The sequence below is a fragment of the Paroedura picta genome, chromosome 2, assembly GCF_049243985.1.
Source record: "Paroedura picta isolate Pp20150507F chromosome 2, Ppicta_v3.0, whole genome shotgun sequence".
In the NCBI taxonomy this organism is placed as follows: domain Eukaryota; kingdom Metazoa; phylum Chordata; class Lepidosauria; order Squamata; family Gekkonidae; genus Paroedura; species Paroedura picta.
In genome coordinates, this window is record NC_135370.1 from 160171055 (window position 1) to 160415510 (window position 244456).

Consider the following 244456-nt stretch of genomic DNA (forward strand, 5'->3'; position numbering starts at 1 on the left):
AGAGAAAAGACACATGTGTAATTAAAACAGGAATACATTCTCATAGCCTTGACTAGGTGATAACAAACCCAGGCTCAGCCAAGAGGCCACAACATGTGATAAGGTTACAAAAACAAATTATTCACTTTAATGGTTAGCAAGAATACAGGACCTGGGGCAACCAGGCGCCAAGCAATATAACTGACATGGAGGAACTCAGGCTAATTTATGGCAGAGATTCTACAATCCTGACACCATCTAGTCCAACCCCCTGCTCAACGCAGGATTAGCCCTAAGCATCCTAAAGCATCTAAGAAAAGTGTGTATCCAACCTTTGCTTGAAGACTGCCAGTGAGGGGGAGCTCACCACATCCTTAGGCAGCCTATTCCACTGCTCAACTAGTTATCTGCCCTTAATCCTAAATTCCCTAAGGCAGGGGTAGTCAACCCTGCCATCCTCATGGAAATTGTAGTCCATGAACATCTGAAGGACCACAGGTTGACTACCCCTGCCCTAAGGAACTGAGGGGTGGGAGAAAAATGACAGGTGCCCTGCTGGATCAGATCAGTGGTCCATCTGGTTCAGCATCCTGTCCCACATAGTGGCCAACCAGCTGCCTTCAAAGAGTCGAAGAAAGATACTAAAAATAATTCCCCAAACTGTTAAATTCTTCATTGTGCAATCATGGGAGACAGCAAATGAAAAATCTTGAAGAAGTTACAACTCCCAAGCCCACTGTATACTTCTTATTGATAAACACAGAAAGAAAGAGACAATCCTAGCTTAACACAGCATGAATCTGAGATCCCGGTCCTACATTCTGTCCACTGCACAACGCGGGTTCTCTTTCAGACTGGAAATGGATGGGCATAATTTGTGTTTTGTGGAGCTGCCAACCTCTGAAATGGGAAGCATTTTATTTTAATACAGACCAGTCTTTAAAATTATGAACTGTTTGGCCTGAACATGAAGCAAAGATTGGAATTCGTGGGCGTCTTGGCAGCCTTCATGCTGCAAGTGGAAACCGTTCCAGTTCTGCTTTGCCGCTGAAGTAATTTTGACAGGAAGGCGAGAGTGCTGATCTAATTGGGGCTGGCCATTTACTGACGCCCCGTGGAGCGCACTGACTGACTGAATGTACAGTAGGAAAAACACAGGATGGCAAAACAAATGTACAGCAATGGATGGAGATCACAGCAGAAGAAGAAGAAGGAGGAGGAGGAGGAGGAGGAGGAGGAAGAGGAACAGGAAGAGGAGGAGGAGGCGGAGGAGGCGGAGGAGGAGGCGGAGGCGGAGGCGGAGGCAGAAGAAGAAGAAGAAAAAGGAGTAGGAGTTGGTTCTTAGAGGCTTACAGTCGCCTTCCCTTTCCTCTCCCCACAACAGATACCCTGTGAAAGAGGCTGAGAGAGCCCTGGTATTACTGAAGAAGAAGAGTTGGTTCTTATATGCCGCTTTTCTCTACCCGAAGGAGTCTCAAAGCGGCTTATGGTCGCCTTCCCTTTCCTTTCCCCACAACAGACACCTTGTGAGGTATGTGAGGCTGAGGGAGCCCTGATATTCGTACTCAGTCAGAGCAGCTTTATCACTGGTGTGGCGAGCCCAAGGTCACCCAGCTGGCTGCATGTGGAGGAGTGGGGGACCAAATCCAGATTAGAAGTCTGCACTCCTAACCACTACACCAAACTGGTTTAATCCGCAGGGGAAGCTTTACCTAGCCTGTCAGAGAGCATGCTCACCTGCTTGCAGATCATGCCACCGTTAAAGGGACAACTGCAGGTTCTCACTTTGAAGAGCGCCATCCATTGCATTATTCTCCAATGAGGTTCCCTCCCTGCCCCAAATCCCACCCACTTCTGGCTCCACCTCCAAAGTCTCCGGTGTGTCTCATCCCAGAGCTGGCACCCCAATCTCAAAGGCTCTCAGTAGTGTGGGATTCACCCCTGTGTTCCATCTAGTCACACGACTGTTATGTTCTTACCAGAGAGCTGCCTGTTGGTCTGGTGGTGGCCAGGCCTTCCTGCCTGAGTGCCACCTGGCATGCTGCACTTCCTGAAAGTGTCCTGAGGGGAGAATGTCGGAAGACGGCCTGTGTGGGAACTCGAGATAACCTTCATGGCTCTTTCCAATTCTTCTCCAGAACATGCTGGGAACTTAATTACTGTGCTGAAAACACTAGAGCAAAAGGCATTAATGGTTCCGCTCAAGACCAGAAAAACACCCGGAGGGGGTTTTACAACAGCATAGCAGATTTCTGGTTCCAACAGCGAGGGCTTGAAGCAGACGCAGTAGCTGGGTCCAGCCTCACAGGTGATATGGAAGCAAGCTAACCAGGCACATTTATTTGTTGGTGTGTTTGTTTGTTATTATTTTATTTCTCTCCCGACCCTCCCGACAAAGTCGTGTCGGGGCGGCTTATAACAATAATTTAAAGCAATAACAATAAACCCCCATAAAACACCCCTTATCACAATACAATACAATATAGATGACGACCTCTTGCTCAGTATGACCGTTTATGCACTGGAGGTTTCATGCCGGGCTGCAGACTGGAGTTTTAGTCGTGGCAGGTTGCCCCACCTCTTCCTGAACCCGCACGGGGCAGCATTTGGCCCGGTACGCCTCATTTGCCCCCGATTTGTGCTTCTGCACAGGAGCTGGGCCAGTGAAGTTCCCAGTGCATAAACGGTACTACAGAGTTGAATCAGGAAGGTCCTCTGTTTGGCCCCAGATTAGAGTATCCTGGTTTGCTGGTAGCCCTAAACAAAGAAGCACCACAGGTCAGTGATAGGCAAGAAAAGCAAGGAGCACCTGTGTAAAGAAGCCCCCAAGTAAATTAACAACCACAACACTAAAAAACAACAACACCCCTCTCAACACTTGTTTCTTCTTCCTTGGAGTCCAGCCAGAACGACCTCTGGATTTTACTTCATTTTCAAAGGATCTTGCCTCAGTGGCTTGGACTGCTAGAGGATACAAAATATAAGTAAGCTAATCGCAAGATTACATATGTAGACCAAGTATTATAGTATAAAAAATAAAATACCTTTTACAAGTCAAAAGCCTCAGTTCATTTCTTGAGCTGTTTAAAATCTTCACAGTCTCATACAATGTAAACGAACATAATTAGTCTTTTACAAATGACAAATAATATGAGACTGAGAATCATAGCTGCAGAAAACATCTATTGGGTAAGACAAAACCTTCTTCTGAGGACTCAGCCTTCAAGTGATGTCTACAAGAGGAGGCTTCTGGTCTTATAGGTGGCCCTACCTGGTCCTGGGATGGACAAACTAAAGGTTATAACGAGATGTGGCCAGTTTGTGAAGCAATGTTCACAAACTGAAGACCCACCAAGAACTTTCATGAAGGCCCTGTGATTCTGTGAAAGCTTAAGGGGGTGGATGAGCGATAGGGTTGTGAGTGTCCTGCATAGTGCAGGGGGTTGGACTAGATGACCCATGAGGTCCCTTCCAATAATTCTATGATTCTATGAATTTTGAAGCAGTTTGCAGTGGTTTGTGAAAAGCAGAAACAAATAGTTTAAACCTCTGCTTTCTGCTATTCATTCAAAACAGCCTTGAGGAGAAGAATGAAGGGTTTAAACAACTCTGATACTGGGGCTGCTTGCCCACAAAAGCCCCCTTAAACAGCTGAGCTGTGGGGGCAGCCTGCTCCCGCTTCTCAGTTGGTTAGATCAGAAAGAGCTGAGCCAGGGGCAGGCAGGGAGATCCTGCTATTTAGAGCCCGAAACAACAGTGGGAGCAAGTTGCCTCTGCAGCTCTGCTGTTTCAGGCACAAATTTCATAAACCTGCTTTGGTTTGTATGAAAGTCGACAGGGTTTCTCGGGTTAGTGGTATATCCACAAATCCTGATCCAACCCGCATTTTTTTTTTTTAGTTTGCATCCATCCCTAGCGAGGAATGCCTGAGTTAACTGCCATGAGGTGGAGGGGAGAAGTCTCAGTAAGGGTGGGCCAGGATTCCTTTGTCCTCCCGGGGCTACTCCGTACTTGAACTGCGATTCGGGGGCACCAGGGGAGAGCCTAATGGCTCCCCACTGCGGCTGACTTGGCATGCAATATTTATTGTAAAAGGAAATGGGTCCTTTTAACAAAACCCTCAGCCAAGCAAAACAGTGTTGCTATGCCGTTAGGCAGACTGGCTGTCCTTGGTGGAGCAGGCTGAATGAACTGTGTAAAGTGAATTGATATTTAGTAATAAAAGACAGCGATGCAAATGGAAAATGACAAGCCTTCCACAGTGAAACAACACTCGGCTTGCTTTTGGGAGCCCTTTGCTAGATCTTGAGTCGGAGAGCCATGCCATGTGCAAAAAAACTGTCACAAGAAGAAGAATTTGGGGGAAGAAAGGGTACCAGAGCACAAATTTATTCAGCGTAGGCCATCTTGCTCTCTTGGAAAGGTCAAAAGCATGGAGTGAATGTTTCCAATCCTGCTTGACATTGGCCAGAGGGTCAGCCTAGGCTCTGGGAGGCCCAGGACCAACTCCCGGCTCTGCCATGGAAGTACATGGGGTGTACTGAGGCCCGTCAGTCGCCCACTCTCAGCCAAACAACCTGACAGGGCTGCTGCAAGGATAAAAGGGAGGAGGGGAGGACATATTGCAAAATGGTTTGCAGAGAGCGTTGCCAGCCTCCAGCTGACACCGGGAGGTCTCCTGCTATTACAAGTGACCTTCAGACGATCAGGCATTATCCCGTGCTAAGGTCCCTCGCCAGGCTCCCCCCGGGAGTGCTGGCAGTGTTGTGCAAAAGGCCGGGCTGGATGCAAGAGCAGTCTTCTTAGACCATTGGCAGGTGGGCAGCTGCCCTAGGCCCTGTGCCTTTGTGGGCTGACTGCTCATGGTCTTGTCCCCCAATGGGGAAGGAGAAGAAAAGGAGAGAAACTCTTCTTGCTGCCACCCACACCTGCCGCTCATCCCTGGCCTGCTCAGGGCTCAGGCTGCCCGCTCCACCCAGAGCTTAGACAGCAGGTTTGGCGGTGGTGTCTCCAGGGCTCAGGCAGCTGGCTTCTCGCAATTGTACTTAACTGCCTGGCAGCTGGTAACCCTGTAACTGCGTTGTTGGCTAGGTGCCATTATTTCTCCTCCTATAATTAGCAGGTTTTTAGAGCATTCCAATATAATTTTGCATAACGTAAGCTTCCTCGAGTGACCTCTTTGGGACAAAAGACAGCATTATACACCTTCTGAAAATTGGCTGAGTCTGCCAAGCTGTGGCTAAATGCACAAGAGCAGATGTCGGTGAGAAGGTTGGGACCCCTCATTGCACCAGGCCACACTGCAACAATTAATGGTGTGGAAATGAGAGTAGAGATGGACCAATCAGAAGTTCAAGGGCTTCTGTTCTCCCTTCTGGGCTCCCAGCCTAGTCCCAGCACAGGTATCTGGAGTAAACTGGCCATAGCATGTCTGGAGGAGCGGGTGAATCGATCTTTTCTCACAGCCACCCAGAAGGTAATCTGTTTTGGCAAAGCATTGTATGAAAGCTGGTTTCCCATGCTCTCAGTTGTTTTGTGTCTCATGATATTAACAAATGAGACGGAATTGGTTTTTTCTTCCATTATGCAAGGTATTAATTGGCTCCGAGTCCTGGCTGTGTGTTCAAGAGAACAGTTAATAATTATGGGCAGCTGAAACTTTTCATGACATGGAGGTAAACAGAAGAAGAAGAAGAAGAAGAAGAAGAAGAAGAAGAAGAAGAAGAAGAAGAAGAAGAAGAAGAAGAAGAAGAAGAAGAAGAAGAAGAAGAAGAAGAAGAAGAAGAAGAAGAAGAAGAAGGTTCTTATATGCTGCTTTTCTCTACCTGAAGGAGTCTCAAAGGGGCTTACAGTTGCCTTCCCTTTCCTCTCCCCACAACAGACACCCTGTGAGGTGGGTGAGGCTGAGAGAGCCCTGATATTACTGAAGAAGAAGATTTGGTTCTTATATGCCGCTTTTCTCTACCTGAAGGAGTCCCAAAGCAGCTTACATTCACTTTCCCTTTCCTCTCCCCACAACAGGCACTCTGTGAGGTAGGTGAGGCTGATAGAGCCCTGATATCACTGCTCTGTCAAAACAGCTTTATCAGTGCTATGGTGAGCCCAAAGTCACCCAGCTGGCTGCATGTGGAGTGTGCAAAATTGAACCCAGCATGCCAGATTAGAAATCCACACTCTTAGCAACTATACCAAACAGCTTTACTCCCTGCTCCTGCAGGAAAAGAAAGCAAGTTAAACAAGCATCTTCATGCCCCACTTGCTCCTTCCCCAGCTTGCTCTGGCTGTAGACTTGGAACTAGTCAAAAGGCAGGAAATAAAGCATTCTCCAGCCTTGTGCTCCTTCAATGATGGCTGGGGCTTCACCTGCCACCCCCCTCCAAATGAAGCAGGAAGGAGACTAAAAGTTGGGGCAATGCAAATGCAGAAGGGCAAAGTGTTTAAAATTGAGAAAAAGGAAGGCTGTAGATACAGGTTCAAATCAAATCAACTAGAATTCGGCAAGATGTACAGTGCAAGATATGTGAGTGCAGAACGTACCTGGGTCTCCATGATCTTCGTCTGACACTCGTACTATTATCTACACCATTATTTAGTCTAGAGATGGTTTCCAGGACATTTCTTAACTTCTCGCAGGCAGAGCACCTTTTAGCTGCACCCACTTTGGCTGCACAACTGGTTCTCTGTTTGAAATGCTCTCAAGACACAACTGATTTCACTTACAAAAGCTATAAGCAGTCCTCTGTGAAGAACAGGAATCATTTAGGGTCACACTACTATTCACAAAGGAACAAGCAAACCAACCGAGACTGTGATACAAAATTGTTTTTCCCCCTGTATATTTCTCCAGGGAATAACATGAACACGCCAAGAAAGCATTTATCTATGCAGCCTTGCAAGAAAGTGGTTTGGGCTAATTAAAAACTACAAGGATTGTAATGTAGGGTTAAATAGAAATGTACTATTTGATTCTGCCTCCTTCTCCCAATGGAAAACATTGGTTACAATACAAACTAGTTATAGTGGCAGCTGATACGACACCTCTTCATCTTCCTTTCCCCATTTATTTTCAAATTGTAAAATATCTGTGGCCAGATTGTGACTTGATAGCTGTTTAAGGTGGAAACAGACAGCTGGATACATATAATTTTAATTCCCTGGATCCCTATACATCTGGGAGGTGCAAAACTCCCACCATGCATCTGATGTTCTCATGGCTCACATAAGGATTTCATAACATGCCGGGGTTTGGATGCCCAAGAGAAACTATAAGTTTGTTCTCCTCTGACAATTAATATAGAGAAAAATAGAATAAAAGAGCAAGAACCCAATAGCACCTTAAGGACTAACACAATTTGTGGCAGGGCATGAAGTTTGCTGAAGAAGGGCAGGGACTTCAGTGGAGTACAAGGCCATAGAGACCACCCTCCAAATTAACTATTTTCTCTGGGGGAACTGATCTCTGTAGTATGGAGCTGATATGTAATTCCAGGAGATCTCCAGGTCCTACCTGGAGGCTGGCATCCCTACTGAACTAATGGAGCTATTCTCTGTCATATGCTTTTCCCCCAAAGACTTCAGGGACAGAGAAGCAGTGTGTGTGTGTGTGTGTATGGGGGGGGGGAATTCCAAAAACAATAACAGTTACTCTCCTTTGTACATTGCTTCTGTTTATATTCTCAGGGGTATTTGCAGGATCTGAGATCATCTATCCCCTCTACTCAAGGAAACACACAACTGTCATTTTCTGAGTGTTTCTTTCTACTGCTTTGGGGCTGCTGAATATTTCACAGGAACTGCCTGGCTGAAGATCAGGGTTTCGGAGAGGACAGGGGAAAAAAATGTCCAGTCCATTTCCTACAGACTTATTGCGTGGAAATGGGCAGCAGAAGTTTTACATTGTGTGGGGTGAAATAACATCATCTGGTAAATAACACCCCATTAAGCATCTATCTTTCCCCTCTCTTCCAGGCCATTGGCAAGCCTGTGCACCAGAGGCAATCCAGGTATCACGGTAAGCATAACCCATAGGGCCAAGAGAATAACGGAAACATTAATTTTGCTGCATTTTGCTGCATTAATTTTGCTGCAGAACGGCAACCCTACAAAGAGTTTCCAGAAGTCCATGCATATATCATTGGCTATTGTGCTTTAGAAGTATCTTACGCTTGGATTGATTGACTGATTCCTTCCTTCCTTCCTTCCTTCCTTCCTTCCTTCCTTCCTTCCTTCCTTCCTTCCTTCCTTCCTTCCTTCCTTCCTTCCTTCCTTCCTTCTTTCACTTTTGTTAGACAAGCCAACAGCCACCATAATTTAACTAGCAAACTCAGTAAGTCTTATGAGAACAAGTCCCCTGTACAGGTGAGGTCTCATATAGGGGGAAAGCACCAAGAGGAGAGGACAGGACAGGACAAGAGGGAGGCCCACAATATTTCTAGGCAGGCTTGGCCTCAACCATAGGCCTGGTGGCAGCGTGCCATTTTACAGGCCCTGCGGGGCTTTGATAGCTCCATCAAGGCCTAAATCTCCACTGTCAACGCATTCCACCCGGCAGGAGGCCAGCTGGATCTCTCTGGGGCTAGGGATCACCAACACCACTCTGAGCCGCAAGGGAGGGCAATATATAAATACGAATAAATAAAATAAATAAGCAAAGCTGGTATTTATTGAACATAATGTTCTTCAGGGAACATATTAGGTGGTCACCCAGATGGACCCAGACCACGTAAGGCCTCAGAGGTTAATACCAGTACCTTGAACCTGATCGGGAGCTCTACTGCCAGCCAATGCAGCTGTTGGAGGGCAGGTCAAATATGAGCAGCCACATTTCGCACCAGCTGTAATACCTGGGTCAAGGACAAGGGCAGGCCCACAGTAGTGAGTTACAGTAATCCACTTGGGAGGGACTGCATGATGGATGGGCCCATGAAACTTTCAGGCTGAGATGCCAACTTTCAGGCTGAGATGTTATAGAATCTTCTATAAGCAATGCTCTAACACTGAGACGAAGCCCCGGCCTCAACCCAGACATTGGTTTCCCAGCCAGCTACACCTTTTCAGTCCATGGATGGCAAAAACTGCACCTGCTAATTTGTTGCGCGAGAAGACGGGTTGAAAGCGCAGGAGTTCCACCAGAAGAAAAAATGGCTAACTCTACTTGTTCTGCAAGGTGTACACACTCACATGCTCTTCAGGTGGGTTTTGAAAGCAGCCTTCTAGCAACCAGCAACTTTCACTTTTCTTCTTAAAGCGTGGATGCCCTAATTACAAGCACAAATCTCGAGGTGCACTGGGTTATGAGCTAGATCCAGCCTGGCTGCTGCGACCGCAAACTGGACGGAAGGACTCGTGGTAGCTGGGCTGGCTGGGGACTGCTTTGCCGTCTGCAGCTCCTTTAGTATTGCCAGTGGCTGTCATGGACCTAATTGTGAAAAGGACTGGAATTTAGTACAGCTGTAGCTGCAGGGTGTCCAGAGTTGTGAGTCACGGCACAGTGGAAACACTTGTGAAAGCGAAAAGCCGGACAACTGTAATATTTTTCCAGTCAACATTAATTTGGGGTCGTGTTTAAAACCCTGTAGAGAGCGGGTGGGGGCAGGACACTCCAATATTCTGCAGGAAACCGAGATGTAACAAAGCAACAGCTGCCACAGAGAAAGATGAGCTCGCAATTAATCTCAGTAGTCAAAATAATGGCATAACTAACCAGAATCATAATTAACATGAAGGTAATTCTGTTAGAGTTTTCATGGACCTAAGTTGGTTAGCTTTTGCTCCTGGGTCTCTCTACAGCAGGAAGTCAAGGGACCTTTCTCCTGTTGCTTTATTGCCATGCCACTTTTCACCTTCCAAATATCTCTGTGTTGGGTTGCTTTTAAAAACATTGCAGTCGGGTCAGTTTTTTAAAAAGTTGGCAGCCTTGAGTGCACATCTTTGAAGAGGCTTAACATAAAAGCTTAGCCATCAGAGGGGCTTGTTTCCATTAGCTGCAGGGACTTCAGGGTCTGTGATCGAAGGCCTCCGTGTGTAAATTAGGCTACGACCACATGTGTGTGGTGGCGATTGTGTTTTTCCATAGCTGCTGAAAATGCCCATAAGAAAGGTATCAGCTTTACATGTCAGAAGAATGTCAATCTGGGCTGCCCCATTGAGTGCTTCCCCTGATTGTCATTCTAGCTTAAAATCTGTAATTGACACACTTCTGTGGCATGTCAATTACTGATATTTCTTTTTAGGGCTGGGAAAAGCCCTCTGGTGGTACAAGGATGATTGGCGGCAGTTGGGGGCGTGCTAGGAAAACAGCATCCAGGTGGGCAGGAATTGGATGATACTCCGTTCCCTGTCTGCACAGACTTGGAAGGCCGTTTGCCTGCAATCAAATCATACCTGAGGAATTTTGGGGCAAGAGCACAGAAAAAGTAGGTGAAAACATGGAAAATTAGGGAATGACTTTATGCAGGTGGTCGATAACAATAGCACTCTAATTTGGACACAAAACTGGAGCCTATCCTCTGTGTGGAAAAAGCCTTTGCTGACAAAAGCAAGGTGGGGGGACAGAGAGAGAACCTGATTGGAGCTGAGATGGCAGGAAAGTTGCACCCTTCCCCTCTATGCTCCCCCCCCTCCAGTTATAAATTCCCACACTGATACATTACGCTACAGTAAGGGCGGCAGGTGGAATGAGAGGTAAACCCTTGAGGTAACTCTGGCTGAGAGTGACTGGCCCCAAATCAGCCAGCGAACTTTGGGGAAACCGCTTTGGGATTTGTAGCCACTTTGGGTTGCAATAGAGCAGCTCAATCTGAGTCCAGCAGCCCCTTAGAGAGAGCTTTGACTCTCGAAATCTCTTCTCCCGAAAATCTGGTGGGTTTCCAAGGAGCTACTAGAGTCCCATCTAATAGCCTGGGATTGTAAGGGCACAGCTCGGCATAGGCAAAGCCAGTAACCAGCCCCTTAGGCATTCAACTCGGCTTTGCTTTGCAGCTCGTGAACAAATTGTGAACGAAACCAGCAGGGGACAGAGACCCTGAAGAGGCCCATCTTGTTCCTTTCAGTCCCTGATGCACGTGGAAGTAAATTAAAGGCTGTTTCTCCCACCTGATTCTCCCTGGGTTTTGTTACCTGCTGTCACTCCAGGCGCTCTGTACAGCGGGGGTTGGGGGAGCACCGGGAATGCTAAGACGCAGGGAGGATGAACGCATGGAAGAAACCATGTCTGCTTCATCTCCATGTAGATTTAGGAGATGTGAAAATACAAGTCTGTTCTTTTGATTTCAACCAGGCCAGGACCACTGACTCTTCCCTCCCCCTGATCTCAGCAACTTTTCCTTCATCCTTGAGTCTCTTCTTTGGAAAAAAAAATCCAAAGAATTTGCCCTTATCTGAGATCAGGATAAAATGACACCGAGGATCAGGGGTGCACACATTGTTCATCTTGCGCTGTGTAATTTGATTGCAGAGGCGATAATGCTGAACGCATCGTGCGCTCATAGCCTATCAAGGAAATGCGCTCCATCCACACCCATCCCTCCCGCAGGCCACTTAGATAAATTAAATTGTAATGCAGATGACATTTTTAATGGCCATTTTATCTTGCATCGGAGGTTTTAAAGCCTCTCCCTCATTTTTCTAAACTGGGAGAGATCAAGATTTTCCTTCCTCAGCCTTGGCAGTGTACACCATCACAGCCTTATTAAACTGTTGACTGCTGTTCCTCCAAACGGCGATATCCTATCCCCTTTGGTCCTTTCCTGGACCGCCACATGCAGCATTTGTGGTAATTAAAGTGCGCTCTGGGCCCAGCTGTAAGGACAGTCAAGGTCGCTGCTTTATCTTCATTACGCCAGCCTTCCTCAAGGTTACTGCATTTTGGGCACTATTTTATACAATGAGACCTCTGGCCTTCCTTGACCGCTGGATGCAGTTGGTGGCGCTTTTTGGAGATCCGCAAATGGACATTTTATTCTCCCCTGTAGACCTCCGAAGATGTATTCTGGATTGTTGCCAAGGGATGGAAACATTTGGCTCCACTTCTGAACTCTGCCTAAAGGTAAAGGTAAAGGTATGCCCTGTGCAAGCAATGGGTCATGTCTGACCTTTGGGGTGACGCCCTCTAGCGTTTTCATGGCAGACTCAATACGGGGTAGTTTGCCAGTGCCTTCCCCAGTCATTACCGTTTACCCCCCAGCAAGCTGGGTACTCATTTCACCGACCTCTGAAGGATGGAAGGCTGAGAACCTTGTGCCGGCTGCTGGGATTGAACTTCCAGCCTCATGGGCAGAGCTTTCAGACTGCATGTCTGCTGCCTTACCACTCTGCGCCACAAGAGGCTCTTGAACTCTGCCTATGAATATTCAAAGCCCCATCTCCTGAATTCTCTTTGTGGCAGGCTTGGTTAAAGGGGCATTTCAGCACAGGCCGTTGGCTGAGGCCTAATGTTGGCACCATGGAACTTACCGCTGTGTTTATAGACGTTGGCCACATTCTAGAATTCAACCGTTCATACCTGAAACAATCGTCAAGCTGCCAAGTTCCAGTGAAAAGCCAGAGCATTACTTGGGTGGGGACATGCTAACAGGCATCGCACCAATGTCGTAATGTGACTTCTGGCACAAACCTGGAAGTGATGTAATTGTGTCAGTTTGACAATCTAGGATTCCCCTGGAACTCTATGGGAGATTGGGTCTAGGGTTGTCAAATTCCTGGAGCAACACTATCAGCAGATTTTAATGGCTTACCAACAGAAAAACAAAGAACCATTAGCTCAAAGGTACCGGGGAATGTTAGTCAAAGGGGAATGTTCTTTGACTAACGTTTCCCGGTACCTTTGAGCCAATGGCCTATTGATATTAAAACACTAATATAAGGAAAGGCTGTAAGATTTTTCCACTATTGTTATAACAAACTTACATTGGAGGACTCAACCACTGAAGAAGTCATTGAAAATGAAAACTATCTAGAAACCGTTATGGTTAATTCTTCATGTATATAAATTATATTGGAGCTGAATAGACATATCACAAGAATATTGCCATGGAAAGGGTCTTTGTTTTTCTGTTGCTATTCCATTGTGAAACTTCCTCTTTTCGTGTTTTAACCAGCAAAAAAATGGCTGCTGTGGGGGCAGGACAAGAAAAAAATCAGACTTTCTCCCAGCCTGGCTTTGCTGCGATCTGTCCCAGGACATGACAGCAAAGGCATTGAAGGGCAGTTTGCAGAAAAGTCAAGCAAAAACTGGGTAGTGGGTAGCAGGAGCATGACACTGTGGGGAAGCAAAGTATGTGGGAGGGAAACACTTCTGCCAGAATTGATCCTGGGGCAAAACAGCAGTCTGGAAATGGCCCACGTTTGCTGAGCAAGGTGCTGAAAAGGGTAACCCAAATGATCAATCCAGGGCCATCAATCCATGACTTACAGCACGCCTCCATTTCCCCAAAACAACAGCCCAGTAATGTTGGTTGATCCCAGAGCCACCCAGAGAGCTTCTGTAACGGGGGGGGGGGGGATTTGAACGCAGGTCTCCTGAGATCCCAAAGTAGTGTCCCATCCACTATGCTGTGTGGCTCTGAGGGCCCTTTCTCAGACTACTTGAACTCCCAGGTGCCCATGATGATAGCGAGACAAAAGGGAGCGCTTCTTCCCCAGGGGAGTAATTAATGTGAGGATTTCAGTGCCAGAGGATGCAGTGATGGCCCCTGGTGGAGAGGGAGGGCAGGTCAATCAGCGGCTGCATTCAGGCAGTGGCCCTTTGACTAACCAGTGCTGAGGAGTAGCCACAGGGGGGTCTGCGGCCTCCGTGCCCTGCTTGTCGCCCTTCTGGGAATTTCTTGCTGTCTCCTGTGTGAAGCAGGATGTGGCTGACTGTTCCATGATGGATGGAGGGAAGCCCCTAAGAAAGAAACACACAAATTCCTCTCCCTGAGTCCGAAGGGGCGTGGGGAAAGCAGCCTTGGAAACCCGTTCCTTTTCATGAGCCGACGGCTGGCGAGGCTGCGCACAAGGCCTTTGGGTGACTGCCCAGCCTGAACAAGTCCCAATGAGGCTTCAGGGAACGAAAGCAGCCATTTCACAGAGCTCTGCCTTGCTGTGCTTTGATTACACAACCGCCAGATGCCCACAAGATCTTTGTCTCCCAGCCAATCCTCTCTCTCCCCCCTCCCTCCCTCCATATTTGCCTCTGGGACACTTGGAGGCTGTGGAACTGCTGCGAGTTGGAGGGGAGCATCCCTGGGGTGTTCTGTTGCTTGCCTCTGGATGCTGGCGTGTCCTTCCCGGTGCATCTTTGCACCTGGCCGTTAACACCTGCGTGGCCGAAGGCTTCTGCAAGAGTGGCACCCCCTCGCCCGTTAATTTAAACAAGAGGTCCAAATTCTGAGAGGGAGGCAGCGACTCTCCAGGCTGGTTTCGGCTCCCCTCCCCAAGTGGCTGGCAGAGGAAAGGAACAGCTGGGATGTTGTCCAGGATTAAATAATTCAGCCTGCAGGAGCTGAGGAAGCCCGATGGGATGCCAAACCCAACCTGAAAAGTCTCATCTCCAAAGGACACCCCCCCTCCACTGGCTGCCAAGTAAAGGCTGCGGATGGCCTCTTTCCAAACTTATGTCCCAAACGGCAAATAGACGCATAGTAGTTAGTTACATGGACCATGTCCATTAGCAGAACTGCAGCCCGGTGCAGGCAAGCATGTCCAGCTTAGTATCTCTTCCATTTTCCTTTCAATTACCCCCTTGATTTTGGAATCTAGATCCACATGGAGGAGGGGAGTCCACTCCGTCAACCACACTCTGTAGATCTGAATGCAAGGGTTTCCTCACAATGCTGGACTGCGGTCAGAGAGGTGGGCTGGAATTCTCCCTTGGTCCTGAGATGTCCTGGGTGAACTTGGTCCAGCCCTCATCCCTCTCAGCCTAACCTGCTTCACGGGGTTCTTGGTGAAGGTAGAGCCCTATATGCCATGCTGAGCCCATAGGGAGAGGAGAAACATGAAAATGTACTAGATTGATACACAGGTGGTAAATAAACACTAAGTGGGTGGACATGTCAAAGATAATAGAAATCAGCCCAGATTTCCCCAGGGATGTCCACACAGGCCACAGAAGTGTGACACATTCCATCAAAAAGGGCATCTTTTCTCTATGTTGCCAGACTCCCCATGGTGACTCCATATGATTGGTTAAGTTTGTGCATTTCTCAACAAGTGTGTAAACACATTGTAGCCATGCAATAAATGGATGCATCTGATTTTTCATGGAGCAACTAGATATCCCTGTGCCCCATTGAAATGCTCAGAAGTGATTCCATGTGGGACTAATCTGGGAATGAGGTGGAACACAGGAAAAAGTTCTCAGGATTAAGAAGAACTACAGCATGTCACTTCCTGTTTGCATTCCAAATAAGGGCGAGGGTTGGTAAAAGAAGGGCTGCCCTTAACACATTGGGACAGGATACTTGAGTTGCTTTGAGTGAAAGACATTAAATTAAACTTGCTGCAGTGTCTTCATCAGGTACCAGTCCACTGTGGTTGTGTAGTGTCAGTCTGGGTTTTCTGAGGCCCAGGTTCTGAGGCCCATGCTCTCCCAAGGAAGTTTGCTGGGTGATCTTTGACCAGTCTCTCTCTGCCTCATCCTAACTAACCCCACCAGGGACCGTTTTGTTCAATGGCCAGCCAGTCCGAGGCTTAGACAAGCTGCTCCTAAGCAAAGGAAATGTGCTTAGTCTTCACAGGGCCTACGTTCATATGGAGAGGTTAAAAATATTTAATCTACGATGGCTAGATTGATGACGGTAGGAATTCAGTTACTCATTAGACGAGGGAGCAGAATGACATGCGTCACTTCCTTCCCTTTGCAGACCGTTAAACTAATTGGTGGTGTCATTCTCAACCCTTGAAGGAGGGGATGTGAGAATACAGGAGATAAGAACCTAAGATGAGTCCCACTGGAGAAGAACAAAGGTCCACCTGGTTCAGAATCCTGTGTCTCACCTTGACCTCAGAAGGCATGAGCCTGAGGCCAAAACCTCTCCTTGTTGGAATTTAGAAGTACATTGTCCCTGGGCATAGGGGATTCTATTTGACCTTTGATGGACCCATCATCCCCTGTAAATTTGTCTAGTCCTCTTTTCAATCCATCTCACCAAGTGGTTATTGAGTAGGAAATCCCACAAGTTCATCAGCACGAGCCCTGACTTGGATGGCCTGAACTAGCCTGATCTCATAGAATCATAGGATCATAGAATAATAGTCATAAGGGACCTCATGGGTCATGTAGTCCAACCCCCTGCACCATGCAGGATACTCACAACTCGATCGCTCATCCACTGTAACCTGCCACCCCCTTGAACCTACACAGAATCAGCCTCTCATTGGTTCTGGTCCGTCCCTCTGGGGCAAGAGAGAACAACTCTGCTCCATCCTCTATATGGCAGCCTTTTAAATCCTTGAAGATGGTTATCAAATCCCCTCTCAGTCGTCTCCTCTCTAGGCTAAACAGACCAAGCTCCCCCAACCTTTCCTCATACATCTTGGTCTCCAAACCCCTCACCATCTTTGTCACCCTCCTCTGGACACGCTCCAGTTTGTCTACATCCCTCTTCAACTGGGGGGCCCAAATGAATCATCAGGTCCCAGAAGCTAAGCAGGGTCAGTCCTATTAGTACTTGGGCAGGAGACCACCAGTTATTTCCAGGGATGTTACACAGAGGCAGGCAATGGCAAACCACTTCTGTTCACCTCTTGTCTTGCAAACTTCTGATGGGAAGCCAAAAAATGCGACCTGGCATCACTTTCCACCACCAATAAGGCATTGCATGAAGAAGCAGTTCCTGTATCCTGTCTTGCATCATCTGCCCATTAATTTCATTGGGTGCTCCAAGGTCTAGTGTTACGGGAGAGAAGGGGGGAGCTCTCTCTATTGGCTATTTTTATACGATGTATAATCCTGTCCCCTTCATCTCTGAGTCATCTTGTTTTATTCTGAAAGGATAAGCCCCCAATTCTTCAGCCTTGACCATCGGGTTGCCTTCTGCTTCAGTTCCTCCAGCTCTTCAATACCCCTTTGGGGTTGGGGACAACCGCATGCAGACTTTTGGAAGGGGATTGTGATATCTATATGACCAATAAATAACGGCAGTTCACACGTAGTCACACAGACAGAAACTTGAAGCTGGAGAAGGCACCATGGTTTTTAATGCAGCCCGTTTCTAGATTCTACTGCCTGTCAGGTGTAGTGTACACAGTTGTGTAAAGCAACCTGGTACCATTCTCCTGACATCACTTGAATCTGAGCTGCAAGGGAACAGAAGGAAAGCTTAGAATTTCCCAGTTAAGGTTAGCTGCCCATGAAACACGCAGCAACATTTTCAAGGACTTAATAAATTATTTTATTTAGTTTAAAAGGTTTTTTTTTAAATAATTATAACTACAGATTTTGTTTGCTTGTCACCATAGCAGAGCAATAAACAATGCCATCTGCTCCGGCAAAATAAAGATTTCACATGCTTTGGTCTCAGAAGGTGAATCAGCATTGTGCAAAGGCCTAAATATACATCGGTAAATACACACAGGAGCAAGCTTTTCAGGGGAGGAATTGTGGGACAGGAGCAGAGCACAAGCTTTGTGGGCAAAATGTTCCAGGCTCAGTTCCTGGAATCCCTGCTGGGAAAGATCTCCCATTGCCTGAAAACCTGGAGGGAGGTTGCCCAATAGAAGACTCAGTTTCAGGTGTTCATTCAAAGCCACAAGAGATCCGACCAAGAAGCTTGATGTCCATTTATCTGGCAAAAACAAACAAACAAACCCATAAACCTCCAATTAAATAATCAATCTCTAAAATCAGTTGGGGAAAAAAGGGTCCTTTATCGATGGCTACAAGTTGTTCAGTTGGGCGAAATAAACAAATTTGTCTAATTCAGCCCTAGCAGATATAACCCACCATATTTTGATTATGGTGAAACTATTGCCAAGTCCACCCATTTCCAAAAGACGAGCCCCTGAGGACTTATTTAGGCAACCTGTTAGTATCTGTCCTAAGCAGAGTCATACCCTTCTAAATCAAATGAAGTCAACAAGTTTAGAAAGGTGTAACTCTGTTTAGAAGGGCACTGGACCACTTTGATAATTGAAACTTTGTTTACATATCGTGAAACTGGACTCTGCCGGACCACTCCAAGGAGTGTAGGAATTAATCCAACTATAATTTGCATAAATTTGCATAAATGCTGTCATGCCCCTGTGGAAAGTCTGGCGCCTGCTTAAGGAGTCTTCTTTTAACTGAAGTGGCTAACACAAAAGGTCCATTCAGCTGGAGGCAGGCTTCACAGGTAAGCTCCATGCCGTCATCTGCCAGAGGAAGGATATGTCTGTCCGTAGAGGAAAGGGGTCCATCTGACAATTCTCGCCCTTCTCTCTGTGCCCAGTGCTGCTGGGGGTGGGGGGGCTGAACCCCGGAAGGAGTGTTTTGAGGGGCACGGTGGGCTGCAGCAGCGGCATGGATGCAGGAAGCTACAACTCTGCAGAAGTTGATTGGCTGGAGCCCAACTCCTCTCATGGTTGACTAGAGACAAGCCAGTCTCTGGCATCGCACAAAATCTATATGTGTTTTGGACAAGCCTGTGAGATGCTCAGCAATTCGTGCAATTAATTCCCGGCTGCTACAAGCACAGCCGAGGCAAAGGAAATCAAAGGGCTTCAACGTCAATTTACCGCTGACCTAAAAACGACTGCGAGAGACGAATACCCTTTCAAAATGCAGATGGCTGACAGTCTGGCCTTTGAAGATGTTATATTTAGGAGAATGCATTAGTATGCTTTGACATCCTTTGCTTATGCTGTGAAAACAGCCTTGTTTCTGGGGAAATGTGGGGCCTGGGAATGACGGGAGCCGTTCCGCTCGCTTGAACTGGGTGAGCAAGAGCAGACGCGGGGCGCCCAGGATGCCTGAGCCCTGGCTTCCCGTTCAGTCCCTGGTAACTGTAGAGCAGGGGTAGTCAAACTGCGGCCCTCCAGATGTCCATGGACTACATTTCCCAGGAGCCCCTGCCAGCATTTGCTGGCAGGGGCTCGTGGAAATTGTAGTCCATGGACATCTGGAGGGCCGCAGTTTGACTACCCCCTGCTGTAGAGTCTCATTTGGCAGGGCTAGGAAAGATCCCTGCTGGAGACCTTGAGAAAAGGCTACAGATCAGAGGAGGAAATGGAGCAGATCCAACCACCAGCCTTCCTGCAGACTAAAGGCGTTTTCCTCCAGCTTGTGGCTTTTCCTCCAACTGAAGGGCCAATGAAGTTGGAGGAAAGATGCTTAGATCGGAGGCAGGCTTGAAACATCAGGCTCATGGGAGTGGGAGGGCAGGGGTACAGTCCACCCCTAGAGCAGTCTAGGCGGATGGGTGAAGGTAGCCTTCGGTGGTTTAATGCAGGGGTAGTCAACCTGTGGTCCTCCAGATGTCCATGGACTACAATTCCCATAAGCCCCTGCCAGAATTTCCTGTCAGGGGCTCATGGGAATTGTAGTCCATGAACATCTGAAGCACCACAGGTTGACTACTCCTGGTTTAATGCACTATTCAGTGTTAGTTTCTCCTCTCTGTGAGATGTCATGTGAGATTCCAGCTCTGTCTCTGTGCTTAAAAGTGGGGGAAGAATTTATATGTGCAAAAAAGAACCAAGCACCAAGATGCCTAAAAGAATAAAAGTTTTTTTTTTTAATGCTAGACAAACAACTTTTTATAGAAAGAGAGAGAAGAGAGACCTAACTAACTGTCCTGACGTTCATTCATTCTGGAGGCATGCAGGGGGGAAGTGTGCTCAAAGGAGCTGGAAGTCTCCGGCTGAGCCAATCAAGATGCTAGAGGAGATTCTTTGAAAAATATCAGGAAGTTCCTATTCTAACTATGCTAAATACACGTCTCCTCCAATGCCCCCTGCAGGATATTCTTCATATCCTCTTGAATCACGCACACTACAGATTTTGCATATTTCAACAAATAGCACATTCTTCTAGCATGGCTCAAGAAAGTCAGCTCTGTGTTCAGGTGTCCATCTACATTCTAGGAGATCTAGGTTCCAACTCCCCTCTGCAATGGGGGATTTGTCACTCTCAGCCAAGCCGAAGCTGCTACACAATGCTATTGGGAGGATAAAGTGAGGGAGGGCGAATGAGGGCACAAACTGTATTGGGTGCCTGTTATGTGTGCAGGAAGGGAAAGTGGTAGGTTATAATGATCTAAGTAAATTAACAAATCACAATAGCTTCACCAGCTTCTCTGATGGGTCTTCATGCAGGGAAAGTGATTCCAGAGAAGATGGGGACAGGGAGAGGTGAAACTTGGGAGCAGCCAACAAGGGAGAAGGCTTAGCTTTCAAACCTGGTGGTAGTCAAGGCATTGTGATGAAAACAGGTTGCCTGCAAATCATTCCTTTGGAGGCCTGGTGCTTTTAGGACTGGGAAAGTCATGGCCAACCCATGGATTTGGGTTGTTTTCAAAAACTGCCCTGATCAGTCATTTATGGACAAACCTTTCTGTTACATTTGAATCCTGGTGTTCCCTCTAAAAGTTCAGGGTGGTTTGTGTGGTCAACTGTGCAGGTCGGCTAGGCTGAGCATGTGTGTTTATGTGTGTAACCATTTATGCACTGGAGGTTTCATGCCAGGCTGCAGGCTGGAGTTTTAGTCGTGGCAGGTTGCCCCACCTCTTCCTGTACTCACACAGGGGAGCATTTGGCCCTGTGTGCCTCATCTACTCCCAATTTGTGCTCCTGCACGGGAGCTGGGGCAGTGAAGTTCTGTGTGTAGCCTCCAGTCTCCAGTCACCAGACAGGTTTTGTGGCAGAGGGGAGATCTGAGCGAAAACCTCATTTTAGAATTGATCTCAGAATTTTTAAGCACTGTACTAGACCACCACTGGTCCCACAAAGAGCAATCCCTTCATCCCATTAAATTTCATTCTCTGAAATGCCTCATTACACACTTATTGGAGCACATCTTTGGTGGTGGTGGTGGTGGTGGTAGAAAGGGCCTTCAAGTCACAGCGGACCTATGGTGACCCTATGGGGTTTTCAAGGCAAGATGGGTTGCCACCAACTACCTTGGAGTCACGGCCCTGCTCTCCCCTGGTGGTTTCCCTTCCAAATACTAGCCTGGGCCAACCATGCTTAGCTTCTGAGATTTGATAAGATCAGGCTAGCCTGGGCTATCCAAGTCAAGGCAGACCAGAGTCTGCACTTGCTTTGTTTATTCCATTGTCAATCCTGTTGAATTCAGATCACTTTGAACTTGGGTCTTCCTCTTTCCCCCCTCCCCATTGAAACAGGAAAGTGTTCTGCACGTGGTTAGGGTAGTTCAGAAGTGGGGAGGGGGGGAAGCCAAGCACAGCCTCTTTCTTTTCTTGAAGGGGGGGGAGGGAAAGGAGCCAAGCAGGGAGCCTCTTTGTTTTCTTGGAGGGGGGGGGGAAAGAGAGAATTGAAGGAGGCAGAGGAGGGACCAAAAATCCAAGACCAACAGAAGTTGAGAGAAATTAGTGGCTTCTCCTTTAAGGCAAGCTTGTGACATGGCCACCTTTGGCCAATCAGGGCGTCTCTACCATGGAGGTTCAAAACAGCCTTCTTTCTCAATCCGAATCTTGAAATATTGAGCATTAAAAGCACTCTAGGATATCGTACAATAAAGGTAGGGTGACTCCGGATCAATCCTTCTTGCTGCAGAAGGAAAATTTAAATCACCCAAAATCAAAACGGAAATCGCATTCTATGTAGACGGCAGGGCCTGAATCGACCTGGGATTGGAATAAAAGCTCCGTGCAGCTTACACCCTGGGTGAAATCCAAACGTATCTCTGAAATATTTCTGAAGTTCTAAAAGTAGTACCTTAGTTCTAGTAGAGATCAGAGTGCATGTTTAAAACCAACCAATCCGGTTCTTTTTTCTTTGCCCCAATTTCAGGCCCTGTGCCATTAATGTGACACCTACCTTCTTGTCCTGCAAGCTGGGCTGTGCGTGGCATCCTTCCACGGTGTCAGGCAAAGCATTTCATTGTCTTACAGCAAAGGTTCTGGAAAACACAGGTGCCAGGAAGCAGGCAATAAAACATAACTGTTGAATTGCCAACACGTTGAAGATGGTCCTGCCAGAAGCAGATACACAATGACCCGACCTAGGGGGATTCATGAGAACTGAGTCTGTGCCTGTGCATTAAAAAGGAAAAGATACCTGCCAAAATATTTAAAATGTTTGGACAAGTTCCCAGGTTAAGGATGTATGATTGTGGACTGTACTGGGGGGGGGGCATATTTATGGTCGGAAGCACTTTTTGCAACATTAGCAGTGAAATGTGGCATTTCAGAGTTGGTTCCAGATATATGCAAATCACACGAGAAATGCAGATCCCACACATCCCTCCAATGCTCAGGGCCAACACAGAAACAGCACCTGACTACCAATGGATTTGAGTTCCCTACTGCAGGGATAGTCAACCTGTGGTCCTCCAGATGTCCATGGACTCTAATTCCCATGAGCAAATGCTGGCAGGGGCTCATGGGAATTGTAGTCCATGGACACCTGGAGGACCACAGGTTGACTACCCCTGCCCCACTGTGTTTGCTGCAATTTTCTTAGGCTGTTATTGGTACTTTTCCCAGCACCTTCTGTCAGCAGAAGGTTCCTGGAGCCAGAGGAAAGAAGAATGGATTCAACCCAAGTTCTGGCAGAAGGGAGCCAACCTTTCTATATGTGACTTTTTTTTTTACTTCACTCACAGTGTACTCCTAAGCAAGGTTGTGCCCTTTTAAGTCCATTGATACCAACAGGCTTCTTAGAGGATGCCACTCCCAGCCATTTAACCCCTGCTTTCTGCTCCCTCTCCTTTTCACCGGGATAACCCCTGCTTTCTGCTCCCGGTAAAAAGCAGGGGAGGGGACACCATTTCAGGGGAGTTTTGAAGAGGAGAGGAGGGAGATCGCAGGGGTTGTGTGCGTGCCAGGCTCCCAGGGGAGTAGGAGGGCAGTTCTAATAAATCATCGGAATCAAACTGCCCCCAAGCAGGCTGCTTCCAGAGTGTTTGCTGCTAATTTGGATTAACCACACGCTGGTGCCAGTCAGCAGGGTCTTCAAGAGAATCCAAGCGGTGGCCTCGCCCACCTCGGGTCCCGCTCCTTCCCTCCCTTCGGCGCGGCTGCCAGCCTGCGCCCGGCTCTGCAGCAAGGACGCTGCGCTCTACCGTCGCGCCTGCTGGGTCCGAGCCCCCTGCCCCAGCCCCAGCCCCTGCCGCCGTGCGCCCTGGGCGAGGGCCGCTCAGCTGCCGCCCTGCCTGCGCCCGGGAAGGAAGGAAAGAAGGAAGGAAGGAGGGGCGCTCCGCTCGGCCTCTCGCAGCTGCCAGCCGGGGAGGGAGCGGGGGGGGGGGCGCTTGCTCCTGACGCCGTTTCCGGACGGGCGGGGGGGGGGCGGGGAGGGGAGGGGAGGGGCGGCTATAAAGGCGGCGGCGGCGGCGGCTGCGGCTGCAGTGGCCCGTCGGGGATCTTGGGCAAAGGCACCGGAGCAGGCGGAGAGGAGCGCGGCAGGCACAGCGCACGCCCCATGCCCCCCGGCGCCGCCCGCAGCTCCCTCTAGGCGCGCCGCCCTCTGCAGCCCCGCCGAAGGAGCGCCGCCCCGCCCCGCCGCCGCAGTCCGCCCTCCGCCCTCCGCCCTCCGGCTGTCCGCCGGCATGACCCGCGCCCTGTGGGGGGCTGCGCCCCTCTTCCGCCTCCCCCTGCTCGTCCTCCTCCTCCTCGCCGCGCAAGGTAAGCCCGAGGGGCTGGCGGGGGCTTGGGGCTCCCCGGGCGCTCTCCGGCCCCCGGACTTGCCCGGGATCTGGTGCCGCCGCGCCAGGCGCCCTTTTCAGCACCAAGGACAGCGCCAGGGAGCCGGCGGCCCAAGAAGGGGGCGCGGAGCGGAGGGTCCAGAGGAGTCCGAAACCTTTGGCGCGATTGACCTCATCTTCCCCCTATCGCGCTACTTTGCAACCCTTTCTTCTGCAAAGCGTTGGGCTCCTTTTTCTAAGAAAGAGAAGAAATGCTTTTCTGTTTAAAGCTGCATTTCTCCTGCGGTTCCCTGTCTTTCTAGCCTAGCTCTTTTTCTCCTGGTTGGCTTGCACATTCTTCCTTGCTCTGCAATCCATACATAGCGCGGTCGTAAGCAGCTAATGGGCTCGCCAGCAGGGCTACTTAAATCTGGGATGCTGAAAAAGATTTCCGCAACCTTCTTCTGAGTGATTTATTGCAGACCCCCTTGCCCTTATGAGAACGGCAGTCTGCAGCCGTTCCCTCGGATGCCTGTCTAAGCCATTCAAGACAGCGATCCTTCCACTCCCCCTGGCTTGAAAGACTGGGAGATGGGAACAGTGGAGTTCCTGACCTTTTTCAATGGCTGATGTGACCAAGATTGGGCCCAGCTGTGGATCTTAACATCAACACCCCTCTTTGTCTTCTTCTTCTTAAAAAAAGAAAAAAAGAAAGAAAATATGGCTTGCCTTAGCTGAATTTTGTGTGCCCTGAGCCAGCTCAGTGGGAAATATACAACATTAAATATATCCACTTTCTCTCTTTTTCTCGTTTGCAGTAATGCCACTTCCAGTACCAAATCTATCAGCTAAAGATGACACCAAGGTGAGCGACTGGAACAAAATAATTAAATATAAGAGCATACATACTGTTACTTGTTGAATACATATATCTGGAGCTGTGTTTCAGAAGACTCTCGATATTGTCATTGAAATGTCAAGAAAGGTCAACAACTGCCCCTTATCACAGCCAGTTCACACATTATATTTTAGGTATATGATTAAGATTATTTTAAAGATGGGATGAAAAGATGTTTAAAAAGAGAGGCCAGCTGCAAATCCCTGCCCAGGAACAAGCCTGTTTTTAGCAAACACAGGTTTGATGCAGGGCCCTTCAAGGGCCCTTTTCTTGCCATGTTTTCTGCTCCTCCTCAGATTTTGGGGGGATCACATTTCAAGCTGAAGTCATGACTGTGGATTTCTTCAAGTGCAGGTCTGGAGTTACTGTAGATGCTCTTCTTGAGAATCTCAAAGGATACTGAATTAGCTTTCCAATTATAACCTCCATAGCTCTGTAAGCCCATTGGAGGTGAACTTTAACCCCTTGCAGTTAATAGGCTTAACGTGGCTGAAAAATTGTCATTGGTTTAGACAATACATGGACTTTTAGACAACCACAGCTAATATGCAAGACGATTTAAGAGAAATTGACAGTGCTAAGATAATCGGTGGGGTAAATATATATTTGTTGCTTTTAAGTAAACAACTGATATTGTACAGATGCATTGTCAAATGGTTTAAGGGGTGTGAACCATGCTAAGATAATAAGGGGGAAAAATAAATTCAAGTGGGTAGCCATGTTGGTCTGAAGTATCACAAGAAAATTTGAGCCCAATAGCATCTTTAAGACCAACAAAGATTTATTTGAGGCGTGAGCTTTCAAGTGCATGCCCTCTTCTCCAAGCAATGGAACAGGGATCATAAAAGTTTAAGTATAAGGGGAAAGTAAGTTAGTCGCAAATTAGTAAACTGTCATAATATCCAAATCGCAGTGTGATAATTCTTTGCTAAAAATGCTAATCAGTTCTTTGGGTTCAGTTGTAGTTCACAAAAACATTGGAGAAATAAAAATGTCCAGGTTAGTAATTAATGGCAGGCACTTTCCCAGTTGTGAAAAGAAATAAGTATGCGGTCCACATACTTGCTTTGGATCCATAGGCTTGGATCTACTGGAAATTTGCACCAATTGATGGCACTCCCAACAGCAGAGCACCACTTTCCCACCCTGCCCCTGCTGCAGCCTTAATGCCCCCTCCCCATGCTGTTCCTGGGAGGACAGGGACCCCCTAGGAACAGTGTGAGGAGGAGAGATGGAAGTCTTCCTGTGTGAGGGGGGTGGGTGGGATTGGGGCTTCCATCCCTTTCCCATCTGCCAAGATCATTTTCTGGCCTTAAGCCATTGGCTGGTGTTGAAATATGGTTATGAGTGAGATGAAATCAATTAACATTGGCTTAGTGATGCTGCCGTGGTTCCAGAAAAATTGACCGAGGTGCTTGTGATGGCGAAGACTGCAGTGCAGCCTGGAAACGTCTGAGGAAGTACTTGGCAGTTCTATCTCTCCATCCTCAAAAATCTAGCCCAAATCTTCCATTTTTATTATTGCTATTCATTAGAGCTAGCATGGTGTATTGGTTAAGAGCAGCGGCTTCGAATCTGGAGAACTGGGCTTGACTCCCCACTCTTCTGCATGCAGCCACCTGGGTGATCCTGGCCCAGTCACAGTTCTCTTAGAACTGTTCTTGCAGAGGAGTTCTCTCAGAGCTCTCTCAGCCTCACCTACTATACCGGGTGTCTGTTATAGAGAGATTAAGGGAAGGCGATTGTAAGCTGCTTTGAGACTCCTTTGGTAAAAAGCAGGGTACAAAAAAGAGCTTTCTCTCTTCTAGATATATTGAGTCAAATATGCAATTGACTGGAAGAAGTGTGAAATGAAACCTATTGGTTTACTGAACTGGATGGACTTTTGTGGGTTCAGAAGGGTGTATTACTGGCAGTGTCAGCTGAAGCTATTGTTCCAGGGTATCTGCCCTCTGCTTTGGGGTTCTTGTCACGTTTATACTCTCAGGAGAGAGAGAGAGAGAGAGAGAGAGAGAGAGAGAGAGAGAGAGAGAGAGATGTCAACTGAATATATCTATTTTGTACCCTTAGACCAGGGATTCCCAACCAGGGTTCTGGGGGACCCTGAGATTATGCAAGAATTCCCTAGGGGTTATGCAGCCTTTCCCAGAAGTTTAGATGGCCACTGATATCAGTAGATATCACTGGAGTCCATTTCACCTGTTTCTCTACAAGTCACCTGTTGCTCTTTCTCCACAATGGAAATGGCAAATGATTGATTGACTGATTGGCTGGCTCCCAGCTCTTCCTTCCACACTCCCTTCTGTGAAGGGACCTGTTGCCACTTCTGGGGTTCCTCAAAGCCTGAGAAATATTTCAGGGGTTCCTCCGTGGTCAAGAGGTTGAAAAAGGCTGCCTTGGACAAAGGCTCCTGAAAAGTAATTCACACAGTAGAAGTCTGTTGAGAACCATGTGTCACCATCCACCCTCTTAGGAGCATGGACTGCTTCTCACCCAACTGCGCATCAGCAATGCCGATGTGCAGTCCGATGCACATTCAGAGCAAGTCTGCAGCACAAGCCGTTCCCAACTCAAGAAGGGAATCAACACAGGGAATCCTCTTTCTTCTTGGGTATGGATCCTTGACAATGAGCTTAGACGTGGAAACAATGGCCAGTATCCTACGCCAAGTTAAAGGAAGCCCCTCCAACTTATGGAGCCAACCTCCTTCCCACATAAGCAGATCTTCCCCTGAAGGAAAAGTCATGGGAGATGGAAGAAGGCTTTTTCGGCTGGCGGAACGCTTCAGGCTTTGCTCACTGTAGGGGTGAGGTTCAGACCAATATATTTATAAGTCCCTCCCCCCAATCTGGACCTTGAGATGGTTGTGTGGATGAGGGGCTCTCTGCAAAAAGGACTTTGTTGTATTTCCTCCCGACACCCTGTGTATACCTGCTGTGAACGGGCAAATTTCCCTAAGCCGTGTTCTGTTCAACACTTTCCCCAAATTACTGCCTTTTTGTTCAATCTGCCTAAACAGGCTTACCTGGGAAGTGCTAATGGAACTGAACAGCCCGGTCTCTGTTCCTGCCTCCAGGCTCATCCTTCCCTACTGTGAATAAGCCCTTGTTTCGAGGGAAAGGGAGGGCAAGGCTGTTGCCAGCTCCTCAGGTGGACCAATCAGCCTTAATCCCCCCCCCCCAAACACTACTGTGACTTCCAGCCCTGGAGCTTTTAGAAACAGTGCATGGCCCTCTCTCTGCTGACCTGGAGCCTGGTTGGGCACCTTTGTTTGCGTCTCTCAGCATGCCAAGCAGCAGTTTGGAAAGCATCGGAGGCCTTGCCTTGGTTTCCCTCTGATTTGGAAGAGGCCGTGTGGTGTCAAATCACTGTGACTGTGCAGTGTTTTCCAGGAGAAAGAGCCTTCTCCCAGAGTGCTGTGCTGTCCGGGCAGTTCGGCAGGAGTTGTTTCAGAGGAGAAAGACTAGTCAGACTCCAAATTCCCATCTCAGCTCTGGACAAACTTTCTCATGCCGTTTTCATTGGGCTGATCCCACCATGCTGCTCAGGGAACACATTCATCTGGCCACGGAGTTTTCTTCTGGTGCAAGAGGTGCTCCCACGAGTAGAAGCCGTCTTGCCTCCGAGGAAGGCTCCCTGCGCTGGAAGACGAGGTCACAATTAGTTGAGCCAAGTGGCCGTAGAATGCCTCCCAAGGAATCCTTCTGGAATGTGCCATCGGCAAAAGCCAGTCTGCGGTCAAACGTCTGGGGATTCAAGGGCCAAGGAGTAAAACTTTAGCCGTTTTGTTGTGAAAGGGCTGGCAATGAAGGGGTCTGATTGTAATACCAGGTGCTATGAAGGTGGCTCAGGGGTGGAGTATCTGGTCTGCATGCAGAAGGTCCCAGGTTCAATCCCTGGCATCTCCACTTAAAAAAGGAATCAGGTAGTAGGGGATGTGCAAAACCTCTGCTTGAGACCTTGGATGAAGTAGACAGCAGGGACCTCATAGACTGAAGGGTATAAGACTTCTTCAAGCACAGTCCCATTGGTGTGAGCCTAAGTCCAGAATCCAGTCTGAAGGTACATGATATAATTCAAAGGTTGGAGCAGACTGAGCAGGGCCAGACTGAGCAGGGCCAGACTTGGGAGATCACCCAGGAACAGAGACCGGAATCCAAACTCAGTTATAACCCCTGTTGATCGTGCAGATTCAAATGGCTTTAAACACATCCAAATGTTGCATTGGAAATACATACTGTTCTGTGTTCTCTTGAGGAAAAGCAGGGTAGGAGTTCCAAAGATAAAAAAAGCTAGCCCTGAGATTCCTGTGTGTCAAATAGTAGCAGGAAGGCTTGTATGAAATTCCATTTGCTGACATAAAATGATGTGCATGAGACTGGCCTGCGTTGAGATCCCAGCCCTGGCCCCGTGCCACAATTCCTGATGCCGGCTTGGTCCCAAGCAAAGGGTGATTAAGGAGAGAAGCTCAATGTGGTGAGTCCTGGGGCCTCTTTCTGCAACTGGAGATCAGGATGGGCAAAAGGAAACATGTCACTCAACCCACAATTGGGGCATCCACTGCCAATGTGGCCACAATCACGGCTACAAGCACAGATGTCTTTAGACCGATTCATGGAGCAGAAATCCATCAATGGCTACTAGCCATGGTGGATAAAAGGAACGTGTGTGTCCATAAACTACAGACCTCATAATGACAGGGCTAGAGGTAGCCTCGAGGGAAGGCCTTGGCCTCCATGTCCCGTTTGTTGACCCTCCAGGGCAACTGGCTGACCCCTGCGTGAAACACGATGTTTGACTAGTCTATTGACATTCTTCACTAAAACTCCCAGTGACAGGCATTGATTTTCATTGGCTACCAATTCCTCAATCTCCTTAGCCAATAAAATAAGACAAAGCTCTTGGACAGGAGCTTCCAAGAATGGTGCCATCACCCCATTTTTGTCCTGTCCTTCTTCCAAAGAGCTCAGGGCAACGTACTTTATTCTCCTGTCTGCATTGTATTCTCACAATAACTCTGTGCAGCAATTCTGCACAGCACGTTAGGCTAGGAATGGGTATTATCGACTCAAGGCCAGTCTGGGGATTTGAACCCAGAACTCCCTGGTCCTGGTCTGAAACTCTAACCACCACACTGGCTCTGTCGTAAGACTGATTAAAAAAAAAAAATTACCCCAGTTTTCACTACCTGGAGAAGTCTCCCATCAATTTACAATCACCCACCTTGACTCTCCCCACAACAGACTCCTGGTGACGTAGGTGAGGCTGAGATTGCTCTGAAAGGACTGTGACTAGCCCAAGGTCACCCAGCTGGCTGCATGTGGAAGACAATCGAACCCAGTTCTCCAGATTAGAGGCCACTGCTCTTAACCAAGACCCCACGCCGGCCAGCCTTTCACGGAACAGATTCCTGGCTTATTCCATTAAAAAGTTTTCTCTGTAGAGTCACAAAGTTTATCTCAGAAGTGTAAACTTTCATTCTGAATCTATGTTAGTAATATGTGCGTGACTCAGGCAAACTTAGGGGAATCATTCTAATTAGAGTTCTGCTGTGGAGAAATTCCTTGCTTAAAATAGCCTGCTTGCCTTCCGTTGTTTCTTCACATTTGCATGGTGATCCCATTCCTTTTCCTTTCCAGAAATTTGTCCAAGCTTTTGCAAATCCTAGCAAAGGCATCCTTAGCCTGCACTAATGGAGGTGGGGAAAATAGCTAAGGTTTATCTAGAATTGCTGGGATTCCGCATTTCCTGGCTGCAGCTACTGACCAGTGGAGCAATACTTTCTGGGCATGCTCAAAAGCATCCTTTCGTGACTACGGATTTCTGGATTGGCATTCTGACACTAAGTCCCTGTTTAGAATGAACCCTGCCTGAGCCTCTATACAGGCAAACATCACGAGAAATGGAAGCAGCTTTTCCCTGAAAAGTATTATCAATATATTGCCATAGATTAGCAGGCTACTCGCAGGGCCAAGCAATGCAGTCAGCCTCTGCATTCAGTCTTGCTGCCGGCCTGGTCCTTGACCAGAATGCATCTATTCCTTTTCAGACACTTCCTTGCAGACAAACTAGGGCAGTCTGTTTTCCCCCTCCATGCCTAGTAAAAAAGAAGAGTCGGATTTATACCCTCTTCTCTATTTCAAGGAGTCTCAAAGTGGCTTAAAATCACATTTCCCTTCCTCTCCTCTCAACAGGCACCTTGTGAGGTAGGTGGGTTGGGGAGAGTTCTGATAGAACTGTGTCTGGCTCAAGGTCACCCAGCTGGCTGCATGTGGAGAACGAGTTGGGAATCAAAGCCGGTTCTCCAGATTAGACTCCACCATTCTGACCACTACACCATGCCGTAGTGTCGTGTAGCAGCAGCCATAAGTTGAATCTTGAATGTTTATAATAGCTGTTGTTTTTTTCGGCTCCCTTGCACTATTGACTGTGCATGCTGCTGGGCACACCTGCCATTTCTAATTTTTGGGGTGGCTTCTGTTAAAGTTTCAGCCTTTGCACATCACTTTAGGTGGTAAGGAAAAGGAGTACAATTTAATAAGCAAACCACTGTGATAAAAGGACACTGTCTAGTCATCTCATCCTTAAAATATTCCCACTGGCACTTAGAAGAGCACTTTGCCCTTCTTGAGAGATTCAATATGTGCAAGCGCATGCACACATGTACATAATGCACACGTCCCTAGGATTTCATGGATTTTTTTCTTTGGTTTCCTCTCTTGCATGCACTTTCATGACTTTCCTCCTTTTGAATGGACGTTGCATGAAATGCAGATGAATGTGAAGGTGGCAAAGTTACCGGAAGGCGATTTTAAGGTGAGGAAGGAAGGATGAGGCCCTGTTGAGACCTTGGCCAGCCAGTTCTATCGTGACAGAGCCAAGGGAAGGGGGGCAGCTAGAGGATTCCTGGATTTGGCCCTGCGCCTGAGTCCTGGCGAGCAGCATTTGGCAACAGAATAAACCTGCAAAAATATTATCCCGGACTGCGGCAGGCATTTGCAGAACGGATGTTGTTTCTTTGACTCAGATCTTCTCTGAGAGACGCCTCCCTGGATCTGTGCATTTCTTTTGCTCCTGTTGAGGTCAGGGCCGTGGAATATGCAAACAGGTCAGCTTGAGGCTTAGGCGGCTACCCTCACCAATCCATGTGCTAACAGGAAAACAAGAACCTCTTGTGGCGCAGAGGGGTAAGGCAGCAGAAATGTTGCCTGAAAAGCTCTGCCCATGAGGCTGGGAGTTCGATCCCAGCAGCCGGCTCAAGGTTGACTCAGCCTTCCATCCTTCTGAGGTCGGTAAAATGAGTACCCAGCTTGCTGGGGGGTAAACGGTGATGACTGGGGAAGGCACTGGCAAACCACCCCGTATTGAGTCTGCCGTGAAAATGCTGGAGGGCGTCACCCCAAGGGTCAGACATGACTCGGTGCTTGCACAGGGGATACCTTTGCCTTTACCTAACAGGAAAACATGCTAAGAGAGAGCCAGCTTGGTGTGGTAGTGAAGAATGGTGGCCTCTCATATGGAGCACTGGGTTTGGTTCTCCACTCCTCCACATGCAGCCAGCTGGGTGACCTTGGGGCATCACAGTTCTCTTAGAGCTCTCTCAGCCTCACCTCCCTCACAGGGTGCCTGTTGTGGGGAGAGGAAAGGGAAGGTGATTGTAAGCTGCTTTGAGACTCCTTCGGGTGGTGAAAAGTGGGGTATAAGAAACCAGCTGTTCTTCTTCTAAGCGTAGCACGGCAGAATGTACAAGGCAGATAAGAAACCCCCTTTCCCACTGAGCCTGAAGGTCCGGCCTCTCCGCCAGGAAGTTAAAATTAAATGTGGTTAGGAACATTCTCTTTTCTGCGGTGGCTCTAAGGACACGGGAATGAGTGTCTCTCCCCAAGTGCACTGGTGTAACTTCTTTTTAGCAAGAGATTTTTTACAATCTTTGTAAAAAATACATCAAGACAGCAACACTCTTCTCCAGAGGCAAATAAACATCTCGAAACTTGTGAGCGGTGAAATTATACAGGGACTGAACCTGCATCCCTTTGTATGAATACATATGCTCAGTTAATGAATCACAGCCTCACCTTCCACAGCCATTACGCAGCAGAAATAAATTTACTTTCCTATTGGGCATTCATTTCAAATTCTCTTAAATTGCAGAATTAATGTGTTGAAAGTAATTTGTCTACAGGGAGGAAAGGGATTAGCCACTTACAAATTGCCAGCATTTGGGTGCTTGAAGGACTCCTAGAAATCAACTGCCAGCTTATCTTAAGGTTAAGAGCAGGTGTAACAGTCTAGCATGGCCCACGGTAGGCTTAAGTTTCTATGTATGGATTGTATGCGGAGGAGATGATTAAAAAGTGTTTGGTATGTAGAAAGGAACAGTTTTCCATGAGCCAGCATGGTGTCATGGTTAAAAGCAGTGGCCTCTAATCTGGAAAGCTGGGCTTGATCCCCCACTCTTCCTCCACATGGGTGACCTTGGGTGACCTTGGGGCAGTCACAGTTCTGTTTCAGCCAGTTTGGTGTAGTGGTTAGGAGTGCAAACTTCTAATCTGGCATGCTGGGTTTGATTCTGCGCTCCCCCACATGCAACCAGCTGGGTGGCCTTGGGCTTGTCACGGCAGTGATAAAACTGTTCTGACCGGGCAGTGATATCAGGGCTCTCTCAGCCTCACCCACCTCACAGGGTGTCTGTTGTGGAGAGAGGAATGGGAAGGCGACTGTAAGCCGCTTTGAGCCTCCTTCGGGTAGGGAAAAGCGGCATATAAGAACCAACTCTTCTTCTTCTTCTTCTTCTTCTTCTTTTTCTTCATGTACCTCACAAGATGTCTGTTGTGGGGAGAGGAAGGAAATCCTGTTTGAGATTCCTTCGGGCAGTGAAAAGCGGGGTATAAAAACCAACTCTTCTTCTTCTTCTTCTTCTTCTTCTTCTTCTTCTTCTTCTTCTTCTTCTTCTTCTTCTTCTTCTTCTTCTTCTTCTTCTTCTTCTTCTTCTTCTTCTTCTTCACATACTTAGCAGCGATTCCCTCTGACCTCGAGTTTTATTTCCCTGCTTCATTGATAGGAGACCAATACGAATTAATGCTCCCTGTAAAAATCTAACTAAGCTTCCTTGTTTATAGACTGCCGGACCAGGTATTAAATATGATCATGCACTACAATGATATTAATTGTTCACATGTATGACTGATAAATCGGAACAGGAATTGCAGTTTTGATTTAACTTTGGAGATAATTTGATGTGTTCTGAGAAAAGACTAAAATATGGTAGGACCAGACCAGATACATTTATTTCGGTCAACGACCAGCACAAAATACAAAACAGTAAAACACTATGTAAGATTGATTAAAAGTTCCAAAATACTTCATGTATTCAATAAATCCATCCTAACCCTTATACAAATATGGGTGTTCGGTTTTTTTTTTAAGTTTAGACAGAATAACACGGGGGGGGGGAGTGTCCAGTGAGAATGGGGGAAATCCGTGGGAATTGCTGATTGAGTTTGCCAGTGGATCAAACCCATTGCCTGTACATTAGCTGAAGGTCACTGTATACTTGACCTTGCAATAGGTCTAAACTTGACTGAAATCCAAACAGGAGTAACCAAAATATCACATAACCCATCATCAGGGTTACAGAGGGAAGCGTTTGGTTCTCTTGTGGTAGTCACATTCTGTATAGAAAGAAACCTTCTATAAGTTTACAGAACAAAAGGGGAAGGGAACAATTTGATCCTACACAGGGCATAGCTCTCTGAAATACAAAACCAGAGCGTTAAAAATGAAATCATGGAACAGCTCCGGCGATACGGGTCACTTTTCACTGTCTCTGAAACCCATATGGAAAATCAGGACGTCAATTGGTGGGAATGTTTATTCCAATGACAAAGAGGGTGATTCATTTCACGAGGATGAACTTAAGTTAACTAAAATAAATGAGGCAATCTGGTTAGCATATTGACCAGAACTGGGATGACCTGGGTTCAAATCCTCATTTAGTCATAAAGAATGATGCGTGTCCTTTGTCCAGTCATTCTCTCTCTAGCCTACCTCACAGGGTTGTTATAAAGCTAAAATGGAAAAATCTAGACCCATGAATGCAACCCTGAGCAACTTGGAGAAAATGCAGGGTAAAAATATGTCCCTATAAGAGACATATTTTTAAAAATCCATATATATGATTGTATAGATGAGGCAGCGTGGTGTAGTGGTTAAAAGTGGTAGGCTCTAATCCAGATCACTGGGTTTGATTCCCCACTCCTCCTTTTGATGCATGACCTTGGGCTAGTCACAGTTCTTTCAGAGTTCTCTCAGTCTTACAAGATGCCTTTTCTGGGCAAAGGAAAGGAAGTCGATTGTAAGCCACTTTGAGACTCTTTTATGGAAGAGAAAAGCAAGGTATAACAACCAACTCTTCTTCTACTTTCAAGGTACAGCACATCTCATGTTTGTGAGAGGCACTGAAACCCAGAATGTATTCATTTAAAATGTATACAATAAATTGTAAAATGATCAGGTAGTAGTTCTTTTAGAATTAAAGCTGATCTCCAGTTCCCCTGGGGGATACGACAGCTTTGGAAAGTGAGCTCAATGGAATCACTTCCCCAGTGAGCTGCCTCCCTTCCCCAATTTCAATTATCTCCAGGCATTGGCCAAGACTCTCTAGGAATTCCCCTTGCTGGAGCTGGCAATCCTATTGTAATGTGCCATTTGTGGAGCTGACCTTGAAAAGTGGTAGGAAGGTCAACTGGCCCAAAGTACATCGGCGACCAAGTGATTAAGGAGGATGTGTCCTTGGAAGGGATCATGGGTGTGGTTGGCCATGCATCTCTGCCTGTTGGGCCATTGGTTGGGAGCATGCACCACAATGCTACCAGCACCTTAGAGCAGCCTTTTTAACCATTGAGACTCTCCTGAAACATTCTGCGGGCTTCAAGAAACCCCAGAAGTGGTCTGATCATGCAGAATATGGTTCATATGCCTAGCTATGTACACGCCCACCTGGAGCCCCAAGGTCACGAGGCTGGCTGCATGTAGAGGAATGTGGGGTCAAACCCAGTTCTCCATATTAGAAGCTGTCTCTCTTAATCACTTCCCCATGCTGGCTATGGGATATCGGGGGACTTTTCAAGTGTGGTCTTATTTTGTGTAGCTCTCATCTCTACTGACTCCAAGAAGCCAGAAAAAGAACTGGAATCAGGATGAGATATCATTTGCTGGGATCTCCAGCTAGAGGCAACGCCCTTATAATTGCGTTCAACGAAAAATATAAAACTGAGGTTTGGGCTTGCAGGACTGCATCCTTCTACTATATATCATGGAGGTTTGTTTGTGACCTTTGAATTGAACTTCAATGGCACCAAAGTTCTTCAGCTGAGATAGTGAAAATACTCCCAGATAAGGGTGTTGAGGGGAAAGGGAGAATTGACACTGAGTAATCGTTTGCATTTGATCCTTGCTTTTCCCGCTACTGTTGTTTCCCCCCAGGTGATGAAGTGCATTGTTGAAGTCATCTCGGACACCGTGTCAAAGCCAAATCCTCTCCCAATCAGCCAGGAATGCCTAGAAATCCTTCAAGGAGGTAGAATCCTTGTTTTCTCAATGGTTGCCTGCTAGGGATCGGTTTTTGTTCCTTTAACTCATTTGCTTGGATTTTTTTTTTAACGAATTGGCTCCCACCAGCTTCCCATGAGTTCCAGAACATGGTGGGCAATCTCACCCAATTTCCCATCCTAGAGGGCATGGACCTTTGCATCCCTGAAAAAGGGCCACCTTCGCTTGTTCGTGTCAGCAAAAATGCTGGCAGGATCCAATCCAGAGAGTCTGTGGCTTTAGCTTTGATGCAATTGAGGCTAAGTCAGCAGAGTCTAATGAAACATTAGATATTAATTCCCTCCAATTAAGTTGTTTTTTTAATGAGCCATCATGAAGAATTAAAACAAACAAATCCCAAAACCTCAGCCGACAGATCTGCCAATGGAGCCATGAAAGGCAAAGAAAGCATTGTTTAGCAGTTCATTTCGCTACGGGAAAACTTCCATAATGAACGTCTTTTTCCTGCAGATGAAAGAATCCGTTCCATACTTCGCCATCAAAACTTACTAAAGGAGCTGCAGGAGATTGCAATCCAAGGTACCACTGGGTGGGAAAGGTGATACTTTCGTGAAACCCTGGGGTTTCTTGACAGCCCCAGAAGGGTTTCTCCAATTGGGTGGAAGGCAATTATTTTGTCAGGTGATCTGACCATATAGGGTTGTCGGCCTGTCCTCCCCTCCCAAAATGGCCAATGAAGGGCCTGGAGGGGGTGGGAAGGAGGGTTAAAAAAAACTTTGCTGACTGAGGCTGGTCATATGTGTTAGCAACAGGGATCGTTAGAGGTGAGTACTCTCACTTTAACTTAACTGTGTTGGGGGGAATGGCAGGGGATGGCAGAGTGCTGAATGCCTGCCCCAGCCCTGTCCCCAGTGTTATAAAAAATACACATACACACGTGTCCTGTGACATATGTATATTCAGCACTGGGGAATGAGCACAGTGAGAGGTGGTAACGTAGCAAAGTGGATCATTTGCTAATATTTACAAGGCCTCAGTGAGGTATAATGCCACAGAATCTACTCTCCAAAGCAGCTGTTTTCTCTGGCGAGACTGATCTCTGCTCCTGGGAGATTGGTTATCATTCTCCAGCCACCATCTGTAGGTAGGCAACCCAAGCCTAAACAACCCAAGGCTAAACATTCAGCAACCAGGACTAATGTTGGGAATGGGAAAGGGGGGGGGAGCAGAGACAGAGACAGAGAGACAGAGAGAGACAGAGACAGAGACAGAGACAGAGACAGAGAGAAAATCATTTTCTTGTTTTATTATTAACACCTTTGAGCAATGTAGAAAAGCTGAATGTGACAGTATATGAATAAGTAAAACTAAAACAGAGTACTGTCCATTCTACCACCTCATTTCCTCTTCCTTCTTTCCAATCCATTTAGTTTATTTTAGGTAACTGGGAGTGCTTTTTCCCCCAGGGCCCACTTATTTCACTAATAAGCATCCTGAAAGAGAGAAGTATTTTGAAAGAGAAGATCCGTCATGTATGCTTTCCCTCTCCCCTTCTGTATGTTGAAACAGGAGCCAGCGAAAGGACGGAGCAGCAGAAGAAAAACAGCGGCTTCGAAGATGAGCTTTCAGAAGTCCTTGAAAGCCAAAGTCACAAGAACACAGAAAGAGGTGAGTGTCGGCCTGACAGGCAGAGCCCCACAAAAGTGGGTGTCCCTTCCAGTGAGTGGCCTTGATACGCTCACACACACACATACGCACACACACACACATCTGCTTTCCCTGGAGGTCTTTTCTGCACTGGCATAATCTTGCTTTGATGTTAGTTCACGGCCGTGGAAAGCACCCATAATCAGCCGACAGCTTTCTGAAGAGCAAGTGAGGAAATGTTCCTCCCTCATCAACTTTGTCAGCTGGAAATGAGTGTCCAAGTGACTCAGAACACTGCTGTCTCTCCTGGGGGTGAGCCTTCACTTGGCCCAAAGAGCTGTAGCCAAGGCTATTGGACTATCAACCCACGGAATGGAGATACCCCCTTGGGCTGAAGAACAGGTGTATCGAGTGTTTAGAAATACACAAGAATGATCAAGCATGCAACTTGATATTTTATAGCAGGGGTAGTCAACCTGTGGTCCTCCAGATGTTCATGGACTACAATTTCCATGAGTCCCTGCCAGCAAATGCTGGCAGGGGTTCATGGGAATTGTAGTCCATGGACATCTGGAGGACCACAGGTTGACTACCACTGTTTTATAGCACTTTTAATTAGTGCTCAAAGTAGCATATGTATATATATTCCCCTCCATACTATAGCCTCTGTTCCACAGATTTGGTACCTGCAGGACCCAAGATCTCCAGCAAAGCATTTTTGAAAGGTTCAGTTTTGAGGGTCCCCACTGAACCCTTCCTTCCTTTTTTCACCAGTAGAGTAGCTGGTTGTTTCCAACCAGGGTTTCCAGACCACTGGTGGGGCAGGAGGTTTCCCACACCCCAGCTCCTGTTTGCCCCTATTGCACTGAATGGTAGTGGGAAAAACACTTTCTTTTTTAAAAAAAGGTTTGTTGGGCTGGTAACATTACATGTCCCTTCCAGATTTCCCCCAGAGCAATGTCATGCCTAGGACAGGAGTTGAAGAAGACTTGGTTTTTATTCAGCTTTTCCCTACCCAAAGGAGGCTCAAACGGCTTACTATCATCTTCCCTTCCTTTCCCCATAAGAGACACAACAAATGGGGCTGAGAGAACTCTGGGAACTGTGACTAACTCAAGGTTACCCAAGATGGCTGTAAGTGGAGAAATGGGAAATCAAATTGGATTAGAGGGTGCCACTCTTGACTAGGGTTGTGCAGTGCTGGCTGCATCAGCCTGGAACGGCCAATTTGGATGCCGGCGCGGCCAACCCTACTCTTAACGACTACATCAAGTTGGCTCTCTAGGAATCATCGGAATGATGATGTTATCCGTTCGGTCGTGTCTGACCCTCAGCGATTCTATTGGAAAGTCTTCACCATGCGTCCCTGTCTCTGACTGCTTCTTTTAATTGGTTCATAGTCATCCCTTTAAGAGCCTCTTGTGGTGCAGAGTGGTAAGGCAGCAGACATGCAGTCTGAAACTGTCTGTCCATGAGGTTGGGAGTTCGATGCCAGCAGCTGGCCCAAGGTTGACTTGGCCTTCCATCCTTCTGAGGTCGGTAAAATGAGTACCCATCTTGCTGGGGGGTAAACGGTAATGACTGGGGAAGGCACTGGCAAACTACCCCGTATTGAGTCTGCCATGAAAACGCTGGAGGGCGTCACCCCAAGGGTCAGACATGACTCTGCTTGCACAGGGGATACCTTTACCTTTACCTTTAGTCATTCCTGTATCGGCTTGGATCATGTCGAGCCAGAGGAATCATCAGAAACGCTATGGTTTTACCTAGAGTTTTACCTAGAAAGGCATGATGTCAGTTCCAGGGAAACCCAGTAATAATATCTTGCCACTGTTGTCTCTCTGGTCTCTCATATTGTTTTATTTATGTGAAGAGGTACCACCTCAATTCCCCAGAAGTTAATGGGTCTAGAAGGGCATAACTCTGTTTAGGATTGCACTGTGATATCTTCAACTGATTCCGAATGTAGGAAAGGGGGCATAAAAAACTCTAAATAAATAAACCACAACAATACTCTGATTTCTGAAAGAGAAAATCAGTGGTCCGGATGTTTCCGCATTAGACAGTTCTCCTATATCTTTTAAAGCCAGAGTTCTCTGCCTTGCCCCCTTCCTAGGGGCAGAGTATTGTAAATAACAGTTTGGTCATTTCATGACAGGGCCCTGGGATAGTTTTCAGTGAGAGATCAGCCTTCACACATCCAGGCACTTGCTGCTTTTAAAAATAGTTTTGACTTGCAGATCTACCAGAGGGGATCCCTAACGAAGAGCCCACTGCCTCTTTTGCTGAGCTAGAGAAAGAGGGAAGTCCAATGGACATTGAGAGGGATGTTTCTAAAGAGGAAGAGAGCAACAGCCTGGAAGAGAGAGAGACCAGGGCCCAGGAAGTCAATCCTGAGGAGGGAAAGGAGAACGCCGCAGGCTTCGGAAGCAATGAGGTTGGCGAGGCTGAAGAATCGCCTTGGGATGATGCTGTTGACAATCATATCCATGATGACCTTGGAGGAGACGGGGTACATGAGCAGGAACCTCCGGAGGGCGAGGAAACTGCGGGGAGAGAGGAGGCAGAAGAGTTTGAGGAGAAGAAGCATGTTTCTAAAAACAGTCAAGAGGAGAGCCATGAAGACGTAGAGGACGCTATTCAAGACCATGCTGAGGATGAAGAAGAGGATGAAGAGGAGGTGGAGGAGGAGGAGGGAGAAGAAGAAGAGAGAGGGACCTCTGAAGAGGAACGTGCTACTAATTCGGAGGATGTGGATGATCAAAAGGAGATTGGTAGGTGATGCCCAAACCCTGTGCTTCAGAGAGGGGCCGTGGATCAGTGGGGGAGCATCTGCTTGGCAGGCAGTAGGTCCAAGGTTCAATCCCCAACATCTACAGGAAAAAATACCAAGGAGTAGGTAATGTGTAAGACTTTCACCTGAGACCCTGGATAGCCACTGCTAGTTTGAGTAAACAATACTGAATTTGATGGACTGGTATAAAGCAGCTTCATGTGGGTTTTATTCCCTAATGAGCTGTGTGTTTACCAACATTAATGTCCATCTGAACTGTAGAGCACATTATCCATTTTATTTAAGCTTCTATAAGAGGCAACATCAGGAGACAGCCCTGGCCAGGGCCCCTGTGGCCTGTGGTTGGCCCTCCAGGGGAACTGGTTGGCCACTGTGTGAGCCAGGATGCCGGACCAAATGGAACACTGGTCTGATCCAGCAGAGCTCTTGTGATGTCTCCTAAGCCCTAATAATTTCTTGTTCCGGCAGATGAGTCTGTTCCATCAGGACTCTAAGTTTAGGTTGTGATTTTAAGCACAATTCTTTGGAGACAAAGGGAAAAGGTGCTGTTTGCACTCTCCTCTCCTTGTCCACATTTGTTATTGGCCTTTTGCTTCCAGACATGTTTACTCCAGTCTGGGCTCACTGAAATGAACAGGCTTAGAGTAGAGTGTCTATCTGTAAGACTGCACTGTTCCACTAGTTGACCCAGATCCTGAACTCTCATGTAAGGCATAGACTTCTGCCCAAAATTTCACATTTGATTTTTACACCCCACCAACTTCTACGGGAGAGATTTAAGCACAGAGTTCATTCTCTTGTTTGAATAAAAAGTGGGGCATGGAAGGGCTTAAATTTGGCTGAACATTGCATCTTTCCCCTAATTTCTGATTTATGAATGATGATGACTAGTTGATTGTTGAGAGGGGGTTATTTTTCTGTATTTTCAAGCACTGTCATTTTTTAGGGGGGTGTTGGAATTAGATTGTGGTGTAATGTTTCAGGAAATATTGTGGGGGTTTGGATGGGTTGTAAGCTGTTTTGTGCTTTGGAAGATGTTGGTTGGAATTGTTTTAAATAAATTGGTGGGAGGGACTGTGGCTCAGTGCTAGAGTACCTGCTTCATTCATTCATTCATTCATTCATTCATTCATTCATTCATTCATTCATTCATTCATTCATTCATTCATTCGATTTATTATTTGCATGTAGAAGTTCCCCGGTTCAGCTCCCAGCATCTCCAGCTAGTGATGTGAAATACCTCCATCTAGGAAAGCACCTGCCAGTTAGACTGATCTAGGTAGACTAGTGGTCTGACTCAGTATAAGGCAGGCTCAGGTGTCTGTATTGAGGACAAGAAGCTGTTTCTGGTGATGGAGAAGGGCTCCTGTCCCTAAGCAGTACCAAATGATAGCCCAGGCTAAAATCTTAGTAAGTCCACCCTGCATCTATTGGATGGACTACAAGGGCAACCCTAACAGAGGGCAGCAGCCAATCCTGGCTCCCTAACAATCACAGCGGTATGCTACCAGCATTTGCAAACATGTCTGTCCAAATTTATGCCATAGACTTTAGGTATTGTAAAACACATGAGGTGTACCTCCAAGAATGGAACATTGGATGTGGTTCCACTAGAACACTTCTCTATAAAGGACACATGACCAATGACACCATCTAAATGGGCTCTCCCTAAAAACAACACACCCTTATAGGATGGGGAGACACATGGTTGTGGGTTTGATGTAGTTTTAACTGTTTTAGATATTTAAATTATCATGCGTTTAAATGATATAAGCAGTCCCGAGCAGGTAAATACTGGAAGGGGTAGTATAGAAATTTAATGGTGGGTGGGTGGGTGAATGGATGGATGGATGGATGGATGGATAGATGGATGGATGGATAGATGGATAGATGGATGGATGGATGGATGGATAGATGGATGGATGGATGGATAGATGGATAGATAGATAGATAGATAGATAGATAGATAGATAGATAGATAGATAGATAGATAGATAGATAGATAGATAGATAGATAGATAGATAGATAGATAGATAGAATTTAGGCTTCAATGTTGGAATTTTGGGGATCTGGGACCCATATTTTATTTCTTCTGTCCTTCTCCTCCTCCAGAAAACGAAGGCACTAAGAGCTTGGAAAGGGATGGTGAGCCTCTGGAAGAGAGAGAGAAATATCATAGCACGAAAGGCGGGAGGCATCACTCTCTCGAGGAAACCGCGCAGGCCGAAGAGCCTTCCCGCACTGGAGACACTGGAAGCGAAGAGATGGGAGAAGAGCCCCCCAAAGATTTGGAAGATGCCAAGAGATGGAACAAGATGGATGAGCTGGCCAAGCAACTGACCACGACGAAGCGTACAGAGGAAAACGAAAGCGACGAAGACCCCGATCGGTCCATGAAAGCGGCTTTCCAGTCCCGCAAGTACGACTTCCGTCACCCTGAGGACGAGATGAGGAGCCCCCAGGCCCATCACTCCAAAGAGGACACCAGCGAAGGAGGCTTCCCGCTTGTTGCCTTGCCTGAGGAGAAAAAGGATGAAGAAGGCAGTGCGAACAGAAGAACAGAGGTAGGGCACCGTTTGCTGTGGTTGTTTAGAAGTGCTTGTCAAGGGTTACAAAACTGCAACAGGAGTTATCCCAGTGAAGGAAAGAATTTCATTCTGTGATGGATTTTAGCCTCAAATGATGTCTCAATGCTAGGCATGAATGTTCATTTGGCTCTCTTGTTTAAGTTTGGTAAATGTTCATGCTGGTAACTCTGCCGTACCAGTCAGAGGCCACAATCCAGGGGTGGGTCCAGGTTTCAACCAGGGCGGTATGCCTAGAACCAGCCCCAGTGTAAGGATGTGTGGGGCTCATAACACCAGAGCCAATTTAAGGATTTGTGGGGCCTTAGCACAGCCCAACTGGTAGTGTTACTTGTGCTGTAATAGCGGGGCAACCTTACCCTGGATAGTTGGAGCTTTGGAAGCACCTGACAACTGTCTAAGTATGAAGCCCCCCTAACTGTATATAGCACCACGTAGTCATGGGGTCCCGTAGCACATGCTACATGCGCTACAAGCATAAACTGCCTCTGTCTACAACCATGCTCAATGGTTGGGAATCCCATATGAATGAATGAATGAATGAATGAATGAATGAATGAATGAATGAATGAATGAATGAATGAATGAATGAATGAATCCCATCTATAAGCTGTTTGGCAAAGAGAACTAAATTCAGACCCCGCCCCTCACCCCAGTTCCCTCCTCCTGTACAAGATGATTGGTGCCTACACTTGTATTTTGACAGGGCTGCAATCGCACAGCCCTGGCTGCTGATCGGGTGAAGGAATTGAACGCATGGCCCTTATCAGGAGGCACAAAACCTTCTCCCAGATGTTGCTACTTATGGATGCCTCCTAACTGGATCCAGAGTGTTTCTAACTAAGGGAAGGCTTTGGGTCAAATGCACATTGGGCTTAGGTATGAGCCTGAAGTGTTTCTGTGCAGAAAAAGAAATATCTTAGAAAGAGAACATAGCTTTCACCTCAGCTGGGGTGTAGAATGTTATTTGAAAATGCTGAAAAATTCAGTGATAATGGATGACATCTCAAGCGATGTGTACACCTGTTCTGATAAGCTCCCCATTATATTTCCATTAAAGAGCATTTCAGATTTGCTGCGGCCAAGCCTAAGCCCCCCCTCTCTGCACACTGTGCTCCTGATCTGAACTGGGCATGTGCACACATCAGAAGCATGTAATGTCAGGACACACCTCTCCTCCCCAGTCCCAGGACATCCCTGGGGTTAACAGAATATGTAGCTGGACCCTTATAAAGGACATATGTTTTATTTAGATGGATTGCCTCTTATTTCATTGGCCATTAACATGTTATTAGTTTTTTAGTCAGGATAATATATAATGAACACAACGAATATAACAATCTAAAAACTCACAGGTGGAGAATGCAGTTATTGCTTGGACTTCAAGTTCCCCTGATTAAAAACCTTGCCACAATTAAGAAACAATAGCCGACATCATCCTACAGATAGCAAGAATGTTCTATGGCTGTAGCATTCGCCAAATTTGTGCATATATGTCAGAAGTAGATTTTCAAATCATGTCCAAGTTAGCTGGTATATTTTCTCTATGCTACGTGATTCAACTTCACACGCTCTAAATAATACATGGTCACTCCATTTTCAATGCACTTTGCCACTGGATTTTTCTGTGTGAAATAGCAAAATCCAAACGGTTGTCGAAATGGACTGAAACTGCATTCTTGAACATGTATGGAAGCTGGCCAAGTCTGAAAACTGAACAATCCACTCAGCTGCTATGATTCCATTCTAACTGGGAATCCATCAACATATTAGATCCCTGAATGCACAAATACTGTGCCCACTGCTCCTACAGGACCCGCCCCCATCAGATCCCCGAGAGAGAGAGAGAGAGAGAGAGAGAGAGAGAGAGAGAGAGAGAGAGAGAGAGAGAGAGAGAACTGGCATCTGCTTTGGCCAACCAACCACAATCTAAAAGTTAACCTTGTTTGACCCACCTCTCCTACTCATTTCAGCTTGGTGTCATGGTAAGGAGTGCAGACTTCTAATCTGGCGAGTCAGGTTTGATTCCCCGCTCCCCCATATGCAGCCAGCTGGATGACTTTGGGCTCGCCTGATAAAGCGGCATATAAGAACCAACTCCTCCTCCTCCTCCTTCTTCTTAAAAGGGGAGGGGGGGTTGGAGTTCACCTCCTGTGATCCCTTTTGGCTGCTTGACCAGAGATGCAGAGGTCCACTGAATGGAACCCTCCATGTTTTCCTTCTAGTTTTTATTGTGACAAGCTCAGAACCAACAAGAAATCACAAGAGGGAAACAAATTTGCTCCTCTAGGATTTTTCAGGCTCTCCATTTTCCTTCTCCCTCTTTGCTTCTGGTTTCCTTCAATTGACTCTCCTCTGGGAGGTCTTTTCAACATGCTCATACTTCCCATCCCTAACTGGCAAAGCTACTACACCTGCTGAAATGACCTCCCCTTGGAAGGCAGAGGAGTCGACTCCTCTTTTGCATGCAGCCACTCTATTCGCTGTCCAATCGCAACCGCCTTGTTCCATCTCATTGGGTTGTCAAGGTGAGAGAGGAGGAGAGGTGGTTGACCATTGCCTTCCTCTGAACAGCAACCCGCATCTTCCTCAGTGGTTTCCCATCCAAATCCTGACCCTGCTTAGTGTTTCTGAGTTGTGATGAGATCAGTCTAGAGCAGGGGTGGCCAAGCTGTAGCTCTCCAGATATCCATGGACCACAATTACCACGAACTCCTGCCAGCAGGTGGGTAAATTGAATAAAAATAAAGAAATAAAATAAAATAAATGGACACCTGGGGAGTTCCAGTTTGGCCAGCCCTATATACTAGGAGTGTGTGATTACAGCAACTCTAGAAGCCAACAAACGGGGTGGGGGTGGTGCTCGCCACGACACCAAGTCTTCTTTCAACTTCTTTGGCATCGTTACTGGGAGTTTCCTAGTATATAGTTCTTCCCTGATTAGCACACAACATTTCCACGTTGCCAAGGAGCTGGCAAGATGCCCAAGAGACATCAGGGAGGCAACCAGAAAACCTTGGTGACAGTCTCTCCAGAGCCGGTGGCAGAACAAGAGCCCTCACGATCAGGTTGAGACTTTTTAATCAAGAAGAAAGGTGATCTACAAGGGGGCAGGATGCATAAAATGACATCTGGGGAGGAGGAAGTGGAACCTTTCTCCCTACTCTCGTGATATTAGAGCCAACCCACGAGGGATAGCCGTGTTTGTCTAATGCAGCAACACCAAACGGAAGTTCCGAGGCAGGTGGAAAAGCTAACAAGGGTTATTCCAGCCAAAGTGCTGGTTTCTGGCAAGGTTTGCAGCATGGAGCTGGATGGAACTGCAGGGAAGACACATCGTCAAGCCGGCGCATTGACAGCACATTATCCAACATGTGCAGAATGAGCCCTGGTTGGGGCAGGGCATGTTTTCAGGGGGCATCACACCTGCCAGCCTCCCCCCCTCCCAGCTACGGGCCTGCTGGTGAGTCTGATCTCACTTAATCAAATACATATGCCATGTTTATGCTAAAATAACCTTTGTTAGCCTTGAAGAGGCCAGAGGAGTTCTATTTCATGCTATTAGCACAAAGGTCAGTCAGCGAAATCGACTGCCCATCGATTCAGGACGGACCCAAGGAAGCCCTTCTTCACAAAGCATGTAGCTCACGTCAGGTGTTCATTAATGGTACACTTCTAAGTGAACCTCAGATTCCCAGTTGTGGGGGGCAGCAGTGGGGGAATAGCCCCACTAGGCAGCTCCTGGAGGGACCCATTTCCTTTCCATGGGAAACCAGGATGCTGGACTAGATGGACCTCCAATCCGATCTCATAGGGCTCTTCCAACCTCCTTGTTTTCTTACCGCCTCTGCAATCAGAGGCCACAGTCTGCAGGCGGAACTGCAGCATCGATCCTCATGCTGTTGTCACTCCCCTCACCCCACCCCTCTGGCGTTCATGCAAGTCTTAGCCCCAGAGTCTTCCTCGTTTTGACACGCTGCCCTGCCTTGGCACCAGGAGGGAAATCCAGACCACCGAGGGAAGGGCTTCCATCGACCCTGTGAAATCCTCTTCCCCCCAAGTCATATCAGCGTAATACGGGCCAAGCTGCTTCTCGGCGGTGGCAGGGCTTTCATTAGGAGGCAGCCAGAGCTGCGGACAGCAGCCAGAATGCCAATCTTCTTAAACAAGCCGGGAAAGAAGAGGTGGGAGGGGATGGGTGAGTTCCCATTCTGATGGAACTGAGGCACAGTAACCTCAATGGGCATCAGTTATGGGAGGGAGGGGAGGACAGATGCCAAGAAGAAATGGACCAGGTCTCAGCACTTGGCGGAAAGTGTTGTCAAGTCCCTTAAGGCAGGGGTAGTCAACCTGAGGTCCTCCACATGTTCATGGACTACAATCCCCATAAGCCCCTGCCAGCATTTGCTGGCAGAGGCTCATGGGAATTGTAGTCCATGAACATCTGGAGGACCACAGGTTGACTACCCCTGCCTTAAGGTGACCCTTGTAGGGTTTTCTAGGCATAAGGTGATCAGAGGTGGTTCCCCATTGTCTGCCTCTGCAGAGCAACCCTGGACTGCCCCTGAGTGGTCTCCCATCCAAGTACTAAGCAGGGCCAACCCCGCTAGGCTTCCAGGATCGGACAAGAATAGGCAACCCTCGGCTGCCCATTCCAACCCTTCTCCATCATTAAAGTGCACAGGCACTTGCAATGCCCCCGCGACAAGGACTTAAAGTGCAGCTGGCCTCAGTCCCTTTCGTAGGTCCCAATTGCTGCTCTTAGCTGCCAAAACCCCTCTCCCCTAGTGCTGGGAGTGCATGTTGCTCTGCACTCTGCCCCCCAAGCAGGATTAGACCAGGTTCTGTGCTGCCATCTTGTGACAACTGCTTCCTTAGTCTGCCTAGTTGGTCTTTATTCACTTTCCAAAGACTAAACTCCTGCCCTGACCACCTCCCTGCATCTGTTCAGAAAGGGTGTCCGTGGGCAGATGGTCTGGCATTGGTCACACTTCTGCCAGAGGCCGGTCTGCTTTCACAGGGAAACGTTGCTCGGATCACCAGTGCGTTTTGCAGTCTGGAGAGCTGCATAGAGGGCTCCCTTTAGCCTGGCCAGTGGTCCTTTATGGAGTCTATTACAATGGTTTAGGGGGAGCAGAAGCTCATAGCCCACTGGAAGGCCTCATGCTCCCATGCAGCAGGCTCAGTCCCAGGCGTCTCCCACAAAAAGAGAGCGAGGCCAGGAAAGAGAGACCTTGGAAAGCCAGTGCTGGGCTGCTGATGGTTCCCTGTCAGGCCAAACTGGATGCAGTAGGAGGAGATGGAGGAACAGCTCCCCCACCTGTGGAAAGGCTGAAAGCCACCATGGGTGGGGCTTCACCCTCTTCAGATGCAATCCTCCTGACACGGGTGCCCCCATCTCCTGTTTGCCTTACAGGAGAAGCTCAATGCCTGTTTTGCACGGGGGGGGGGTCCAGCACAATTCTCCCCCACCAGAGAGTCCAGTGGCATAAAGACTTTGGAGAATTAATATAGCCTATGCTCCACTCTTAATTTCACAGTAGCAAAGGAGTCAACATAGACAGGTGCGATGTTTATAGCAATGCCAGGAGGAGCTGTTGCTTAGAGGTACAACATCTGCTTAGCCTGCAAATGGTCCCAGGTTCAACCCCCAGCATCTCCAGTTGAGAGCCAGCAGGGTATCGTGCTTAAGAGCAGTAGTCTCTAATCAGGAGAACCAGGTTTTATTCCCCACCTCCGCATGCAGCCAGCAGGGTGTCCTTGGGCGAGTCAGAGTTCTCTTAAGGCTGTTCTCTCAGAGCAGTTCTCTAGAATCATAGAATTGGAAGGGACCTCCAGGGTCATCTAGTCCAACCCTCTGCACAATGCAGGAACTTGCAACTACTTGCCCTCCCACAGTGACCCCAATTTCATGCCCCAGTGATCCCTAAACCAAAAATCTCCAGAATCCAGCCTGGCCTGGAGGAAATTGACCTTTCATCTCACAGCGGCAATTAGTAAGTGGATTTCCCGCTCCCCCACATGCAGCCATCTGGGTGACCTTGGGCTGGCCACGGCACTGATAAAACTGGCACTGACAAAGCTGTTCTGACCTAGCAGTGACATCAGGGCTCTCTCAGCCTCACCTTCCTCACAGAGTGCTGTTTTGGGGAGAGGAAAGGGAAGGCAACTGTAAGCCGCTTTGAGACTCCTTCGGGCAGAGAAAAGCGGCATATAAGAACCAACCTTCTTCTCAGCACACTCCTGCTCCCCCATGTGCCCTTCGGCCGCCCCTCTCCCTGCCCACAATTGATTTTAAGCTTTAAAAACCCACTGAATATTGCTACCTGGGAACCTTAGTAAAAGTCAGGTTTGTGATAATACTTATAAGGCACAAAACGTATAAGAAGCGATTGGGCAGCCTTAAATGATCGAAATAGCCAATTTTAGTTATTTGCTATGGCAACTGGAAGGCAGCCCTATATTTAGGGACAACTGGATTTTTTTCTTTTCCGATTTAGTTTTTGGGTTTTAAGAATTGTCGGCCTCCAGTAAGGCTTGAAATTCAAATCACTGAATAACTCTGATTTTTGTTTTTAGTGGAAAATCTTTTCTGCTCAAGGAGGAGGGGAAAATGCTTAACAGTCTTTGTGGGAATACAGGCACGGTCTGCATCTGTTTTTCCCCCCTCTGTGATCTTTTTTTAACTGTCTCTTAAAAGGGGACAAATCTCTCCCAAGAGCTGGTTCCAGAGAGCTGAGCTCTTGCCGCTCTGTTATCTTCTACATCAATGCAAAGCAGATGTCCCAGTTTCTCTTAGATCTTTAGGGAGATGGGAACAGATGCCTTGGATGATGCTTCAGGTGTTTCATTTGGTCTGACACTCCTGGTCTTTCATTGTAAACATTGCAGATGGAGAAAAAGTAGATGGAGAGATTAGACAGGAAATCTGGAAATATGCTGCAGGAAGGAATGACAGAGGCAGCCTTGGCCCCCGGTTTGCAGGACCGGAGCAAGGCTGTTAATGGCAGGTGTTTGGGAGGACATTAATTCATAGGGTCGCCGTAAGTCAGAAGTAACTTGACAGGACTTAACACACACACACTCACAGAGTCCAAAAAATAACAAATAGGGCCACAAAATCCACCTTGTGCAATGCTAACTGCGTACCAGCTTGGTGTTGTGGTTAAGAAAGCCAGGGTGGCATAGTAGTTAAGAGGGGCGGCCTCTAATCTGGAGAGCTGGATTTGATTCCCCAACCCATGGGCCACATTGGACCAGTTCTCTCAAAGGTCTCCTTAGAAGAATCTGGATTTATTTACATATTGCAGACTACACAGCTTGGGCCTGGAGTCACCACCTTGTGTGACAGTCAGAGATGTGATCTCCTCAGTTCTGATGTGCAGGGTGTGTGAGTCAGGTCACAACTGTGAGGGAAAGCAGCTTCCACCATCCCTAATGGTGTTTTCCTGACCCAAAATGCACAGTCCGTCAGGCAAACCGATGTGCATGCTTCCCGTTAGCTCACCTTCTGAAGCCTTTCTCCCCAATGCTGTCGTAATTCGTATCAGGCACTGCGTGGATGGGAATTAAACTGAAAACAGTTGCAGGCAGCTCTCATGTTTTGTAACTGACCTATCCTGGTGGCTATTATTGCAGTGACTGATATAAAACCCAACCAGAAATGCACTAAGAAAATATTCTGGTCTCTTCATCTGAGTTTTTAGAAAGGAGGTCAGGCTGAAAATGTTGCCGCCATCTCCCCTCCTTCCCTGGAAGCCCCACAAGGCCACCCAGCCCACTAGAATGATTTGTGTGGACCCATCAGTGTTTCCTTTTGTCTTTCAGGAACAAGAGCTGGAAAGTTTGGCAGCCATTGAAGCCGAGCTGGAGAAAGTGGCCCAGAAGCTCCATGCCCTACGGAGAATCTGAAGCTTTCAAACTACGTGTGTGACCTGAGCAAAAAAGCAAATGTTTAAACTCATCCTTTGAAAACACTGCAATTTATTTTATTATTTTTTTTAAAAAGGAGTCATAATGGAGCAGGGGCATTTGGCATAGGAAGCCAATTATCAGTAAAAAAAAAAAAAGACTTTTTTCTCTCTGTGCGTCTGCAGTAGTCCTGGCACTTGCATTGCTTGCTGTTTTTGATTTTGTGCTCTCTTTACTGGCTCTCCGTTTTCTATTGTAACTTTTGGATTACTGCAACAGTGTGACTTACTCGTATATTTTCTGTTGAAGGAAAAAAAGAGGGGGGATAGATTTGGGGGTTCTCCCCTCTTATTTTTGATTTTTTTTAAAAATAAAAAAACACAAACAAATTAAAAGCCATGACAGCTTTCTAGAATGTTTTACTTCTAGTATTAGGTTTAACTGATAAAGTAACTTGCAATAATTTGTTAATCTTTTGACTACAAAAATGATGAGTGACTATAATATATTCTGTATAGAAATTAAGGACAATAAAAATACAATTTTGGGCTCCTTCATTTGTCTCTCTTAAACTTTAATTGCTGCCCCTCCCCTCGCCAATGGTTCTACAATGTGTTGGCTTTAGACGGGGGGGGGGGGGGGGAGAGAGACCCGGGTTCAAATTACTACTCGCAAGGAAACTCACTGGTTACCTTAAACCAGCGAACCTTCAGCCTACAGAACGTCTCTGGGCTGTTGGGAGAAAAAATAAGATAACCACAGAGTAAATTCCTTAAAAGCAGGATATAAATAAAACCACACAGTAGCGGTAGACTCAAGACACTTTTATTGGCATAGCAACAAAGTAGGGTATATACTTCCATTCTTATTTTAAAGAATTGGTTACCCATAGATAGCTTTGCTTTCTGACTCTCCAGTAGCTCACTTTCATTACAAAGGTGTCCTCATTAGGTCAAATGGAGATTTAAATTTTATCTACACTTAAATTTCATTTAAAACATGAATTTAGGAAACATACCGATTAACTATGAGGAATTTGATGGGGTTTTTTGTTTGCTATGCATCTTTTTTCCCCCTTACAACAGACACCCAGAACAAGTATGCCAATGTATATACAGCTTTGATAGATAAGTTTCAAGATTGTTTGGGTCAATATAGGGTTATAAATTTTCCCTCCTACTTGATTGTTAACCTAATTTCAGCCATTGGAGAGAGGAATTGATCAACAGGACGGAAACCTGAAAAAGGACTAGCTACACAAATTATTATGTCATTGGACTATAAATTGATGTGCCTTGTGGATTTAATCCAACCACAGTTCAGTTGGAGACCAACATGTTCTTCCTTCTGCTCTCAGCCGTCAAAGAGAACTGGATTTCTTGAATGGGTTTCTCAGTGAGATCTGAATCTAGCTGGACTTCATTTTCTCAATGGAGCTGAGTTGTTTATTTTCCTTCTCAGAATACAAATGCTGGAGTCTAACATACCTAGTAATTAAACAAGTTAGGTATGCCTATTAGCAGCACTTAACATAACTAGAGCTGGCATGAGACTCTTCCTTTCCCCTCCTAAAACTTATATTTTTGTACCATCGACCAGATGAAGTGTTCCCATACATAATATTTTGATGTCATTTGGATTGGCCCTAAAGACCCCATTTGGCATCCTAAGCAGAAGCACACCCTTCAAAATTCATTTAACTTGGAAGGTTTTGATTCTGCTGAGGATGCCACCACAAACAGCTTCTTCTTCCAATGAGACACTGTCCCAGAATTATGGTAGGTGGAGGTTTGGATACAAGGAAACAAGAGTGGGGAAAACCACAATCCCTTCAGCCCAACGCTTCCCACCGCCAACCCTCAGCCCTTCCCAGTCGCTGACAAGAATGCTGGCTGGAGGCATTGTAGTAAGGCATTTATTTTTTTTAATCATGTGTTTGAAAAAAAGGATAGTTTTTGTCTCCAAAGCAGACACAAACAACAATAGAAGATCATTAGGTGAATTTTACTTGACTGTTAAAAATCAAAGCTGATCTTTCACACCTTGGTTTTTTGGCAAAGAAACGAAAAAAAATGGGACAACTTACTACTGAAATGGAGGGTAAGCGAGAGAAGAAAAAGCACCGTATTATTTCAAAAGGATGTTTGTCATGCGGCATGATTGAGAAGCCAAGGAGCTAGTATTTTTTGGTTTTCATATAGACCAGATTTTTTTTCTTACTTTATATTATATTTTTAATAATATATCTATCTATGTATGTATCTTATATAGGTATGTGTGCCTGTGTACCACACAAACACACAGAAATTAAATACAGAACAATTTAGTTTTTCATTAAAGTAATTTTATGAACAGGACCAAAGCAATCACAACACTCACGCTTACTAATACTATATAAAGAAGCGGGGGGGGGGGGGAGTCAACCACGTACAGAGGATGTTCATAGGCAAACTCGGCATGAGCAAAAACCTGGTCCCAAGTAGATCGGAATTGGATCTGGAATTGACAATGCTATGCATGCCTCAACACGCACACACATACACGCAAAACTGAGTAGGATCTAATAGTGCCTTTCCTTTGAGAGAGGTATTTTGACAGTGGGGGTGGGGGTTGGTTCCAATCAATGGAAGGCAATCAAAGGTCCAACCTGCTCATTCTTTATTATGTAAAGACATTCTTTCTGGAGGATGTAGGATGTTTAACTATTGGTAAAGAGGAGACTGGTAAAATGGAATATTTTGGGATCTCCACTGGAGGATGCACAAGGATCGAGGCAGGCATCTACAGAAATAAATAATTAAAAATTTACATCAAATGCGTTTTTACAGCACTGCTTTTCGTTCTTTTATTTACAAAGAGATAAAATACTTTTACCATTCCTGTTGGCTGCACACAGTCTGAAATATAGAAACCATTATTTTATACTTACATATTTGCAATATTTAAATACTCTATGTCTCTTCGCCCATTGAAATGGAATACTAAGAAGTGACTGTGGAAATGATGGAAGATTAATGTCAAATGTGGCATGGTCGGTTGGCAAAAAAAGACGGGATCGTTTCCCCCCTTCGCTAAATTTATTCGCTAAGAATTATGAATGGCCTTCATAATGGCTTCTGTTTTTAGAAATTAAACTGAAGAACCCACCCTCAGAAACACGCTTTCCAGTTTAACAGCCAGAACAAGATATTACATTATGTTCAGTTAGGCCTGGGCTGCACAAATGGAAGTCAACCAGCATGTCTAAATAAGGTCTGCTCCCTGACATTTGCTGTTTTTTGAGGTACCACGTATCAGTTTGCTGCTGCTTCTGGACACCCCCTGGTCTGACAATGGTTGGGGTTTTAGCACATCGATTACAATATCATATGAAGCAACGCCTTAGATGTCAGGGGAATCTTAAAACACCTGATCTTCGAGCTTTCTGCGTAGAGTTTTCTTCTCTCATGGGAGAATATTCAAACAAACAAACCTGAAGTGATACAGACTAGGACAGGGGTAGTCAACCTGTGGTCCTCCAGATGTTCATGGACTACAATTCCCATGAGCCGCTGCTGCTGGCAGGGGCTCATGGGAATTGTAGTCCATGAACATCTGGAGGACCACAGGTTGACTACCCCTGGTCTAGGAACAAAGTTTACTTCACAATCCGTGTCGACTGAGCCTCAGCTGTGCCAGATGGCGCATTGACAGCCGATTAAAACCAAATATTTATTTCTGGTTAAACTAGCAGGATCGTGAAGGCAAGAAAATTCGACATATACAGAGGGAGCTGAAAAGAGGATTGTCTTCCACAGGTTTGTTTGTTTTTAGAAAAAGCATTACTGTGGTAAAAAGTGGCCGACAAATATCCAGGGATAAAGTTCAGATCCACTGCAGAAGTAAATACTAATGCTCTGTTTTGGCTACAACGTTACTCTACGAACTCTGCCATAGGGGGGCAGGGAGGAGGTCCCTGCGGCTCTTAATTAAAACGGGTTAAACAGCTAATGCCCACCGCCACACATTTCAAGCCACATAAAACCCTACTGAATCTATTCACAAAAGAAACGGGGGAAAGGGAAGCTTAATGCTTTTGACTAAAGGGGTACCAAAAAACAAACAGGAGAAAATGAAAGGAGTGGGACGAGGGCTAGACCCTGGTGATTTTAACTCTGCAAACACAACAATAATTATTAAAGAGACACAAGCCCTAACCCTCTTCTTGTAAAAATACAGTTCATTGCTATGAATAATTTACATAAATAGGCAACAACCTGACACACAACCGCGCAAGGGCTAATCGCATTTTGTTCCCATTGAAGGTGCTGGGTTGCCTCCTTTTGCTAGAAAGAGAGGCTTTCAGAAGGAGGTGTGAAAGTCGAGGGAGCATTGGGAAACCTGGCCCACAAACATCAGGCCAGCATGGGCTTCTTAAGCAGCAGGATCACATGTTTTCAGGAGCCTCCAGAGCAAAAGAGGTTGCTAGACATTGTGCTTCGAGATAGCGTGGGAAGCGGCCCTCTGGGAGAGGCCCAAGGCTGCCAAGCTGGTTTCATAGGAGCCTGCTCAGCTTTATCCCACTGCTACTTAAAGAACCTAATACAACCAATATTTGCCCAAGAGTCAAGGAGTTTGCACTGGATTAAAGAACACAAACGGCAGCCTCTGGAGGAAACAGCCAAACAGCTGCATTTCCCCCTGCTGCTGCCAATGGCCGCGTGTGATCAGAATATCCGTTTCGGTATCTTTTATATTTTTTTTTCATTTGCACATTTCATTACTACGTAACCATTTAGAAAAGCAAGAAGACCTAGATAAAAAGTGATCCCCTGCCCTAGGGAAAATTAATCTGAAAGGGTCCGCCTTTTAATTCTTCTGGTTTAGGATCAGAGAGCCGGCTTGGTGTAGTGGTTAGGAGTGTGGACTTCTAATCTGGCATGCCAGGTTCGATTCTGCACTCCCCCACATGCAGCCAGCTGGGTGACCTTGGGCTCTCCACGGCACTAATGAAACTGTTCTGACTGAGCAGAGATATCAGGGCTCTTTTAGCCTCACCCACCCCACAGGGTGTCTGTTGTAGAGAGAGGAAAGGGAAGGTGACTGTAAGCTGCTTTGAGCCTCCTTCGGGTTGAGAAAAGTGGCATATAAGAACCCTTCTTCTTCTTCTTCAGACACAGATTGAAAAATGAGGGTTCACCCACTGGGGAAACTCTGTAGAAGCACCTTTTCGCGCAAAGACAATTCCACACAGCTGGAGTAGCCCATCAGCTGAACTTTCCAATACCCGACACACGGCATACTCCCAGACTATCAGGAGGCTCCAAGCTGAACTTTCCAACCTAAAAAGCAGAATGTTGCCTACAGCTTCTTAGCTCTTATCATGCAAAGGACTGCAGAGCACATGCTTGGGGCAGCTTCATATGTGTACTTACCAAGCCCAACATCCCCAGGATTTGGAACGCATGATGCCTCGCATGTACTAGGGAGATGTGCCAAGAACCTGCTTCTGAGAACACAGCAACCTTGTGGGCTGAGTATGCATTCTTGGCAACAGATTGCTGCCTGGAAGAAATCAGATGGCCCTTTATGAAGAGTGAATCACTTCCCAAGTTTAGGATGCCAGACTACCCGCACCTTTGGTCCCCGGGTTGTGAATCAGCTCTTTTTTAAAAATTTAAAAGCAGATATGGTACTTTCATCCTTCACTTCCCCTCTGCCAAGTTCATAACACTTTGAAAACAGTGGCACAACTGATCCAGTGTGCCTACGTGACGGCGTGCTACTCCACAGGTGTTTGACAAAGCACCAGCTTTTCCTGGTTTAAACTGAGCCACACCAAAAACAAGCAAACCATCCCAACCCTCAGACGTTGTTGTATGTAGACCCAAGTTTAATAACAGCCTGTGGGATTCCATAAGGAGGACATCTGGCTGAACCACGCAATAAGGGCTTGCCCAAGAAAGGAGAGAGAAAAAAAAAACACAACCACTGCCAAGAAACAAAGTAGTGCAAGACAGGCCAACCAACATTTAGATGGTCAGCACTTTGTGCATGAAAATTACCATGCATATCAATATCCAAGGACGTTCCAGGGTGGTAAGTTTATGCACAAAGTTGCTTGTGGAGACTAATCACGGAGCCATTTCAGATCTAATGTGAGCTCCAGGGCTGCCAACATGAGCATTGCCCAAAGATGAAGAAATCTATTTTGTGCTGATGTAACTTTCCTGTTCATGCACACTTGCTTTCCTCAGGACCTTGATGAATTAGAACACTTGGAATCTACAAACAGTAAGAGCTTTATAGGAAAACAAAAGTCAGATGTTTGTCGGTCAAACCCAGCTGTGATGCTTATTAAAGAATCTTTTTAGGATCGGAAGCACTGCTACGGGTGAAATTCTGGCTACTGAATTAAACTGGTTGGAATCAAGATTTTTTTTTACAAGACGCTGCCGTGAGGCGTTCAAGAATCCATAAAACAGGCTTATAATAACAATAACTGGAATGATTTGTAAACAAATGTAAAATGCACAATCAAATTTCAGTAGTTTTATTACGGAGAAATAAAGCAGTGCAAAATAGGCCAACCAAAATTTAGAAGGCAGCCATTTAAAGAAAAAAGAATTCATTGTTAAAATCATCAGGAAACAGCATAAAAGATACCATAATTGGATCCAATACTCAGATTCATGTAAACATCGTTAGTTTTGAAATGTCTCCCATTACTAAATCAAACCAAACAGAATCTCTCCTCTTCTCTCTCCCTCAGCTCAAATTTAATTTAATATTGCCATTACAGGGGGGGGGGCAAGGGGGATGGGAAGAAAGAGAAAGGTTAATAGTAAAAAAGAGATAGAGAATTCCAAAACCCAGTGATGCCAGGGTAACATCATATACCCTAGTAGCGTGCTCCCTGGGGCAATCAGTGTTTGGAACTACCCCCTACTTCTTTTCTCCCGTTTAGTATGACATGACATCATCAGTCCCAACAGCCAATGAAGTGGAACAGGGGTGGAACAAAATGCAATATGTTTTGCCTTACTAAACCGTACAGAGAAATGTTTTGGGTTGTGATCACTTTTCAAGGGGAAACTCTGTTCTAGCTTGGGATTGATGGTGGTGGTGGTGGTGGTGGGGACTTCTGATTGCAAAATTTCATTTTTTTTTTTATGAATTCTGTAAATCCACGCCTACTTTTCACCCCTGCCTAATGCTTGTTAAAAAGGTGCACCCAAATCCTCACCAGCTTATCATGATAGCCACTGTCAATAATAGAAAGCATGTTTCAGAACCGTGATGACCCAAATTGGACTTGGGAACCCAAAATGAATGTCTGGTGAGCTCTCTGTTGAAACCACCTACTTTTAAAAGTGCTTATATCAGTGACTACTTACCACAAAGTCTTTACGGAGGGCTTAAAAATACATAGCAAACCAAGCTTTATTCCCCCATATGGACTGTTCTAGGCATCCTGCAGCTAGAAAGGGCAGGCCAATACACAGTCTAGAATACTCTTTTGCCATTCCCCTTCTCTCTTTCTCTGTGCCAAAACCTCATCAGGTCTTCCCACCTTCTCTTTCCAGACCAGAAATTCAATGATGTTTGATTAAGGCTAGTTCACTAGGGGAAGGGGCTTTCTGGTACGGTTGCTCAGGAAGCAAGAGCATTCACTCTTTCTGCCCCCTGTTAAAGCCGCAGGACATAATGCTGGCCATGTGCGTGCATGCATGATTCACATCTTCCTTCTGCCTCTCCAAAAAGGGAGGTGCACATTAACTTTGGAGGCATTCAACATGAGCACAGGAAGTAGATTCTGGAAAGCAGGTGGACTGACCCCCTTAGACTCAAAGCTCTAAAGTCCGCTCCACTGCTCCACCGACACTTAGACAACTCAAGATCTTTAAAACGTTTTCCTTCAAATAATTTTCAAGCAGGAAGAAGCCCTCAGACTCACTAAGCAGAGCCTTCTCTTTATAGCCTTCACTGGTCCACACTACTTTTGATACAATAGCTGAAGTTGACTAATGCTGGCTGTTCAAGACACTCACTTCAGTGGAAAGGAACACTGGAACACTCCTGGTTCTCCTACTCATTTTAAGATTACGGCCAGACAGTGGAACAGGGTTACAGAAGAGTATCCGTTAATCCTTCAAGGATTATCTCAGAGAGTCAAGCCAGAATGGAAGGGGCAGCAGGGTAAAAATCTTGCCTAGTTTTTTTTGAGCCAAATGAGTTGTAGGGAGTAGAGTTCCCAGGCCTAGCCGACCCCTGCTGAGACTCGTGGCAGGCAAAGCGGAAGGACGATGGAGGGAAAGGAGGAGGCCTGGCTGAAGAGAACCTCCCCAGAGTTTCTCTTGAGCCACACGGCGGCCACACAACCAATGACAACAGAGTCAAAGAGACTTTTCAGTGCGTAATAAAATATTCGGCGTGCTCCCTTGCCCTACTCTTCGGAGGGAGCTGAGAGGGAAGCCAAGAAGGGCTGCTGGGAGTTCAGCTGGGTCAGTTTCTCAAAACACAATCATTATCAATTCTGTGAGGTTTACTGGTCACTAATGATCACGAGGGAAAACAAAACAAGCGACACGTAACACCCCCTTCCCCATCCGCCTATGTTAAGGGGGTCTAGTGTTTAAAAGGACACGCACACACACACACGGACGCACGCACACACAAACAGACACACAAGCGTGTGTAAAATCACTACAGAGCTGCAGTAGGAATCTGATAAGTGGACCCGATAACTATATTTGTTTTTTTTTTCCTTTTCAAAAAAAAAATCACGTTGTACTAAGAGAGATTTCTTGTGTGTGTGTGTTGTTAAGTACTAGTTGCATCACCAACCAGCCTGCTTTGATCCTGGAGCCTGGGGTTCTCCCCCTCAGTCCACGCCGCCGGTTTGGGTTATTGAGAGGACGCTTTCGTTGCCAACGTGGCCACGCAGTGCTGCTGGAAGCTTGGGGACACGGCCGAGTTGCAACCTAGTCTCTGGTGCTGAAGCTTGACCGAGGGGGGGCTCTCGCTGTCCACTATCCAGGGGTCTTTGCCCGCCATGCTCCGGCAGCCGTTGCTCGCGCAGCATGTCCGCTCCCCTGCTAAGCTGCCCGTCTGCTCGGCCAGGTGCTTGCTACGGTTCAGCTGGGACGCCTCGGGCGCTTGCCCCTGCAGGACGGCAGCGATGTGGTTGAGGAGGTCTGCGAAGAATTCCGAGACGCCCTCATAGCCTGGGGGAAAAGAAACAAAGGCGAATTCAGGCGCTGACGTCTCCCCGACCACTTAAAAGGATTTATACGCTCTTCAGCTAAAGCGGGCTCACAAAGGGGACAAATCAATAATGCAGGCTGCTTTTCTAGCTTACTCCCCTACCCCGAATTAACGCTAGACAGCGAATTAACGCTAGACAGCTCCTTGTAGGTCTATATACATTGCAGGCGTAGATCACTGTGAAGTGATAGGACTCATTCGTTATTTAGTGGGTTTGTATTTCCCCCATGTTTCTCCTATAGAGAAACACCTTGGGAATCAATTAAAAAAAACCCCAAATGCAATCAAGTTTGTAAGATAAAAATAAACAAGGATACCATATTTAAGAGAACTGGATCCGAGCTTGGTTGTACCTTGGAGACCAACAAGTTTTTCAGGATGTAATATTTCAAGAGTCAAAGTTTTCATGAGATACATGATACTTATATCTGACAAAAGGAGCTTATACCTCAAAGATCTCGTTGGTCTCTAAAGTGCTACTGGACTCGAATCCAGCTCTGTTACTGCACACCAAGGGAGCTGCCCTCTGAAGGATTGATTTGGCTCATTCTTTCCCCTCTCTCTCACACCAACCAATCCCACACTTTGACCAGTTCTTCTGACCGTGGCCATCCTAGCACTGGACTGCAAAATCCATAGTCCAGCGCTGGGATCCAGTAGAAGCTCCAACTCCATGGATGGAAAACAGAGATGGTTGCGTTCCACTGGGATTTTACCCCAATCAGGAAACCGACAGAGCAGTATCTCAATTTTGAGTGTGCACACCTGGTAGTGGGCTCACAAAACAGAGTAAGCCAGGGTCCCCAAATCGAGAATATTTAAAATGGCTAACACAGAAGGCTATAAGCTAATCATAAAATGGTGGCCATAAAAGCTGGGTCAAGTCACATAAAGCAAGGGAGGAAGCTTTCCATAGTAAGGCAGGAGATTCCAAACCAAACATTCTATCATGATACAGGCAGCTGGTTCAAAATGGATGACCTCTACAGACTTAAATGGCATGCCTCTGGGCTCTCCTGAACTCCTGCTATGATAGATGGAGGAAAGTCAGATTTGGCTCTCTGCTCTGGTAACAGCAGAGGCCAGAGGAGCCAAAGGGCAGGGTGGGGCAAGGCAAGGAAGGGATTAAGAGATAAACAAGGCTCAAGGAAAGGAAGAGCAGCGCTGTGCTTGGCTGGCATGGGTAGAGCCCTGGGACTAGGAAGGGAGGTATCAAAACAGACAGGAAGTGAAGCGGGCTGGGAGAGGCTGAGAGGAGAAAAGGAAGAAGAGGAACCTAGAGGAGGAGATGGGCTATTGACAGGAAAAGAACTGCCCCACAGCAGAGGCACAGCTCAGCTCCCTGAAGTTTTAAAGGGGCAAAGTGGGAGGTTGAAGGAAGCCGTGGATACCTCTGGAGAATTTCGATGCACCATGGAGTCTGGGAGAGTCTTTGCTGATCATGGAAGTCACTTACGATGTCCCACTTCTCCTCGTTGGTGCCACAAGCTTCTCAGCAGAATACTGCCAACCCTGCTGCCTGCCTGCCTGCCTAAGCTGGCCGAGGATGGTGTTGAGGGGACTCCAGGCTCATTCTCCTTGGAGATTTCAACATCTATACCCAGGCCTTTGTGTTTGGTGTGAGTCAGGAGCTCATGGCCTCTATGACAAATCTGTGCCTGTCTCAAATTATATCTGACCTTATAAAATTGACAAGTCACACGCTTTTTGGTCCCCTGTTCAGGTCAAAAGGATTATCCTCCGGAGTCAGGGGAGTCTGATAAAGGGTAGAAGGGCATCATATGTTTGGAGTTACAGGGCCCTTGAGACTATGCGGGGCAGGGGGAACAGCAGAGGGGCTCCTGACAGATGATGCAGGAAGTTGTCTTGCAATATGACGGGCTCAGAAAAATAAAGCATTATCTTTACAGCCATTCTGTGGAGAGTCTGACTGGAGAAAGAAAAAAACGAGGGAATAAGAACAACTCTCCTCTCAGCTGACAATGGTTGGGGGGGAAGGGTGAACCGCTGCATTATTACTTTCCAGAGAACGATAAATACTCATGGCAGAATAAAATAAACATAGGATAAAGCAGCGAAACCTGGATGTTTTTAGACAATACAGCACGAAAAGGTAATCTAAACACACAAGAGATGTGTCCCGAAAGTGAATTAAGGTTCTTTTTGTTGTTGAATACTTCAGTTCAAAGAACCAATTTTTCCATTCTCAGTTAGATTCAAATTTCTGTTTCTCTGTCACACAGTGAGTTGCTATGTGCTATGCATGCTCTAGGAAATATCAGTCTTACACCAGAGCCTCCTTTTGTGAAGAAATTAACATTATACACAGATAATATATCTGCATCTGGGAAAACTGAGTGGGCTAGTTGCTCCGTATCCGCATATGCCAGGGCTCGAGAATAGAATACAGTCAAGTGAGGAGAATCTTGATCTCTTTTACATAAAAATACGTTCAGAAGGTTCTTCCCATTTCTCTTGCACATGGATCAGGCGATGGATTCCACTGAAGATATGCCAGAATTTCGCAGAGCTTTTAAAAACCTTAAAACTTTACTTATTAAATTACTTCCTGCCTTAAAGATCACATTTAAGCACATTATTTAAGTTTGTTACATTCTTTAAATTTAAAAATAATATTTTAGAAGAAGAGTTGTTTTTTATACCCTGCTTTTTACTACCTGAAGAGTCTCAAAATGGCTTACAGTCGCCTTCCCATTCCTCCCCCCACAACAGACGCCCTGTGAGGTGGGTGAGGCTGGGAGAGCCCTACGTGAACTGTGACTGGGCCAAGGTCACCCAGCTGGCCGCATGGAAAGGAGCGGGGAATCAAACCCAGTCTGCCAGATTAGAGGCTTCCGCTCTTATCCACTACACCAATCTGGCTCATTAATTATATTATTTAATGTTTAAAAAGAAAAATGACCTACAGTGGTTCTCAACCTTCCTAATGCCACAGCCCTTTAATACAGTTCCTCATGCTGTGGTGACCCCAACCATATACAAGTGTTCTTTCACAGAAATTAAACCGAAACTGACCAATGGCATGAAGATCCATTGTTCATGATTGTATATAAATTGTTTTTTTCCCCTCGGTTTCTCAGTTCAGTTCTGCAGGAGGAGCGGCAACAGTGTCGGTGCCCCCCCCCCCCCGCCAAGCTTCTTGCCCTGTTGGGACCCCTGTAAAAAGGTCGTTCGACCCCAAAAGGCGTCCTGACCCCCAGGTTGAGAACCACGGTTTTGTGGAACACAGAAGTTGCATCCCCCTGCTTTTTGATCCTGTGGCAGTTCTGGCATTCTGACACAAAGTTGTGGGTAGTGGCAGCACCACAAAATGGCAGCCACATGGACAGAGAAAGCCCAACTACAGGGGAGAACAGGGGCAATGAGAAAATGCACTTGGAAAGAGGCATGAGAGAGAACAAAGCAAGCAATGTAGTGGCAGATGCCAAGGGGGGGGGGGATGTTATTTTAACCTACATAGCTGACTGGCTTTTCCATGGCCAATCAGAAGCCCCGCTGAGCCCTACCTCACCCACCCACTCTCTGAAAACACTTACAAGGCTGCAAGTACCTTGGAGACCCCTGCTCTATAGGAAGGGGAAAGGGTGGTGCAGAAACAAAAAATTGCCTCTGAGTTGAGTCTGCCAATGGGCCCTTTTGACTCATCCTTGCCTGCTCTGACTGGCAGCAACTCCTCAGGGTCTGGAGGGCTTTAATTCCGCCTACTATCCAATCCTTTTTACACCGAGCACTTCCTGCATCAAAAAGTGGATGTTCTACCAATGAGCCATGAGGGCCCCATGAGTTCCTACTGATGAGAAGCCGCTGGGAGTGCCCAGGAAGCTTGAAGTACCTCCCTATCCAAGGCTGCTCCGCGAGAGCTAAGTGGGTCTCACAAGGCTGCATGCAAGCACATTGCCGCGATGACAGCTACAGAGAGAAGAAAAGCTTGCAGAGGAGCGGCTGTAAAACTAAGACGGCTAAAGAAGGCAGCTTGCGGGAAGGAGGAAAGTGGGACGGTCAGATGCTGGCAGCCAAAACAAAATCTGCCTGCCCCATTCCTTGATGCTGAATTAAGTGCGCTGAGGACGGCCTGTGTGTGGCTCGCGGCAGCCCCCTCTCACCTGGGAATGCGTTGATGTCAATCACGGCGTGCTGACCGGTCTGATTGTTAATGATGATGTCAATCCCAAAAAGGGACACCCCCAGGGCCTGCCGCAGTGCCTTTGAGATCGCTCGGATGACCTCGTCGTTTGGCCTCTCAAACACGCCCTCGATTTTATCGAGCTGCGAAGAGAAGAGGGGAAAGGGTGGGAAATGACGAGTTTAAGAACAGGAGAATGTCGATCATCTCAGCAGGTTAAAAGGAAAAGCTTGCAAACGAGGTACTAGAAAGACTATGCAAATGTCATCTTCACTGTAGGTGGTGATTTAGTTACTTCATTTGTACCTGGTTTTCCCCCTCATACCCACTCATTTTATCCTCACAACAACCCTGTGAGTTAGGCAGCGCGGAGATAAACTGACTAGCCTGAGATCCCCTTCCATGGCACAATGGGGATTTGAACCCGGGTCTCTCAGATCCTAGTCCCACCCTCTAGCCACTACACTATGCGGGCTCTCACTGCAATGCTTACTCTGTTAAGATGCTGTGGGCATCGTCCAGCGTGAAAATGTGATATTCACAGAATGATCATGTGAGTAAACCCTCAAAAGAAAAATTATGATGGAGCAGCAGAAGATTTTGTTTTTATACACCACTCTTCTCTACCCAAAGGAGTCTCAAAGCGGCTTACAATCACCTTCCCTTCCTCTCCCCACAACAGACACCCTGTGAGGTGGGTGAGACTGAGGGAGCTCTGACAGAGCTGCTCTGCGAGAACAGCTTCTAACAAGGCTGTGGCAATTCCAAGGTCACCCAGCTGGCTGCATGCGGAGGAGCGAGGAATCAAACAGAGGCAGAAAACATGTCCTGTTTTTGGGAAGTGCGGCTCATGCACCTGGAATGTTGCTCCCTGCAAGGCAACATCTGACCATAGAAAAATGGCAAGACAAGAAGGGGGCCTGGCTAGGCCCCCTGTTTCCAACCTGTTAGTTTTCTGAGTGGAGAGAATGATTATTCTTTATATGAAGGGGCTTCCTATTATGTGAACTGCTGCTGTCTCGAGCGCTACTATCAAACTGAAAATCAGGCCTAATTGTTTACTGAGGCAGAAGAGGAAGAAATTTCTCCAACACTGTATTCCACAGGTATGCGTCCCAATGATTACAAAACCATGGGCCCTGGATAACGCAGGGGCTGTGTCTGTCTGGGACAAAGGGAAGCCATTGTCTGAAGCCCCCACAGAGCTTGCTGGCGGGGCCAGTCACCCAATGCAGGCTAAAGTATCCTTCAGCCAGTCAGCTAAAGTATCCTGGATTTTCCTGGCTGATCCCGAGTAAAACCGGAAAAGGGTAATTAAACCACAGTACTTTTGATCCCGCCTCTTCACTCCCATTAATGGCTTGTATGTTCTACGACTGCTTTCTAAGGCAGGTCAAAATTATTACCCATGTCTCCCAGCTGGAAGCAGACAAGCTCATTTAAGGCTGTCCAGCAAATCTGTGAAAAATGAGAGCGATTCCTAGGCTGCACCAGCAAAGAACTGCCTCTAGTTGAGGAATTCCACAATGAGGAGCGTTGGGATCTCTCTGCAGAGAAGACAAGCCCTTAATCCCCGTTTTTCAGAAAGAGGCTTGTGGCACTTACAGCTGTTAGGACTGAAGAGGATTCTGGCTTTGATACGTTGTGGCTGTTGAAAAATATGGATTCTCTATCTGCAGTTGGGAAAGAGGTAAAAGCAGAAAATAAATCAAGGCTGTTAAACAAGCTATTATTTTGGAAGGTGGGAATATGCAGGTACCAAGAGAGCATAAAAAGGTATCCCCTGTGCAAGCACCGAGTCATGTCTGACCCTTGGGGTGATGCCCTCTAGCGTTTTCATGGCAGACTCAATACGGGGTGGTTTGCCAGTGCCTTCCCCAGTCATTACCATTTACCCCCCAGCAAGCCGGGTACTCATTTTACCGACCTCAGAAGGATGGAAAGCTGAATCAACCTTGAGCCAGTTGCTGGGATAGAATTCCCAGCCTCATGGGCAGAGCTTTCAGACTGCATATCTGCTGCCTTAGCACTCTGCACCACAAGAGGTTCTTTTAAGAGAGCATATAAACACAATATAAAATGCTTCCTTTTAACTGTAAATCAGGGTTTCCTAACCAGGGGTCCAGGGACCCCTGGGGGTCTGCAGGAGTTCCAGAGCTGGTCTGTGGATTTTCCCCTCCTGCCTTAATGAATTCAGTCACAAGCTAGGGAACTGGCTGCTTTCACTGTTCCCCCTCCAGAGCCTGAGTTCTCTCGTGGTTTGTGTGTCTGGGAGAGGGCAGAACCCGCATGCCTTCTCCTGCTCAAAACCACCTCCTTTCTCTCATCGCCCTCAGTCCGCCTTAAGGCTGCCTGTTAATGCAAGTGGTGATGTCACTTCTGGTGGCATGGCAGGGAGGTATGGCCAGCTGACATCACTTCCTGGGCTCCTCAATGCCTGAAAAATCAAAAGGTTTAAAAAGGCTGCTCTAAATTATCTTGACAAAAATAGAATCCAATAGCACCTTTATGATTTTTGTTGGTCTTAAAGGTGCTATTGAACTCTATTTTTGTCGTGCTACTTCAGACCAACACAGCTACCCGCTTGAATCTAAATTATCTTGGTTCCTCGTAGGATTTTAGCAGATGCAAACCAACACAAGGGGGCAGCACAGTCCATCAACCAAGACCGGCAAGCCCGTCAGCCTTCAGTCTTCTAATTTTATCATCGGGCCTTAGGGGTAGGCTAGCTCTGTTCCAGCATCACTACTAGGCGGCAGCCTATGGAACAGATAACGAGACAGCAGCGGCCTTGCTGCAAAGGGCCAAGAGAGGCACTATGCGCATCCTTGAAAGAACAAAAGATGCTAAAACCAGAAAGTTCAAAATGGCGACCTAAATTCCCCCAGCGGCATAAGACGACAGTGACGGAGCTTGGCACCTTCTGCTTTGTTCAAGATTAGAAGGGAACTCTGAAATGTTGCTGGGGAGGCTCTTCATCGTGAAAGCGATTTTAGTAAAACCCTTTTAAAAGGTTAACAAAATGCACGGGCTCAACGAAGGGTGTTGCTCATGATTAGCGATGCTTCAGGTACCGTCTAACAGGGTGCCAGCGATTAGCCGCAAAACCTCCCACAGTAATGGATACCATGTGGGGGGAAGACTCACATTTCTTCAAGGGACAAACATACTGTGGCTTGAGTGCAGGAAGAGAAAGACTTGCCCGTTTGCTTTCAGGAAAGACACACGTATACAATTCAGACAGGGAGAAATAGTGAACCAATTCCTGCATCCTCCCCCAATCATTGGGCAGGGTAAGGATGCAGTGGTTTTTAAAAATTTTACTTTAAAGTCAGTACTGTCCACCTGACAAAATGAATTTCGGGGGGGGATCCCCACTTAGTTTTGCCCCCAAGCAACAAATCATTCATTTTTAATTGATCTATCTAGTACATTTAAGGGCTAAGGCTTGAGAGTCTGCACTATTTATCAGGTCCAAAGGGACTAGCCAAAAGTCAAAGTCCATGGCCGGCAGGCATTGTGTCTGCCTGCAGCTTGGCCAAGGCTTTGCTGCGTGGGCTTTTCCACTCTGTCAAAAATTTGTCTTGAACTTCGATCAGCACTATCCTCTTGCCTCTTACACAGCTCTATTTCTAGCTTGGATCTTTGTTCTTGGATCCTTTTCGACATGCTTATTATTTTTCAGCTGCTACAGAAGTTATTGCAGCTGCTTATGGCTCACGTGGAAACTCATGCAAGATCACTAGGCCTAGTTCGATGATCAGAAAAGGGGGAAAAAATCACAAGATTCAATTTCTCTAGTCGTAGAAGTAGTTGGCAGGAGGACCAAACCAGACGAAACACATTGGAAGTTCTATGGATGGAGCTCCACTGGCCCATGTATCGAGTTCTCAGTGATTTGTTCCTTTTAGGTAATAGATGTATGAAATCCCAGTTTCAATGGGAACTGCAGTGTGGAGGGGAGTTTAAACCTACCCTCCTCGCAGTTTTCCTTCCTTGAAACAACCTTGAAGAGTTTCAATTTGCCAATTGGACATGAATATAGGTCTTGATCCACAATGATGTCCTGAGCACCAGCTCTCTGCATTGGACCTGGCCAGGGTAACGGTCGCCTCTTGCTCTACGCAAGGCTTCCCTTGAGACTGCTCCAGAAACTCCAAGTGGTTCAAAATGCAGCAGCACATGTCCTTATGGGGACCTAGTGGAGGGCAAATATGACACCAGTGCTCTCCCAGTTGCATTGGTTCCACATCGGAGACTGGATCAGATTCAAGCTTTTGGTATTAATCTTTAAAGCCCTAAATGTTCTGGGGTGAGTGTATTTATGAGTTCACCTTTTTCACTACATTCCTCCAAATGTCATTAAGATCATCTGACCAAAATGTACTTGGGATCCCCAGCCCAAAAGAGGTGAGATTGGCCTCAACCATGGCCAGGGCCTTTTCTTTCTTGGTCCTAGCCTGGTGGAATGCTCCTCCAAGAGAGATCGTGGGCCCTGCAGGATGTTAACCAGTTCCACAGGGCCTACAAGATCAAACTATTCTATCAGGTCTATGGTCGAGGCCCTGATGGACCATCAAAAAGTGCTGGTCTCACTACTGCAAACTGGGAGAAGATCTGCCCTTTAAAGATCTGACCCCCAACCTAAATCAGTTGGGGGTGGGGTCTAATGAAATAGAAAGTTTTATCTTTATGGATTTACTGATTGTTGATTTACGTTGTCACCCTCCCTGAGTGTTCAGGAAGGGCAGGCTATAAAAATATTTATTTAGTTAAGAAAAAACAAACACAGTTCTCTTCCGGTAAAAAAAGTTGGATCCGACAGCCTCCATTCAGTGGCAAAGTAATTTGACGATGGAAGCTTTACAGAGGATGTGGTGAATTTGCACCCAGCTAGTTTTTGAGAGTGTGGAACAAGGTGAGGGAAAGACAATTCACCTCTCTTGTGCCTGGGAGACATTGCATTCTAAAGGCTTGCTGCCGAGCTACCCTTATAATTCAAGAATGAAGTTCAAGGTTGGAGCCCTATGGGGAAAACTATCCAGGAGAATCTACAGAGCTGTGAGGCACCCAGAGCTCTAGGGAGAATTCCCTTCCTGACTCTCCCTGCTTGCCCTAACATTTATACTACATCAGCATCCCATCATGCAAGCCCTTCCTCGTAGGCCCTCTACTGGTATCTTGGAAGAACAGCATGCTGCCGTGATGTAGTCAACTAATGGCAACCCCATTCACTGTGGGGGCCTGGATGCTTTAGGATGCTTAGGGCTAATCCTGCGTTGAGCAGGGGGTTGGACTAGCTGGCCTGTATGGCCCCTTCCAACTCTATGATTCTATGATTCTATGATTCTATGATAACAGATGAGCAGGGGAGATTTGCCATGGCCTTTCCCTGCACAGCAACCCTGGTATTCCTTGGGGGTGTCCCCCATCCAAGTACTGACTAACCATGCTCAGCTCCTAAGCTCTCATGGGCTTGGGCTGAACTGGGTTATTTAGGCTGCTACTATCTCAGAACCTGAATGACATCCATCCGTTTAATTTGGGGGTAAAGGAGCCTTTCTGAGGACAATGAGGAGGGACAGTGAGAGATTGTCTGAGAACAGATTGGGGGGCACACAGAATAACCTTCAACTGAACAAAGAGAGGCCTTATTCAACGTAATGGAGGAAAAGCATTCAGACATTTTGTTCCAGGGCTGTTGTTATGTTGTTGTTATGTGCGAAGTCGTGTCCGACCCTTCGCGACCCCATGGACAATGATCCTCCAGGCCTTCCTGTCCTCTACCATTCCCCGGAGTCCATTTAAGTTTGTTGTTATACAGGAAATAAATGTCTTGTCCATTGCCTGTACAGCAACATGCTAGGAGCAGGGTAGCTTTTGATTCTTCCCAAAAGTTTCTTAACCTGCAACCTCACTGCTTAAAACTTCCCCCCGGCCAATTACAATCTCCCTTTTGAGCCGCAGTCCTCCACAACAGGGGTAGTCAACCTGTGGTCCTCCAGATGTCTATGGACTACAATTCCCTTATATTAAATGATGGGCTGGTTATATGACCCGTCGCAAGATGGCTTGACTGATAGTGGCAGGCAATAAATCCAACCATCATCATCATCATTAAATTTCTAGACCAGGGGTAGCCAACCTGTGGTCCTCCAGATGTCCATGGACTACAATTCTCATGAGCCCCTGCCAGCATTTTCTGGCAGGAGCTCATGGGAATTGTAGTCCATGGACATCTGGAGGACCACAGGTTGACTACCCCTGCTCCACAACACTTCCCACTGTTCCCGAGAGTCCCCCATGAGGTCCAGGAACAGCTTTTCAAGAAAGGCAGGTGGCTGCAAGGGGAGAAATCCTGTCCTGGAACACAATTCCATTCAGCTGTCCATAGTTGCTGCAGAAGCAGCATTACAGGAGCTTCTGATCACAACAGCTCCACCTTCTCCAGCCCTGACCGGTTTGCTTTTAGATGGAAACCAGAGATACCCCACTGACCGTCTCTCCTCGTGCCAGAACTGGATCACTGCCCCTGTCTATTGATTCTGACGCACGCATAAAACACCTTGCTGCATACAGAGAGTTCTGGGCAAGGACCGCATGCTGAAGGAATAATTCTCGGAGAGGCTTGGGAGGTATTGAAAGTACAGACACACACACAGTTCAAACAAAAGCTTGATGGTCAAGCTGGATTCTTTTGAATTTCTCATCCCTGCTTGGGTCAGCTTGAAAATTCCCCCCACTTTGATTTCAGGCTTCAGATCTGCAAACCAAAAGTGCAAATTTTATTTCTGTGCCATTTCCCATCCCCTGTATTTTCAACAATATCCTTGCAGATATTAAAAATAAACACAGATGACCAACAATGAAACCAAGGGGGATGGGGATAGACGGACAGAAAGGTGTGTGGCCACCACCTACAAACACAAAAAGGAATGAGAAATGGCATGTGTATATGTATGTGTGTGTGTGTGTGTGTACATCACTGTTTAAAAGCACGGCTCTGCTTCCAGCCTCCTGTCCACAGTGTTCTTTCAGATCGATGCCTGCAGCACTTTATGACTCTCCGACTGACTTTACCTGAAACACCAGCTGAGAAGTTCTTGAGAGACGGCCTCTTCACCACACTGTATGACTCTCCAACCACGAAGACTTTATAGAGGACGGCATTATGGTTGATGAAGCTTTGAATCACACAGGGGGGCTGGACGGCCTTCAGCCCTTCCTGGTTGAATATGATAGCCATCTGTAAAAACAAACACTTGCTTTTGCCACTGCTCACACCAGCCCCAAACGTGACGGCTCTGTACAGAACTACTCTCACGCCACCGTTTCCAACAGGAGCATTTAACGACATGAGTGACATGAATGCGCATCTGACCGGGGCATAATTTAAAGGCTTTTTTCAGATATAGGTAACCTCATGCATGGAGATAGATTCAAGTTTGTAGCCATGTTGGTCTGAAGCAGCACAACAAAACAAAATCAGAATCGAGTGGCACCTTTGAGACCAACAAAGATTTATTCGAAGTGAGCTTCAGAGGTCATTTTGTGGCTGGCTCCACCTCCTGCAGTAGCCATTCTTTGGCAGGCATTTTTTGGCTGCCCCTACCAAGCTGTGTTGCTATTCCAAAGGTGCCCACAGCCTCAAAAAGGTTGAGGAGCCGTCTTTTAGAGCAGTGATATTCAACCTGTGGTCCTCCAGATGTCCATGGACTACAATTCCCATGAGCCCCTGCCAGCATTTGCTGGCAGGGGCTCATGGGAATTGTAGTCCATGGACATCTGGAGGACCACAGGTTGACTACCCCTGTTTTAGAGGAGTGAGGCCGCCTTTTCTTCTCCCAGAGGACGTTTCTGCCAGTTAACAAAATGACTCAGGCTGAATCTGGGAACAGGTGTCTGTGGTGGGCAGCAACTGGCTAGTGTCCATGTCAGCATCCACATCTATTCCAAAAAAACTCCCATTTGCAGAACAGCTCTGCAACAGTTTAAATCTTTTAAAAAAATGAATACATTGATGGCTTAATTAAGAATTGTCATGCGCAATGAAGACCCCGTGGCTCAAGGTACTCGGGATGACCCATTTCAGCCACAGTGCCTTGATGAAATTTGAATGAACAGAGCTTTCTGGATGGGTTCATTCATCCTCAAATGAAAACTCAACAAGATCTAGTGCGCATAAAGGATTCTATGTAAACAGAAACATTTCTAAGCTTCATCAAACAGCACCAATTGATGCATAAGGCTTTCTATTTCCATTTTTTGGGAGGTTTTCCATATCACATCTGTTTTTCTAGGCAAACATGTACTGCCCCCGGAGTTGCTAATCACTTATGCTGTGGTTCAGCCAATGGACCACCTAGCTCTTTGGCTGGGGGATGATGGCTACAATTGAAGAACATCTTCCTGACAGTAAGCCCCACCGTATAAAACTGGACTTCTGAGTAGACCTACCAAGGCCTATTCTCTGCCTAGCAGTAATAGTAACAACTCTTATACACCTATGAGCAAAACTGACATGAGCAGAGTTCTCTCCCAGTCTTGTTTCCCTAAAGGACAGCCCAGACACATTACCAGGCAGTACCCAGGGTCTTGGATGGGTACTCACTTCATGAGAGTTGGTTCCATGGGCCACTCTTGTCTTGCAAACTAAAAGAATAAAACAGATATGCAATCTGTGAGTGCACAAAGCTGAGCACAACAGTTCAACATACCTGGTTGGACACCCAGCCCATCAACCCAGCTAAAACTAGTTGCTGATGACTCAAATTCTTAACATTTCGATTGAGTTGGGTAGCAAAGTATCATAATGCAACATCATCCACATAATCATAGAGCTGGGAAGGAGCCAGAGGGAAATATAACCAAAGGTCAGATCAATGCAAATTGAAGCAAGGAGTGAGGTTGGACTAGGTTGTGGGAGACCCAGGTTCAAATCTCCCTACAGCTTGGGTCAATCACTCTCTATAACCTACCTCACAGGGCTATTGTAAGGATAAAACGAGGGAAGGGAGAATCGCCAACTTCTACTGCCGATATAAGGAATAATTTGTTTACACCTTATTCAATTTCACCTGGACATTTTGCTGATTGCTGTTACCCAAATTGTATCCATCCATCCATCCATCCATCCATAAAGTCCTGCGGAACTGCAAGAGCTTTGCAGTTTATAGCAGTTCACTATATAATAATTTACTATAAACTGCAAATCTTGTGTATTAAGAACATTTTAAAACTTCAGCCTTTCATTAATATCCGTATGGGTGCTGTGGTTGCTCCTTCCGTCCTTAAAAAAATATTGTTTTGCCCTGCCTTGGTTACCATACTCTCGCATGGAACAATTCCTTCTCTTAGTAAGGCAAGGCGTTTGTTTACGTACTGAATGGGAATGCTATGCCACTCTTCTCTATTTGCCGCAAAGTGTCTTCTCCGTAGGTGCTTGTCAGTTCCATAAATGGCGGAGAACAGATCCTCTCATCTGCAACACATACAAAAAGGAGGATTTGATTAAGCTCTTGGCTTTCCAGTTAGTGCCACTGCGAGTAACCCACACGCCTGCCTGCCTGCCTGCCTGCCTGCCTGCCTGCCTGCCTTCCTTCCTTCCTTCCTTCCTTCCTTCCTTCCTTCCTTCCTTCCTTCCTTCCTTCCTTCCTTCCTTCCTTCCTTCCTTCCTTCCTTTTCCCTGTACCTGTTTCTCCTTCCTTCCTTCCTTCCTTCCTTCCTTCCTTCCTTCCTTCCTTCCTTCCTTCCTTCCTTCCTTCCTTCCTTAATTGACTGACTGACTGACTGACTGACTGATTTTCTATACTGCCCTCCTATGAGGCTCAGGGCAGCTTACACAAAACATGAAGAATATGCACTGAATTATAATGACAATAAGTCACAACAGTGAGTTCCAAGTTGAACAGCAGGAATTGTAACAATTATACAACAATAACTTTCATAACATCTAATATAAACCCATATTAGAACAGCTTGGGTTCAGAGCATGTGTGCGGGGACCAGCGGATGATGCTAGGCTGGACTGCCTCTTCCAAATGCCTGCATAAAAATCTCAGAACGTTACCCTCAGAGCCCTGCCCAACTACAGGTGCCTGGGCCAATTTCAGTTCCTAAGGCCTCAAGACATTGCTTAGAGCAGGCTTTCTCAACCTGAGGTTTCTTGATGGCCCTGGAAGGTTTCCTGAATGGGTGGGAGCTGTTTTTTTTTAAATATTGAATTTAATTCAATAATACATTCAAGAAAAAGAGAAAAAGGTATACACATAGTAAAACTGAACATGTAAAATATAATAATAAATACATTATAAAACACATTGCAGATTTATCCCTCCCCACATACTACCATCATATATAAGACAGGCCCCACCATCACAAATCAATCAATTACTGAATCCATTCTTTCTATCACACTTGACCATAAAGAATCAACCCTGTGAACATCTTCATTATTTTGATAAGCGGTTAATTTCACTGGAATATAAATCTCTTTGATTTAAAGAAGTGCGGCTGCCGGGGGCTCCCTGGCCGGCGGCTTGACGCGGCGAGAGGCGCGAAGCCCCAGCACAACGGAGCCCCCTGCGTTGGAATACACGCCGCCTCTATCAAGAAAATGGCTGCCAGCCAGAAGACGCCGCAACCGGTAAGCCACCTTTTACTCTGCCCCAGCCTCCTAGCGCCCATTGTATTTAGGATACAATGGGCTTTTTTACTAGTATGAATATTTTTCCCAGCGTTGGTTTTGTATTTTATGATTACACTAACTTCATGCTTCTGGTTATTGTTATTGCCAAGGGACTTGTTGCAAACTGCTGCTATTACTTACTGATGGTTACACTCCGTCAGCTTATTTTCTTTGGCATTATCGACTGACTTAATTCATACAAATGGAAGCTGTACATTGACAATGCACAATGTAAGTATTTCAGATAAATGAGTTGAACCAAGTCTAGAGGAAACACACATTCAGAGCTGGAAAGCACAGAAAGGCTAAGTGCAGCCGCCAGTATGATATCTTGTAGGTATAGTCATTCCTGTGACACTCTCACTCCCATAAAGCCACTGTAGAGCAGCACAAATCAGGCTGCACCCTGACACCTGCCAACAAAAGAGCTTCTTCAAGTTTCAATGAAGATGAAATGCATCTCAGAACAACCCTAAACATGGAGGACAGGGAAGAATGGGAAGAATGGGAACAGCATGGCAGTCAGCATGGTGCAGTGGTTAACAGTAGCAACTTCTAATCTGCAGAGCTGGGGTTGATTCCCCGCTCTTCTACATGCAGTCAGCTGGGTGACCTTGGGGTCGTCACAGCCCTGACAGTGCTGTTCTCACAGAGCAGTAATGTCAGGGCTCTCTCAGCCCCACCTACCTCACAGGTAGGTGTTGTGGGGAGGAGAAGGGAAGGCGACTGTAGGCTGCTTTGAGACTTGTGAAAAGTGGGGTATAAATACCAACTCTTCTTCTTCAAAAGCTGATGAAATGAGTGTAGACACAAGAGAGAACATTAGAATAGGGATTCTCAAGCAGGGCTTCTTCTCTCCCTGGGACTCCATGAGAGCTCCCTGACCTTTCCACTATATCCTGACTTAATGGACTCGGCCACAAGTTATTCCAAGCACTGCCATGAAAGCAGGGAACCAAGGCAAACCAAGGAACCAGGCAAACACAGTCCAATGACTGATTCCTCACCTTGTTTGCAAGCTCGTTTTATCATGTAAGGCTTGAGCATATAACTTTGCCAGCCTTTTGCTGAATTTGGTTCCAATAGTAACTGCTCTGCTTGTGTGAACAGCACAAAATTGGAGCCAAGAACTCACATGCAACCAGAGTCCTCTTGGTAATTTGTATTTTCCCAAAAGGGGAAACCAAGAGCTTACAGGACCAACTGTATGCTGCTCATGTGACAAATGCTACCGGTGAAGGTGAGGCCTGGCTGGGTTACTTTGCGTGTTATGCACAAACTGAACAATTGTAATCCAGCCTATGAGTCAGGATTACCAAGGAATTCATCCCACAAGTGAAAGACTGGCTATGGTAGGGCTGTTTTCCGGTCCCGGGGCCACTCACTTATTATAAAGATTTTTAGGAGAGATGCAGCCTGGTAACATGTAAAACCAAAGGGTGGCAGACAGATTGAGGCTTTGAGGCTGACTTGGATCTCAAAAACAAAGAAAATCCAAACAAAGTTTCTCAGACTTCAAAGCTTGTTTTATTGCTATGATAAAACCGAGCACCAGCATCTGAAAGCGACAGCGTTACAATATTTATACGTTTCTGCCAGAGAGGAGTTCTCCAGCTTGGCTTAGTTTGAGGACTCCCTTAGTTTAGAGAGACAGGAACATTTCCGGCCTTGGCCAGGTTCCCACTCATATGCCTGAGGTTCACAAATACTGTTGTCAGCCATGCAAATTCAGCGGGATGTCCGGTTCCACTTCGGTTCTCTCCGTTTGTTTCCCGTACAGATAAAAGCAGGTCGACTCCGGAATGCTCATAACTTACAAATCACTGTGGCATATTTTTAACCACGCATGCACTGGTACCACTGCCACCCAGTCACACGAGAATCGGGAGGGGGTGTGTGTTTCGGTGCTTGATCTGAAGCACTGTTGTAAGTCGACACATACGCATCCCAAAGGAAGTGTCATTGGCAAATGTCACTGGCTCATGCATCTCTTTGCATCACTGATATGAATCTGTTCTGAACAAGTGTGGCACCAGCTAGCTGTATTTTTTGCACCCTACTCCTGCAAGCACTGATTCATCTGCAATAAATAGCATGGTACCCCCCCCATCCCCACCCCAATTACATATAGGAGACTAGCCTGCAAGCCTGTTGGATCCAGGAATGGAACAGGTGCTAGCGGTGCATGCCCCCAGAGGGGGCCACTGGCCCCCGACTGACCATTGCAATTTGCGCTGGGGCCGACGGCTCAGCGGGCGGAGCATAGTTGAGTGGGACATAGCGCTGCTGGCTGGGGCAGTAGCAGCACTGGTGGGTGGGGCGACGGCCGTACTGCCGGTTGGCTTGTCATGGCTGCTGGTGTGCGGGCCGATCGGCCGCGAAGGCATGGGGCCGCGGGAGCACCCTCCTTGTCGGCCAGGCAGCGTCTGGCTGTGAGGCAAGCTGAGCGCCTCATGGCCGGCTTCTGGAGGTGGCCACTCCAGGGACCGGCCCAATCCGGGTGCGGCCAGCTTTGCTCCCGGATTAGCCTGTGCAGGCGGAAGCGCAGGCCGGACACCCGGAGGTGTCCCAGACAGTGCTCTGCCCAGAGTGGCTTTTAAAAATATTAGAGCCACCAATGGTTAGGATTTGAAGAGGATGATGATATTCCAGTTCAAGTGATGCAGGTAGTGGAAACTAGGCTTGCCAGACCACACCTGGCAACTTGTGGTAGGTTTGGGAGTGGGCCGCAACATTGCATACACCACTCTGTCACTTCCAGGGAAAAACTAGGAGTACCCTGAAATTCCTAGAGCTACCGTTTGTTATTTCTGGGTTTTCTCTGGAAGTGATGTAACATTGTTTGCTACTCCCCGGGGAACTGGCAAGTCCAGTGGGACCCCACTGTAACATTTATCAGTTGCATTCAGCATCAAGGCCATTTTAACCCTCTGAAAGATTTCAAAGAACAGTAGATGCAGAAGCTCAAACTAGACTTCAATCAATTCGGTTTCAGAGCTTTGGACAGAACTAGACCCATTTAAAAGCAGCCTGAGTAATCATCAGACTGCATTAGAAAGAGGATTCTAATTCAGACAGGGCGGAGCAAGTCCCACAAGCTGCTTGCATTCAAAGCTAAGTCTCTGCTTGGGAGCGCATGGAGCAGTCTAAGGGACTCGCCCATGCCCACACACAGAGAATACATTTTCTTCCCACTGGGTGACCTTAGGCTACCCTGTGAGATTTTGTGTCAGAGGAAGCAGGTTCCAACCAAGCCCGAGCTCTGGCACTTCTCTTTTTAGAGCCCTGTCGCTGGCGGCAAAATGTTATTTTCTTTCCCTAATGAACGGATCACCCAAACATTCCCGGAAAATTTCTTGTCAAGTTTAAAGGAAAACACTGCTTTGAGATCACAGCGGCGAAGCTAAAAAAGAGCCGACCTGCAGCTACCAATTACTGTCACCTCTATCTGCTGCTTAAGGATGAGAGCAAGAGTCCCTTTATGACTGGGGGGTGGGGTGGGGATGACAGTGGCTCTGGAGCCTGGGGGAAGCAAAAGAGGGAAACATTTGATTGCAGATTTTCACTGCATCCACAGAGAAAAGACAAGGGAGACCCAGTTATGTCATTTTAATCCAAAGCTTGCGTAACCACCCCCTGATCCAGCCAGTCGCTAGCTCGCACTAACTACACGGCAGCATTACCTTAACAAAATGGCTGCTGTGATTAACAAGTAACAGAAGGAACCAGAAGGCAGTAACATGGTGTGATGGTGGGATTCTTTCCTTCGTTCCATCACCTAGGTACACTTCATCACTATTGTGGTGCAAGAGAAGAGACTTTCCCTTCTTATTACTGGGTCATTGATTCTCATTCAGTACTGGTAGCTTGGTAAACACATAAGTAAAATGGGAGTAAGTACCACTTTCCTGTGCATAGGGGTGAGGATGCTATCGCCTCTGCTTTTGAGAGCCCCTACATAGAGCCATCTGGGTGACCTTAGGCTCACCACGGCACTGATAAAACTGCTCTGACCAAGCAGTGATATCAGGGCTCTCTCAGCCTCACCCACTTCATAGGGTGTCTGTTGTGGGGAGAGGAAAGGGAAGGCGATTGTAAGCCACTTTGAGATTCCTTCAGGTAGAGAAAAGTGGCATATAAGAACCTCCTCCTCCCCCCCCCCTCCTCCTCCAAACATCTACTACAGTAAACAATACCTAGGCACAACTCAAATCTGGAATATCTTCAGAAGGCATTAAGAAAATATTCGTTTAAAAATAGCACTATGCCTATGTCAAAGACTTTAATTTGGAAGCCAATGCAAAGGTCTGCCTTATGTGAAATGCCAAAAGAATCACTATGGTTAATGAAAATGGTCGAGTCCCTGCATGAGTAATGGAAGAGGCACAGCAGAACCACCCAGAAGCAAGAAATGGATCTCTGTGCACAGGGGAGATGCCCTCGATAGGCAGGAAATAAGTGCTTGGGAAAAATTTTGCGAACTAACCAAGAAGAAAAATACACTAAAAAGGATCTGATAAGGACTGAATGTGCTCCAGAAATGGATGGAATATTGAGCGCCGTTATTGAGGAGAACAGGAATGTTGAGGGTCTGCTGGTGGGGGGGGGGAGGATAGGTTTACTCAAGTGTCCAAAGCATAGAGAAGCCTGAAGGGTGGAGGGGAGGCATTCTGCAGGTTAGGATTTCCAAATGTTGTCCCCTCCATTAATTCCTCCCAATTCTCCCACCTTGTCTTTACAAATCCAGTGATTGCACACACAACAAAACAGATTACACACACAACAAAACTTGCCAGACAGCAATCAGAAGAGTGCCTGATCCAAGAACTGCTTTGTAGAGTCAGACCAAGGTCCATGTCACCCAACAACATAGCCACCAGATGCCATTCTGGAGCCTACAGTGGGGCATAGAAACTTGAAGCTAGGCCTTCTGTCCTTTCTTCGATGGCCAAGCAGTTCCTTCCACATACCAAGCTGCAGCTCAACCCTATAGCAGCAGCAATGACTGAAAACGATTCACAAGTTGGAAAATGCTCATTCCAGGCTGGGATTTGGGCATGGTTTAGCCCTGATATGCAACTGAGTCATTCATGTGAGTGGGAACCTCCCTGTGGGGCTACAAGAGCTCATGTTGTGATTTGTACCAGGTGGCATCAGCAGGAAGTGGCACATCAGAGAAACTTGCTGGTGGGCAGGGGAAGGGGGGGTTAGTTGAAACACCGAGTGCCCCAGTTGGGTAGCTATGTTAGACTGCCTGTAGCAGTACAAAACAGCAACAGTCCGATAGCATCTTAAAGACCAGCAAATTTGTGGCAGGGTATAAGCCTTCATGAGTCACTTCAGGTATCAGAAGGAGTGAGCAGTGAGTCATGTAAACTCATACCCTGCCATACTCTTGCTCTTTTCTACTGAGTATCCAAGCTTTATTTATTTATTCTACCAGCATGCCAAAAGGTAAGAGAGATAGATGACCTGTGGCAGGCAGGGTTGGCAGGAGATCACACATCACATGGAGGTGGACAAGGAAAACTAGGGGAGGCCAAAGTCATAGTAACTCTTATGACAGCCCTCCATCCCACCCAGACTACTGCTATGGACCACTGGTTGAGAACCAGTATTCAGACAAAGCACTGTGACAGAGCCTATCTGTATCAGGTAACCTCCTATTTCACCTCCAAAGGGTGGAGGCTTACACAACAGGGATTTGGATGAATTATTTAACCAACAAACAATGTCACCTGGGATTCAGTCCACAGATGTAAGGGCTTTAAAAGTAAGAAACTAGTATTTTGAAATGAGCCCAGAGGATACTTGAACTCTATCGTATAGCTTCAGAACACTTTATTCCCTATAGTCTGTTAGAACGATCCCGGTGCAATCAGGAAGAACAGACAAATAAGCCGTGAATTTCCTGCATTCTGCAGGGGGCTGAAGGTCCCTTCCAACTCTACGATTCTATTATTCTGTGATTCTAAGTTAGGTGACAGCAGAAATCCTTGGTCGATGTTAAGTGACTTGCTTGTTAACTTAATAATGTTACTGTGGCTTTACTTGCGTTTTGATGCTGGTCAATGGACATAAATAAACGAACGAACGAACGAACGAACGAATGAATGAACGAATGAGGTGACAGCAGAAGTACAGACGAAATAAGATGAATTTGATTTAGGAATGGTTGCGTTAAGGAGGTGATCTTGAAGAAGAGCTTGAGAAAACCGGATGGCCCTACAAAGAGGATAAGGGCATTCCAGGCATGGTAGCTACCTACATAAGGAAAGTGACACTTCATGCAAAGAAACCCGAGGAAACCCTTCATTACTGAAAACTGCCTTGTGTGCTGGCATTATAATATAGCAATGGAAATTTTTATGCATTTTTAAACACAATTTGGACAGTCAGGCAGGCATTGCAGCTGGCCCACATTTCGAGCTATTTTCATACACAGACACACAGACACAATCCCACAAAGGCACATCACTGCATTCGCCAGCTCAGCAGGTGACTTCTACCTGGACAGACTGGAAGCCATTCAGCTACTGGCAAGCCCATGCTAATTTTGTTAAGCTAATGTCCTTTTCAATTCAACTGGGGGCTCCCATTGTCAAGAGTGCACTTTTCATATTTGTTTCGTCCCTCTTGCCTTTCCCACCAGAGCCGCACAGTGGGAAAAGGTCAGGCTGGCCTACTGGCGGCTCCGATTCCACTCAAGGGAAACAAGCAACTGCTTTCATGAGAGGCCGTTAACAAGGCCCTTTTTTCCACCAGGGCTTTGGTCCAAACAAGGAGCTCAAGGGAGTGTGCAATACCTGTTACAGGCTGAGAGATTTCCTTTGAAGGCACCCACAAGCAAAGGCCTCAAATTATTCACAATGGCTACAGACCGACTGTTGCTTTTCAGTGCTGCATAATTAGCAGCCTGTGACCAAAAAGTTTCACAGAGGGACAATTAACACGAGGGCCGCCACAGGAACATATGGGCAGGGCTTTTAGTTCACATAGGGCTTTGAATAACATTAACTACCACCAAACTGCTTGGGCTCTACACTGAGTGCCCTGCAAACCAGCATGGGTATTCTGGTTTCTAGTAGGTGGGCCTGGTTTAATTGGTCAGGGCCCTCCACAAAAGCCAAGCACCACCAACCTCTAGGCCCAGCCATAGTGTATTCATTTTTTAATCTAAATAACAAGGAGATAAATTTATGGAGGACCGGTTATTTTATACCAAAGAACCTAAGCTTCAGATCTGCGGGGAGGAGAAGCTACATGTAAACAGGGTTCGCTCGAAACCTCCACATTTATAAGCCACTTATTGGATTAAGAAAGCTCAGTGTGGGAGGACTGAACTTCTACTTCAGACTGACAGGCAGCGGTCCTGGAACTCACTTCCTGAAGGTCTAGTGCATCTGGATTTATGCTTGACTACCAAGAACATTTCAACAGCAACAGAGCCTGCTTGATGTCGTGGTTAAAAGTAGCAGCTTCTAATCTGGGGAGCTCAGGTTGATTCCCCGCTCCTCCTCATGCAGCCAACTGGGTGATCTTGGGCTAGTCACAGTCCTGATAGAGCTATTCTCACAGAGCAGTCCTCTCTCTCTCTCAGCTCCAGTTACCTCACAGGGACCATTTTTGCACCAGGAATTTGCCCCAACTCAATGCTCGTCTGGTGGCGGGGAAAATTTCTGGTTCCGCTCGGCATCAGCACCGGGTCAGGGCCATCCCAGCCCTGCCCCAACTCAGGCCTACAGTTGCCCTGGGGCAAAAGAACACGGGTATATCCATGTTCCCTTTTTTGCTTCAGGCAGCAACAAGGCCTATGTTGGGCCTGGGCCATCCGGAAGGGAAGAGTCGGATAGTCCAGGCCAGGCACCCCCCCCCCCCTACAGTGACAAGTATGGCTCCCCGGAAGGAACAAAAAATGCCCGAGGCAGCTCTGCCACTTGGGCATGAATCCTTTTTTTGTTTTTTTTAAGAATGCAGTATTGCATTGTAAAACAATAGCACATTATTAAAAATAAAAAACCCAACTGGCCTATGCTGTCCTGCAGTGTGGTGGAACCTCGCCACCCTGGTTCCCATGCAGGAATACAAATATGGGGCAGGCAAGGTGCAGCAGGCCAAATGCTCCCTCATGCGGGAGCAGGAAGAGGCGGGGCTACCTGTCCCGGCTCAAGCTCCAGCCTGCAGCTCATTGTGGAGCCTCAGGTGCAGTAAAGATCAGGGTGTATGTTGTAGGAAGAGGAAGAGAAGACAATTGTAAGCCTCTGAGATGCCTTCAGGGAGTAAAAAGCAAGGTATAAAAAGCAACTCTTCTTTTTTAAAAAGGTAAACCAAAAAGATAGCTAACATTCTGGCTACTTTTCAGTGAAAAAAAAATAAACACCTCACAGCTACATCCAACAAACCTAAACACTTCTTGCCACTGCCTGTACGCCTTGTATAAAATAGGCTTTGATTTATTAGACAATCTATTTCCTTTTCACCCGAGTTATTTAATATCCCTTTTCTACACTTCAGTTTATTTTGCTTTTAGACTGTTTTGAGAACCAGGAATTTAGTACTAGAAAATAGGAGATGACTTTGTTTCCAGTATTATCTCAGTGAAGATCTTGCCTGCCTTTCTAGAAAAATTGGCAACGCTCTTTCCTATCAGAATACTGGGGCTGGCCCCTATTTATGGTCAAAGTGCAAGGTAAAGTGATATAACTGGAATGCTTTAGGCAGCAGCTGCTGTGCTGTAACACTGCGCAGAGATGAGGGAAAACATTTTTTTTTAAACCTCATGAATGATATCATCTATAGAAGAGAGCTCTGAACGTTTCCCTCCCAAAAACATTGGTATTAAAAATAAAAAAAATGGGGTTCAAAACCTTTAACTGCGTTGCAGAGCTTGTATAACAAGAAACATTAGCTCCAGAGCCTGGTGCTTACTGAGGAAGTCTGGAATTCAGATTGCGGGTGGTGTCTTCGGTGACTGAGTGTTCCTTCAGACCCAAACAAAAAACCTTTTTCCGTCACACAGAAGGATACGCTGGAACTTCTCTCCATGAAGCTGAAACAGTTCCGCGGGGCCTGCTAAAAGGAGCTCTTCCACCAGGCATTTGGTCGAGACCAGGCATAACCAACAACATCTGAAGGGCCCCTGTGTTCCCTCTCTCCCAGAAATCCATCAATGCATTGTGCTTCTGGACCTGTTTGCACTGTTGCACTGTTACAATTATCAGTTAGTAGCATTAATGTTATAGCTATTTATATGTTATTATTTTATTTTATTTACTTTATTTATTTTATTTATATACCACCCTCCCCGGAGGCTCAGGGCAGTTTACATAGAACATATGAACAATACATGAAACAATCTATATTAATAACCATACAATAATATTAATAACAATGGCTGTAACAGTATAACAATAAACAATATAATAGTACAAGCAATGCAACAGTGCAAGGGGGGAGCAGGGGCCCTTCAGTCACTGTTGGTTATGCCTGGTCTCAACCAAATGCCTGGCGGAAAAGCTCCCTTTTGCAGGCCCTGCGGAACTGTTTAAGCTCCGTCAGGGCCCTGATCTCCTCCAGGAGCTCATTCCACCAGGTGGGGGCCAGAACAGAAAATGCTCTGGCCCTGGTTGAGGCCAGGCGGACTTCTTTAGGGCCAGGGACCACTAGCCGGTTGGTAGCGGTGGAGCGCAGAGCTCTTTTGGAGGCATAGGCAGGGAGGCAGCGTTCGCTGGCAGGGGCTCATGGGAATTGTAGTCTGTGGACATCTGGAGCGCTGCAGTTTGACTACTCCTGCTCTAGCCTGTATTCCTTCTCACTCCTTATGTATAAAAATAATACATTGAGAAAATGGCACAAGGATTAAGACAACAGAGACCACATTGTGTTATTAAGATAATCATTACAGTGATAGCTTCAGAAAACTGCATGTGGCAAAAGCAGACATTTATTCAAAAGACCACGCAATGGAGAAGATCAACTGACAACAAACTGCAGCACCTCCGAGCTGATTAACTGGTTAATTTGCTTTCAAAACATTCTGATCCATCAACAAGGAACCTTTAATGCCTCCAGAAGAACTTAAAGATCTTTGGATGCTAATATGTTGGTGGTCCCTCCCCAAAAGAAGAGTGTCTGACCTTGACCAGGGCCAGGGCCTTTTCTGCTTTGGCTCCAGCCTGGTTGAATACATAGCCGGCAGAAACTCGGGCTCCAACGGAGCTATCAAAGTCCTGCAGGGTCTGCAATATGGCACTATTCCACCAAGCATAAGGTTGAGGCCATAGGCAAGTAAATAAAATGATGTGCCCCCCCCCTTCAGTTTCCCCTCCACAGATATTGATCAGAGATAGGAACAAGAAATTAATTCTAACAGAGCACCCAAGATATTTTAAAAATGTTTTCATTGTTTTAATTAGTATTTTGTATTGCCTGATGTGCATTGCCCTGAGCCTGATTGGAGAGGGCGGTCCATAATAAATAACAGTAATAAATAACAGTAATAATTAATTAACTAGGCAGAGATCTTAATTTTTTTAAATACTTACCAAAACCAGGGAAGGCATGGTAGTAGCTTAGAAGAGGAATTCCCTCCTTCCCACATAGAGGAGGGGGTGCCTATTCTAAGACAGTACCTATGTTGTCTCATATCAAAGGACATATGCCTTCCCCCACATTAAGAACCAATTATTCCTATGCAAATTTATAGACCAATCAATCAACTAAAGCTTTAACAAGCAGCTAGCATAGCTTTAACCATGTGACTGCCCTAATCCATATGCTTGCAGAAGCCTGTTTGGTTCCCTAAAGGAATAATCTGTTCTCCCTTTCCCCTCCCCGCTGCTCCCAATCCTATGTAATAGGATGTATTTATTCCCAGGCAATTATTTTGTCGCTGAAAGAACATCCTGTCCCAAGCACCTGTTTCTTCAATCTCCATGAATAATGAATCTGCTGGAAATGCGTCTGTCAGCTGGCCTGCACACTTACAATTTTCTTTAATGTACCCAAGTTCTTTCACGGCATGAAAAGCTCCCCCCCCCCCCTTGGCCCTCCTCTGGTTGGAATTGTGTTTTTCTGCTTAAGAAGAACATGATTAAGAGTTTCACTTTTTGCTACTGAAAATGAGGGGGATGCCCCTTTGAAGCCAACCAATTGGAGAAGTAAGGGGAGGGGTGGTGGGCAACAGTCCCTGAACAAGTAATTGTCTTTTGTCCACCTCTTACACTCCTAAAAAGCACAGGCTCAAATGGCTGCTTTTTCTCCCCTGCAGCACCTTCGTGTTTATTCTCGCTGAACAGGCAAAGCTGCCAAGACCTTCTAAGCATTCTTTTGATGGAGAGGCTTTTTCAAATGCAGAATATTTTAAAAAGACAGACTTTCTAATATGCAGCAACATAGAGCTGGGAAGGCTCTCTAGTCCAGGGGTAATCAACCTGTAGTCCTCCAGATGTCCATGGACTACAATTCCCACGAGCCTGGCAGGGGCTCATGGAAATTGTAGTCCATGGACATCTGGAGGACTACAGGTTGACTACCGCTGCTCTAGTCCACCCCCCTGCACAAGGCAGGAAATTTACAACTACTCCCCCCACCCCCCATGCCCCTCTGGTGTTTGCCCAGAGGAAGGCAAAAACCCTCCAGGCCAACCTGGCCTGGAGGAAAAGTCCTTTCTGACCCCAAAGTGGCAATGGGCATGTAAGAAATGGACACAGGCACTGAGCATTGGCTCATCCCTTCATGCCCTCTCTCACACAATCTGCCTAAATCAACGTCACTGTAAGATGTTGCCTCTGCTCAAAAACCTTCAAAGAAGAGCCTGCCATCTCCCAAGGGAACCAATGCCACTGGGGGACTGCTACAAATGTCAGGACGTTCTTCCTAATGCTTAGCAGATTTTGATTTAATTTCAATCAATTGGTTCTTGTCTGACCTTCTGGGGCAACGGAAAACAATTCAGCTCCATCCTAGATATGATAGCCTTTCAAATAACTGAAGATGGCTATCAAATCAGTCGTTTCCTCTTCAGGCTAAACCAGGCTTTCACAACTAGGGTTTCATGATAGCCCTGCAAATGTTTCCTGAATGGGTGAGAATGATTTTTTTATACATTTTCTAAAATTTGTTAAATGTTTATCAGGGGGTATGATCATATATATATGATCATATATAGTCATGTCGACTTCCCAAAAATGGCCAATGATGGGGGTGGGAAGGGCCTCAGATGGGTGTGTACACAGCTATGCTTCCCAACTATATTTTGCACAACTGCACAACATCTGGAGTTCCTTGATGCCTGAAGAATGCTTCAGGGGTTTCTCAGCTGTAAAAAGGCTGAGAAAGGCTAGGCTAAACATACCTCAACTTATATATCTAGGTTCTTTTAGTCTTCTCCTGAAATTTGGAGTATGATATCTCTTGCTTTCTGAAGCAAAAGAAGAAGAGTTGGTTCTTATATGCCACCTTTCACTACCAGAAAGCATCTAAGCAGCTTCCAATCGCCATCCCTTTCCTCTCCCCACAACAGACACCCTGTGAGGGAGGTGAAGCTGAGAGAGCCCTGATATTACTGCTCGGTCAGAACAGCTTTATCAGCGCCGTGGCGAGCCCAAGGTCACCCAGCTGGCTGCTTGTAGGGGAGCAGGGAATCAAACCTGGCTCACCAGACTAGAAGTTGGCACTCCTAACCACTACACCAAGCTGGCTATAATATCTCTTGCTTTAGGGACCTGGGTTTGTTTGCTTCCGATTTAAAAAGAAAAACAAAGTCTAGATTCTCAGATATGACTCACTCCTTCAGACTAAAACACAGGCACAGAATATGTGAAATGGAATATTTAAACAGTCATCTTTCAGTTGGAGATACCATCACACTCTTAAGCCATACTTCTTGTGCCTGATTAGAACAATGCAGAACAAAGTCCCAGAGGACAGTCTTCACTGGAGGGGCAGAACACGTCTTCCAATAGATTTATTTTTATTTACTGTATTACTGAGAGTCAAAGCAGATTACACTGTGTAACTAGATGCAATCACAAAACATTAGACATGATACGGAATGCTGCTCCAATGGAGAAAAATGGCACGCATCAGTAGAAGCAGTGACAGCAGGAAAGTACATACATTCTAAACACAGTGGTATTGTCCACAGTCCCTTTCTTCTTCTGAAGCACCTTTCTGAACCACTCCTTTGTAGTATTCGACCAGTGGTCTTACCTGTGAGAGGTCCTTCTCCCCAGAGGTACAGAAAGACATCTTGGTTCACCCAGAGGTGCCTCCCAGAACCAAGATGTCTTCCGCCTCTGGGGGAGAACTTCTATTACCCTTCAATAAGTCCCTTGATAGGCTGTAGAATGACAGAAGTGTGGGAGTCTTCTGGACCTCTTCAGGAAGGCCAGTCATTAGACTGACAGCCCTGCCTTCTGCCAAGTCGAGGGTATAAAGGCTCAAGAATGAAACCCAGCATGGCAGGACATGGGCAAGGGCAAAGAACTGCAAGCAAGAGTGCACAACATGCCAGGCTGGTTTAGATTTTTTACTTGTGCTGGTAGCATGTCCATGTCTTTTTTGAAGTGAGGCCTCCAGAACTGCACACAGTACAGGTTGGGGTCTGACCAGCTGGTGGTGCTGCCGAGTAGGCACGCACAATTTGTTTTGGAAAATCCGAAAAGTACCCGAGAATGTTGATTTGGACAACTTTTTGGAAACATCCATTCTGAACAGCACTTCCTCTTAGGTTAAACTGCCTGAGACTCAGCCTTGGCCGAATGGTTGAACCTGGTTTCAGCTGCAATTCGGCCATGCGCAGATCAGGCAGTTGAAAGAGACCAAATTTTTCACAGGCCTATCTGTTCCTTGGTCTGGGGAAAATGGGGGTTTGAAGAAGAGGCCCCAAATTTGCAATGCATAGCTGTGGGAGCCTCTCCTCAAAAGAATCCCCGGTCTAAAAAGGATTGGACCTGGGGGTTCAATCCTATGGGCACCCAAAGAAGTTGTCTGCATCCAACCTCCATTGTTTCCAATGGGGGCGGGGGGAGAACAGAGAATCTTTTTTCCCTTGCCACTGGAAATGATGGAGATTGGACAGGAGCTCCCTCTTTGGGTGCCTGCAGAATTGGGATAGATAGTTACCAGCAATTCCCTGGGAGGAATGTTTCACAGTTGTATGGAGACGGATGGAGCAAGCAGCATATGGGGAGGTGGGAGCCTTTGATCACTGCTAAAAGGCAGTTTGGTCTCTCCCTGTGTTTTTGTAAAGTACACTGAATTCTAGGGGATTCATTGGCTGTTTTGACAAAGGATTATCATTGGCTGTATTTGGTTGTGACACAGTCTACTGATGTAACAGAATTGATTTTTGCTATATATTCCCTGTCATGTAAGAAGATCATAGTCTGACGAAGGGTGCTTGCACCCGAAAGCTCATGCCTTGATTAAATCTGTGTTGGTCTTAAAGGTGCTACTGGACTCTGATTTTATTGTCCCCAAATCAAAGACCCAGCACAATTTTACATCAGTCTGTATCTTCTGTTTCCCATGTATTATTTCCAGATCACGTGCACCACCCGAGTGAAACACCAACAGCAAAGAGGAGCTTTATTTGGTTCTGGCCCATAAATAGACATGGGGAGAGCCCAAAGGGGAGTAGGAAGAGCAAAGGAGAAAGGGGAGCATAAATTTACAGAAAACAACAGCCTTGATGTTATCTGGTCAGCCATCTGCCAGAGTTGTGCCTATGGAAACTTTTTGTGTTGGTAAATAAATAAGAATAAGTAGCAAATCTAAAAACAAACCAGCATTGCTTTGGAAACAAGACATGACCTTTCTTGGTCACTCTGGCCAGTAAAGATTCAGCCCTATAAAATGTGTGTGTGCAGGGGAGAGGGGGGGGGGAATGAAGGGATTCCCAATTTAGAAACAACATTATAAATCATGTTACCTGCCTCAAAAATAAATCCCTTCCAGGCCCAGAATCTGATTTAACAAAATTACATTTTTCTCTTACATAAAAATAATTACAGCATAAGAGGGCAAAGGAAGATTAAATACCGAAATAACCAAGGCTTCCACGAAACCTCTGCTGCGACCCTCTATCCTCTACAAAATTAAGCCCGCATAGCTGAAATTAAAGGATATTTCCCCCCTCTTTAAATCTTGCTTCTCAGCCCCTTCTTTTCTGTTTGCTTAAATTCTGTCTGATTTTGGACTATAACCTTTTTGGGACTGGGACCTGCCTTCTTGCACTGTAGAAAGAGCCACAATACTGACAGTAGTAACAGAGAAGCTAAAGATTAGACTCCAGTAGCACCTTAAACCCCCTTCAAGGATCGCTGCCTTGTTGTGGCAAGGGGGCTTGCGTAGTTCAGTGAAGCTATGAGCTATACCGTGCAGGGCCACCCAAGACGGACAGGTCATAGCTGAGAGCTCTGACAAAAGGTGATCCACTGGAGAAGGAAATGGCAAACCACTCCAGTATCTTTGCCATGAAAACTCTATGGACAGTTCCAATAGGCATAACGATATGACGCCGGAAGATGAGCCCCTCAGGTCGGAAGGTGTCCAATATGCTACTGGGGATGAGCAGACGGCTAGTACGAGTAGCGCCAGAATGAATGAAGCGACTGGGCCAAAGCCGAAAGGACGCTCAGTTGTGGAAGTAACTGGTGGCGAAAAGACAGTCCGATGCTGTAAAGATTTTTATTCCATAGGAACCTGGAACGTCAGATCCATGAATCAAGGTAAGCTGGACGTGGTCAAACAAGAAATGAGAAGACTGAACATCGACATTTTAGGAATCAGTGAACTAAAATGGACAGGAATGGGTGAATTTAATTCAGATGACCATCAGGTATACTACTGTGGACAAGAATCTTGCAGAAGAAATGGAGTAGCCTTCATAATCAATAAAAGAGTAGGAAAAGCAGTCTTGGGATACAATCCCCAAAATGACAGAATGATCTCAGTTCGAATCCAAGGCAAACCATTCAACATCACAGTGATCCAGGTCTATGCCCCAACCACTGCTGCTGAAGAGGATGAAGTTGATCAGTTCTATGAAGCCCTACAACACCTTCTAGAAGCAACGCCAAAAAATGATGTGCTTATCATCATGGGGGATTGGAATGCTAAAGTAGGAAGCCAAAAGATAACCGGGATAACAGGCAAGTTTGGCCTTGGAGTACAAAATGAAGCAGGGCACAGGCTGGTAGAATTTTGTCAAGAAAATACAATGGTCATAGCAAACACTCTTTTCCAACAACCCAAGAGACGACTCTACACATGGACATCACCAGACGGTCAACACAGAAATCAGATTGACTATGTGCTCTGCAGCCAAAGATGGAAAAGTTCTATCCAGTCAATAAAAACAAGACCAGGAGCTGATTGTGGTTCAGATCATGAGCTTCTTGTTGCAAAATTTAGGCTTAAATTGAAGAAAGTAGGGAAAACCACTAGGCCACTCAGGTATGAACTAAATCATATCCCCAACGAATACACAGTAGAGGTGACAAATAGATTTAAGGAATTAGATATGATAGACAGAGTGCCTGAAGAACTATGGACTGAGGTTCGCAACATTGTACAAGAGGTAGCAACTAAAACCATCCCAAAGAAAAAGAAATGCAAGAAATCAAAATGGCTGTCTGAGGAAGCTTTACAAATAGCTAAGGAGAGAAGGGAAGTGAAAGGCAAGGGAGAAAGAGAAAGATACACCCAATTGAATGCAGAATTCCAGAGAAAAGCTAGAAGAGATAAGAATGCCTTCTTAAATGAACAGTGCAAACAAATAGAAGAAAACAATAGAATGGGGAGGACCAGAGATCTTTTCAAGAAAATTGGAGATATGAAGAGAACCTTTCATGCAAAGTTGGGTATGATAAGGGACCAAAATGGTAGGGACCTCACAGAAGCAGAAGAGATTAAACAAAGGTGGCAAAATTATACAGAACAACTATACAAGAGCGAGCTTAACATCCCTGATGACCACAGTGGGGTAGTTACTGACCTGGAGCCAGATATCCTGGAATGTGAAGTCAAATGGGCCTTAGGAAGTCTGAGCAACAATAAAGCTAGTGGTGGTGACAGCATTCCAGTTGAACTATTCAAAATCTTAAAAGACGATGCAGTAAAAGTGCTACACTCAATATGCCAGCAAATTTGGAAAACTCAACAATGGCCACAGGATTGGAAAAGGTCAGTTTACATTCCAATCCCAAAGAAGGGCAATGCCAAAGAATGTTCAAACTACCGCACCATTGCACTAATTTCTCATGCTAGCAAAGTTATGCTCAAAATCCTACAAGCTAGGCTCCAGCAATATGTGGACCGAGAACTTCCAGAAGTACAGGCAGGATTTCGAAGAGGCAGGGGAACTAGAGATCAAATTGCCAACATACGCTGGATCATGGAGAAAGCTAGAGAGTACCAGAAGAACGTCTACTTCTGCTTCATTGACTATGCTAAAGCCTTTGATTGTGTGGAGCACAACAAATTGTGGCAAGTTCTTAAAGAGATGGGAATACCAGAGCATCTTATTTGTCTCTTGAGAAATTTATATGCAGGTCAAGAAGCAACAGTGAGAACTGAACATGGAATCACTGACTGGTTCAAAATTGAGAAAGGAGTTCGGCAAGGCTGTATACTGTCGCCTTGCCTATTTAACTTGTATGCAGAGCACATCATGAGAAATGCGGGATTAGAGGAGTCACAAATTGGGATCAAGATTGCAGGGAGAAATATCAACAACCTCAGATATGCAGATGATACCACTCTAATGGCAGAAAGTGAAGAGGAACTAAAGAGCCTGTTGATGCGGGTGAAGGAGGAGAGTGCAAAAGTTGGCTTGAAACTCAACATCAAGAAAACAAAGATCATGGCATCCGGCCCTCTCAATTCCTGGCAAATAGATGGGGAAGAAATGGAGATAGTGACAGATTTTATTTTCCTGGGCTCCAAGATCACTGCAGATGGGGACTGCAGCAAAGAAATTAAAAGACGCTTGCTCCTGGGGAGGAAAGCTATGGCAAATCTAGACAGCATCCTAAAAAGCAGAGACATCACCCTGCCAACAAAAGTGCGTTTAGTCAAGGCTATGGTATTCCCAGTTGCAATGTATGGCTGCGAAAGTTGGACCATAAGGAAGGCCGAGCGTCAAAGAATTGAGGCTTTTGAACTCTGGTGCTGGAGAAGACTCTTGCGAGTCCCTTGGACTGCAAGGCGAACAAACCGGTCAGTCCTAGAGGAGATCAACCCTGACTGCTCCTTAGAAGGCCAGATCCTGAAGATGAAACTCAAATACTTTGGCCACCTCATGAGAAGGAAAGACTCCCTGGAGAAGAGCCTAATGCTGGGAGCGATCGAGGGCAAAAGAAGAAGGGGACGACAGAGAATGAGGTGGCTGGATGGAGTCACTGAAGCAGTAGGTGCAAACTTAAATGGACTCCGGGGAATGGTAGAGGACAGGAAGGCCTGGAGGATCATTGTCCATGGGGTCGCGATAGGTCGGACACGACTTCGCACATAACAACAACAAGCACCTTAAAGAGCAAGAAGATTTCCAGGGGTCAAAGCTCCCTTCATCAGATACAGCAGGGATGCCGACTTCCAGGTAGGACCCAAGGATCACTCCCCCCCTCCGAATACCAGCTAATCTCCCAACTATAGCTCCCCTGGAGAATATGGATTATTTGGAGGGTGAACTATATGGCACTGTACCCCATGGAGGTTCGTGTCCCCCTCAGGGTCTACCTCCGAATTTCCAGTAGTTTCCCAACCATGAGTTGGTGGAATGCCCCCCCCCCGCCCCAATCATCTCCTGCTGGTGGCCAGGGAAGACCTGTTAACCCTTGTGACTTGACAGGGTAGTTTAATCATGGGAACAATGGCCATTATCTTTCAAAGCAAGGACTGAAGCCTTCCCCCAACTTCCCTGGCTCTTCAGTTGTAGAAGAAAGTGTCTTTGGCTGGATAAGTAGTACCTTCCAGCTTAAAATAGGGCACCAATCAATGAGAAATAGTTGCTTTGGGCAGTGGATCCCAAGAAGTGTCATCCTCCCCCTCCCACAATGGCTGCTTAAAAAAACTCCAGAAGAACGTTGATTCAGGGCAAGGGGCAAAAATATCTAAGAGACTGTAGGAGGAGGCTGTTGGGATCCACCAGTGAAGGGCAAGATCTCTAACATCATTCCTGATAGATGCTCCCCATCTTGAGCAGGATGCACAGCAACAGCAGCTTTCCTTGCCCTATTGCACCGTCTATGCGCAATGGTTGATGGCAGGGGTGTCTCTTCCAGAAAAGAGCTTGAAACTACCACATGTCAAAGTACATGAGCATTGGCACCAATATGGGTGGGTCAGTCAAACAAATTGCCAGAGCATTAAGAGTTCCAACAGCTGTGTTGAACAAAACATCACCGTGCCCCAAAGCCCCTACATACACGATTAAGAGCCTGGCTTGGCTATTAGTATAAAACTTGAAATATATACAGGTAATCCCCACCCAAGTTTCACCTGAAGGACTATCCAGAGCCTGAGGAGTTGCAGCCAGAAGGCAAAACTGCCTGCAGGTGGAAGTGGAGTAAGCACCTCTTTCGATCCTGGCCACAGTTCACTACACGTCCCATTCAGATGAATGGGGCCCACGGACCAGGGGCCATGGTCGAAAAGCTTCTGCCCTGTGTGCATAAGATCCCAGGTTCAATCCCCAGCATTTCTGGTTAAAAGGACATGATATGATGTGAAAGATGTCAACCTGAAGCCCTGGAAAGCTGCTGCCCGTCTAATGCTGACCTTACTGGATCAATATAAGGCAATAGCTTCATGTGTACTGCAAATAATGCAATTTTAGCTGTTGGAAAATGGATGGCTAAGAACGAACTCAATTAATTTCCAGCTGCTGAGCAATACAATAATGATCCCCTCCCAAAAGTCAATTAACTGAGACAGCAACCAACTAACAGTGCAGTCCTAAGCAAAATTACATCCTTGTAAGCCCAGTGACTTTAATGAACTTAGAAAGGGTCAACTCTTCTTTGGACAGCACTGTCAATATATCCATGAACGATGTTAGTTATGGACTAATCTTGGCTGAAAGAATGAGAGTGCAATTAATGTCGTAAGAAATGTAACAGAGGGTTTCTCAGACAGCAGTGAAAATGTTTCAAAGAAAAGTTTGCTCCTCTGCTGGCTTATAGGCCCGTATCCAAACTAGGAGGGAATGGAGTAGGAAAGACATGCACAAGAAAAAGCAAGAGGTCAAATTCAACAGGCAAGTATCCCTTAAGTTTTATCTTGCTGTCTTGGAAAGCTCTGAATTCTCGTTGGCGTAGTCCATGAACGGCTTGATGGATCTAATTAATTGTGCCAAAAAAGCTACAGGTAAAACAGAGCATTCCAGGTAATTCCAGCCCATTTTCATTTGCTTTTTGCGACTCAATGCTCATGCTGGCTAATGACAACCTAAGGCGGTGACTGGATTATCTCAAAATATACTTGAGTCATAACACAGATCAAGCAAGCAGTTTTCCCTGGGAAAATTAAGCATGACTGAATGCATCTAAAATAGGAGCAATAGACCCTAGAGGAGGGGAAGGAGAAGGAGAGGAGAAGGAGAGTTGGCTGTTATATGCCGCTTTTCTCTACCTGAGTCTCAAAGTGGTTTATAGTCGCCTTCCCTTTCCTCTCCCCACAACAGACACTCTGTGAGGTGGGTGAGGCTGACAGAGCCCTGATATTACTGCTCAGTCAGAACAGCTTTCTCAGTGCTATAAGGAGCCCAAGGTAACCCAGCTGGCTGCATGTGGAAGAGCGGGAACCAAACCTGGCTCGCCAAATTAGAAGTTGTTGGTCTTAACCACCACACCAAGCTGGCTCTCTTTGGAGAGCACGGTTCTGATACTGTTCTTCTCAGGGACTTTGGACCCAGTCACGAGGACATAACGGAAAACAGGCTGGCCAGCAGCTTGCAACCAGAGGTGCAATCTATACCTGTCCAGAGCTGGTGGTCAAAAAGGGGTAGCCATGTTAGTAGGAGGCAAAATGAAACACAAATCCATTGGCACCTTAAAGGCTAACAACATTCACGAGTCACAGTAACTTTCAGCCTCAACATGCTTCCCCGCCCCCTGGGAATCTACCACTATGCTGACGGTATCCTCAAACCCCAATGTCTGGAGTCAAGTGAACAATTCAGAATAGAAGATCCAGCACTCCCAATGTCTAGTGGTTTCCTGGAGAAGGGTATTCCAATTCTCTCCACAGCTTTACAGGATATGCACTGTTCACCTGTAACTGCCTCACAAGGGAGTTACACCAATCTCCCTGCACCTTCTACTTTAGAGGTGATATGTAACCCAGAGGTATCCCCCTTGAGTGGAGAGAACCCTGGTCATTTATCCACATCCACCAGGAAACCTCTCAGCTGTCTGCAACCACTGATTTCACCTTCATTGATTTGTAAACGGAAGCTGCTGATCCCTGGCAAGACTACCCCGGGTGTTCCATCATATAACTGCTGGGTTTTTCAATAGACTACCCAGGTTGATTTCCTTCCATATATTTGAGGAACTGAGCTGTGACTTGGGGAGCTTTAGGAGCAGGGCTAGATATTGTCGTGCTGAGCATTTTGTCTGTTCCAGTCACTGGGCTATAGTGGGGGACCCAGCAAGCTTAGCTGGAAGTATGTTTCATGCTGATGTTCCATTTAGCATGTAGGATTTACAGGATATATGCATACACATTTCTCTTTGTTGTAAACATTACTGTTTAAAAGTAAAATGTAAAAAGGAAACAAAAAGCAAAACAAACAAATAAAAAAAACCCCCAAAGGCCCAGCTCCCAAAAGTCTGAGCCACAAATCTAGAACAGGGGTCCACAATCTTTTTGCGTCTGTGAGTGCCTTTGGAATTTTGACAAAGGGCACAACCACTGCTACAAGGGGTGGAGCCACACACACATGAAGAATAAGTGTGGGGGAAAGAAGAGGAGGGATGATTTAGCGAGAGAGATTTAAAAAAAAATACACTGTGAATGAAACCAACACTGTGGTGGTAGCGGCCACTATAAAAAAATGTTATTTTAATCTACCCAGTTGCTCAGATCTCCGGTGGCGAACGGGAAACCCTGCTGAGCAACAAACCCAACTGGTCCCAGCCACTTTCAAAAAATACATGGGCACTTGGAAAAGCCTTAGCAGGCACAATTTTGCCCTCAGGCACCATTTGAGGTCCTCAGCTATAAAGGTTTGTGCCTGCATTCCAGCTTCTGGAGTTCAAGTTCTAGACATTGCTCCTATTAAACAAGAAGCCGCTATTTTGACACATGCACCCATGTGTTCCCATGCACATTTGCAAATGTGCATACGTACAGATGAAAGAGAAAGAAAAAAAGATAACATGACTAATGTCTTTTGACTTCAATATATATGGGCAGGACGATGGCAAGGTGTGTCCAGTAATGTGTTCCCCTATATTCATGGAACTGTGTTGGAAGGACGTAAAATACAAGGCCAGAATGAGAACTTGTTGTATTCTGAAGGGGGGGGGAAAGCACCTTTATGTTGTATTTTTGATAGATAAAGTCACCAACATGCACATGAACTAATTCATAGGCTGTAGCTGGACAAATTTACCCATGTATCCTTTTATCACTGAATTTGCGCAGGCAGCTAAATATTTGATAGTGGCTCCTAGGCATCCAAAAGTGTTCACAGCCCTCTGGGGCTTGGCCCTGGAAAGATCCTTGATTTGGTGACATTTAAGGAACTAAGTTTTGGTTACACAGGCAGAGTAACAGATTTGCCCAGCCCCCCCCTCACACACACACACACACACACACACACGGTATGCAGACTATTCTTGTTTTTTTTAAAATATATTTTTTATCACGCCTTAATTTTTTAGACCGAAGAATCTTTAAATCTTCTGAAAGATGCCTAGAGTGCCATTCTAAGCAAAGCAACATCCTTCTAAACCCACTGACTTCTAGGGGCTTAGAAAAATGAAACTTTGCTCAGGATGGAAGTGTTAGCCTGCGTATAGCTTCAATTAAAAAACAAACAACAACCTGTGATTCATCTCCAGCACACTAGAAGTCCCAATTAATACCTAGACAAATCCAAGGTGTTATGAGCATTAATTCCTCAACTAACAACAACACACTGTGAGCAGCTGTGATGCCACAAAAGTGGGAGGTATAACTCTGTATGCAGCTGTACCTTTCAGGTATATGGTTTGTATAATTCTTCTGTGGAGGCTTCTCGGAGACTGAAGATGAGAAACTGCACCAGAGACCCTTATATAAAAGAACTGAGTAACGCTCTGGAATTAATCAGGCAGTACAATTCTTTAGATCGTGTTTTGGCAAGTGGGAATGAATTCTTGTGGCAGCATGTCCCTACAGTAGCCACATTCCAAAGCATAAATATAATCTTCCACATAATTGCAAGAATTTTGGCTGCGGCATGGACTTGACCATACCGTCTTCCTTTCGCAAAATCACTGCATGGTAATATTTTTGAGGATTCTTCCTCCTGCAGAATTGTTAAGGAAGAATATTCTTACTTGTTCAGCCTGCATACATGGTTTTTTTCTCTGTCAACTCCATTTGTTTTATAAGACAAACCCTGATTATCAGGGGTAGAAACCAAAACAGCAAATGCATTTGCTGGCAGGGGCTCATGGGAATTGTAGTCAATGGACAACTGGAGGGCCACAGTTTGCACACCCCTGAAATAGATTATTCGCTACACTAAAAGCTTCTCTTGGCTTGAGCCTGTGTTCCCCCACATAAGGCCCACCAACATGTTTCCTGGTATTCCCTTATTTCTGCAATACAAAAGCTTTTCCCCATCTCTCTGGAGAAGAAGAAGCAATGATTCAGAAGAAGCAATGATTCATTGACTTCACCTCTGTCCATTCAGAAACAGCTGCCTCTAAGGCAGCAAATACAAGTTCTTAAAGTCTTAGAAGTGCTGCCCTCCGTTTCAGTAAGGTTGGGAACCATTGGAATGAGCTATTCCATCCTGTCAGAAAACTACTGATTTACTCAAGGCAGAGACACTTATGAGTAAATTACTTTAAGAGGCATTTACCCCTCTATCTTCATTACCATGACTCTGCTAGCCTCTTAAACTTTTAAGGTAAATGAACCACAAAACTGATTTCAAGAATCTTCATGACTGTTAACCCATAAGGTCTAAAGGGGAAGGACAGTATGAGAGAGAGAGCATGATGTACTGGAGGGGTAGCAAAAGGTAAAAAAGAGGAGGAGGGTTCAGAGGAGAACAATGAGAATGATCCGGGGCCTATGAGGAAAGGCTGAGGGACTTGGGAATATTCAGTCTGGAGAACAGGAGGTGGAGAGAGGATATGATCGCTGTCTTCAGGTATCAGAAAGGCTGTCAAAAGATTGCTGTCTTTAAGTATTTGAAAGGCTGTCACTTAAAGGAGGGCAGGAAAAGGTTCCTGTTGGCAGCAGAAGACAGGAATGACAGTAATGGGTTTAAACTAGATATCAGGAAAACAATTCATATAGAGTAGTTTAGCAGTGGAATCAACTACCTAAGGAGATGGTGAACTCCCCTCACTGGTGGTCTTCAAGCAGTGGCTGGACAGATCCTTATCCTGGATGCTTTAGGCTGAACCTGCCTTGAGCAGGGGGTTGGACTAGATAGCCTGTATGTCCCCTTCCAACTCCATGATTCTATTATTCTATCATCTTATAACTGAAGTCAATGGGCAAAATTAACTCCTAGCTGAATCCCTCAAGAGTTAACAAACCCAAATGACATTCGTTGAACACCTGCCTAGCATTGATAACAGTCAAATCAATCAAATTTTATTACAGCAATTGCCAGCCATAATGGAAAACTATAAAACAGTAAGCTTAGATAAAAATTAATGGTTAATAAAACAGATCAGCCAAAAGGTAAAAACTATACAGCAACTATACTTAGTTGTCTGAACTTAATTAAAATTGCATAGTACTTTTCAACCTGGAAGGTGGTAGTGGTATTATCTCCCATTAGGAGCTTTTAAATCCTATCCTCTTCCTCCTCAACATTAATATCTCTAATCAGAGGTTCAATAATCCCGGCACAAGGTTCCCTATAAAAAGGGCTTCTGAAGAATACATGGTTAATGGTTTCCAGTTCCTTAGTGTTACATGGACAGATACTCTTCTCCATAGGGATCTTATTAAATTTTCCTTCTAGAATAGCAGAGGAGAATCTGGCAAGTGTGTATGCCTTTTTGTGATATTTCCAACAGACAGAGATAGGGAGCAGGTGTTAAGGAGGGGAGCTAGAAAGGGTTTTTTTTGTCACTCAATATTTTTGAGCCTTTGATTTATATTTTGTCTAGCTTGATCATGGCCTAAACGTAGTACTCCTAAGGGTGAAAAGCCTAGGCTATTTAGTTTGCATTCAATGGCCTTGATCCACTTTGATTTAAAGGTATCAGTTTTACCATACAAGTTTCTAGACAGATCAATGAGTTAGGCACACATTTTGGGAGTTGGAGAACTGCTCTAAGGGACTTTGTGCTCAATCGATGGATAAAAAACCTAGAAATTGGTGGACCTAAGAATGTTCCATAAAGCATCTGGGCTATTACTTTTGCTTGAAATAATTTAAGGGTGGTGAAGACAAAATGAGCTCCCTTTGTCTGAAGAAAGCTGATTATAGAATGGGCTGATCTTTCACCTAAATTAGCAACATAGTTGCTATGGACAAACTTTGACCCCGAGGCCTGTACAACCAACCCTAAATATTTATAGCAGGTCACCTGTTCCAACTTGTGGCCATTCATGTTCCAATTTCTGTGTGCAGGTCGTTTGCCAGAGGCCATAATAGATAATAGTGGAACCAACGTGAATTCTATACTCTGTTTAATATTACAATGATCACTTTTAAATAATATGACATTCTATGACTTACGGCTGACTTCAGCCGACACATTATAAACAGGATTTGGATCACAAAATCTTACGCCATAGTTTAGCTTGCAAACATGCTAAGAGTAACTAAGCAAACGTGCTTAAAGAGTAATGCAACTGTCTTTGCTCCTTTCACCAGAACAAGAGTATTGCTATCTTCCTGGAAAGCCAATCTTTTAAAATGTCTAAGCTGAATGTTTCTATACAGTTATTCTGTAAACCTAGCCAACCTTGAACTGATTTGCAAGGCAGGACAAAGAATGTTTCCTTCAGCTGAAGTATCTGAGTCGATTATATTTTATGAAAGTATCTTGAACTGTATCCAGTTTTCTGGCAAAATAATAAATGCACGAATGCAGTGTTCCATAAGGCTATTTGCATAAAAGGATATCAAGGAGAGTCTCAAAGTAACAAAAATGCCAAGAAAAAAAGGGGATTTGGAAGATGTTCCCCAGAAGAAAGCTCTGCTACACTGAACACAAATTACTATTAGACACTTGCTAGACATTCCAAACTGGCAATTAGCAGTTGCTCGTCCTATGGTGCTGACAGTCAAGATCAAAACAAACAAATTTAAATATTTCAGCCCCAAGGACTTAAGCAATATACTTCATAATTAAAGAATGCATGCCTCATCTACCTTTACCGTCTCAGGTAATGAACTTTCCTTATAACAATCCTCTCAAGAAGACAAAGAAACTAATGAGTAATTTAGATCTGAAACAATTAACACTGCTAGGACACACTAAAAAAGGCTGGCTTACCCATGGATCCTCCCTTCAATGCTTTCGCGGTCAGACAGGTAGACCTCACCCCACTTTGCAAATGAAGAGATCGTGCAAGAAATACAAAAACGCTACATCAAGGCTATAAACTATCAATGAAAAGTTCTTCTCCTGCCTTCTATTATTAGTTGTAGGACTTTTGTGTAAGGAAAGAATACCTCTTGAAATTGTAGTATTGGGGGCCAAATAAATGGAAACATGGAGGGTAGTGCAGAAGTATATTCCTGTCCCCCAGGAACGTACTTGTTTATGGCAGGATGGTAACATTGAGAACACTGAACATGTGATTTGTGATTGCTGTATTTATAACCAATTGTGTCAGGAATTACTGTAGTCCATCTTTACTGACTTAAGGGCTACTTCTAGACAAGCCAAATTAAAGGAACTCCTTTCGGATAAAAATAAGAATTTATCCCATATTATTGCCAAATATGCAAGATTAGCAATTAAATGTAGAAGTGCCTGGCTAAATATGTATAAGGGTTAGGACGGATTTATGAAGTATTTTGGAACTTTTAATCAACCTTATATAGTGTTTTACTGTTTTGTATTCTGTACTGGTCGTTGACCGAAATAAGTGTATCTGTCTAAGTATATTCCTGTCCTTTATGGACTTATCTACTTGACCCTTTAGTTTTAGGGAATGTTTTCACTGATTTAGCACCAACTGGCTCACACGTCTGCTGCAAGATCACAGAATCATAGAGTTGGTAGGGGCCATACATGTCATCTAGTCCAACCCCCTGCTCAACGCAGGATCAGCCCAAAGCATCCTAAAGATGAGTCAGCCTAGGTGGAATTCTAAAGCAATCCGCATCCTCCTCTTCAGCCTGGTTTTTGCTCCAACCAGCTTCCAGTAGCTTTCCCAAAACAGTAACAACTACAGCTCCCAAGGCTCTATTCAGGACTGGGCCCCACCACGAGTTGGACAACACGTGTTAAGGTCAATCCAGCCCAAATATCAGCTTTCTTCACTATGCAGAAAAACTGACGGAATAGTCATTCTAGCAAGCCAGACAATGTAGTGTCAGTTTTACTGACAGTGTATGAATAAGAAATATTAAATGAATTATTATAAAATATCATTGTGAAGTTCTTCAGCTCAATGTGCCTGGAAAGGAAACAGGGGGTTGAGGATCCTCAGCAGTGTGACCAGAGTTGTGCTAATGGAAGACAGCCTCCCTGATATCCCCCTTTCACAACAGGTCTTCGCCACCTGATATCATGTCCTTTGACAGCCACTTTGGCATAGTGGTTAGGAGTGCGGACTTCTAATCTGGTGAGCTGGGTTTGATTCTGCACTCCTCCACATGCAACCAGCTGGGTGACCTTGGGCTTGCCATGGTGCTGATAAAAGCTGTTCTGACTGAGCGGTGATATCAGGGTTCTCTCAGCCTCACCTACCTCAAAGGGTGTCTGTTGTGGAGAGAGGAAAGGGAAGGCAACTCTAAGCCGCTTTGAGACTCCTTCGGGTAGAGAAAAGCGGCATATAAGAACCAACTCTTTCTTCTTACCCAAGAGAACGATATGGTGGTGGTGGTGAAACTGAGAGTCTGCAGCAGGAATAAGGAAATAAGCAAAGATCACCTTCCCCAAAACCACAAATAGAGAAGGTGATCCCCTCCAAAGGAGATGCTGTGGTGCTGCTGGAATAGCACACAAGACCCAAGTCACAATCTTCAGGAATGGCCCAGCCACCCTTTTTGAAAGTTCTCATACTTGGATGTAGCTATTACCCCAAATTATGAGCAACTTGCTTTGACAGAACTTGTCAAGCATGTACGAAGGCAGACAGTGTTCTAGACCAGGTCTCAAAGACTTTCCCCACCCCCTAAACATACAAACTTCATCAAGCGCCATTGGAAATGCAAGAGGCTTACCTTGCATATAGGCCTCTATCTGTCTAATAAGCTCATAAGACTTTGATCGATCCAGCAGTGTCCTGATAGCAGGAAGGGGGTCCAGAATGATGGTTTCAGGATGAGCATCAATATACTCCTAAGAAAAAGATGAAATATGGCACAAAATGTTAGGGCAAATTCCTTGGAAACATGGACAATGAAGACATGAGGGGAACAATACCATGTAACAATGAAGATGCACCATGTTCACCAAGTTACCTAGCACTAATATCACCTGAAATTCAGGTGTCCTGCCAATAACAACTGGGAGTATTGTTATTATGTTTTTATGGGGTTATATGGTTTGGCCACCTCATGAGAAGGAAGGACTCCCTGGAGAAGAGCCTAATGCTGGGAGCAATTGAGGGCAAAAGAATAAGGGGATGGCAGAGAATGAGGTGGCTGGATGGAGTCACTGAAACAGTAGGTACAAACTTAAATGGACTCCGGGGAATGGTAGAGGACAGGAAGGCCTGGAGGATCATTGTCCATGGGGTCGCGATGGGTCGGACAAGACTTCGCACCTAACAACAACAATGGTTTTATTTGTAAGTCCTTGGAGAGATGGTGGGATAGAAATCTAATAATAAATAAAACAAATTTAGCTAGCACACCTTGACATTCATGGACTGCAAGCATGCTACAACTTAAGGTAATGACTAATCAGGACCCATATTATTAAGCAAACTCATAAAACTACCATATATCATCTTAAGTATAGCTAAGCAAGCAAGGGGGAGATATTTAGATGTTTAAATACACTGGGGTCATCTTGACAGTGAGCTCGGGTGTGTTCCTGCAGATTACACACTCCATATTCCTCCTTGATTAAGGAGCATCACTCTTGTTCCCTTGATTGACAGCTAGGCAAAGTTGGCCCAGTTCAATGAGCCCTCCTAACTGATGCAATTGCTTTACCTAACCTTGTTACTGCCCCCTCAGATTGGTTCTTATCAAGCATACCTATCATGTTTACATGCACCTGCCTATAAAACCTTTTGAGAATACTCTGGTCTTGTGATCAGCCTAACCCAGGAACACTGTATGTGTTGTCTTTTCTTTCTACTTTCTATATAATCTTTAACACAATACAAAAAAAGACTTGTGGGTAGGGCTGTCCTTTGTTTGGTCATACATGTTAGCAAGCCCTTGGCTGACAGGCAGCCAATAAGGAATCTCCTGTCTGACTGTTCACCATTGGAGAGCCACAGTGTTCCGGGGGGACGGGGGACAACGACACCCAGAGACCTTAAGGGAGAAGGAACAGAATAGATTTTTGGATTGTTCTCCATCACATCTGAAAACCAACAATAACTTACAGTGAGGAGGGCACGTCTATGCCTTTCCTTTCTTCACCGTACAGCCCTCCCAGACTCTGTCTGTGGAAAATGGAGACTCGAGCTAGAAGGCCAAAGTTGTCCTGGACTTCAGAGCCAACAGCAGTAGCTCTTGGGCCTGTCTCAAGACCGCAAGAACCATCTGGTGCGGCTCCTCCAGTTCAAGTGGCTGTTGGAGAGTTCTTGAGAAATTCCCAGACACAGGGTTTCTTCCTTGCTGCTACAAATCTCCTTTGTGCAGTACCAGAAACCCCAGGAGATACCAAGTCTGCAACAATTTAAGCCCCATTTGTAAGTTACCAGGAACAGATATCCTTTGGGGCTGCTATGTCTGCCTTCCATTTAAACACATGGATGCATCATGTGGTTACAGATTACATTAGCAATCCCCTGATACTCTATTAAAAGGTGAGTGGTAGCACAACAGACAAACATGCCTTCCATCTTAATACCTACCACTTCTGCCCGGTTGGTTATCAGGAGTTATAATAGGACAGGGACTTTACCACTCCAGGTAACATAAAATCCAAGCACTTAGTCAAACACTCTTTGAATGCATTGGTGTACCAGAGATGGTGCCCCCTCCTATTTCCAGTCTGCAGATCAGATGGAACAGGTTGAATGAGAACCTTGTTCTTAGAGGCAGCGGAGTCCCCTCCCAAACTACCAGTGTCCACTCGTCCTTGCCGCAGCCATTATGCCCAAACTTCTAGGAATGTCAAGGCATTTCAAGAGTTGCTTTAATGAAACGGCATTGGGCATAAAACCAGCTAAATCACTTGTGTCAACAATGGCTCACAGGCAGAGAAAATGCTTCATAACTGGAAGATCCAAGTGAAATTCCCATCACAGAGAGTTAGAAGACGGTACTGGATGGCAAGTGTTAGGGGGAATGGTCTTCTACTGATTTTGGAATGGTGCTGCCAGAATAGGTAATGCTGAACTTGTTCTGAAACCTATTTCTGCTGGATATACCAAAAGCTCTTTGTAGCCAGCTACTTGTAATTCATAGGTCATCACATTTAGCATTTATGGATTATGGAAGAAGAACCTATGATAACGTATTGCCTAATTTTCTAATTCACTTCCCCACAAAAGCACAGCTTGGGAGAATCTGGATGAAAATCTCAATGTAACTTCCGGAGATATTTCAGGAGAGGTTGCATGCCATTAAAATAATTGTTGACTGGCTCTCTTTTACTAATCAGACAGAGACATTGGAATCTGCAAAATGCCACCTAAACACATAGAGGAAATGAGAAGTTCTACAAGGCCAGGAAGAATAAAATCCTAGAAAAAGAGGCACTAAAACAGTCCCAAGATGGGGCTCACACACCAGGAACTTAAGTAGGCCAGACTCATGCAATAGAATGATACCATTTTGTTCCCCAAACAGACAGAATCAGGTGGGTAGCCATGTTGATCAGAAGCAAAAGAACAATGTTTGGACTCCAGTAGCATCTTGAAGACCAACAAAGCTTAATTCTGCATATCATCTTCTGTGTGCATGCACACTTCATGGCACACATGAAAGCTTATCCCCAGAATTAAACTTTGCTGGTCTTCCAGGTGCCACTGGACTCAAGTGCTGTTCTGTTTCCCAATCAGTACATGCAACAATTTTCATTATCAATAATTCAGTTTATAAATACATACTAAATAATTCACCTAGCTTTTCAAGCAAATAGTGCAAAATCACCTACTGGGGGGGGGGGATTAATTCTTAAGAACTAGTTAAGAAGCAATTGTTTTTTGTATCCTTTGGAAATTGTGCAAACTATTAAGATGCTACAAATGCAATTCAGAACGACTACTGTGCAAGTTCTGGTTATGCAGCAACATGCGTCTTGCAAAAAAGCTGTTGCGCTACTAGCCCTATGCTTTCTTTACCCATGGTCTTCTACCATTTCGAAGAAAAAAGTAGAGATATACAGCTCTTCCTAGATTGTTAAAAATGAAAAAGTTATGTGACCACTTCGCCGAGAGAAATATGTAACTATTTTTTTTTAAATGCAAGCAAGGAAAATGCCCCTCTGAGCAATAGCAAACTAAAATGGCTATATTAAGGCATTACTTATTTTTAGCTTGACCTTGGATTCCTCTAACTCTGTATCTCTCAGTTAGGCCTAGGAAGTTAAAGCTAGTCAGGAATACCAACCACCTTATGCAACAGGCAAATGTCTACTGGGACTCAGTCACTTTCACACAGATTTTAGAGTCGATCCTACGGTTACGGGTGGTTTGCTTTAATGCTCATGGGAAGGACCTCACTGCTGTTTTACGGCACAGGCTATACAGTCCATCAAACCGTGACATTCCACTGGATGGAATGGCAGTAAACATGCAAGTATCCAGTTTACTCTTGCATAGAAATGGAGATGCTCTCAAGCTGTGTGACTTGCTGGCCGGTTATTCACAAACCACTAAACAGCCCTGCATCTCCGTCAGACCCACATCTTTGTACTGTCATATCTCTGGCAGTCAAGATGCACTTCCAGCTTAGACCATGCAGAGCGAACATCTTAGGTCGAGACAAACCAGTGGTCCACCCTGTAGCCCGTTGATGGTGGCTCTCCAGCATCTCAGGAGAAGAAAAGTTCCTCCCAAAGTCTGCTGCCTTGGACCCTCTGATTATAGATGCTCAGGACTAAACCCGGGTCCTTTCCGAAAGCACTCACAGTGAAACACAGCCCACCCACCCCCTCAACAGAGAGAGAATCCACTGATTCTCAATTTATTTCAGCATCTGATTTATTAATGCACTAGTAATCAAGCCCATTGCAGTTTGAAATGCAATGGGCGCTAGCAGTCAGAGTGGTTTTGCGGGGGGGACTACCTGCAGTCTTTGGGCGGGCTTTGAAAGGGGAGAAGGGGGAAGGGGAAGGGGAAGGGGAAGGGACACGCTCCCACCCCCCACCCACCCTCTCTCTCAGAACCCCCCCCCCAAAAGCGGCGCCGCGGTCCTCCCTCCCAAGGCGAGTCAGAACCCCAGGTTCACTCACCGCCCTCGCGCTGGTCCTGGCTGGTCTCTGCTGTTTGTCTTCGGCCATCGCACTTGCTGGTTCGTGGGGCTCCGTTGGGTGGCGGGGCCTCTCCCGAGCAGCGGTTCTTTTCCCCTTCCCAGCCCTGGATGGACTTCCCTGGCGCATTGCTTAATCCACCCAGGTGGACTAAGAAGCGCGCAGCACGGGCTAGCCCATTGCAGGCAGCCACTGTAGCAAGACTGTTGTTTTGGCGCAGGGGAGTGACGTCAACCTGTAATGGCTGCCCCCGCGCGACTCCCACGTGGGCCAGTCATCCAGGAAGCGGCGGCGGCTGAGTCTCGTGCGTCAGCGGAGGTCGGTGTCTTCGCAGGGGGAGGTTTCGGTGAGTTCCAGCGCGGCTTCTCTCGGTGTTTTTTTTTTTTGAGTCTGGGAGTCCCCCAGGCCGCGTCCCGAGCGGCGCGTCTCTTTGTTTGTTTTTTGTTTAGTCCGGGATTCCCCCCGCGGCGGGGCGAGCGGCGCTTCTCTCGGGTTTTTGTTTTTTTTGAGTCTGGGAGTCCCCCAGGCCGCGTCCCGAGCGGCGCGTCTCTTTTTTTGTTTTTTGTTTAGTCCGGGATTCCCCCCGCGGCGGGGCGAGCGGCGCTTCTCTCGGTTTTTTTTTTTTTTGAGTCTGGGAGTCCCCCAGGCCGCGTCCCGAGCGGCGCGTCTCTTTGTTTGTTTTTTGTTTAGTCCGGGATTCCCCCCGCGGCGGGGCGAGCGGCGCTTCTCTCGGGTTTTTGTTTTTTTTGAGTCTGGGAGTCCCCCAGGCCGCGTCCCGAGCGGCGCGTCTCTTTTTTTGTTTTTTATGGAGTCCGGGATTCCCCCCGCGGCGGGGCGAGCGGCGCTTTTGTCGGTTTTTTTTTTTTTTAGTCCGGGATTCCCCCAGGCCGCGGGCCGAGCGGCGCGTCTCTTTTTTTGTTTTTTTTTTAGTCCGGGATTCCCCCCGCGGCGGGGCGAGCGGCGCTTCTCTCGGTTTTTTTTTTTTTTAGTCCGGGATTCCCCCAGGCCACGGCCCGAGCGGCGGGTCTTTTTTTTTCTTCAAGGAGTCCGTTGGTTCCCCCAGGCGGCGGCCTGATGCGGCGAGAGGCGCTTCGCGCCTCTCGCCGCATGAGGCCGCCGGACAGGGAGCCCCCGGCAGCCGCGCTCCGCGCGACTGCCGGGGGCTCCCTCAGGCGGCGGCCTGACGCGGTGAGAGGCGCTTCGCGCCTCTCGCCGCGTCAGGCCGCCATGGGCTCCATCAGGCGGTGGCCTGACGCGGCGAGAGGCGCTTCGCGCCTCTCACCGCGTCAGGCCGGGAGCAACTGCGAGCCGCGCTGCGCGCGGCTCGCAGTTCCTGGGGCTGGGAATCGGAGGGACCAATCGGCAGGCGCTTTGTCTGTCATGAGGAAGGGTCCAATCTGGACCCTTCCTCATCCCGGACTCATCCCGCCCCAGGACCCCTTACTGTTTTATTTAGTCCGTGGCGCCCGCGGCGCCACGGGCGGTTTACAGATTTGAAGGGAGAATTGTACACAGGGAGGGAGAGGATAACCAAATGGCTCTCTTTACATGCAAGATGGGCATATATGAGAATGTCGGGAACCCGCTTGCTAACTGAAAAACAGGGTGCCCCTTTGAAGAAAACGTCACGCCAGGCCTGGTGAACGATACAACAGGAACAAGCTTTATTTCAGCAACGTGGAGTCCGCTGGTATGGAGTAAGAGCTTCCACCGAACTCCAGGTGGAAGCTCCCTTTTATACAAAACCCACCTCCTTAGGCTGTATTGCCCCACCCAGTACTTGCGGAGGGAACATGCTGATACAATCATGACTCATGCACATATGCGAGGTTTTCCGGGGTTCCTGATGGCCCATTTTCCTGGAACAAAGGGCCATCTCCGGGCCCTTGTCAAAAGGTGGAGGGGGACATTGAGGTTCTTTAGCGGCCATTGCCACCTCAACGATCGGGTGGGGCGCCCAGCTGCCGGCTTGCCTATGATCACCATGCCCTACCTCCGTGATCGCGGGCGCCTCTGATGGCGGGGTTCGGTCCCGTTCCCAAGCCACCAAGGACCGAACCACGACATTCTGCCCCCCCAAAGGTCCATTCTCCAACCCCCCGGGGCGGCCAGGATACCGCTTGTGGAAACGTTCAGTGAGTCGGGGCGCAAGGACGTCCGCTGCCCAGACCCATTCCCGGTCCCCCAAAGCGAAGTCCTTCCATTCTACGAGGTACTGCAACTTCCCCCTGTGGAGTCTAGAGTCCAGGATATCCGCCACCTCGTGGTGCTCCCCCCCCGGCAGGACCTCGGGCGCTGGCGGGGAAAACACGGGGTGCCAAACGTCACCGTCCGGAGTTTTTTTTAGAAGGCTCACGTGAAAGACGGGATGGATGTGCCGGAGGTTCTTGGGGAGCTTGAGCTTGACCGAAACTTCGTTGATCGGGGCCAAGACCTCGAAAGGCCCCAAAAACCGAGGGCCTAGCTTCTTGCTGGGCAAATTCAACCGTAGGTTCCGGGTGGAAAGGTAAACTCGATCCCCCGGTCGGATCTCCTCAGCTGGTCGTCTCTTCCGGTCGGCGTCCTCTTTCTGCGCTGCCTTGACTTTGTGGAACTGCTCCTGCAGCGACTTCCAGCAGCTCCCGGCACGCTTCCCCCACTCGCGAAGGTCGGCCGATTCCCGGGCGGGGACCTCTCCAAGCTCCGGGAAGTGTCTCAGGTCTGTCCCGTAGACGACGGCAAAAGGCGACATCTCCGTGCTGCTGTGGTCTGCGTTGTTGTACGCGAACTCGGCCAGGGGGAGCAGGGGCACCCAGGTGTCTTGATGATAGGAACCGAAACACCGCAAGTACTGCTCCAGTACTTGATTAACCCGCTCGGTCTGCCCGTCCGTCTGGGGGTGGTAAGCGGAGCTCAGCCCTTGCTCGATGTCTAACAGGCGCAGGAAAGCTTGCCAAAACCGGGACACGAATTGTGAGCCCCGATCGGAAATCACCTTGTCCGGCAGCCCGTGCAGTCGGAACACGTGATCCAGGAACATCCGAGCCAACTGTGAAGCACTGGGGACACTGGCGCAAGGAATGAAATGGGCCTGTTTGGAAAATAGATCTACCACCACCCAGATCACCGTTTTCCCCTTGCTGGGAGGCAAGTCTGTTATAAAGTCCATGGAGATCACTGACCACGGCCGGGTCGGGACCTCGAGCGGGTGCAGCAGACCTTTCGGCTTGCCAACCCCCGGCTTGCAGGTCAGGCAGACAGGAAAACCACTGACGTAAGCTTTTGTGTCCCGCCGCAGACTGGGCCACCAAAACCGCCGCCGGGCCAACTTCCAGGATTTTACGAAACCGAAGTGCCCGGCGGTCTTAGCATCGTGGCAGAGGCTGAGGGCTTCCCGTCGTAGCCCTTCCGGGACGTAGACAGCCTCCCCCCTCCGCCAGAGACCGGAGTCCAAAATCAAAGAGTCCCGGAGCTCAGCCAGCTCCTCGTCTGCCCCATAGGCTGCCACTAGGCGGTCTCGGAGCGGGGCGGTCGCCGGGTCGGGCTCCCATTCCTCCCTGGCCCGCCGCCTAGTGACGACCCCCCGTCCCAGCTGCTCCTCGCCAAACACGGACCTGGTGCAGGGAGCGTACCCCTCCCCATAATGCGGCAGACGGGAGAGGGCGTCCGCGAGGAAATTCTCTTTGCCGGGGATGTGACCAAGCTTGAAATTGTACCGCGAAAAGAACTCCGCCCACCTCATCTGCTTGGCGTTCAGGGATCGCGGTTGCCGGAGCGCCTCCAGATTCTTGTGATCTGTCCAGACCTCGAACGGCTCCTCTGTTTCCTCCAGCCAATGCCGCCATTCGGTGAGGGCGAACTTAATCGCAAACGCCTCCTTCTCCCAGGTAGACCAGTTCCGCTCCGTTTCGGCGAATTTTCGTGAGAGGTAGGCCGCCGGCCTCAGCTGTCCCGCCTTGTCTCGCTGCAGGAGAACCGCCCCGGCTGCTGCGTCGCTGGCGTCGACTTGTACCACCATCGGCTGGGTTGGGTCGACGTGCAGTAGCGTGGGCTCAGACGCGAAAGCTTGCTTGAGGGCCAGGAACGCTGCCTCCGATTTCTCATTCCAGCCGAGCGCTGCGCTGGGCCGCGTGGCGCGAGGACCTCTCCCCTTGGTACCTAGCAAGTCCGTGAGGGGAGCCACTACGGAGGAGTATCTGGGGATGAAGCCTCTAAAAAAGTTAGCAAACCCCAGGAAGCTTTGTAGCTGTTTCCGGGTGCGGGGCCTTTCCCAGGCCAGCACCGCCTGCACCTTCTCGGGGTCCATAGCTATGCCCTGGGCTGAGATGCGGTAGCCCAAATAGTCCAGGGAGGGACGGTGGAATTCGCACTTAGCCAGCTTCACGTATAGGTGGTTTGCCAGCAGGCGCTTTAACACCTCCCTCACCAGGGTCACGTGCTCTTGGGGATCTTGGCTGTAGATCAGGACGTCATCCAAATAAACCACCACCCCCTGAAACAGAAGGTCCTGCAACACCTCATTAATTAGACTCATGAAAACCCCAGGTGCCCCGCTTAAGCCGAACGGCATCACTTTAAATTCGAATTGTCCCAATTGACAGTTAAACGCTGTTTTCCACTCATCCCCCTCCCGGATGCGTACCCGGTAGTACGCCTCCCTTAGGTCCAGTTTAGTGAACAGAGTCCCTTTGCCCAGCCGGGCCAGCAAATCCGGGATCAGCGGGAGGGGGTAAGCGTTCCCCGCTGCGATGGCGTTGAGGCCCCGGTAGTCCTGGCACAGCCGTCGGGACCCATCCTTTTTCCGGACGAACAAGACTGGAGCTCCCATGGGACTGGAAGCGGGCCGGATGAAACCTCGGGCCAGATTTTTATCCAAAAACTCCCGGAGGTCCTTGAGCTCACCCTCACTCATCTTGTAGATGCGCCCTTTGGGTAGTACCGCCCCCTCTGGGATGTTGATAGCGCAGTCCGTGCGGCGGTGTGGGGGTAGCTCGTCCGCTTCCCGCTCGCTGAAAACGGCTGCGAGGTCTCGGTACTCTGGCGGGACCTCGGGCTCTGGTTTCTCCTGCTGCGCCGCCGCCGCTCCCCTGGGACGCGCCGCCGTCCTCTTGTGGCTGGAATTCTCGTGGGGGACCCGATGCCGTGCACCCACCGTCAAGTCGAACTTCAGGGTCCCCGCCCGCCAGTCCACCACGGGGTTGTGTTCCTTCAGCCAATCCAGGCCCAACACCGCCCGATATCCCGCTACGGGGACCTGGATCAGCCACCGCAGCTCTTGGTGGTCCCCTATGTGGATGGCGATAGGACCCACCTCTTCCCCGAAAGGTCCCCCCTGAATCGGGCTGCCGTCCATCTGGACGAAAACCAGGGGAACCTTCCGAATGCGCTTCGGTAGCCCCAAAGCCCGGGCTATCTGGGGGTGGACCATGCTGTGGTCGCATCCAGAGTCCAAAAGAGCCTCCCCCACCCAACTTAGTCCGTTCTCCGGGTTCCGGAGCTCTAAAATTACCACGTTCGGAGGTCGCGCCTCATGCTGCAGGGGTTTTCCCTCGCACCGCGGGACCTGCTGCCCGGCGCCGTCTACAGCAGGTCCTGGCCGTTTCCCGTCGCCTGGGCGCTTCCCGGTTCGTTGCGGAGGTCCTCCGCCCGGCGTGCCTGCTGGGGGCGTGTCGCACCTCCCCCCTGGGAGAGCCCGCGGTCCTCCCCCCCTTGCCGTTGGCACGCTGCTGCGAAATGTCCTGACCCCCCGCATTTCAGGCACAGACCTTCCCGGCGTCTCCTTTCCCGCTCGGGGTTCGGGGGTCGTTTGGGGCGAGAGTTGTCGGGGCCCGGTCTCGGCGCCTCGGCTGACCCGCCTTTGGCCTCCCGGGGGGGTGCGGCGGCCCAACCCAGGCTGGCTTCCAGCTTGGCGACCACAAAACACCACCCCTCCAGTGTAGACAGATCTTCTTCCGTCCCCTTGATCACGGCCCATTCCCTGAGCTTCGGGTTAAGGCCCTCCCGGAAGTACTCGATTTGGGTCTCCTCGTTCCAGGAGAACACCTTGCCTGCTTCCCTCCGGAAAATGTCTATATAGTCCATAACCCCCCTAGTACCCTGTCGAAGTCCCTTGATCCGACTCTTTGCCTTGTCCTCAGCCTGGGGGTCCTGGAATCGTCGGCGGAGCGCGACCACGAAGTCCTGCAGGTCCCGAGTTGCCGGGTCGCCGCGCTCGGCCAACCCTAGGTACCACTGACCCGCCTTGCCCTGGAGACACGATGCCACCCCCCAGACCAAGTCCTCGGAGTCCTCATACCGGTCTCCATACCTCCGGGCATGCGTCAGCGCGTGGAGGAGGAACTGCGGGAGGTCGTCCGGCGTCCCGTCGAAACGCGCCTTAAGCTCTGGGGGGGAACGTTTTGGAGAGTAGTCCGACCCCCTCCGGATCCGGGATTCTCGGCGTCCGCCGTCTCGTCCTGCTCCGCTCCACCGGCTACCAACTTGCCCAACGACGCCGTGCCGCCCCCTGCCTTGCACGTCGCTCCTGCGTTGGTCCGGCTCTCGCCGCCCCGTCGGCTCACCCGCTCCCCCGAGATCCTCTGCTATCTCGCCTCTCCGCTGGCCGTCTCGCCTACTCGGGACTGAAAACTGCTCCGGGTCGGGGTCCGGGGCCCGCTCACCAGTACCGGGCTCGTCCTCGTCGCTGGAGACGTCCTCACTCGACGCGGTCCCCTCCGCCGTTGTATTACCAGTCCCCCCGGGCCCGGCCCGAGCTTGCTCACGGGCTTCAGCTGCCTGCAAGCGCCTGGCCAAGTCCGCCATGGCCCGCCGCAGGTCCTCTAGGGATTCCTCAGGTCCTACCGGGCGAAGCGCCTGCCTCAGCTGGGTGTCCCAGGTTGGGGCCAACCCCCCAGACCTCGGCGCGCTCCCCGCCGTGCTTGGGAAACCCATGGCCCGGCGCCTTCCCTTGGCCGCCGCTGCCGAGGGTCTCGGGGTCCCGGACAGCTGCTCCTGGCCCCCCGATTTTCGGAGGAAATCTCCCGGGGACATTAAACTCATGTTCCCGGGGTTCGTGGGGGTCGAGACCGCCCCGTTGCTTGAAAACGCCATCTCTGGATCCGTCCCGATAAGCGCTCGGATGCGATGCCGACCCTGGAGTTCGGTGGGAAGCTCTTACGATGTCGGGAACCCGCTTGCTAACTGAAAAACAGGGTGCCCCTTTGAAGAAAACGTCACGCCAGGCCTGGTGAACGATACAACAGGAACAAGCTTTATTTCAGCAACGTGGAGTCCGCTGGTATGGAGTAAGAGCTTCCACCGAACTCCAGGTGGAAGCTCCCTTTTATACAAAACCCACCTCCTTAGGCTGTATTGCCCCACCCAGTACTTGCGGAGGGAACATGCTGATACAATCATGACTCATGCACATATGCGAGGTTTTCCGGGGTTCCTGATGGCCCATTTTCCTGGAACAAAGGGCCATCTCCGGGCCCTTGTCAAAAGGTGGAGGGGGACATTGAGGTTCTTTAGCGGCCATTGCCACCTCAACGATCGGGTGGGGTGCCCAGCTGCCGGCTTGCCTATGATCACCATGCCCTACCTCCGTGATCGCGGGCGCCTCTGATGGCGGGGTTCGGTCCCGTTCCCAAGCCACCAAGGACCGAACCACGACAGAGAAGCAGGAACTTTCCTGTAGCTACCTCGACACTGATGAACTGGATTCCACCTTGTCCAGATCCCTGCTTCTGGCCATGTTCTAGCAAAGACCAACAAGCAAACTGGGGTTGCCTTCAGATAGGGCATCAGACGTCTCAGTTGACCGTTTACGCACTGGAGGTTTTATTCCAGGCTGCAGGCTGGAGTTTTAGCTGTGGCAGGTTGCCCCACCTCTTCCTGCACCCACACGGGGGAGCATTTGGCCCGGTGTACCTCATCCGCCCCTGGTTTGTGCTCCAGCACAGGCGCTGGGGCAGTGAAGTTCCCAGTGCGTAAATGGTGAATTGTGTAGTACCTGCCCGGGAAGCCTCAACAAAGTCCAACCTGAGCATAATCCTCCAGAGGCACTGTATGAATTACCTCCATGGGCTATTTGGCAGCCAGAAGACTGCACGGCACAATGGCTACATGACGGTGTGAGCTAGGCCCCAAAGTGGGAGCGGGCCATTAGTCAGAGAACGAAACCACTAACATTCCCTTTGCTGTTGGCCTGGAAATGCTATAAGGGGAAAGCCTTTTAAAGTCAGGCCTGATCACGGAGAAAGAAAGAAAATTACAGTCATATATGGAGTTTACATTAAGAACAGGCAGAGCTGTTGCAAACAGATAAGTGGAAGGCCTGATTTAATAAAAGAAAGATTTATGTCTTTATATTCTCAGTTGCTCCATGCCCAGAGCAAGATTTGATATTAGCCAGCAGATATTTTATTTACACTCAAGGGCTGACCTCCTCCTGTATTTGCACAATAAATAAATTGCTTAAACACACACGCACACATCTTGTCCAAGAACAAGCAACAATGAGTTAAACGGGACGTAAATTAATCGAACAGAGATGGGGTGAAAAGCTAAACCATAAAAGGCGGTGTTGGGTTACTAACAGTGCAATACTGCTGCTGAGTTACTCCAGTCTTAAATACGTTGATTTCAGTGGGCTTAAGTTGGGAGTAACTCCATATGACAGGGTTAGTCAACCTGTGGTCCTCCAGATGTTCATGGACTACAATTCCCATGAGCCCCTGCCAGCAAATGCTGGCAGGGGCTCATGGGAATTATAGTCCATGAACATCTGGAGGACCACAGGTTGACTAACCCTGCCATATGAGACTGAACTGTAAAAACTACATAAAAAATAAAATAAAAACCTGTCGTTATGACAAAGGGATTTTACGCCAATAAAGGTACTCTGACGGACTGACTGACAAAGTTAATACTGAGAAGCAATTAATACTGAGAAGCAAAAGCCGTTGAGGGAAGGCAGACCAGGAGCACGGCCAGAATGTCAAGAACTCTAAGGGAGTTAGAGCTGTGGGTGACGGACATCTTGAGTAATGATCTCCCCACAATCAAAGACCACAGAAGGATTAGGCCATGGACCTAAAAGCATTTTTTGTTGTGATGTTGGCACATGCAGAACATAGTCTATCAACGCACATGGAGATAATCCCGACTGGATGTGCACTGTGCGTCAGCATGATTGTGCACATCTATGCAATCATATTGGAACTCAGCGTAGCACCTGGGAACATTGCTATTAACATTTTTTTTAAGCTTCTTTTATTTTATTTGGAGCTTTTAATGCTACCTCTTCAGAGTGCTACTCAAGGCTGATTACAGTTTCTAGTCCCATGGGATGGATGCAGCATAAAAATTCTGCTTGAGATAGAACTCTTCTAGAAGAAGAAGAAGAAGAAGAAGAAGAAGAAGAAGAAGAAGAAGAAGAAGAAGAAGAAGAAGAGTTGGTTCTTATATGCTGCATTTCTCTACCCAAAGGAGGCTCAAAGTGGCTTACTGTTGCCTTCCCATTCCTCTCTCCACAACAGATACCCTGTGAGGTAGATGTGGCTGAGAGAGCCCTGATATCACTGCTCGGTAAGAACAGCTTTATCAGTGCCGTGGCAAGCCCAAGGTCACCCAGCTGGCTGCATGTGGGGGAGCGCAGAATCGAACCTGGCGTGCCAGATTAGAAGTCTGCACTCCTAACCACTTCACCAAAGTGGCTCTACAAGAGGAAAGAAAAAGATCGCAATAGCCACTTGCACTACCTCAAACATGGGGTCACCACCAGCTTTTTCACTTCCCCAAAACTTTCTGGATGTGAAAGCAGAACGGACCCTGTGCCAGCAGAATGGCGCCAAGACCATTTACATTTTGCTTATGCATCGTTGGATCCATGGCCTTACGTGGAGAAAAGCAATCTACTCAACAATTTGAGTACATCAGCAAAAATAGGGTCCCCTCCATTTTCTTTTAACACTCTTGTTTGTGGCACAGATGTTTAGAGGGTGAGCCACTTGCCCAGCTACAGAAGCACACTTTGACATCTGTTTAATCAGAGGATGTCTGCAACAGAATATGTCTGCAAAGAGGCACCTACAATGCAATAGCGGTGACTGTCACAAGTCTGTACCGCAAAAATGCTATGGCATTCAGATGGCTTTTAAGGCAGGCAGCAATGTTTTATTCATGCGAAATCACCTGCTAATGAGAACACCACAATTTATTATCCAGTCATAAACTCAGGGGAAACCCCGGTCTGTCAGGTAATTCAGAGGTCAGGAGAATGCTATTTATACACTGGCAGGCTTTCCTGACCATTATTCCTGCTGATTATTGCATAAGCCTGCAGTCCTTAGCAGACTCTTCTCCTTGCGTGAGACGCGCAAGTTACTGCCAGTTAGTTTTGAGTGGTGTGGGGCAACATTCTTCTGCAGTAAGAATTCTAGTCCTGGACAAAGTAGAAATCAGACATATGGGGCATGTGCCAGTAGAGCATCCTGGGAAATAATACATTTAAGTAACTAAGTGAGGGAGAGGAATGTTTTAGGGCTACTTCCACACCTCCTCCTCAAGTGCCTCTATCCCTGGTCTTGGAGAACAGACCTTACTTCTTTCTGTGCTTAGCTTTAGTAGTTACGTAAGAGGACACTTAAATCATATAGCTTCAAGCACTTAGTGAGAAATCCACTCTGAAGGGACTTAGTAAACTAATCTCTGGGAACAATAATTCTCTTGCTTTGTTTATTTCAAGTTTGGCTGTAACTTATCACGCAAAGATCATCCCATATTTATTTTTTTCTTAAAAATAGGTCCCTCCACACACAAAAAGGTGATCACTGAGGGTAACCTGTTGAATGTGCAATACTTACTCAGCCAAGACTGAGAATTCTGATGTTATGAGAACATACTTCTGCATTGCACATAGATTGCTCAATAATGGATATTCACCAGAATAGCTCCCCTTGTTTAAGTAGGTTTCGCTTTGACATTTGTCTCCCTGAGCACTGTGCAAATAGCTCAGCAACATAAAATGCTTGCTGCACATTGAGCATGACTTCTTTTGCAAGTGCTGAACGTAAAACTAATTTATACCAAGTCCAACTGCAAATCTATCATGATAAATATTTTCTACTGTGGCTCGCAGCAACTCTCAAAAATAGCCCTTCTTAACTTTTTTACCATTGAGAAACCCCTGAATCATTCTTAAGGCTTCCAGAAACCTCAGGAATGGGACAATTATGCAGAATATGACCAGGAAGCAAAGCTGTGGACATGCCCATCCGGGGCCCATCCTCTTCCCATCCTCCCCAGACCATTTTTTTTTTTGGGGGGGGGAACAGATGGACATGACCATATATAGTTGTATCACCCGATAAATATTTAACAAATTTAACAAATATATTAAAATGAATTAACTCCAACTTCATGACACTTCATGAAACTCTGGTTGAGGAACCCTGGTCCAGGATCTCAGAAAGAGAGCTCTGACATCACCCACTACCTGATTCTTTCAACTGGACATGTCAGGGATTGAACCTAAGACCTTCTGCATGCAAAGCAGATACTCTACCATTGAGCAATGGCCCCTTCCCATCTCCCACTTTATTTTACTTTCCCTTCCACCGTAGGTAACTCTGGGGTGAAACATCTTTTTTCAATGTATGGAATAGCCAAGATAATAAATCATAGACTGTGCTCACTTAAAGGTAACAAGGTACACGTATTTAGTTGCCAGCTTAATTATTTACTGTAGGTCTGTGTCACCTTTCCGCCCAAGCATTCAAGGTGATTTACAATTCAAAATGCATGCCTCTGAGATACAATACAAAAAGTGACAGGCAAGGGAGGTAAACAAATAAATAGAAGAAATATCAACTCTTCTGGCAGGAGCCCATTGCGGGAGAGGAGAAGCCAAATAAGAACTGGTTCCAGTGAGAAAAAACGAACAAGAAGTCTGCCATCTTGCCTCCATTTCGGATGGGGCCAAAAGGAATCATGCCTAAACTTACCCAGTTTCTCTTTTAATGCAGACACTGTAGTACCTCATGAATAACTGCTATTGTTATGGGGAACTACCCGTTTATGTGCAACATGGGAACGTCTCAAAGGCCAGTACCCTCCACAATACTCTCTCCATTTCCCTCCAAAATGTTTAGGATTGCAAACCTAAACCATGTTTCTCCACAGCCGCTAGCCAACACAGTGGGACGGGATAGTGAAAAATCACAACAGGGGAAGTGATATTTACAAGTTACTGGGGAGAAAGGAGCATTCCATCATGGGGGACATACCATTTCCTGTGCAGTTCTGCATTAACAGAACAAACGTCTCAATCCTTAAGATGTTCATGGCAGAACACAAAATTATATTTGACAAGTGGGAACCCGCAAATAACTAGCAAAGTGGTTATCCCATTCCTCCCACCTTTGCTTTCTCCCCTCTACCCTACTTCTCTTACACTCTTTCTTCCTCTTGCCACCTCTTTTCTTAAGTCTCTCTCCAAAGCAGTCATTTTTTTTTCCAGAGGAACTGATCTCTGACATTTGGAAAACAGCTGTAATTCCGGGTGATCTCCATCCCTTAGCTGGTGGTTGACAACACTAGTTTCAGTGGAGGAAGTGGCTGCCTTGGAGGGTGGAACCTAGGTATTATATTGTCAGATGTCCCTACCCTCCTCAAACCCTCCCTTCAAATCTCCAGGAATTTGGAAGTTGAACTCCATGGAAGTCCCTCTCCAAACTCTGCCACTCCCCAGATTCCACCCTCCTTCCAAATCTCCAGAAATTCACCAACTTGGAGCTATCAACCCTAGGTTGAGGAATATTCTCTTTGGAATGATGTAGTGCAGTGGTAGTCAACCTGTGGTCCTCCAGATGTCCATGGACTACAATTACCATGAGCCCCTGCCAGCTTTTGCATACAGCAGGAGTAGGTTATGTGCATTCCTGCTGCCTGGAAGTAAACATTTCCATGCTGTTAAAACACAAGTTTATTCATTCATTGAAGGTCACGAGATTAAATAGTAACTATAAGTGAAGGATTTTTTTGTGTATGACACGAATGCTCTACAGCAGCCTTTCTCAACTTTTTTACCATTGAGAAACCTCTGAAGCATTCTTCAGGCTTTGATAAATCCCATAAGTGGAGCAGGCATGCAGAATGTGGTTGGGAAGCATAGCTGTATACACGCCCATTTAGGGCCCCTCCCATTCTCACCCCCTCCAGGTCCATTATTGGCCATTTGGTGGGCAGGTCAACATGATCATATAGGTCATTACCACCCAAAGCCTACTCTACAGAAATGGCATCAGATTAGTTTCTGCATAATTAGGAGCCAACAAGCAGAAGTCACTAATCTCTTGTTGTCTGCCTATAAATCTCTTCTTCTTGTAATCTCTTCTTGTCCATAGATCTGAATGGAAGTACCCCCACCCCAAAGAAAAACACCCCAACTGTTACTCACCTGGAACCTGTGCACCAACTGCAATGACTGGCTGTCATTTTGGTCAGCTTCAATGATCACATCTGTTAGTTTGTGTATGATCACGTCTAATGGGCCCTGATCTTCTATTGGTCTGGTGAGGTCAAGCTGGAAGAATCAGATAAAAGGAAAAAGCAAAGTTATTCCATGGAAAGCCAGGAAAAACTCATTTTGAAGGTAGAAACGGATAAAATCAGTTCCTAATATAAAGTAAGGGGGAGTAGCTCTTTGTAAATCACCTAAAAGGATACAAAGTGGCTTCCAGTGTTCTCCTCTCCTCCATTTTATTTTTTTAACAATCCTGTGCAGTAGGTTAGGACATATAAACCCAGCCTAGACAGTCGGACCTTCACCAAAACTAGTACTTTTAGTCAGTGGTCCCCAACCTTTTTATCACCGGGGACCGGTCAATGCTTGACAATTTTACTGAGGCCCAGGCGGTGGGGGTAGTCTTTTGCCGAGGGATGTCGCCGCCCGAGCCCCTGCTCCACGTGCTTTCCCACTGGTACCCCTGACTTCCTGCCGCCTGCTGGGCGGCGCTGCTAGCAGCAGCTGCGCAGTGCTATGCCGAGGGGGAGCCCCAGAGTGGCAGGGCAGCCCTCAAGGCAACAGCCGGGGAGGAGGATGAGGAGGAGCCGCGGTCCGGTACCAACTGATCTACGGACCGGGACCGGTCACCAGACCAATGGTTGGGGACCACTGCTTTAAGTGGTAGTGGTACTCCCAAGAAATGCCCCTACTGATACTTGTAATCCTTTTTAGGTAGTGATGCCAGGATTGGCCTTTCGACCCTATACATACAAAGCTGAGGTCTGCTATGGAGCAGTATCCTATCCCTATCCTGCACACAACATCTGGCGCATATACTTGGTGAAAACAGTGCAATGAAAAGGTCAACTTGGTGAGTAAACATAGTGGAAAAGATCACTAAAGATTATTAAGAAAGGAACTGAAAATAAAATGGCCAGTACTGTAATGCTCCTATATAGATCAACGGTGAGCAGGTACATACCTACCCCCCTATAAGCCTACAGCAAACAGGTGGGTAGGGCTTGGTGATGCAGGGGCTGCAGGCAGGGCCACCGCAAAGAAACACCCACCCACAAACCAACCCCCCTCCCTGACACCTGATGTCCTGCTGCTACGCCTCTGACTGCAAGAAGGAAGATGTGGGGCCGGGGGACCAAGCCCTATGAGGAAATGCTGAGAGACTTGGGAATGTTCAGTATGTGAAAGGTTGCCACTTAGAGAAGGGCAGGGAAAGGTTCTTGTTGGCAGCAGAGTCATGAGTGTAAATTATGTATAGAATGCTACCAACTGGATATCAGGAAAAAATCTGTCACAGAGTAGTTCACCAATGGAATCAACTGCCTAAGGAGGCGGTGAGCTCCCCCTCACTGGCAGTCTTCAAGCAGCGGCTGGACAGATACTTATCCTGGATGCTTTAGGCTGATCCTGTTCGACTAGAGGACCTATATGGTCCCTTCCAACTCTATGATTCTATGATTCCCTTGGCTTGTCCCCACCATCAGGAAAGTGGGACAGAGGACTGGCAGCCATCAGGAGCAGCCCACACTGATGTCTGCACCAGAGGGAAGGCCATGTGGGGTTATGTGGGGCAGCTGTCAGGCATGACTCTGTCTGCCACAGACAGCTGCTGCACCCATCCTCGGGTATTAGAGGTCAGGCCACCCACAGCTAGTGTATACACCATCAAGCCATTCTCCACTCACTGAGACAGATGTCACTGGGCATGGGTCAGTCTGAGGATGTAGCTCCCACTGCCCACAGGGGCTTGATGGAGTCCAGTGTACCCATGTGGTATGGTGCCCAGGGCAAGAGCCCCAGACGCCATACCTGAAATACACCATTGATGGTGAGGCCCCCTTTGAAGTACTGTGTGAAGTTCTATTTACTGCATCTTAAATTTTGAATCTCGTTGCGGAATTGGAGAGCATGCAGAGGAGGACAATCACGATGCTTTAAAGGGATGAAACGCCTTCCCTGTGAGAAAAGGCTGGACAGTCCAGGGCTTTTTAGGACAGGTGAAAGGACACACTTTACTTATCAAGTAATTAAATTGTGGGAGCCACTGCTGGTGGCTGTAAGGATGGCCCTGAGCACAAATGGTTTGATCAGGATGTTAGACAGATTCATGGAGCACAGGTTCATCGGGGACTACTAACAGTGATGATTAATGGGAGGGGGAGGAGATGGGACACAGAGGATGCCCCTTTACTGCTTTAAATTGCAGCCCCATCATCCTGCTTTAGGCTGGGAATGGAACTGCATGATGGGGTGCTGTGCTGACATGCATCTGGACCTTTTATTCCACTGGAAGCAAATACTGATGCCCTTTAGTAGCACGGGTATTGAGTCCTATCGAGTTTAGAGACTTACTTTTTAGAGGGGGAAATGGTATAGATATCATGGTTATAAACCAGTTCCATTATAGAAACCCCTTACCTGTGCTAGGCTCCACCCACCCCCTTTAAATCTTTATTGCTTTTATTGCCAAGCCACTGCTCTAAATTCCTTAGGGAGGTGATACAGTGAACACGTTGAAGAGACCAAAGGCTGTGTGTGAGTTTGGTGGTCCCTGCCCCCAAAAGCCTGCGGACCATTAAACCTAGAAAATCTGTTTGATGAACCAGCATTTCAAATGGCTATTGCATTTAGCATGCACAAGAGGTAATTCCACAGCCTGTCTCTCTTTCTCTGAAGCTGGACTTTTAGGAAGCCTGCAGGAACATTACTCAGAGCACTTTAAAAAGGGGGGGAAACTGCATGTTTACTTTCAGGTTAACCTCAACCACTCCCAAGTTCCCAGGGAGAGAGACAGGATGCAAATGCAACAATTAAGCTTTACTTCCTTGAGCATGCAGACTTTATCTTTTACCTTGTAAAAGATTTACAGGAAGGAAAAATAAGAGAGTTCACTTGTACATATCAAGAATTCAGCAGCTCCAGCATAAAAGGCATTCAAATACAGAGCAAAAGTATTTGTTGGGAAGCAATGAATTTCTCAAAACCAGATGAAAAACATTCAACATATCACCACACACTGTGCAAGCTCCCCCAGAACTCTATTTCAGTGTTCGCTATTAAGGGGAGGGGGCAAGAAAAACACATATTCCAGACCACAGTATTCCGTCCTCTTTCTCTGAAAGCCATAGGATGCTCGCTTGCTTTCAGTGGGCCCAGGGTGTGGTAACCCATGGCTTCAGATTGCTTGAGACAATGCTACACTGGGAAAAAGAAGCAAAAATGGAAGCCACCCAGATTTTTAAAAATATTCAGCAGTAGTTGATCAAGTGTCTCTCAGATGCCAAGCAGAATCCCTAAGTCCCTTTAAAAAGCTGAGAACAAAGGGCCAATGTAGTAGTCCTTATAATGACAACACCAGAGAATAATTTTAGTTGGTACACTAAGAATCAAGGAAAGCCAAACTGTGCTGATTTTAGGATTGAATTCCTAGTCAGCAGGAACTTGGGATGCAAGGATTCTTCTTCCAAACCAGTGTCACCCAATGAAATTCTGGTTCCATTTTGCATGTGTGGGTGTGGGGGGGGGGGCGAGAGGATGAAAATGGCATTTAGCAGAATGCTCATCAGTTCAGTGGCTCAGGTCACAAGCTTCAATAAGTTCACAAATCCACTTCTTTCTGTTCTCCCTTGGCGTATCTGTGGCTAGCTTTTTTACCACTGGCATATTGAGAGTTAGAGTTATATATTCCAGGTGCCTTGGCATCAGACCTTCCCTTTCTGTCTCATCAGAGAACTTTCTGCAGATCGAGAATCACCCTCCTGTTCCAAACTACCAAGGGGGAAACCTTGCAAATCTCACTTGTCAGAGTTATTCAGAGCTACGCAGGTGTCTCCCTGCTTTCCCTTCGTATTTTGGCAGATGTGAGCCAAGTAAGGCATTTGTATGGATACAGAGAGTCCTTAAATAACAACTATTTCAGAGGGGAAGAACTTTAGTTGTATAAACAGTCATTCATTTAAAAAAAGAGAGAAATATATAGCTGAGCAACAATTAACAATATCTGTGTTGAGACAAATAAAATAGGTATTACGTATAGCCCTGTACCCTAAGTCTAAAACTCCTTCCTCCCCTAAATGAAAAATTGGCAGCAGATGCATCAAGGGGGGAAAACCACAGATTGGCTTACCTATATGCAATAGACATCTAAGATGAAAGTAGAATTAAAAGAATCCTGAGGAATTTTGAGAGAGCAAACCGAATTTGAAAAGTTGACAATGCAAGATAAACCACATCTTTTGGGCAGATTTTATAAACTTTTGCTCAAATATGATACTGAGTCTGAACAAGTGAAAACTTGCATGACAAAGTGGATGCAAAGCTTTGGTGTGACTATTACTATGGAGGAAGGGGAACAACTATGGTGTAAACATGTTAAACCAATTAAATTCATGGACAGTTTATCTGGATTTCAGTAAAGCTTTTGATAAGGTTCCACATGATATTCTTGTTGACAAGTTGGTAAAATGCAGTATAGATCCTAATTCTGTCAGGGGGATCAATAACTGGTTGACAGATCGTACCCAGAGGGTACTTGTTAATGGTTCAGCATCTTCTTGGAAAAGAGTGACAAGTGGAGTACCCCAAGGATCTGTCCTGGGGCCTGTGTTGTTCAACATATTTATAAATCATTTGGATGAGGGATTAGAGGGGATACTTATTAAATTTGCAGACGATACTAAACTGGGAGGGGTAGCAAACACAACAGAAGACAGAATCAGAATACAGGATGATCTTGATAGGCTCGAGAAGTGGGCCTAAATAAAATGAAGTTCAATAGGGAGAAATGTAAAGTTCTGCATTTAGGTAGGAAAAACCAAATACACCAATATAAAATGGTGGAGACTTGTCCTGGCAGTAGCATGTGCAAAAAGGATCTAGGGGTCTTAGTAGACCATACATTGAACATGAGTCAGCATTGAACATGACTCGGTGGCTAAAAAGGTAAATGGGATTTTGGGCTGTATCAGAGTATCGTGTCCAGATCACAGGAGGTGATGGTACCACTGTACTCTGCTCTGATTCGGCCTCACTTGGAGTACTTTGTTCAGTTTTGGGCACCCCAGTGTGTGTCCAGAGGAGGGCAACAAAGATGTTGAGGGGTTTGGAGGGTCTCTCTTGCCCCAGAGGGATGGACCAGAACCAATGGGATGAAATTAATTCAAAAGAAATTCCGTCTAAACATCAGTAAGAGGTCCCTGACAGTTCGAGCGGTTTCTCAGAGGAACAGGCTTCCTCGGGAGGTGGTGGGTTCTCCATCTGTGGAAATTTTTAAACAGAGGCTAAATAGCCATCTGGTGGAGAGGCTGACTCTATGAAGGTTCAAGGGGGTGGCAGGTGACAGTGGATGAGCGATAGGGATGTGAGTGTCCTGCACAGTGCAGGGGGTTGGACTAGATGACCCATGAGGACCCTTCCAATTCTATTATTCTATGATTCTATGAAATGCCAAGCACTGTGTGAAAATTGGTATAAGATGTTTTATAGCTGGTTTTTGACACTTAAGGTCCAAACAAACCGATGGTAAATGTTGGAAATGTCAAGATGCTATTGGATCTTTTTTCTATAAGTGATGGAATTATAAAATGATCAAAAAGTTTTGGATAAAAATTCATAATTAACTGCAAACTGTGTTTAAGTGTAAGTTTGTATTAGACCCAAAATACATGTTGCTAAGCATTATAGCAACAGGTATACCTAAAAGGATGCTGAATTCTTTTCCCACACAACAGCAGCAGCAAGACTCATGATCGCCGCTGGCTGGAAGCAACATGTTCCCCACATGGACTCATGGAGCATGAAATTTACTATGGAGCCCATAGTAAATTAACAGATTTGGTTAACCACAGACTTCCAGAAAACTTTCAAAAACACTGGGACGAATATCTGAAATATTTGTAAAACTCTTTATTTCTGTAACTCTTTTCTGAACTTTTCTGAACTATTTTTTAAAATTAATATTAAAAGCCTATCTCTATCCCTGAAGGGTGGTAAGAAGGAAGGAAGAATAATCTTAAAGTTTCCAGATTTCTTGTTGAGGCTCTGTCTCTGCCTTTCTCAGCTATCTTCCCCTGAGGCCTGATTCCCCTCAAAAGATGTTCAAGATCTCTACTCTCACCCCATCATGTGTTCCCAACAGATTCCTCACAAATGGATAACAATTCTCCATGTAGTTCATAAAATCTCTCCTTAGATTCTGTCAGCTTCCCTTGCCAATATGTAACTTTGAGCAAGGGCATTGTATTCTGGATTGTTCACATCAACGAATGAACCTAACGTTCTACTACATCCCTACACTCAAAGGGAAAACTTGTTCTGCAACCTTCTGACTGAAGGCAGTTTTAGTTTAGCCTCTCAGAGTTCCAGAGTTCACATTCATCTTGTAAAGGTGCAAAAAAGGAGGTTGAGAGGGGACATGATAGCCCTCTTTAAGTATTTGAAAGGCTGTCACTTGGAGGAGGGCAGGATGCTGTTTCTGTTGGCTGCAGAGGAGAGGACAGGCAGTAATGGGTTTAAACTTCAAGTACAACGATATAGGCTAGATATCAGGAAAAATTTTTTACAGTCAGAGTAGTTCAGCAGTGGAATAGGCTGCCTCAGGAGGTGGTGAACTCCCCCTCACTGGCAGTCTTCAAGCAAAGGCTGGATACACACTTTTCTTGGATGCTTTAGGATAGTTAGGGCTGATCCTGCATTGAGCAGGGGGTTGGACTAGAATGGCCTGTATGGCCCCTTCCAACTCTATGATTCTATGATTCTATGATTCTATGAAATTACTGCACGGGTCTTTTACACTTTGAACGTAAGCCTAAGAGCACTTTCCTGGGCGTAAACCCTACTTAATGGAGCTGTGTAGTAGGTCAGCCTGCAAACATAAATGGACTTCGGGGAATGGTAGAGGACAGGAAGGCCTGGAGGATCATTGTCCACGGGGTTGCGATGGGTCGGACACGACTTCGCACCTAACAACAACAAGTAGGTCAGCCTAGGACTGTGATTTTGACAACTGTGTGTGCAAAATATGACACAGCTCACACGTCTGAACAAAGAGATGTGCAATTATCTGGACAAACAACAGAAAGCACAGAGAAGCACAAGAAAAACAAGTGGGTAACCATCCAAATGGTCTGGATGTAGCTTGGCTCCCCCCCCCCCTCCAAAAGGAGTTTCTTGCCCAAGCTGTTTGTGAAAGCAAATAGCTGTTCCACATGTGCAAACAGGTTTCTAAATGTGGAACATGTTCCCTGGGTAGGGACTTCAAACAGTGAGAACCATCATTGTCGACCAATCTTAGATGGATTAAGTAGTCTGCGAGTTCTCGATGTTCCAGGAACAATTCTTAGCCTAGGAAGGTAAACATTTCTAAATTGGGGAGAGTCTGGAGCATTTCCACCTCTTCTTACCGAAGGGGAGGGGGAAATCTAGCTTTTCAACAGAAATATCAGCTCCTGTCACCAGCCTGACAAAGTCTAGTGTGCCTTTCTGATGGCCCTCGACTGAGCAAGACAACAAGCCAGTGTTTGTCTTTGGCTGGAATTCCCGGCCTCCTGCTTCCTGCTCTTTTCAACATTCTCCCTCCAAGAATTTCTCACATTTGACATGTTCACCTCAGAAAGGTTCATTTTGCCACAGAAGTTAGCGAACAGTTCTCAGACTCTGACACGGGGAGGGAAAAGGCCACCAAAGGAAGGGGAAATAGGGACAAAAGACCCTGACACGAGGGATACAGTACCAGTATGGGTATAAGGCTGAGGGAGGGATCTTTGTGCAAATGCACTCTCCCCACACAATTGGCTTAGTAGGTTAAGCCACTTTTGTGGTAAACTAGAAATCTAAGCCACAATTTGGATTTTATCCGCTTTCGTACAAGACATGCTTTCAAGGTTTCCCCTTGAATGTTTCTGCAGCTGTGAAAAAATGCTGTAGTGGCCTTCCTAAAGTCCTGTGGAATAACAAATATTTTATGCAAAAATCAGACTCTTTAAGGAACAGGTCTGAATGCAATCCCTGTTTGCTGTATGGTTTGAGAATCCCCAGAAACCGCAATTTCTCCCCCTCCCTTTGGGAGGCAATTTGTGGTTATCCAATGAGGGATCTCAGGACTTGAATCTGCCTCTTCCTCCATTCCCGCCTCAAGTGATGACGTATCAACCCTGCCAACTATCTGCCTCTCCTCCCCCCCCCCCCGTATGTTTAAAATACTTTTTGGATGTGATTGTATTACAACATTGTATTACAATAACAGTACCGTCCGATTTCTGGGAACACTACAGAAAGTTAAAAGTAAAAAAACCCGAGGACTCCACATTCCTCCCCCTGACTCCCCCTCCAGCATCTAAACCTACTTTACTTTCACAATTTAAGGTGCAATGGGGCCCTTTGTACCTTTTGTGCAGATAAACAATTGTGTAATGGTGGCCAATATGCTTTGTCTTCATGCATGTGTGGTGATTGAGTGGACATCAACACAAGAAACACCCTCCCCTTATTTTGGTGATTTGAGTGCCGGAACCTTGGTTGAGAACCCCTGCATTAGAAGAACAGATGGCTGGGTGTCCTCAACAGAAACAAGATCTGGATATAGGGGACCACTAGACATGAAAGGGGGGGAGGGGGCCATTCACATATCCACCTGCTCATGTGTAAGGACAGAGCCTATTTTTAGCAGCAGACAGACTGTGTAGGTAAAGGGAAGGAAATCTGCCCATCCACAACGCTCTAGTAATTTAAGTATTTTTCTTCCAGCTGGCTCTCTTCTGGTATCAGAGAGGGACTTGGAAAGAAAACAAATCACATACCAAGGAAGTGCCATTTGTAAAGTGGTGCTGGGGAATTTAGCCTCCCACATCTTTTATACTTAATGTTCGTTTAAAACAAAGACAACACACATTTTACATATGAACAGAGACGTGTATGAATAAATACAGAAGGTCATCCCATCAGGTGTAGTTTGGCCTTTAGGGTGGAACTATATTTGACCTCTCTACCTCATGCATTTAAACAACAGATCCTCCTTCTGGTTGGTGAAGAACTCTTTCATTATCCACCAGTTTTCTTTTGCAATGGCACCATCTCAACAGGGTTTAGAAATAAATAAATAAATAAATAAATAAATAAATAAATAAATAATAATAATAATAATAATAATAATAATAATAATAATTGTCCTAACCTCTTGAGATTCTTTTATAGGTGCCTGTTGGGATGTGTATTATGTTTATTATTTATAAATAATACTTTATAAAAAATACACACAAAGCCACTTGAACTGTATTCTTTTCCACTGCTGATCCAAAAGGAGTAATACAGAACGGTTAACATTCAACAGTTTAACAAGTGTCTGTGACCACCTGTCATGTCAAATGCCTACTAAGGCCAAAGCATTTGTGCATTCTATATATTTTACTCCAGAAGCAGATTCATGGCACTCGAACGTACTGTCATAAATAAAAGAATTCGAGCTTTTTTGAGCGGTCTTTTCAGAGCTCTCTGGCAGCGTATGCTCCTTCTGCTGAACAGAATGTTCAGGGCCAGCCTGGCTTAGCCCTCTCCGAAATCTGCATAGGGCATTCCTAAAGCAGCTGAATCGTTCCTGGGGTTACTGAGCCAGAGGGATTTGTTATTCTTTATCTTCAGTTTGAAATTTCAGCTCATAAAACAGACCAGGGTTGTGGAATGTTACCTTCCCAGGCAAATTTGGGGTTGGGGACTCCCTCTTTAATTCATTCCTGCTCTATGCAATCCCAATGCAATAATCGACCTATCTGATACACAATGTGGCCAAGAGCAAATCACAGATCTTTCTACAAACCTGAATAATGTCCAGGTTTGTAGGGGAAAAAATGAAATCTAAAACACAAGAACACACATATTTTGGGGAGGGGGCTATCCCCCACAAAACAATGGAAGCAGCACCTGTGGTTCTAAACAACAAATGCCCTCCATGGCCATTCCTAGGCATCCACAATTCACAAGTCTCGCCAGCCTTCAAGCTTTGGTTTCTGAGAGCAAAAGGCAGGGGAGCATGCAAGGCTCTTCCGTTCCAGAGCTGTTTGGGCTTATGAGAGCCAAGCCCAGTAGCAACCACCAGCTTTTATTCCAATCCCAGGGGTGCTACCACCCCACTTGGAAGACTCACCCAGGACTGCCAGCTTGTTCAGCAAGGGCCACCCCATGAAAGCTAGTGTGTTATAGCGGATAGAGTATCAGACTGGGATCTGGAAGAGGCAGGTTCCAATCCCTAGTCCAGCCTTTCCCAGAAACCCCAGAAGTGGTGCGATCGTGCAGAATGTGGTTGGGAATCAGAGCTGTGTACATACCCACCTGAGGCTCCTCCCCCTCCAGGCCCATTTTGGGAGGGTGGGGTGGGGTGGGTTGATACGACCGTATATGGTCAATATCACTTGATAAACGTTTAACAGATGTAAAATATATATTAAAATTCAATTAACCCTCACCCATTCAAGAAACCCTAGTCTGCCATGGAAACTCAATTGGTGACTTGGGACCTGTCACGCATACTTAGACTGCTTGACTTCACGGGGTCATTGCAGGGACAAAATGGTGCAGAGGAGAAAGATACCAGCTGCCTTGGGTCTCCATTGTGGGAAAAGATGACATCTAAATGCATTAAATAATGAATATAGAAAATGGGAGGACAGATAAAATGTAGGTAAGTGAGTAGAAGAAAAGCAAAGTTAGGAATGGGGAAGGGCATACAGGGGGAAATGAGATGCCTCCCCCCACAAGTCCTTGTGGTTCCCCCACTTGTAATTATCCTCAGTCCGCTGACCCCCATCCCCAACAATAACTAAAGGGCAGTAATGGACCTCAGTCAGCATGCACATCTCTGAAATAGCCTATGTTGCAGTAGCAACACCAGCCAGGTCAGCAGATGTCTTGGGGTGTGGACTTTAGCAACCGTTATTTGAGTTACATATTTTCACTTTTATTTTGCATTTGGATGGATGAGAAGCCACTTCAAGAGTCTGTCTAGCAGGACAGTAGGATATAACTTTAATTCATCAGTTAAATAACCCCAGAGCTCTGCTGAGGTTTAATACAGCAGCAACATGGGTAGGGGGAGGGTTCTAAAGATGTTTCAGCAGTAATTGGCTGATGGAAGCACAAACTCCTATTCAAAAACCTACTGTGCTCACCCTGCCTCAAGATGAAGAGCCGGTTTCCGGAAACAAAGAGAGAAAGCAATGCCTCATCATGTTACACTGCCTGTAAAAATGTCGTTGACTTTACAGGGAAGGGAGATTCAGGAAAGATTATTTTAGAGAGGGGTAACTGGGGCTCGTGCTTTAAAAATAGTGCTTGCAAGACACATGTTTTCTGGCTTCCGAGTGCCTATCATTGCTCTGATACAGAAGACAGTCTAGGATATGGGCAGATAAGGTAATCAACAGTCCACCTCATCTATCTTTTCAGCCCTGGCCCCCACCTGGTGGAAGAAGCTCCCGGAAGAGCTACTGGCTCTGTTGGAGCTGATACAGTTCCGCAGGGCCTGTAAGATGGAGCTCTTCTGCCAGACATGTGGTTGAGGCCAGGCTGATAGATAACCTGGCCCTTCCTCAAAGCCTCCCCAAAACATCACCTCTGGAGACTGAGTACAGTGGGGGAGAGAAGGGGGTGGGAGGGAGGGTTTGACTGTGATTATTAGTTGTGGGTGGAGTTTTTATGCTTTTATTGTTGTTTTACTTTTGTTAGTTGCTGCGAGCCACAGGTTGGGAGCGGTGGCCTAAAAAATGAATGAATGAATGAATGAATGAATGAATGAATGAATGAATGAATGAATGAATGAATGAATGAATGGAGACCCAGGCCACAAAAAGGTTCTGCTATCACAGGCCAAAGATGCTTAACTGAAAGTCCCTAGGACTGAATCTAGGGTTTGGCACAAACAAGAGCATGTGCTCTGTGATGGATGCATTACCAGTAGATGGTCAGATGTCAAGACCCACCTTGATTTGCCCAGAAGAGGTGCATTTATTGAATCTCCACTCCCAAATGAAGAGATGTTAAAGGCAAAAGTGGGCTGGTTGGACAAAGATGGCAAGCTGAATATTTGCAGAATCAGAAATGCACAATAGCAAGGGACTGCATGTACAACCCATTTGGAATAGTGGTTAGGCTAAGAGACCTGGGCTGAAATCCCTACTCGGTCACAAGGCTCACAGAGTGACCTTGGGCCAGTCAGCTTAAGTTATCAGGCAGGGTTGTTGTGAGGATAAAATGGGAAAATGCTGCCTATATACATCCCACTTAGCCCTCTAGAGCAGGGATGAGCCTCAGGGGAGGGCAGTATATAAATATAATAAATAAATAACATAAATAAATGGCAAAACTGTGGCTCTCCAGATGACAATGTTGGCAGGGGCTCATGGGAACTGTACTCCATGGGCATCTGGAATCCACAGTTTGGCCACCTCTGCCCTAGAGGAATAGCAGGATAAAATTAGACCATTTGACAGTAGGCAAACATAAGAATAAATGTTTGTTGTATAACTGGCATCCTGAATTTTTCCCCAGTGGGGACCCAAAATGGCTTACATAGTTTTCTTTGCCTCCATTTTATCCTTGCAACAACCCCGTGAGGTAGGTTAGGCTAAGTATGTATGCCTCCCTCCTAAGGTGATCTAGCGAGTTTCCATGGCTAAGTAGAGATTTGAATCTGGGTCTCCCAAATCCTTGCTGGACACTCAAGGAACTACACCAGGGGTAGTCAAACTGCAGCCCTCCAGATGTCCATGGACTACAATTCCCAGCGAATGCTGGCAAGGGCTCCTGGGAATTGTAGTCCATGGACATCTGGAGGGCCGCAGTTTGACTACCCCTGAACTACACGATGCTTGTTCTTATCTGCGTGCTCCTTTTAAGTCCAACCTTCCATGTGTTTCCTCATTGTTCCTACCCATTTAAAAAGTCTCCGTTCCCACGGATGCCAAAACTTACTCGACTGTTTAGCTCTTGCTACTGCTGATAATGGAGCTGAAGGACAGAGAGTGAGAGAACTGTACAAACCTCCCTTTGTGACAAGAGAATCACCCTGATCCATTTTTGGAAAGGGCAAACTCAGGCTCAGCCAACTGCAGACTTAAAAGAGTGAAAAGTTCAGTGAAAGTTATACCCTTCTCCCTCACCTTCCACATTGCACGTTCAAGCTCTGCTGAAGCAGCAAAGGGTGGAGAAAGGAAATCCACTTTCACTGCGGAAGCTTCCCTGCCTCCTCCCACCCGCTTCGGCCCCAGCGAGGCAGATGTCTGCACCACAGAGTGTCAAGACAGAACCCAGTTCCCTCTGTGAATGAAAGATAGCAACTTTTGGTCTCCACAGAGCTCACCAAAAATGAAGGTGGTGATTTGTTGCTGCCTACAGTTGGCTATATCGCAAGATACATTTTCCTTGCAATTTTCGCTTTATGTCCAAAAGCCCAAATCCCATCCATAGGATTGCATGACTATTTCCATTATTGTATTACTAAATACAAACAGCCCTGACCTGGAGGGCGCAGTCTAGCCTGATTTCCAGTAAGTGTCATGTAGGAGCCAAACTTCATCCAAAGTATGCTGCAGGTGAAATGCTCTGAATCTTTTTAATACACCTCTCCAAGTTAAAAGAAGAAGAGTCGGTTCTTAAATGCTGCTTTTCTCTACCCGAAGGAGTCTCAAAGAGGCTTACAGTCGCCTTCTCTTCCTCTCCCCACAACAGACACCCTGTGAGGCAGGTGAGGCTGAGAGAGCCCTGATATTACTGCTCCGTCAGAACAGCTTTATCAGTGCTGTGGTGAGCCCAAGGTCATGCAGCTGGCTGAATGTGGGGGAGGAGTGGAGAACCAAACCTGGCTCACCAGATTAGATGTTCGCACTCCTAACCACTACACCAAGCTTGCATTGTTCCCAGTTGAGATAGGAGGAAAGAGAGAACAGAGTATGGGAGGGTGGGGACGGACGGACTTATGTATCCAGAAAATATTAAATACAGAAACTGTTATAAAATGAGAACATGTACACTATTGAACTCTTTGCCCGTCTATATCTTCATTCAATTCAAATGGTTGAAGCACATGTAAGAAGCCAAAACTTGTTGGTAGGGAGACCTATTTGGGAAAAAAACAGAGAATGTACATATCATTAAAACCCTGGGGCCCACTTGTACAAGCGTCACAACCGCTACTGAGTCAGGACCAACAGGTTAGGAAACATAGATCTAAGGTTTCGATGTGTGTGTTGGGGGGGGGGCAGGCTTTATGAACCAGGAATCCCTTTGAGGTTCCGGGGATTGAACCTGGGTTCCTTGCCATTGAAAGTGTGTTTTCTAAACACTGAGATACAACAGCAGCTTCCCCAAGTTGAAAAGCACCACTGCTGATGGGTAATATAACCCCATAACAAAAGATCTTCCTCAGTACATTCTTTGTGAAATGTATACCCCATTTTTCTGAACTGTAATGGGCCATGGCAGCAACAAATACACCCTCTACAGCTGCTAATCTTCTTCTGCTAGTCTTATTATCTACAAAGTTTAAAGGTCTGCTTTGTTCTTCACAAAAGCAAATTCGTGCAGAGACACACCTGCATCTAATCTCATTGCCTTCCCCAGGCATGAAAATACCTGGATCCACAATATTTACATTATTTACAATTCAAGTACTACCTACAATTAAAGACATTATACAAGTATCATTTTGAGAGCTGCTACTAGCCAGGGTGACTAAAGGAAGCCTCTGCACTCAGACAAAGAAAGCTTCTGAATAGCAGAGCCAGGAGGTAGCATCAAAGGAAGGCCTTGGTCTCCATGACCTGTTGTTAGACCTCCAGTGGAATCAGTTGGCCACTATATGTGACAGGATGCTGGACTAGATGGACCACTGATCTGATCCAACTGGGCTGCTCTTACATTTGTATAGTCCTTTTAGCTGGAGTTGCCAGGGATTGAATCTGGGACCTTCTGCATTCCAAGCAGATGCTCTACTACTGAGCCATGCACCCTCCCCCAAGAGGTACTCTGCCATTACTACCTCTTGTGATTGGGAGGGTCCAATTTAATGGTTCTTGGAGAGCCATGGTATAGGTCCCATGCCTCTGTTCAAGCCCCCCCCCCCTTTTTCTCTTGTCTGAGGATGTGTGTCTGGTTTAGGTGTTCAGCTTACCCTCCAGCTCTACATTGCTTCCTTTATCCATATTCATTCTATATTAATGCTCCTGGTGGGATATCTCTGTAGCCTGCTGCTTGAAAACTTAACAGGTTAATGTGCTATAATGTCAATCTATTAAGCAGAGGACTAACAGAATGGCCGTCATTATTAGGAAACACACATTCTGCAGGCCCAGACCGTTCTCGAATCCACAGGCCACCCAAGCCTTGAATACCTTTAAATCATTACTTCAATACATAAACAGGTAGGAATGGCTTATTGTCTAATTGTTTTAAAATGATTTAAACTCAGCCACAGAAAATGTTAGGGGAGGCCTTGGGTCAATTATACTCTCTCAGCCTAACCTATCTCACAAGGTTGGGGGGGGGGGATAGAAACTGAAGGAAAGAATGGTTCTGTCAGTCACTCTGGGATCATATAGGAGGAAATGCTGATAGAAGGTGCTGTCAAATCACATCTGGATTATGGCGTCCCTATAGGGTTTTCAAGGCACCAGGCAAAGGGAGTTAGTATGCCACTGCATACTTCAGTGTAGCAACCCTGGACATCCTTGGTAGTCTACCATCCAAGTACTACAGGGCCAACCCTGTGAGATCTGATGCAGCCAGACAAGCCGGGACCATCCAGGGCTGATTCTGCACTCACTTTGTTTATTCCGTTGTGGATCCTGCTGAATTCAGACCCGGGATTGGAATAAAAGCTCCATGCATATTCAGCCCAGGTCAGGCCTCTGGGAACAACAGCAGGGCCTAAATATCTACAACAATAATAATGACTTATATTCTCCACTGGAGATCCAAGACAAAAGACACAGAGTCAATCTGAAAGGACTTGGGAGAGAAGCAGAACTCTGGCCAAAGAAGAAATACTTTGGAGAAAGCTGGTATCTTTTGCTTTGTGAAGTTCATGGACAGAGAACAAAAGTAAGGAACAGATCTATGGCAAGTTTATTCTGGAATGAATAAGTTGGCAGGAGGACAGAGTCCAGCTCCAATCAACACAAGCGTGCGAGAGGACAGACTAGTACATTCAAGTGACCAAGGGAAATCTGATTAGTGAAAGGAATAGTCAACTCCATATCTCTATTATCCATTCTATGTATCTGTGGCCATCCCTTCCCCCAAGAGAATATCTTTTGGATACTAGCCAGTACTGGGACAAATTCTCCCTTCTGGATCCCAACTCTCATGAGGACAGAGAGAACAAAGAGGGAGGAAGGTTACTGCTAGGAATCGGTGCCTTCCTGCTTTTTTGCAAAAGGGAATGGGTTCTACATGAATAATTAATATAGCAACCCAAACTCAACTAGGATGTGTGGCTTACCCGAGGATCAGTGGGAAAGACTAAAACTGAGGGCAGTCCGATGGTAGGGCAGAGTCACCCTACCTTTCCCCTCCGTTAACTCGAACACAATAGATAATCCATACAGACCAATCTTTATGCACTTCAACTGCAGAATGTGTTATGGAAAGACTCTCTCTTTCTGATGATTATTTGAAGTCACATGGAGCAAAGAGAAATTTAACCAGACAGGAATTCAGCCTGCTGGGGATAAGAGCTGTATGATTGTTTGTTTGTTTTGCAAGTGGATGACAGAAACTCTACAGAGTAAGACACTCATGAACAGAGCAAATTCCACTCATTTTGCTGATATTAAATGAATTATGCTGCACTTGGAAGCACTGCAATATACCCGAAGATTTAAGCATGGAGTAGATAGCATATGCAAACTTTTTTTTCCCTCCCCTGCAGGCGGCCTAGAAGCAGGCAGAGAGTCTCGACTAAACGTTTTTCAGGTTTCAGAACTGAACAGTTCCCACCAAAAATACTTTCTGGACAAGGAGCATAGATCCCATCATAGGCAAAAGCTATGGACAGAGGCCTGTTAGCACTGTTGACATGAATTTAGTACATGGGCTCCTGAAAAAGCTACAGTGGCCAGACTTTAACACTGCAAAATCAGCAAAACAAATACATTATTTTTTTTTAAAAACTCAATACAATATGCCCACATACAAAAGTGGCATCAAACCCACACACATTTTCATATAAATGCCATTCAGGTGATCAACTGCCTGTACCTTTAAAAAAAAAAATAACCCACAAATATTTCTATTTTCCAAATCTCTCTCTGGGTGAAAGTTGCTCCTATGCAAACATGGCACTGACTGCCCACAAACCATAATTGGCATATGAGAAGCCAAACTTCTGGAACGTATAATCCTCACTCTCAGAGCAAATTCCTTGGCACCTCTTCAATATCCACCTTAAATTTGAAACATAATTCTTATACAAGGATTCTATGGTATGAAGATGGTTTGCAAATCCTAGTGAAGAAGAATCTGGTTAGCATTAGCCATAGTTCATATAAGTGGCAGAATAATTCTGAACCATGATTGCTACAAAACAAGAGAATATTTGATTTACAGGAGAGGAGTGGGGAGAGAAAATGAAAACAGTAAGCAGGGAGCCAGAATTATGTACTGGGTGGGTCCCTGAATCAGCAGACTGCATGTGTGTGAACACAGAGGACATAATGTCTAAGAGCAAAATGGAAATAATGTCAATGACCTCAGGAAATCACTTCTCCACTAACAATTATTTTCGTTTTGAATCAATCTCTGGCTGTGTTATCAAATCAGCCAGAAAAAATAAGGCATTTCAGAGAGAACATTTCATTTAGCTCATGGTGATTCCTTGCTATTTGTTCCATTTACTGCAGACAAAATAATGAACTAATAAAAAGACGGCGACTCTTCCAATCAGTTCCCATTTATCTGTGCATTCCTCAGCTGCTTTGACTTTGCACCCTTGCACTTTCATAGACTAGCCTAACACACAGGGCGAGGAGAACGACCATTGAATCACTTACCGTGAATGGTCCTTCTCCTTGAAGTCAGGAGGACGCCTCGGTGGGTGTTTCCCGCCACTCTAACTGGGAGGCAGGACTAATTTTCAACTTCCTGTCCTGCGTGGTGGGAGGCACCCTGCTCCAGTCTGGATGACAAGCCTCTCCAAATAAACAATTCTTTAAACATGTCAAAACTATAAACAAACTATACTGACTTCTTTTGGTCTCTCCCCTAATATGAGTCAACTAATGTGAATACATAGGAAAATATTTTTATGTATTTATTTATTTATTTATTTTTATTTATTTTAATAAATTTGAGAATCATGTGGTTCAGGCAGAAGCAAGCGGAGGGACGAGGCGTCCTCCTGACTTCAAGGAGAAGGACCATTCACGGTAAGTGATTCAATGGTCGTTCTCCCTTGACATTCAGGAGGACGCCTCGGTGGGACTTAACAAGCAGTCCCCAGTAAACAGGGTGGGTGCTTCTAAGAACCTAAGGAACCACATGTTGGAGCACACTTTTGCCAAAAGCTGTCTCCACTTCACCTAAGGTATGCAACTTGTAGTGCCTTATAAAGGTGGATATATATTTGACCAGGTTACTGTCCTGCAGATTTGACCAGATAAGACTCTCCTGGACATTGCTGCATTTGTAGCAGAGCTTCTAACTGAGTACACAATTATGCCCTCAGGAATAGGAAATCCCTGGGTTCTGTAAGCCTCTATGATGCATGTTTTTAGCGTTCTAACACTTGATGCCTTAGACCTAGTCTAGGTGGTGCAATATTGATAAATAAAGAATCAGATACCCTGAACTTTTCAATGCTAATAAGATAAGCCTTCAGGGCGTGTCTAACATCTAAATTGTGCCAGAGGCGCTCTTTCTGATTGGCTGGATCAGGGTAAAAATTTGGTAGAATGATCTCTTTAGAAATATGGAAATGAGAGTCAATCTTGGGCTTAAATGTTGGATCTGTCTTCAAAATAACACTGTCCTTAAGGAAGTGACAAAATTCTTTCTTAACTGAGAGAGCTCCTAATTCAGAAACTCTCCTTGCTGACGTGACAGCAACTAAGAATAAAAGATTCATTCTGAGGAATTTTAAGTCAATTAACTGAACTGGTTCAAATGGGACCTTGGTTAGGGCTGTTAGAAACAAATTTAGCCTCCATGAAGGAAAACGATGAACCACTGGGGTTCTTTGTTCCTTTTAGGAATCTAACAATGTGTCGGTGTTTTGAGAGTATAGTACCTTCAATGGATGGTATGACCAAGGCTAGTTCTGCCACCAGGCATCTGAGGGTGGTTGATCTAAGGCCTCGGATTTTGCCCTCCTGTAGGAAATATAGAATACTGGCCACAGAAGGCTTGAGAAAATTCCTTTTCTTCCTCTTGGCCCACCTCACGAAGGACTTCCATGAACAAGAGTAAATTCTATTAATCAAACTCCTCCTGGAGTCCAGGGTTGTTTCTGTGACTCCTGAAGAATAACCTAAGTAGGTGAGCTGTTTCCTCTCAACTTCCATGTGGTCAAAGACTACCACTCCAGTTTCGGATGGAAGATTGGACCTTGTTGGAGATGATCACTGGAAATTGGGAGAGTAAAGGGGGGAGACACTGCCATCTTCACTATTTCTGAGAACCATGGGCGTCTTGGCCGATCGAGGGCTATTAGAATGATCTCATTTTTTAGAGGATTCTATTTTTCTTAGGAGGCATGGTAGAAGTGGGAGTGGAGGGAAAGCATAAAGCCAACCCTCCGGCCACTGGGATGTTAGGCCATCTGAGAATTCCGCCCTTGGGTGGTGGAATTTGGTGCAAAACCTGATGGTCTGTGCATTGGTGCTGGATGCAAAAAAGTCCAATATTGGCTTGCTTAGTCTCTTGGTTACTAGTTGAAATACCTCTCTTTTCAGCATTCATTCTGTGTCTGACACTATCTGACGGCTTAGGAAGTCTGCCTGTATGTTTAATACACTCTCACGTGTTCTGCTCTGAGAGAGGCTAGGTGACTTTCCCATGTGCCCATGTGACTTTCTGCCCATGTGACTATTCTTTGAGCTTCCGTTTGAAGTCTGGGTGATTTGGAACCTCCCTGATGATTTAGGCAGGCCTTTGTTACCACGTTGTCAGTCCTTATCAGAATGTGGCACTGATGGATCTGATCTGCAAAGTGTCCGAGTGCCAATCGAACTGCTCTCAGTTCTAACCAATTGATTGGCTGTCTGCACTCCTCTATGGACCACTAACCCTGTATATTTTGGTTGTTCCAAATTGCTCCCCGGCCTAGAAGACTGGCAACTGTAAAATTTTTGTTCCTCCCTCCAGATTAAATATGTTCGACCCTGGCTCAGATTTTTGGGGCATGTCCACCAATGTAAGGCCATTTTGGAGTCTAGAGGAACCTTCACTGACATGTCCACTTTTTGGATATCCTGAATTGGTAGGGTCTGAGAAGCATCTGTAGGGCCCTGGCATGGAACCTCCCCCATTGCACTGCTTCCATATTGGAAATTAGCAGACCCATCAGATTTGCCAACTGAAGAAGGTTGATGTGTCTTGCCTGAATGACTGTGCTGGTGATCTGTTTTGTCTTGGTCATTTTTAGACCTGTTAGGGCATTTACTAGGATTTTTGTGAAGACCCTGGGTGCAGATGAGAGCCAGATAGGGAGAACCTTGTACTGATAGTGTACTCCCTGCACACAGAATCTGAGGAATCTTCCATGGGGTAGAAATATTGGTATGTGTAGGTAGGCCTCCTGGAGGTCCAGCAAAGTTAGGAACTTGTTGCAAGGCTTCCGCTATGGACCTCAGGGTCTCCATGCGGAAATGACAGAGTTTTATGAATTTGTTTAAGAACTTGAGGTCCAAGATGGCCCTCCAGTCTCCTATGCGTTTTGGAACTGTAAAAAATATTGAGTAGATTCTGTGTCCCTGCTCCGAGTGTGAAACCGGTTCTATGTCTCAAATGGCCAAAAGGTGTTTTATTGCCGTTAGAGTCCTCCGTCTCTTGGCTGGGTCTTTTAACCTGGAGGAAGGCAAAAATCTTTCTGGAGGAGTATGATACAGTTCCAATTTGTATCTGTTTGTGACTGTACCTTTTGCCCATGTGTCTATGGGAGGAAGTTGCCAAGCCTGGGCAAATTCTTGCAACCTCCCCCCTACTGGAATGGACTCTGAGTCATGCTTTAGGTGGTTTTTGGTCATTCTGTGACCTGTCATTCCTGTTAGAAGGCTTGTTTGATCTAAAACCTCTCTGCGCCCTGAGGGACAAAAATTGTTGATATTGTTATTACTCCAGTTTCCCCTCCTATAATTTGATCAGTAACTGGGAAGGGTGTGTTGGGATCTAAAGAAGGAATTTTCCTTACGTACTCTTTTGGGCATAGCTTTTTTTTTTTTTTCTTATCCTTAGTTTCAATAAGAATATTGTCAAGATGATCCCCAAACAATTTTTCACCTACAAAGGGGTATGCTGTTACGCATGCCCTTGATTGGTAGTCTGCTGACCATGCTTTTAGCCAAGGCAAACATCTAGCCACTGTGTTGGAGTCTAAGGACCTTACTGCAAAAACGCCATTGCGTCCAAGGTAGCATCTGCAGAAAAAGACACTGCTTTTAGAACTCTACACACACCTTCCACTACTCTCTTATCCTTTTCAGGAATTAGCTCCAATAGGTTTCTACACCAGGCAATCCCTTCCCTGTTCATGATAGATGCGGCTGAAGAAGCCTTGATTGCCATGGCCACTGCCTCGTGAGTGCGTCGCAGGGCAGTTTCTGCCTTTTTGTCCATAGCATCTCTAAGGAAACCCTCTCCATCCTCAGAGATGAGGGCACCAGATTGAAGAGCTGCGATGGGAGCATCTATCAGGGGAATTTGTAGGATGGATTCTCCATAGTAAGGCACAGCATAGAGCTGCTTTATAAATGAAGGTACTTGTTTGTTTACTAGGGGCATTTGCCCTTCGGCTCTGATCTTTTTTTTTTTTTCTTTTTTCTACAAAACCTCTGGAAGAGGAAAATTATCTTGTGAGGGACCCAATTTGGGAAAGTATTCTCCCTTGCCCTTTGGCCCACAATACCTCTTTTTTGTGTCCAATTGCTTACACCCTCGGGTATGGCATCATACCCCCAAGGCCCTTTGTCAGCATATAGTGGGTGTCTTCACTCTTGTCAAATCGTTCTGATTGAGCTGACACATTAATAGGTTCAATCTCTTTCTCATCTGAGAGAAAAGCTGTCATCCTTGGACCTGAGAGATTCTAAATCCTCCTGAGAAGAAGAGTCATATCTGTTTGGGCTGACCCTCACTCTCTTTTGAGCAGCCTTCGAGGGCCAGTTTTGGCTACCCTCCCTATAGTGCCTGAGTAGACTTCTGGAACTTCTCTCTCTCTCATACTCCTCAATTTGCTCCCTCATAGCAGCCTTTAACATGTTAAAAAATTCTGGAGGAAGGGAACCTAGAGAACTCCCTGCTGCATGATCTGGGGAGGGTAAGGAGGGGTTACTTATCTGCTTCGATGAAGAGACTGCCCCTCAAAATGGCCGCCAACAGGAACAGTTGGGGAAGATGGCTGCTCCTGGGCTGCTGTAATAGCCAGGTTCGCACCACACGGCTTTTTAGCGGGCAGCGCCTTCGAGCGCTCGTTGTCACTCACGGCCCCGGCGGCAACGGCAGCCCGAAACGGACCGCTGCCGGCCGCGCCCGCATAGGAGGATGTCATCACGGGGGCCGGAGGATCGTTGTCTGAGGAGAAGCCCTCAGAATGAGCTCACTTTGCAGCCATAGGATTGCTGCGATCCAAACATTTTCAATGTAAAAAACGGAGGCTTCTTTAGGCGACTGCCTAAAAAGTGCGTACTAAAAACTTCCAACAGGAAAAAACAGCTTTTTAAAGGCTTTAAACCTTAAGAGCTATGGCTCTGTTAAGGGGGGCGCCTTAAGGGCATGAGCCCAACTGTAAAAGAATTTAAACTGTAACTGTTTTAATCTTAAGAAAAAACAATTCTAACACTCTAAACACTTTAGTACTAAGAACTACTGACTTATGAACTACAATTTAATTTGAATTAACAATCAATTTTAACACTACACATTAATAATTCGGGAGAGACCAGTCAGACCTGCTACTCCCAGGATAGGCAGGAAGACGACTGGAGCAGGGTGCCTCCCACCACGCAGGACAGGAAGTTGAAAATTAGTCCTGCCTCCCAGTTAGAGTGGCGGGAAACACCCACCGAGGCGTCCTCCTGAATGTCAAGGGAGAACACCATCCCTGCTGCCAGTTTTTGGGAAAATACATCAGATTGTCCTCTCTTTTTTTTGTTAAGGCTAGATATTTGCATTCTAAGAACAGCATTCAAGAAGCTGTTTCCCAATTTGGCCTTCTATTAATAACTTGTGTTGCAATGGTTTGTGGTGTTGTAGTGTGCTGCAGATTCATCACAGGTAACAGTATACCATCAAGCAACTTATATTACCTACAATGAATCGGCAAGGAAAGATGGGATACCAATGTTTTGATTAGAATGTATTAAGAAACAAACAAAAAGCTTTTGAACACACAAAGTGGCCTTATACTGAATTACTGGTCCTTCAAAGTCAATACTGTCTACTCAGATTGGCAAAAGCTCTCCAGGGCCTATTCTGCACACAATAGATAATGCAATTTCAATGCACTTTAGAAGTCGATTATCCTGTTCTACACAGGAAAATCCAGCTGCCAAAGCACATTGAAAGTGCATTATCATATGTGTGCGGAAAGGGCCCACATTTTCCGGTAGAGACTTCCTACATTACCTGTTATCCATCCTTTATTTGGTTTAACTGGAGATACAGATTGAACCTTGGACCTCGTGCATGCCAACTAGATGCTCTATCATTGAGCTCAATGCTATTTTCTTAATTTCATAACAATCTACAATTCAAATGACTTGTAATGATGGCTATCCCTTCCTTGCAGAGTTCCAAAAAGCTGTTCTTTCTTAATTTTCATCCTTTCCGGATCAGTGCAGTACAGAGAATCCTTTGTCCTGTTTCTGATGCATGTTCCCTCTCTCTATAAATCCAACCAGAGATGCCAATAAAGTAAAGCATGTGTGTACACCTGGTTATCAGTGAGCCTCCAACACAGGGAGTAACTGAATAAGGGGGGAGTTAATGTTCCTAAAAGGTATTCCCTGCAGACTTATTCTGATGCCTTAGAAGTAAAAAGAGAGAGAGAGAGAGAGAGTGAGAGAGAGAGAGAAAGAGAGAGAGACTTGGAAAGCAGGCCTATCTGGCAACCTGCTATATGCACATATTATGGGAAATCGTTATCCTCTAACCTCTGGAGGTTAATGTTTGAGGGCTTACACAACTTAATATGGCAACTCCTGAAGGAATATTTGTTCAAAGCCTACCATTACCGAGGGTTATGTTCCCACAGGGTAAACTGGCTGTGTAGAAAGTAGTCACGTGATCAGGTTTGCCTACACAAAAATACTGACTCTGAGGGTTAACGTCTCCCTGCTGTACAAGGCAAGGAACTGAGGGCCAAACCAGGTTTTATGGAATCAGCCATGTTTGTTCCCACGTCTGTTAGGTTCAGGCCTAAAATGGGACTTGGAGGAGGAACTCTCATTGAACAAAATCTGTGCGAAACCGAGAAAAATTGAACCTCTTAATTTCACCACAGGTCACTGCAAGTGACGCTTCTCCTTTCAGCTTATGATCGATAAAAAGGGGGGAGGGGAAGCTAAGCTGCCTGCATTCATTAATTAAGAACTCTTCCCTCAGTCATTTCAGACAAACCACAAGGCACACAAATAAACCTCCAAGTTCAGCCCCATCTCTTCCATACTTTCTCTGTAAGTTAATGAGCTGCAGAACTAAGCTGCATGGACACTGGTGGTTCATGAAGAAAATATCTGAGGGCATTCACACATACGCACAGAGTTTCATTACACAACAGAACTCACATTATGTGCACCATGAAAGGTCCCAGCTTTTGTCTCTTTGCCAAACACTAGTGTGATCACCTAACAAAACCAAGGACAGGATCATACAGAGAGGAGGTGGGTCAAGGTTTCAGGGACTCCTGTTACAATTCCACGGGAGACTGTTAGGTCAAAGACAAAATTTCCTCTGAAAGGAAATGGGGCACCAGGGACAGGGGCAGGTTTAGCTTCTACCCCAATAAGGTTCTTGAATGCACAATGTTGTTCACTAGGGATGCCAGTTGGGAATGGGCCCCCCACTTATCAGACCCTGGATTGACTTTCTCAGGTACTGGGATTTGCTTTACAGCAGCTAGTGACTTGGCAAGCAAGAACTGGTAGTCTTCTGCCTTGAAAAAACAAAGAGATTGTTCAGGGATCTGCATTTTCTCCTCCTCATCTGACAAGAGCTTCCCCTCCCACTTACTCATCAGAGGAGTCTACTCTTTCTTCCCCTCTTTTATGTTGCCTTTGTGGCCCAGTGAGCTTGACTATGTGGGGGGGGAGCACTGGATCTTGGCCCCTCATACTGGGGGGAATGAGGGAGGCAGGACAACTTGAAAGGGGGTCTGTCTGGAAAATCACCTGCTCTTTGACAAAAGCTGGAAATCTCTTCCATCATGGCTTGTTTGAGAAACTGAGAGAACTCAGGAGCCATTTTAAACGCACCAGTTTCAGTTATGTTACCCATTTGTGGATCACTGCCAAGGTTGGTGCCTCTGCCACATTCAGAGGCCATTTGGCTCGAAGAAGCACCTTCTTTCCAGATCCCTGCTTAAAGCAGAGTAGGACAGTTATGCACACCTACATGCTCTGCACTGATCCAGTCTGTACAAGGACCTGGGACAACAAACTTGTTGGTGTTTAATCAATGCCCTCTTGAATGGGTATGCATTCTAATCCATTTTCCTAACCACTGAACAATGGAAGGTCATCCCATTTCTGATTCTAAATAATGTTGTCAAGAGTTTGTATTATGCTTGATTATGCATGCCATTGTTAGGTAAGTGAATGCTCATCATAGCTGATTTAGGAAAATTAGTCTTCCATTTTGTGAATGGAAGGTTTGAACACAAGCTGTATGTTCCTTCAATTCAAAAGGGATTATTCTACTAAGAAGACTAATGTTGATATTCCTCTGAGCACGGAATGTGATGGAGAACTTCAGGGCTGGATGAATGAATTCCCATTTCATGCAGCAATTTAGATCCAGCTAAGGTACGCAACACCTTGCACACCACAATGAATACTCAGCCAGATGAGAATAGGAACCATCACCTCTAAAGAGGAATAGAAACATTTTGTCTTTGTTAAGAAGACTTGACATAGGAGGCAGAGTCATACAATTCTACCTTCACATTCTTTTCAAGTACCAAGGGGACAATTCAAGGAGGCAATGGAAAGCAGTAGGTAAAACATAACCAAACAAAACTGAGCTCTCAAGCAAAGCACAGACACTGCCAGTGATTCCTCCAAGAATATTTTCTTACCTCTCAGTTGGCAAATGGAGACCATGGGACATCCTTAGGGGAGGCAGATTTGACCCTGGGGTTCCTGGTTGCAATCAAGGCCCCAGGAATATCAGGTATTAGCTGCTGTTGCTGTTGTTTTTACTGGAGGAATGCTACATTTTTTGTGGTTCTACACCGTCCCTGACTCCTGACTCTATATCAATTACAGCTCGGGTTAGCAGCCTCCAGAAGGGGCCTGGAGTTGTCCCAGAATTAAAACTATAAAGACCAGTTGCCCTGGGGGGGAAACGGCAGCTGCACAGGAATATCCTAGATTCTAGATGGAATCTGTGGCAGGCACCTCTAATGGGCAGTCTTCCAAAAGGAAGGAGGGCATAGGGCCAGCGCAGGAGAAAGGAGCAAGCCCATAGGGTGCATCTGGCCAGATGCTCACAGCTTGGGACATAACTGGCTGACTCCACAACAGAGAAGGGTGAGAGTGTGCTGCTGGGGCAACTGGGAACAAGTGCGGTGGAAGTAGCTGTTGGGAACAGTTTTAAGGACAGCTGTGCACAGTGGTTGGAAGATGAAGCAGAAGGCAAGGATCTTCCCATGGGAAGAGCAGGGAGGTGCACATGAAGGCGCTGACAGAGCAAGGGAACTGCCCTGGGCACAAGGCCAGAAGATGGGCATAAAGTCAGGTCACCAGTAAAAACTTATTTAAAGCTCCCTTCTGTGCCTCCCACTTCTTTCTGAGACAATGGAGCAGCGTTTTTTAACCTTTTGACTGTGTAGGAGCCCCTGAAATAATTTTCAGGCTTTGAGAAGCCCTGGAACTAGGCCGGAAGTGATGTCCACTGGCCACACTCCCTGCCATACCTAAGGAGGACTTAAGGAGGGAAAGAAAGGGGGAGAAACCGCCACCCCAGAACAATGTAAGCAGCTGGTTCTCTGCTTTGACAGCAATGCCGGAAATAGCTCATGGTAGAGTCCATTAAGGCAGGCTAAAAAGGAAATGTCAGGGAGCCCCTGGGGAGGTTTCATGGATCCTTGGGGTCTAGGGAGCCCTGGCTGGGAATCCCTGCCATGGAGTCTAGCCTAAGGGCTCCTGCACGACAGGTGCTCCAAACCAGCCCAGAAGTGGTGACTAAGCCTACAGAATCCTTCCTCAAATTTCCTCCCTTCAGAAACAGTACCTCCAAGAATTCTCTAGGACAGCATTAGCAATTCTAGTTAGTCACAGTAGCAATAAAAATACAAATAAAACGGAATATGCTTGAAATTGAGTGAAATGCTTCCAATTCATTGCAGAAACTAAAAGCTTGTGTGTGTGTGTGCGTGCGCACGTGTGCAGATTCTGCACTTTATAATTGCAAGGGGACAAAGTGCAATATACAGGGGAACTCCCTATACAAATGCAATTGGTTTATTTATTGCCCCAATAAGATCATGGGAGTGGGTGGGTGTTGAGGCTTTATTAACTAAGCAGTTGGGAGGAAGAAAATTGCACTGGCACAGCACTTTATGGCCCTGGTGCCTCAGCATGTTTGAAGGCTATTATAGTATTGCATTGTGACAGCTCAGGGTAACTGACACAGGAACCAATTGGTACACCTGTAAGATATGGCTCCAAAGTACAAACAGCCTCAGGTCAGGATTACTGCAGCCCTACCGGTCACTCAAAGCACAGGCCAACTGCAGCTGCAAGGATGCCAGATCACTTAACTCAGGGGTAGTCAACCTGTGGTCCTCCAGATGCCCATGGACTACAATTCCCATGAGCTCCTGCCATGGACATCTGGAGGACCACAGGTTGATTACCCCTGATCTAACCCTCCTAAAATGGAAGAGCCTTGGGGGTTCACGTGCCTTCCCTCTTCCTCTCTACCCCCCGCCTGTCATCGTGCTCTTCCTTCCTTCCTACTTGCAGACAATAATTGTCCACTAACCATCTCTTCTGTTTCATGTTAGGAGGATTAACCCCTACTAGCTCATATTAATGTTTGGAAACCTATTTCTAAAAAAAAAAATGCAAACTATGCTTTGAAGGTATATATGGTTAGCAAAAACAAAAGTACACATTGAACGTTTTTCCTTAATACTAGTGTCCTGTTGAGTCATGCAAGGGAGAGATTTGCTATTGCTTTCCCCTTGCTTCTCCCTCAGTGGTCTCCCTTGGTGGTCTCTCATCCTGCTACTAACTATGGACAACTAATGCACTTTAGAAGTAGATTTTCCTATTCTGCATGGGAAAATCCAGCTGCAAAAGCACATTGAAAGTCCAGAATGGGCCCTGCCTAGCTTGGGCTAGTCTACAAACGTGGGGTGGTGGATAAGAGATGTAAGTTCTTGCAGGTCCACAAACAACATTTAGTCACCTGCTTGTTTTGAAAACATCTGCCTGGTCTAACCTTCTCTCCCTCCCTTTTTTATTGCCCCCTACATGTACTGTCTAAATTTAGACTGCAGGTTCCTCTGGGCAGAAATCTGTTTAACATAAGCAAAAGACCTGAGAACACCATGGGTGTCGCTATGTAAGCAGGCAAGCAATATGGCCCGATCTAGCAGAGGCGTTGATTTAACAATGGTTTCATTTGCTTTTTCCAAAGAAATGGTTTTGGATTAAAATTTCAGGCCTTCTGGAAGCAGCAGCAAGCAAATACACAAACACAGAAGGACATTTTAATCAGACAATTCTTGTTCGGCAAGCAGCCACTGTGCAATCTGCACGCTTAGGCTACTCTTTAAAGCTTGCTTGACTCAAGGTTAGCTGCGGATACTCAACCCAGCTCCACATTTCTACCCTCCTTGCTATTTTTACTATGGTTATTGGAGAACCATTGTGAAGCGCACAATGGCACAACACGATCCCTAAGTGGATGTGAAATGCATACCTTTACAACACAATGAGATGTCGTCCTTTTTAACACAAACAAAGGAACCTGGAGGTAGCAGCAGGTCAAATGCAATCTTTGCAGGGTGGAGCATACATGAACCTTAGAGTTTACATATATAAGTACCTGTGTGTCATTATTTTATACCAGTTTAGATAGGGGCAAAACTCCAACTGTGCAACATTTGCAAAATTAAGAACCTCCCTTCTCTTTTTGGCATCAAACTCCATTTATCCAAAGTCTTCTCTTGACAGAAGCTGCAAAGAGTATAGTCAGGACAGCCAACCAATTAAATTTATTAGGTGGGGAGTTCAGTGTGATGGAGAACTACCTAATATCATAGGATGCTACTGAATAACCATCTCCGCCAGAATGCTGATGAACAATTCCATAAAGGATTGGGGGGGAGAGAGCCAATTATTGCTAGAATGTGATATCTTACAAGAGTTTTTGAGAATCTGTATCACAAAAAGCCATGTCAGGACCGCCCAGATCTTTGCCACCTGTGGCTAATCAGCTGGCTAGTGGGAAGGGAGACTTACTGGCAGTGGGCATAGAGGTCTAGCTGGCATGCCAGTGACATCACTTCCAGCACATAGGAGAAGTGATGCCATTGTGTCCCCAGCAAGACAATGATAGTTGGGCAAAAACTCTATGGTAAAAACTGTTTCTGCTGGATACCAGAAGTGATGTCAATGCATTGCCAGTGACATCTTTGTGACGCTGGCCTATGCCTCCCCCTGTAATTTACTGGGAAACTCCCCTGCTGATTGCTAGGAGGGCCCTGGCAACCCTATATCCTTCTCAGGCTCCAAATCTGCCACTGATGGCGCCTTTCACTGACTTCACTGAGCTACTGTTTGAAGGAGATTATCAACAGCAGCCTGTTTCCGTTACATGCTCCATTTCAAGTCGGTCTTGATTGCAGCTATGACTTGCGGCCCAGCCGGTTGCAACTGACCTGCTGAAAATTTAGGGACTTCATATCCAGCACGTAGTTTTGTGATGTACACTACACTACTTATGAGTTTGGTAATTTGTTGGTACCAGAAACTTATTTGACACTCATGCATCACATACACATGGTTTTGACAACCAGTATTTGTGTGAAAATTCATGGTACTGGTGATGTAAACAGTAAACCAACTGGAATGATCAAGCTGAGGTAAGCAAGTATTCTGGAGAAAGGGTCATCCACTTTGGATTCCCTCTAGATGAGGGAAAGCTACTGAACTGAAACTCAACATAGGAGGAAACTCCCATCTTTTTCCTGTGTTAATTATTATTCAAGGTCTTCCATATGTGACAAGAAACTAAAACAACAAAACAGTTACTTATAATTTATTTACTTTGTTTATATCCCAGCTTTCTCCCCCAGAGGAACACAAAGTAGCTTACAACATTCTCACCTTCTCCATTTTACCCTTACAACAGCTTTGCTAGTTATAGTAGGTCTAGCATTGGTGACTGGCCCAAGATCACACAGCAAGCTTCCATAGTAGAGCACAGATGTACACTTGGGTCTCCCAGAAACCAATGAGCCAGCACTCTATTTAACTGTTGAGATATGTAACAAAAGCTTAAAATTAGGTGGAAAACCTAGGTTCAAATCCTCACTCAGCCATGGAAGCTCACTGGGTGATCTTGAACTAGTTATACACTCACAGCCAACTATATGCCATGGGGCTTTTGTGAGGATAAAATGGAGAACTATGAAAGGCACTTTGGGTTCCCATTGGGGAGAAAAGAGATATAAATTTTAATATATTATTTATTATTTAGTTTTAGATTTCCCGCTGCTTTCGGCAAAGTAGGATCGCGGCAGGTTACAAGTTAAATAAAGAAAGTAACACATAGTGCATACCTATGTTTATTGCGCTATTTCTAATACATAGAACTACCCATTTGCTCCTATAAAAAAAAAAACATTTCCCCGATCTAGTAGTCTAGAGATAAAATCTGCCACAGTATTTCAATACACTTTCTGTTCCCATTGAATAAAAAGCAGTGCATAATTATCTAAGTAAATATAAATAAGAATAGCATGGCAAGAAGAAGAAGAAGAAGAAGAAGAAGAAGAAGAAGAAGAAGAAGAAGAAGAAGAAGAAGAAGAAGAAGAAGAAGAAGAAGAGTTGGTTCTTATATGCCGCTTTTCTCTACCCGAAGGAGGCTCAAAGCGGCTTACAGTCGCCTTCCCTTTCCTCTCCCCACAACAGACACCCTAGCTCCTGATTATCAGCCAAACTGTGGCATTCTGCTTTTACTTTTATGTTAATACATTCCGCCACGGCAGAAAATTGCTTTTAAAGTGTTACATCTCCAAAAAAGCAGTTTAAGCAACTTAAGTGATTTTCCTTTTTAAGACACAGATATTCATATGCCATCAATGCTCATCATCCAAAGCTGATGACCTCTTAAATATCTTTTTTACATCCTTCCAGACTTGATTAAAAGTCCTCTCATCTGTTGAATGTCTCCAGAATAAGAATGAAGAAAAGCCTGGCTCAGTGCATCAGCACACCCAGAAGAATCTCAAAACAGAAGTGAGATCTTATAGCTCATTTAATCCAACTTTTTTTTGTAATTTATGTTTATTTTTAATGGTGAAAATGCTGCCTGGTAGTGAATCATCTACCATGTTAAAAAGAAACCTAGGAAAGACATTCAAAAACCTCTTTATCACCTTGACCCATCTGCCAACAATTCTTATAGTTGCACTTTTTCTTTCTTTCTGATCTTTTATCTAAGGTTCCCTCATTGTCTATGGCAGTATAACAATTTGGGCTTTAAAAAAAATCAATACACTCCAACTATTTTATCACTGCACACATAGCACAAGTCACCCATTCTCTGTTGTTGTACACCTTAATCCAGTAAACAAAGGGTATAAATGAGAGAACAGCCATGCAGTTTGCTCCTGTTTTAAACAAAATCTTTAAGGCTGCATGACTTGGAGAAGGAGTGAAGATATACTCAGATGTAGAGCAAAGAGGAGACTACGATTAATGCAAATCACAATCCCAAAAGCAATTGCAGAACAGCTGAGTGGTGCCTCAAATTCATTCCCTCTTTTACAGTGATAAAAATAAGATGAGCGAGCACTTTGAGCTATAAAGCTGCTAAATTTGACACCATTTGATATCATCCAGACTTTTCTCCACTTTTCTGCTGCTTAAGAGAACTGGGCTTGATTTAACCATGATGCTGGTTTCTTTTGTGACTTTCCACTTACTTTTATTTGACTCAAGTATTTATACCCCACCTTTCATTTGGCTCAAGGTGAATGAGCAAGGCCCTTTGTGGGCTGCAGCACCATTTGGATGGAACAGTCTGCATATTGTGCAACAAAAAGTAGAATTCCCCCCAGACATTATACATGAATGGGGCAGGCTCATGAATATTTTCCTCCATCTCATTTGATCTTCCAATCTATGTAATCAAGATCACTCCTTTCAATTACACTGGCTGGTTTTATTGTACCAGCTGTATGCCAATAAAGGTTTTCTGAGTCTTTGTACCAGGTTATTTGTATGTGAATGTGGCACACATCAATACTTCTCTTGGAGCTACCAGGTTTCTCGGAAAGTGGGCAGGGCCGCTATAAGACAGAACTGGGGATTTTGGCTACCCTAATTCAAATGAAAAGGATTTCCAGTGTGTGGTTCATGTTATGTATGTGGCCATGTTACTATTTATTTATTTATTTATTTATTTATTTATTATATTTATATACCGCCCTCCCCGGACGCTCAGGGCGGTTTACATGGAACATACGAACAATACATGAAGCAATCTATAACATATGAATAACTGTACAATAATATTAATAACTGATAGTAGTAACAATATAAACAGTGTAAACAATGCAACAGCGCAACAGCGCAAACAGGTCCAGAGCACTCTGGTGGAGTTCTGGGAGGGAGGGGAGCAGGGGGACCTGCTCCTATCTTACGGAGGACCGAGCTTGAGGTTCATGGTAGGATTGAAGCAAACATGGTCTCAGCCAATGTGCTGTGAGGATCCCCGCTGTGGGATACAATGGAGTCAAACCAAACAAGAGGGATAGAGCCAATGGCACATGGCCACGGGTGATCCTTTTGTCTGCTGTTTGTATAAATTAGGGGGCTTTGAGGGAGGTTTTTCAGTGTGGTCTGGGTACTCTTGTATCATGTTCGGGCATCAATAAAGAGCTGCAAGGATTCCAGTGTCTGCGAGTCAATGACCCACAGATCTAACAGTTCATTCTACTTTCAAGCTTTCTTTCTTCCTAGGAAGTGTGAGGAGGGGGGCATTTCATGTGGCTCTGCCTTCTCCAGCAGGAATTTCGGGATTGTCTCCATTCCCTTCTGCAGACACTTTGAGGTGGCACTCACCGTACCCCTCTAAAAACTCAAAGTATTCCTGCAAACTCCACAAATTGGGGACCCCTGATTTAGAAACTGACTGGGCCACTGCCTTTCCATTCCCCAAAAAATAATCAAGGGCTTGGTTGCCATCTTGTCACAGGTGCAAGAGGAAGTTCTCTTTTGTCAATGTCTTCCCCACTACCAGAATCTCCTTTCGCTTCGAAAAGGATTTGGGTCAGCAAGGTGGGTCATTTCCACCCCAAATTTATGATGTGTAAAAGGATACAACAGGAGGCTTTTAACAGCGACTCATGCAAATGTCTGACATAACACTGTTCACTTGAATGGCGCTACTGAAAAGTAAGCAGGGGACATTCTCAACAGGGAGACAAGGAGTCTGCTACTAAGGCATGATGTATGTTCTCTAGGTCCTGCTGACAAATCAGCCACATAACAGAGCAGCCGCAACATATTTGGAGGACAGGAAGGAGCAGATGATATGATATTTAACAGGATGGTTACTAATGCCCCAATACAACTAGTTTCTCTTATGCCAGGGGGAAAAAACTAATTCTTCCTAAATTAAGACGTTTATATCTTCACTTTGCCTTCTACGATCACAAATATGTAACAAGACAAGACAATACAGTGGGGAAAGACAGCAGCTTTCAATCTTTCTGCCTTCAAGGTACACATTCCACATTGACTTTCTTGACACGTGAGCTCTTACAGAGATTTTCAAGATCTTATGGAACCACAGACACACTTTATAGATTTAGTCACCGCTGTTTTGCCATTTCTGGTAGCTCTATAATATATCAGTAGTTCTGTATCCCTATTACCAGTTCTCTGAGATCTATGGGAGACATAAGAACTTGGGGGGATTGAAAACTTCAGACTCCCCGCAACTAAGAACATCCTAACCCGGCCTGCGGCGCCACAGGCGCCGCGGACTAAATAAAGCCATAAGGGCTTAGGGGGAGGAGTTAGGGTGGGCTCTGTCCGGGATAAGGAAGGGTGCCGATTGGCCCCTTCCTCTGGACAGACCATCAGCGGGGCCAATCGGCAGGTGCTTTGCGCCTGCTGATTGGCCTCCCCGATTCCCGCCCTGCCGACAAGGGAGCAACTGCGAGCCACGCATAGCGCGGCTCGCAGTTGCTCCCTGGCCGGCGGCCTGACGTGGCGAGAGGCGCTTCGCAGACTTGCCGGCCTTGAGACCATGATCTAGTGCCTGCTGTATTGTTAGTATTGTTAGTTAGCTTGATTACTAGTTTTTAATAATCCTGTTTGAAAAAGTTATTATTTTCCCGTGATTTAGAAATGCATGAAAAGTCTTAAGATATGGCTTTACTCACAATGTGTGGTACGAAAATGTTTATCTAAGACAGTCACTACAGCACTATGTAGTGATAATATCTATGTATACTAGAGGTATTTACATTATATTTTCAAGAATAAGATTTGTTTAAAGAAAAATAATGCCTGCAACAATAAACATGCTATTATGTGTTAAATGATACTCAGTTGTTAAAAGAGTTCAGTGTTTTCAAGGTTGCAAAGTTTAATTCGAAACCAAAATATGCTGGTAGGCTTAGGTTTTACATCCGTATGAGTGTGATTCTGCCCAAATAACGTATCTTATTTTATTACAGATTTTTCTACCTCTTAAGTTTTTTACCACTTAAGATAACGCTACAAGATAAGATGCAACCATCTGTAACTATCTTGGGTATACCTGCAGTTTTCCTAAAGAAAACCAAGATGTTTATAGTTGAAAATTCTATATGCCACAGAACAATTTTACATGATGACCAAGCTGATTTAGTAAAATGTATTTAATTTTGATTGGAAAGTAAGTATTGCATATATTTAATCTGCCTCCCCAACCCAGGTTTTTTTCACACAAAAAAGTGTGGGGGGGGGGGAGCTTTGTGTCAATGTTTTTAGAAATTATACATCTCTGCATATGAATCATAATGAAAGGATATATTACGTGTAATCATTTCCAAACATATAAAAATAGGGTTACATTTCATTCATTACATTTCATATTTATGGCTTGCATGCCTTGGGAAATGAGGATATAATTTCTCAACAACCTGCCTTGCATCATTGGGTTTCTTCTAACTGTACGAGCAAACCAGGAATCCAGCAGCTCTCTAGCACCATAGACAAACACATTTTTCTAGTGCAATAAAATCAAATCAGAGTCCAGTGGCACCTTTAAGACCAACAAAGATTTATTCAAGGCATGAGCTTCTGAGTGCAAGCACTCTTCCTCAGACTAGATTCAAGTGGGTAGCCATGGAAAACTGTTTAATTGAAGATGCTCAGGTTTAAATCAAAACCTTCCCAGAAACTCAATGTTTCTGTGTCATGCTTCATTGATGAGTTGCACCCCCATGCTTTACAATAACTGCTCAGGTATAGGGCCCATGTAGAAACAGGCCACTTTCAGAATTTCAGCTTTCCTGCTGAACTGTACTGCGCCTGAACTATGCCTCAAAACCCTCTAGTTCAGTGATCATCAAATCAGTTTTGTTTTGGCTTGCCCTCTGCTGAATCACGTAAACAGGACAGATTTATAAAAGCCAAGACAACCAACCTGCTTGGTGGAGGACTACACAGTGGGCCGTCATTTATCACCTTTGTAAGGGAAGTTTCATGAGCCTGCGAGAACAAGCCAGACAGACAAGTCTGCTGCCACAATCTCATTAGCTGTTGACAGCTCAAAGAGAAAAGGAGTGGCAACAAACATCATTTTATCATCTTCCCAAAACAGAGATAAAACAAATGAAAGAGCAGCGGCCATAGATCAAGGCCTCCGTTTCCTATAAACATTTCAGACACAACATACTTTGAGGACATAATTTTATTGTGTCAACGTGTGTGGTGGTGGGGGTGGTGGGGGTGATCCAAAGCAAACAAGAACTGAATGGTTCTTTCTTCCCCCTGAGAACAAAGGGACCCATGAAGCCAGAAACCCTCTTCCCAGTTCCAGGCATCTGGTTATCCAGCTAACATAAGAGTCCCCTGATCACTGCCCCATCCTTGATGCCTCCTACATGGCCTATTTATTATACTACTAGGGGACAAGGCCTGCTTTAAAAGCTGCCAGGCTCCCCCACCAGCAGTTGTGGCAGGAGAGCAGGGAGGAAGAAGGTGCCGGGAAGCTCACAGCAAAAGGGAGATAGGAGCTGGCAGTGATCCTCCCTGCCTCTAGTGCTCACCATGGTAGCACGAGAAGAGGTGGGCAGAGAACACCACAGTGAAGCTCGCTTCTAGGCTGCTTTTAAAGAGAGCTTTGCTGTTGTGTCCTCCACCCCACTCTTCCTGCATCCCCTCGGCAAGTGATGGCGGAGTGGTGGTTGCTGACGGATTGTAGCCAGCTTGAAAACCAGACTGGGAGGCGGCCCCCCCCCCAGCTTTTGCAATGGGAGGCAGAGCTGGGAGCAGCAGCCCTCCAACCACCAGCTCTCAGGGAGAGAGGCTGGGAGACATCGGCCACTCCCCCCCCCACACACACACACACACTCTCAGCTCGACAGCCCTCGCCATGTGGGTAGTGTGTGCCACCAGCTCCCAGCACCTCTTGGGCCACAGGGAGGGAGGGTGGGCAAAGGGACAGGTGGGGGATCAATGCAGAAGATAGCATTTTGAATCTCAGTGGGAAAGGCAGATCACAACCAACACAAATACATTTACAATGCCATCCTAGAGAAGGTATACTCAGTGACACTGAATTCAATGGGACTTACTCCCCAGGAAGTATGCTTATGAATGCAGCCCTAGAGTGGTAATGCAGTACTATATACATAATGTACTACCCCAAGAAATCTATAGTACCTTTCTGGTGCACCTGTTCACTGTGAGGCTGAAATGGTTGGCAGCCGTTTCAGCAGTCCGTTTCACTTCCCCCTGCTTCTAAGCTGGGAGAAGCAAAATAAACTGGCCAAACTCAGATGGTCTATTTTGGGGCTTCTGCATTGTTTGGGTTTCGGGGTTCGGTTTGAGAACAGCCTGAACCAAACTGGAATTTTCTTGTTTGTTCCCATCCGTTGTGATCACAGCACGGGTAGCTATGGGCAGGCCATGCTTATCATGGAGAAGGCAAAACCAATGCAACTCCCGCAAAGCTGAAACAAATGCCAAAAACAAGCCACAAGGAGACCTGAGCTTTCACATGAATATCCAAAACACCCCTCAAGGTAGGAACAACTTCATTGAACTGCCAATTTTGTTGCTGGAAATACTGGAAAGTTATCTGTAATTTACATTCCTACTCTTTCTGAATTAAAAATGACTAAACATGACTATGGGCTGAAGAAAGAATTGAGTCTCATCACTATTTGAGAGCTTTTACAGGCTGTGTGAGTTTTAAAGGCTTCAGATACAATTAGGTTGTTATCCACCTAAACTTTAAAATCCTGGTAAACATTAGTTCTTACTCCTACAAAAAATAAGTACATTTCTACTCTGCCTAATAAACATTTTTGACAAAGTGAACAATTTACAACCAAGGAAGCTGATGCTAAGTGGTAGAACAGGCAGCTGTCATGCCTTTTGTTCATTTAAGAATACTTGTTAGAGAGCCAACTTGGTGTCATGGTTAGAAGTACCTACATTTAATCTGGCGAGCTGTGTTTAATTCCCTGCTCCCCCACATGCAGCCAGCTGGGTGACCTTGGGCTCACCACAGCACTGATAGAGTTGTTCTGACTGAGCAGGGCTCCCTCAGCCTCACCTTCCTTACAGAGTGTCTGTTGTGGGGAGAGGAAAGGAAAGGTGATTGTAAGCCGCTTTGAAATTCCTTCGGGTAGATAACAGCAGCATATAAGAACCAACTCTTCTTCTTGTATCTGCCTCCCTTTGGCTTAAGGAGACCAGGATAAACATTAGTTTAAAATAATTGTGAAAAAACTAATCTAATCAAACTACGGCTGAATTTTTCCTAGAAGGTAAAGGTAAAGGTATCCCCTGTGCAAGCACTGAGTCAAGTCTGACCCTTGGGGTGACGCCCTCCAGCGTTTTCATGGCAGACTCAGTACGGGGTGGTTTGCCAGTGCCTTCCCCAGTCCCCTAGAAGCTACAATGACTAAATAAGCCTTTCTTTACTTTTTTACTGTTGAGAAACCCCCAAAATGTTCTTCAGGTTTTGAGAAACCCCGGAAGTGGTGCAATCGTGCAAAATATGGTTGGGAAGCATAGCTGTGTACACACCCACTCGGGGCCTCTCCCCTTTCCACCCCCTACAGGCCCATCTTTGTCTATTTAGGGAGGGGAGCAGGTCAACTTGACCATAGACAAGACAAGAATCACTGGAAAAGATAATAACGCTAGGAAAAGTTGAAGGTAGTGGAAAATGATGAAGATCCGATATGAGATTAGTTGACTATACAAAGGAAACCACCGCTCTCAGTTTGCAAGACCTCAGCAAGGCTCTTAACAGGATGTTTTGGAGATCATTATTTCTTACAGTCGCTGTAGGTCGGAAGAGACCATGGGCAATCATAAAAAACTACTGTAAGGAATGAAATGTCACGAGACCAGAACAGGAGGATCTCAGGAACAAGGCCCTGCATAAAGTCTCGGAGAACATCTGCCAGTTAGTGTAGACTGTACTGACCACCATTCTGAGGCAGTTTCAGGAGTATAGCTATGCTGGTCTGTACTACAAGAAGATTCAAGTCCAGTAGCACCATAAAGGCATGATTTCAGGAGTCAAAGTTCCACTATGCTCTGATGAAGGGAGCTTTGACTTCTGAAAACTTGTCCCTGGAAATCTTGTTTGTTTCCCTGGTGCTATTAGGCTCAATTCTTCATATTTGAAGGCCGTTGCTTATGTTCTTAACAGTATCTGCTCCAGCAACAAATGCCACCTCCCCTAGTGTCCAAAAAGCCCCATATTATCTGTGCCAAAATCTGATGGAGACACTGGCTGCATCTCCGTACAATAAAAACAGAAAGACTTGTAAAGGTAGTCATAGCTGCCAGGCTCTCTGCTGGCCCGCTACAACACTTAATTAAGTGGAAATTTCAGGACCGCAGAACATTCCTTGACTGAGTAGCGAGGATTTCCTCCTCATGCATTCTCTCATGCTTGACTTGCCTTTAACTCATTTCATTAATTCATTAGATAGTAAACTTTCCATTGTCCCACTTGTCTTTCTTATTGTGCAGCTGCAAGATCTGGGCCACCTCCTCTGATATCAATCTTTAGACATGATACCGAGCAAGAGGTGCCGCTCTTCCGACATTCCCTTTCTTGACTTCCACAATACCCGTAACTGATGATAAGAATTAGAGAACCCTCTACTGTCAACACAATGGTGTGGCATCTAGAACTCATGAAGTTTGGCTAATGAACCAGGATAATTTGGGTTCAAGGAGCCTGGAACAGGCCATCCACTCTACGGACAAACCAAACTATGTGTGGTTTAGCTTTGTCGTTTGTTATTGCATAGGCATTTTCTCAGCAAGACACTTTCCTGAAGCTTCCAGAAAACGGCAGGCTCTCATTTACCAAGAGGAACAACTGTTGAACCTTTGTTGAAAATGTCTTAGCTGTGTACAAGAATGCAGCAGAACTCCCCCCCAAACCTTCACAGCTTTGTTTGCCGTGATTCGCTTTGCAAGGAACTACTCCTGTCTTCTTGATAGGGATGCCGCTTAAGGTTAGATTCTATGTTCCCCTCTGCTAGCATCGCAGCTCACAAAGGTGAGACTCTACCTCAACCTGTAAAGTATAGCTAGGAAAGAAGACGTGTTGCTCTCTTTGCTTTAATCTACTTCTACAGTCCAAATATAGGAGGTCAGCCTCTTAGCAAGACTTGTTAAACACTCTCTTGGTAAGCCTATAATTCAATAGTTCTAGAAAATGCACAGCAATGAATGTGCAAAAAGGGCATAATCTGATGACTCCAATAGCGCTTGCGACAAACCGCAATTATTTGTGTAGCCCCAAATATGAACCTCTGCACTACAAGCTGCCAAGATATTTGATTTTCTTATCTCTCCGTTTGCTGGTCTCCACTTGCCTCCCTGAAGCTATTACATTTAACAAAACAAAACAAAAAAAGGGCGATTTTGCTCAATCTAAGAACAGTCCTTAGAAGCCGCTCTTCTTTCCATTCCCAGAAATCTGGATTATTAAACTGCACGCCTCAGACTTTGAGACTTTTGACGCCATTATACTAAATTGAATTTGAACATTTTAAAGTCAGATGAGAGTTTCCACTAAAACCCTATCTCAAAATGCGGCAAGGCTGAAATCCTGAGGCAAATTCTATCAAGAAGGCTCATGTCTATTTAGAGGCATTTAATGCCAGGGCAAAACCTTATGCTGGGACAATACACAAAGCATATGCCACTTTGGTGTAGTGGTTAGGAATGCGGACTTCTAATCTGGCGAGCCGGGTTTGATTCTGCACTCACCAACATGCAGCCAGCTGGGTGACCTTGGGCTCGCCACGGCACTGATAAAACTGTTCTGACCGAGCAGTGATATCAGGGCTTTCTCAGCCTCACCCACCCCATAGGGTGTCTGTTGTGGGGAGAGGAATGGGAAGGCAACTGTAAGTCGCTTTGAGACCTCTTCGGAGAAAAAAAGAGAAAAAGCGGCATATAAGAACCAACTCTTCTTCTTCTTCTACCATCCTCACATTTGCGGCAACAATAAATGTAAGAGACCACTGCTTGCAGATTTTAGGCACAGCAGCCCCAGCCATTTGTAAATAGCTCCTATAACCCCAAGATCCCCACTGTCACCATCTATTCTATACACTACAGGTTTGCACATAAAACTGCAACTGTGAAGGTAGATTTGGGGTGCAACCCAAGCAAGTTAGTAGAAATAGGGATAAATGCTTGGGGAGAAAACTGGGGCTGGCTGTGATAAGTGATACAGGGGACAAGTTGCTATACGTCTATTTTGAAAATCTGATTGCATAAAATCAGGTTAGAAGTCAAGGAGGGAGCCAACATGGCTCTTATCAAAGTTGCAAGGGATAAATCGCCATGTTTGGGAGAGGGGAAACACATTATCTGCCCTCCAAGTTTGGTGAGGACTGGATTTATAGAGTCCAAGTTACAGCCAGCGTTCCCCTGCAAGCTTGTTATCTCTGGCACTTCAGGGTGCCGTTCTGTCATCTCAAGAACCTCACAAAACAAATAAGCTTGTGAGACAGTGAAAGGTTCATCATGGTCCACGGTATGCGAATGGAGCATGCCATGAACTGCTTCGTATTTTTCTGGTTTATGTCCATTCCTATTACTGGTATTTTCAACCAATCTTTTAAGACACAATCAATTTTCCACAAAAGGAATGGAGAGGACTGTTTTATCCTGTGCGTAAAATTCATCAAATTGCAACAATCCCAGCAAGAGGCTCCTAAGGCAAATTAGAAGCAGAAGTGTTTTTGCCTCCACAGAGCCTTCCTCAGAGGCCTCCATTCCATGCACCAACCCTGCTTAGCTTCCAAGATCTGGCAAGACTGGGCTATACCACAACACTTTCCTCCCTTTTCATCCTAGTGCTTCACCACCACTAGACTTGAGACCTATTTTATTACATTTTCAGCAGAGGGTTTTCTGTGCCATCAAGACAAGTTCTGGCAATGTGGCAGCTGTCTTGGAGGAGGGAGGCTGTCTACTTTCTTTTCCTACCTAATATATCCTCAGCTAGAAAGAGAGATGGCTTACTCTGTATACATGCACACTAACAGTGAGTCCCTCCCAAAAGCAGTAAAACAAGGTCACTCTATGGGGATTTACAACCTAGCAAAGAAGGATGCATGATCAACCAAAATGGATCCAACCAATGAGTTGGATCCAGCAATCTGCCGGGGAAAATCTTTCCCATGTTCCTTGTCCTCCAGCAGTCAGTTCTCACCCAAGGAATTTTATTCCTGGACCCAGAGGACCCACAAGAATCAATAACCCCAGGGCTCAGGAGGATGCAATAGAAAAAAGAAATGTACATTTGGGGGCATTTACATTCTGTGGTTCAAGCTATACTCCAAATGTAAAGTAGTTATTGTTGTTGTTGTTAGGTGCGAAGTCGTATCTGACCCATCGCGGTCCCATGGACAATGATCCTCCATGTCCTCTACCATTCCCCGGAGTCCATTTAATACTGGACTATACCATGCCATGAAAACTCTATGGAGAGTTCCAAAAGTAGTTATAGATTCGCCTAAATTCCTTCATGTCTGTGAAAGGAAATTTCATCACCAGATAATGCACACATGGAACTTACTGATTTGGGATTATCGCAATATTATACACAAGATAATTTTTTTCTGAAAGAGCAAAAATGCAAAATTAATCTAATCTTAAAAGTGAAAATAATTTCATGTTTTTGTTAATTCAGTCAAAATTAGAGGCGGCAAACCCTGAATTCAGCAAGTTTAATACTTTAAAATGTTTTTTCTTTTATTACTACAGGTAAGGATATGGTTGAATCAATCTATGTTATTGTCCATAATACAATTGTGATGAGATTTAACATTATGTCTGGTGAGTAAAGTTGGCTGGAAAGTATGCTGTGAATACTGAGCAGTTTGTCAAAAGGAGCACAAAAAGGACAACATCTCTATGTACTTCAACAGTGCAAAACGAAACGTGTTACTATGGCTTGTGTGGACCAAATATTTGATAAACACAATACATTAAGACACATAACCAGTACCATAAAAAAAATCCAAGTTCAAGCCAATGGCTCCCTTAAAGTGATATAGAGGGAATAATTAACAACATCAACAGGGAAATACTAGCAAAATTCCTCTGCAATTGGTCGGAAGCCTCGAAACAGATACCAAGCATAAGTGACTGGGAATCCAATAGAGAACCTGATGGTCCAATAGAAGAAGTCTATTTGTGCTGGAGAAGAAACAGAACAACTGGCTGTACAAGAGCCAACTTGGTGTAGTGGTTAGGAGTGCGGACCTCTAATCTGGCGAGCTGGGTTTGATTCCCCGCTTCTCTTCCACATGCAACCAGCTGGGTGACCTTGGGCTCGCGACAGCACTGATAAAGCTATTCTGACCAAGCAGTGACATCAGGTCTCTTTCAGCCTCACCCACCTCACAGGGTGTCTGTTGTGGGGAGAGGAAAGGGAAGGCGAATACAAGCCATCTTGAGATTCCTGGTAGAGAAAAGCGGCATATAAGAACCAACTCTTCTTCTTCTTCTTCTAGACTTTTAAAGATTTTTTTTACAAAATATTTGGCCATCATCTAGCCAAAGTTAAGCACTTTTATTCCAACAGAAGAGATTTAAGATAATGTGCTTGAAATACACAATAAAATTCATGGGAGTTACTGCTAAACTTTGGCTGCCTCACCACTTTTGATGTTTGTACACATTAAGATGTGCGGGTTCAAGTGAATTTATGGCTGACCTTTTATTCATGAACATTTGCGAGGGCACTGTAAACGGACAAGTCCAAATTACACAGACAGCTTAACCAGGGAATGTTATCAGGAAGCTACTCTCTTCACAACTACTTAATATTTCCTGTCTCAAACTCGGAGATGCCATGTCTAAAGCCGCAACTTCTAAACTTCCTGAGCCCCTTTGTCTGGCTCAACAGCCCTTGGTTGGGCCAAATGTTTGACTTTCCAAACATATGGGAAGGCTCGATTTCCCCCTCTAAGAATACAGACAATGATCTACAAAAGATCACTAACGCCCCGATTGGTTCGTCCAAAAGCAGGCTTGTTAAATAATCTGGTTTGACAGTCTCTGCTCAAACTGTCAAACTAGGCTTAATTAAAACCCTGACATTCAAAGCAGGGCCTCCATAGGGCTGTATGAAGCCTCAGAAAGTATTTCCAATGTTTACGTGCTGCAGCTTATACGCTAGCAAAATTGCACTGGTGGGTTGATAGACTAATAAGCAGAATACGCAAAGATATTTTAAAGTAAGAATGTGAAGGATATAAAACATACTGTTGTTGTTGTTTGTTTTTTTTTTAATCTAAAGCTTTTAAAACCCTGTTAGACAATTATTTTTGTTTTGGCGGATTCTTAACTTTTATTTATATTACCAAGCTGGGAACGTTTCTTAAAGTTGCCTGCTTTATCATCCTCGGTTCCTCTTCATCAGGCCTGACCTTCGGTGCAGTATGCCCCGTTGCTATGTCACCACTTGACAAAACACACCCACACACAAATGTTCTGGGGGGGGGGGGGAGAGAAACCAAACATAACCTTGAAAGACACGATAAAGAAAAATCTGCAGTGTTCGATAGGCAGGGAGCTGGGAGGAAATTACTATTCATACCCACCCAATAGGCCCAGTATGTGTTATAATGAACATGAAAAAAAATAAAAACAGAACACTTCGCATATTAGCCTCCTGCAAAACGCATTAGAGGAGCAATGAGATTAGATCCCAGAGATAACTGCATCTCCAGTCAACTGTAATTTTCTTTAAAAGCAGCAGCAGGGGGAGGAGGGATTTGAACTGGGGCTGTAGTTCGGGGGGGGGGGTATCTTCCCTCTCTCTTCTGCACAGGAAGGGATTAGAAGTGGCGCTGCTGGGCTCCTCACGTGCCAGGGTCCTTGCACCAGGAGAACTGTATTAAAAAGTCATCATTGCTCTTTGGGCTAAGTTAAGCATTGTGTATCCCAAACCCTCTCCCTGCCTCAAGCACAAGCAATTTCTGGGCAGTGTAAAATGTCAGAAGTGCTAAATGCTTTGCAACTCAAACTGTGCTCAGTCCACTTACATTTCTGGCGGTATTTTTCTGGATCTTTCTTAAAACAACAACTTTGTGAGGAGGTGGCATGTGGGAGAAAGGACTAAACCCTTCTACACTTCTGAAGTATCCTGGACAAAGTAAAAGCTACCTGAACATCTAACCATGAATCTCCAGAATACTGTCTTCCCTATCTTCTGCTGAGGATGAAGGAGGAAGAGGAGGAGGAGGAGGAGGAGGAAGAGGAGTTGGTTCTTAGATGCCGCTTTTCTCTACCCAAAGGAGTCTCAAAGCAGCTTACAATCGCCTTCCCTTTCCTCTCCCCACAACAGACACCCTGTGAGGTGGGTGAGGCTGAGAGAGCCCTGATATCACTGCTCGGTCAGAACAGCTTTATCAATGCTGTGGCGAGCCCAAGGTCACCCAGCTGGCTGCATGTGGGGGAGCAGGGAATCAAACCCAGCTTGCCAGATTAGAAATCCGCACTCCTAACCACTACACTTATATTAAGTATATCTACCCTGCCTACCAACCTCAGAGGTTCCTGAAGGTGCTCACAACCGACCAAGAAAAATCCTTTCATAAATTGCTGATAAACAACAGGTCTATGCAAATATAAAAAATAGTGTAGTTATAAAACTTTTACATTATCTTTTACCCCCAGCTACTCAAAATTGTATTATTCGCAATTTACTTAACTATAACACAAACCCTTAAACTGCTTAAGCACTAGCAAGAAATTTACAGGTGTCCAGTTCCCCTAATAAGAGACAATCAGATTTTCCCAGTCCTGATGAAACTGACTGTTCTGCTAACGCTGGCAAATCAAGCCTCCAGAAGTTTTCTACCAGAAAATACTTGCCCCTCCTGCTAATATTCACATATGCACACGGCCTTGTCCAAGACAGATTATCTGGAAGGGTCTTGCCAGCAGCACTTCGTTTGCAATAATATTACGCACCATTCTTGACATGTGGTATACTAATGGCCACTGTCCCTTCTGCATAGTCCAAACCTTTCAATTGCCCCAGTTCTGTGCCAAGATGATTATAAGATGGCGTTGGATTTTCTAAAGGCCCTAATGTGCAGGAAAGCTCAATGGCCCAGTTCCTTGCTGCAGAGTAATGCGAGGAAGAACTAATTTGCTAAGGAAAATGAGAAGGGAAGAAAGAATCCTCCTCCTTCCCCCGAATTTCTACCACATCTCACAGGAACACAGGAAACTGCCCTATCCAAGTCAGATAGTTTGGTCTTCCCAGGACAATACTGTCTAGTCTGACTGACAACAGCTCCCCAGGGTCTCATGTAAAGCCCATTCTGAACATGTTGGATAATGCACTTTAGAAGTAGATTATCCTGTTCTGCACAAGAAAATACAGCTGCAAAAGCACATTGAAAGAGCATTATCCTACATGTGTATAATGGGCCCATTACCTACTAACTTGGCCTTTTTTAAAATAAAAGACGTCAGAGACTGAACTCTGGGTCCTTCTGAATGCTAAGTAGAAGCGGAAAGTTTTGCGCCATGAACCACCACTGCCCACTTCTCTGACTCTTATGTTGCGCTCCAGGGGGAGGGCGGGATGGATGCACATCACATCCATAGTCATTTCCGTTTCACTCCAGCCCCCAAGCGCAGCACATATATGTTTCCACATTAAAAACCCCTACTTCCTCTTACCCAGATTAAGTCACCCTGAAAACACCCCACCCTATAAGGATAACGCCACAGCACTATATAGCCAAATGGTTATGTAAGATCTCTGAGGACAAGTGACAGAGTGCAATGCAAGTGAGTAAACTGTGGCAGACACTTCCAGAGAATCCCAGAAAAGGGAGCGTTTCCCAGCACAACCAAACGGAATAATAAATAAAAACTGCACAACGCTTGAAAGGGCTGGCGCAGTTCAAAGTAAAGCAAAATTAGCAACTTCAAAGCACCAGCTCCCATTTGCAACACATCTGCAGACGAACTTTGCTGGGAATTGGATTAAATTGTTTGCCTTCTCGGTTAGCAAGACCCCAATAATTTCATCCTACAAGGCAGCCCCTTCCAAGTGGTGAGACTAGCAACATTAATCCTTTTCTGTAATGATTTCGCTTTGGGGGGTGGGGGAAAATATTTTCTAATGCCTCTAAGGCCATCAGACCCACTGCCATAATCAACAAGATTTAAAAGTTTTCCTTTATTTGCGGGTTGCTAGCCAACATTCTTTCCATTTCCCTATTAGCTCAGACCTAATGCCATCTCTTCCATCCAGCCTATCCAAACACTGTAAATAACTAATTCGCATTTGGTGATCCTCACATGGGAAGGAGGGATGGAGCCGAACAGGACTGTAATCTCTCTCTACTAGCTACCGAAATAAATTACTCGTTTGGCTAAAGGAGAGACTACTTCGAGAACTACTTGTATGCAATGAACAAGCCATTTGTGCTTGAATTGAAAATTCACTTAACGGCATGTGAAACCTTCCACTATTATGAGGCATTTATAGAGAAATTCATTATAGAAGAAAAGGGGCAGCACGTCCAGTGGCCTTTAATCTGGAAAGCCAGGTTTGATTCCCCACTCCTCCATATGCAGCCAGCTGGGTGACCTTGGACTAGTCACAGAGCAGTTCTGTCAGAGTTCTCCTTCCTGGGCAATTGTAAGCTGCCTTGAGACTTCTTTGGGTAATGAAAAGCAGGATATAAAACCCAACTTTCTGTCTTTTGGGAATCACGTTTCTTGGTGTTGAAAAGGATTACTGGTCTGAACCAGTAACAAGGCCAGAGCGTTATGCCCATGCGGCTGAATCAATACATTATGCAATCAGACAACCAAAATTTTGCATTAAGGAAAGTTAGCCTAGAGATGCTGTGCAAATAATTCTAATGTCTACTGGGCTGGACCCAGCTGTGTATGAAAAGCAGATTTTTGCCATCCCCCACCCCAGCCCCTCCCAACCCCCTAGAAGGGTGATTCCAAGAGCCTTGGATTTAATAGTCATTGAGCCAGGAAGCAGCAGTGAGAATGGGGGAGTCTGCCTCTCTCTCCCTATTCTGCCAGCATGATGATGGAAAGAGAAGGGGTGACTTTGCTCACGCACACACATCCCCCAACACACATGGCTATTAGTGCAAAGGAGACTGGGGGAAACTAATTGTTTGGAGGTAAAGACAAATGCATGGGAAAACGTTAAACATCCTCCACTCATTTGCAAAAGTCAAGCCTTTTGAAATATGTACGCCACCATTACTCCAAGAGGCACCCAGGTTAGCATTGCATGCAGTAATCAAACAAAATGTGCCAGCTTATTTTCATGTGGGTGCCAACCTCTCAATAAACAGCTTTCTCCCAGTTCCAGGGAACTAGTTCAACATTAATCAATCCCAGCTTGCCTTGAAGGAAATCCAATCAAGGCTCCGTGTAGACGCACTTTATAATCTTCCTTTCCTTGGATATATTCTGCTGTTCCACGTTTACTCAATCAATGTTTTATGCAAAAATAAACTTCTCAGCATTTAGAGACAACATCTATTCCCTGGCAACAATGAACGGAAATTCATTTCCATCAGTATTTTACTTCAGCTGAAGATAAACTCGGTTCTCTTTCAAAGCTTTCTGACGAATCCGGCTGTTTAGAAAGAGTCTGGCTCGCTCTTCACAGAAGTAATTAAAAATATGTCAAAGTCATATCTGAGTATCAACAAGGCAATACACTAGTGTGACTTCTACAAGATGATTAGTTTGAAAAGGCAAAAGGGCTAAAAGGTGGTCACAGAATGGCTGCCCCTCTCCTTCCCCCTTCAGCTTCCAAACTCCACTCCCCACCTACCCACCCCCGGGAAAGTTTAGAGATCTTTAGGAATGAGCAGGATGTGGCGTGGGGAGGCAGCAGCAAAGAGACTGAAACGCGCTAAATATTTAGAAATATCCTAGTACAATCTGGAGTGAAAACACAGACACATAAGGCTGAGAGTTTCCCCAACTCCCTGGTACAACGCAGAAAAATTATAGCTACCATGTTAAAAACAACACACAAGAAGGGGGAAAAGCAACTGCTTCTCTTTTAAAGGTCAGCTAGATGTGAGTCTAGGCCAGCTTTTCTCAACTTTTTTTACCATTGAGAAACCCCTGAAACGTCCATCAGGCTTTGAAAAACCCCAGAAGAGGTGTTATCATGCAGAATATAATTGGGAAGCATAGCTATGTACACGCCCACCCAGGGCCTCTTCCCTTCCCGCCCGCCCCCCCAGGCCATCACTGGCCACATATGGTCATATCCCTTGATAAATGTTTAACAATTTTTAAAAAATACATAAAAAATTCCACCCATTCAAGAAACTCCTCCAGAGCCTTCACAAAATCCTGGTTGAGAAAGCCTGGTCTAGTAGCATCTCAAAGACCAAAAAGATTTTGGGGGTATGAGCTTCCGAGAGCCCAAGCTCTCTTTGTTGAATTAATGATCAGAATCCTATTTTGGCAAGCCTGATTTTCTTAATGGATCTTCATAGTCGCTGAACAGGAAGCATTCTCTGAACTTTGTAGCAAAGAGGGTAATTGTGAAGGCATTCTATATATATTTTTTCTTATTTGTAGTGCCTTTCTCACTGGCACTCAAGGCGAATTAAACGGAATAAACCAGGGCAATCGACTGCCTAGAACAGGGGTAGTCAAACTGCGGCCCTCCAGATGTCCATGGACTACACTTCCCAGAAGCCCCTGCCTGCTGGCAGGGGCTTCTGGGAAGTGTAGTCCATGGACATCTGGAGGGCCGCAGTTTGACTACCCCTGGCCTAGAACATCCAATTAATGGTGCAACCAGACTTGTAGAAATCTAGACTGCAACTACAGGTGAAGTATATTAACATAATACATTAAACTAATACAAAAATTACATAGTCGGAACCTACCTGCAGCAAAAGATAGTACTAATGATATACTGTGCTTATTGTCTACAGTTCCTCTTTACCCCAGACTTCGTTTTGAGCCACATTGTTACAGCCCTATTTCTCGTGCAAAAGTGCCTTTTGAACCATTTGACTTTCCATAGTTTGCGGGAAGCCAGTTAGTGATTCAAGGGCTCCACCAAATAGGGTGAGTCTTCTGAAGGGCATTTCCCACCTACTATAAAACAATATTGCAGGTAACAGATTCTTCCGTTGCAATGGGATGTGGGTTAACAGTGGGATCTCAGGCATGCCTTTCTTAGCTTCAAGCTTAAGCAGACGCATTGCTGAGGGCTAGAAACTTAGGGTACTTCCCCTCCCAGAAAATGTAAATACGACTCAGCTAACTCCCATTTTCCCCAAGTGTGTGGGCATAGAAGCCAGGTAATACGAGCCCCCCCTTAGCGTCATTCAGACTTTGCTTTTTGTGTGAATCTGAGCAAGAAGAGGGAAAATGGATGTGGCAACACACATGAACACATGAAGCTGACTTATACTGCATCAGACCACTGGCCCATCAAAGACAGTATTGTCTACTCAGAATGGCAGTGATGCTCCAGGGTCCCAGGCTGAGGTCTTTCAGATCACCTCCTACCTAATCCTTTTAACTGGAGATGCCGGGGATTGAACCTGGAACCTCCTGCATGCCAAGCAGATGATGGCAGATGTGCCCAAATGCACACGTGTGGGGTAGGGAGGAAGGTTATAGTTGAGTCCCCCCCCCCCCCGGATAATGCATGTATCTTCTTTCCTCCCAGTTAATCCTAAAGGTCTATGGTTGAGGCCGGCGCGCTGAGGAAGATCTAGATCCCCCCCCCTGGGGTTACTCTATTGGAGGATTAAGACCAGTACTCCCTGTCCACCCCCAGGGGTGATCGTGTGGGGGGATCTGGTTGTGGTTTTTTGCGCCGTTATGTCTTGGACTCTTTGTACATGGACTGCTGTGCATTTTATAGATTATGGGATTATTTTAGGGGGTAATTTTATTGAGGTTTTCATGCACGTTTTGTAACCCACCATGAGCCTTTTGGGAGTGGCAGGCTAGAAATTTAATAATAATAATAATGTTCTTTATTTTTTTTATTTACATTTTGTATAGTCCACCTTTCTCACAGGGTCTGAAGGTGGATTACATGAAGCGAGTCGGCACAATCAACAAAATGGGTCATTCAATAACCAATGCGTTAGAACTTCAGAAGTCTGGAACCAACCAGAAAGAACTAAAGCATAACATACTTAACATGGCATAAAATCAGAGTCCAGTAGCACCTTTAAGACCAACAAAGATTTATTCAAGGCGTGAGCTTTCGAGTGCAAGAACTCTTCATCAGATATGGCATATTAAGCAGTACAGAAATTACACAGTAGGATCCCACTTACAATAAGCTATTCGTAGCAGTATAGACTAGTCTCAATCATCTAGCCAGGTAAGTTTATGAACCGTTTCTTACAGTGCAGCCCAACCTATTTAGAAAAACCCTTTTGAATAATTATGTGGGGAAAGTTCAGTTTTGTGGGAAAGCCAGGATAGTGGTAGCTTTCCTGACTTCCACGGGCAGGAAAAGGGGGGGGGGCACAATGGAGAAAGGACAAGCTGTTGTTGATTTTGCCCATTTGCAGTTTGGCACCTGGAGAGGCACCTGCTGACCTGAGCAAAGTTGTCATGATGGAGCATAAGGAGGGAGGCATTTCTGCAAATAAGAGGGGCTGAAGCCATGAAGGGTTTTGCATGTGACAGCATATATTCTGCAGCTTGGTGGCAATCCCAAAGGTGAACAGGGAACTCAGAGCCCTGTTTCTGATCCACATTAGAAAAAGAAACACGCTACAAAAGAAAAAAAAGGGGGGGGAAAGGTCTTGCGTATTTTATGCTACAAGTTGTTTGGTTGTCGCCAGTAATCCAAACAGGCTTCTGCTAAGCTTGGCTCAGCTCACAGCAGGACACCTTCCTGGAAAAAAAAACAGATCAAAGCATCCCTGCCGTTGGACACAAATATACCTCCTACCAATTCGTCCTTGCCTAGCATGCTGCAATCCAGAACAATCTCTCCTGCTTGCAGAGAAACTAACACAGCACATAAGGTACAGCGAGAGTAGTCGCCAGGAGTCCCTGGTGTGAAGAGATCCAATTAGATCTTTTTTTAAAAAGCACGTAGGGTTTTTACCTTCAGCATTCCCCCCCTTTTTTTTTTGCACTGCATGCGGAATGGTCTGGGCAGCACAGAAGTGACTGCCTCAAGAGCTACCAGTGATTTCACGTCAGAAGCTTAGTGAGATTTATGGGACTTGTTTTGCCATGAGAAGAAATCTTTAACACGAGCCAACGGGCAAATAGGCAGTCCAGCAGAGCGCTGGCACGGGGCTAGCAGCGACCAATTATTTTCATGCTATAGGCCTGCTATGTAATCCTCTGCCTTGAGAGACAGCAGAGGCTGAGCTTAATTGGCCACACAAAACGGAGGGCGATGCACCCAGATGGGACACCGCGCAGGGGGTCCCTCATTAGAGCAAGGTCAGAGGTGGGACAATTCACGAGGCGAGCAAGTTAAGTTGGGATGCTTGCCATGCTAGATCAAACTGTGCTCGAACTGTGCGAACTGCCCTATTTGAAGTCACCGGCCAAAAACCCAAGAAAGGCTTTTCCTTGTGTGCAGATCCTAGCAGCACCTGCTTGATAAAAATCTCCCATTCTTTGCTCGGCTGGCGTAAAACGAACCAGTTTTTCACTGTCAGCTGAAAAGGCCTTTAATTCCTACCTGCTCTGAATTTATCCCTTCTGTTGCTGCCGTGCTTTTAAGTTGCCCTGCAGATCATTTTAATAGAAATGCAGAACACAAATGCTGCACACTTCATCTCCCCCCCCCCCCCTAAAGGTAATGCTTACTGATATTTCTTTTCCTGTCACAAAGGAGCCTGGAGAAACTTTGCTCTCCTTTATCATTGGTTTTCAGATTTTATGCTGCCCTTCCCCAAAGGCTAAAGGTGGCTCACAACATATATTAAAACCATAAAACAGGATTAAAACCTTACATTAAAATCTAATATAAATTTTATATACAATTAATTTACAACAAAATCTAATATACCTTTAAGTGTCAGAAAGCTCCCACGTTCTCTCTGGGGAGGTGGGGGGGGGGGTGTAGAGTGCTGGGATGTTATTAACAATGGCGTGCCAAAGCTATTGCCTATGTAAGGAGGCCAGATGGCTGGTCATATTCTATAGGCCTCAACCATAGGCCTGGCCAAACAGTCTTATAGTCCCTGCAGAACTGTGAAGGTGAGAGGCACTGACAGATGGGTGACTGGCCCAAAATAATCTAATGAAGTTTATGGGTCAGTATGGATTTGAACCCAGGTCTCCCAAGTCCTAGTCCAGTTCACTTTAACCCACGACATCATACTGGTTTAACTTAACCCAAGAATGGAATCCCGCAGCTCTTGCACACCACACCTTCGGGATCCCCCTGCCAAATAAATCCTTGGAAACTTCCTCCCATCTATTACTGGATTCCTATTATTCTTTTAAAAGCTATGACTGTAACGTTGATTTCAAACATTTATCGGCTGCCCTTCTACCTTACGGAACTCAAGAAGTCTTACAATGCGGAGGGGCACACTGACCCCTAAAATGCAGGAGGTGCAGCAATGTAACCTGGTAGTGACATCATTACATCCAGGCTGTCAGAGGCCACGCTGTGGTATTGGGGCAAATAGAGTTTGGAGAAGCCAAACTTACCAAGATGGCCGTCCCGAGAGGGGTGGTTTTATAAATCCAATAAATCAAATAATCAAATGTGAAAATGCCAAATCACAAGTTAGAATTCCCTGTAAATTAATCAAATGAAACCCTATACTATCTTCAACTGCCTCTGAAATAGCGAAGGTGAGACTGTTCCATAATTGTGGGGTTGCCACTGAAAAGGCTTTCTGTGTGTCCACCAGAAAAGCTTCTCTGATTGATATGACAGTTTGGAGGGCCTCTTCTTGTGGTCTTAATCTCAAGAACACATGGGAGAAGATGGTCCTTTAGATCAGGGGTAATCAACCTGTGGTCCTCCAGATGTTGGTGGACTACAATTCCCATGAGCCCCTGCCAGCATTTGCTGGCAGGGGCTCATGGGAATTATAGTCCACAAACATCTGGAGGACCACAGGTTTATTACCCCTGCTTTAGATGCCTCAGTCCTAGGACAAGTAGGAATTTAAAGGTCTAACCCAACACCTTGAATTAGGTTTGGGAGTCTGTATCAGTAGCCAGTGTAATTGCCATAGCATTGGGGAAGGGGGTCTAATGATCCCAACAGCTAGCCCCAATCAGCAGCCTAGTCACAGTATTCTACACTAGCTCCAGCTTCCAAACACTCTTCAAGGGTAACCCATGTACAGGACATTCCAATAGTCTAACCACATGTAACTAAAGTATGGATCACTGTGGTTAGATCTGAGTGAATCAGGAACAGACTCTGCAGACATATCAGTCAAAGCTGGGCAAAAGCTTTCCAAGCCATCACAGCCACCTGGTTTTGGGATTTTTGTTAAGGTCAAGCACCTCTGTCAAGCACCAGCTGAGAGGCTGGCTTTTCAAGTATAACCCCACCCCAGCAGGAGAGATCTGAAGTCACTACTTTCTACTAACCCAGAGAGCTTCTGTCTTGGCAGGATTAAGTTGAAAGTTGAATATATTCAACATCTCCCTACAATATGCTCAGTGTGTTCTCTATTCCTGATATGCACGATTTATAGCAACATCAAACCAAACCTAAAAGGGGGAAGCACTAGGTGCTGTGACTCTATAGTCAAGATTTTATATTTTACTGTCCAAGTGTCAAATTTGCAATGGTGCCGCCATATTGTACGGTGTAGGACTAAAACTTGAGCGATTCAGGTTCCAAGCCCCATTCCACCACAAAGCTCACTAGGAGACCCTCAACCTGTCAGCATTTCTTTACCGAATCTGACTCATAGATTTCTCATGAAGCTAAAGGTGCCTCACCATGCCTTGTCAAATAGTACAGAAAGTTGGACCTAAAGTCTAACCCTGACATGAGAGAAGTTATACTCTCTGGGAAGACATCTCTGTTTTGGAGGAGATCTTGCTCTCCAGCTCACATGCTATCTAACTTTCTTTGGCAGGTCCTGAAGAAATAGGTATCAGCTGTGGCCAATAGTGCTTTCTACCAACCACCTTTGTCCTATAAACACTCTTCCTATCTGGAGATTGCTAATCTGGCCACACTGATTCATGCAACAATCATCTCAAAACTTGACTACTGAAACATGTTCTGTGTAGGACTGCCTTAAAAGACAAATGGGAAGGAACAGTTGGTGCAGAATGCAACAGGCCATCTGCCATCACAGACTGCCTCACACCTATCTTGGAAGCTAATTAGTAGCTGGTACAAAGGTCACAAGTTAAATTCAATAAAATCAGAGTCCAGTAGCACCTTTAAGAGCAACAAAGCTTTATTCAAGGGGTGAGCTTTGACTTTGTCAGACTATGATCTTCTTACATGACAGAGAATATAATTCCCTGTTATGTAAGAAGATCATAGTCTGACAAAGGTGCTTGCACTCGAAAGCTCACACCTTGAATAAATCTTTGTTGGTCTTAAAGGTGTTACTGGACTCTGATTTTATTGTGCTACTTCAGACCAACACGGTTACTCATTTGAATCTAAGTTTAATTCAAGATGCTGCTGCTTACCTTTGAAGTCCTACCTGGGTCTCCAAACCTGAAGGACTGTCTCTCCTGATATGAGCGCATGGAGCAATTTTGCTCAGCACAGGAGCACCTAATAGTTATCTCAAACCCTAAGAGGGTGTGTCTGGTTACTGCCCACTCTGGAATTATCTCTGTAGCTGCTGAAGAGCCTTTCAGAAGAAATCAGAAGTCCCCCACTTATTCTGCCATTTTGTAGGAGCCATTAGATCACACTGTCTAAAAGGGAGCCTTTGGAATCTCTTGAGTTTCTCTAGTCTGTTTGGTTCTTATGAAAGTCATTTACAAAGTTTTGCTGGTAGTTTTCCCATAATTATAATTCTCTGATGCTTGACATTTTGTGTTTGATATGGTTTTAATTTGCTATCTGCCTGGGGTGCCAATTGCCTCATGAGCTTGTCAGTGTTTTAAATACATATATATATATATATATCGTCGTATACATAAAATTCATGGGGGGAATTTCATACCTGAGTGCCTTAGGACAGGAGTAATCAACCTGTGGTCCTTCAGATGTTCACGGACTACAATTCCCATGAGTCCCAGCCAGCAAACGCTGGCAGAAGCTCATAGGAATTGTAGTCCACGGACATCTGGAGGACCACAGGTTGACTACCCCTGCCTTAGAATAACAGGGAAAATGCAATAATCACAGACGTCATTCTACTTCTATTAAAACAAGAGTACTGTGGCAACATGGCTGAGAAATTTAATGACAAAAATATTTATCTCACATCGTGAGATGTCTTGCAGGAAAACTGCAGTTCCTAGGAAGTGGAGCATATGTAAGGTCAGCCCAGTGAGTACACACTATATTTAGACAAATATATGATTTGCAAGTGAGCTAAGGAGCTTGATCCTCTTAGGAACTGAAATAAGGAGAGGAGCCCAAGCCATTTAATTCCTGTAGCACAGTCAAAGTCAAGTTAAGGGCAAAGAAGAGGGCCACATATTCTCAATATGTACAGTTAAATCCTTGGAAAGGCTTAACCCCCCCCCCCCCCCCGCAATGTTCTTGCTTCTGGTGTCCACAAGAACTGCTTGTAGTTAGGTAAAAAATTTTTAAGGAACCTTATAATCAAATAACCATTTAATTTCTAAATTGGTTCCTTATTCTAACTGAAGGATGCATTTTGACCTCTGATGTGCAAGGTTTTCCTCTCATGTATTTATGAATTGCATATTGCATATTTTTGGTGAGGAAGAGGAAGAAGAGTTGATTCTTATATGACACTTTTCTCTACCTGAAGGAGTCTCAAAGTGGTTTACAGTCACCTTCCATTTCCTCTCCCCACAACAGACACCTTGTGAGGTGAATGAGGCTGTGAGAGCCCTGATATTACTGCTGGGTCAGAACAGCTTTCTCAGTGCCGTGGCGAGCCCAAGGTCACCCAGCTGGGTTCATGTGGAGGAGGAGCAGGGAATCAAACCCAGCTCACCAGATTAGAAGTCCGCAATCCTAACCACTACACCAAGCAGGTCACAACAGTTTTTCACCTTAATTTTTCCCACCACCATTTTTGCTAATCCCTTCTTGTAATACTCTACATTTCAAATGCAACATTCTCCATGGTTTAGTTATTCCTCTGCTGTGCCCACGGTAGCAAACATTAGACTGGTTTTACTTATCCTGCATGGATGACATGCCGATACATCTCATTCACTAAAAAAAAGCAGCAAGGGGAGTAAAACACAGGCACAAAAGCAGAAGAATGAGTTTTCCCACGAAGGCATCACAGCTCACGGATCTTGACGTCAACTTATACCTTAACAGATGCTCTGTGAAAGCAGCTTAGAATCTTTTGCTGGGACAGCTTTCTATTAACTATTTTTGACTGCTTTAAACCATTCGGATTAAGCAGTTAACTGCGCTGATCCGGCACCCTTCCCCTGCCTGGAAGGCTAAAGCCATGCCTAAAGAGGGAGCTCTCCCACCAGGTACTCGCTTGAGGCCGACCGACTCAGAACACCTGCTGGTCCCCCCAGACGACCCCCATGACTGAAAGAATTAACCTCGCAATGTTACTGTTAATTTTTATTTATATTATAAATGTGGTTTTGTAATCTTTTGATGCTTTATTAAATGTTGTTTTTATGTTACAGTCTATATAACATTCCATGTAAGTTATATAATGTTCAGTGTAAACCGTCCAGAACTGCAAAGAAAATGGGCGGTACAGAAATCTAAATAAATAAATAAACATTCCCAACTATAATAAGAGTCCCATTCAGATGCTGGTAGAAAGTGCCATCAAGTTGCCGCTGGCCTTTGGTGACCCTGGAAGCTGTTTGCTTAGACAATATGGCAGTCGAAAGTGCTGTCAAAGTCACTTCTGAGATGTTCAGAGGTGGTTTGCCATTGCCTTCCTCCATGCCATGACACTGGTGCCCCATGGAAGCCTCCCATTCATTTACTAGCCAGGGATGACCCTGCTAAGATTCCAAGATCTGATGTGAGCAGGCTAGCCTGGTGACATACAGTGTCTTATTTCTTTCCCTGCACTCTGTCTTTCCCCTACAGAGTCATTGAAAGGGACCTCCAGAGTCATCTCGTGGATGACCCTCCCTCCCCCATTGCTCTCTGCTTACTTGCATAACGACTGAACTGCTGATTCACAGAAATCAAATAGCCAAGAATATACATTAATTGTTAGGAGATTCTCGTCATCTGAGTTAATTTGTAGAACCCGGACAACGTGCTGAATACTTCCTTCTTTGGCAAGGAGTATTTTTGCACCAGTGAAACCAGTCAAAGTACAGTTAAGTGCACTGGCAGCTTTGGTCACCAGAAAAGTCAATAATTCTAGCAAAAGTTGAAGGTAGCACAAAAAGAGGAAGATCCAACGTGAGATTGATTGACTCAATCAAAGGAAGTCAGGACCCTCAATTTGCAGGACCTGTGAATGGCTGATAACAATAGGACATTTTGAGAGGATATTAATCCATTGTTTTGCTATGAGTCGGAAGTGACTTGACAGCACTTAACACCCACACATTAGGGGAACAAAGTTGTAGGATAAAAGTCAGAGTATTGGAGATGGTTCTGAAGGCTGTTATCCTGGATAACACTAGACTCCTTTTAGTATGGTTTCTGACCAGTCGATGGTACGGACATGGTTCTGGTGGCTTTAGCTGATGGTCTCTGCTTAAATGTGGACAAGGGCCATCCGTCTTTGTTCCTCTAACAGGATTTATTAGCAGCCTTTGATACTGTAGATCTTCTTGAAGCATTCCAAGAAGAAGAACCAGAGATCAAGGGCGGAGCTGTAGATTACGGGCAGAATTCAGAGCATTGCAGATGGAAGCCAGCTGTATGATGTGTACCTAAATGGCTCAGGGTGAATGAGTAGAAACTGAATCCTAACAAGATGGACCCAAAGCTGGTTGGGAAGGTTGAGATCTTCCCCAGTTCTAATGTTGTCCAGCTGATCCTTGATGCTCACTGACTCAGTTAATAGCCTGTAGGTTATACTGGATCCATTACTTCTGATGGAGAATCAGCCAATACAGCTGCAAAAATGCATTCTTCCAGCCCCCATTTTGACTCAGTGGATTTTGTTACCTGGATCTATGCTACAGTTACCTCAAGGCCAGATTATTGTAATGTATGCTACGTGAGCCTCTCTTTATTTTTTATTTTATTCATAATTGGACTTAGCAAGTTTACATTTTCACTTGTAGCAGTTTACATTTTCACAATACAAATCCATACATAACAAGCATTAATTGTTGCTGTTGTTGTTGTTAGATGTGAAGTCGTGTCCGACCCATCGCGACCCCATGGACAATGATCCTCCAGGCCTTCCTGTCCTCTACCATTCCCCAGAGTCCAATTAAGCTCTCACTGACTGCTTCAGTGACTCCATCCATTAATATCCCCCATTAAAACCACAACTAAAACAATATTCTAAAACTCATACACAATTGATGGCATCTCACACTGGGCTGGTGTCAAAGTTGACTTTGAAGTCAACTTGAAGGCTCCATTTGGTACAGAATAGTGCAGCCCAGTTGCTATTGGGAGCTTCATCTGAACGTACATGTCATAGCCATGCCGTAATTACACCACCGGTTACCTGGTGGAATTCAAGAGACTGGTTATCACCTACAAATGTGTTTGGACCCACATGCCTGCATAGTGATGCTCCACTATGACTGCTTCACCCACCTAAGCAAAGCCTTCTGAAGTTGCCACCCTGCAAATGGGTAAGATCAGCAGCTGCCATTCATTTGCATATCTCAGTGATGGCTTAGAATGGCATGTCCAAGAAGGTCAGGAAGGCTTCTGAACATGCCTATCATTCCACAGAATGTTCAAAACAGAGGAGTTCAGGAAGGCATTGTTATGAAAGGCTTAAAACTGCAGTCAAATGGAACAGTCCAAGGGGGAACCTTATAATGGAACAGGATTGTAATCTACTGTAATGATAATTGTAGGTGCCACTGTTCTTTGTTGTATTGCCTTATACTTGCCATTACACTTTCTCCATTGTTTATAACACGCCTTTTCTCTGGCAATGTTGTTGCTCACGTTGTTTTCTAATTCTGTGATCCTAATCCTATTGCTAACTGGTTGCTCCAGGTTGGCTGGCTGCACTATTCCATATTCAAGTAATCTGCCTTGAGCCTCAGTGAGAAAGGTAGGCTATAAAAATCAATAATAATGCTGGTTGTGAAAGATAATGGAGAGCCAGTTTGGTGTAGTGGTTAGGAGTGTGGATTTCTAATCTGGCATGCCGAGTTTGATTCTGCACTCCCCCACATGCAGCCAGCTGGGTGACCTTGGGCTTTCGCTGGCAGGGGCTCATGGGAATTGTAGTCCATAGACAACTGAAGGGCTGCAGTTTGACTACCCCTGCACCAACAGCTTCACAGTTCCTAGGGAGCATGTACATCACACACAAGCAAGGGCGCTTTGATCATAGCCAATCAAATACTTCTAGGGCTAAGTCAAAATTTTGTATTGCCTCCATTTTTTAATTTTGTCACAAATTGCTAACAGAGCAGCTCTTTTACAGCAACTTTTTGGAAAAGTTACGAGAAGAGGTGAAACATCTGAACCACTTACTGGAGACTATGATGCCGTTCACTGCTGCTGCTAGGAGCCCTTGTTCTGTGTTTAACTAAAAGATGCAAGTGAGGGCCACGACTTGTATGTTCAGACTACCAAGAGGGACGGACCAGAACCAATGGGATGAAATTAATTCAAAAGAAATTCCATCTAGAAGAATAAATTCCTGTCAGATCAGTTTCTCAGTGTAACAGGCTTCCTCGGGAGGTGGTGGGTTCTCTACCCTTGGAGATTTTTAAACAGAGGCTGGATAGCCATCTGGCAGAGAGGCTGATTTTGTGAAAATTCAAGGGGGTGGCAGGTTACAGTGGATGAGCGATGGGGTTGTGAGTGTCCTGCATAGTGCAGGGGGTTGGACTAGATGACCCAGGAGATCCCTTCCAACTCTATGATTCTATGACTTCTGTTTCAGTTTCTTGATACCAAGGGGTCACCAATCACCTCCTTCTGCTACAAGATCTGATTCTTCCCGCATGTTGACCCCAGGGACACTGTTTTCTACAGGAACAGTAACTCTGTGGATATATGAGAGGGCACAGAGGGGGAGCCAAGGAAATCCCACTTGGTGGTCTGATCTCTGGAAATTTCCAGTGAGTCCAAGCATGGGTGAGGACCAACTTCCTGCTGTCACTCTGGCGCCTTTGGACTTAAAATGGAAGTGAAAAACAGTACATAGGAACAGCAGAGAACACAGTTACTGCCACTAGGACATGGAAAAGAAGAGAGACAGATGAGGAAAGAGTATGTATGAAAATCTTTCCTACTCTCCCTCAGAAGGCCCTGTTTAAGAGAGAAATGTTCACTTGCAAGTGTCTAGCTTGGCCCTAAGGATTTCTGCTCAGCTATTTTTGGCTATCAAGAAACTTGTTATACTGATACATTTTGTGAAAATAATGTGTTGTACCTATTTGGCTTTGTTTACTGTATTTAAGTGAAATAAACATGTTACTTCCAGTCCCAATCACCTGACACTGGAAATTTTCTCTAGGAAGCTCACACCAATGCCCAATTCAATCCCTATCACAAAACAGAACAGCCACACAGGTTAAATGCTACAACCACCGTCAGCAATCTAAACCAACCATCACAAAGCAAGGCAAAATTAAAATGCAACAATGCTGTCATCCATACTTGCTGCTGTACAAGGCAAAGTGATTTTTCTGTCCAATATTCATTTAGAAAACATTATAAGGAATTTTAAATATATATATATATATAGTACTCACCTGTATTACTTCTATCCCCCTTTTCCTGGAAAAAAGCAGAAGAAAAATAAAATTATTAAAGTAAAAATACAAAACATAGGTTGACATTAAAGAAGTTACTAAAGATGGACAGAGACCAGACTGGCAAAGGCTACTTCATATCTTTAAAAGCTGGCACCAAATTCTTGGTTCCCTTCCATCTAAAGGTCCTAGAGCAGTGGTTCTCAACCTGGGGCTTGGGATCCCTTTGGGGGTCAAACAACCCTTTCACAGGTGTCACGGTAGGACAAGCAACTTGGTGGGGAACACTGCCACTGTTGCTGCTCCTCCTGAAGGCACCCACCAATTTATATACAATTTATTACCAATTTATATACAGTCATGAACAATGGCTCTTCACGCCATTGGCCAGTTTTGGTTTAATTTCTGTGAAAGAACACCTGCATAATTTTATGGGGTCACCGCAACATGAGGAACTGTATTAAAGGGTTGCGGCATTAGGAAGGTTGAGAACCACTGTCCTAGAGCATTATAAAGACAAAAAGTTTTGCAGAGTCCCAAAGGTTAGCCATGGCTAGCGCCATTGACTAGGAATGAATATTAGACACAGGCTATTGGTGGTGGACAGTGCTGTCAAAGCCCAGGCAATTTATGATGGCCCCATAGGGCTTTCAAAGCAAGAGACAGAGACAGTTTGCCATTGCTTGTCTCCATATAGCAACCTGGGACTTCCATGGTGGTCTCCCACTCAGGTACTAACTAGAAACCACGTTTCAAACAGATTTAAATATGGAATATATTATTCTATGACACCAGTGAATACAACCAAACATGTGCAGAAAAGCGGAGAACAACCCTCTATTACAGAGAATTACGGTTTCAGCAGCAGAATCGCCTGATGGTCAACACAAATTTAACCCAAGAATTCACTCTCTCCCCAGAGAAACATGTACTGAACGATTCCCAAAATTGGGGCTGACAAAGAGGACTGAACGACAGGAGAGCATCTGAGATTCAAGCGTTGATCCTTATTTGGGAGTAAGCCTCCATGAACTCAATTGGACTTGCTTCTGAATAACGTTGCATAAGACAGCAGACAACATCACCAAGCAATTTCTACACAGCCTGAAGGACCAAAGAGAACATTATGTAACATCCAGCTGTTGCTGCTTAATGAAGACTGCAGCTTTTCTAAACAGAAGTGTCTCCATATAAAAGTATTTCAAACATCTCAAGTAATTTGGGTCTTATAATAAGCGAACTAATAGTAGGGATGAGGCAAAAAGAAGGAACCTGTAGCTCATCCCGAACTATCCATATTTTCTCCCCATGCTGCAGTTTTCTTCCTATACTGCAGTTTTTAATGATGCCTTCTAAAGAATCAGAGAGCCATGAGCTGGTGACAAAACATCAGGGTTTCACTGAAAGCCTTTAGAGTGCCAATTTTTTAAAAAACGCTTCATTGAGCTGATGCTCTTCAAGGACAAACTGTGAATAGATGATCAAAGATCAACTGGAAAACATATACTTTTTAACTACTGACTTCATCTAATGAAGTGGTATAAAACTTGGGAGTGTTATTTGGGGGAGGGGGAAATAAAGTGAGAAGAGAGTTGGGAAACTTTAATTTCATTTGCAGAACCTTAAGAATTGCTTCTAATTTATTCTTCCTCAAAAGTGACATCTGTGTCACAGAACGTAATAGAAAAATGTCAGTCAACTTGCATTACCATTGCAAAACTCTGTTTTTCAAAGTAGATTGCTTACAGCAGTGGTCCTCAACCCCCGGTCTGAGGACCGGGTCCAGTCCGTAGATCAGTCAGTACCAGTCCGCTGCTCCTCCTCGTCTCCAACGGCCACCATGGCTGGGGCTCTCCCTTGGCATGGCACTGCGCAGCTGCTGCTGGCAGCGCCCCCCAGCAGGCGGCAGGAAGTCAGGGGCACCGGAGGGAAAGCAAGCGGAGCAGGGGCTCAGGCGGCGATGTCTCTTGGCAAAAGACTACCCCCCCCCCCCGGGCCTCAGTAAAATTGTCAAGCATTGACTGGTCCCCGGTGATAAAAAGGTTGGGGACCACTGGCTTACAGTCCTTTAGTGAATTACTAACTATGCCCAACTCACTGGCAATAACTCCCCCAGACTTACCAATTCCCTCTCCTCCCTTTCACTTCTGGAGTAAAACCATACTTAACATCATATCTGCACTGGCATTTTAACCATTCACTCAAACTATAGTTTATATGCTTCTAATAATGGAGGGAGGGATGGCCACACAAGGATACACCGGGCACTGTAAGGCATGGGGAGTTCTGTGTACTGAATTCCCAAGCACAGGCCTGTATGTTTTTCAGTATCAGGTGTCCAGGAGCCAATAATGGTAAATGTAGCATCTGAAGCAGCCCCCTGCCCTAAACAGTGATGGGGGGGGGGCACAAGGTATAAAATTCAAGAGGTCTGTCAAAAAAGCCAACTTCTCCCCCTCCCACTGCATACAACTGAGAAAATATCAGGTCATTGGTTCCCAAAGCATTTATCTTAGACATGGGGTTCTATAGGCATATACCCTAATATGAGTAGTAAAGTAATATATGTAGTGATGTCATGTAATGTAATAGAAGAGGTAATGTACAGATTGACCCAACCTGGATAACCCAGGCAAGCTTGATCCCATCAGATCTAAATAGCCAAGTGGGGTCAGCCCTGGCTAGCGCTTGGAAGGGCAACCTCCAAGGAAACCAGGTCATGACAAAGGGACAAACCACCTCTAAATGTCTCTTGCCTGGTTGGCAGACAGTTTTAGGATGCCATATTTTTACCATTGGTGGCTCTAATATTTCTGAAAAGCCGGCCAGAAGCCAGCCGCAACGTGCTCAACCAGCCTTGTGGCCAGATGCTGCCTGGCTGCGCCTTCACCGCTGATCGACCCAGCTGTCAACAGCCATGGTGGGCCGACCAGCAGCACAGCTGTTGCCCCAGCTGTCAGTGGGGCTACCAGCTCGGCCTCTGCGTGCCAACCTGACCAGCTGTGAGGCCGTCGCCCCAGCCAGCAGCACGATGCCCCACTCGACCGCTGCACGCCCCGCCGCCTGCCTGCCAAGCTGTTGGCCCGTCGCAAGCCACAACAGTAGGTCAGGCGGCCGCCCCTCTGGGGGCACCAACCGTTAGTGCCCATTGCATTCCGGGATGCAACAGGCTTTCAGGCTAGTAACAACATAAATAAACAGTAGTAATATGTTCTTATAGGAATCAGCCCATCCTGATCCTGACTGACTCTGATTTTCCCAGAAATTTCTAAACCACAATAAAATGCTTACAGAGGCGTTATAATACTTTCCTCTTGGAGGTTACAATTCAAAACAGGCAGATTGCATCAAGGCCTTGGCACCATGCAAATCCGCATGCAGCCCTCTTGGAGACCTTGCATGAGCTGTGAGGCCTTGCTGAAACCTCAACAATTTTGGCATTTGGTTTTAAAGTTTTCCAGAACTCTTGGGGGCGGCTAGAATAGAGGTGACAGATTCGGATACCGGAAAGCTGTCCGGTCATACTTTCAAGCCTCATAAAGGAAGGGCTGAGTCATTATTCTGGACACTGGGGATTAACATTACAAGAGTCTTTGGCTACCACCCCAACTGGCTAGAAAGCGGTGTTATTTAGAAGGGACTTATCATGCCTAACATACCAAAGATTGTTCCCCCAACTTGAACTGTCAAACTCAGGAAACCTAAACCTGAGATATATGGGTCATGGAGACTGAGCACCTCTGAATGACCCTCAATATTTTTCTGTGGCATGTGAGCAGGCTGAAATTTGTCAGCCTAATCCTATATATCCTCTAGTACTCAATTTCACCAGAATTGAGTGCCAACTTAATTAGTACCCTCAAATGCAGTAGCCACTTGAAACACAATTTTCAGTATAACCATAAGAAAGGCACAGCATTCCTGATTTTGCTGTGCATCAAGCAAGGCCACCATCAATTTAAGCAGTACAATTCCCAGAGGAGTTTAAATTTCTTTGTCTAGGAGTAGTTTTCACTAGTCTTTAGAACAGCGGAAAAATTCTGTATTTGACTGGTGTCTTACCAGACATGTTGACTTTATGATCATCCGGCTCGCATGTGGTGGTTGCTCTTAAAGCAGACAAAAGGTAAACAAGACATTCTAGCAAAGTAAATCTGAAGTCCCTTGGCCAGCAAGATTCTCGTTTTCTGCAGCAATGTGGACAAGCCAAAAGATCCTTTTTGCGTTTATACACAATGGCACAAGTTACCCAGCAGCCATCCATGCCAAAGTTCTACTACCTTCGTTAGGAGAACACTGCCAGCTCATCAATATCCTTCACAGCTATAGCACCTCCTATTCTACGTGTTATATTGCTAGGCTTTGTTACGTGGGAAATGGAACAGGAAAACACAAAATTCAAGTAGGTAAAGGGAGGTGAAAAGCAGATGGTGGGTTGACAATTTGTAACACCCCAAATGATAATAATCAAGCAATCAGGGGGTCAGGAGATACTGCAGGTTCTGAGTGGTTTTCTTAAGGCAAAACAGTCAATTTAAGATCGTAACACCATAGACCACAGGCCAACATGCTGATGAGCTGTAATTTGCTTCTTGTCCTGTCATGCACAATCATACCCAAATTGCTTCTTGTGAAAGGCAAATGCAATCCAAAAGAAGGCCTTCTGTGCCGAATGAGTAACTCAACAAGGCAATTAGACTACTGTTCTGCAAGAACACATGCTGACTACAAAATACCACATGATAGAGCTTTTATTAGTTTTCAGTTGTGCTACTCTAATGTAAATATAGCTCCCCCAGTGGGGTGCTAAATTTTGATTTAAGGCAATGGTGAACTTGTACAAGTCAGGCTTCTAGAATTTTAAATAAAGATCAACCTAAGATACCTGGAACATTTATTATGTTATAATACTATACTAAATAATACTAAATACTAAATAAAAAAATACTAAATAATAATATATTATCATGTTATAATATAGTATAATAATAATATGACACACACACACAAACACTGAATTCAGAATTTCATGTCACAATTCCTCTGTTTTTTTGGCTAGCTTTGGGACTAAGCAGCTCATATTTCAGAGCCGATCTGCTTCAGCAAGAAAGCTCTGCCAAAATCCCAAACGCTCTTTGAAAATGGAGGAGAATATATTCTCTCAAATGTTTTTCTGTATACACACAGACATGCAAACTACCATAAAACCTCTCCCATGTAACAACACAACAGTAAAAGTTATACTACTAGAGGGTGGAGCTCAGAAAGGTACACGATTTCCAAGATCTTGCCCAGAACAGTTAACTTACTGAAGCATATCTGAACTTGAAAACCATTCTAGCTTGCCAAGGGTTGAATGGCATTACACTTTGTTCAACTTTGCTACAAACACTGCCAGCTCATCAAGATCCTGACAGGTTTAATGGCAACTAAGTACTACACAAGCAATACAACCAATTCAAAACAGCCCCTTTGTGCTTATTCTGAACAGTACCTACCTTTTAAGGATTGCTGTGAGGCACGTACATGGACGGCATGCGGAAAAACAGTCCATATACAACTACCTTGCTAAAAATCAAAGCTATATGAATTTATCGGCAACATGATTCTCTGAAAAGTTTCAAAATGATAATCCACCCAACAATGAAACTCAGTTCTGATCAAAAACAAAAAAAATCATTTAGTATTCAAACAGTTTCTTGATATCCACACTGGTGGATACAGAAAGTGCCATTAAGTAGCAGCTGACTTCTGGAGACTCTGTAGGGCAGTGGTCCCCAACCCCCGGTCCAGGGACCAGTACCGGCCCGCAGCTCCTCCTCATCCTCCTCCCAGGCTGCTGCCTCGGGGGCTGCCCTGCCACTCTGCCACCGGCTCACCTTTGGTGTTCTCCAGCGGCTGCCATGGCTGGGGCTCCCCCTCAGCATGGCACTGTGCAGCTGCTGCTGGTAGCGCCCCCTAGTGGGCGGCGGGAAGTCAGGGGTGCCAGTGGGAAAGCAAGTGAAGCAGGGGCTCAGGCGGCGGCGACGTCTCTCGGCAAAAGACTACCCCCCCGGGCCTCAGTAAAATTGTCAAGTGTTGACCGATCCCCAGTGATAAAAAGGTAGGGGACCACTGCTGTAGGGTTTTCAAGGGAAAAGATTAATGGACATGGTTTGCCATTGCGTGCCTCTCCATAACAACCCTAGACTTCCTTGGTGGTCTTCCATCTCTGTACTAACCAGGGCTAACCCTGCTTAGCTCCCCAGATCTGATAAGATCAAGCCAGCCTGGGCCATCCACATTAGCACCACCTAACTTGATCTCTGAGATCACCTCTGTAACTGTAAACATACACTCACTCAATTTGTTTATTTAGAGTTCCCTTTCAGTAGAACAAGAGGTGATAAATACAGGCCTGGATCCTAAACAATCCAATCAAAATCATGCTAGAGAAGACAGCTTCCCACCCTTCCCCTCTCACTGGGGTCTTCTGTACCACCCCCCATTGTGCTTCCAGTGTGGGGGACCAAACTGGGAGTCTGCAATTGGCAAGGAAAAACCTCTCAAAGTTATCCTTTTACTTTCCTCTTCCACAGATGGAAAAGCCATTGCAACAAAGGAGTTCTTTTGTGCTAACAAAACAGCAAGTTAAGATCCAAACCAATGAATGCAGAAAGCCCTCATTACAAATGCATTAATGTGCATTTACAAGGATTCTAAACTGATTCCTCTATCATCACCGCCCATATCTATACAATTGCCAGCAATTATGCAGCGGCTTAGTGCAGGGGTAAGTCAACCTGTGGTCCTCCAGATGCTCAATTCCCATGAGCCCCTGCCATCATTTGCTGGTGGGGGCTCATGGGAATTGTAGTCCATGGACATCTGGAGGGCCACAGGTTGACTACCCCTGGCTTAGTGCACACTGAACCTTACATGTTACACCCCTTGCTGTCTGGTACCCAGACTGTCTTCTGCTCAGAAATTTGTCTTTCATGGTTTCCCCTGCAACAGCTGCTTTCTGATCACCAAGCTGGAGCCAAGGGAGGCAGCAAAGATCTTACAAGAATGAGGAGTCAAGTTACTGGCTTCTCTCTAACTATTTGGGAAGGGGCTTCCAAAGAAGCTAGACTTATTACAGGGAGCAAACAGTGGTTGAATGGGGTTGTTACTGAAGAAAGAGAGTAACTGGGGAGAAGGTGACACCTGAAGATCCCTTCTTGATTCTGCCCAAACTATCAAGAGAGAAGTTTCCAAGAGATTACAACACTTACTTGCCTTGGTAACTGCTCCTTCCCCCTCTGCAAGAGTTTCCTCCCTCATCTTTGACTGCATTGTGCTTTGCAAGCATTCTAGCATCTAAAGGGAAATGCACGGCCGGAGATGAGTGCTGTGTCTTCCCTGAACCTAAAATTCAGGTACAAGGTAGGACGTTGCTCTTGCGCAGAATGCTGCCAATGCTGCCAAGCAAAGCAAAGCAAAGCACAGAATTGAAGATTTTTTTTTTTTTACTTAATCGCTTCATTTATGCTGTAGTGGTTAATCGCAGTGGCTTCTGATCTGGAGCCAGCTGGGTGACCTTGGGTTCATCACAGCCTTGATAGTGCTGCTCTCACAGAGCAGTAACATCCGGGCTCTCTCAGCCCCTCCTAACTCACAGAATGCATGTTGCGGGGAGAGGAAAGTGAAGGCGATTATAAGCCACTTTGAGACTCCTTCGAGTAGAGAAAAGCAGGGTATAAAAACCAACTTTTCTTCTTCTCTCCTGCTTTCTAGCTCCTGTATTTGGAGGTCTGCCACCTTTGTGGATGGATGCTCCAGTTACCAGGGTAGTAAGCCACTGGTGGACTTCTCCATGAAGTCTACCCCACTTTTAAAGCTATTTATGCTCATGATCATTACGACCCCCAGTAAATTTTAGAGTTTCTCATCTTTAACCGCTCCTCGCGGAGCGGAAGAAATAAAACAGTAAGGGCCCCGAGGGCGGGCCCTGTCTGGGATGAGGAAGAGTGCCGATAGGCCCCTTCCCCTGGACTGACAAGTGGAGGGCCCAATCTGGAGGCCTCCCGATTGGGCCCTCCGCTTGTCAGTCCAGCCCCAATCTGCCAATCAGCAGCCACGCGCAGCACGCCTACTGATTGGCTGTTTCCCCCGCCTACAACCAATTGGGAGGCGCTTTGCGCCTCCCAACCCTCCTCACCCCCCACCAGAGCTTACCTTTGCTCTACGGCGGCCATTACTCTGCTGGCCGCCGAGAACAAAGGTAGGCTCGCTGGCCCCCGCCGTCTACCCGAGAACAGCTCCTTTTCACACCCTCACCCTGCAAAGTAAGCAGAACTTGGCTCCTCCCCTTAAAAGGACTACATTGTAAGTTATCAGTCGGAACAGAAGCAAATATGCCATATTGCTAAGAAAAAATTCACCACAGGTAGCCAAGTTGTTCATTCCGTGAATATTCATCTCATGTTACAAGCTACACTTTTAACCGAGTCTTATGCCACTTACTTCTGTCCAATGTAGAAGAAGAAAGCAAAACTGACTCAAAGGACAACTGTGAGTAAACTGGCAAAGTTACATAAGACAGGGCTGTTTTTAAAAATGGAACAAAATGTCAAGTGTACAAATCACAGGCAACTTAAGATGTATCAGCCGACCAAAAATAAAAGTGAAACTGACTTGCGTCTCTCCCATCCTAAATAAAATAATGACCTACGCCAGTGATTTTATTAGCATCACCTAAAAAATTAGACAACAGCAATGATTAACTTATTTTGTTGGATTAAAGGGAACTTTATTGGGGATAACATTTTACAGTTCTTACATATTTACTATACAACACTGTAATCCTGCCTACCCAAGAACCATCATTATCTAAAGCTGTACACTGTCTCACAGAAAGTATTCCTATGCAGTGCTTTCAGAAAATAGAGCCTTGTCTTAAAACAGTTCCCTCGCTGAAAAAACAAAACAAAAAAATCCTTAAGCTAGCTTTTACAGTGGTTCCCAAAATTCCGAATTTTTTCTGTACACAATTTTTAAAAAACATTTAAACCCCCCCCCCTTATCTAGGTTTCCACATCTTTAACTGAACCCCAGCATCACTCATAAGAAAACCCCCTGTGGAATTTCTTGATCTCCAGTTCATGGATTGAAACATAAAAATGAGAGTTTTTGGCCACCCAGCAAGGCTAGGCCAAGATTTTAGCCCAGCTATAAACACAATAAGCTATTCACCGAGTCAACGTCGGCCCTCTTTGTCAGGATGTGGCTAACTTTCCCACAGAATAATAAGGTTAAGGAGGAACAAAGGTGGATGATTCATCATTGTACTACAAACACCACATGTCCATGCACAAGCAGATCAAATGACTTTAGAACAAGAGCCCAGGAGATATCTGACTGCAAGGATGACCGGGTGTCTCAGTGGAAATGTTCCATTAATTAGAAAGAGCTACAACCAATTTAATGCAAATCATGGTGCGCTATAAATATGGCTCTTGGAGAACAGGACAGTCTAATTTGACCCTCCCTCCAAAAAAAAAAATACACACACCCTCTCACTGTGCAACCAACAAATGTCTTTCTTTTCCCATGAGCATGGCCCCTTCTTTGGAATCCAAACCTTCATTTGATCCGAGAAATCCTACCATTCTGGTGAGCACCTCATCCTGGGGTGCCCATTTGAAAGGACAAAAATCCAGGAAATGTTAAAAACCAAGCAAATTGATAGAAATGGTGAACAGAATATTGTTAACCGTTATTTCTAAACTACAGTGAAAGTATGGCATTGCGCAAATATTAAATTCTGTAACCGTGTTTATTGGATACTTGAGTAGAAACAAAGTACATTAAATGTCAGTTTGCTCTTGATTTTTTTTAAAGAAAAGAAAAAGCAGGTATTTTAAAGCCAGGTTTGCATATATACAGAAGAAGAACAGGTTTTGTAATTTTGACCCTCATCTATACAGATGGCTAAACTGGTGGTGCTTCTCAAACTACTTTCTTCCCGTCCAAAATTGCATGTGCTTGGGGCTTATATTAGGCTTCATATAGAAGAGATGCATGTCCGACCAGAGACTCACGTCAGCAGTCAAGCTGGTACATTCTGCACAAATTCTAGCTTCTAGACCATCTTCAAATCGAGCCCCATGTAGAGTGCATTAAAGTAGTCCAACCTGGAAGCTAACAGAGCATGAATCACCATGGACAAGTTATGCCTATCCAAGAAAGGCCAAAGCTGGTGAACGAGTCAGAGATGGCGGCAGGCAGTCCTGGCTACCACCACCACATGACTCTTGAGTGACAGCGATGAATCCAGGAGAACACCCAGATCCCACACCTGATCTTTCTGGGGCAGAACAATCCTACTCAGAACCAGGTGCCCCTTAACTTCCTTGACTTGAGACACCTTGACACACAATTATCTCTGTATTGCCTGGATTCCGCCTCAGTTTATTTATCTTCATCTTATTACTAAACAAAGCATTTCACAGGACCTTCCAACAACACAGTGCAGAAATTCTGCTGAATACTACAGCTATGCATGAGCCACAAAGAATATTCTCAGTGTGTCTTCTTAAGCAATATCTGAGAGATGGTATTTGAGTACAACTTCTGTTTAAGTGTCATCTGCTCACATGGGAATGTTGTAGAAAACAGACTTTCCATAATTGAGCAACAACTCACAACCGGAAACACTACTGTAATACAAAGGTGAGAGCAGTTATAAAGAGAAGCATACTTCGAAATCCACAAATTTTTAAAGTGGTGTCCCCCAACACCATCCTTACATTAAATGCAAATCAACCATCTCCCTTGCAGTACTTTAACTTAGGTGAGAAGACGATGCATTGACAATTAACAAGAAGACCTGCAGGTGAGGGCAAATTCCATTAGGCCCTTCCACACATTGCCTACTTGCCTCCATTTTACTGGCCAAATGAGGTTGCTAGGGCAACTTAAAATGCTATACTCTCAACTATTTTTGCAACACCTGCCCAGGTGCAGCTATAGATTTTGGGGATTACCTCCCAAATGTGAAGGGATGGGGCTAAAAACAAGATTTTTCTGTAAAACTGGTGGTTCCCCTGGGTTTGCAGGGTGTGAAAGGGTAGCCGTGGCTGGCCCCATTGACTAGGGGTGAGTATTAGGTACAAATTATTGATGGTGGACAGTGCTGCCAAGTCTTAGTCAACTTATGGTGGGCCCATATGGCTTTCAAGGCAACAGGCAGATATATTTGCCATTGCCTGTCTCCATATGTCAACTATTTTGCACACAACAGATAATGCACTTTCAATGCACTTTCGAAGTAGATTTTCCTGTTCTGCACAGGAAAATCCACCTGCCAAAGCACACTGAAAATGCATTATCCTTATGTGTGCGGAATGGGCCCTTGTACTAACTAGGGCCCATTCTGCACACAATCATTAATGCATTTTCAATACAGTTTCAAAGTAGATTTTCCTGTTCTGCACAGGAAAACCCAGCTGCAAAAGCACATTGAAATTGCATTATCCTACAGGAGTGCAATGAGCCTAGGGCAAATCCTGTTTAGCTGCTGAGTTCTGACAAGAACAGCTTAGCCTGGGCCCTCCAGGTCAGAATTAACAGGTTATTAAGATGCAGTTATAAGTGATAGAAGTAGATGTAAGATCCCTATTGTGCAGTGGCTGGCCCAAGGACAACCACTTTCCAAATTTAGCTGAGGTACACGTAGATCCAACCCATAAGCAGAGGCAAAGAGCTGGCGAGCAGGGCAGGTGAAGGAAGGAGGAGGGAATGCCACCTCTGGAAATGCTTTTAAATATTTCTAAATGGTTTCAAAGTTTCACCAATGCCATTGGTAAAGCTTAACAAACTTCAGATCTATGAGTGCTCAAGGAACCAGCCACAGATTCTTGAGAAATTTTGAATAATTTAGTAACAGGAAGTTCAGAAATATGTTCTTATCTCCCTCCAGAAAGAGTGACTTCAGCAAATAATTCAGCTGTACTTCTCTTTTCCTTCCTCAGGTAATCAGAAGCCTATCAGTGCAAACGCAGGCAGAAAGCATGAAAATAAATAGAAACATGAAGTGAAATTTTTGCTTTGTATAATGTGGGGGAAGCAGAGGCAATGACCGCTTCCAATGCTTTCCTTCTACTAAGAAGTGGATACAGCTTTTGTTTAATAAAAAGAAAGTCATCGGTAACTAAAAACTATTTATCCAATACTTCCTCATCTGTGCATTCCTCACTACATTAGTCACCAAACCCAAGCAAGTATTATACTCACTGAGGTTTAAGAACCTGATACCTTGTTTTATTGTCAAGAATCTGATAGCTGCATTAAAAGGCTACATGCTAGGAGTTGCAGGATATACATATATGCACATGTGTGTATGTGAGAGACAAAATGCTGGACCTCTGATTGGCCCTCTCTGGGGACAAACCACCAATAGGGTGATGCCACTCCTCCAGTAATGGCCAATCAGAGGCTCTTTCACACCCCAGGCCTCCTCCTCCATGCCACTTATTGGCACTTGATGTGAGGAGGACAGGCCAACAGGAGGTAAGCTGGGGATGGCCATCTAGGCACAGTCTACCATGCCGGGCTTTCCACCCTCCTTGCCATGGGGAGAACTTGGAGGGTTAGCCAGCTACACTCCATATGCTGTACCAGCCAGTCAGCCTCACTACCGGGCCCACCCTGATCTCCCGGGGGCTCTTCTGCCCTCCCTCTGCCTTCCAGAGGCCCATTATTAAATGGGCTTTCCTCCTAGTGGAAATATGGAAGTGACTAAGTATCATTTTTGTTTTTGAGCAGTTGCTCAATGGGCCACTTCTACCCTCTTTGGCTACCTTAGGTCAATGACAAGCCAGCAGAATAATTATGCTAGCATCATGTTTAATGTGGTTGCAGTTTTTTTTACACATCTTGCTTTTTTAAGCAGCTAAAGAGTTTATAGGCCGTTGTTAAAGGTATAGAGATCATTTATGACCTCAGATTGTTATTAACTTGCAATGACTTCAGCAAGTTTATCGGCTTGCCAAGGTCAAAGTCTCTCTGGACCATCAGATTGGTGCAATTAAAGACATGCCACGTTCAATGACCCTGGAACATGCAGAGAAAAAAGTTGCTGGTACTACATCTGCCTGCCTTGGACTTCTCCAGTGGATCTAGTACCCATTTATACAAAGGTGAGCAGGAGGCAATTACCCACTGCAAGAGGAAGCACACAGTCATGTAACATTTAAAAAGTACAGTTACGTGCCCATTTTAGTTTATGCCCGGCTTTCACAATCAAGGTTCTCTTGACGGTCCTGGAGGGATTTCCCAAATGGGTGGCAGTTTAAATAAAATAAAATTAAAATAATTATTTTAATATACTTTTAAAATTTATTAAACATTTATGGTTGATTTATCATCATATATCATGTCAACTTGCCCCCACACATAATATGCCAATGGAGGGGATGGGAAGAGGTGGGCGTACACAGCTATGCTTCCCAACCATATTCTGCACCATCGAACCACTTTTTTTGAAGCCTGAAGAATGTTTCGATGATTCTCAGTGGTAAAAAAGTTGAGAAAGGCTGGTCTAAGCAGAACATTTCAAATAGTCTGAATATCTAAGGAGCATTTAGCAGCAGAGACGGGATTATTAGTGTTGCGAACCTCCAGGTAGTGGCTGGATATCAATTTTCCTTGAGAATATGCCTGATTTGGAGGGTGCAATCTATGGTAGGGGTAGTCAACCTGTGGTCCTCCAGATGTCCATGGACTACAATTCCCATGAGCCCCTGCCAGCATTTGCTGGCAGGGGCTCATGGGAATTGTAGTCCATGGACATCTGGAGGACCACAGGTTGACTACCCCTGATCTATGGTATTATAAGCCACTGAGATCCACCCCCCAAATATCCAGGTATTTCCCAACCCATAGCTGGCAGCCTTAAGAATGATAATCTCAACCAACTGATTCTCAACATTAGGTGCAAGGGGCCTAGTATTTTGTCAATACTGATGTATGGAGATACTTTCCAAAGGCAGGATTGTTCCAACTCTGAATGTTGAACACAGTACATCAACTCTTTTGGCAAGGCAGTATTTTTCCCCTCACTACACCATAGCAATCTACCTGCAATACTTAAGTTGACATGCATGAACCTTAAAACTGACATATGACACACCATGCAACATACAGAGTCTGGCCTCATTCTAGTCAATTCATCATGTCAGAATGAATTAAGGTAAGGCCGAAGAGGGGAAGAGAACAGAGTCTCTCTGTGTATGTGTTTTTGCAGGGGAGGGAGGGGGGCCTGACCAAGTAGTACCAGATCAGATGTGTGTCTCACATACTCTCCGAGAGTCAGACTGTCAGGAGAATTTTTTTATTAGATGTTCACAGATTTTATGCCCTGGTAAATATCTATTACAGCCAGAGTCTGCTGTTACAACTGAGAGATGCAAGTCACAAGAGTAAACTGGATATTTAAGAACCTGAAGTTTCCTTAACTGGGATTTTCATTCCATAGAAAGATTAGTAAGACTTTCTGGATCACCTAGTTAGTAGTGGTTGACATTTTTCAAAAGCATCCAGCATGAGTTGTCAGTTTTGAACGTCATGTGACTGGAGAGGTCAAGGTTCCCATCACAAACACAATCATCATTCTGCCTTCAGAACAGTAGGAAGGTCAGCAGTGAAATATCCATTGTAGCACAAACCTTCACATCTCATTATCTGTTTTCATTTCATCTAAATGTCAGAGAGGAACTGACTAATTTTTTTTCCCATTCAAGACACTGTTGCTCAAGAAAAGAGTTTGTTTCTGTTGCTGTTCTAATCGTGCTGTAATTCTGGAAAAAAAAACCCGTAGGCCTCTGTATCCTGTAGACCAGGGGTAGTCAACCTGGGGTCCTCCAGATGTCCATGGACTACAATTCCCATGAGCCCCTGCCAGCATTTGCTGGCAGGGGCTCATGGGAATTGTAGTCCATGGACATCTGGAGGACCCCAGGTTGACTACCCCTGCACAATCCACACAGAAGTAAATTATCTGCCACATAAAACTTTAGTTCTGAGAAATGTTTTAAAATCACCTTTTTCAAATTCCTTGTTGATACAACTGGCCAGAGACATGCTGGAACACTGACACATTGCTTCTAGATCAGGCTTTCTCAACAAGGGTTTCGGAAAGCCCTGGGGTTTCTTGACAGCCCTTGAAGGGTTTCCTGAATGGATGAGAGTTAATCAATTTTAATATAGTTTTTAAAAATTTGTTAAACATTTAATGGGTGATAATGAGCATATATAGTCATGTCAGCCTGCCCCTCCCCCTCCCAAAACGGCCAGTGATGGGCCTGCAAGGGATGGGAAGGAGAAGGGCTCTGAGTGGGCATGTACCCAGCTATGTTTCCCAACCATATTCTGCATGTTAAACTTCTGCGGTTTATCAAAGATTCCGGGTTTTCTTAATGGCAAAAACGTTGAGAAACGGCTTCTTTTGAGGATGAACTCCAAGGCAGCTCACCTTGCTGAGGTCCCTCCTCAGGTTCCACTCGCAACTCTCTACAAATTTCCCAAGCCCGGGTTGGTAACTCTGCCAGTTTCCTAGACATAGACTCTTTCCCATGTTTTGGATGTTTATGATTGGGGGTCATCCTTAGTCCATAAAACAGTGAGCTGGCACAGACCCAGATGGGCATAACTGTGGCCATAAAATGTGGTTCTGTTGAAGAGTATGCTCTGTGACTACAATTTTGTTCATGTATTTCAAATTTAAGCAAATTAAGCAGGAAGTATTTACCTCTGTATTGCCTTGTCCTCTGCATATGTATGTAATAAAATTTAAAGTAAGATCGGAGAATATTTTTCTGTAATAGCCAAAAAGTGTAAATGAGAAAATCCAAGAAGGCCTGAACAGTTAGGAGAATTGTGCAATTCTTTGCCTGATATCTCCACCATATGGAACTATCTTACACTGAGGTTGACCATTGGTCCATCTGTCCCAGTTCTGTTTATTCTGCCTGGGTGGTCCTTGTCGAAAACCTCAGTTGTGGGAATTTCTCACTTCTCAGTGTTCTGACATTGAGCAATGGCCCCTCTCCAGTTGTTGCATATAAGGACGTGTTACATGAGGGTCAAAACACTGAAACCAAACCAAATCTAACCAGCAAGAGCCAGCGTGGTGTAGTGGTTAGGAGTGCAAATCTGGCAAGCTGGGTGCAATTCTGCGCTCCCCCACATGCAGCCAGCTGGGTGACCTTGGGCTCGCCGCAACACTGATAAAGCTGTTCTGACCGAGCAGTGATATCAGCGCTCTCTCAGCCTCACCCACCTCACAGGGTGTCTGTTGTGGAGAAAGGAAAGAGAAGGCGACTGTAAGCCGCTTTGAGACTCCTTTGGGTAGAGAAAAGCGACACGTAAGAACCAACTTCTTTTTCTCTTCTTTCAAGTGCAAATTCCTTGATCTTAACCGAGGATTTGAAGAACCAATTTCAATCCCAGATTACAACAACAGTGCCAATATAACCATGACTTACAGCCATGGGGAGAATCTGTACGTGAGGGAAGCAGGCTATTGAGAACAACAAGTGATCCAACCAAGGCCTCCGCGTTATGGTTCTTAGCTTATGTTCCTTGGCACAATTTCATCTGTCATCTTCTGAGAAGGTTCCTGTTAGTCATACTGTATGCATTCATTGAATCACAGTAATTCTTTAGAAATTTCATTGTGACAGCAGTGTCAAGCCATTCTTATTCTTGGCTTTTACAGCCTTTTCTTCAGAGGAACTGATCTCTGTCATCAGGAGATCATTTGTAATACTGGAATTTCTCCAGGCCTTACCTGAGGGCTGGCAACCCTAGAAGTTAAGTTTGACATAGTTTTCAATGGAGATGATGTGAGCGTGGTCAGCTATTCCAAATTTTTTAGCAACTGCGTGCACTGGGGGAAAACGTGGTATGTTTCAGATTCAAGTTTTCCTGATTCAGTACAACTTGAATCAGCTGAATCACAGATTCTGTATATCGATTCAAGTTTGACTGATTTGGGGAAACTCGAACCAATTCATCAGTATCAGCTGAATCAACTAACCCTGCAGGAAGAGGACTCTCTAGAGAGGTTTGGCAACTTCAGCCAGGCCGGGCTAGGCAGGGAGGGCAGCAGAAAGGCTTGGGGCCTGCTGAGCCAGCCTCAAAAGGTTGGGGAACCCAGGCAAGTCAGCTCCATGCCCTTCCCATTCCAGCCAGCTCCAACCAAACAGCTGAGTCTCAGGATCTACTATTTGGTGAGGTCTTTAAATGACTTCCCTGCAGGCCCTCTCAAAGCTGCAGGGAGGATCAGCTGCTTGGCAGGACCTTTCTCCCTCCTTTCCTGATGCCTCTGAGGCCACAAAGAATCTGTTCTTCACAGCTTGAAAGGGGTCTGCAGACCCCACCAAACAGCTGATTCTCAGGATCCATTGTTTAGTGGGATCTTTAAATATTTTCCCCCACAGACCCTTGTGAGGCTGCAGAGAAAGGGCTTCCTGATGTTTCAAAGGGGTCTTTGGGAGAGACATTTCTCAATCACCTGAATCACCAATCAGCTGAATCAAGCCCACATCGATTTGGATGTCTCTGACTTGGCTGGCTTAGACGGACTGGATGTGTGATTTGCTCAGCTAAGCCCCAAAAGTACTTGAATCAGCCTTGATTCTAGTGTTTTCAGGCTTATCTGAGCTGAACTGGCCATTCCTAATGAGGATGCCCATCATCGGCTTTGAGAGATTAATCTCACAGGGATCTTGTAAGGCTCCATGGGCCAATGGGGAAGGATAACAGACCAAGCTAAATTTAGGCAGGAAAGACAGCCTTATACATAGCCCAGCCCTCACAATTGTCTTTATCCTATAAATCCCTTCCTGTCATCAGCCATGTTCCTATCTGTCTTGCCCTCTCTATGATACCTAGAATTTAAGTCACTCAGTAATTGTAGTGGACTAATAAAAATTAATATGCTTCAAACATGGCTGCTTTAATCCATATTGTAACCACCACAATAATAAATTATTTTATATAGTTCCAATAATTTAAAAAGCCATTTATTCAGCTATACCATAATAATGCTATACCACGCTGTCTTTTATAAAAACAAATAACTCCATCTCTGCTTCTCCCATAAAAAGATGCTATTTATGTACACAAGAATAAAATCTAAATTTAGTTAAAATGAAGTGGGAGCGATTCCAGCTGTTCCAAATTATTTAAGTTATTTTGACCAATTATTTATAAATGCCTAAGAAAAGTTATTTTGAAAGTGCCTGGACAGAATTACTAGCCAACTGTGGGGGATTTAGACAAAGTCTAAAGTGTATGAGTTACAAATATAAAGATATACCCAGTTTCTAGAGCAGACAACCCTAGTGTGGTGCCCATGTGTGCAATGGTACCCACCAACATATTTCCCAATGTCCTCTAAGTGTTTTTTAAAAGTGGGTTGAGTCAATGGGTGGTCATTAGAGATTTGATTGACTGTGCAGATTTTTAAAAGCATTACTTTGGTAGCAGACACCACCACAGCACAAGTATCTTTACAACATGAACAAAGCCATTTTGGGGCTGGCTCCACCTCCTACAGCAACCATTTTGGGACAGCTATTTTGTACCAGGATTCCAACGATGCAAATAGGCTCAAAAAGGTTGTTGATCTCTATTCTATAACTCCTTTAATATACAATTGGAATGCTGGAACTCTCTACTGTCAGTCTCAAAACACATCTTGATTCTTGAAGGTATTTATTATCACAGGAAAGGACTTCGACTTTGAAAAATTTCATTCAGGCGAAGAAGAAGCCCCACAGTCACTCCTGCATCATAAAATACTCCAGTAATCACCTCCTGCAGGCTACTGCCGTCATCCTGGTTCTAGAGACACCCACACACAGGCACAGCTTCAAATTCTTAATGAATGAACAATACATTGTTAGCAGAAAATATCTTCCCTGGGTTCCATCTCCCAAAGAAACAACATTAGTACCATTCTTGGCTGCACTAAGCAAAATTAACTATCCTCCCTCTACCCCCAACCACGATTATAAAAAAAAGAAAATTCTTAGGAGTTCTTTATATGTGCTACTTCCAGTCTTATAAATAGATCTCAACTAGAGGGAACAAGTTTGTATTCAATCACAGTATAAGTTCAAGGACAGACTCACTTCCGAACAAGGGGAGGCAAAGGAAAGGCTAATAAGAGCGGGCCCATGACACAAGCGTTGGAAAGACTATGGCCGATTCTTCTGTGTGTCAAATACAACTGGACAAAGTTGCTTAAGAACATTCTGACTGAGATAAATACTTCCAGAAATGCACTCTCAAACCTTCTTGGGGTCACTGAAGTTTTGTTCGAGTGTTTGGGAGGGGGGAGAAGACGGGAGGCAGAAAAAAACTGAATCTTATTTCGAGACCTCAAAACATAGCATTGGGATGAAAAGAAAGCATTCAGCCACAACGCAAACCAGATGCTGCAAGATACTTTAGATAAATAATTACATAGTCCTCAACAGGTATGGATGTCTACCCTGGAGCTATTTTACCATCGGTGATTTTGCTACAGGACACTGTATTATTGCAAGAATTAACAACATAAACGGCTCCCAGATCACCATCTCTCAGTTCTTGATGTACTATGATCTCTGCATCTGCTGATACGTATTTGGTGCAAAAAAATATGTTTTGATATGCTAGTTGTAGTCAACCTCATTTTGGTTGTGACATTTTGAACCAGTTGAAGTTTCTGGACCATCTTTCCAAGGCAACCCCAGACAGCAGACTAGTCTGAAAGTCACCAAAGTGTGTGAAATAGTAGCCAGGTGTGTTGACTCCAGGAATGACTGCAACAGGCAAGCCAACCCACCCACTTTTGTCACCTGCTTATCCAGGGACAGTCTACAACAGCATTCCCCAACTGGGTGCCCATGGGCACCATGGTGCCTGCCAGTATGTACCCTGGCTCCTGCCATGTGTTTCAGAGAAGTGGATGGGCCCAAAGCAAAGGCAGAATCTGAAACTGCTTGCCTTTACACAGTTTAAGGAAGCCTTCCCTGTTTCCCCACAGCAGCTTTCTAGGAGGGTGTTATTCCTCATCATCCTTCCACTAGTGTGTCTATGAGCATGCACACGCTTGGCTATACCTCCTGAGACAGCAGTTTTGTGGTGGCACTCACCATACTCTGAAATACCAAAAGGTGCCCACAGGCTTAAAGTTTGGGAATCCCCCATCTAGAAGTTCTCCCAGACTGTGACTCTACTTTCCAAAGAAAGATCCAAAGCAATACATAGCTTATGGCCATAGAAAGCCAGCTTGGTGCAGTGGTTAAGAGTGGCAGCCTCTGATCTAGCAAGCCTGCTCCTCCACATGCAGCCAGCTGGGTAACCTAGGGCTAGTCACAGTTCTGTTACAGCTGTTCTCACAGAGCAGTTCTGTCAGAGCTCTCTCCACCCCACCTACTTCACAGGGTGCTTGTTGCAGGATGAGGAAGGGAAGGTGATTGTAAGCCGCTTTGAGACAGCTTTGGATACTGAAAAGCAGGTATCAAAAACAAACATTCATCATAAGTAGCTAGCTGTTTCACAGCTACTGATTTGCCGTTGTTTGGGGGCATAATGAAGCAGAAGGAACTTTTCCTCCCCCTCTCGCCAGTAAGCTGCAAAACAGCATCCTAACTAATGGATCTTCTGTTCATAGGACTTCTGGTGCCGGGTCAAGTGACTCCTCAGCAATATCCCATTCAGAAAAGTCCTCCATAGCAGAAGAAAATAGAATCATTCACACAGGCTTGTAATAGCAATGCTCAAGCAATTTTCAAGTTCAAAGACTTGGAAAATTGTATCCCGTCTGGACCACAATAATTAGCGCACCATTAAGGCAGCTACTGTCCACTTCAGTTGAGAAAATAGATGAAAAGATTAAGAAGCAGCTGTGGAGATGAACAGTCAATAGAAATAAGCAATTTATCACACACACCCTACCCGCTTGCGTTACGCAAGTACATTATGTCTCCCTTATGCAACTGCCCAAGAGTTGTGCAGAATGATTTTTCGCTTAGGACCAATGAAGATGAATTTGAATCCTGCCATATGTGTGGAACCAGAGTTGTTGACAACCGAAAACATTTGCCTTCCATTAACAACAGCTATTGCAGGGAGGGCTGGCAACAACAACCACAAAATCACATAGGGTTGGACTATTACGTTTTAACTTTAAGGAAAAAGGAGGAAAAAAATATGACAGGAAAAGTGCTGTTTGCCAGTTCTCCCACTAAACAATGTCTATTGTGCAAGTGTGTACACAGAGAGGGAAAGGTTGATCAGGAAATAACTGCACCAGGGTATGCGAAGGGGAGGGGGGGAATTCAGGGACATGTTGGGTCAAAATCTATCAGGCACTGCTGTTATACAGCTTTCAACAGGGAGAGTATTTGGGAAATTGCCTAGGACTGTTCTCTGCAAGCCACGAGGCATTCTCTTATTCTCAAAGAGTTAAGAGTTGAGATAAGTTCATTCAATGTGTAATATTTAGTGGTAGAAAAAACCCTAAACATCTGAAGATTCGGCAGAATGGATGGAGTAAATTTAATCCTTTTGTTAAGATCTCACCTAATGGACGGTCAAAATAAAACCAGCCACATAAAATAGTAACAATGGAAACCAGTGTTATCAACATTCCAAGAAAACTCAGTACAAGTTCTTTCTAAAAGGGAAAGCCTTCATCAGCCTTCTAAAGTGACAAGGTTAATGAAAAACAGGCTAATTCTAAATGGGGCACTTAAGATCAAACGGGGCTTCAAAGTCTTAAAAATTGGAAACCTGAAAAGGAGGGGGATGCTGTTCCTCGTTAGAGGCAGAAAACGTCCAACGGCAAAGGAAGACAAAGGGACATGTTGACCATATGGAAGCAGAGGACCAGCAAGGAATTGTAGAGGGGGGTGCAGTGTGGTCATTCATTGGTCCTTCCAGCTATGTTATCACCTCTTTCCCTCCTTCCCTTTCCTTTATACTCCCTGAATATCCCCCTTTCCCTCCTTCCTTCCAAGAAGAAGAGTTGGTTTTTATACCCTGCTTATCACTACCCAAAGGAGTCTCAAAGCAGCTTACAATCGCCTTCCGTTCCTCTCCCCACAACAGGCACCCTCTGAGGCAGGGTGGGGCTGAGAGAGCCCTGAAAGAACTGCTCCATGAGAACAGCTCTGACAGTACTGATGAGCCCAAGGTCACCCAGCTGGCGGCATGTGGAGGAAGACTGGGGAATCAAACCCAGCTTGCCAGATTAGAAGCTGCCACTCTTAACCACTACACCAAGCAAACATCATGTGTAGGTTAAGACAGTGTTACTTAACTTGGTCTCAATTTTTCCTCAGCTGCCACTGTCTGTCCAGACGTTCCTTCTCTTTTTGTTCCATTATAACCCCCTTTCTCCATCTATCCTCCAGTATGGCTTTGCTCCCCACTCCAGCTAGACTTTGTCTCCATCCTCTTCCCTCTTTCCTGTGCAGTCTGCACAATTTTCCCATTTTCTCTTTTTGTTCCTTTCTTTCCTCCACTCTAGTTTCTCTCTCTCTCTCTCAGACACACACACACACACACACACAATCTTCTTGTCTTCCTTGCCTGCCTCCTCGCCCCCCCCCCCCCATGCTTCACTTCCAGTTTCAAAATGAAACTACAGCAGCCATTTTAGATGACCTAAGCAATGGCATACTGTTATCTGAAGCTGTGTTGGCAATCCCAAATAGTTGCTAACATTTCAGGAAGCAATCTATTGAGAGTTCAGCATTTTAATACTGAATTTTATTTTAGCCCCCTCATTTAAAAAAAAATTAAGAGTTTTCTGCAAACCTGGGATTTTCTCCTGATTTGTAAGAATACCTCTTCTTTCTGTACCTGGCTCCATTGTATGGAATTCTATAGCCACAGTGGGACCAAGTTAAAAATTAGACATGTAGATTTATAACTGCATAATTCAATAAGATTCAGGTTCCACAGGATAGTTGTGACAGATGGGAAATTAAGGTTGCCAACTCCAGGTTGGAATGTTCCTAGGGATTTGGGCATGTAGATTAGAAAGGGTTAGGCATAAGGAGAAAAGAAACCTCAGCAGAGCTTGCATCTTTTCCATCATGGCTCTGCAGAATGGGCTCTCTGAGATCTTTCAGCAGACTGGAGGGAGGTGAGCAGTAAGGTGCCACTGGGCTTGGAATTGGGTATGGTACTTTTCAACATTTTTATCAATTATCTGGATGAGGAGGTGGAGGAACTCGTTAAATCTGCAGATTACACCAAATAGCAAACACTCCAGAAGATAGAGAGTTCCACGAGATCTGAACACACTGGAAAAGTGGGCAAATGAGAACAAGATGCCGTTCAATAAGGGGAAGTGCAGAATTCTACATCTGGGTCACAAAAACGAGATGCATGCATACCGGATGGGAGATACACTTCTGGGCAACAGTGTGTGTGAACAAGATCTTGGGGGTACTTGTGGATGGTAAGCTAAATATGAGCAGACAGTGTGATGTGGCAGTAAAGAAGGCAAATGCAGTCTTGGGCTGTATCAACAGAGGCATCATTTTACCCTATTATATTTTTACTCTGCTTGGCTGTATTTGCCTCTTATTGTTGGTGCTTTTTATAGCACCAACAATAAGAGGGGTTTTATGGGGTGTTATTATGTGATCCGCCTTGAGTCCAAGGAGGAAGGCAGATTATAAATTGAATAAACAAACAAAAACAAAGAAGCCAGCTGTTTTCCTCTTAACGCATTTTCCTCTTAATCCTTGTAGCCCCTGCATTCGAACATTTCCAGACAATTAGAAGGGCAAAGACATTTTTACAGTTTCTCAGCTCACCTCTTAATTGGACGGATTCCTTTTAGTCAGCAGGTTCTACAAGCTGACCAAACCTCCAGCAGTCACAATGGCTGCCACGTGGCATTTCTGCAACCTCAATATGCCAGTGACAGCCAAATACCTATGCTGCCTGTGAGCACATTTATCAGCAATTTTAAACACAATACTGTATACTGAGAGGTGGGGGGGGGGGGGTTGAGAGAAATACAGGATGCTATTCTCAGTATCAATCCTTACAAACATCACTTAATGACCAAGAAGTAGAAGAGAGGTGCTGGGCCTAATGGTACTTGGGAAAAGGACATTTCTGTGGTTAAAGACTCATAAAATCCACTGCATTACTGCTGCTCGTTCTTGCCACTGGGACAGGACTGTGATAAGTTCAGTCATTATGGAGGAAAGCAGAAAGAAAGATCACCAGGAATATTTTGCCAATGTAGTTTAGAGACTCCAGCGCGGTACAGGGGTGAGAATGCTGCGGTAGGAGAGGGAAGATTGTTTCCACTTTGTTGTAAAAGCCTGTCTTTCTGCCATGGAAACAGAACCATGGCGCACTTTGAACCAAGGTATAGCCTTTCCTAACCACAGAAATAATTTAGGGGTGGCGTAATGAAACAACTGAGGCATTTTATCACTGTAGTAAATGGAAGGGAGAATTCTAAATGAGCCTTTTATAACTCTTTCAGCTCTCTCGCCCATGCCATTAATCATCCAACACATCCATCATTCAGTTAACAGTTAACCAACAGTTCCAGCAGGATAACACAGAGATTACACAGGCCGTAGATAATATTAGATATAGTTCGAGCCCAGGAACCTGGTTAACTACAATGAACGGCAACAAAACTAGAACCTACGCTGGCTATTCAGTTTCAGCAGGAGAGATAAATTTTACCCAACCGAGGCATCACACTTAGGGGCGGTGTATAAATTAAATTAACAAATACATGCACAGAAATTATCAGCCTCTTTAGACCAAAAAGTGTCAGCCAATTTCTTAATTTTACATTTTACAAGAATCCCCACGTTGTGTCCATGTTCACAAAGAAGAGCTGGCTAGACTAATGTTTTCTGTACATGATTTTTTTCATTTTTTCATTTTTTTCAGTGTCCTTGCTTAATCCCCGAAGCACAAGAGATACACAGCAGCCAAAATAGCCTGGATTAACCCAAGCTCATTAGAACAGAAGGTAAGCAGGGTCGGCTATGGGGTGGTTTGCCATTCCCTTCCCCAGTCATTACCATTTTACCCCCCAGCAAGCTGGGTACTCATTTTACCAACCTTGGGAGGATGGAAGGCTGAGTCAACCTTGAGCGGGCTCCCAGCCTCATGAACAGACATCTTCAGACAGCATGTCGGCTGCCTTACCACCCTACACCACAAGAGGCTCTTTAACATAGCTAGTAAGATCAAAAACAACTTTTCCACCAACTTGCAACCTGCCTGGGATGAATGGCCTCCAGCAGCATGCATCAGGACAAGGGACTTCATTGGTGTGGCGACCTAGTGGAACCAGCTGTCAGATGATACATGGTTCCCATGGGATTAATCTAGGTTCTACAGTTCTGAAAAACACAGCTCCTCTGTGGGGCTTTTAATCAGTTGTGTTTGGTTTATGTGGGCTGCCTTCTAATTTAATTGGGATTACGTTGTTAAACTGAGATTGCTGAATGATTTAATTGCTGTTAGCCACCTTGAGACCGCCTGGTGGTGAGAGGTTGTATATAAATTCAATAAATAAAAATAAACAATTCAACACTTAGGTCTGAAAACTGGTGGAAACATAATTGAAGCAGGGTGTGATCTTACCAGTCTTCAAGAAGGTAACTGTGAGGCTGTTCCCAAAGGAGTCCTTTTTAGTCTCTCACCACTACTCAACTAACAGCCTAGAGAACTCCCCTTGAGCAAGGCACTCAAGGTGTGTGTTGCAGGCACAACTGCAGACATTACTGTCCAACACCAATTTCCTCATTCTGCCTGGTTTCCAACCATGTTATTTGACCAAAACAGCTCTGATGAACTATCTGCACTAGAAGGAACAGAGAGGCAGAGAAAGTTTGACCCTGTATACTACCGTGTTTCTGAGCTACAGTGATATCCTACACCATGTTTCCCTCCTCGACCCCTTGACCATATTAGGAGTATTAACTTCTGTGACTTGATTTACCAACAAGCCGTATTTGTCACAAAAACATCACATTCTAATCTCATGAGCTGGCAGATACCAGAAGTTTCCATATGGACAACAGCAAAACAAAACGTTCACCTCGTGGAGGCCAAATAAGGAGGGCAAAACACACAAATAGACAGATGAAAAAAGAGAAGACAGCTATAAGGTGTGGAGGGCCGGTAAACTATTGTGCTTTGCCATTCAGCAGGTGTTTTGCTATTTAGGGCAAGGTGCAGAAATGCCCTGATTTTTATGGTAACCCTTTCACATGAGGTAGCAGTAACTTGTAGTAATACAAGTTATTTTCTTCTTCATTTCTTTTGGATCCAACCGCTCATCCCTAGTTAGTTAGTTACATGTCAGCTGAAAAGATGACACCTTAGACAGCTGGGTTTAGCGAAATTCAACATTTTTCAAGTGCCCTGCAATTCTTGCACGCTAACAATAAAGATACCTTCCCAGTGAACAAAAGGGGCTTGCATGTGATGAACAGTTTTGGCGTTCTAATCCATGCCATGTTAATAACTTCTTAGGATTTCATATAAACACCATGCCCACAATTCCACACATTAGCTAACGCCAACGGCTCCGTTTGGTTGTTGCAGGATAACTCAAAGCACACTCCCTCTTTTACAAGATGAACAAAAAGGGCCACAGAACAATTATAACGCTAATAGCCTATAAAATCTATTTGTAAACTTTTACAAGGAGAAAAGAGTAAACGTAAAATACACAAATGTCTTTGTCTTCACCGACTAATTTCTTCTGTGGCAAAGGAAGTTTAAGGTGGTATTTTTCTGAAACATGAATAGGTTACATCTACCCACATCATTCTAGATGTTTACTGCTGACTGCTACACTGCTACACACCAAATCTCAGCCGTAGGCAAACTGACACACAGACTCGGGGATCACCAACTGATGGTACCAGCTCTTCATTCCTGCCAAACATGCAGGCAGCTTCAAGGAGGAGGAAAAGAGGATAGAAACTTACAGGACATCTTAAACACATTTCTCACTGTTTCCTTAGTACAGGAGCCAGTGGTGTAGTGGTTAGGAATGCAGACTTCTAAACTGGCATGCCGGGTTCGATTCTTCACTCCCCCACATGCAACCAGCTGGGTGGTCTGGGCTCACCACGGCACTGATAAAACTGTTCTGACCGAGCAGTAATATCAGGGCTCTCCCAGCCTTACCTCCCTCACAGGGTGTTTGTTGTGGGAAGAGGAAAGGGAAGGCGATTGTAAGCCGCTTTGAGATTCCTTTGGGTAGAGAAAAGCAGCATATAAGAACCAGTTTATCACTGGTACCATGGTATTGGTCCTGGTTGGGATTAGCTAAATTGGATTGGGGGAAATACTGTTGAGTTTATACCACAATCTATTTATAATTTATAATTATTGATAGAGATACTGTTTTCTTAATGTTTAATGGGATTTTAGGGGTTTAATCTGTTTTTATGGTTTTATTCTGTAAGCCGCCTCAAGGCAACATTTGTCAAGATATAAATTTGAAAGTAAAATAAAAATAAACTCTTCTTCTTCAAGCACTATGTCAGTCGAGAATTCCCAGTTCGGAATATATGCAAGCACGCTGACAAAACCAAAAGATGTAGAGGTGTAAGGAAAAGGATGGCCTTCCATCTAATGTAGCTGGTCGCTCAGAGAGCTAAAACAATGACAGTCCAATCACAACTGGAAGATACTTCCAAGAACTCCTGCAACACTAGTAGGGAAATCCACAGTAACTCCAAGGCAGTAGCAGATTCTGTCAGCATTTCCTTCCCCTAAATGTGCAAATCGTGAACAAACTGATTTTGTCAGCCCTTCCCTTTTGCATGTATACCAGTCCAGACATCGCAAAACCTTCAAGCCTGCCCACTCAAAAGCTGCCCCTCATATAAACCTTTTGTACTTTAGCTCTCTAATCAGACTGCAACGTATAACAGGTTTCAAATGGTCATCATCTTGGTTACTACAATTGTGCTTTGACTCATTTCCAAGTAACTTTCTGTGAAATGAAATTAATGCACAGCCCTGCTGTTCCTCAGAAAGTCTACTCTGTCCTCTCATGAGAAAAAATTTAAAATTTGCATCTTCAGAAATGATCACTGAAGCAGATAAAGAGTAAGAGGACTCTATTTAACTTACTGTTGCTTCCTTAGAATATTGGAAAGTGTGAATTAATTGAGTCTTAATTGACTGGGAGGTTCGCTGTTTGTAAGTATGGAGCAGTAGTTACAGTGCCAGACTAGGATCTGAAGACCCAGGTTCAAATCCCACACTTGCGGGGTGACCTTAGGCCAGCTGCAGAGTCTCAGTCAAACCTACCCCACAGGGTTGTTGTGTCGATACAATGGAGGAGAGGAAAACAATGTAAACTGTTTTTATTATTATTATTAGTTGGACTTATTGCCTGCCACTCCCGGTAAACCGGCTCGTGGTGGGTTACAAACAGGTTCCATTACAACCCCTCCCAATAAAACCCCATTAAAAGCAGATTAAAACACAATAAAATAAATAGCAACATGGCAGTATAAATAACCCCATCCTAAATGGTGCACCCACTTAGGGGGGATAGTGATGCAGTAACTGGTCGCCACCAGAGATGTTAAGAAATTGGAAGCAGGTGCCTTCCTTGGGAGTGGGGGGCACCAGATCTATGCCCTGAGAAACTGGTCTCATCCATAAACCTGGCAGAAGAGCACCATCTTGGAGGTCCTGGGGAATGCCAAAAGCTCCCACAGGGCCCATAGCTCTTCTGGGAACTTGTTACATCAGGTAGGTGCCCGGACCAAAAAGGCCATGGCCCTGATCAAGGCCAGATGGGCTTCTCTGGGGCCAGGAATGATAAACAGATCGGTGTTTGCAAAGCACAAAGCCCTGTGGGGGGGGGGCACAGAGCAACAGGCAGTCCCGTAGATACTTCGATCCCAGTCTGCGAAGGGCCTCAAGGGTCAAAACCAAAACCTTGAACTTGATCCGGGCCACAACTGGCAACCAATGCAGCTGCATCAGCACAGTCTCCCTCACTGAGGAGGTAAGTGGGTATAAAGTACACGAATAAGGCAAGTGAATTGATTTAATTTAGTGTTCAAAACAAACAAAACACAGCCTACATTGGGAAATGTCTTTGCTCCTGCTGTGCAATTAAAAAAAATATTAGCCCAAATAGTCTTTTGTACATAAAATATAACATCGCTGAAGGCAAAAAAATGTTTTGCGGTTTCTCCAGTGTCTGAGAACACAAAGAGAACAAGGGCCCAAGCTCACTGGTAAAGAGATACATGCCTTAACATGTAAAGTCCCAGAGACTTGGGAAACAAACCTGGGCAAAAATGTTTCGACCAGAGACCTTGGAGAGCTGCTTCCAGTCAGAACAAGCAGAAGAAGAAGAGACAGCTCCCTACAACCCATACATATGATAGGTAATTAAGGTTCATGCCCTAAGAACACAACACATTAGTGAAGAAATAAGAACTCTGGGTCCTGATTTATTGTCCTTTGGCAAAGGTCTACACAGTTCCCCCCAATGGCCTATGTGCCATCCACACACCCACAGATTGTATTTTGTGCCAGCTTAGGATGCTTCTTTCTTCCAGTTCAGCACTTCTAGGCAACAGAAGTGGGGGGAATGTTAAATTGTATGGTGTAGGACAGGGGTAGTCAACCTGTGGTCCTCAGATCAGGGGTAGTCAACCTGTGGTCCTCCAGATGTCCATGGACTACAATTCCCATGAGCCCCTGCCAGCATTTGTCCATGGACATCTGGAGGACCACAGGTTGACTACCCCTGGTATAGGAGACACAATAATGCTACTGCTGGGCCTGTGTATATCTAAGAGCCAGCATAGCGTATAATAGTGGCGGACTCCAAACTGAAGAACTGGGTTTGATTCCCCGCTCCTCCACACAAATCCTGCTGGGTGACCTTGGGCCAGTCACAGTTCTCTCAGAACTCTCTCAGCTCCACCCGCCTTATAAGGCAGTGGTGAGAGGAAGGGAAGGCGATTGTTAGCTGCTTATAGATTCCTTAGGGTAGCGAAAAGCGAGGTGTAAAAACCAACTCTTCTTCAGGTATATAGACCCTGCAAACGCTCCCATATACTCCACAGGCAAATGGAGATCCTAAAAAGCAGAATTCAGGGTGTGGTGACGCAACAAATAAAGCATCCAACAGCTTCAAGCCAAAGTACATCGCCCCTAGAAGGTAAAAACATTCATGTTCGTTACCTGGCATGTAACATGATGGCATGATCTAGGAACCTGCAGCAAGAAACGCATGCTGCATTTCATACTTCGATGGTCCTGCTCAAAAGTCAGTCCCAAGTTATACAATGGGGCTTACTCTTCACCTTTTTCCTATACACTGACACTGAGTACATATATACTGACACATATATATTTGTCTGTGACCCATGCTCTTAAGTAAAAAAGGGGCAGGGAAAGAAATTTTATATTTCTTTATTTTCTCTTTCTCCTGCCCACATTCTTCTCCCTCAAGTCTTTTTCTGTGGAGCTGACTTTCGGAAAGTAAATTTAGTTAAAGTAGACCTTGCAAAAGCTGCTTTCAGGAGAACAGGCTTAGAAAGGGGAAGGGATATTGCACCCTTCCTGTGTGTGGATTCTCTACTTTATATAACACCGTACCTCAACCAGTTTCAATAGCTGCTCAGCATTACCGGTATTATAACAGGTCATGCTGTCATTACATCTAACCAGGCAAAGTCTTGCCTGCGGGAAAAATATAACAAGATGAACTGATCTAATAAGCAGAACAGAGATTCTGGAGGCAACACTGTACTGACAGTCTAACAGGGGACTTATGCAAAACAGCACAAGGTTGAACGTTCATAACTAGAGGAACAGAGAGTAAGTAAAACACTAAATGAAGATTTCCTGGTGAATCCAGAAATTGCTTACAAGAGCCTGTCAGCATTCCCAACCCATTAGTGTTATCATGAGTCAAACCCACACATCAAAAAGTCATTCACCTCTTGGTTTCAAGTTAAATCCGAGTGCACACATTCTACTGATGACCAGTTCCCTTAATCCAGGAGTAAGCTTGATTAATTTCAGCAACAATCCCTTTTCAGTTTCCATGTTTATGACTGCAATGTAAAATTCTGCAGTTTTAAATTCTGTTTTGTAACAAGGTCTAGTTCCCCACTTCACAATTTCTTTAAATCAGCTTGGCTCTGGTTTTTGGAACACTCTAGGGAACGAGGCTTTCAGAATAATGCTGAATACAGCAATATCACAAGATACGTTTCTCTGTCAGCACAAGTGATGGCATGCTGGACCAAACTGGTGCGCCATCTTGTTCAGAATTCTGTCTCGCACCACCCAACCAACCCAATGAGACCAACTAACTCAGCTCCCTCTGATGCAACCTCCTAGCCTTGTTAATTCAGAGGTTTACTCTCTCTGGTCATAGATATTCTCTTTAGTCACCATAGGTAGCAGCCATGGGTGGACCTTCTCCTCCATGAATCAAAAGCCCTTTTTATTATTATTTAATTTGTTTTAACAACCAGACAAGCACCATCCTGGGCCTAATTCCCTGTGCGGAAAAGGTCAATAAACCAATGAATGCGACTGTCTTGTCAGATCTTGGAAGCTAAGCAGGGCCTGTAGTTGAAAGGGAGACCACAAAGGTAGATTCTGCCGAGGAGGGGAACAGCAAGCCATCTTGGTTTCTTATCTGCTTTGAGAGTCTCTTGCTGGGGTCACCACAAGGTGGTTGTGACTTGACGGCACCTACATACATTGGGCTAGGGGCCTTCACTATAACCACTGGTAGTGAACACCACGACTTTAGTAACTATATTTAAGAAGTGTATACATGTTTTATGTATTTGCACAGAAAACACTAAGGTTCTCTAGGGGAGCAGATCTCTATTGTCTAGAGCAGTGGTCCCCAACCTTTTTATCACCGGGGACCACTCAACGCTGGGGACCACTCAACGCCTTTTACTGAGGCCCGGTGGGGGGGTAGTTTACTCCTCTACTCTCAACTACTGCCCTAGCGCTCTCTGATTGCTATGGTAATGTTTAAACATCCCTTCAAAATAAGATACAGACACGCCACAACAATGAAGTGCGTTGTAAAGGGCTGGGGGGGGGATGAAGTAAAGGGCCGGGGGGGGGGAGAAGACGTCCTTCGGGGCCCACCTCCAATTAGTCGAAGGACCACATGTGGTCCACAGCCCACAGATTGGGGATCGCTAGTCTAGAGGTGAGCTTAACAGAAGGAGATCTTCAGGTTGCACCTGGAGGTTGGTACTCCTAGGAAGCCTCATGTAACACTAGTATAACAGTGGCAAACAGGACCACTCTAACTTGTGGAGTTGCTCTCTGTGTAACACTGGCCCAGCTCTCCAAGTTCTAAGTCCACACTGGATCTCCTTTCCAAAAATTATTTTAGCTAACAAGCCAATAACTCAGGGAGTTAGACACTTACTATCAGGATTTTGGTCCCATCAAGTAAAGCTCAGCTCCCCATGGGCATGAAGACATTTATCATAATAGTATAAAATTTGCAAAAATCAAATCAACAATTAGCACAAGGTAACTTTCAGCTCTTAAAACCTGGCTAAGGAAGAGATGTTTATCCTATCTCCAGCCCACACTTGAAAATTACAAAACAGTCATGGGTAACAAGAGACACTGTTCTTCAACACACTTCATTTTAACTTTAGAGTGTAAAGTAAACTCTTAACTGGCACAAGGCAAGCATCTGACAAAAGACTATTTAGCTTTTGCAAGCTTTCGGAGGAGTTAATGAGAATTCCTAGGTAGATGTGCAATATGCTTGGTGGCTATAAAAAAAGCTGATAAATGTCTCAGATCAGAATTTTCTACACCTCCATCCTATCTCCAACATAGCCTCTTGCACCTAGCACAGTGGTCCCCAACCCCCGGTCCAGAGACCATGTCCGGTTCGTGGATCAGTCGGTACTGGGCCACGGCTCCTCCTCCCCGGCTGCTGCCTCGGGGGCTGCCCTGCTACTCTGCCGCCGGCTCACCTTTGGTGCTCTCCAGCGGCCACCATGGCTGTGGCTCCACTTCGGCGTGGCACTGCACAACTACTGCTGGCAGCACCCCCCAGCAGGCAGCGGGAAGTCAGGGGTGCCGGCGGGAAAGCAAGTGGAGCAGGGGCTCAGCGGCAGCAGTGACATCCTTCGGCAACAGACTACCCCCCCCCCCTCCAGGCCTCAGTAAAAATGTCATGTGTTGACTGGTCCCCGGTGATAAAAAGGTTAGGGACCTAGCATATCACACAAGATGAACAATAGTGCTTAAGTCAGTCTGCTAACAGCATATTTACAAGGTTCCAACTAATTAGCCAGATGTATAACTTTTGTTGCATATTCTAAACTGCAACAGAACATCCTGGCCCATGCATGAGGAATCACTACCAGCCTCAGTTACTCCATAATACACACATTAGACCCTATCCTGATTCCAGAAGAATGGCTCAAGAGCATTAAGGAGTTAGCAAGCGCACATTGAACAACCTTGAGTATACACCTCAAAAAGGTTATTACTGTTATGTCTGTATCTAATGCCACAGCTATTAAAAGTTTCAGCAAGATGTGAAGTGAGGGTTGAAAGTTTATAAAAAGTCTATCATTTACAAATATTTCTTTTCTCCCCATCCCAGATTCAGGAATGAGCAATCTGAATTATTTGTCTCAGGTACAAATCACCATCTTCACATGTCAAAGACAGTTGCTGCCTGATGAGAAAGGGACTGGGTTCATTTCTGCAGCAGTTTGGATAACTTCCATTAAAACAGACATTCAGGATTATCCTTTGGTTTTACTTGGCTTACATTTTGGGAGTACCTTCCTTGGGAGCAAGGAAGTCTAGTGGGGTAGAAGAGCATTGAAGAACAAGCTTTTTGCTTTCAAACTCAGAATGTGATGGTGGATAGAATTGGACTATTGCTTGTTCACAAGAAAGAACTTGGTAACCAGTGAAGTGAATAAAAAATTGGTTTTACATGATTGCTCCAGCACACCTGAATCTTTATGTGGGCATAAGATACAGTTATAGTAAATCAAGGAGCACACAGGGGAAATCATGCGCAGATGTTTACGGCAGGTTCCTGGTCTGAAAAATGCTGGCTTGGAGGCCCATAATGTCATGCCTGAATAACATTAAAACATTTGCTTGACATTATTTGGGTATTTTCCTATCTAGTCCTTGAAGGAGCTGTTGGGTTACAATACCTCTAAATCTGAGGTATTAAATGTTACAATAAAATCTAACCCAAGACCTCCACACTGAACATATTAATAAGGCTATGAGAGGATTTTCTGTATGAGGAGCAGGCTGATCAAAGAATGTGATTTTGGACAACTGGCTCCCCAAGAAGCTTAGGTGTTATTTTATTTTAAAGTATATGTGGGTGATGTCTAGTGAAAATAGAAGCTAAGTAAGATTCCCAAAGGGTGAACATGGAGCCTGAACACCCTGCATAGTTCCGCAGCAATTACTCACCTTACTCACAGTAAATAAATTACACAAAAATCAAAAGCCACTGTGCAAATTTGATTAACATGGGTCAAAAAATCGTGCCATTAACCCAGAATGTGGACTGTCTTGGTGTGGGATTCGAGCTCCTTTAAGCATGGCTTTCTTACATTTATGGCACGTGCAATCGTCCCGCATTTTTCACTCTTCTGACACACTACAGTTAACCTCCAAAGGCTTCAAACTATGACTGCAAACTATGACATTAATCTGACTTAATCCTCCAATCCATATTGACCCCAATGTGGACACAGTACTATCCGATAATCATGACACACCATGCAAGGGGGGAGAGTATTCATTCACAAGAATGAAGGGGAAGGCGGAGCTACCGAAGTTCTGCAGGGCCTGCACAGCGGAGCTCCTCCTCCAAATCTCTGGTTGAGGCCAGGCCTTTTAAGAACACTGGGCCCCCCTGAGGCTATGCTGTATCATCAGATGAACCCTTTGTGGATGACTGTGGAGAGGACTGGAGGGTTTTTCTGCTATCTGAGGTTCTTAGTTTTAAGATTTGGGGTTTTATAGGGTCCTACCATGTAATCTGCCTTGAGTCTAAGGAGGAAGGTGGATTAGAAATTTAGTGATAATAATTCAACCCCATGGCATGCTCCCTGAACTATGCTCTGGAAGCCAGGGAAATGGCATTTAATGAGAGCTCTAAAGGGGTGAACACAACCAGCTTCATGAAAAGCTAAGTGAGAACATCTCACAAGCAGCTAACCGGGAACCCTATCAGTACCCAAGCCAGGTTAAACGTCATGATCCAGAAAATAAAGCAATCGTGAACCAGTATTATGAGGGAAATCTGGATGAATTTTAATAAAGGATGGAAACGTAAATCCTGAGAAACTGATAGGAAACAGGTGGGAATACTTGCAAGCATTCAGGCAGAGCACAATGTACATCCATCCCACCATTAACTAGAAAGTTGTTTTCACAAAGAGCAAAATGTACATACACTGCATATTTTATTTAAATGGAGAAATCCAATTACTTTGCCGTGATGCCTGAAATCCTACTCCTCCCACACCCACCTTGTGATCAAGCCAGTTCCCAGCTCCACTTTATTAGGCGCAATAAGGAATGGCTAGCATCTTAATGCCAGTGTAATTATACTATTCTGCTTCAGGAGCCTTAACGCAGTACCACACCCAGAAAGATAGGATAATAGCTCTCATAAGCCCATGGCCTATCTGCGCCCCATCATTATGAACAGAATTGCCCCAAGGTATTGGAGGCTGAATATGTACAGCAATTCTCACTACAGCGATGTTCTTATTATATATTTTAAGCTCACCCAGTGTCACAGCTTCCGGAATGACCAGTATTAATTGGTGTTATAATACTGATGTTGAGTTCAAAGACAGAAGAACAGGGGAAAAGGGGATGTTTTATAAGTGCCAGCTATAGACAAATGCCAAAAACTAGATACTAATTGTATGCATTGAGGGTGGTGACACCTTAGTAGTGTTATTTGACTCCTAGCTCAAAATTAACTTTAAAAGAGGATCAGGTGACATGAAAGACCTCCATCTGAGACCCTGGGGAGCTTCTGCCAGTCAGAGAAGGCAATTCAGACCTGCATAGGCCACTAGTCTGAGCTTAGAAGCTTACAAGCAAAGGAAGTGTTGTACCAGTTATGAGGAAATTGCGTGGTATAGCAGCTAGAGTCAGATCAAGACTGGAAGATTAGGGTTAAAATCCTCTCTCAGCCACCAACAGTGACCTTGAGCCAAGGTCTCAGCCACCAACAGTGACCTTTCCCTGTCTCACAGAATTATTATTGTGAAAACGAAACAAGAAATGAACGCTGTTGGCTGCCTTGAGGTCCTCTGAGGAAGGGAGAACAGGACGAGAATGAATGAATAAATGAAGAGAGAGATGACAATCTTGGCCTCCAGCCTAATTATAAAGACTTACGTATGTATAAGCCACAGCAGCAGCAGCCATTCAGGAGCTGCTCCTGAAATATTCAGTGGCAAGAACTCCCCTAAAAAAAAATAAATATCTGAAGCAAGAATGAGATCAAGCTGTTACAAAAACGATTTTAAGACACAAGTAGACAAACTGCCTCCATCTTGCTTTTTAAAATCCCTGCCTCTGCTTCTTCACTGCACCGAGGCGATTTTGAAGGATGAGAAAAGAGAGGGATGTTTAATCCTTCCCCCAGCTCATCCCCCACCCTTGGCAACATCTCTAGACCACATGATCCATCACCCACGTAAATGACCACGGGAGAAGTCTGACCTCTTTTAGTGGCCATCTTTAGACCAACTGCCCAAATAAACTGCTAAGACCTAAGGAAATACATGGTTGGAAAAAACAATACTGTTAAGGCATGACCAGATAAGCATTCACCAAGGACTTACATTAAGCTAGCCCCAGTTCAGAAGGAAGAAACAAGAGGTACTTCCAGAACAAAGTCCAATGGATTCTTCCAGACCAACAAAATTTATTCAAGGAATGAACTAGCTGTGTGCACGCACACTTCTTCAGACATGAATGGAAATCACTAGACCTGAGGAGTAAATCAGCAGTTAAGTAGAAGAAGAAAAAGAAGAAGAGCTGGTTCTTATACACCGCTTTTCTCTACCCGAAGGAGGCTCAAAGCGGCTTACAGTCGCCTTCCCATTCCTCTCCCCACAACAGACACCCTGTGAGGTGGGTGAGGCTGAGAGAGCCCTGATATCACTGCTTGGTCAGAACAGCTTTATCAGTGTCGTGGCGAGCCCAAGGTCACCCAGCTGGCTGCATGTGTGGGAGTGCAGAATCAAACTCAGCATGCTAGATTAGAAGTTCGCACTCCTAACCACAACACCAAACTACTCTAACACTTAAAAAAAAAAAGTGAAAGCGGTCCCCTATCTAGCAGAATTAACACAGAGCAGACAGGCCTCTCCTATTACTTAAAACGGCATTTCCCAACCCATAGTTTGAGAATGGGACCCAAAAGTGGGTCATGGGCCAGCTTTCCCAAGTGGCCACCAGTACCTTTTTCCATTCCTCTTTTTTTGTCTTCTGGAAGGAGGAAATATCTCTACCATATATTAGTTGGTATTTTTTCTTCACTGCAATATACATGCTGATGATCAAGAAAAACATTTGATGCTTACAAGAGTGAGTTTCGTAGAATCTTAGCCAGGATTTTGGGTTATAGTGGAGAAGGAGAGAATGATCAAAGTCTAGAATGTAGCCTCCATAAGTGAAGACTGTGAATTTCGGAAGGCCTCCTGCTTGGGCTTCATAGTGAGATGTTTGTTGGTTTCTCAAAAATATTTGGTTAGCCACTCTAGGAAATGAAATGCTGAACGACATGGATATTAAGGTCATAGTTTGCCTAGAAGGTCAAAAATAAATCTGGGCCATCCCTGATTGGGCCGCCATATCAAGTAAAATTGGATTTGCAGGTCACCATACCAAAAGGTTGGGGGCCACTGACTGAAAGTCTATAAGTAACACTCAGTGACTCATAAAATTCTGCATAATATTGACAATGTTAGGCCAGAACTCCTTTTTTGGAGGAAAAGGTCCAAAGTCAATCTTCAGAACCTGAAGCACCCATTCTGCCAAGCAAAAAGATCCCATCGCTGTACCTGGTGGCACACATATTTTACCCTGTCAAAGCTCTGCTCAGCTTCGCAGGTCGCTCTCCCACGTATGTTGACTAAGTGTCACGTCCCCCCAGTCCATCCCTCATTTTCAACTGAAGTTCACAAGTGCAACAGGAGGCCCAGAAAACTTGATTCGTTTTCTCTGTTCCTCACAAAGATACCTTGAAAATCCAATATTTACATTTTTGTGACCAAATACTTGTGAAATCTAGCAAGACATTTCAAGAGGCGATCACAAATCGTTTTTTAAAGTGGCAAAGAAAACAGTCTTGGAATAGCAGCCCAGTCAGAATGGTGTCTGGGTCTTGAACAATAAAGCCTCAATTGTGTTCATTTGCTTTTAGCCGAAAATCTTATCTGGCATAATTGACTTGGGGAATTCAGCAGGTCAAGAAGGGGCAATTAAGCAACACAAAAAGAGCTGTCCAGATTTGGAACCATGGAAAATAATTACCTTTATGTGAAAACTGTTGCTTGACCAGACAAGATCTATATTACTCTTTAACCATTCATAAGTCACCGAAAACGCCCACATGGGACTTTCAGTGTCTGCAGCAGGACTAAGATACAGTAGAACTCAATAGCTCCTGTTCCACAGGAAAGACAATCAACTCATTCATTAGTTCAGTCCCTATTAAGCAGGGGCCATTTAGCACTGCCACTTTCATTCCCAAGCAAAAGTCTACCCTGTCCTCACCAACCGATAAGACCAAGAAGCTTCCAAAAAAAAGCATGTGCAAGTTTACTCAAACTGTCGAAGAAACACCGTTAGGAGAAATCATTCCTAATCTTAGGTTTTTCCCAAAAGCAAAAATAGGCCCATTTCGGACTAAGGGAGAAATTCAAGAAGGAGTCACCAAGATAAGACACCAGAAGAGCGAATGGACCGATAGTCCACCAAGCCCACCAGCACAGGCTAAGGCACCTTTACTCAGAAGTAATTCCCACTAAATCCAGTTACATCCTATTAAGCGCCTTTAGGATTGCACCCTATGCTTTGCTACAGAAAATACCATACACTGCTCCCCATACGCACAGCACTCTACCCCCCAAGCCTTACCTGTGTTTTTCTGGCTTTCACTCAGCTGCCTTCATGGACCAGCCCCTATGACAGCAACTCAAGCCCAAGAAATTCCCAAGCAATCTAAGGCCTCTTTCTGTTGCTGCTGCTGCTGTTGCCGGTGGTTGTCGTTGAAACCCCGCCCGGGTCGCTGTCATTCCCAACGCCTCGCATTTTCCCCTCGCCTTGCTGAAGTGACATTGGGACGGGGGGGGGGGGAATGAGGCTCCGCCAAAGTCTCACCTTCCCCACCGCCCCCCTGCCTGCGCCAAGCCGGGCTCTGCCTCGTGTGGGGCGACGAGGAGGCGCCCAGGCGCGGTTGCCGGAGGGGCAACGGCCGCGGGCTGCCCAACCGCGCCTCCGAGGCCAAAGGGCCGCCGTCTGAACACGTCCAACCCCCCCCCCTAAAAAAAAAAGAGAGAGAAAACGCGGGAAAGGGCGCGAGGGGTCGAGGCAGAGGGTCGCAGAGAGGCGGGCGCGCCTCGGACCTCTCCCACCCAAGCCCCCCAACGACGGCGCCGCGAAGGTCGCTCACCTGCAAAGCCCCGCAAACGCCTGGAAATTGAGCTTCTTGATCTTCTTCTCGCTCAGCCAGTAGCCCACCCGCTTCCCCTTGAGGAAGGTCTGCATCCTCCCTTCCGCTTCCCCGGGCCGAGGGGCTTCCAGGAGGCGAAGGAGGAGGACGAGGACGAGGAGGAGGGAGGAGGGGGAGCGCGGACGCCGGAGCCCACCGCTCAGAGCCGGCGCTGCGGGGCGCGCATGCAGGCGGCGGGGGGCTCGCCCGCCTTCCCTTTCACGTGCCCGGGAGAGGTCCGGCCGCAGGAGGCTCCGGGCCGAGCGAGCGGCGCCAAGTCAGCAGCGACCGCTCCGCAGCCATCTGGAAACTTCCCCGCGCCGCAGGCTCCGCATGGCTCCGGCGGGCTCCTCGCGAGCAGGCCCTCCGAGGCCAAGCCGCTGCGGGAAGGGCAGGGGGGAGCGTCTCCCCGAGAGAGGCAGGCAGGCAGGCAGGCAGGCGCCCTCCTCCTCCTCCTCTGCCGGTTAAATGGAGCAGGCACAAGGCGGCGGCGGCGGCGGCGGCGGCAGCTCTGGCTCTCCCAGCAAGCACAGCCGGAGGCGACGGCAACTCGGAGCGTGCCCAGACCGCCCTGCGGGAGGAGAGAGCCGTCTGGAGCCGGGCTGGCGTGCCTACGGAGGCGGGGGCTGCCCTTGCAGCCTTTCAGGTCTCCATTTGCCCGCTATCCGCCGCCGCCGCCGCCTCCACTTCCTCCTGCTGCCGCCGGTCTCCACCCCCCAGCCAGCACCGAGGGGTGGGGGCTCGAGGACACACCCTCCCTGCAGCAGTGGCGGCACTCCGAGGCGCCCGCCCGCCCGGCCCCGGCCTGCCCTGCTCGCTCCAGCCAGGCGGCCGCGCCGGGGGCCCCGCTAGACCGAGGCCGGCCCACGAACCTGCTGGCGGCAGCGCTGGCCTGAAAGGGCATCGCCTCGAGCCCTGATGAAGAAGAGGTGGTGGTTATATCCCGCTTTCCCTTGCCTTAAGGTTTCCCCAAGCGGCTTACAATCAATCACCTTCCCTTCCTCGCCCCAAAACAAAGGTAGATTCAGGTGGGCAGCCGTGTTGGTCGGAAGTAGCGCAACGAAAAAGTCCAAGGGCACCTTTAAGACCAACAAAGATTTATTCTGTGGGGAGCTTTCTTGGGCATGCACACTTCCTCAGACCGGGTTGGTCTTAAAGGTGCCATTGGACTCACATTTTGTTCTCCTCACTGTGCGAGGTAAGTGTGCTTGACAGAGAACTGTGCTCTGAGAACAGCCCTATCACGACTGTGACTGGCCCACGGTCGCCCAGCTCGCTGCACGAGGAGGAGCAGGAAATCAAACCTGGCTTTCTGGATTAGACACCACTGAGCTTAACCGTGACACCACACTGGCGCAGCATGATCCCCTCTTGCTGTCTGCCGGAGTCCAGTTGGACTTATTCCCAAGTCAATGGGCCTGCAGCTTGAAAGTCTCACTAGGACTCCCCTTGGATTGCTGCTGAGCATGGCTTCCCTGTTTCTACTTGGACAGCATGCTTTGCTGAAAGCCTCTGAACTTGTGCAGAGCATCTCTCCCCTATGACAGGGCACAGCTTTGGGAAGATATACACAATATGAACGTATGGCTGCCTTGTATCAAAACGGGTGGGTCAGTGTTTCTCAACAGCGTCCCAGGGAGAAGGCCTTTGGTGTCACGAACTCTGTGTACCTTGAGCACACAAAGCTGACACTTTACCCCTTAGCTGCAGCCCTGCTCTGTCTGGACTAGTACAATTCTGCCCAGTTGGCCACTGTCGGTGCAAATGGGGTTTGATAATTTAACGAGTTCCAAATAAGGCTCACAAGGACTTAAACCCAGACAATAAAGAAAAGCTGTCTTTCAGCATGAACAAATCATCTTTTCTGCCCTGTGCACAAGCAGCCCGTTCATATTTGGAAGTGTGCAGGGGTAGTCAAACTGCGGCCCTCCAGATGTCCATGGACTACAATTCCCATGAGCCTCATGGGAATTGGAGTCTATGGACATCTGGAGGGCCGCAGTTTGACTACCCTTGTGTCAGAGAGTCTAAATTCCGGGTGAACGTAAAGAGGCAATTTATACCCCACTTATCTCTACCACAAGGCGTTTAAAGTCTCCTTCCCTTCCTCTCTCCACAACAGTCATCTTGTGAGGAAGGTGGGGCTGAGAGAGTTCTGAGAAAACTGTGACCAGCCCAAGGTCACCCAGCTGGCTTCATGCAGAAGAGTGCTGCTCTTAACCACTACACCAGAGCTCTGCTGGATCAGATCAGTGTTTGGTCCAGCATCCTGTTTCACACACTAGTTGCTCTAGTCTAGAGTGCCAACAAATGGGCATAGAGGCCAAGACTTTCTCAGTGCTGCCACCTAAGACTTGCGTTCAGGACTGACTACCTTTGTATGTGGAGTGTTCCCTTTGCTTTCCATGGGTGGTAGCCAATAATGGACCTTTCTCTGTATAAATCTACTTGCCTTTAAATTAGGTAGGATCACCAAGAGGAAGGAATTGGGAGGAATAACAACATTCAGGTCACCCTGGAGTCTTCCTGTAAAGCCAGGCAAGTCAGGTGACTGGATTTTATATGAGGTTCGGGCTGGGTGATAGGAGAAGGCCTAGAGGGTGTGGACATCTACCTAGAGAGCTGCCGCCAATTTTATTCTTATATCCCATCCTTCCCCAATCGGCTCAGGGTGGGAAACATAAAATTAATACAGGTAATACTGACCTTGACGAACCAATGGCCTGATTCAATAGAAGGCAGACTCTTGTGTTATTCATGTTTTATGGTGGCTCTTGGTAGTTTAGAATGGGGGGGGAGACCTTCCTGGCCACATTTTTAGTCCTAGCCTATTTCAGCCCTTGTTCCTATGATACAGCCACCTTTAAACCATCTATGGTGAAGGCTCAGAGTCCACCAATGAACCTGGCCTCCCTAGGCATTGTATACATCTTATTCATCCAAATATTAATCTTGCAATGCCAAAGTACTTTAAAACATCTAGCTTAGCGTCTATCTGTTTCCCCCACCCCCTAGACTGTGGGAAGAGAAGGGATGCTCCTGGCCTCAAGGGATAGGAACAGAGGAAATGGTTTGTTTTAAATATTTTTGGATTTTATACCTTTGTGTTACATCATAATTATGTTTGTACTCAGATTGTAAACCGCCCTGAGCTTTTTGGAAAGGTGGTATAAAAAGTAATAATAAATCAATAAAGCATGCACTAGCCACTGGATTTGGGGGTCTTTTTTAGATCACTGAAACCATAAGACGCAAATGACTGGCTAGTGAAATTGGTGGCACATCACCAGACCATATGAGGCCAAAAAAAGTCTGAAGATAAACACAATCTCTCCAACTGCACACTTGATAGATACCCCGTGAATTCTATTGATGCCAGCCAGTGAATACAGGTTTACCACCTGGGGAAATGGACTAATTTCTTAAACATGTGTGGAAACTGCAGTACTGGTGACCATGGCTGGTTTTGCACGGCTGCTTTCACACATGCTGAATTAATGCAGTTTCAATCCACTTTAGCACCTGTTCTGCAAATGGATTTTGCCATTTCACACAGTAAAATCCAAAGTGGATTGAAAGTGCATTATGTGTGTGTGTGTGTGTGTGTGTGTGAAAACACCAGCAGTATTCCATGGTTGCTTCACCCCTAGTTACTGATTTGTTCTGTTGCTATGGTGTGAAGATGTTACTTCCACGTTTCTCTCCACATATTGCTGCAATGTTTTATCAGTACTTGCTGGATCTTTCTGTTCTGAGTAGAAGGCTGGATGAGACATTAAAACAAGCTCCTGCTGTGAATGATTTAAATTATTGATGCACATTCTCTAAACGGGATTATTTACACAAGTGGATTTTGAGTTGTTTTTTAAAACCATAACTATTGTGTGTGCTACTTCTGTTAAATGGAAAATTGGGGCTGGGGACTCCTAAAGCATTAATTTTACACTTTAAAATCAAAATGAGGTGTGTATATGCACATCACACCCAATCCCTTTATCATACAGCACGCAAACAGTTTCAGATTCTCAGTAAACTTTTTTCAGAAACACTTCCAAAACATTCAACATATAGATTTTTGTTAATCTTGTGGAAAATGCTATTTAAATATTTAAAGAACCGAAATCCTATCCGATATTGTTAAATCTGGAAAACATGGAAGGCAAATGGTTCCATTATATGAGACCTTGACTATGAGTCTCAGCATTTAGAACATAAGAGCAGGACATGGGCTCAATGGTAGAGAATATGTTTTGCAGGCAGAAGTCACAGGCTCAATTTCCACCTTCTCTAGCTGAAAGGATCAAGCAGCAGGGGATGTGAAAGACCACCACCTGAGACCCTGGAGAGCTGCTGGCCTTGGAAAGCCAATTTTCTGACTCAGTATAAGGCAGCTTCACAACTGAGCTCAGCAGCAGCATATACAGGTTATTACAACAAATAACCATCTATGTCAGGGGTGGGCAAACTACAGCTCGCCAGATGTCCATGGACTACAATTCCCATGAGCCCTTGCCAACATGTGCTGGTAGGGGCTCATGGGAATTGTAGTCCATGGACATCAGGAGAGCCACAATTTGATCACCCCTGACCTATGTGAAAAATATAGAAAAGTAAAAATGGCAACTTCCACAATACATGGCATGTGCAAGAAAACAGCAACAGCATGGTGAAGAAGAGTGTTGGACTAATATCAGGATGAACCAGGTCTGAATCCCCACTCATGCTGTGGAAGCTTGCCAGGTGACCTTGAGCCAATCACACTGTCTCAGCTTAACCTACCACACAGTAATTGTGAGAATTTAATAGAGAAGAGGAGGAGGATGTAAGCAGCTTAGGGTCTCCATTGGAGAGGAAGGCAGGATATAAATGCAATAAATACAGATTACTGAGCAACACCGGCAAAATTGTATGGCAAGCTACTGCACAGGCCCAATCGGCTACATATTATGTAAAGGTGACAATGCTAGGTTGATGGGAAAGTCTGTTGATGGCCATTTCCCATGAGAATTAAGGGAAATCTCTATATCTGCAGGCAGTAAGTAGCTGAATACCAGTACCAGGAGAAAGCATGAAAAGGCCTTGGCCCCTGCACACTGGTGGGTAGCCATGTGGATCAAGATGCTGGAGTAGGTGGACCACTGGCCTGACCTACCAGGGCTCTTAGATTCTTATGTGGGAACTGGATTTGCTCCCCATTTTAATGGTAGGATTGCCAGGTTGCAACTCTCAGAATGAGCTTTTTTTCCCCTTCTAAAAATGTAGCAGAGGAAATAGTTGTGGCTACTTGCCCTTGATCTTTCCCAGACACTTGCCCATTCTCCTACATGGCTAGATGCAAAGTGTTTTTTCCTGTCTGTAGAGGGAGCACAATGATGAGATACAAAGTCCAGCAGGAGAAGCAGCTGTGACTACCCTGACATCTGTTTAGCTTTGAAAGGTCAGTGCTTATTCTCCAGGTGACAACCTGGCAGCCCAGTTTCATGGTGCAGAATCAAAGAAGGGATCCTGACAGTATCATGTGTCTTTTAGAATCGTACCATCCTGCTATCCCATCCCTATGATTGCATTTCTACACACAGCCCTCCAGGCAGCTGCAAGATCTTCCTGCTTTCCTACCCTGACTGAAAAGGAAACAGAGCTCTGACTCTCCAAAGATGCTAAGCAAATGTTGCTGACTCACTAGCTTGGGTGGGACCTGCTAACAGTTCTGAGCTATTAAACCTGTGATAGAAGCTGCCTGGTCTTTATGGTAGGCGAGAGACTAGGGCATTTACAGGAAAAGTAGGGAGGAGGTGGAAGTGAGGAAAGGACATTTTACAACAAGCCTGACATGTACAGTAAATGTTCGCAGTGCTATTGTTTGCGTAACCAGGAAAAAGTTAAGCCCATAGAGGAGGTTTCTCCTTATACAGGAATATGATGATTTGGTAAAATCCATCTTCATTTCAATTTCCCAGAGAGGGAGTGCAAAAACACCATTGTGAGTATTCCCACGGAATGCATGTTGCCAGGGAAGCAAGACAGATAGCAACCAGGACACAGTATTTTGTTATTGTTTTTAAATCTGACTGAATTTTGGGGATTTTTCAAACAAGCAAAATGGCAGCCCACAGTCAGTTGTCTGAATTCCATTTCTGATATGTATGTGGACGATTTGCGGCTAACTTGAACCACTGTGCAAATGAGGGCTTGTTAAATGACTAGCCAGAGACTCTAAAATGTGGACTCTATGGACCAGTCATAGGGCTACATTGAGGCCAGTCAAGACTCTTGGCAGGCTCCCCAAAGCAGCTGTGACCCCCCTGATAGGTCTGTGTTTTTCCCCAGTTGTTGTTTGGTGTTTGGTTGGTGATTGGATTTAATAAAACAGCTGTGTTTTCAAAGAACTAGTAGTCTGTGTCTAACAAACCCGCAGACTTATTAACTTCTCAGTGCCTGGATTTGGAAGACCAAAAGAGAACATAGCTAATCGGGAGATCTTTTCTTGAAAGAAATGCAAGGGCAAGAACTGGCCCAAAAGGTCATTGCGCCTGAGTTGTAAAATCCAAATGGCTCCTCCCCATCCTCTCCGATTATTTTAAAGAACATGAATACTTGACCACTTGCCTTCTAAATCTCAGCCAACTCTTTCCACGATAGGACTAGCCCGTCAACCTTTCCAACAATTTTATTAATTCCTGTTGTTCATTTCTTTCAATATAAATGGTCAAAGCAGTCCACTGTTAAAAAAAAAATAATGCAGATATTTGCTAATTAAAACTAAATGTAAAAAAAAAGGTTTTCAGGAGGATAGCTGTGCTGGTCTGGAGTAAGGTGAAGGTATCCCCTGTGCAAGCACCGAGTCATGTCTGACCCTTGGGGTGACGCCATCTAGCATTTTCATGGCAGACTTAATACGTTGTGGTTTGCCAGTGCCTTCCCAAGTCATTACCGTTTACCCCCCAGCAAGCAGGGTACTCATTTTACCGACTTCGGAAGAATGGAAGGCTGAGTCAACCTGAGTCTGGAGTAGAAGAGCTAAATTTAACTCAGACCATATCCCTAAAATCTCTAAGGTGCTACTGGGAGACTCGAATCTAGATCTAAAAGATCTCAAAAACTGCATGAAAGTGTCTTTGCTTGTGTTCCTAATATAGGCAAGAGATGAGGTCAGGGGCCCCTCCTGAGTTGCATTACTGGAGATTTTCTGAATATGTATCAGGCTGTAGCCAAGGAGGGGAACCTGTAGGAGCCTGATTCATCCAGAGATATTCCAGACCCCTTTGGCAGATTTTCAGTTTTCATTTTAAAATAGGTAAATCTCTACGAACGTCATCCTAAGCAGAGTTATACCCTTCAAAAACTTCAAATAAAGGGAGTAACTTTGCTTAGAATTGCCCTTGGTTCTTTTATTTATGGAGAAATAAAGAAAGATATGCAGGCAGTATTCCACCCGGTTGTTTGCTAAGAAGGAAAACAGCACTTTTTAATTACTTGTTTATTATTTTTAAAATCCCATTCTACTTTATTGGAAGTTTGGTTTACAATCAGGCCAGGAACTTGAAGGTTGAGCAAATAAAAAATTAGAATAAATTACAACTACGTATTTGTCACACAGTGCAAATAATTATAGTAATAAAATGGCATACAAAGATACCATCAAAAGCTCAACTCCAAGTATAAAACAACCAGATGAAATTGCATGTCCAATTCCAAAGAATCACAATAATGCTTACACGTGAAATAACCAAAAGACCCAACTCATTTTGACCCTGAGGGCCTGAGTTTGAGTTTTTAAACAAGTTGGATATGAGTTTATAATAGCATCTTGGTATTTTATTTTTAATCCTATAATTATGGACACTGTGCAATAAATTCCATATACTCAATAACAACACAAAACAGATTAACCAGATAAAACCTATTTATGAACTGTTGTGAGATACTAGTCTGATTACAGAGTATGGGATACTTATTTATAATACAAATTCATTTTCCTGTCAATATCATCTGTTTCACTTAATATTTTTGGTAAGGACTTGGAGGAGGAGCTGGTCTCGTGGCTTGAATGCCACTCAGCGCTTAACACCCACTCAGGGCAGCTGTCCCGCCACTGAGTGCCTACTCCTCCAACCGGCTTGCCTGTCAGTGGCCAGCCAATTGCCTTCTGTCCCCCACCCCTGACTAGTCCCTCCTCCTTCCACTTCCTTCCAAGGCTCGGAGGCTGCAGATCCCTGCCGCATGAGAGCTGTCCCTGCTGGTGAGTTCCCTTCCCGGAAGCCTCCAACACACAGCTTTTCCAGGACCTAGGGGAAGGGAAAGGCCATCTGCAGAGTTATTCCACACACACACCAATCTAGCGCCCGTTGTATTCCTGAATGTAACAGGCTTTGCCTCTAGTTATTTAATAGGTTTTGGAGTGCAGTCTTAAGCAGAGGTGCTAGGCTTCCCAACACTGTATCTGCAAATGCCAGGAGATTTTGGTGGGGAGACAGTGGCTTAGGGGGGTGGATTTTGGGAAGGATGTGAGGTCACTTCCAAGTGATGCTCTAAGCTGCCTCTTCTAGTCCCTGCCATAGACACTGTGGAAATTCCTAGTGTTCCTATGCAGAGGACATTTTTCATCTTACTTCTCAGTTCCTTGGGCATGGGAAATTGGGATGGGTAAAGAGGAGGCCTAGGTCATTGGTCAACTGGCTTACAAAGGTGTGATCCTGCTTAGGCGGGCTGCTATTAAAACAAATTTTGGTTTCTGCAAGAGCACAATGACTTTGTGATGGTTTCCTACCCACCGTATTTCTTGTTACAGACTCTCCTCGTGTGTATTTATTTCACTTTGTAGCATTTGCGTGGGGAGAGTGGGGTCGATGCTGACATACCAGTGAAACACATACAGATACATTCAGGGGTACCATCTTGATTTCATTCCTTAGCCTCTCCACAGCCCCAAATAATGCAGGTGCCTTCCCATCCTAAATTTGCATGTTTGTTTCAAAAAAGTAAATATTAATGTGAGAAGAGATACTATCTTGCTGGGGGTAGTCACTGAGCAGTAAGAGCAAGATAATTTCCTGGTAAGGGAATTCCCAGCTTGGCTCTTATTGAACCCTCCAGTCAGCAAGTCCCTCCAGGCAGGGTGTGTTTCCTCTGCTGCCATCTTGGGGAGGCGGCTGTGGCGCTGAGGAGATTAGACCTGTGCCTCTCCCTAATCTTGCTTGAAATGAAATTAAAAGCCTCTCAAGCTTTTACACTTTTTGCATTTATATCCCAATTTTCTCCCTGATCTGATACTCCAGACAGCATTTTGCATGGTTCCCCCTTCTTCTATGTAATCCTCACAACAGCAAACTTGTGAGGGAAGGTTAGGCTGAGAGACCTTGAAAGGCCCGGGGTGACCATGCAGACTTCCATGGTGGAATGGGGGAAGGGTTCAAACCCAGTTGTACCAAACGCAGCTGGTCCTCCTCTAACTAATATTACATATGTGGATATACAGTCAAAGCAGTTCAGCAGTAGAATTAACTGGCTAAGGAGATGCTGAGCTCTCACTGGCAGCCTGTCTGCATCCATGGGACAGATACTTATCCGGGATGCTTAGGGCCGATCCTGCACTGGTGAGGGGGTTGGACTAGATGGCCTGTAGCCCTTCCCTCTATGATTCTACCTGAAAAATAATACTTGAAAAAAGTCTAAAGTGCTGCCTAAGCAATTTATGAAGCTGTTGGAGTATGGTGCAGGAGAAGAATGAGGGCACAGAGGAACAAAACATGCCCTCCCTTGAGAGATCATGCACCTGTTCTTGAAGGGAGATATATCAGTCACCCTGGTTTAAAGATTCACCGTGCTGTTACTTATGTTACACAAACAATTGTGGGTTGTGAGCTGTGTGTCATTTGGTTACCCTTCTGTTTACTTATGGATTGATGACTGTCTTCTTTGGTTTTGTAAGATCTCTGTTTGTCAATTTGCTTTTCTCATGTCTTTCATTTCTGCATTTCCTCTGTGGGGCAGGGTTGGTTTTGTCTGTGTATTATAGGTTTCAGAAAAGCCAATCATTATATAATAATCAAAATGTTGCATATGGCAGACAGCCAGATTGTCTATTGGTGTGGTTTAAGAGATGGTAGACAAACCCTTACTTTATCGTTGAGATCAGAGACGTCGACTGGAGATTATAGAATCCTAGAGTGGGAAGGGGCCATTTGGGCCATCTAGTCCAACCCCCAGCTCATTGCAGGAACAGCCTAAAACACCCAGGATAAGTAACAGTCCAGCCGCTGCTTGATGACTACCAGTATTTAATTGTTCTTCCCCCCTTGATAATGTTGTGATGACAGTATCTCTGTTCTTATTATTATGCTTTATTACATGTTGTATGCTGATACGTTGTTCAGGGTGACTTGAAATCTGAAGTTTCCCTACAGATATACCTGAAAAACAGTTTTGCGTGATCTGTCATTAACCACAAGAGAAAACAAAAGCCAAAACGGGGTCTGGATAGAAACGATTTTTCAATATGTCAACATCCTGTTTGTCCCCTTACAAGGCTATCTCACCATTATGATCGTTTCCCAAGGACCTGTTTCAGGTGGCTCTAGTCTTGCTTTATGCCAAACCCTGTGCAGCTGGCCTGCTCCTGTTTGGCCAATTAAATGTGTTGCTAAAACACATGGCCATGTACTTCTGCATCTAGCACATACTCACCATCAAGCGATTAACCCACTCCCAGGGTTCCTTGTGCTAATATAACTGAATAGAAATACAAAATTTCTGGCCTTGCAACTCCCAGGCCCATGATCTCACTTGCACCTGTGTCTGACTCCATCTTGTCCCTTATCTGTCTGGAAACTGAAAGTCAGCGTGACCTTCATTTCCCAGAGAGGAGCTTTCAGTAATTTGACTTGGCCCAAAAGTCCGAACCAAAATTTGGAAGGCCAGAAAACGGCTAGGCCAGGCCAGTTTCTTTATAACAGTGAGTCAAAACTTGTTGAGAAGCCAAGTTCTGGAATAAAGCTTTTGGCTTTTGTTGGGAGACAAAATTAATAATAAATCTAGGTTCAGAATGTCATGGTACAAATTCCTATTTTTTCCCTTCAGTTTTCTGACAATAAAGTCTGATATTTAAGAGGGAAAGAGTGATAGCCAAAAAGGAGCAATGTACCAGTTCTGTTCACACCTTGTAATGCCATGTTGATTTTTAAAAAATGTGCGGAACACTTTTCATCTGGCCTCCAAATCTCAAGTCCATTTCACTAAATTTGGATTATTCTTGAATTTGGTCTCTTTATTGGCCCAGTTATGGTGACTAAACAGCATCTTGCCTAAGATGAAACAGACTAGCTATTTGATATCAGAAGTTCAGAGATAAAGTGAAGGCCATGGAAAATCGTAACTCTCTAGTATGGCTGATGAGAGGACAGAGCTGACATACCTTTGTTGTATATCTTTTAAATGTAAGCATACCAAATTCTACGCCAAACTGGTTTGCATATACGTATGTGTGGTGATGATGGGCCAAATCAGATGTTTATTTTGGTTTGAAGGTGATGGACAAAGAAGGGACTTCTCTTGGAAGGTCATGCTGACCCCCCTTAACCTAAGAAAATAACTGGATAATAAATACTGTATATTTGGATGAGTAGAGAGGTAAGAATGGGAACTCAACATAAAAAGTAAAGAAAGTGAGAATTGAAGACCAACATAAAAGCTGTCTGTTCACCTAAAGATTTTTTTTTAATGTAATGGAAGGGTGATTCAAGTGAGTAGCTATCTTGGTCTAAAGCAGCAGAACAAATTTAGAGTCTAGTGGCACCTTTTAGACCAACAAAGTTTTATTCAAGGCATGAGCTTTTGTGTGCAAGTGTGCATGCACATGAAAACTCGTAGAATAATAGAATCATAGAATAATAAGAGTTGGAAAAGGGATCTCCTGGATCATCTAGTCCAACCCCCTGCACTATGCAGGACACTCACATCCCCATCGCTCATCCACTGTCACCTGCCACCCCCTTGAACCTTCAAGGAATCAGCCTCTCCGTCAGATGGTTATCCAGCCTCTGTTTAGAAATCTCCAAAGATGGAGAACCCACCACCTCCCGAGGAAGCCTGTTCCACTGAGAACCCGCTCTAACTTCTTCCGGATATTTAGATGGAATTTCTTTTGAATTAATTTCATACCATTGGTTCTGGTCCGTCCCTTCGGGGCGAGAGAGAACAACTCTGCTCCATCCTCAATATAGCAGCCTTTTAAATACTTGAAGATGGTTATCAAATCGTACCTTGAATAAAGCTTTGCCACTTTAAAAGGCGCCACTGGACTTCCCCCTTCAAGGATCGCTGCCTTGTTGTGGCAAGGGGGCTTGCGTAGTTCAGTGAAGCTATGAGCTATGCCGTGCAGGGCCACCCAAGACGGACAGGTCATAGCTGAGAGCTCTGACAAAAGGTGATCCACTGGAGAAGGCAATGGCAAACCACTCCAGTATCTTTGCCATGAAAACTCTATGGACAGTTCCAATAGGCATAACGATATGACGCTGGAAGATGAGCCCCTCAGGTCGGAAGGTGTCCAATATGCTACTGGGGATGAGCAGACGGCTAGTACGAGTAGCGCCAGAATGAATGAAGCGGCTGGGCCAAAGCCGAAAGGACGCTCAGTTGTGGAAGTAACTGGTGGCGAAAAGACAGTCCGATGCTGTAAAGATTTTTATTCCATAGGAACCTGGAACGTCAGATCCATGAATCAAGGCAAGCTGGACGTGGTTAAACAAGAAATGAGAAGACTGAACATCGACATTTTAGGAATCAGTGAACTAAAATGGACAGGAATGGGTGAATTTAATTCAGATGACCATCAGGTATACTACTGTGGACAAGAATCTCGCAGAAGAAATGGAGTAGCATTCATAATCAATAAGAGAGTAGGAAAAGCAGTCTTGGGATACAATCCCCAAAATGACAGAATGATCTCAGTTCGAATCCAAGGCAAACCATTCAACATCACAGTGATCCAGGTCTACGCCCCAACCACTGCTGCTGAAGAGGATGAAGTTGATCAGTTCTATGAAGCCCTACAACACCTTCTAGAAGCAACGCCCAAAAATGATGTGCTTATCATCATGGGGGATTGGAATGCTAAAGTAGGAAGCCAAAAGATAACCGGGATAACAGGCAAGTTTGGCCTTGGAGTACAAAATGAAGCAGGGCACAGGCTGGTAGAATTTTGTCAAGAGAATACAATGGTCATAGCAAACACTCTTTTCCAGCAACCCAAGAGACGACTCTACACATGGACATCACCAGACGGTCAACACAGAAATCAGATTGACTATGTGCTCTGCAGCCAAAGATGGAAAAGTTCTATCCAGTCAATAAAAACAAGACCAGGAGCTGATTGTGGTTCAGATCATGAGCTTCTTGTTGCAAAATTTAGGCTTAAATTGAAGAAAGTAGGGAAAAGCACTAGGCCACTCAGGTATGAACTAAATCATATCCCTGACGAATACACAGTGGAGGTGACAAATAGATTTAAGGAATTAGATCTGATAGACAGAGTGCCTGAAGAACTATGGACGGAGGTTCGCAACATTGTACAAGAGGTAGCAACTAAAACCATCCCAAAGAAAAAGAAATGCAAGAAATCAAAATGGCTGTCTGAGGAAGCTTTACAAATAGCTAAGGAGAGAAGGGAAGTGAAAGGCAAGGGAGAAAAAGATACACCCAATTGAATGCAGAATTCCAGAGAAAAGCTAGAAGAGATAAGAATGCCTTCTTAAATGAACAGTGCAAACAAATAGAAGAAAACAATAGAATCGGGAGGACCAGAGATCTTTTCAAGAAAATTGGAGATATGAAGAGAACGTTTCATGCAAAGATGGGTATGATAAGGGACCAAAATGGTAGGGACCTCACAGAAGCAGAAGAGATCAAACAAAGGTGGCAAAATTATACAGAAGAACTATACAAGAGCGAGCTTAACATCCCTGATGACCACAATGGGGTAGTTACTGACCTGGAGCCAGACATCCTGGAATGTGAAGTCAAATGGGCCTTAGGAAGTCTGAGCAACAATAAAGCTAGTGGTAGTGACAGCATTCCAGTTGAACTATTCAAAATCTTAAAGGACGATGCAATAAAAGTGCTACACTCAATATGCCAGCAAATTTGGAAAACTCAACAATGGCCACAGGATTGGAAAAGGTCAGTTTACATTCCAATCCCAAAGAAGGGCAATGCCAAAGAATGTTCAAACTACCGCACCATCGCACTAATTTCTCATGCTAGCAAAGTTATGCTCAAAATCCTACAAGCTAGGCTCCAGCAATATGTGGACCGAGAACTTCCAGAAGTACAGGCAGGATTTCGAAGAGGCAGAGGAACTAGAGATCAAATTGCCAACATACGCTGGATCATGGAGAAAGCTAGGGAGTACCAGAAGAACGTCTACTTCTGCTTCATTGACTATGCTAAAGCCTTTGATTGTGTGGAGCACAACAAATTGTGGCAAGTTCTTAAAGAGATGGGAATACCAGAGCATCTTATTTGTCTCTTGAGAAATTTATATGCAGGTCAAGAAGCAACAGTGAGAACTGAACATGGAATCACTGACTGGTTCAAAATTGAGAAAGGAGTTCGGCAAGGCTGTATACTGTCGCCTTGCCTATTTAACTTGTATGCAGAGCACATCATGAGAAATGCGGGATTAGAGGAGTCACAAATTGGGATCAAGATTGCAGGGAGAAATATCAACAACCTCAGATATGCAGATGATACCACTCTAATGGCAGAAAGTGAAGAGGAACTAAAGAGCCTGTTGATGCGGGTGAAGGAGGAGAGTGCTAAAGTTGGCTTGAAACTCAACATCAAGAAAACAAAGATCATGGCATCCGGCCCTCTCAATTCCTGGCAAATAGAAGGGGAAGAAATGGAGATAGTGACAGATTTTATTTTCCTGGGCTCCAAGATCACTGCAGATGGGGACTGCAGCAAAGAAATTAAAAGACGCTTGCTCCTGGGGAGGAAAGCTATGGCAAATCTAGACAGCATCCTAAAAAGCAGAGACATCACCCTGCCAACAAAAGTGCGTTTAGTCAAGGCTATGGTCTTCCCAGTTGCAATGTATGGCTGCGAAAGTTGGACCATAAGGAAGGCCGAGCGTCAAAGAATTGAGGCTTTTGAACTCTGGTGCTGGAGAAGACTCTTGCGAGTCCCTTGGACTGCAAGGCGAACAAACCAGTCAGTCCTAGAGGAGATCAGCCCTGACTGCTCCTTAGAAGGCCAGATCCTGAAGATGAAACTCAAATATTTTGGCCACCTCATGAGAAGGAAGGACTCCCTGGAGAAGAGCCTAATGCTGGGAGAGATCGAGGGCAAAAGAAGAAGGGGACGACAGAGAATGAGGTGGATGGATGGAGTCACTGAAGCAGTAGGTGCAAACTTAAATGGACTCCGGGGAATGGTAGAGGACAGGAAGGCCTGGAGGATCATTGTCCATGGGGTCGCGATGGGTCGGACACGACTTCGCACATAACAACAACAACTGGACTTACGTTTGTAATGGAAAGGGTCTTTCTAATGCTGAAACCCCCAAGTAAATTAACAGTAAAATAATGTGAGTTGGTTTGGGCTACTTATTTAAAGTTCTATCAGCCACAACATTACTCATTGTTTTGGTCCTCTTTCAGACTAAGTTGCAGACATAAACATTCAATCAAGTGATTTAAAGGAGGATGATCTATTAGCAGCCATTTAATGCTATTAAAGGTATCTGACTCTCTCTCTCTCTCAGCAACCAGTGTGAGGGCACCAATTTATATTTCACGCTTATAGGTATGCATGTTACATGAAGGGTGGGATGGAGATATCTTCCATCCATAAATAACTAACAGAAGGCTAACTTTACCTTGGTTGCTTGGCAACCCTGGGAATATGGGTGTCAGGGCAATCACAAGCAATCAGGTGGGCAGCAGAAGAGGCAGTGGTTTCTGAGGAACGGGCACTGCCCCGCTTGGTATCCTAAAGCCACTTCTTCTGCAGGCCAGGCAATGAGTTCCACCAGTGATCAGAGAACATTAGAAAACTTGGGGAATCAAAATAAATCATGTGACTGAGTGGGGGAAAGAATAGCTCAGCCGCCTTCGTCAGCCTCTGCCAAGAGCAAGTTTATGTTAAGTAAAAACGTCAGTGTGAAACATTAATAGTGGTTTCTTTAAACACATACGCGTATCTGGTATGGTGCAAGGATCTAGATGTGGCCAGTGAAACAAAATGGCATTTTCCATTGTGGAAGAAAAGAACTAGGAAGAGACAGATTAAACATCAGGAAGATGATTTCTATTACGCAATGCATGGGTTGCTAACTACCAAGCAATCATTGAATCAAGTCTCTCTCTTTTCATTTTCCTGGAAAAGGTTGTGTTGTTTAATAACTAGGGATTAATTTTGAAATGCAGTTGTGGGCAAGGGGTAAGGACAGGACAAAGGCAAAGAAGCCCCAAACGAATACCAAAATCTTACTAATCGAAAATACTGAAGAATAAAACAAGGATGCATAGGAAGTAGATTTGCTCTGAGTTTCAGATGCATGTCCTGTCAGAAAAGGACATTTGTTCTAAAGGAAGATCTGCAATTTCCTAACATTTGAGGACCCTGACGATTTTCTAAGACCCTCAAGACATGAAATACGAATACGCCTGTGGAATTATTGTTACTTTTTTTTCAGAATAAGGGGGGTTTGTGCTCCAGATCATAGGTCAGGCTACCAACACCCATGCTACTGACAAAGGACCAAAATGGGACAACATATTTAATGAGTGGAGTGAATTTTATGCTTCCTTCCAGGACCCAAACAAAACCGTCCAGACATGGTAGAGGCTGAGAGGATTGTTAATGCCCAGCGATGCAGAGAGGTGACAAGGACAGCAAGCCGCGGAACTGGTATTTGCGGCATGTTTTGTTTTGCCTTTGTCAAATAAAATGATAAGAAAAGCAAGTGTTTTCAGATACTATCGCTTAAGGCTCTGTGCAATCCCAGACGTCATAAGGATCCGGCCTGTCACTTCAAGCAGCTCAGCCACAACAATTTTGCTCACTGGAGCAGAGCCTCCATGTTGCACGCAAACAGCTCCAGGTTCAATCCCTGGCATCTCCAGTTTGGTGTAGTGGTTAGGAGTGCGGACTTGTAATCTGGCATGCTGGGTTCGATTCTGCACTCCCCCACATGCAGCCAGCTGGGTGATCTTGGGCTAGCCACGGCACTGATAAAACTGTTCTGACCGAGCAGTGATATCAGGGCTCTCTCAGCCTCACCCACCCCACAGGGTGTCTGTTGTGGGGAGAGGAATGGGAAGGCGACTGTAAGCCGCTTTGAGCCTCCTTCGGGTAGGGAAAAGCGGCATATAAGAACCAACTCTTCTTCTTCTTCTTCTTCTTAAAAGGGCCTGGGCAGTTGGCGATGTGAAATATCTCTGAGGCCCTGGAAAGCCCCTGCCTTTTTGAGTGGACTACACTGACGCTGATGGACCAGTGGACTGATTCAGTAGAAGGCAACTTCCACTGAGCTCAGTTCCCAGGTACAGCTAGTGATATAGATATCTGAAGAAGTGTGCATGCACACAAAAGCTTATACCTTGAATAAAACTGTGCCATTGGACTCAAACTTTGTTCTGTTGGCATTTCCAGATGTAGAATTTCAGGGGCAGATGTTGGGGGAAGCCTCTTTTCTGCTTGTAATCTTGGAAAGAATCAGAGTAGATGGACCAATGGTCTACCTTCGTCTGAGGCAGCTCCATACATTTATAATAGGGTAACTGGCACTAACATCTATTGCAGGGTGCTTTATCATTTGTACATTTTGAACATTATTCTGCTTAGCTTAGATAAAAGATTGAAAATGTCACCTGGATATCATTTATCGCAATTAAGCCAAAAACAAATTGTTTTCAAAAAGCACAGTATTTAAAAATATTCCTGTTTATTTTTCCTGCTGTAGATGGAAATAAAAACTAGTATGCTGGAAATAAGAACTAGTATGTTTTATTTCTCCTTAAGGTGTTGTGCTCCATCTAGTGGGCTTCAGTAGGACTCTGAACGCTTGAGAAAAGATCAGTGGGGAATTTAACCAAATGTTCTACCTAGATGGCTTTAAACTGGAAATAGAGATTTTTACAGCTTGGAAGCTATATCATACATCACCTATGTATGTGCTTTTTGTGGCTAATGAAATCTTCCTGAGAGATGCGTAGGATCTGTGTCTCAGTTTTCTATGGCTCAGTAGGGTAGAGCACCTGATTAGCATGCAGAGTGGCCCAGTCTCAATCCCTGGCATTTCTAGTTAAAATGATCTAGTGGAAAACCTTTACTTGAGACACTGAAGAACCACTGCCTATGCCGGTCAGAGCTGACAATACTTAGCTGGATAGTCCAATGAGCCAACTCAGCAAAAGCAGTTTTGTGTATTCCTTGTGTAATTGACTACTAGAATAATAGTTCAATGTCACAATATCCAAACTAGAGAGGGGATTGGTGAATGCTATTACTAAATTCAATTATTAAGTAGAAACTCACCTGTAGTTGAAGGGATTATCTGATGAACATGGCAGGAAAGACACAAATGTGGGGATGGACCAGTTTCCATAGGCAATGTGGAATCTCCATGTTTTAGTGAGAATCCTGGCTGCAGCATTCTGCACCAGTTGTAGTTTCCGGATCAAGGATAAGGGTAGGCCTGCGTAGAATGAGTTCCAGATGTCCAGTCTACAGGTGACTGTTGCATGGATCACTGTGGCTCGGTGTTCTGGGTCCAGGTAGGATGCTAGTAGCTTGGCTTGGAGGAGGTGGTAAAATGCCAGCTGCGCTACCTTTGTGACCAGCAATATATTTTTATCTATCTATATCTATCTTACAGACTCTATAAAGATTTTATTCCAGCATACCCTCCTTCATGGTAGGTCCAAAGCAAAACCAAAGGCCAACCAAAATAATACAAGACTACAAAAGCTTATACCTGGAATAAAACTTTGAGGGTCTTAAAGTTGCCACTGGACTTCAACTATGTTCTCCTGACTCAATCCAGTCCACAATCCCTGAATATACACTTACAATTTAAAGAATGCTTGTTGTTATTGTTAGGTGCAAAGTTGTGTCTGACCCATTGTGACCTCATGGACAATAATCCTCCAGGCCTTCCTGTCCTCTATCATTCCCCGGAGTCCAGTTAAGCTTCCACCTACTGCTTCAGTGACTCCATCCAGCCACCTTATTCTCTGTCGTCCCCTTCTTCTTTTGCCCTCAATTGCTCCCAGCATTAGGCTCTTCTACAGGGAGTCCTTCCTTCTCATGAGGTGGCCAAAGTATTTCAGTTTCATCTTCAGGATCTGGCTTTCTAAGGAGCAGTCAGGGCTGATCTCCTCTCAGCCTTCCTTATGGTCCAACTTTCACAGCCATACATTGCAACAGGGAAGACCATAGCCTTGACTAGATGCACTTTAGTTGGCAGGGTGATGTCTCTGCTTTTTAGGATGCTGTTTAGATTTGCCATAGCTTTCCTCCCCAGCAGCAAGTGTCTTTTAATTTCTTTGCTGCAGAGCAACCCATATGCTGCATTTCCTCAGTTTATCCTCACAACAGTCCTGTGTAGAAGGCTAGGATTACTGTGTTCAGTTTTGGGCAGCCCAGTTGATACTGTGTTCAGTTTTGGGCACCCCAATTGAAGAGGGATGTAGACAAACTGGAATGTGTCCAGAGGAAGGCAACAAAGACGGTGAGGGGTTTGGAGACCACGACATATGAAGAAAGGCTGGGGGAGCTTGGTCTGTTTAGCCTGGAGAGGAGACGACTGAGAGGGGATCTAATAACCATCTTCATGTATTTAAAAGGCTGCCATATAGAGGATGGAGCAGAGTTGTTCCCTCTTGCCCCAGAGGAACAGACCAGAACCAATGGGATGAAGTCAATTCAAAAGAAATTCTGTCTAAACATCTGGAAGAAGTTCCTGACAGAGCAGTTTCTCAGTGGAACAGGCTTTCTCGAGAGGTGGTGGGTTCTCCATCTTTAGAAATTTCTGGATAGCCATCTGACGGAGAGGCTGATTCTGTGAAGGTTCAAGGGGGTGGCAGGTTACAGTGAATGAGCGATAGGGATGTGAGTATCCTGCATAGTGCAGGGGGTTGGACTAGATGACCCAGTACATCCCTTCCAACTCTATTATTCTATGATAAAATCTGGTCTGTATGGAAAGACAAGCAGGTTTGAAGCTGGTATTAGCTTGCATTAGCTTGAGCTGGTATTAGCTTGCATTACTGACGTCCTGGGAAGAAAGAAATTTGGATATTTGCTCCAACGAAGCAGAAAAAGATGAAAGGCGTTGGTTCGGATCATGAAAAGGGTAGAGCAGAGAGAAGCGTAACCCCCCCCCCCTTTCTGGTGCCACTACAGTATTGATCCGACTCAAAACCTCGTCCAGCCGTTTGGCCTCTGGAGCAGATTTGGTTTTGCAACCAGAAGTATGGCGCGTGGAATGACGCACTTAAACACGAAATTCGCCTGTAGTTGAAGGGATTATCGGATGAACAGCTGTGGGGACGGACCACTTTCCAGAGGCGACGCGCGTCTGTCCCGACCATGCCAGCATTTTATATAACCTGCTATATATACGATGCATTTCACGTTGCTCA

At 45.5% G+C, this 244456-nt stretch overlaps 2 protein-coding genes and 1 long non-coding RNA gene across 4 annotated transcripts; 1 reads left to right on the forward strand and 2 right to left on the reverse strand.

Moving 5' to 3' along the window:
• Positions 1 to 17662: 17662 nt before the first annotated feature.
• Positions 17663 to 23354, reverse strand: LOC143828835 (uncharacterized). The gene is made up of 3 exons (XR_013227922.1): positions 23104 to 23354; positions 21937 to 22018; positions 17663 to 17747 (listed from the first exon to the last, which is right to left on the reverse strand). It is a non-coding gene; the product is annotated as an uncharacterized LOC143828835 (long non-coding RNA).
• Positions 23355 to 23411: 57 nt separating this feature from the next.
• On the forward strand, positions 23412 to 51683 carry CHGA (chromogranin A). The gene is made up of 8 exons (XM_077323536.1): positions 23412 to 23741; positions 24559 to 24605; positions 36123 to 36216; positions 36699 to 36767; positions 37758 to 37856; positions 40076 to 40609; positions 42743 to 43194; positions 51043 to 51683. Exons 1-8 carry the CDS (start codon positions 23666 to 23668, stop codon positions 51124 to 51126), a joined length of 1455 nt encoding a protein of 484 aa, XP_077179651.1. The 5' UTR covers positions 23412 to 23665; the 3' UTR covers positions 51127 to 51683.
• Positions 51684 to 57642: 5959 nt separating this feature from the next.
• ITPK1 (inositol-tetrakisphosphate 1-kinase) lies at positions 57643 to 224521 on the reverse strand. Of its 2 annotated transcripts, none has more exons than XM_077323537.1 (10): positions 223770 to 224521; positions 184001 to 184025; positions 121593 to 121718; positions 103798 to 103915; positions 73899 to 73997; positions 73128 to 73168; positions 71597 to 71762; positions 66122 to 66189; positions 64497 to 64659; positions 57643 to 60332 (listed from the first exon to the last, which is right to left on the reverse strand). In XM_077323537.1, the coding sequence occupies exons 1-10, from the start codon at positions 223862 to 223864 to the stop codon at positions 60013 to 60015; spliced, it is 1221 nt and encodes a 406-aa protein (XP_077179652.1). In that variant the 5' UTR covers positions 223865 to 224521; the 3' UTR covers positions 57643 to 60012. The 2 variants fall into 2 exon arrangements, with proteins under 2 accessions (XP_077179652.1, XP_077179653.1); XM_077323538.1 differs by lacking the exon at positions 223770 to 224521 and adding an exon at positions 223235 to 223384.
• Between the last annotated feature and the right edge of the window lie 19935 nt (positions 224522 to 244456).

Bases quoted from the DNA above. Each gene is read 5' to 3' on its own strand.
- CHGA (XM_077323536.1), top strand. From the start codon at position 23,666: ATGACCCGCGCCCTGTGGGGGGCTGCGCCCCTCTTCCGCCTCCCCCTG. The intron at 36,217-36,698 runs GTAGAATCCTTG...TTTTTCCTGCAG, and splicing joins CCTAGAAATCCTTCAAGGAG to ATGAAAGAATCCGTTCCATA. The intron at 36,768-37,757 runs GTACCACTGGGT...ATGTTGAAACAG, and splicing joins GCAGGAGATTGCAATCCAAG to GAGCCAGCGAAAGGACGGAG.
- ITPK1 (XM_077323537.1), bottom strand. From the start codon at position 223,864: ATGCAGACCTTCCTCAAGGGGAAGCGGGTGGGCTACTGGCTGAGCGAG. The intron at 66,190-71,596 runs GTAAAGTCAGTC...TCCCAACTGCAG, and splicing joins CTTCTCAGCTGGTGTTTCAG to ATAGAGAATCCATATTTTTC. The intron at 64,660-66,121 runs GTAAGTGCCACA...TTCTCTTCGCAG, and splicing joins CCTCTTCAGTCCTAACAGCT to CTCGATAAAATCGAGGGCGT.